The 282,455-nt window shown below is 47.6% G+C and overlaps 10 protein-coding genes and 1 long non-coding RNA gene across 16 annotated transcripts; 7 read left to right on the top strand and 4 right to left on the bottom strand.

Annotated features, from left to right (window-relative positions):
* Window positions 1–25,891: 25,891 nt before the first annotated feature.
* SFTPC (surfactant protein C) lies at window positions 25,892–32,852 on the bottom strand. 2 transcript variants are annotated; one of them, XM_053401339.1, is made up of 5 exons: window positions 32,652–32,852; window positions 30,310–30,450; window positions 29,006–29,143; window positions 27,009–27,119; window positions 25,892–26,257 (listed from the first exon to the last, which is right to left on the bottom strand). In XM_053401339.1, the coding sequence occupies exons 1-5, from the start codon at window positions 32,745–32,747 to the stop codon at window positions 26,132–26,134; spliced, it is 612 nt and encodes a 203-aa protein (XP_053257314.1). In that variant the 5' UTR covers window positions 32,748–32,852; the 3' UTR covers window positions 25,892–26,131. The 2 variants fall into 2 exon arrangements, with proteins under 2 accessions (XP_053257314.1, XP_053257315.1); XM_053401340.1 differs by having other exon boundaries at window positions 32,694–32,839.
* Window positions 32,853–38,590: 5,738 nt separating this feature from the next.
* Window positions 38,591–63,898, top strand: LGI3 (leucine rich repeat LGI family member 3). Of its 2 annotated transcripts, XM_053401337.1 has the most exons (9): window positions 38,591–38,891; window positions 48,292–48,363; window positions 52,404–52,475; window positions 53,719–53,790; window positions 55,769–55,840; window positions 57,211–57,380; window positions 59,578–59,742; window positions 61,570–62,392; window positions 63,254–63,898. In XM_053401337.1, exons 1-8 carry the CDS (start codon window positions 38,695–38,697, stop codon window positions 62,385–62,387), a joined length of 1,638 nt encoding a protein of 545 aa, XP_053257312.1. In that variant the 5' UTR covers window positions 38,591–38,694; the 3' UTR covers window positions 62,388–62,392; window positions 63,254–63,898. The 2 variants fall into 2 exon arrangements, with proteins under 2 accessions (XP_053257312.1, XP_053257313.1); XM_053401338.1 differs by lacking the exons at window positions 48,292–48,363; window positions 63,254–63,898 and having other exon boundaries at window positions 61,570–62,795.
* A 4,787-nt stretch (window positions 63,899–68,685) lies between these two features.
* Window positions 68,686–77,050, top strand: REEP4 (receptor accessory protein 4). Of its 2 annotated transcripts, XM_053401336.1 has the most exons (8): window positions 68,686–68,808; window positions 71,410–71,482; window positions 72,816–72,892; window positions 73,031–73,151; window positions 73,408–73,521; window positions 75,197–75,329; window positions 75,903–76,075; window positions 76,241–77,050. In XM_053401336.1, exons 1-8 carry the CDS (start codon window positions 68,777–68,779, stop codon window positions 76,298–76,300), a joined length of 783 nt encoding a protein of 260 aa, XP_053257311.1. In that variant the 5' UTR covers window positions 68,686–68,776; the 3' UTR covers window positions 76,301–77,050. The 2 variants fall into 2 exon arrangements, with proteins under 2 accessions (XP_053257311.1, XP_053257310.1); XM_053401335.1 differs by lacking the exon at window positions 68,686–68,808 and having other exon boundaries at window positions 70,601–71,482.
* Window positions 77,051–78,864: 1,814 nt separating this feature from the next.
* Window positions 78,865–82,673, top strand: NUDT18 (nudix hydrolase 18). The gene is made up of 4 exons (XM_053401957.1): window positions 78,865–78,886; window positions 79,275–79,720; window positions 80,053–80,266; window positions 81,668–82,673. The coding sequence occupies exons 1-4, from the start codon at window positions 78,865–78,867 to the stop codon at window positions 82,270–82,272; spliced, it is 1,287 nt and encodes a 428-aa protein (XP_053257932.1). The 3' UTR covers window positions 82,273–82,673.
* A 1,434-nt stretch (window positions 82,674–84,107) lies between these two features.
* FHIP2B (FHF complex subunit HOOK interacting protein 2B) lies at window positions 84,108–100,801 on the bottom strand. Its single transcript, XM_053401332.1, has 17 exons — window positions 100,662–100,801; window positions 99,205–99,283; window positions 97,825–97,994; window positions 96,626–96,730; window positions 95,605–95,727; window positions 94,217–94,435; window positions 93,910–94,106; window positions 92,517–92,625; window positions 91,340–91,416; window positions 91,007–91,208; window positions 88,614–88,783; window positions 88,400–88,528; window positions 87,419–87,509; window positions 87,090–87,233; window positions 85,949–86,089; window positions 85,651–85,757; window positions 84,108–84,365 (listed from the first exon to the last, which is right to left on the bottom strand). Exons 1-17 carry the CDS (start codon window positions 100,710–100,712, stop codon window positions 84,260–84,262), a joined length of 2,220 nt encoding a protein of 739 aa, XP_053257307.1. The 5' UTR covers window positions 100,713–100,801; the 3' UTR covers window positions 84,108–84,259.
* Window positions 100,802–100,914: 113 nt separating this feature from the next.
* NDUFA10 (NADH:ubiquinone oxidoreductase subunit A10) lies at window positions 100,915–117,510 on the top strand. Its single transcript, XM_053401334.1, has 10 exons — window positions 100,915–101,077; window positions 103,605–103,773; window positions 105,237–105,452; window positions 106,443–106,529; window positions 107,924–108,045; window positions 109,084–109,163; window positions 111,200–111,254; window positions 113,028–113,113; window positions 114,692–114,800; window positions 117,169–117,510. Exons 1-10 carry the CDS (start codon window positions 101,015–101,017, stop codon window positions 117,235–117,237), a joined length of 1,056 nt encoding a protein of 351 aa, XP_053257309.1. The 5' UTR covers window positions 100,915–101,014; the 3' UTR covers window positions 117,238–117,510.
* A 4,448-nt stretch (window positions 117,511–121,958) lies between these two features.
* On the bottom strand, window positions 121,959–179,714 carry DMTN (dematin actin binding protein). Of its 3 annotated transcripts, XM_053401331.1 has the most exons (17): window positions 178,640–178,749; window positions 154,397–154,456; window positions 152,147–152,203; window positions 140,336–140,410; window positions 139,659–139,808; window positions 138,447–138,491; window positions 137,720–137,831; window positions 135,527–135,583; window positions 135,271–135,426; window positions 130,987–131,096; window positions 130,776–130,881; window positions 128,235–128,299; window positions 125,666–125,714; window positions 124,683–124,690; window positions 124,371–124,430; window positions 124,157–124,237; window positions 121,959–122,519 (listed from the first exon to the last, which is right to left on the bottom strand). In XM_053401331.1, the coding sequence occupies exons 3-17, from the start codon at window positions 152,162–152,164 to the stop codon at window positions 122,406–122,408; spliced, it is 1,206 nt and encodes a 401-aa protein (XP_053257306.1). In that variant the 5' UTR covers window positions 152,165–152,203; window positions 154,397–154,456; window positions 178,640–178,749; the 3' UTR covers window positions 121,959–122,405. The 3 variants fall into 3 exon arrangements, with proteins under 3 accessions (XP_053257306.1, XP_053257305.1, XP_053257303.1); XM_053401330.1 differs by lacking the exons at window positions 121,959–122,519; window positions 124,157–124,237; window positions 124,371–124,430; window positions 178,640–178,749 and adding an exon at window positions 179,679–179,714 and having other exon boundaries at window positions 124,433–124,690; XM_053401328.1 differs by lacking the exons at window positions 121,959–122,519; window positions 124,157–124,237; window positions 124,371–124,430; window positions 178,640–178,749 and adding an exon at window positions 177,266–177,373 and having other exon boundaries at window positions 124,433–124,690.
* Window positions 138,411–145,996, top strand: LOC128420001 (uncharacterized). The gene is made up of 2 exons (XR_008331951.1): window positions 138,411–138,698; window positions 145,484–145,996. It is a non-coding gene; the product is annotated as an uncharacterized LOC128420001 (long non-coding RNA).
* A 4,202-nt stretch (window positions 179,715–183,916) lies between the features above and the next one.
* Window positions 183,917–187,246, top strand: PBDC1 (polysaccharide biosynthesis domain containing 1). The gene is made up of 6 exons (XM_053401327.1): window positions 183,917–183,980; window positions 184,095–184,160; window positions 184,259–184,318; window positions 186,250–186,390; window positions 186,475–186,586; window positions 186,848–187,246. The coding sequence occupies exons 1-6, from the start codon at window positions 183,945–183,947 to the stop codon at window positions 186,964–186,966; spliced, it is 534 nt and encodes a 177-aa protein (XP_053257302.1). The 5' UTR covers window positions 183,917–183,944; the 3' UTR covers window positions 186,967–187,246.
* Window positions 187,247–188,678: 1,432 nt separating this feature from the next.
* XPO7 (exportin 7) lies at window positions 188,679–242,997 on the bottom strand. Its single transcript, XM_053401323.1, has 28 exons — window positions 242,751–242,997; window positions 228,933–229,079; window positions 227,674–227,767; window positions 224,303–224,469; window positions 223,857–223,922; window positions 222,649–222,753; window positions 220,894–221,059; window positions 217,897–217,970; window positions 217,520–217,639; window positions 215,815–215,961; window positions 213,850–214,022; window positions 212,761–212,954; window positions 211,444–211,549; window positions 210,113–210,248; window positions 209,333–209,406; window positions 208,411–208,491; window positions 207,083–207,146; window positions 204,670–204,778; window positions 204,273–204,379; window positions 199,781–199,869; window positions 198,346–198,453; window positions 196,467–196,549; window positions 195,600–195,814; window positions 194,574–194,712; window positions 193,473–193,633; window positions 192,163–192,261; window positions 191,920–192,047; window positions 188,679–190,132 (listed from the first exon to the last, which is right to left on the bottom strand). Exons 1-28 carry the CDS (start codon window positions 242,766–242,768, stop codon window positions 190,039–190,041), a joined length of 3,264 nt encoding a protein of 1,087 aa, XP_053257298.1. The 5' UTR covers window positions 242,769–242,997; the 3' UTR covers window positions 188,679–190,038.
* Window positions 242,998–253,670: 10,673 nt separating this feature from the next.
* Window positions 253,671–269,471, top strand: DOK2 (docking protein 2). Its single transcript, XM_053401324.1, has 5 exons — window positions 253,671–253,750; window positions 257,237–257,518; window positions 261,154–261,268; window positions 265,079–265,257; window positions 268,493–269,471. The coding sequence occupies exons 1-5, from the start codon at window positions 253,688–253,690 to the stop codon at window positions 269,312–269,314; spliced, it is 1,461 nt and encodes a 486-aa protein (XP_053257299.1). The 5' UTR covers window positions 253,671–253,687; the 3' UTR covers window positions 269,315–269,471.
* The last annotated feature ends 12,984 nt before the right edge of the window (window positions 269,472–282,455 follow it).

Here is a 282,455-nt window from a genome sequence, read left to right as displayed (position 1 = left end):
TTCCGTCTGGGCCTGGTGATTTCCCAGTTTCCATTTTCCTTATCACCTCTCTTATTTCTTCTGAGCTTATGCACAAGTTTAAATTACTAAATTCCTTGCCATCTGTTTCAGGGCTTTTGTTTTCTCTTACATACTCTTTAATTTTATTCTCATCTTTGTCTTCCAACTCGTATAATTTTTTATAAAAATTCCTAAACATCATTTTTATTTGGTCCGGGTCTGTAATTTCTTTTCCTTGTTCAATAATCTTATTTATAACCCTATCCGCTTGTTTCTCCTTTGTTAGCCAGGACAACATTCTGCCGGGTTTATTTGCCGATTCAAAATACCTTTGTTTTGTCCATTTAATCTTATTTTCTACCTCTTTGTTTATTAAATTATTTAATTGGGATTGTAAAATTTTTATATTCTGGATTATACTCTCTTGTTTTGGATTTTTCAACAGTTCTTTTTCCTTCTCCCTTATCTGTTTATTTATTTCCATAGTATCCTTTGCTTTATCCTTCCTTATTCTTGCCATTTGTTGTATTCCAATTCCTCTCATATAGGCTTTACTGGTATCCCAAATGATTTTCCTGTCTGTCCCATGTCTCTCATTAATTTCAAAAAATTCCTTCAACAATTCCTTCATTTTATTCACCTTTTGCTCATCTCTCCAAACCTCGTCATTCATCCTCCACCTCCCTCTCGTATGTTTTTTAAATCTTATGTGTATAGTAACTGGATTATGGTCTGAGAGAGATTTATTCAGAATCTCTGCTTTTACCAAGCTCAGTGTCAATTTTTTCGAGGCCCAAATTGCGTCTATTCTCCCTCCCGATTTTTTATCTTCAGAAAAATAGGTAATATCCTTCTCAGTGGGATGCCTCAATCTCCAGGTATCGAATAAATTAAGATTATCAGTCAACTGGAAGAACGATAATGGTAGTCTGCCTGAGTTTGATTTTCCCCCTCTCTCGGTTCTATCCATTTCAACAGATATAACTCCATTCATATCTCCCATCATAATTATCTTTCCATTCTCAAATTCCCAAAGCTTCTCTTCCAATTTTCTGTAAAATTCGGATTTATTATTATTTGGAGCATACACAACTACCACTATTATCTTTTCTTGATTTATTTGTGTTTCTACTCCTACTATTCTACCTTCCTCATCTTGAAATATTAGTTGTGGACTTAACGCTGGTTTTACATAAATTACCACCCCTCTTTTTTCCCCCGCTCCTGCGGCTATAAACTCCAGACCCAAGTTCTTGTTTTTTAGTACCCGTATATGATCTTTAGATACATGGGTCTCTTGTAGACATATTATATCCCATTTTCCTTTCTTTAAGGTACATTCTACTTTGTTCCTTTTCAGTTTACTGTTCAAACCATTAATATTCCAGGAAATACACTTAAAGGCCATACAGTTTTATTAAATTTATATGAACTACTTTAAAATCGGGGGGTAGTTGGTAAAGAAAAAGAAATAATAATAATAACATAAGGGCACAAAAGATAGAAGTCGTTATAATAATTCTAGCTTTATCTTGTTTCTTCTCGCTCATGGAGCCTTTCTCCTCCCAGCTCCTCCCAGTATTTCCTCCAAAATATTCTGGTCTCCTCCACCGATCTAAGGGTTCTTCTTCTCTCTTTATATGTAAAGGTAAGACCTTCAGGAAATTCCCACCTAAACAGAATTCTATTCTTCAGCGCTGTCGTTAAGAATCTGGAATTATCTCTCCTCTTCAACAACCTAGTTGGGATCTCCTTCATAATCTCGATTACTTTGCCCTCTATACACAAGGGATCAGTTCTATTCTTTATTTTTTTTATAGATATTTATTAAAATTTTCACAAATAAAGCAAAGAATAATCATAACCGAAAAAAATGCATACAAAAACAGAAAAACCACAGAAAATACATCAAAAAGAAGAAAAAACACTCAAACACATAACAACAGAAAAAAAAGAAGAGAAAAAAAGAAAAATAAAAACCAACTCAATTTTCTCATTTTTTCAAAATTCTCATTCGCTTATTTCTTTGACCTCCTCACGCCTCCCTTTTTTGTATTCCCAGTCATAACACTAGTTCAGCATATCCTTACCCCTTTTTCATTATAACATTTAGGTTGATTTTCATCGAATTTACAACTTTATACCTTAACCAATTGTCCTACCATTTTTTCGTACTCTTACTGATCTTATTACTAAGTCCACTTAGGTCCATTCCAGCATCATTTTAACATTCGTTAATTTTACAGTGTTTCTGTAAATAGTCTTTAAATTTCTTCCAATCTTCTTCCACCAACTCTTCTCCCTGGTCTCGGATTCTGCCAGTCATTTCCGCCAACTCCAAATAGTCCATCACCTTCATCTGCCATTCTTCCAGAGTGGGTAAATCTTGTGTCTTCCAGTACTTTGCGATGAGTATTCTTGCTGCTGTAGTAGCATACATAAAGAAAGTTCTATCCTTCTTTGGCACCAATTGGCCGACTATGCCCAGGAGAAAGGCCTCTGGTTTCTTCAGGAAGGTATATTTAAATACCTTTTTCATTTCATTATATATCATTTCCCAGAAAGCCTTTATCCTTGGGGGGATCAGTTCTATTCTTTAATAGGATTTTCCCCCTGAGTAGCCTCGAGTTCAGAAATACTAAACAATCTCCCGGTCCCTTTTTGTTTCTTGACTTGTTCACCTTAATCCTAAATATTTTTTCAATGTCCAAAAGTAATTCATCTTCCTCGACCCCTAACCAATCCACCAGTTCTTTCAATAGTTTTGTTGAAATTTCTTCCTCCTGGTTCTCTTTAACTCCTCGGAAGCACAACAAATCTCCTTTTGCTTCATCTCAAGGACAGCAATTGCATCCAGGGTCTCTTCCTGAACCTTCCTCAGTTCCTCAGTTTCCTCTTTGTTTTTCTCTTGGACTTTCCTTGAATCTCTTTGATCCGCCTGAATTTTTTTCATGGCTTCCTCTTGTTTTAATGACTTATTCTTTATCTCCTGCACCATCTTGTCTAGCTCTTTGTTGTCAGTTGGTTCACTTGATTAGAAAGGTCCATTATTAATGTGGAATTTTTCTCAATCTTAGTGCCCATACTCTCCACTTTTCCATCTAAGATTTTAATATTTCCATTTAGGGTGGGGTGCTTATCTTATCTCCTAGGTTCTTCTCCATTCTTTCCATTGCCAATAGTACCTCTTTAACGTCCATGTTGCTCTCATTCTCCACCATCGATGGTCTACTTGCTTGGTTAGAAGCTGAGGCTAGGCCAATTGTTGTCTGAATCTTCTTCGATCCCATTGAGATGCCTACCTAGCAATACCTCTTTTAAAATAACAGTTTCATGTGATCTCTGCTTCTTTTATTTCTGGGAGTTTCCCTTGCTTCACTTTTTATACTTCCATTTCCACTTTTTTTTTAAAAAAATCCCTTTTTAATTGCTCTTATATTGAGTAAGACCAGGAATCTTCTTTTGTTTGGGTTATTTGGATTTTTTAGGTTGCATGTTCTTTCAAATTTAGCTTATATATACAGTGTACATTTCTTTATCAGTCTATTCTTGTTATTTCCAGTTTGCCCAGTAGGTGGTGGAGCTACAACTATACTTAATTGTCTTCTGTTGATTTTAATTGCGTCTTTCACTTCTTTTGCCACCAGGCATCCCTCTAGTTTTTTTTCTACACTCTGTTTTTTCTCTTTTGTTTTCCCCTTTCATGTGTGCAGGCTGACTCCATAGCTTCTCTTCCTGCTTGTCTTTGTTCGTGCCTGCCTTTCTTTCTGTTATGGCGGGACTCCTCCACGCTGACTCATTCACCCTTCTCCTTCCCCTCACAGCCCCTTCGTCCCACACAGCCGACCCAGAGTGTTTTGTCCTTATTTCTTTTTAATTGAAGGCTCTGGTTAAAAGCTGCAAGTACTCCATGCCCAATGCAAATAGTAGTGGTGAGAGTGAACATCCTTGTTTAACTCCTCTTTGTATACTGACTTAATCTGAAACCCCCTCGTTCACTCTGACCACAGCCTTCCCTTCTCTATACAATTCCCGGATTGCTTCAACAGAGTTCTCTCCTAATCCTACCTCCTGCATGATATTCCCTAAGAACTTATGTCTAATTGTGTCAAAGGCCTTATACACATCCAATTTTAAGACCACCAATTTTCCTTTTACCCTGCTTGTTAATAATTGTATTTATTAAAACAATAAAAATAATAAAACAATATAAAAAATAAAAAATAAATGTATTTATTAAAACACATTTCTTATAGGATGGCTTATGTATCTTCCCTTAACAAATCCATATTGATCTTCCTTAATTATTTTAGGTAGTACCTTTTCCAGTCTCCTTGCCAGGATCTTTGTAAATATCTTATAGTCTTGATTTAATACGCTAATTGGTCTGTATGACCCCACCTCTGTAGGGTCCTTTTGTGGTTTTTCTATCACTACTATTTCCGCTAGTTTCCAAGTGTCTGGGGCTTCCCCCCCTTCTAAGATATTATTAAATACTTTTTTCAGTTCTGAGCCCAGGATATCAATTGTTTCTTTATAAAAGTCTGGCGTAATTCCATCTAATCCTGGGGATTTCTTACTTTTCAATGATTTAACTACATTCTCTATTTCTTCCAGAGAAATTTCCTCCTTCAGTCTTAATCTATCACTTTCTTCGATTTTAAACCCTAAACTTTCCCTACTTATATTTTTATTTTCTTCTTTATATAAAGATTGATAGAATCCTGCAAATTCTTTCCTTATTTCTCTAGAGGTTTGTGTAAGTATTTTCCTTCTGGTCTTAATGGCCTTCACCCTCTGTTTATCCCTTCTTTTCTTTAAATAGTTTGCCAGTCTCTTATATGATCCTATTGAGGTTCTCTGAAAACCATTTTTGATCATATGATCTCTCTTCCACACCGCAACTATATCCAGCTCATCCAATTCCTGTTTTAACTTTCTTAACTGCTCCTGTCTCCTCCTTAGAAATGTAACCTGTTGCTGTTGTTGCAAGATTTCAATCTCTTTAATTTTTTCCTGTCTCCCCGAGTACCAATCCTTTTTAATCGCAATCTCTTTCAGTATACAGTGTCCTCTTATAACAGCTTTGAAAGCGTCCCATACTACCGGGATCTCGGCTGAAGCATTGTTTTCTTTAAAATACCAACCAATTTGTTTTCTAATATATTCCCTGTCAATCTCTTTTGCCATTATTAGGTTATTGTACCGCCATCTCTTACTTTTCCCATCCTCTTCCGGTCCCAGCTCCACAAATAGTGGAGTATGGTCTGAAATCCATATTCCCATAGTCTTTGCCATTCTAACACTGATTTCATTCCATTCTTTAATTAGCTCGTAGTCAATATAAGAGAAAGTCTTATGTCTGTTGGAAAAGAAGGTAGGTTTGGTATTGGGGTTTCCCCTCTCAAAAACATCCTTTAATCCCCATTTAGATAATCTGAAAGTACTGTCATTCTTTATATTCCAATTAAAGTCTGCTATAACGAAAACTTCCCCTTCAGAGTAAAGCTGCAGTCTATTCAAGGTTTTCTTTATAATTTTTTTCTGTTTTGTGTTAGGGCTGTATATATTAGCTGTTGTAAATATTTTTTGTGACACTTTAATTTTTAAGAATATAAATCTAACATCATTATCTTTTTTCCGGCTCAGAACATCTGGCCTCAGATTTGCATTACATAGTATAGCGACCCCTCTAGCCTTGTTCGGCGCTTTCGATTCTGCTATTAGGCCCCATTGCTGAGAGCATAACAAAGGTCTATTGTTTGCTTTGGCTCTATGAGTCTCCTGAAGGCATAGTATATCCACTTTCATTTTCTTTGCCAGTGTCAGTACCCTGTAGCGTTTGGTGTTTGAGGCCAGCCCGTTAACATTTAAAGATAAAACCTTTAAAGATCTATCCATTATCCCAGCTACTGTTTATTTTTTGAATCCCTCTGTGTACATATATTATATTTTCAATTCTGGCCCATTCAACTCCCCCCTGAGACTCAGTTAGGGATCTCCATGATCCCTGTCTCATGGTATCTTGGAGAACCACACTCCTCTCCCTTCGCTCTTGGAAAGTTTATATCAGAAAAAGCAACATATATATATTTACAAAAGACCATTTTAGATGTCTCTAGTATATATTATTTCTTGCTGTTTCCTTCCCCTCTCGACTTCCGTCTTCTTTTATTCTCTTGTCTCTGCACTGGAGATTCTGGAGATTCTTCACTCGACTCTCCCTGTTGGTCTACCTGTAATTCTTCCGAACATGAGAGTTCTTGCTCAGTCTGTCCTTGTAGTCCAACTCCTAAATCAGCTAGCATTTTTTTGCTTCACCAGGGTTCTTAGCAGAATATTTCCTGCTGTCTTTAAAAACCAACAGTGTAGCAGGGTAGGCCCAGGTAAAGAGGATTTTATTATTGTAGAGAGCTTGTGCAAACCGCTGCATACGTTTCCTGTCTTGAAGCGTTTCCTGAGAAAAGTCTTGTCTCACTATGACCTTTCGCTGTTTAAACTGCAGGTCTGCTTTCTGCCGGAGTGATTTATAAATGTGATCTCTTAACTTCTCTCTTGTGAATGCCATAATTACAACCTTGGGAAGTCCAGAGCCTCCTCGTGATGTGAACACCCGGTGCACTCTCTCAATTTCATTCTGCTCAATTTCAATTCCTTGTTCTTTGAGCCATTGTAACATCTCCTTTTCCAGGTCCTTATTCCCAATATCTTCAGAAATACCAGAGAATTTTAAATTCCTTCTGCGCTGTCTATCGTTCATTTGTGAAATCCTTTTTGTCAGAGATTCTATTTTGTTTACGTTTGCATCAGCTACCTCTTTTGCATACTCTGCTATTTTCATAATTTTTTCTACTGTAGCAGACATTCTTCTCATCTCTCCTTTCAAGTCTTGCATATCAGGGCGAACATTTGCTTCCGAACGCTGAATCATTTCACCCAGCTCCTTCAAAGACTTGGCCATCTTGTTAAGTCCTGCTCAAGTCTTTCCCAAATAAATAGATAAACCACCGTTTTAAACACTAACTCACCCCAATCCAGGACTTGGACCTAAGCCCAGTTTTCGGTCAGTTATCTCAGCTATCAGTTTGCAGAGAGTTATTTGTTTTTCAGGCTTTTAATTAGTAAAGTCCCAAGAGCAAGATGGGTGTGCATCTACCCATGCCGACGCATGTGCAGTTCTGCTTGCACCTGGCTTTAGAGCTACTACAATTGGTGGTAATTTCAATTTTGCCCCTTTAAGTGTGAAGGCTATTTGAGCTTGAATTTTAGATAGAAAATCACGTCCCAAAAGGGGAATGGAACATTCTGGTACATAAAGAAACTGATGAGTGAGGGACCACCCTCCAATCTGGCACTCTTGGGGTTGCAGAAAGGGTTTTATTGCTGGCTCAGACTGGTTTGAACAAGTTTGGCTGGTTTGAACCGGTCCAAGCCGGGTGGTACAGGTCCAAACTGGTTGGAACTGGTTTAGACGGGTTGGAACCGGTCCAATCCAGTTTGAACCAGCTGAAACCAGTTGGGAAAAGTCCATGTGGGTTCCAACTTGCCCACACCAGTTTGAACTGGCCCAGACTGGTTGGAACTGGCTCAGACTGGTTGGAACAGGTCTAGGCTGGTTTGAACCAGTCCAAGTCGGTTGAAACAGGTCCAAGCCGGTTGGAACCGGTCTGGGCCAGTTTGAACCGGTCTAGGCAGGTTTATGCCGGTACAAGCCGGTTTGAACAGGTCTAGGCCGGTTTTAAACGGCCCAAGCCAGTTTGAGCAGTTCCAAGTGGGTTGGAACTGGCCCAGACAGGTTGGAGCAGGTCCAGACCAGTTGGAGCAGGTGCAGGTCATTTGAAACTGAATTTGACCAGTTCAAACCAGCCTAGACCTGTTCAAACCGGCTTCGACCGGCACAAATCAGCTTGGACTGGTTCAAACCAGTCTAGACCTCTTCCAACCAGTCTGAGCTAGTTCCAACCAGTCTGGGAAAGTTGGATCCCGCCTGGGCCTTTTCCAACTGCTTTGGGCTGGTTCCAACTGGCTTGGGCTGGATCCAACTGGTATGAAGTGATTCCAACAGGTCTGGGCTGGTTCCAAGCGACATAGACCTGTTCCAACCAACCTGGACCTGTTGTAACCAGCTTGGGCCAGTTTCAAATGATCTGCACCTGCTCCAACTGGCCTGGACTTGCTCCAACCTGTCTGGGCCAGTTCCAACCCATTTGTAACTGTTCAAACCGGCCTAGATCGGTACAAACCTGACTTGACCAGTTCAAACCGGCTTGGACCGGCACAAACCGGCCTAGACCGGTTCATACTGACCTAGACTGGTTCCAACCGGCTTGGACCTGTTTCAACCGACTTGGACTGGTTCAAACCAGCCTAGACCTGTTCCAACCAGTCTGGGCCTGTTCCAACTGGTCTGGGCAAGTTGGAACCCACCTGGACATTTTCCAACTGCTTGCTTGAAAATCCGAAAGGGTTAACACCAGCAGGGGGAGCCCTGCTGTTGCACATCAACTGGAACCAGTTCATACCTGTTTGGTCCGGTCCACGCCGGTTGGAACCATCCCAAAGCAGTTGGGAAAGGTCCATCCCAAAGCAGTTGGAAAAGGTCCAACTTGCACAGACCACTTGGAACTGGCCCAGACTGGTTGGAACAGGTCTAGGCTGGTTTGAACCAGTCGAAGTCGGCTGAAACAGATCCAAGCCGGTTGGAACCGGTCTAGGCCAGTTTGAACTGGTCTAGGCCGGTTTCTGCCCTTCCAAGCCGGTTTGAACTGGTCGAGGCAGTTTTGTACCGGTCTAGGCCGGTTTGAACAGTTCCAAGTGGGTTGGAACTGGCCCAGACAGGTTTGAGCAGGTCCAGGCCAGTTGGAGCAGGTGCAGGTCATTTGAAACTGGCCCAAGCTGGTTACAACAGGTCCAGGTTGGTTGGAACAGGTCTATGTTTCTTGGAAGCAGCCCAGACCAGTTGGAATCATTTCAGACCAGTTGGATCCAGCCCAAGCCAGTTGGATCCAGCCCAAGCCAGTTGGAAAAGGTCCAGGTGGGATCCAACTTTCCCAGACTGGTTGGAACTAGCTCAGACTGGCTGGAAGAGGTCTAGACTGGTTTGAACCAGTCCAAGCTGATTTGTGCCGGTCAAAGCCGGTTTGAACAGGTCTAGGCTGGTTTGAACTGGTCAAATTCAGTTTCAAATGACCTGCACCTACTCCAACTGGTCTGGACCTGCTCCAACCTGTCTGGGCCAGTTCCAACCCACTTGGAACTGCTCAAACTGGCTTGGGCCATTTAAAACCGGCCTAGACCTGTTCAAACTGGCTTGGGCCATTTCAAACCGGCCTAGACCGGTTCAAACTGGCCTAGACCGGTTCCAACTGGCTTGGACCTGTTTCAACCGACTTGGACCGGTTCAAACCAGCCTAGACCAGTTCTAAGCAGTCTGAGCCACTTCCAACCAGTCTGGGCCAGTTCAAACTGGTGTGGGCAAGTTGGAACCCGCCTGGACATTTCCCAATTGGTTTCAGCTGGTTCAAACCGGCTTGGACCAGTTCCAACTGGTCTGAACCGGTTCCAACTGGCTTGGACCTGTTCCACCAGGCTTGGACTGGTTCGAACCAGCCTAGACCTGTTCAAACCAGTCTGAGCCAGTTCCAAGCAGTCTGGGCCAATTCAAACTGGTCTTGGGAATTTAGAATCCTCCTGGACTTTTTCAAACTGCTTTGGGATGGTTCCTACTGGCTTGGGCTGGATCCAACCAGTATGAATGGGTCCCAGCAGGTCTGGGCTCCTTCCAAGTGACACAGAGCTGTTCCAACCAGCCTAGACCTCTTCAAACCTGCTCAGACCGGCAGAAACCAGCCTGGATCAGTTCAAACTGGCCTAGACCAGCTCAAACAGGCTTGGACCGGCACCAACTAGCCTAGTCTGGTTCAAACTGGCATAGACCAGTTCCAACCGGCTTGGACCGGTTCAAACCAGCCTAGTCCAAGCTAGTCCAAACCAGCTTGGACTGGCACAAACCTGCCTAGACTGGTTCATACTGGCCTAGACTGGTTCCATCCAGCTTGGACCTGTTTCAACCGACTTGGACCGGTTCAAACCAGCCTAGACTTGTTCCAAGCAGTCTGAGCCAGTTCCAAGCAGTCTGGGCCAGTTCAAAGACTGGTGTGGGCAAGTTGGAACCCGCATGGACTTTTCCCAACTGGTTTCCAACTGGTCTGAACCGGTTCCAACAGAATTGATGGTAACAGGGCGCCGGGGCACTGAAAGTGGACCTTTCACTACCGCATTTCCAAATCAGGCGACTGCATTTTGATCGGGAACAAAGGGATGTGAATCTCTGAGAATCTGGTGAGTAGCACTTCACAAGGGACATAGCGATGCGGGGAGGGTGTTCAACAGCTTGTAATTCAAGCACTCCACTAGGCTATATGATAGCAAATTTCAAAAGGGCTTTTCTCACGGGACTATGGTGTCAAACTGACCTCAGAGACTTTGAGAACGCATTGTGAGCTGAATTGGCCAAGCCAGGTTGCGTGGCGAGTTCCCGCCTCCCACCAGTAGGAATAAAGACACATGACACCATTATTTTAAGGTTAATGGGCTAAAATTGGCCACAACTTTATTGGTCCTATCCGATTATCCGGCTTCGGCCTGCTTGCTTGAAGACCCGGAAGGGTTAACACCAGCAGGGGGAGCCCTGCTGATGCACATCAACTAGGCACTCCCCCGGGGACACAGCTCAGGGGCGTGCCTTGGGCCCTGGCCTCCATAGGCTTCGGACGGGGTCACGCCCCACGGAATCCTTTAATGGACTAGCCTTTTGTTGGTTGTTTTATAAAATTTCTTTTTCCCATACCAAGATTTTTTTATCAAACCCCTTAAGCTTATTATCCTTCTCAAATATTGTTTTTAATTGGAAATATTCTAACCAATTCACCCCCCTCTCTTTTAATTCTTCAAATTTCTTTACTGTTGGGCAATCTTTGATCTCTTCTACGAGCTCCCTATATGTTAGCCAGCTACCTTTCATATTGCTTCTATGCAAGGCTGATGACTCTATAGGTGATACCCACCAGGGAGTTTTGGCTGTTACTATTGTTTTATTTCTTTCCCAAACTTCGAATAGGGCCTTTCTCACCAAACGATTAGTGAATCCTCTATGTGCTTTTATTTTATCGTGACCCAGGTAGCCATGCCACCCGAAAACTTTGTCCCAGCTCTCCAGGTCTAAGATTTTGGTATCTGTCAGTAACATCCAATCTTTCAGCCATGTCATGCACGCAGCCTCAAAATACAGCTTGAGGTTTGGGACTGCGAACCTGCCCCTTTCTCTCGGCTCCATCAGTACTTTGAACCTTACTCTTGGCTTCTTACCTTGCCAGATAAAATTAGATAGATCCCTTTGCCAACCTTTATTATTTTTTTAAAATGATATTTATTAAGATTTTTCCATTATCAACAATCAAAGAAAACACAAAAAGAAAACGAAACAAAAAAAAGAAGAAAAAAGTTTAAAAACATATAAAATTCAAAGTCCTCACTTTCAATAACATATTTTCCTGACTTCCCCTCACCTCCCCCTCTTGTATTCCAGTTCAAATTGTTGGCTCAACAAGTTCTTATCCCCAATTTCTGACCTTTTTACATTTCAGTCATTTTAGAAGGATCAATTTTAACTTTTAAACTTTTACCTTATAAATTTATAACTTATAACTCATAAACGTCAATAATTGCACATCTGTTCTCATACTTAAAGCCTTTTTTCTAAAGTCGACCTAAGTTCCCTTCCACGATTTCCCCCATTCTCATATCGATAACAAAACAAGATAAAAACAAAACAAATTATAATTATGCCCCCTTTGGATTCCCAAACTCCACCCCCCCTTTCCTGGTTCCAATCCCAATAATCGTCCATCAGTCAATCTACTCTCAGCCTGGGGATCTCACGTCCGAGGCTCTCAATTCTCTCTCAGTTCCTCTCTGCAGGCTTTTTAGATAGTCCTTAGTATTAAACACCAAATCTCGGAGAAGCTCTAGTCCAATAAAGTCCATATTTCTTCCAACCAGACCTCCATATTCAAAAGTGGAGCCTAAGTCTTGTTTCTTACTCTTTTTATATCCAAATGTCCCAAAAGCTCCAACTTCCTTCTTAATCAGATTTGTAATCCATAGGTCTTCAGATCTCCACACAAGAAGATCTCTCCATTCTTCAGCCTCCAATTCAAACCAAATTTTCACCATCAAGTTCTTATTTTCCTTTACAGCCATCATGCCAGGCCTCTGGCTCTCCTTTACCATCTGTAAAATTACAGCTCCTCCTTCCTTTTTCTCAGGGACATCATATATCTCTTTCTTCCCACTCTCAAAGCTCTCCAGTTTCTCTTCATGTTCAGCTGCATGAACTTCCTGAGTCGGTTCCTTGTCAGATTCAATGAATTTGTTTACTGTTATGTCCAGAGTTGTAACATTTGTAGCCAAAACATCAATTTGGCCTTGTAACTTTCCCAAGAGAACAAAGACTCTGTCCAGTTCAGCTTGAATTTCCCCTCCTTCAGCCATTCTTGTAATGTCCCAAAACCCCCTCTAGAGGGATTTTGGTTACTTAGTATTCTTTCCAGTTCAAATCCAAAAATCAGATTAGTTTGTATCAGTTCTTCCTTGTTTTCAACAAAATATAGTCAAATTGTAGCAAATATAGCCAGCAGAAGCAACAGAAACAAAGTTCTCTCTTTCCGTCTGACAGCTAATTTGACAGCTGTCAAACTCTTACAGTACCTTCAGCAGGCTCTCTCGCGGATCGCTCCCGGGTCCGGGGGGGTAGCACTTCAGCTCCCAAAATTAGCTCTTATCCTCCAGTAAGATTTCTTCTAACGCCAAATCGTGAAATTGATGTCTTTTGCCAAATGATGCAAGGAAAAAATTCTCTCGACCTTAGTTAGCAGGTCCTTGCTTTAGATTATTTACAGGAGGAGGAGGCTGACTTCCTGTTTACACCTCCCCCGATCGTGCCTAATTCATCAGAAAATTTTCTTTAAAAATCCAATTTCCGTACTACTCACGGGTTGTTATTTTGGAGTCCAAATCACAAGAAGAAGTCAGCGCTCTCTGGCCATGGCACGCGGCTTCACTCCACAGGAGAAGCAGACGACTCACAGCACCGCGCCGCTCGCCCCGTCCCCCGTTCCGGAGCCTTTAAAAAGGCTCCTTCGCGGGTCGGGGGCGCAAATGGTGCCTGCCGAGTCACCAAGTTGACAGGCTTCTCCGCCTGTGATTTTTAAGGGTCTCCGCGTCGCCGCAGCGGTACGACCCTGATCCTGTGGAGCCGATTCCCTCCGGAGCTCGGAGGGAATCCGCCATTAGCCGTTGGCGCTAACCCGGAAGTCCCCTTTGCCAACCTTTAAAACATTTTGTCCCGATAATTATTGGGATCATCTGGAAAAGGAAGAGCATTTTTGGTAGAATTGACATTTTTATCAAGGATATCCTTCCCCATAAGGACAAGTTCAATTTATTCCATTTATTTAGATGTCCTTTATTTCCTTCCACTTCTTCACATAATTATCCTTGTACAAATTTGTATTTTTATTTATGATCCAGATCCCCAAATACTTAACTTTCGTGGTAATTTTAAGGCCTGTTACTCTTTCCAATTCTTCCTGTTCCTTTACCCCCATGTTTTTCGTTAATAATTTAGATTTTTCTTTATTTAACTTAAAGCCTGATACTCCTCCATATTCAAACAATTTCTTTAGTGCTTCTGGTATACTTTCTTCTGGGTTTTCTGTAGTAATGATTACATCGTCCGCAAACGCTTTAACTTTATATTGTCTATTACCTAGACTAATACTCTTGATTTTTGGGTCATTTCTTATCGCTGTTAGGAGTGTTTCCAGCGTCATAATAAACAAAAGTGGAGATAGAGGACATCCTTGTCTGGTGCCTCTTTCAATTTGGAATTCTTCAGTTATTTCATTGTTAATTATTAACTTAGCTTTCTGGTTTTCATATATCGCTTTAATACCATTCGAAAGTTTGTTCCCAAGTTTCAAACTTTCCACAGTGTGGACCAGAAAATTCCAGGCCACACTGTCGAAAGCTTTCTCCGCATCTACCAGTAACATTGCCACCTTCTTACTAGGTTTCATATCAGTATATTCTAGAAGATCAATCACTATTCTTGTATTATTTTTTATCTGTCTCCCCAGTAAGAAGCCATTCTGGTCCCTGCCTATTACTCTGTTCAAGCATTTTTTCAATCTATTTGCTAACACACCTGCGGAAATTTTATAATCAATATTCAGTAGTGAAATTGGCCTGTAGTTCTTTATAATATTCTGGTCCATTCCTTGTTTTGGTAATAAGGTTATCCACCCTTCGCGTCAAGAGTCAGGAATTTTCCCTTCTTCCATTATCTCATTCATGATCTTTTTAAGTCTAGGGATTATTACTTCTTCTAGTTTCTTGTAATATGTAATCGGTATTCCGTCTGGGCGTGGTGATTTCCCAGTTTCCATTTTCCTTATCACCTCTCTTATTTCTTCTGAGCTTATGCACAAGTTTAAATTACTAAATTCCTTGCCATCTGTTTCAGGGCTTTTGTTTTCTCTTACATACTCTTTAATTTTATTCTCATCTTTGTCTTCCAACTCGTATAATTTTTTATAAAAATTCCTAAACATCATTTTTATTTGGTCCGGGTCTGTAATTTCTTTTCCTTGTTCAATAATCTTATTTATAACCCTATCCGCTTGTTTCTCCTTTGTTAGCCAGGACAACATTCTGCCGGGTTTATTTGCCGATTCAAAATACCTTTGTTTTGTCCATTTAATCTTATTTTCTACCTCTTTGTTTATTAAATTATTTAATTGGGATTGTAAAATTTTTATATTCTGGATTATACTCTCTTGTTTTGGATTTTTCAACAGTTCTTTTTCCTTCTCCCTTATCTGTTTATTTATTTCCATAGTATCCTTTGCTTTATCCTTCCTTATTCTTGCCATTTGTTGTATTCCAATTCCTCTCATATAGGCTTTACTGGTATCCCAAATGATTTTCCTGTCTGTCCCATGTCTCTCATTAATTTCAAAAAATTCCTTCAACAATTCCTTCATTTTATTCACCTTTTGCTCATCTCTCCAAACCTCGTCATTCATCCTCCACCTCCCTCTCTTATGTTTTTTAAATCTTATGTGTATAGTAACTGGATTACGGTCTGAGAGAGATTTATTCAGAATCTCTGCTTTTACCAAGCTCAGTGTCAATTTTTTCGAGGCCCAAATTGCGTCTATTCTCCCTCCCGATTTTTTATCTTCAGAAAAATAGGTAATATCCTTCTCAGTGGGATGCCTCAATCTCCAGGTATCGAATAAATTAAGATTATCGGTCAACTGGAAGAACGATAATGGTAGTCTGCCTGAGTTTGATTTCCCCCCTCTCTCGGTTCTATCCATTTCAACAGATATAACTCCATTCATATCTCCCATCATAATTATCTTTCCATTCTCAAATTCCCAAAGCTTCTCTTCCAATTTTCTGTAAAATTCAGATTTATTATTATTTGGAGCATACACAACTACCAGTATTATCTTTTCTTGATTTATTTGTGTTTCTACTCCTACTATTCTACCTTCCTCATCTTGAAATATTAGTTGTGGACTTAACGCTGGTTTTACATAAATTACCACCCCTCTTTTTTTCCCCGCTCCTGCGGCTATAAACTCCAGACCCAAGTTCTTGTTTTTTAGTACCCGTATATGATCTTTAGATACATGGGTCTCTTGTAGACATATTATATCCCATTTTCCTTTCTTTAAGGTACATTCTACTTTGTTCCTTTTCAGTTTACTGTTCAAACCATTAATATTCCAGGAAATACACTTAAAGGCCATACAGTTTTATTAAATTTATATGAACTACTTTAAAATTGGGGGGTAGTTGGTAAAGAAAAAGAAATAATAATAATAATATAAGGGCACAAAAGATAGAAGTCATTATAATAATTCTAGCTTTATCTTGTTTCTTCTCGCTCATGGAGCCTTTCTCCTCCCAGCTCCTCCCAGTACTTCCCCCCAAAAATTCTGGTCTCCTCCACCGATCTAAGGGTTCTTCTTCTCTCTTTATATGTAAAGGTAAGACCTTCGGGAAATTCCCACCTAAACAGAATTTTATTCTTCAGCGCTGTCGTTAAGAATCTGGAATTATCTCTCCTCTTCAACAACCTAGTTGGGATCTCCTTCATAATCTCGATTACTTTGCCCTCTATACACAAGGGATCAGTTCTATTCTTTAATAGGATTTTCCCCCTGAGTAGCCTCGAGTTCAGAAATACTAAACAATCTCCCGGTCCCTTTTTGTTTCTTGACTTGTTCACCTTAATCCTAAATATTTTTTCAATGTCCAAAAGTAATTCATCTTCCTCGACCCCTAACCAATCCACCAGTTCTTTCAATAGTTTTGTTGAAATTTCTTCCTCCTGGTTCTCTTTAACTCCTCGGAAGCGCAACAACATCTCCTTTTGCTTCATCTCAAGGGCAGCAATTGCATCCAGGGTCTCTTCCTGAACCTTCCTCAGTTCCTCAGTTTCCTCTTTGTTTTTCTCTTGGACTTTCCTTGAATCTCTTTGATCCACCTGAATTTTTTTCATGGCTTCCTCTTGTTTTAATGACTTATTCTTTATCTCCTGCACCATCTTGTCTATCTCTTTGTTCTTTGTTGTCAGTTGGTTCACTTGATTAGAAAGGTCCATTATTAATGTGGAATTTTTCTCAATCTTAGTGCCCATACTCTCCACTTTTCCATCTAAGATTTTAATATTTCCATCTAGGGTGCTTATCTTATCTCCTAGGTTCTTCTCCATTCTTTCCATTGCCAATAGTACCTCTTTAACGTCCATGTTGCTCTCATTCTCCACCATCGATGGTCTACTTGCTTGGTTAGAAGCTGAGGCTAGGCCAATTGTTGTCTGAATCTTCTTCGATCCCATTGAGATGCCTACCTAGCAATACCTCTTTTAAAATAACAGTTTCATGTGATCTCTGTGCTTCTTTTATTTCTGGGAGTTTCCCTTGCTTCACTTTTTATACTTCCATTTCCACTTTTTTTTTAAAAAAATCCTTTTTTAATTGCTCTTATATTGAGTAAGACCAGGAATCTTCTTTTGTTTGGGTTATTTGGATTTTTTAGGTTGCATGTTCTTTCAAATTTAGCTTATATATACAAACAGTGTTCATTTCTTTATCAGTCTATTCTTGTTATTTCCAGTTTGCCCAGTAGGTGGTGGAGCTACCACTATACTTAATTGTCTTCTGTTGATTTTACTCGCGTCTTTCACTTCTTTTGCCACCAGGCGGCCCTCTAGTTTTTTTTCTACACTCTGTTTTTTCTCTTTTGTTTTACCCTTTCATGTGTGCAGGCTGACTCCATAGCTTCTCTTCCTGCTTGTCTTTGTTCGTGCCTGCCTTTCTTTCTGTTATGGCAGGACTCCTCCACGCTGACTCATTCACCCTTCTCCTTCCCCTCACAGCCCCTTCGTCCCACCCAGCCCACCCAGAGTGTTTTGTCCTTATTTCTTTTTAATTGAAGGCTCTGGTTAAAAGCTGCAACTTTATGTAAGTAGAAGCTGCTGGTTTCCCCCTTTCTCTACTATTTAAGCAGTCTCTCTCTCAGCAGTCTCTGTCTTTGCTGTTTTAAAACTCTCTGCTGGGTTATAGTCACTCTTAGAAGGCACCTTTGCGAAGTTTAATAACAGTTACTGTTGGTGCTGTGGGGATTGGACCCCTTTCACTCTTGAATTTATTCCAAGCCGGTTTGAACCAGCTGAAACCAATTGTGAAAAGTCTAGGCGGGTTCCAACTTGCCCACACCAGTTTGAACTGGCCCAGACTGCTTGGAACTGGTTCAGATTGTTGGAACAGGTCTAGGCTGGTTTGAACCCGTTCAAGTCGGTTGAAACAGGTTCAAGCTGGTTGGAACCGTCTAGACCAGTTTGTGCCGGTACAAGCCAGTCTAGGTCGGTTTGAACAGGTCTAGGCCAGTTTGAAATGGCTGAAGCCAGTTTGAGCAGTTCCAAGTGGGTTGGAACTGGCCCAAGCTGGTTAGAACAGGTCCAGGCCATGTGGGTTCCAACTTGCCCAGATGAGTTTGAACGGGCCCAGACTGCTTGGAACAGGCTCAGACTGCTTGGAACAGGTCTAGGCTGGTTTGAACCGTTTGGAACAGGTGGATGTCATTTGAAACTGGCCCAAGCTGGTTAGATTTGGTCCAGGCTAGTTGGAACAGGTCTATGTCGCTTGGAACCAGCCCAGACCAGTTGGAGCAGGTTCATACCAGTTGGAACCAGCACAAACCAGTTGAAAAAGTTCCTGGTGGGTACCAACTTGCCCAGACTAGTTTGAACTGGTCCAGACTGGTTGGAACCGATCTAGGTTGGTTTGAACCGGTCCAAGCCGGTTGGAACCTGTTCAGACTGGTTTGCTTTGGCCCAGACTGCTTGGAACTGGCTCAGACTGGTTTGAACATGTCTAGGCCGGTTTGAACTGGTGTAGGCCAGTTTGTGCTGGTCCAAGTCTTGAATTAATTCTAAAACTCTTTTAGTGCTAGATTCTGGCTCCTGTAGTGTCAAAACTAGGTCATCTGCAAATGCTCTCAATTTATACTGTTTAGCTCCGACCTGTATACCTTTAACCATCCGGTCCCTTCTGATCATATTCAGCAAGACCTCCAGGACCGATATAAAAAGCAAAGGGGAAATTGGGCATCCCTGTCGTGTCCCTTTTTCTATCTTAAATTGTTCCATAACCACATTATTTACAATTAATTTGGCCTTTTGTTCAGAATATATTGCACCTATACCATTCTCAAAGCCATGGCCTACCCCCATACCCTGTAAGTTCTTTTTCATAAAACTCCAAGAAATATTGTCAAGGGCTTTCTCCGCATCCACAAATATCAGAACTGCTTTAGTGTTTATATTCACTTCTAGCTTTTCCAAAATGTCAATTATATTCCTCAGGTTATCAGATAGATGTCTTCCCGGTAGAAAGCCCGCTTGGTCCTTGTGAATCTCTTCAATCAATACTTTTTTCAGTCTCTTAGCCAAAATATCAGCAAAAATTTTGTAATCCACATTTAGTAGGGATATGAGACGGTAGTTCCTAAATTGAGTCTTTTCAGTCTCTGTCTTTAGTATTAGTGTAATATAGGCCTCTTTCCACGATTCTGGTGCCCTTTTCCCTTCCAAAATTTCATTGCAGACTTCCTTCAAAGGTTGCAACAACCACTCTTTCAAAGATCTGTAGTAACTGGAAGTCAACCCATCCGGTCCTGGAGACTTGCCTAATTGCATATTTTGAATGGCACCTTCTATCTCCTGGTCAGATATTTTGCAATTCAACATTGTTTACTTTCTTGTGAAATTTTTTGTAATCCATTTATCTTCAAAAATCGGTCAATGTCCATTTCATTCTGCGGCCCTTGTGGGTATAATTGTTTAAAGTACTTCTGGAAGCATTTTCTAATCTCAATTGGATTATGTATGTCTTTTCTTTCTACTTCTAAGTTTGTAATGGTATTTAATTTTTTTCTTTTTTTCAATTGCCAAGCCAGTAGTTTCCCACATTTGTTCGCAGATTCAAATGTCTTTTGTCTCATTTGTTTAATTTTCCATTCTATTTCCTGATTCATCAATTCCATATATTGTACTTGATATAGCTTTATTTCTTTCAAGATCTCCTGTGACTTTGGCTTTACTCTCAGTTTTTTCTCACCTTCTTTTATTTTTTTCCAAAATTTTATCCTTTTTCTCATTTCGGCTTCTCTTTTTTATTGCATTCTGTTGAATCAGGAACCCTCTCACCACAGCTTTACTTGCATCCCAAATTACTCTTTTTTCAACATTAGTAGTCATATTTATTTCAAAATAGTCTCTCAAAGTTTTTTGGGCCTTTTTATATACTTCTTCATCTCTAAATAAAGTGTCATTCATCCTCCATCTAAAGGAACCGGGTGTTATTTGCTTCATCTCCATCTTTACAGCGTTATGGTCTGAGCAAGTTTTAGGGCAGATTTCCACTTTCTTTATCTTTGGTGCCATTCCTCTAGTAATCCAGATTTGGTCAATTCTAGTCCATGTCATCTTAGCTTCAGAGAAGAAAGTTCCCTCTCTCCCCAGGGGGTTCTTAGTTCTCCAGATGTCGATCAAGTCCATATTGTCAGTCAATTCAAAGAAAGTTTTTGGTAATTTACCATCTTTGGTGACTACCTGTTTTTGTGCCTTATCCATATTTGTAGATACAACTCCATTCATGTCCCCCATCAAAATTATATTGTAGTCCATATAGTCCAAAAGAACCTCATGCAACTTCTTAAAAAATTCAGAAAGTGAAATACCTGGGGATTAATATGACAGCTAAAAATGGGAATTTGTTTAAAGATAATTATGAAAAATGTTGGGCTGAAGTGAAAAAAGATTTAGAAATTTGGTCAAATTTGAAGCTTTCCTTGTTGGGTCGAATTGCAGCTATAAAGATGAATGTATTGCCTAGAATGTTGTTTTTGTTTCAAACATTGCAAATTGTGGACAGGATGGACTGTTTCAAGAAGTGGCAGAAATATATTTCTAGATTTGTCTGGCAGGGCAAGAAGCCTAGAATAAAATTTAAGATATTAACTGATGTAAAGGAAAGGGGTGGATTTGCCCTGCCAGACTTCAAACTCTATTATGAATCAGCAGCATTCTGCTGGTTGAAAGACTGGCTGCTTCTTGAGAATACAGACATTTTGGATTTAGAAGGTTTTAACAACGTTTTTGGGTGGCATGCATATTTGTGGTATGACAAGGTTAAAGCACATAAAGCATTTAAAAACCATATTGTCAGGAAAGCATTGTTTAATGTTTGGATTAGATATAAGGATTTATTGGAAAATAAAACCCCAAGGTGGTTGTCACCAATGGAGGCTAAGGCTCAGAAAAAAACTTAACATGGAGGCCAAATGGCCAAAATATTGGGAAATTTTGGAGCAAGAAGGGGACAGACTGAAATTGCAGAGTTTTGAGAAATTAAAAGATAAAGTGCGAGACTGGCTTCATTATTATCAGATAATGGAGGCTTACAATTTGGATAAGAAAGTTGGCTTCCAGGTGGAAAAATCTAAATTGGAAACAGAATTGTTAGAACCCAAAACTAAGACTTTGTCAAAAATGTATAACTTGCTGCTGAAATGAGACGGTTAAATCTGCAATGATTAAATGGGCACAAGACATTGGACATAATATTATGTTTGCTGACTGGGAACAGTTATGGACCACAGGTATGAAGTTTACGGCATGTAATGCCTTAAGAGAGAATATTATGAAAATGATATACAGGTGGTACATGACCCCAGTCAAGCTTGCAAAAATCTATCATTTGCCCGATAATAAATGTTGGAAATGTAAGGAAAACGAAGGTACATTCTTTCACCTTTGGTGGACGTGCCCTAGGATTAAGGCTTTCTGGGAAATGATATATAATGAATTGAAAAAGGTATTTAAATATACCTTCTTGAAGAAACCAGAGGCCTTTCTCTTGGGCATGGTCGGCCAATTGGTGCCAAAGAAGGACAGAACGTTTTTTATGTATGCTACAACAGCAGCAAGAATACTTATTGCAAAGTATTGGAAGACGCAGGATTTACCCACTCTGGAAGAATGGCAGATGAAGATGATTGACTGTATGGGATTGGCAGAAATGACTGGCAGAATCCGTGACCAGGGAGAAGAGTCGGCGGAAGAAGACTGGAAGAAATTTAAGGACTATTTACAGAAATATTGTAAAATTAAAGAATGTTGAATGATGTTGGATTGAAATTAAGGGGTTTCCAGCTGTAATGTTTTGAGATAAGGATTTGCTGAGTAAATAATTTGAATTGGAATACAAGAAGGGGAGGTATGAGGAGGTCAGGGAAATATGTCATTGAAAATTAAGGATTGAGAACTGTATGTGTTTTTTTTTCTTTTTTCTTTTTTCTTTTTGTTTGTATAAAATTGGAAACTTAATAAATATCTTTTTTTTTAAAAAAAAACAAATAACCCAGAGATGCATTTTAAATAAAAGGACACATTCTACTCATGTAAGAACATGCTGATTCCCAGACCGTCCGCAGGCCGGATTGAGAAGGCAATTGGGTTGGATCCAGCCCCTAGGCCTTAGTTTGCCTACCTATGCTCTTACGCATATTGATAGTGTCCTCAGCTTAACAGATACTTGCCAGACTGTATTTACAGAGGGGTGTATGCCCCTATAGTCCAAAGACAATTGGAAAGCTTTCCCCATTTCCTTCCTCCTTGCAGAGAAATATTTGAGGTCAATTTGGGAGAGACAAAATGGCTTCAGGATTGCTCTCCTGTACTGTTTCAGGCACTATACTTATGCATGTGTGTTTGCCTTGTACATTTATGTACATTTATTTTTTATATACAGTATAAGACCCTAGAATTCCTATAACAGTGGGATATTCCTCTATTCCATCAGCACTTTGTATGAGGTTAACTGTGGGTGAGCTGAAGAAAGGATAAGCATTCTGTGTCATCAATAATGCCTTTGCCCTACCTTTCTCCTTTGTCCGCAGCGCTAAGTGAACCTTCCCTGTGTATTGGCAGAGCTCTGCTGTTATGACAGCAGCAGAGATGTACTGCTAAACCATTTAGTATGTGTTCATAGGAAAGATCTCACGCGATCTTCCAAACGGCAGCTGTTCTGTTTTAGGTCAGAATTGTAGATGGAACCTGGATGCTTTTAAAGACTGGAAATAGCTGTCTTGACTGTTCCCTCTTATCTGAGCAGTTTCCTAAATCGTGGAGAGGAGAAGCCAATCTATCGGCTGTGGGCCACAGTCAATCCATGTTAGCAAGGGACTCTTGCACTAAGATTGTTAATCTATGGAACTCACTCCCACAGGAAGTAGCAATAGCCACAAACTTGGGTGGCTAGTGTTAGGATATTTCCGTTCCACCTTAAAAGGGAGCAGGCTTTGTGAGTCACAGAGTCTGCGTATTTCCTGTTCACAGGATGTTTATGTTTTCAGTTGCTTTCGTTTCCTTCTTCTTCTTGCCTAAGCATACCGATGCAGGCGGTCATGTTTTTCTTTGTTCTGATCAACGCTGAATAAACTTGGAAAAATGCTCTCCTGCTGTGCATCTTTTGCTGTGTGAATTCTGCTGATAGAGTGTGCACCAGCCTAAGAATGTGGCAATCTATTCTTGAGGCTTCGTGTCGCTAATTGCTGATACTGCGTGTCTACAGGAGGTCGATGGATCGTCCGGCAGCCAGCTTGGGGGCTAAGATGGACTTTGTCTCCCTGGCAGTATCCCAACAGCTAGTAGCCACCAATAGCTCTTTCCTCCCTGAATTTGTCCAGTCAAATTGGTGGCTATCACTGCCCCACACTGTCATAGTGCGATAAGAATTTTAAGGTCTTAGATATGTAATAAATGTTCATAAATGTACCAAGCAAACACGTACATAAAAATATAAACCACATGTCTGAAAACCCCACAGAAAAAAATGTCCTGAACAAATTGACCTCAATTATTTCTCTGCAAGGTCAAAGTGGGAAACCTCCCCATTGTCTTTTTCCTTCACAAATCCTGTCTTAAGGGCACATTTAAGATATGAATAGGGTGTGAGCTTGTGACCTGGCCCAGGAACTAAGTATTTATCATTATAAAAGACTGTAATCTTTTATCAATCCAATCAAGTGACCATTAAACAGGTAACCTGTCAGATGAGATGAACAAGTCACTCAGATTTCTGCTGTAGACCACCTTTTCTGTGATGTAGGTATGATGTATCTGGGGGGTGGCCTTAGGTTACACCCCTTCCGTGATGTATGTATGATGTATGGAGGGGTGGTCTTGAGCTCCAGGGCAGGGAATTTAAAATGTCTATATAAGGCCTTGTGCGCCATTGTTCTGGGTTCCTCCTCCCTCCTGCGTGTGGTGAGCGAGGACCCTGTTGCAACAGATCAATAAAGATCAGGCTTACTAGCTGCTTTGCTTCTCAATATTCTCTGGTTGGCCTCTGTTATTTTCTCCTACTGATAAGGAACCTACGTAAGTACTCTATATGGGCTCTTGGATTCCCCATAAGGGGGAAAAGGGCAGATTTTTTTTGTTTACAACAATAGTTCAACTATGTGCTGCATAAAGAAATACTTATTTTTATACGTACTGGATCTTCCAGCAAACTCACAGCAAACTCAAGGCCAGATCTTTTCTGGCATTATTAAGACATCCCTGCCCCCCAACAGCTCAGATTTTTACCTTCCTGCACTTTATTGATGATTATAGATTTGACAAGCAGCGTTAAGAAAAAGGGAACATAATCAGCAGACGACCAGCACAAAGTATACAATAAAAAGATGTGCATGGTTGATATCAGCAGCTAGAGATGTTCAAGCAGAATTATTCTTATAACAATAGATTTTTTAAAAAAAAAAAAAAAGGTTTAGTACATAAAATGTGTTTCCTTGCCTTGTCTTGAATTCCCATCTGCTTAGGGCCAGGATACATGATGATAACATGGTTGGGCTAAGTGCCTTCCCTCAAATTGCAGCTGGTGGATTAAATGTCTGGATGTCCCGTCCCCCCTCCCCCATCTGAAAGCAAACTCTCTGTACATGTTGGACTAACATCCTGCACATACTAAGCTGCCATGGAGAGAGTTATTACCCGCAAGATTGCCTTGCCCACTGGACCTCTTTGGCAGAACTGGCACTGCTACAGGTGCCACAAAATACCTGTTCCACATTTGTATGAACTCAGTCTTTTAGTACTTCGGAACTCCTTGCCTATTGATACCAGGTGCACACATTCACTGTACTCTTTTCAGCACCTGCTAAAAATATTTAAGTTTTAGGCCAGCCTAACCCAGATATTTAGAAGGTTGATATGAGTCTTAATCTGCTTTTTAGACTGTTGTTATTTTAACTTTTCGTGGGGTTGCCATATTTCAAAAAGTGAAAATCTGGATACAAAAGTTGTTAAGTTTTGTCCCCCCCCACCCCCGGCAATGTTGTTGAGATGGTTTGTTTTGTTTTGGGGTTTTTTGCCCAAAGTTCTTGAGCTTTTTTTTGGTGAAATCACAATAAAAGGGACGTTTTTCAGCAATTTTTAAGGAAAATGGGCAAAAATGACACTGATGCCATGGTTTCCATATGTCCGGATTTTCGTTGACTATTTTTTTGCCCAATTTCCACCCGGACACTGCTTCCGACTGCGGTATTCCATGTATGTCTGCAAAATTCTGGACGTATGGCAGAATTCTAATTCTTAAATTTAATTCTTAAATTAATGTTTCTAATTGGTAATTTTTTGGCTTTATCTCTTTTTGTAAACTGCTTTGAGGTTGTTGCTTTTTTTTACGATCAAGCTGAGTACAAATTTTGTGAAATAAAATAATTATGAAATACCATGCCAGAAGTGTGTGCAGACAGGACAACATGCACTCCAGCTTCTATCTGTAGCCTGAGCCCAGATGGGTCCAGCAAGCTCAGCATGTTCTTCACCATCTGATTCCTCGACTCCCAGATTTCAGGCATGAGCCTTTCACCTTGGAGATACCAGGGCTTGAACTTGGAACTTTCTGCATGCAAAGCATGGGCTGTGCCTTTGAGCAATGGCTCCCCTTCCCATGAAACAGCTTAGTCTAGCAATGCTTCAATCCATGTGTTTGCTGCATGTGGCTCTCTATTCTGATGAAGTCGTGGCAATTGACTGAGAATGGACTTTATCCCCTGAGGCCAAGACATTAGCACAGGGGTGTTGTTTGCAGATCTATCTGTCTATCATCTATCTATCTATCATCTATCTATCTATCTATCTATCTATCATCTATCTATCATCTATATCTATCTATCTATCTATCTATATCTATCATCTGTTGTGATTCCTTCATTTCAGGGGGTTGGACTCCATGAGACTTTGGGTCCCTTCCAATTCTGCGATTCTATGATCTCTACCTAAAGGCTGAGGGTTCCCACAGGGCCATTTCAGGGATCTCTCTTGCATAGCATCCCTGTTGCAGGAAGTTTGACTTTTGTTGCTGGTGTGCATGTTCTGTTGGGTCTTTGGTCTTCACTTCTCTCACCCATCTCTCCTCCTCTAAGCCCAGTAGATGGGGACGCTGCTACAGAGGATGTTGATGGTGGTACCCAGGATAGAACGGTCAGCCAGTGGCACGTCTGTTCCCTCCTCGTTCTCTTTGAGGGATGACGCCGGAGGCCTGGGCTGCAAAAACAGATCTCTTTGTTAGTGGTACGACCCTGAGGAACCCCATCCAATTCTATAATTGTATGTTTCTCTGAAACATAAAATTGCTCTGCAAACTTTGACACAGCCTGACCGCTTCACACAGTCCCTCCAATTCCCTCTGGGAAAGGTTCTGCATAGTTTTCTAAGGGGCTTTAAAGATGTTCCGACAATCAGCAGGTGGGTGTGGATGGATTCCCTTCAGCTCTTGGGACTTGTTCACACATCAACTTGTCCTGTGTGCCTAGAAAGCACGGGTCCAAGTGATTTTCTCCTTGGCCCACTCCTTTCCGAGGGAAAACCTGCGATAGATCAGAACAAATAGCAACCTATGGAAAAACGGAATTGCCATTTGCTCTGATTGAGCACTAAAGAGCAGTTTTCCCGAATGGAGAAATGGGACATGAGAAAGCTCTGGTCTGTTTTCATTCTGCCTTCATGTCCTGCCTGCAAACCAGTGGCAGCCAGCCTTAAGGACAGGGATCCCCGTCTAGCCACTCTCAAAAGACAACTGCTACCCCAAACAGCCCAAACAGCAAAACACAATGTCCTTGGATTACTGCAGGCCCGGGTGTTATGTGTCCCAGGACTGGGTTTGTGGTTGTTTTGGAAGATGGTGGGACATTCAGCCAGCTGCACTGTGTGAAGTGGTATAGTCCAGAAGCAATCTTCCCACATGATTCGCTCTTTCCATGCCTTGGAAACTCGGAGTTAGGGCAATTATTCTAACCTGGATGTTCTGGAACACCTTGACAGCAGCATCCAGGCTCTGAATGTTTTCCTTCTTCATTCTGGTGATGTAGCAGGACTGTCCCGGCCAAGATCTGTAGCCAATCAGGAGCTGTTCAAAGGCAAAGGCTATCAATTTATTGCAGGGGGTATTTTATTATGGGTATACAGTATATATTTTGGATCTCAACAAGGTATATGTGCAATGGAAACGCCACCTTTTCAGGGCTCTACCTCATAACCCAGACCTTGTCACCACCACCCCACACACCCCAAAGCTTCTCTCCCTGTGCCTTCCTCTGTTGCATCTCCTGTTCACACCTACTAAGTCAGCAAAGACTAGGGCTGAGTCAAATGCCAAGGGTTTTGGTTTTCAGAGCAGAATGGGCCCTTTTGACAACACATTTTATTCTTCCCCCACCCACCAAATAAATAAGAACATATAAAAACATCAGAAGAGGCTGCTGGATCAGGCCAATGACCCATCTAGTCCAGCACCCTGTTCTCATGGCGGCCGACCAGATGTCCCTAATGGGAAACCCAGAAGCAGGATCTGAGCACAAGAACACACTCCCCTCCAGGCAGCTGCTATTCAGAAGGATGCAGAGCATAGTCACCAAGACTAGTAGCCACCTCTCCTCCATGTATTTGTCTAATCCTCTTTTAAAAGCTCATCCAAGTTGGTGGCCCTCACTGCCTCTTGTGGCAGTGAGTTCCGCAGTTTAACTATGTGCTGCGTGAAGCAGTGCTTTCTTTTCTCTGTCCTGATGCTTCAAATGCTGAGCTTCAGTCGATGCCCAGGAGTTCTAGTGTTAGAAGAGAGGGAGGGGAAACTTTTCTCCATCCGCTTTTTCCATGCCAGGCAAAATTTTATAAACTTCTGTCCTGTCAATAAGAAGCATGTGTGGCTTTGATACGATGCTTCAGACTTTTTGAAGGGAGAGGGAGGGCTTTTCTCTTGGGATTAACCTGCCCTGCCCTGTTCTCAATTCTTTTCTGGTCCTAATCCACCTTTCCACTACTGGGCTCAGCTACACTTCCCCTTGTGCCATGCCTAGACAGCATGAATCTGAGCAGATTTCTGCTTGATTTGCACGTTCTAGGCATGTATCCCTAACCCTTGCCCTGCTCCTTTCCAAAGGAAAACCTGCAATCGATCAGAAGAAACAGCAATCCAATTTAGAAAACCTAAATTGCCATTTGCGCAGAAGAGCAGTTTTCCACGGGGGAAGCAGCAACACAAGAGGAAGCGTGGATAAGCCCCAAGGGCATGTCCAAACCAGAAGAAAATGTGCAGCCCATCCCAATGTTGTCCCAGACCTTTCCCACTTTAAACGCAGGGTTTTTCTCTCTGATTTGGACTTTTCAAGGATGAAAATCCCCGCATTTAAGCAGGGGGAAGTTCGGGACATAAACTTTCATAGTCTCAAGTTAGCTTTTAAAAGGTAAAGGGTAAAGCGACCCCTGACCATTAGGTCCAGTCGTGACCGACTCCGGGGTTGCGGTGCTCATCTCGCTTTATTGGCCGAGGAAGCCAGTGTACAGCTTCTGGGTCATGTGGCCAGCATGACTAAGCCGCTTCTGGCGAACCAGAGCAGTGCACGGAAACGGCGTTTACCTTCCTGCTGGAGTGGTACCTATTTATCTACTTGCACTTGACATGCTTTCGAACTGCTAGGTTGGCAGGAGCAGGGACCGAGGAACGGGAACTCACCCCGTCACGGGGATTCGAACCGCCGACCTTCTGATTGGCAAGTCCTAGGTTTAACCCACAACGCCACCCACGTCCCCTCAAGTTAGCTTTTAAGGTGACACATTATTTGCTGTCCTTTGTGCTTAAGGAAACCAACAGATCCCACCAGGACTTGCAACTGACTTGCTCCCTTGTCAGGATGGCTGTTATGAGTTCTAAAAGGGACCTGCTAGGTGGACAAGCAGGCCTTGGGCAAAGCTGCATGACTCCTTTGGAAACTAGGAACCAGTTTCAGCAAATCTTACGTTGCTGTAGTCATACACCACGGTGGCCGAAGAGTTGACCCTGCTGACGTGGAAGGTGGCCAGTCTCTCCTTCCTGCTCATGGAAAGATGCTGTGGGGAGCCCTCCCCATCCAGGCCTTGGATGGTCATTTGCAGGACCTAGACGTTGAAAAGGAGACCATGTTGAGTGATGAAGAGCAAAGGGAACGAGACGTATGAACTGGAGCATTTAATAAATATAAATGAATAAATAAAGGAGGTGGAAAGAGGATGGGAGCCCAGGAAAAAAGACATGGGCAATCCCACCCGGTTTTGGCTTTATGTGCTCTCCCTAGAACTGCTTCTTAGCACTCAGTTGGAGCAAACAGGAATTCAGGCTTTTCTTGGATTGATGTTTGCTCCAGTTAAGAGCTAAAGTGTGGGTTTTCCCTGGGAAAGGAGTAGAGCAAGGGGAGGACTTCTTGGACCCCTGCCTAGAAAAGTGTGGGTCAAGTGGAAAACCACTCAGACCCAAGCTTTCCAGGCACAATGCAAGTGGAAGAAGAGAAGAAGAAAAAGAGTTTGGATTTGATATCCCACTTTATCACTACACAAAGGAGTCTCAAAGCAGCTAACATTCTCCTTTCCCTTCCTCCCCCACAACAAACACTCTGTGAGGTGAGTGGGGCTGAGAGACTTCAGAGAAGTGTGAGTAGCCCAAGGTCACCCAGCAGCTGCATGTGGAGGAGCAGGGAAGCAAACCCGGTTCACCAGATTATGAGTCTACCGCTCTTAACCACTACACCACACTGGTGGAAGTGTGTACGGGCCTTGAGAGTTGTCAGTACTATGAAGACAAACAACTACCATCATTTTGGGAAGAAGACAGAGGAGTGGGAACCTTTGACCCTCCAGGTATGGTGGGACTGCTCACCCAGCAGGACTGGGAACAAGTAGCCAAGTATGGTGGAAGTGGGAGTCCAGCAAGATCTGGAGCGCTAAAGGTTAGCCTGCTGCTTAGCAGAGTTTTCCCCTTGGAATTTGCTTCTGCTTAGGGAAACCACAGTACTCAACAAGGTTCAGTGCACAGGTGTTTGAGCCAGTTGTCTTCAGTCTTCTCAGGTGAAGGACCCACCTTTAGCCCCAACAGGTATTTGAGGAATTACTAGCTGTGGCACTTCTTGAGGTGACTCACAACAGACCTCATTCAGGTTTTTAAGCAGAAGTTGGATGGCCATCTGTCTTGAATGCTTTAGCTGTGATTCCTGCATTGCAGGGGTTGGACTAGATGACCCGTTAGGTCCCATCCAACTCCACAAGTCTGTGATACAACATGTTGTACTTACTGTCTCCGTGTGCTTCTCCGTGATGCGCAGCCCCATCAGCCCAAAAGCCAGGACAACCAAAACGATGACCACTACCACCACCACCACGATCAAGAGCTTCTTGCAAGGTAGTCCGGGGAGCCGGGGGGAGGCTGTGTAACCCTGCAGAACCAGAAAAGATGCTCATGAGAACGTTGTGGTACATTTTGACCCAGACAGAATGATTGGACAGAGGCACAGACAAGGTCTCATGGAAGGAGTAAACATAAGCACATAAAAAGAGCCGAATGGATCAGGCCAATGGCCCATCAAGTCCAGCAAACTCTTCTCACAGTGGCCAACCAGATGCGCGTGGGAAAGCAGCAAGCAGGATTCTTGCAGAAGACCGGCACTCTCTCCTCCTGTGGTTTCCAGCAACTGGTACTCAGAAGATTGCTGCCTCTGACTGTGGAGGCAGAGCCTAGCCATCAGGGCAAGTAGCCATGGATAGCCTTTTCCTCTTCCATGAATTTGTCTCATCCTCTTCCATATATATATACACACCGTATTTTTCGCTCTATAAGACGCACCAGACCACAAGATGCACCTAGTTTTTGGAGGAGGAAAACAAGAAAAAAAATATTCTGAATCTCAGAAGCCAGAACAGCAAGAGGGATCGTTGCGCAGTGAAAGAAGCAATCCCTCTTGCTGTTCTGGCTTCTGGGATAGCTGCGCAGCCTGCATTCGCTCCATAAGACGCACACACATTTCCCCTTACTTTTTAGGAGGGAAAAAGTGAGTCTTATAGAGCAAAAAATACGGTATATATATGTGTGTGTGTGTGTGTGTGTTTTAACCTATCATTTTCAACAGTAATTAAATATACTTTTACATCTTATACAATTTTTTTTTACTTCCATCAATCCTGTCTGAAAATTTTCCAATCTAATCTCTTAATATACATTTCTTACTTTCCCTATTACATTTAAATCTCATAACTGATATCTCTTTTCTTTTTCTACTTTGTGACGTTTCATATTTTTCTCTTTACAGATCTTCTTGTAGTCCTACTAGCATAATTTGTTGATTACAATTGCTCTTCAAATAGTTTGTATACTTCTTCCGATCTTCTGTAAATCCCTGGTCCCACAGGTTTTGAATCCTTCCTGTCATTTTGTCCAATTCTGCATAGTCTATTAATTTTATCTGCCATTCTTCTTTCATCGGAATTTCTTCTTGCTTCCATTTCTGGGCTACCAACACCCTTGCCGCTGTTGTTGCATATAGAAACAATTTAACATCATGCCTACTAATGTCCTGACCTATAATACCAAGTAAAAATGCTTCTGGTTTTTTAAAAAATGTATATTTCAACATCTTTTTCATCTCACTATATATAATTTCCCAGAAGTTCTTTACTTTCTTACATTCCCACCACATATGATAAAATGTTCCTTCTTGTCTCATCCTCTTCCAAAGCCATCCAAGTTGGTGGCCATCACTGCTTCCTGTGGGAGTGAGTTCCATAGTTGAACTCTGCACTGCCTCTGGACTGCACCACTTCAGATTACAGGTAGGGGCTCATATGACGGAATATTCCTCCATACAGCAAAATCCCTGTGCATAAAAAACCCAGCCTGTTAGAGAAAAGGATAGACTTTGACCCTTGCAGGCTAGCTTTCTATGTGCAGGAGTTCCTGTATAGAGGAAGGTTCCTTCATGTGACACCCTGCAACATGCAGCTTAAAGGGGGGCATGCAATAAAAAAAGGTCAAATTATCTTCCAAATTTTAATTATTAATTTTACAGCTTCCCATAGTTTTTTTATTTTTATTGGATTATGATTTGATATGTTAATTGGATGTCTTTTATTGGAAAATTAATAAAAACAATCTAACATGAAAGTTGGGCACGCAGACACAGGTTTACCACCTTAGTAAGAGCTGAGGCACTGAGGAAATAGGAACCAAAATGTATACACTGTATAGTTAGAGGGGAGCACAGAAGGACAAAGCCATTTGATGCAACCACAACTCCTATTCATCCATCCACCCATCCATTCATAATCCAATGTGTGGGTAGTTTTAGTGTTAGGCCTGCCATCTCGTGGGGCAGATTTTGGGCACCATGAATGGCAGCAGAGTCTGGCCCACTGTATCATATAACTGTAGAGATGGAAAGGACCCCAAGGGCCTTTCAGTCCAACCCCCGGCAGAGCAGAATCTATAGGGCAGAGTCTAGTGGGAAGTTCTCCAGCACAAGCCCCTTGGAGTGGAGAGCAGGGAGGAGAACATCCCAGAGGACCCCCTTGCCCCAGTTCCAAATGCTATGGGCCATCCCTGGGCATCCCTCTCTCTCCAGCTCAGCCCTCCTTGCCCAGGCACCTGCAGGAGCAGGAACTCAGTTCCAAGTGGAGAAAGACTCACCGGGGGTGCCTCTATCATCAGGACATCCTTGCTACTTTTGCTGTTATTCTCCATCTCGTGCGACGAGTCTTCTTGCTAGCTTTCAGCTGTCCCCACCGATCCTGGTTGTTTCCAGGCACGAGAGAGGAGGGCTCCGTTTATATAGGGTTCTTGGTACCAAAGCACTGAAGGTGATTTGCTGTGTGTCCTCTACCTGTTCTCACCAAGTTCTTTCAAAAGAAATAAAGTACAGGTAAGTGGCCCTTGGCGTCACTTGTCAGTCAAGAGACCCTCTCTGGAGATTTGTCCACAGGCACAGAGGCCTCTTAGCAGCCTCTTGTCCTTCAGAAAGTCAGCTTGTTCTGATGCCAGGAGCGTCAAAGTGTGGCTCATTAAGGACCCTCTTTGCCTCTCCAACACTTGTGTCAGAAGGTTCTCAGGACTTTCAAAGCAAGAAGGCGGACACTTTCTTCTTTCTTTGATGGTGCGACTGAAATTTGGGAATATTGTGTACTGTTCTGGCCACCTCACCTCAAAGAGGGTATTGTAGAGCTGGGAAAGGTTCAGAAAAGGGCAACCAAAATGACTGAGTGGGGGCAGCGACTCCCAGTGGAGGACTTGGGGCTTTCAAATTTCAGTGGTGCCCTGTGCTAGGACATAATTTGTCCATCCATCCCCTGCCCTCACCTTCTGTTCTAAGTCATTGTTGTGGTGCTCCCTGTGGTGTCCTCTGCAACTACCCTAGGAAAAAGGATTGCAGCATTTGCGACTTTTCAGTCTTCACAGAATCATAGAGTTGGAAGGGATCCAACTCTATTCAGGACAGATGTAAGAAAGTCACCCATGCAGCATGTACAGTAGTTCAACTGTGGAACTTGCCCCACAGGAGGCAGTGATGTCCACTGTGATAAGAATTTGAAGGTCTTAGATATATATTAAATGTTCATAAGTGTACCAACCAAGCACGTACATAGATCAGCACAGGAAGACCAACCTGAAACCATTTTGATTCCCAAACTGACCAAATGTTTTCTCTGCAAGGTCAAAGGGAAATGGAAAAGCTTCCCCATTGTCTTTTCCTTCACAAATCCTGTCTTAAGGGCACATTTAAGAGATGAATAGGGTGTGAGCCTGTGACCTGGCTCAGGAACTAAGTATTTATCATTACAAAAGACTGGCCAGGCTCCCCAGGGTATCAATCCAGTAAGCATTAACAGGTAACTTGCCAGACAGGAGATAAACAACGACAGGAGATAAACAATGCACTCAAATTTCTGCTGTAGACCACCCTTTCTGTGATGTAGGTATGATGTGTCTGGGGCTTCAAATGGTCTTCAGCTACACCCCTTCTGTGATGTATGTATGATGTTTCTGGGGGTGGTCTTGGACTCCAGGGAGGGAATTTAAAATGTCTATATAAGGCCTTACGCGCCATTGTTCTGGGTTCCTCCTCCCTCCTGCGTGTGGTGAGCAAGGACCCTGTTGCAACAGATCAATAAAGATCAGCCTCACTAGCTGCTTTGCTTCTCAATACTCTCTGGTTGGCCTCTGTTATTTTCTCCTACAATAGGGAACCTACATATGGGGGCCCTTGGATACCCCATAAGGGAAAAAGGGCAGATTGATTTTGTTTACAACACCACCAACCAATATTGCTTTAGAAGAGGGGGTAGAGCGTCTCCAACCCCATCGTTCTGCCCAGACACTGAGGTCCAGCGCCAAGGGCCTTCTGGTGGTTCCCTCACTGCAAGAAGCCAAGTTACAGGGAACCAGGCAGAGGGCCTTCTCGGTGGTGGCACCCGCCCTGTGGAACGCCCTCCCACCAGATGTCAAAGAGAAGAACAACTACCAGACTTTTAGAAGGCAGCCCTGTTTAGGGAAGCTTTTAATGTTTAACAGACTACTGTATTTTAATACTTTGTTGGAAGCCGCCCAGAGTGGCTGGGGAAACCCAGCCAGATGGGCAGGGTATAAATAAATTACTACAACTACTACTACTACTACTCCTGTTTGCAGGATGAGCACCTCTCCTCTCATCTGCTGGGTAGGAAGATCATAGTAGGCCTTCCCCTTCCCACATACTCATCAAGGCCCCCCTCCTCTGTTACATATATACCACACCAATGATTTTGCTACTTGCAGGTCTCTCTGGCCAAAGGACCTGTACATGCAGAGGGGATGACTGTGAAACTATTGTCTGGTCCGGACAGACTGGTGAGCTCCATGCCCCATCCAACTTGAGGCCTGACGCGTGCTGAGCCTCTCTGCCAAAGAGGATGCTCCAAGCGGTCACTTTTCTTCTGTGTGGGCCTTGCACCCCCCGGGTGGGGGGAGACCCGTGGATGTCTCGACCCTGCTCCCAGCTGCTCAGAAGGCCTCGCAAACATCAGGCCATCTTCTGCACTCACACTTTGCCCTTTGTTGTCTGGGGCAGAGCTGTGCCTGGAACGAGAGATGTTTGTGAACCTCCAGCTGCACACGGGCAGCTCGTGTGCCATCAATGAGCTGACAGCAAATTTAATGACCAGCAGGATGGAGCGGGGGATGAAAGAGATGAGCCAGCACTCAGGGTTGCTGATGGCGAGGGAGGGGGGGCAGTTCAGAGAGATGCAGAGTGGATAAATATCCCTTGTGGTGTTGATGCCTGCCAAGGCTTTATTGTAGGGTGTAATCTTCGACACCTCCCTTTCCATGGAGGCACAGATTACAGCTATAACAAAGGCGGCATTTTTTCATCTCCACCAAGCTAAGCAGTTGGCTCCTTACCTCTCTCACCCTGCCCTAGCCACTGTGATCCACACGACGGTCACCTCCAGACTGGATTATTGTAACTCGCTCTAGGTGGGGCTGCCCTTGAGACTGACCCAGAAACTCCCTACGGGGTCCTTGCTGCGGGATCACATTCACCCGGTGCTATACCAGCTGCACTGGATCCCAGTGGAGTACAGGGTCAGGTTTAAGGTGCTGGTTTTAACCTTTAAAGCCCTATATGGCCTAGGACCCTCGTACCTACAGGACTGCCTCTCCTGCTATGTCCCACGGAGGACCTTACGGTCTTCAAACAAAAACATCTTGGAGGTCCCAGGCCACAGAGAGGTTAGGCTGGCCTCAACCAGAGCCAGGGCTTTTTCGGCCGTGGCCCCAACTTGGTGGAACGCTCTGTCACCAGAGACTAGGGCCCCTGCAGGACTTGACATCTTTCCGCAGGGCCTGCAAGACAGAGCTGTTCCACCAGGCCTTTGGCCAAGGCACAGCCTGACCCGATCCTTTGGTAATTCTTCACAGAACTCTAGCCCAATGGTTGCCATCAATTTGATCTGAATTGATTTTATAATGAATTGATTTTAGAATGCTGTATTATTTTACTGTTGTTAGCTGCTCTGAGCCTGGCTTCAGCTGGGGAGGGAGGGATATAAATAAAATATTATTATTATTATTAGTCATTCAATTATAATAATAAAAATGCCATCACCAAAAGAGAGGACAGAACAGGCCACAAATTTGCATATCTTTTTATGTCGTAAAATTTGTACACCCTCAAAGCAGTCTACAGAAAAGATAAAACATAATCGATTAGAAGAAAAAAAAATTAAAAAATCATCCATAAAGAAGACTCGGCAGCAATAATTTAAGACTTTTGAACAGTTAAAATAGCAATAGACTAAAAACAGATTTAAACTCGCATCAAACTTCTAAATACCTGGGCAGGCTTGTCTAAACAAAAATGTTTTTAGCAGGTGCCAAAAAGAGTGCCGTGATGGTGACAGCCTGATAGTGGCCATACTAAAAGATTGCATTATTACAGGCGGCCCCCTCATGAGAAGAGAAGACTCCTTGGAAAAGACCCTGATGTTGGGAAAGATGGAGGGCACAAGGAGAAGGGGACGACAGAGGACGAGATGGTGGGACAGTGTTCTCGAAGCTACCAGCATGAGTTTGACTAAACTGTGGGAGGCAGTGGAAGACAGGAGTGCCTGGCGTGCTCTGGTCCAGGGGGTCACAAGTCAGACACGACTAAAGGACTAAACAACAACAAAATACTTGGTTCCTGAGCCAGGTCAATAGGCGCACCCTATTCAAACACAGACAGACATACCCTTAAGACAGTATTTGTGAAGGAAAAGACAGTGGGCAGGCTTTTCCATTTCCCTTTGACCTTGCAGAGAAAACATTTGGTCAATTTGGGAATCAAAAATGGTTTCAGGTCGGTCTTCCTGTGCTGATCTATGTATGTGCTTGGTTGGTACATTTATGAACATTTAATATTAAAATTCTTATCACACTGCATTGCATGGGGTTGGACTAGAAAACCTTTGGGGTCCCTTTCAACTCTACAGTTTTATGATTCTATGCAGTGCTTTTTCTGGGGGGGGGACGCAGGGGTGCACATACCCCTAAACATTTTGTGAATCAAAGTTTGGCCTCATTGAGGGTCAGTATTTCAATATGAGTAGGAAAAGGAGAGTACCCCCAAACTGTTTTTTTCCAGGAAAAAAGGCATTGATTCTATGAAATGCAATCAATAAAAAACAAAGCTTCTGCGCTCTCTGTCAGCAACCCAGCTCCGCAGCTCCAACCCCGCTCTGCTTCACCCCGAAAAGCACCCCAACCAAGTGCCGGCTTAACAGCTTGCACGGCCTTGGAAATGTAAAGAAGCTGAGGGAACATTCTTTCACCTTTGGTGGAGATGCCCAAGGGTTAAGGCTTACTGGGAAATGATATATAATGAACTGAAGAAGGTATTTAAATTTACCTTTCCTAAGAAACCAGAGGCCTTCCTTTTGGGCATAGTTGGCCAATTGGTGCCAAAGAAAGACAGAACATTTTTTATGTATGCAACAACAGCAGCAAGAATACTTCTCGCCAAGTATTGGAAGACACAAGATCTACCCACCGTGGAAGAGTGGCAGATGCAAGTGATCGACTACATGGAGATGGCAGAAATGACCGGCAGAATCCGTGACCAGGGAGAAGAACTGATGGAACAGGACTGGAAAAAGTTTAAGGACTATTTACAAAAATATTGCAAAATGTTTTGAGTGTTAACATGATGTGGGAAGTGAAGGTAACAGGGCATGTGGGATTTGGTTAAAAATGAATGAAAAGAAGAATTTTAAAAAGGAGAAGGGGGTTATGAACAGAATAATATTATGTCATAGTATATAAGATGAGGAATGGGCTAAGATAAGGGAAATTTGGGACATAATAACTAGAAAAAATATAATTTTAAGTATGGTTTGAATAAGGGTTTGAACTTGCTGAATTTGATCGGAAGAAAGAGGAACACAAAAAAGAGAGATGTGAGGAGGTCAGGACAGAGGAATATGGAATTTTGTAATTTAAAAAGTGGACTTTTCTTTTTTCTTCTTTTTTTGTTTTGTTATGTATTCTTGTTTTTTTGTTTTTTCTGTGGGCTTTATCTAATGGATTGATCTATGTGAAATGATGAATTTTTTGATTTGTAAAACTTTAATAAACATTTATTTAAAAAAAATAACAGCTTGCACGGCCAGGCGTGCCGAGACGCTGGCCGCCTTTCCTCAGCCTCTTTCTCCCTCTCTCTCCTGGATTGAGGAGGCTTCCCCGGCTGCGGGAGATGGACAGCTCCTTCCAGCTGCTGCTGCTGCTGCTGCTGCGCTCTATTCCCACGTGCAGCCGACCTTTTGTTCCACGACCCGCCCCCCGCGGGCGCCGCGACGACCCCCAGGCTGAGGCTGCATCCAGTCAGCGATGCGCTCATCCACCCACCCTCCCCATCAGTGATCCCTCCAGAACTTGGTGCTTTCGTGCTGCGCGCGTCTCTCCATCACGCCTGGCGGAGGAGCGCAGCTTCCTGCAGGGATGAGATAGCTCCCAGCAGCTTGCAGCAGTCTGCAAACACACAGAAGAGGAACCAGAAGCTGTAGAGGAGACTCGCTCCTGCATCATCTTCCTCAGCTGCTGCTGCTGCTGCAAACGCCCGCTTCTCCCTGGGGAGACCTTCCCCAGCCTTGGAGGACTGGTTCTCCCCCAGGAAAAGGCCATGGCAGAGCTGCAGAGGCTGGGGCAGCTTCTCCTCCTCTTCCTCCTGGGCCTGGCCTGCCTCTGGCTGCCCGCCACCTGCCGGAAAGCCCCCAGGCCTCCCCCCTGCCCGCCCAGCTGCTCTTGCACCAGAGACACAGCCTTCTGCGTCGACTCCAAGGCCGTCCCCAAGAGCCTGCCGCGGGATGTCATTTCGCTGTAAGTGGATGGGGGGTTGGGGAGGGCGCACATCTGGCTCTTGGTGGGTGGGTGACGGCCTGCTATGCAGAAGGGGTTCAGGAGCATGTGGAGATGGTGTCCCCGGGTGGAACAGGGCCGGCTGGTGTCCAAGAGACAGATGTCAGGGATGAGGGGTCAGAAGTGAGGGGTTAGATTGCTCGGGGGAGCACAGACAGCATTGGGAGCAAAGGTCTGCATCTTCAGACTGGTCTCCTGTGAAAGTCCTTTTCCAGATGTTGCATCCCAGCTGGGGAATGGCTCCTTTGCTCCTCAAGAAAGAGGGGGGGTTCTATAGATGATGATGATGATGATTAATTACATGCACATCCCATTTCTGCTAAAGGAGCTGAAGGTGGCATACATAAATCTCACCGTCCTCATTTTATCCTCGCAACAACCCTGTAAGGTAGGCTAGGCTGAGAGTGAGTGACTGACTGGCCCGAGGGCTTCGTGACCAAGTGGCAATTTGAATCCTGGTCTCCCAGGTCCTAGTCCAACACTAACCACTATGCCTATAGATGGCTTCTTGCAGGTGAAAAGACCAGCCGGGCTACATGATCCTTAATGGCAGCTCTACATGCAAATGCAAGGCAGTGGCTGTGTTGGTTTATAGAGCCAAACCTCTTGGTTGCTTCTTGACACTCGCTTGGCTCGTCTGCCTTTAATGATGTGAAGCTGAACTGGTTATATCATAAACCTTAAGGTGATATAGAAGTTCTCTCTGTGGTGTGAGAGCTGTGAAAGCTCAACCAGGCTTTTCGTTGCAGTGATCAGGTGGGGATTATGAATAATTTTCTCCATCATAGCCATATTCTAGAGTGAGTGGAAAGTGTAAGATTTTAGGCTGTTTGCCACCGAGTTGCAATTACTGTCTGAGCTGCCAAGATCATGCAAAAGACCAATTCTTTTGACAACATATCTGCACCAGTATCATCAAAAATATCCAGTAACATTCATTTTGGACAGCAAACAAGAGTTTCTTTAGTAATATTTATCATTTCTGTCAAAATTAAATTCTAAAAATCTTGCACCAGCTTACAATTCCACCACAAATTGTAATATGTACCAAGTACATACAGGGTCTTCTCCCCCCCCCCCCATTTTCTCATTTCTTAGCAGTGTGCAATAACATGATGCATGCACAGTGAAAAGTTGGAGCCATGTGAGCTTGCAGCACGCTTATTAAGCACTGGTATAAATAAACGAAATTCAGCACCCCACAAATCTTGATTTTCCTTTCCTTTTTTAAAGAAAGTAAGTTTCCAGCCAACATGATTGTGTATGTGGGAATCTCAGGGGGGGGGGAAAGTGTGCACAGCCATTCCATGGTGCAATCTGAGCATGTGGGATGCTTGCATGCCATAAATACAACTGAATATCCATATTAAATGTCAGCTGGGTGGAACTGGTGCAGCGCTTGCTCTTACATCGCTCCTTTGTTGCACAGGGACAATTCAAGCATTAATGCGCATCACTGCATTGCTCTGTACTTTAAAGCAAAAATCCAGAAAACCAGATTGACATAGGAGGGGCATCTTCATCACCTTCCCATAGTTAAAACCTTGCTCCAGGTGGTTTACAACATCAAAAGATTTGCATAATTACAAAATTAAAACTGAGGTAGTTGCAAGCAATAAATGAAAACGTGCTAAAATGTATGCAACGGAATTGAACAATCCCCATATGTCCTAGATACAAAAAAAATTAAAAATTTAAAATATTGCCAGCACCCCAACAAAGCAGAATAGTTTCCCCCCTTCCCCCAATGGCTTGGGGTACTTGGGAGTCGCAGGGATGGAGGCACAGAGGCACAGGAAGGGTGCGGACATTTGGCGCCCGCCCGTGACTCCCAAGCCTACCCCGAGCTGTCGATGTGGGGGGAAGGGGGGACAAAAAAAATTCCACACCGGGTACTACACCTCTGCTTGTGGGGGGCCGGACTATATTTTGAAAAAAATAATGAACGAACTCCTATGCCTCACAAATAACCTAGAGATGCATTTTCAATAAAAGGACACATTCTACTCATGTAAAAACACGCTGATTCCAGGACTATCTGTAGGCCGGATTTAGGAGGCAATTGGGCTGGATCCGGCCCCCGGGCCTTAGTTTGCCTACCCATGTGATAGAATGTACCCTTTTTCTCTTTACGTTTCCAGCATGTGTCTGATTTCGAATTATACATTTTCACCAATTTACTAGGGGTTAGAGACCGCTTTCTTGAACAAACGGGATTTAGAAAACATCTCCTAGGTTCTGTGCAATATAACAAATAATGAAGTATGTGGTTGCCCACAAATACAGAGTCTACGTATGAAATCTTATAACGCCCTTCCAGCACTGCTGAGGGCATTGCTTAGAAACACAGTTCAATAAAGGCAGGTCTTAATGGATCAGGTAAGAGTTTTTTAGACAAATAGCTGGCTCTAAAATGCCCCGTTTTAAGAGTGGGAACCACAGAGAACATTTGGAAGATTTAATCTCTTGTAGGTCCCGTCCGGATTCTGTCCAGTAGAGCTAGAGCCTTAGTGGATGCTTGTCCATATTCAAAAACTTGTTCAATTCATGGACACAATAGTAATCCAGGAGACATTGAACGTTTGATTTCCACCAGAGCTGTTCCCCATACAGCACAGGGCTGGAAAACCTCGCAGGGTCAGGAAGTAAGTCTTTTCAGATAGTTGAATGGGATGCAGTCTTTCTCTGATCATCTGGTTTCCATACGTAGAAGTGCAGCTGTTGTTCCGCTGGGTAAAGAGAATTATCTCCTAAGAAATTGATTTTGAACTGTTTCTAACCCTTTAGTAGAGTTCACATTGTGGCCCCAAATTTCAGCTCCATACAGCATTTGTGGGATCACTTTGCTTACCAAAAAGATTCAATGCTGGAAGAAACAACTGTCCACGCTCCGTAAAATAAAACTTCATCGGTGTCCCTATAGCTTTCTGTGCTTTGAATATGCCACTTCAAAGACAATGATTCACTAAAAAGGACTCCGAGATATCTGAAGGAGCGAGTTTGCTGTAAATCATGTTGATCCAAACCCCATTTATATTGAGCGCTGCGTTTCCCAAAAATCATTATTTTAGTCTTGGAGTAGTGTGTTGAGAGAAGCTTTTCTGTTTACAGCATGAGCTAAAAGCCACCAATACATTTTTAAGACCCCCTTTAAAAGAGTGAAAGGAACTCTATGTTGTCTTCATAGACAAAACACCTTCCTGGACACCATTTCAAAGCCCGTTAATTGCTTTAAATCGATCTTTTCATTTGTGCTAAAATTCATTTCTGCCTATAGTACCACTGATATAGTACTATAAAACTATAGTGCTGATTTTAAACATTAAACTCTTTCCATCAGCCCCGTTTTAGACATGATTTTCTGGTTTGATTTGGTTTTGTGCTAATTAAACACTTTTTAATCTGCATTGTGTTTTAACATTTCATGGGTAGCAATAGGCAACCACACTAGAATGCTTAGTGCTAAATAAATAATGGAGGTTTTAGTTTACTTATTTATGTGAGGATCACTTAGAGCTCCCTGCCCCCACCCTACTAACCCAGTTGCATCTTCCTCTCCTATCTACTGGTGTGGAAGTGCAAAATCCCCGAAGGTGTGGAAAGTCAATTGAAATTCCACTTACAGCTTGCAACAGGAGAGCAATAATTCATTACACTGGCAGCAGCCAGCTGTCTGGAAGAAAGCTCAGAAGCACGATATGAACGTGCCGCTCTAGAGCCTGCCTGCTTCACGTGGTGCGCACACTCAGGTGTGTAAAACTGGTGGCGTGGATCTATGCACTTGTGTGCACAAAATGGGGCTTGTGGGTTGAATGGAGAAGTCTGGAGTATGTGCGAGTGCACAAGGCTGCCTTCCTCAGCCTGGTTCCTCACCAGATGTTTTGCACAACATATCCCATCAGCCACAGCTTGCATGAGCTGGCTCCTATTGGTACCAGCGTCACGCAGCTATGCTGGTTGAGGCTGATGTGTACTGTAGTCCAAAACATCTGGAAGGCACCAGGCAAGCAAAGGCTGATATAAGAGACAGAACCAGGACTCATAGGGCCCTCTACTCCAACTCCAAGGCAGAAATCACAGCTAAAGAATCCCTGACAGGTGGCCATCCATCTTCTGTTTTATAAACCTCTCGTGAAGAAGTGTCCACCACCTTCAGAGGGAGTCTGTCCCACTATCCAAGTGGCTTTTACCGTCAGAAAATTACCGTATTTTTTGCTCTATAAGACTCACTTTTTTCCTCCTAAAAAGTAAGGGGAAATTTGTGTGCGTCTTATGGAGCGAATGCAGGCGGCGCAGCTATCCCAGAAGCCAGAACAGCAAGAGGGATCACTGCTTTTGCTGCGCAGCGATTCCTCTTGCTGTTCTGGCTTCTGGGATTCAGAATACCTTTTTTCTTGTTTTCCTTCTCCAAAAACTAGGTGCATCTTATGGTCTGGTGCATCTTATAGAGCGAAAAATACGGTATTCCTAATGTAGAGCCAGGGTCTCTTTTATTGTCATATGCCAGTGTGGTGTAGTGGTTAAGAGTGGTGGACTCGTAATCTGGTGAACCGGGTTCGCTTCCCTGTTCCTCCACATGCAGCTGCTGGGTGACCTTGGGCTAGTCACACTTCTCTGAAGTCTCTCATCCTCACTCACCTCACAGAGTGTTTGTTGTGGGGGAGGAAGAGAAAGGAGATTGTTAGCCGCTTTGAGACTCCTTAAAGGTAAAGGTAAAGGGACCCCTGACCATTAGGTCCAGTTGTGGCAGACTCTGGGGTTGCAGCACTCATCTCGCTTTACTGGCCAAGGGAGCCAGCGTACAGCATGTGGCCAGCATGACTAAGCCGCTTCTGGCAAACCACAACAGCACACGGAAACACTGTTTACCTTCCTACCGGAGCAGTACCTATTTATCTACTTACACTTTGACGTACTTTCGAACTGCTAGGTTGGCAGGAGCCGGGACCGAGCAATGAGAGCTCACCCCATCACAGGGATTCGAACCGCTGACCTTCTGATCAGCAAGTCCTAGGCTCTGTGGTTTAACCCACAGCACCACCCGCATCCCTTTTTCTCAAGTGGTACTATTATAGTATATAAAGCCCTTAACAACTTTGGACCAGTTTACCTATGAGATTGCCTTACCCTGTGTGTGCCCACTCGAACTGTTTCTGGCAGCAAAATTGACACTGTTGCAGGTGCCTCCTAATACCCCTTTCACATTTTTAAGAACTTGACCTTTTAGGGTGGCAGCACCTGCACTTTGGAACTCCCCGCCTATTGATGTCAGGCAGGCACCTTCACTGTACTCTTTTTGGTGCTTGCAAAAAACATTTGTGTTTAAGTTTAAGCAACACTGCTCTGGTTCGCCAGAAGCAGCTTAGTCATGCTGGCCACATGACCCGGAAGCTGTCTGCGGACAAAGGCCGGCTCCCTTGGCCAGCAAAGCGAGATGAGTGCCACAACCCCAGAGTCGTCCGCGACTGGACTTAATAGTCAGGGGTACTTGACCTTTACCTTTACCCAGGTGTTTAGAAAGTTGCAGCAAGTCTGATCTGCTTTTAGTCTAACTATAAAGCAAACCAAACTAAACTGGTTTAAACTAAACTAAAAACTATTTTTTAACTTCTTGAATGTATATTGTTAATTTTTCTTAATTCTTAATTGTTCTATCTTTTTTTGTAAACTGCGGTGAAGTTAAATATATAAATATCAGAGACATTGGTGCACAACAGGCACAGTGAGGTGGCAGTATTTTGGGCCATAGGAGCCAACTCCTAGGGGCTGAGGGGTCTTCAGCCCCTCAGTAAAATAGTTGAGGGGGCCAGCCCCCCATATCTTACAGGTTGGCACCCCTATTCTGGACTACGCCACTTCAGACTGTGGACAGGTAAAGGGTAAAGGGACCCCTGACCATTAGGTTCAGTTGTGACCGACTCTGGGGTTGCGGCGCTCATCTCACTTATTGGCCGAGGGAGCCGGTGTACTGCTTCCGGGTCATGTGGCCAGCATGACTAAGCCACTTCTGGTGAAGCAGAGCAGCGCACGGAAACACCATTTGCCTTCCTGCCGGAGGGGTACCTACTTATCTACTTGCACTTTGAGGTGCTTTCAAACTGCTAGGTTGGCAGGAGCAGGGACCGAGCAACGGGAGCTCACCCCGTTTCGGGGATTCGAACCGCTGACCTTCTGATCGGCAAGTCTTAGGCTCTTTGGTTTTAACCCACAGTGCCACCCGTGTCCCGCATAATAAGATGAGATAATTCCAATTTATGCAGAACGAAGGTGTGATCAACTGAGATGGCAGAATTCCACTTCAAACTGCAAGTGTGTGTGTGTGTGAGAGAGAGATGGTTTTGAATCAACAGAAGTCCATTGTCAAGATCAAGGGAAGCAATAAACTATTTTGGGTACCAAGGTTTCAGAAGGAACAGAGGAGGGTGACGAAGATGACCAAGGGTCTGGAAACCAAGCCTTAGGACTGCGAGTTGATTCAGCAGCCCCGCAGCCCCATCCTATTCCCACTGGGAATTTCTGGCATTTCCTAACACTTTTCTCCCAGACTGCTGCGTCTGGCTCTGTCTTTGTGCCAAGGCTGATGCCCGCATTGATTTGTTTAAGTGTTTTTTCCAGCCTCTCTCCAACCACCCTTCATTAATCACAGCAAATGGAGAGATCTTTAAATGCATCCTCTCTGCCAAGGGACTATATTTCTTTGGCTGTGCTCAGCTTATGTATAAAAGAGAAGGGAAACTGCAAGAAGGACAGAGAGAGGAGAGATCAATCTCAGGGGTGCGTGTGGAATGGAGCAAGATTGGGGCCCCCAGGCTCTGCCTACTGAGAGCTAAAGTCAACCTTTTTCAAAATATGCAGATAACAACTACAGTAAAGGCTAAACAAGTCCGCACGGTTCAGTCACTTGCCATCAGGATTCTGATGACTGACGCCTACCAGCTAGAAAAATGTGCAGTTTAGCATTTGGCCTGTAGCCAGTGAGTGAGACGACATGAAATCTGTGAATGTAGGACAGCCTGACAGTCAGGAGAATAACATCGGACGCCCAGCCATACGCTGCAAGCAAATCAGTTTTATCTTAACGTTTGCTGCCCTAGCTTTCCACAAAGGATTCCTGCACAAAGGGGGCCTCTCACCCCAGATCTATGATTCCCAGGGTTCCTAGGGTAAGAGAGTGGCATTAAAAGCAAATAAAGTCAGTAGCGCAGACAGACCCTTAGGGATGGGGTGTCAATGACTATCAGACTTTCAAAAGCTGGTGTAATAAACGTAAACCTGCCCTTATTTCCTTATGGGGGACACAAGAGCCCTTATAGAGTCCTTTGTGGGTTGTCCATCGGTCGGAGAAAATAACAGAGGCCAACCAGAGAATATTGAGAAGCAAAGCAGCTCGTAAGCCTGATCTTTATTGAACTGTTGCAACTGGGTGCTCCCCTCACACGCAGGAGAAGGAGGAGGACCCAGAACCCAGGTGTGCCCGCCCTTATGTAGACATTTAAAATTGCCCGCCTTGGAGTCCAAGACCACCTCCAGATACATCATACCTACATCACAGAAAGGGCGGTCTACAACAGAAATCTGAGTGTGTTGTTTACCTCCTGTCTGGCAGGTTACCTGTTAATGCTTACTTGATTGGATACCCTGGGGAGCCTGGCCAGTTTTTTGTAATGACAAATACTTAGTTCCTGAGCCACGTCACAGGCTCACCCTATTCATACACAGACAGGATTTGTGAGCAAAAAGGCAATGGGGAGGCTCCTCCACCTCCTCCCTCCTTGCAGAGAAAACATTTGGTCAGTTTGGGAGTGAAAATGGTTTCAGGGCAGTCCTCCTGTGCTGCTCCAGAAATGTGGTCCACACGTCTATGTATGCACTTGGTTGAACATTTATGAACATTATATATATATATATATATATATATATATATATATATATATATATATATATATATAAAGGTAAAGGTACCCCTGCCCGTTTGGGCCAGTCTTGCCAGACTCTAGGGTTGTGCGCTCATCTCACTCTAGAGGCCAGGAGCCAGCGCTATCCGCAGACACTTCCGGGTCACGTGGCCAGCGTGACAAAGCTGCATCTGGCGAGCCAGCACAGCACATGGAACGCCGTTTACCTTCCCGCTGGTAAGCGGTCCCTATTTATCTACTTGCACCCGGGGGTGCTTTTGAACTGCTAGGTTGGCAGGCGCTGGGACCGAACGACGGATGCGCACCCCGCCGCGGGGATTCGAACCGCCAACCATGCGATCGGCAAGTCCTAGGCGCTGAGGTTTTACCCACAGTGCCACACGCGTCTCTCTCTCTCTCTCTCTCTCTCTCTCTCTCTATATATATATATATATATATATGACCTTAATTTTTTTATTTCATAGCAAATAAGTAGATTGTAGGCAGCAGTTAACAATAGCGGGTTTTTATTTATTTTAAAATAATTTGTTAGATTTGCCCCAGAAAGGATCATAAGCATTGGTGGGGTTTCACAGTTTGTTACCAGTATGGGGAAACAAAATGGGGTTGGGGGTGGAGATAGGTTGGCGTTCTGATGACAATGGCATCATCTGGGCACCTCAAATAAAAAAGCTCACTGGGTGTGAACCGGGGACCACTCCCTGCCTCTCAGCCTGACCGACCTCACAGGGTTGTTGTTAGGATAAAATGGGGAGGAGGAGAACAATGTAAGCCCCCTTGAGATCCTCAAAGAAAAAGATGGAACATAAAAGCACACCAGTGCAAGTAGATAAATAGGTACCACTGCGGTGGGAAGATTAAACAGTGTTTCTGTGCACTCTGGCTTCCGTCACAGTGTTCTGTTGCACCAGAAGTGGTTTAGTCATGCTGGCCACATGACCAGGAAAACTGTCTGCGGACAAACGCTGGCTCCCTCGCCCTGAAAGTGAGGGAGCCCCATAGTTGCCTTTGACTAGACTTAACCGTCCAAGGGTCCTTAACCTTTACCTTTTGCACAAAAGATACCTTTTATCTTTCCTGAATCTTCCAACATTCAGCTTCATTGGATGTCCACAAGTTCTAGTGCTGAATAGAGAAAAACTTTTCTCTTGTCCCGGTGTTTTGTGAACTTTCCCAGGGGAAACTGCTCTTTAGTGCTCAATCAGAGCAAAGGGCAATTCTCCAGATTGACTTTCGCTCCCATTTAGAGTTAAAAGTATGGGTTTTCCCAGGGAAAGGAGTGGGGCAAGGAAAACGCCACTCACTCCTGTGCTTTGCAGGCCCAGGACAAGTGGAAGTATGGACCTTTTTACTGCTGCACAGATCCTTTTGTGAGATTCAGTTGCCTCCTTCTGTTTCAGCAGACATTTTAGCATTTCCTTCTCTTTCCCTCTCCTCTCCTGCAGGACCCTGATAAATGCAGACTTCAGCGAAATCAAAGAAGCCGCCTTCGCTCACCTCCCGTTCCTGCAGTTCCTGTATGTCTCTCTGCCTGTCTGTTTCCCCAGGTTTTGTCTTTGTGGAGGCGGGTTCTTGTTACCCTGAGTTGTCACAGTGCTGCTTAGCCAGCCAAAGAACTTTACCATTAGAGTGACTGCCTAGGCTAGTAGAGTGGTACCTTTCGCTAATGGGGCCTCCCGCTGCTGCCTCCGTGCTACCACTATGCGATTTCCATTCTTATCCTGGGGCAAAGTTCTCAACCCAAGGTACTACTTCCTGGTTAACAGAGTTTGTAACCTTGAAGGACCAACAACATCTGCTATTGGGTCTCTGAAGCACAGATTCACACAAAGCGGCAAAACGTCCTTGCAGGTTATTAACAGGATTTTTATTTGAAGTGCATATGCAGAACAAAGGTACAGGGCGATAAGTACGCAACCTGTACACAGTAGTCAGGGTGCGCCCCCTTTATATAGATTTGCAGAATAGAATACCACCTGATCTCTTGTAAGCCACCTGATTTCTTGTAAACCAAAAGTTATGGCAACTTCCTATGTCCTTACATGGGCTTCCCCCCCTTTCCTTCTTGCACCAGCCTCTCCACGCCATGAACCTCGACACGTGTTCAAATGTAAAACATGTGATTTATACTAGTAGCAATAAAATGGGGCTTTGTCTCCAACGAGAGACCCATTTGCACTGTAACATTTAAGCATGTCCTTCTGGTTGGTGTAGAAACCTCCTCTTTTGGGGTAATAATAGAACAATTATATTGTAATATGCCCCTTCAACCTGAAGTGTTGTAACCCGAAGCGTTTCTAACCTGAGGTACCACTGTAATTGGACAAAGGGCAGGAGTTTTCCATGGCAGCAGATGAGAGAGGACATCCTTTCTGCCTTGACACATTAACTTTTGCAGCTTAGAAACAGCAGTGGTTGGAATTTGGACTCTGCAATACAGTGGTACCTCGGGTTACATACGCTTCAGGTTACATACGCTTCAGGTTACAGACTCCGCTAACCCAGAAATAGTACCTCGGGTTAAGAACTTTGCTTCAGGATGAGAACAGAAATCGTGCAGCGGCGGTGCAGCAGGAGGCCCCATTAGCTAAAGTGGTGCTTCAGGTTAAGAAGAGTTTCAGGTTAAGAACGGACCTCCGGAACGAATTAAGTACTGGTACTTAACCCGAGGTACCACTGTATAGTTAATGCCACAGGGCAAGGCACTAATAGAATTGTGCCCAACTGGAGTGGGAAACATCTGGTTTTCAAGAGCCTTTGTTTTCCTTCTGTCCATTTCAACTAAACTGGCTGGAGTTCCTTTCACAGTCAAGATAACTTCCCATGAGATAAGTTTCCTAGGTCAAAGCAGAGCATAGCTCTTGTGGAACTGGAATTCCTTGCAAGTTCTTAGCTCCTTTACAAGTTGAGAGGAACTCTGCATCACCTGAGCTGCTAGTTGGCACCTTTCTTCTCTAGGCTAGAGCCTCATCCCCTACACGCCTATTGGCTGCTTCAGTTGACAGAATTGGCGCCATTACACTTTGGAACTCCCTGCCTCTTGAGACCATGCAGGTTGCTTTGCTGTACTTTTTGGCACCTGCTAAAAACATTTTTTCTTTAGACAAGCCTACCCAGATGATTAGAAAGGTGGTGCAAGTTTAAATCTGTTTTTATTCTATTGTTATCTTCACTTTTTGAAAGTCTTAAAGTTGTTCATTTTTCCTACTTATAGTTTTATTGTTTTATCTTTTTCCCCTAAACCTCTTTGAGTGCGGGGTTTTTTTTGTGATCAAGTAGTATATAAATTTTATTAAATGAATAAATAAATATTCTGCAATGTGCAGAGCAGGACATCAGTCCTGAAGGCACACCACCTGCGGGGTCACTGGAAAATCAGTTTAGAAAGAAAAACCCCCTCCTACCCTTACCTTAAATATGTCAATCAGACCTTGAACGAGGTGGGAGCAAGCATTTACTGATTTTTTAAAAAAAGTATTTTTACCCAGCTTTTCAGAAAAAGTAAGGAGAAAAACCCTCCCAGAGAGGCTTATAAATATCAGTAATAAGGACACTCCTTACATCTTACATTCTAAAAGTCACAACACAAAAAGGAAAAGGATTGGGGGGGGGGACAAACCCAGGCACTAGTTCCTATTTACAGAATTTATTTATTTTTTAGTTACACATTTATTTATTTAATTTAATTTTTATTCACTTTTATTAAACAAACATTTCATACAAAAAACAAAACAAAGAAAAAAACACAACTTACATTGGATATTTCTAGATTACAGATACAGTGGTGCCTCGCAAGACGAAAAGAATCCGTTCCGTGATTCTCTTCGTCTAGCGGTTTTTTCGTCTTGCGAAGCAAGCCCATTGACAGCTTAGTGGATTAGCGCTACAGCAGTCTAGCGGCTTTCAGCGATCAGCTGTTAAGCGGGTTATCAGCGGAACAGCTGATAGGCGGCTTAGCGGCTTAGGAAAAGGGGGGGAAAGCGAAAAAACCCGCGGGGACGCGCAAGATTTTTTCGTCTTGCGAAGCAACCCCATAGGGAAATTCGTTTTGCGAAGCGCCTCCAAAACGGAAAACCCTTTCGTCTAGCGGGTTTTCCATCTTGCGAGGCGTTCGTCTTGCGGGGCACCACTGTAGTTATTACAGTATACATTATCAAATTATCAAACATCTAGAATAAATGTGTATTATATAAAAGAAATAAAGAGAGAGAGAGAAAAGAAAAAAAGATAAAGAAAAATGAACGACAGTGAAACCGAAAAATTTACAAGACTAAAAATACCTATCAAACAAAAGGCATTATTTTGTTAATTCAAACCAGTACTAGGGTATGCTGCTCACAAAGTCCCTCCTACTGGATTGAATCCCTTTTTTTAATTTGTTGGTTTGTTGACTTGTCTGCTCTCTGGTTTCAGTTCAGCCATTGATATCTTTGATCTGCATTTAATTATTGGTCTCCATCTTGGGATACCTCTGTCTGCGAAATTAGTCTAAACATAGCCAAGTGTTATTGTTAGAACCATGTTTGTTCAATGAATTTTTAAAACATGCCCATTCTTTCTTAAGCTTATATATCAACTGATTTCTTATTAACTCTATCATTTTTGCGAGTTCTAAGTACTCGCAGAATTCATGTGATGAATTTGCAGAATTCATGTGATGAGCAACTGGGATGGAATAAAGGAGGAGGAGGGATGCTGGTGGCACTGTGGGTTAAACCACAGAGCCTAGGACTTGCCGATCAGAAGGTTGGCGGTTCGAATCCCCGCGACAGGATGAGCTCCCATTGCTCGGTCCCTGCTCCTGCCAACCTAGCAGTTCGAAAGCACGTCAAAGTGCAAGTAGATAAATAGGTACCACTCCGGCGGGGAGGTAAACAGCGTTTCCGTGTGCTGCTCTGGTTCGCCAGAAGTGGCTTTGTCATGCTAGCCACATGACCCAGAAGCTGTACGCCGGCTCCCTCAGCCTATAGAATGAGATGAGCGCCGCAACCCCAGAGTTGTTTGCGACTGGACCTAATGGTCAGGAGTCCCTTTACCTTTACCTTTTAAAGGAGGAGGAAAGCTTAAATTTGCTGGTCTCTCAACTAAGAGGCGTTGAGCTCCCATCTCTCCCTCTTCTGAAGCCATCTCCTTGTGATACTCAAAGCAAAATCCTAGAATTGTAGAGTTGGAAGGGGCCCAAGGGTCATCTAGTCCAACCCCGACAATGTGACATGAAATGTTGAATGAATGAATTTTATTATTACGGTCACAGACCAGTTCCGGCTCACTTACAATATCAGAAAAATCATAAAACACAACAGGGATACATTGGATTGCAATTGGGTTTAACAGACTCAATTCAGATATAACAGCAGTTAAAAATATACATTAAATCTTGATCACTAAAATATAACCTAAAATTGTCATTTAAAACATTAATCATTTTGGTAGTACAGCTTGTTCCCTCAGTTTTATGGCAGTCGCACAGAATTTGACATGAAATGTTAAGCCAAGCTTTCCTAGGGTTTACTGTCCCATTCTCACTGCCTTAACACCGTGTCTCTTCTCTTTGCAGCTTATTGAATTCCAACAAGTTTTCCTTGATTGGGGACAATGCGTTCACCGGACTCTCCCACCTGCAGTACCTGTACGGGCCACTTTCCTCTAGCCTCTACAAGGGGACACACTGGGACAACACTTGTAGTAGGAAGAAGTGCCAGGAACAGGGGGAAAGGGGAGATGTTTATAAGTCTTAGGAACAACAAAATACACAACAAAGGTCACACATCTTATTCCAGCTACAGCCATGCCCATCCCTACGCAGCCAGTGGAGGGCTGGCGGGGGATGGGGATGGGGTGTCAATGACTATCAGACTTTCAAAAGCTGGTGTAATAAACATAAATCTGCCCTTATTTCCTTATGGGGGACACAAGAGCCCTTATAGAGTCCTTTGTAGGTTCTCCATTGATCAGAGTAAATAACAGAGGCCAAACAGAGAATATTGAGAAGCAAAGCAGCTCCTAAGCCTGATCTTTATTGAACTGTTGCAACAGGGTGCCCCCTTCACACGCAGGAGAAGGAGGAGGACCCAGAACAAAGGTGTGCCTGCCCTTATATATAGACATTTTAAATTGCCCGCCTTGGAGTCCAAGACCACCTCCAGAAACATCATACCTGCATCACAGAAAGGGTGGTCTACAACAGAAATCTGAGTGCGTTGTTTACCTCCTGTCTGGCAGGTTACCTGTTAATGCTTACTTGATTGGATACCCTGGGGAGCCTGGCCAGTTTTTTGTAATGACAAATACTTAGTTCCTGAGCCATGTCACAGGCTCACCCTATTCATACACAGACATACCCTTAAAAGACAGGATTTGTGAACAAAAAGACAATGGGGAGGATCCCCCACCTCCTCCCTCCTTGCAGAGAAAACATTTGGTCAGTTTGGGAGCCAAAATGGTTTCAGGGCGGTCCTCCTGTGCTGCTCCAGAAATGTGGTCCACACATCTATGTATGCGCTTGGTTGGTACATTTATGAACATTATATATATATATATATATATATATATATATATATATATATATGACCTTAAATTTTTTATTCCACTGGTGTCAGTCAAGCTCATAGTTTTTGTTGAATTCATTAAACTAAATCTACAGTTAATGGGGGGTTTGAATCAATGTGCAATTAACTGCTAATGTTTTGAATTTTATTCAAGATTTTATTATCTTCCTTGGTAGGTTGTGCAAATTGCTGTTCTGAATGATGCTTTTTTTAAGGATAGGGTAGTGGGTATTAGGGATGAGTTTATGGAACCAAGGCGGGGTGGTGGCCTACAAGAAGCATGGGAGTCCCTGGGTGAGAATATGTCTTTCTCTTTGCCTTCAGGTTCATCGAGAACAACGACATCCAGGCTCTGTCGAAAAACGCCTTTCGTGGGCTCAAGTCCTTGACACACCTGTGAGTTGTCACTTGGGCAGAAGCATCTGCACTGGCCTTGCATGCTGCTGACAACCTAAGAGTAACTGGTGCACTCCTGGCAGTGTGGGACGTGCCTGCCAGAATAATAAGAAAAATAATAATAAATTTTATTTATACCCCGTCCTCCCCAGCCTAGACCGGGCTCAGGGCGGCTAACACCCGATGTTGGGGGAGGTGTTAAATTATGTTGCTTGTGTTTTGATTTTGATTTTTTTATTGCTTATAACTACTTTTGTTGTATTTTTGTAATTATGCAATTCTGTTCACACTGTGTGCGCCTTGAGCATGGTTTTTAACTATGGGGAGGCAGCATACGAATGAATTATGATGATCATGAAGACATGGATCAAATGGTCAGGGATAATAATAATAATAATAATAATAATAATAATAATTTTATTATTTATACCCCTCCCATCTGGCTGGGTTTCCCCAGCCACGCTGGGTGGCTTACAGCACATAAAAAATGGTAAAACATTAGACATTAAAAACTTCTCGATACAAGGTTGCCTTCAGATGTCTTCTAAAAGTCAGATAGTTGTTTATTTCCTTTACATCTGATGGGAGGGCGTTCCACAGGGCAGGTGCCACTACTGAGAAGGCCCTCTGCCTGGTTCCCTGTATCTTCGCTTCTCGCAGGGAGGGAACAGCCAGAAGGCCCTTGGAGCTGGACCTCAGTGTCCGGGTAGAACGATGGGGGTGGAGACGCTCCTTCAGGTATACTAGATCTGTCCAGGAGGTGGGGGAGAGCTTCTGTATTGCGAAGGGCAGGATGCATTATGCCCACAGAGATATTGTAACGTCTTCCTGCAGGATTCTTGTCCATGAGGGTTGGCTGGGTCACATGGTGTCTGTAGAAGCAGCAGAGTTTGCCTTTGCATACCCTCCGACATTTCTCCAGTGGAAATAGGGACATCCAAAAGCAGGAGCTTCTGGGATCAAATCAGAAACCGGGATGGCTTCTGACATTCCAGGACTTTCCCTGGATAATCGGGACACTGGGAGGGTCTGCCTTTGCCACAGCAGCAGTAGCAGCCACCAACCTGGATGGTTTTGAAAGAGGATTAGACAAATTCCTGAAAGAAAAAGCTATCAATGGCTCCTAGCCACAACGGCTATGGTTCTGAATAGCAGTTGCTGGAAATGGCAGGAGGGGAGAGTGTGGGAATGTTCAGGGATGCAGGAGAGGATATATTCTTTGATTATATCCTTTCCAACTTGTGTTAACAAGTTATACAATTTAGCAGAGTAACATTCCCTTTTTTAAACTTGCTCAGCGGATGCGTTTGCTCAGGCTCACTAAAGCCTCTATAATGTTACCTGGTAATTTCCTCTTTAGTCCCTCATAAAAGAAATAGACACGACACTATAACAGTATAAAAGAGTTTACTCACTCACATTCTGTTCACAGATGGATCCCAGAAGGCAGACTTAAGTTACAAAAGTAATATACACCTGGAAACTATCCCATAAGGAGACAGCTCCTTTGTCCTTTTTGGCTGCAAGCCAAGAGAGCATCTTAGGCTAAGCAGATGTTGCTTCTTTGACGAATGTAGTCAAAGAGAGAGAGATGGCGGCCTCCGCTGAGGTATTTTGTTATCTGCATAGGTGAGGTCACGCCCACATCTGGTCACATGTAGAGGAAGTCTGCCCCAGCCTAGGAGGAAACAGGAAGTTCCGACTGGCTGGTCCAGACATCTCCTTTTTATGTCCACTCTAGGGATGTTGTACTTGACTGCTCTGTGTTTCACATCCCACAGAGAGGGGTCTTGTGCTCAGGTCCTGTTGGTGGGCTCCTCACTGGGGCATCTGGTTGGCCACTGTGAGAATGGGAATCTGGACTAGATGGGCCCCTGGCCTGATCCTGCAGGCTCTTCTTACATCCTTATGTTCCTCAAAAGCAGCAAAGAGGGGAACCCCTGGCACAACCCAACATTCACGTCTTCCTTTCTTCCAGATCTTTGGCCTACAACAATCTGCAGACGCTGCCCAGAGGCCTCCTGAAACCGCTGGACATCTTGAGCGACCTGTAAGGTTCCTTCCCACTTCGGTGCAAGTAATTCTGCTCCCTGCACCTTTTGCAATTGCAAATATTGCAATGTCCTCCCATATTTATGGTCCACAAGTTCACGGCAAGCTGTAAGAATTTCACCATTTATGAAAGACCCACCAGTGTAATTAAATGAACCACAGTCCAAGCAATGACTGGGAAGGGCTTGCTGAAAATGGGTGAGCCAAGCAGAATGGACCAATTTAATTTGGAGCAGCAAGAGGCACCCAGTTAAATAATTTTATTTCATTTGTGGGGAATAGGAGAGCATTAAGCATATGTACAATTCTCCTTTCCAAGATCAGTGAGACTTAAAAGAACCAACTTTACTTTAAAGCGACATGTTCTTTACACAATAGTAGTGCATCAGTAGCAGACTTGGGCTACCATAATATTGCTGTCCATAGAGACCACAGCGCAGTAAAAGTGGAACAAAACCCAGAACATTTGTGGTTATCAGATTTCAGCAGGGAAATCTGATGGGCGTTGACTGGAAATGAAGCAGACATTCTTTTCACTGTGCATTTATTATTATTATTTGTGTCCATGATGCTGTTGGGGTGATCAAATGCTATCCTACTTTCAACACTAATTTCAATACATGAAAAAGTTTTGGGGTAGTCACACTGCTTCATTTCCAATCAGGGCATAACCTGTAACTTCCAGCTGAAATCCTGTAATTTTCATAAAGCAAATATTCTAGGGTGGTTGTTTTTTTGTCTTGCTTTTCTTGCACTTGGAGCCATTCCAGGCAGCAATAATAGTTATTTGTTTATTATGTGGTAGCATTAGAGAAGACCACAGAAAAAACTAGTTAAGCAGGATAAGTCTACCCTGACAAGCAAATGTATTATGAGATCAGCATTATCATTGGTGAAGATGGACAGCAAACAAATCCTATTCAGATTTTCAAAGCACAGGGAATCTCTGTACTTAGGGAGGAGAGTGGTGGGGACAGCGGTAGTTGGAGAATGCTGGATCAGATTTGCAATCTTGCCTTTGGATTGGGTGACTGCTCTTAAAATTCCCGCTGCGCTGCAAAGGCTTCCGGCGGCTATCCCTGAAGTCTGGAGAGCGAGAGGGGTCGGTGCGCACTGACCCCTCTCGCTCTCCAGGCTTCAGCGAAAGCAACGCGAAGCCTCCGGAGCGCGGAGGGAGAGCTCTCTCTGCGCTTCGGAGGCTTTGCGTTGCTATCGCTGAAGTCAAGGAGCCTGCATTCGTTTCATAGGACGCACACACATTTCCCCTTAATTTTTGAAGGGGAAAAAGTGCGTCCTATAGAGCGAAAAATACGGTAGCCAATTTGTGGGTGGAGGTGATTGCTCCTGAATTGCCTCTCTCTTTGACAGTGACCTCCGGGGCAACTCGTTGACCTGTGACTGCAACATCAAGTGGCTAGTGGAATGGATGGAGAGCACCAACACAAGCATCCCCGCTGTCTTCTGTGGGAGCCCCGCTCAGTACCAAGGCCAGAAGATCCGGGACCTGCCCCTCAAGGACTTTGACTGCGTCACCACAGGTAGGAACAGCTGGTGTTTGCATGGCCTTCTGGGAAATAGAATGGCACCCAGAAGTAGCGCTGCATCTACAGATTTTGCTGGGGGTGTGGGGAGGAATCCTGCCTTGCCATCCCCTTCTCCTGCAGATTTGTGCTGCCATGACCACATCTGGAATACCGTGTCCAGTTCTGGCTGTCTCACTACAAACCTGTGGAGGTTCAGAAAAGGGCAACCGAAATGATCAAAGGGCCGAAGCGACTCTCGCATGGAGAAAAGTTGCACCGTTTGGAACAGGCATAGGCAAACTCGACCCTCCAGATGTTTTGGGACTACAACTCCCATCATCCCTGACCACTGGTCCTGTTAGCTAGGGATGATGGGAGTTGTAGTCCCAAAACATCTGGAGGGCCGAGTTTGCCTATGCCTGGTTTGGAACTTCTTTGTTGAGAGAAAAGGCGAATAAGAGGTGTCATGAGTGACTTTATAAAACTATGCCAACCTCCGTGTCAGGATCTCTGGCACGCACGAGCAAGCTTCAATATGAATGAATGAGCCTCTGGCAGGTTTATAGTATGTTTATTTACAGTTAACACAGAGAGAGTTGCACTGAGCCAGCCTCCCTTAGTAACTAGTTGCTCACTCTGAATCTCCGCCCCTTCCACAGCACGAAGTGCGCCAAAGTCCAGTCCTTCCTACCTTGCACTTCTGTTGCATTTCAACCTTTTCAGCCCTCCTGGTTTGGGGGGAAGGTGGATGGACTTTCCCTCCACTCTCAAACGAAGAGCCTTCTAAACGCTGCCTCAATTCTGGTTGCATAGCAACCCCCTGAAGGCCGTCTGATTCCTCCCCCGCCCGCCGACTGTGAGCCTTCTGAATCTACTATTCTATCTGCGACTGGAAACTCAGGAGGAAAGGGGGTAAAACTAACCCACTCTTGCTTTATTTGTGACCGCATTCTCTCATCTTCAGAGTCAGACTCTTCCCAGGCATCCAACTCAGTCACATCCCTGACACTCCAGTTTGGAGAAAAGGGTTAGGTACGAGGAGAGGCAAAGGTCACATGAACAGAGCTCTGTAAAATGATGCACAGCATGGAGAAAGTGAATAGAGAAACGTTTTTCTCCCTCTCTCCTAACACTGGACATCCAGTGAAGCTGAATGCCAGAAAATTCAGGATAGGTCAAAGAAAGTTATTCTTTATGCAGTGCATAGTTTAACTGTGACACTTGCTCCCACATGAGGCAGTGATGGTGATAGTCACCAACTTAAAGGTAAAGGGACCCCTGACCGTTAGGTCCAGTCGTGGAGGACTCTGGGGTTGCGGCGCTCATCTCGCTTTACTGGCCGAGGGAGCCGGCATACAGCTTCCAGGTCATGTGGCCAGCAGGACTAAGCTGCTTCTGGCAAACCAGAGCAGCGCATGGAAACACTGTTTACCTTCCTACCGGAGCAGTACCTATTTATCTACTTGCACTTTGACGTGCTTTCGAACTGCTAGGTGGGCAGGAGCTGGGACCGAGCAATGGGAGCTCACCCCGTCATGGGGATTTGAACCGCCAACCTTCTGATCAGCAAGCCCTAGGCTCAGTGGTTTAACCCACAGCGCCACCCGCGTCCCTGGTCACCAACTTAGATGACGTTTAAAGATTAGACAGATTCATGGAGGAGAAGAGGGCTGTTGATGGCTACCAGCCAGGATGATCTGTCAGAGGCAGCAGTGCTTCTGAAGGCCAGCTATTGAAGACCAGAGGAGTGGAGAGGCCTCTTGTACTTGGGTCCTGCTTGCTGGTTGGCCACTGTGAGAACAGGGTGCTGGACTAGATGGGCCATTGGCCTGACCCAACAGGTTCTTCTTACATTCTTATGTTCACACTACAGAACAATGAAATGTAACAGAGCGGATGAAACCATGGCTATAAACGACCTACACGTCATGTGGCAAAACATGGGTGGGTAAGGAACTTTACCCTGGCACTGGACTGATGTCCCGGAGGTGAGGATACTATGTAAATAGGACATCGTAATCAAGAAGGTTTTTCCTGACCAGTGTCTAATGTCATGTGGGAATGGGAGCCCATGGAGTTCAGGCAGGCTGGTGTGGTAGAATGTGGCCCTTCAGGTATCCAAGGTCCCAAGCCATTTAAGGGCTTTTTTTAGGCCATCAGCAGGAATTGTTTGGGATACAGACAAGGTCTCTTTGTTTCTTTCCTCCATCAGATTTCGTGGTGCACCAGGTCCTGCCTTTCCAGTCTGTGTCCGCAGAGCCGTTCCTGTACTCCAGCGACCTCTACGTGGCCCTGGCCCAGCCCAGTTCCAGCAGCTGCAGCATCCTCAAGTGGGACTATGTCGAACGGAAGCTGCGGGACTTTGACCGCATCCCTGGTAAGCAGTGGATGGAGCCATAGAATTTGTAGAGTTGTGTTATAAGAATTTTAAGGTCATAATATAAATGTTCATAGCTGTATATATAAACCACATGTCTGAAAACCCACAGAAAAGGTCCTGAACAAATTGACCTCAAATATTTCTCTGCAAGGTCAAAGTGGGAAACCTCCCCGTTGTCTCTTTCCTCACAAATCCTGTCCTCACAAATCCTGTCTTAAGGGCACATTCAAGATATGAACAGGGTGTGAGCCTTTGACCCATGACCTAGATTCAGGAATTAAGTAGTTATAATAAGAAAAAAGTGGCCAAAACCCAGATAATGCAATCAGGTAACTTGCCAGACAAGAGATAAACAACGCACTCAGATTTCTGTTGTAGACCGCCTTTTCTGTGATGTAGGTATGATGTATCTGGGGGTGGCCTTTGCAGAATGTCCACCTAAAACTGTCATGCATGTGTGCAACAGATGCATGTCTTTTATCATGCATTTAAAAATGCCAGAGAGCAGGGGTGACTAAGGTGCGTGCCACATTCCTCATCGCAACCTGTTTGAAGGGGCTGTTGCTGCATTTCCCAGTCCTCTCTCTATGGTGCCTCCCTCTGTGTAGTCTGTGGCCTGCAACATTTAGCTGTGATTCCTGCATTCCAGGGCAGGGATCAAAAGAGATGACCCTTTGGGTCTCCTTCCAACCGATATACGTAAAAAAAAACCTGCTCCTTTTCCCCTTATGGGCTATCCAAGAGCCCATACAGAATCCTTATGTAGGTTTTCTATTGGTCAGAGAAAAGAACAGAGGCCAACCAGAGAATATTGAGAAGCAAAGCAGCTAGTAAGCCTGATCTTTATTAAACTGTTGCAACAGGGTCCCCCGCTCACCCCACACAGGAGGGAGGAGAGGAACCCAGAACATTGGTGTGCAAGCTCTTATATAGACTTTTGAAATTGCCCACCCTGTAGCCCAAGACCACCCCCCAAAACATCATACATACATCACAGAAAGAGGTGGTCCCAAGCAGAAATTTGAGTGTGTTGCTTCTCTCCTGTCTGCCAGGATTGCCTTTTCTTGGTAGCCTGGCCATTCCTTTGAGATGGTAAATACTTAGTTCCTGAATCTCTTATGTATATTGATAATGTGCTCAGCTTAACAGATACTTGCCAGACTGTATTTACAAGGAACTATAAGCCCGTACAGTCCAAAGACAATTGGAGAGCTTTTCCCATTTCCTTCCTCTTTCAGAGAAATATTTGAGGTCAATTTAGGAGAGTCAAAATGGCTTCAGGATTGTTCTCCTGTACTATTTCAGACACATGGTTTATTTACTTATGTATGTGTTTGCCTTGTACATTTATGAACATTTATTTTATATATATACAGTATAAGATCTTTGTTGTTGTTTAGTCATTGAGTCGTGTCCGACTCTTTGTGACCCCATGGACCAGAGCACGCCAGGAACTCCTGTCTTCCACTGCCTCCCGCAGTTTGGTCAAACTCATGCTGGTAGCATCGAGAACACTGTCCCACCATCTCGTCCTCTGTCGTCCCCTTCTCCTTGTGCCCTCCATCTTTCCCAACATCAGGGTCTTTTCCAGGGAGTCTTCTCTTCTCATGAGGTGGCCAAAGTATTGGAGCCTCAGCTTCACGATCTGTCCTTCCAGTGAGCACTCAGGGCTGATTTCCTTCAGAATGGATAGGTTTGATCTTCTTGCAGTCCATGGGACTCTCAAGAGTCTCCTCCAGCACCATAATTCAAAAGCATATATGACCTTAGAATTCCTATAACAGACCTATTCCTGTGTTGATGCCTCATAATGTTCTCCTGCAGCTCATTCAGCTGTTTACTGCAAGCCCATCGTGGCCGAGTCGCAGCTGTACGTCGTGGTGGCCCAGCTCTTCGGCGGCTCCTACATCTACCGCTGGGACACCAACATCGACAAGTTCATCAAGATCCAGGACATTGACAGCCAGAAGATCCGCAAGCCCAACGATATCGAGGCCTTCCAAATCGAGGGCGAGTGGTTCTTTGTCATTGCTGACAGCTCCAAAGCTGGCTCCACCAGCCTCTACCGCTGGAACCAGAACGGCTTCTACTCCCACCAGGACCTGCACTCGTGGCACCGTGACACCGACGTGGAGTACCTGGAGATTGACGGCAAGCCCCGGCTGATCATCTCCAGCAGCTCCCAGGCCCCCATCATCTACCAGTGGAACCGCTCGCAGAAGCAGTTCCTCCACCTGGGCGATGTGGCAGACGTGATGGACGTCCAGATGGTCAAGCACTTCCGGGTCAAGAGGGACAACTTCCTGTGCCTCAGCCGCTACATTGGCGACTCCAAGGTGGTCAAGTGGGAGGGCCTGCGCTTCACGGAGCTGCAGACCTTGCCCTCCCGAGGCTCCATGGTGATGGAGCCATTCCGTGTGTCCCAGCATCAATATATGGCCCTGGGGAGTGACTTCTCCTTCACCCACATCTACCTGTGGGACGAAGAGAAGCAGAAGTTTGCAAAGTTCCAGGAACTCTCTGTGCAGGCTCCCCGTGCCTTCCGCCCCATCCCTTTGGAGGACATGGATATCCTGCTGGCGCCCAGCTTCAAGGGGAACACATTGGTTTACAAGCATATCGTGGTAGACCTCAGCTTGTAGGGCAGGTAGGTCACTGCCAACCCGACCTGCACACACACACACAAACACACACACTTCTGCTGGAGGTGGGCACCTGAGCACTGTAGTCACTTGGAGCAAGGCTGCTTACTCATCCCCCACCCTTCTTCTCTCCACGGTAAGGATATAAGCTCAGGGCCTCCTCAATGCAGAGGCTCCTCCAGAACACAAAAGGGACCTAACATACACTCACACACTCCTACGTCGACCTGGATGTATATGCAATAATAATAACACACCCCAAACCTCACGTCATTAACTCCATGCAACGCTGGCCAAGCGTGCCGGTTGAAACGCAAATCTTGTTGCCAAATTTCAGCACCGAACTCTCTCCACACATACACACACAACAGACACATGAAGTTCCCCGGAATAATGACCACACTTGGAAATGACACTTGAGGTTATATAAGCCCCAGCTCTGCTGTCCAGTCTCCGCTTCGGAACTGACAAGGCCATCCATTAAGTGTCACGTACTGATAAAGGAGAGGGCTTTGTTTATACAGCTGGGTCCTTGCCACACACTGGCTCAAGTGCTCAAGTTAATGGATTTTAGCTAATGGAGAAGGAAAAATGGGGATTTTGGGGCCCGTTTCAGACTGACTGCACAGTCAGGTTTTAGATTTGGGAAACCCATTCCTTCAAGGTGATCCCTTGAGCGTGTAAGAGTTGAAATGCTATGGTTCCACACTTGGGGTTTCCTCTGGGGTTGCCACTTTTGGTTTTTTAAAGTATACCCACACGACAACATCATCATGATCAAATCGCTGTTCTCCTGCCTTTCCTCCCGGGTTTCTTTCATTTCTTTTGAGATCTCCCAAAAACTTAATTTTGTTTTGTTTTTTAAGGAATGGAATAGCATCCTCAGTGCAAACCATGATGAAAGTGCAATAGAAATGATGTCAGCTGGCCCCTGCCAATCCATTCCAATCCATTAAACAGGGAGCTCAACATGAACCAACATCCTTTGCTCCATACTTCCTGCCTTGCAACAAATAAACCCTGATTCTGCACACACACACACACACACACACACACACACACACACTTTTTATGGCTCTGCACCAGCAGCTCCCAGCTGACTTCCAGCTGTGCCTCTAACATCCCAGTTTTTTCTGACTGGTCCATTAGCTCTTATTAACCTCTAAACCTACAGCAACTCTCATCATAAGAAAGCCGCTTTCTAGCTGTTGTGGACAGAGAGCTAGAAAACATAACGGTGATTGGATTGGGAATCAGGTAGCAAGTAAAGAGACATAAATATTCATTACACAACCCTTACCAGAAATCCCATGATTTCTAAGCTCATTTGCAGATTTCTGAGGGTCCATAAAACATTATTCCACATACTAAGAGGAATATGCTGGAAGATATCACAGGATCGAGACCAGACATCCATCTGGATAGTGCAACTGATGCATACGGTTTATGATTATATGAAGACAGTTACTATATGCAGCTATTTTATTATGCAACTAAAATATGTGACTTTGGCAGCGGACGTCTCTCTATATTTTTACACATTCCCCAAAGAGTACTCAGTCCTGCTTATTGCTTCTCGTTAGGCAAAAAGTGTATTAAGAAAAGAGCAAAGCCTGCTTTCAATGTGGGCCACAGGTGGCAGATGGGTCTCTGTGACTCCAGGTGGTGCATGGGGCAAACTCTTGCTCAGTTGGGTGGGTCAGCATTGCATGTCGCTCGCTTTGCCGGCTCAGGGTGGCTGCAACTTGACATAGCTCCTTCTTCCAAATCAAGGCTGGCTTTGAACCTCTTGGGACTGGCTCAGGAGAGATGAGGAGCAGCAGAAGGTGGGACTTGCTGTTGTCCAGTCCCAGAATAAAGTGAATGGGATTTTGATCTACTGGTGACATCTCCTGCTAGCATCATTCAATGGGCCAGATCCTCAGAACCATTTGAAGCATGGAGAAACCTCAGTCAGACTCTTGGCCTCCCAACAGCGAGAGGGCTTCTGGAAAGGGTAGTAGAAGGAGGCTATGGAATCAATAGGGCAAGCAGAACATCGAAGTGTGCAAACAGAAGGAGAACAGCAAAACAAGCTAAACTTGGGGCAAGAACAGGAGCAGGGAGGAGCCTGGTAATCTATGGCTCAGGCTTAAGTATGTGGTGCAGAGGGTTTTATAAAACAGAAAGTGGTGCACCACGGATACCTGGGTTCAAGAGGGTCATGTGATTCCTGCATTGCAGGGGGTTGGCCCTTTGGGTCCCTTCCAACTCTACAGTTCTATGATTCTATGGGCGTAGGTGGAAATCCATGCACTGCCTTCCTTTAGTGGAAGGAGAAGGGCACCCAAACGTGGTCTCCTCTTTTAATTTGCAGTATTTGTGAAAGCCTTTGGTGCAACTGAGACCCTTTACACCTAACGCTTGTAAAGCCAGAGTGTAGTCAATGCTATTTTTTCTAGAAAAAGAGGTGCTGGAACTCACCATGAACACCTCCCTTGTTCTCTTATAATGGCATGCAGAACGTCCTACATCCAACTCCTAGCATCCCTTGGTAGGGCTGGGAAGGACTCCAGGCTGAAACTCAACTGACTCTCCCTGCCTTTTGTCCAGTTTTCCTTCATCACGTCGTGTTCTGGCCCTGCTTGTGGGTTTCGCAAAGGCATCTGGTTGGCCACTGGATGCCAAACTCGATGGGCCATTGGCCTGATCCACCAGGATTCTTCTTCTGTCCTTATACCTTTCCTCTCTAGACCTCGCCCTCACTCTCCACAGCCACCTTTCCTCAAGGTGATGGAGAAAAGCATCTCAAGCCATGGAGAATAGCCATGCACAGCAACAGCAGCAGCAGGGTGGGGAAAAGGACAGTTCAACTTCCCTCGGCTCTGCATTTCTTGTGGTGTAAAATGTAGCATGCACACACACACACACACACACACACACACACACACACAACACACCATCCTGTCTGGATTCAGGAATGTAAGGCCCAGGGATATGAAGGACACAAGTGTGATGGCCTCATCCCTATGGTGTGAGTTATGTTGCAATCCTAACCCCCTTCCTTTGAAGTAAGCCCAATTGAATCAAATGGGGCTTACCTCTGAGTGGTTACGGTGAGGACTGCAGCCTTTCTTCTTTTTGGATGGAGAGCAGGGTGCCTCTGGGCCTACACAGAGAATCTGTGTTTCGCCATTCTGGAACTTGAGTTTCTCTTGTCTTCAGCCAAGATAGCCCTTGGCAGGTAGGTGTGGAGGCGGCTCAAAATTAGGAAATGCCAACAGCATTTTGAATTCGCAAGGAGGATGGCCTTCAACATCTCTGCTGAGAAGAACTTGAGGAAAAATATTGGGGGGATAATTTCCAGCGGGAGGCTGTTGACTTTTCCTTCGCCTCACCTGCCCAGTGCTATCCATTAAATAATTTAAAAGGTGAAGTGAAGCTTCCATCAGGACGCTTGGACCTTTCCTAGGGAAGGCATGATATTAAGCAGGTAGGAAAGATTCTATATGGACAGGACACTTCTCACGACACACTTCTGCTTAAACACATACGAAATGCACTTGGGAATGTGCACCGTGAAAAATAGTGGCACCTCTACACCTTTTAATTTGACTTGGGAAATTTAATTCATTGTAATAAAGTTATTTATTCCCTCTTTCTTCATGCTTTCTTCATTAACTGTCTGGAAGCTGGTATTGATTTTGCCTTGAACTGTCATGTCAAGTAATGTTGTGTTCACATGGGGAAAAAACACCTCTCCCCGCCCGCCTTCTTTTGGGGGTCAGCATTAGGCAAAGGGTGTTGTCATTTCAATTTGGGAGGCCTCTCCATTAGATATTATTTTGCTGTGATTCCTGCATTGCAGGGTGTTGTGGAAAATGGGGTTTGCTTTTACAACCTAACCCCCTCTCGAGGGATGTGGGATCTCCCAAGGTCAGAGAAACAAAACAGAGATGACAATCAGGTAAAAGCAAGCAAGGCAGGCTCTTTAAACCTGGTCTTTATTGATCTCTTGCAGCAGTGTCACTCCCTTCTCCAACAAAAGGAAGAAGAGCCCCAAAGCGGGGAACAACTTTTAAAACTCCATAAAGTGTCCAGCAAAAACCGGAGCATGCATAGGTTACATGTTTTTCCAACTTGTCCAACATGATATGTTGTAAATAGCCCATCCGGGTCTGCCATTCATCTTCCTGACATATTCTATCCACTTCTTTAGAGAATTGTATTTATCTGGGTTTGTTTTTCTCCTACTGATGCACAAAAGACCTCAGTTTGACATGTCTCACTCACCATTTTGTTGACAAGTACCCAACCTACCAATTAATGACCTATCTGCTGCCCATTTAGGAGTTCCTGACTGCAGAGGTGACTGCCAAGATCACCAAGATGTGAACCAAATATGACCCCCCTCTTCGCCTTTTATGCTCTCTGTGATGTTTTGGCTGATTGGCCAGCTAAACCAGGTGAGGGTAGCCGATTGGTCTCAAACCCTCAATGATTTAGAGACTTCCCCTGCATGCAAAGACAGGCTCTGGCAGATTGAGTGGACAAGACCAATAGTGGGTCCAACGGTCAAGAAGGCAGTTTCTGCACATGCTGTACAGGGAAGTGAGGGGCAGATGAGACTTTTCAACCTGGGAAGGTTGCCCATCTAGGAGGAGAAGTCTGATCCTAAACAGCTGCTGCCTTGTGGGATATCTCCAGGAGTAGAAAAGGCGAAGGAGTAAATCCTTCACAAATCTGGAGTGGAGTCTCCAAGATGGTTAGATGGTGCCTTGTACCCTTCTGGCAATTCCTGCAGCTCAGCTAGTGCCAAACCTATTTCTCTGCTTTCCTTTGGACCGCATCAATGAGGCTGAGAGGAGGCAGTGTTGTCATCTGGCTGGCTCAGGACCTCCATACACACTGCCCAGGCTTGTGCCTCAGGGAGGTCACTTTGGTGCTGTTAATGCTGCGGTTTGACTTCACCCCTGGAGGTGCACTCTGTTATCTCTTGAGACAGATGGATGCCACAATGTTTTGGCAGGAGTATCATTCATAAAACACATTCATTCATATAATATCTTATTTGCAAAGATGAGAGTTATGAAATGATTCTTTCCAGGCAGCAAAACACTCCAGCAGGGGGAACTGTTGTGCATGTGAAAACACTGGTTGTAAAGTTCTGGTTTAAAGGGGAAATGTGGTCCTTTTAAATGAGGAATAATGTCTTAAGAGATTGTGTTGAGTGGAGCCCTATTTTCTGTAACATGACCCACGAGATCCCTTCCAACTCTACAACTCTGTGACTTATTCATATTCTGATCCTATCTGTTGCCAAATGAGAGAGATGGAACTACAGAAACATAAGCCCTCCTTTCTTAATATTGGGCCTATTGAACTCTCAGAGTTTGAGATCTCCTATTATTAAGAGAAAAATAACTACCAAACTTTTGGAAGACATCTGAAGGCAGCACTGTTTAGGGAAGCTTTTAATGTTTAATAGGTTATTGTATTTTAGTGTTTTGTTGGAAGCCGCCCAGAGTGGCTGGGGAAACCCAGTTAGATCGGCAGGGTATAAATATATATTATTATTATTATTATTATTATTATTATTATTATTATTATTATTATTATTACCACCTGAGTGATGACAGCCTTGACCTAGAACACGGATTCCCAAATTTCCCTCCCTCAACAACATAAGAACCAACCCCCCAATATTTTATTCAAGTTGGCAGTCCCTGCTGAACACGGACCCCCTTGAAAATTGCTGGTGGTTCTGGCTGATCAATTAATGGTTTTTCTGTCTTTTGTAGCAATTGTAATGTACTTTGCTAGATGCTGCATTTTTTGGTATGCGTTCTTATATGTGAATTCTTAGAGTTCCATAGAATTCAAACTGTAGTACAAACTGTAATACAAGAAAGTAAAAGAAGCAGGGATGTTTTGGACTACCACTCCCATCAGCCTCTTCCGCGGTTAGGCAACACCCGGACCGGAAGGATCGCCTCCTGGGGTTGATGGGAGTGGTAGTCCCAAAACGCCTAGAGAGGGCACCAAGCTGGCGGAAGAGGCCGGAAGCGACTCTCCCTCCTGCTACTTAGATCTCCTCAAGCCAGTCAGAGAGGGCAGAAGGGGAGCAGCCGCCAGCACCACTAAGGGGCGGCAACCGTCGTCTTCTCTCTGCCTCCTAATTCGCCCACCCGCAAGGGGCGGGGCCCAGGGCAGCCTATCGCTGAGGCAGGCAGAGCCGTTGGTGCGCAAGGGGGCCGCGCGTGCGCTCTGGCACCAACATTCAAACGGCTGGCGAGGGGAGGTCGCCGCACCTGTTGCCGCCGCCGCCGCCGCGGGGTCGGGGCATCCTTGGCTGAGGCGGCCCAGGCAGAGGAAGCAGAGGCGCCTCCGGGGCCCCGGCGGCCCCGGCCATGATCTCCTGGGTCCTGTACCGCGTCGTGGCGTGAGTTGGGCTGCGTTCGGGAGCTGGTGGTGGGTCGACTGGATGGCCTCTGGGGGCCCCGCGGCGTTTCCGTGAGGCGGAGCTGCGAGGGTTCAGCTGGGAGGGGGGGAATCCTTTCGTCTGACAGCAGAAGGAGCCGGTCCAGCCTGAGGCAGCTCGGTAGGTGGGTGGGATGGCAGCTAATGGGACCCGCTCTCCGAGCCTTTGGCTGGAACTGCGCCTTCTTTTTAGATATGTTCATGCCCACCCAAAGGACTAGAAACTTGATCTGGTAAATGGAGGCGCCTCGCCCCGTTGTCCTCTCCAGCTTGGCGGGTGGGGTTCGTCTCCAGAGAGAAAACGATGAGCTCTTTGAGTGGCACCCTGGCTCCCAGACGCCATGGAGCACCCCCCAAAACACACACTTCTTATAATAGTACTTTATTTATTTATTTATTTCATTTATTTATTTATTTATTTCAGTTTTTTGCCTGCCCTTCCTCCTAAGGTCCCAGGGCAGGTAACAACGCTGTAAAAGACATTTAAAACGCATTGCAAAAAAACCCCATAAGATTAATAAAAAGTAAGAAAAGTTGGTGCACTTCCACTTGTGGAACGCTGCTGTTTTAGATGCACTCTGGTTCCACGATGGATTGTAACTTGGATGCTTGTGGGATGCCTTTAGCGCCAGGCCAAGTGTATGTGTAACAAGGGTGCCCATTGAGGAAGTGTGTTCTGGAGGCTTGGCATGAATAACTCTCATGGAATTGAGTCGGGGCTGTAGGAGTCGGGTGCTGTGCCAGGGGCATGGATGCCATTCAGTTGCGGATCTATGGAAAGAACAGAGACAATGGAGCATTTTGCCTTTCTTTAGCAATAGCGACCTTTTTCCCTTTAATTTTTATTTCCTTTATAATCCTCCGGTTTGACAGAGTGGTTGGGGGCCCTCTGGGCACCTAAAACTTGAAACTTGCAATGTTCCTTCAGCTCCCCCGATAAACTTGGTCTTTTCTCAAAGGAGCCAAAGGTTATATTATGCTCTTTGAGTCCTGAATGCAAGACATGACAAGCCACATTATGCTCTTCGAGTCCTGAATGCAAGACATGACAAGCCACATTATGCTCTTTGAGTCCTGAATGCAAGGCGTGACAAGACATGCCCTCTCCTCCCTGGTTGCACAATTGGCAAAATGCTGAGGGCCGTTTTGCATTTGACTCCTGTGGTAGTCGGGTTTTCTTCTGGTGTCTCACAAGCTGCACATAGTGGTTCTGAATTGAGTCAGCACCAGGAGGTTGAATTAGATGACTATTGGCTGGATTAGATGACCCAATTCCTGTAAGTCTTATGATCCCCAGCTTTGCATCCTTAAGAGAGGAGTCATGCTAGTGTGGAAGGAGCCACATAATGCTGGGCTTCTCTGATGGAGAGAAACTCAGATGCACCATAAACACTACAGCTTAAATCTTGCAAGTTCTAAATCTTCACCCTTGTAGTTTCAAGATATTGCTTGCTCATCTTTCTCAGTAAACAATTGTTCAGCCTCCCTGCCGCTATTTTTCTTAAATATAACCTGCCTCAGTTTTGCTTAACTGCAGACTAATGGCCCTCAGTTTCTTTCAGTCTTTGCTATTGTATGCTTCTTGAACCTGGTGCCTTCCAGATGTCTTTTCATCAGATTCAGCCAGCGTGGCCCATAGAGTGGGAGCACAGCAGGGGGAGCCGGTGAGAGCTGTGATCCAGAACATTTCAAGGGCTCCAGACTGGGGAACTGAATCTTTTCAGGCATGCCATCAATAGTTCTAGAAGCATCCCGTGGATTCAGAATCATAGAATTGTAGAGTTGGAGGGGACCACCAGGGTCATCTATCCCAGCCCTCTACAATGGTTGATTGGTTGTGTAGAGCTCCTTCCTCAGAAATGCTGTTGCCTTATACTGAGTTGGACCATTGGTCCATCTTGTTCAGAATTGACCGGCAGGGGATTTCAGCATCTTGGAGAAAGATCTTTCCCAGCCTTCCCTGCAAATGCTGGAGAATGAACCTAGGCCCTTCTGTGCACAACCAGGTACTCTTCCACTGAGCTATGGTAACCCTGATCAAATATTCTCTGTTTCCATATATGTTATGGTGCCAACAAGATGGTGGAATGCTCTACACAACATTCCTGCAGTTTTGAGTCAGGGGCTGGGGAGATTCTTAGATTTCATGGGGGACGGAGCTGGACTTCCGGTCTTGGAGGCTCCTGGAGGGGCTTGAGTCTTATGTCTCCAGCTGCCCTTTTGTTTACACCCAGCAGCCAAGGAAGGCCTGGCTGAGGAGCTTGTTGAGCCGGTCCCACCTCTCCTTGAGCAACCCAAGGCATGTGTGTAGGAGGGAGAAGGCCCCAGAAATAATCCTTGAGAGTGCCTGAGCTGCTCAGTGCAGTCAGCTGCCTGCCTGGTGCTTGGAGGCCTCTTGCACCCTTCTTGCCATGCCCCAGGGTCGGAATAGCATATTCTCTGGGGCAGCCATGGAGGCCGCGAAGGCCAAGGTGCAGCGCTATGCGAAGCAGTGGTGCCTGTGGATCCTAGCTGGATTGTACCGGTGCTGGCCCGCCTTCTTGACGCCCCCTTTCCGTTACAGGCTGGTGCTTGGGATGCTCTACCCTGCCTATGCTTCCTACAAGGCTGTGAAAACGAAAAATATCCGGGAATATGTAAGTGGTGTGGGGACGGGGGGGGGGGGGGGGAGAGAATGAAGTAACCCCCAGATTCTGAATACAGTACAGTGGACTCTCCGGATATGAATTAAATTCATTCCGGGGGTCCATACTTAACCTGAAATGTCCATAATTGGAGGCACCGCTTCTGCGCACACATGTGGCACGATAGAGCGCTTCTGCATATGCGTGTGGTGCGCAGAGCGCTTCTGCACATGCGTGCATGGTGAAACCCGGAAGTATACACTTCCGGGTTTGCCGTGTTCACAACCCGAAAGTTACGTATCCAGAGCGGTACGTACTTCCAGGGTCCACTGCAGTTGAGTCAAGCTGTGGGTAGATGCCATCTCAGGACTGTGAGTGTTCATGAGTGGCTTCAAGAGTGGGCAGATTACTCTGTAGCCACAGTGCCCAGGGCTACTGTAGAAATAAAAGAAATGTATTTCCCACAGTACCTGGCTAAAGCAGCCAGGGGCATTTGTGCTCAGCTGTGGCATTGAGCACCATGCACTTTTTGTGGGGCTGCCTTGAGGACTACATTTGGACATTTGAGAACTGCAAGTGGCACTGAATGGCTTCCCTTTGGGTTGTCTTCTCCCACATGATGCTCCTCCTCAGGGGTCTTGCTGTCTGTCCCTCTTCTTGCCTGAGGTGCAGTGGGTGACTGGGGCAGGGCCTTCTAGAACTGGTGGACATCCAATGAAGCTGAATGTTGAAAGATTCAGGACAGACAAAAGGAAGGACTTCTTAATGCAAGCACAAAGTTAGACTATGGAACTCCCTCCCACAGGATCAAAACTGGATTAGACAAATTCATCGAGAAGTGAGCTATTAATGGCTACTAGCCATGGTGGCTACGCTCTGCCTCTGCAGTTGGAGGCCACAATGCTTCTGAATACCAGTTGCTGGAAACTGCAGGAGGGGAAAGGGCTCTTGCACTTGAATCCTGCTTGGGGGTTTTCCACTGGGACATCTGGTCAGCGACTGGACTAGATGGGCCTTTGGCCTGATCCAGCAGGCTCTTCTTATATGCTCCTATGTTCTTCTCAGCCCGGGGACCAGGATTGTGGCTCTCCAAATTAAAGACACTTGTGGCTTGGAGGACACACTTGTCATGATGATTAATAAACCAAAGTTAGATGGGGGACAGTCAATATTGTGACTGGTGTCTCTTTACCTTTGTTGACATTCTGTGTCTCCATGGTGCAATTCAAGAGCTGAAGATTTGGGTGCCACCTGAGACCAGTTTCTCTGTAGCAGGGCAGGGTTTCCCTAGGCATTTGCATCTCATTTACTAGGAGGGACCTAACACTTCCTGGTGACTTGGCAGGTCCGCTGGATGATGTACTGGATTGTGTTTGCCCTCTTCATGGCCACAGAGACCCTCGCAGATACTTTCATTTCCTGGTGAGTTGCCGTTCTCCCTCTCCCTCTCTCCCCACACCCTTGTTTCAAGGAACTACATAGACATGTCAGCTGTTGAACAGAAAAGATCCCAAAGCCCACCCGCTCCCTGGTCTCACAACTGTGTTTTCTGTTGAACAGGTTCCCCTTCTACTATGAGATCAAAATGGGATTTGTCATATGGCTGTTGTCTCCATACACAAGGGGGGCTAGCTGGCTGTACCGCAAATTTGTACATCCCACATTATCCCACAAAGAAAAGGTGAGAGTAATCCTGGAACAGACCGTCCGCTTCAGGGAAAGGGGGAGGCATTCAGGGGTCTGCCACTCCTTCATTTTTTCGTCCAGTTCTGGATGAGCAAAGGATTTCTGGAAGCTTCTGTGTGGGAGTTATTACATGCATGGAGGTTTTGGTCACCAAAAGTTCCAGCCTTCAATGTGCCTATTGCTTATTTAGTTCTGCCAGAGGCATGCGCATTTCATACAATCTTTCTCTTCCTCTTCTTCTTTCCCTGCAGGAAATTGATCAGCTCATCCTTCAGGCCCAGGAGCGTGGCTACGAGACACTCCTGAGCTTTGGGAAGAAGAGCCTCAATGTCGCAGCTACAGCTGCTGCCCAAGCTGCAGCAAAAGTAACCACGTTTCCTCTGTATATTGGCTAAGAAGGGGATGGGGTGGCGGGCTAGCTTGGGCAACAAGCAGCAGCCCTGGAGGCTTTGGGGAAGGAAGAGATGGGCTGTTGTCCCATTGCTAGGCGGTGTAATGTAGTAGCCTTGTCTGTTGCACTAAAGCCCCCTGTGGCCTTGCCAGTTCCCAGCTCAGCATTGCCAGGCCATGGAGGGTGGTTGAAGCATGCTATGCAAACCTCTCACCCCAGCTGACTGAGATGTAACCAGCCAGAATCTGGGTAGTTCTCTGGACTCAGTTGCCCTTCCCAGTTGACCAGATACTGCCTGCAATAAGCTTTGCCACCTGTGGGAAGGAGCTGGTAGGGTGACCTCATTTTAATAACCCATATGAACGTGGAACAAAATTGGGCTTACTCCCAGCACTGACTGGGAGTGTGGCCCCGAGGCAGATGCTTAGGCCTTTGAGCAGGATTGCGCTTCCCAGCTTGGGCTGGTTCCTTCTCTGGATGCCTCTGAAACAGATCTCTGCTTGTGGAGGTGGCGATGTTTAGAAATATCCCTGTATGGCTGCAGCTCTGGATTGCCTCGCATTCTGCACACTCTTTAAGAAGGTCCTACCAAAGGGGATTTGTGGGAATTCTGCTTTTGGGAGTCATTTATCAGTTGTGTCCCCCTCCCTTGGCACAGGACACCCCTCTTTGTCTCATTCCTCCTTATTTATTAAATTTATTTCATAAAATGTATGTACTGCTTAATTTCAGAAAACCTCAAAGCGGTTTACAAAAAGAATAAAACAGTAAAAGCAATTAAAACATCCAAAAATTAAAACCAGCAATAAACTAGAAACACATCATCATTCTAAATACCTGGGTTAGCTTGTCTCATTTGACATCACTAACAGTGGCAGTTCTCTCTGCTCAGTCCTCTCCTCTGTCAGCTCTGTTTAACCCTATGTATTCCTTTCATCTTCCCCAAACATAATTGGGGCAAGGAGCAGTGTCCGTATCATGCTGGTTTCTTCTCCATAGTGGGGGGAAAATTACCTCCAGGAAAGATTTTTGGAAGCAAAGCTTTTCTTGTCTTTGGGGAATGAATCATAGAATCATAGAGTTGGAAGAGACCACAAGGGCCATTGAGTCCAACCCCCTGCCAAGCAGGAAACACCATCAGAGCAATTCTGACATATGGTTGTCAAGCCTCTGCTTAAAGACCTCCAAAGAAGGAGACTCCACCACACTCCTTGGCAGCAAATTCCACTGTCCAACAGCTCTTACTGTCAGGAAGTTCTTCCTAATGTTTAGGTGGAATCTTCTTTCTTGTAGTTTGGATCCATTGCTCCGTGTCCGCTTCTCTGGAGCAGCAGAAAACAACCTTTCTCCCTCCTCTATGTGACATCCTTTTATATATTTGAACATGGCTATCATATCGCCCCTTAACCTCCTCTTCTCCAGGCTAAACATGCCCAGCTCCCTTAGCCGTTCCTCATAAGGCATCGTTTCCAGGCCTTTGACCATTTTGGTTGCCCTCCTCTGGACACGTTCCAGTTTGTCAGTGTCCTTCTTGAACTGTGGTGCCCAGAACTGGACACAGTACTCCAGGTGAGGTCTGCCCTTGAAGGTGGTCTTTTGTTTGCATACAGCTCTCTGCTTCATTCCTCCCTTTGTCTCCCCTTGTTCAGAGTCAGGGGGCCCTGGCCGGGCATTTGCGTAGCTTCAGCATGCAGGACCTGCGTTCCATCCCAGACACGGCACCTGTGCATTACTCTGATCCCCTGTACCTGGAGGAACAGGAGCTCCGCCGGAGGCCAATAGGTGAGCGAGCCCAGAAAATGCTTGGAACTGCTGGCATCCACAATGATCCAGGGGGTGGAGGAGCAACTCCCCTCTAAGGAAAGCTTGCCATGTTTGTGACTTTTTAGTTTGGAGAAAAGGCGACCAAGAAGTGACATGGAAGACGTTCATAGAATTATGCATGGCAGGGAGGGAGTGGACAGAGAGCTTGCCACTGTTTCAGTCTCATGAACAACACATGGGAAGGGTGTTTGACCATTGGCTGTGTTGACTGGGGCAGATGACAATCCAACAATAGCTGGCGTACCAGTTTGCTCCTTTCCCTCCCATAGCTTGCAACTTTTCCCTTTTTTTAAGGGAAATTCCCTTATTCCGAATAGGATTCCAAGCAAGAAAAGGGAAAAGTTGACAGCTATGTTCCCTCCCCCGCATCACCAGCAATTGCAAGGGGGAAAGAAGACCACACACCCCCTCTAGCTTCCTGGGCTCCTGTTGCAGATGTATCTACATTTAAAAGTGCATGTTGTTTGGTGTTAAAACAGGCATGAGAAAAACTCCAATCTTCCTTGCCTGCCACTCTTGGTTGTTTCATAGGACACAGGGCATCTCCTCAAGAGCTGGGCTCTGACAGCAACGAAGAGGACTGCTGGTCAGACTCTGAGCTCTCTGCTGGCGTAAGGGGCCACAGCAGGAAGCCTTTGCTTTCCAAGCCGCTGGCCAGGACCCAGAGCCTCCGCATGGTGAAGAAGAAGTCGCCTGTCAAAGAGGTAAGACCCTTGGGTGGTGGGCACAGCCTGGGAAGTGCCCTGGCTTGGGCTGGCAAAGGGAGAGGGTGCAACCCCAGCCCCCACCCTTTCCTCCAGAACTTAAGCTCTTGTATCCGAGGCTGGGGTCTGCATGCCAGAACACTCACACTTTGTCCTCCTCTGCAGGGCTCGGCTCGGGTCCCGCGAAGTCGCCCCAGGAAGAAGGTGGCTGATCCGATCTGTTAGGCTTGTCTGCAGGGAAGCCTTGGTTGCGAATGCTGGCACTTGGAACAGCTTGGGACAGCGATGACTGCAGTGCTTCACAGCTTGGTTGTGGAGGGAGATGGGTTTGAAACATACCACGTCCTGGCAATGTGAAGCCTTGTGTACCCTACAGCTACCACCCACACTGCAAGCTGGCTCTCAGGGCACCCTCCCCTCCTTGTCTCAAAGTGGTGCCTTGATTGTGACTGCTGGCCACCTTCCTCTCTGTACATGCTGCCTGTCAAATATCCTGCCCACATGATGTGCCTACAGGAAGGGGGGGTATCTCTCTCTTTCCCTTTCACTACACATGCCTTTTTTGACACAAGAATACTGTGCCATAAGCAGACTTGCCTTTTTAAATGCCAGGGGTGGAAGAGCTGTTTGTTGGGGGAGTATTAGACTCCAAGAATCTGGGTACCATTTTTCTTGTCCGGACGCTTGGCTGCTTTGAAGATGGGTGCCCCAGAGTGAGCTTAGTGCACTTCTACAGCACTTGCACTTCGGATTGGGGTGCTGTGGTGAGATACCAAAGACAAAAGCAGCCTCTCTCCCCCCCACTTTCCTTGTAGCTGCTTACATCTCAGGTTGTTTCTTCCGCTGAAGTTCCCCCTCTCCACCACCGGTGAAAACACTGACATGTCTACTTGAACACTATCACTAGCTAGGACCTTGACCTAAGTGCATTTGTAAGTTTTGTATATTAAATAAATGCATTTTTATTAGACCTTATATTGCTCATCTTAAAAAGCAGAATGTGTGTGTTAAGGGGAACATTAGCTTAAGAGCTAATGAAAGAAGCATTCCATGCCAGTATTGACCTTTTATATAGGGGTGGGGGTGGGGAGGCTGCTAATGTGCTAGTTCAGCTCCCTACCTGCCCATCTTGATGGACTAGGAGTAGTGAAATGTTGAAGGGAGGAGTGTGCTCACATCAGTGGCTCCTGTGGTGGTGAGTTCGCGAAATGGGGTTGTCAGACCCTGCTCAGTTTCTAAGAGCCATTTAATGGCTGTCTAATGCTACTCACCTTCCACATTTTCCTCTTAACTGTTTTATCCCCGCTGCATAGACCTATCAGGAGAGGTTGCCATTTTATAGAGCCTAAAATATGACGGTATACAGTGGGCTGGAGTGGCCATTCCATAAACTCAGAAATCTAAGGAAGGTGCTTTTAGTGTCTTGGGTATTTGGGCTGAGGAATTGCTATTGCTCTGAGCTACCCTTTGTGGGAGAAAGGGTTAATGTCCAAGCCCATCAAGGTCCTGAATTTAGGCACTATCAAGCCTCCCAAGGTGTCATTTCCCACAAAAGACCCCCAGCAGCCCTTCCTTCCTTCGAACTGGCTGTGTTTTGGTACAGCTGGAGTTTTTCCTTTGCACCTAGTGGCTGAAACCCCAGGGAGTTCTCAAAGAAGTCAGTTGTAGAATCACTGATCTAACATAAATTTGTAACTTCACCATCAGATCAGCCTCCATGTCTGAGGACTGGAAAGTAGCCAATGTAATGTTCATTTTTAAAAAGGGATCCAGGACCATCCTGCAAATTAAAGGTCAATTAGCTTAGCGTCTGTCCTTGTGAAAACTGGTGGGAAGTATTGTTAAGCATAATATAACCAAGCATATAGAAGAACAAGCCCTACAGAACCAGCAAGGCTTCTGCAGGGGCAAGTCCAGTTTCACAAACCTATTAGAGCTCTTAGGGAGTGTCAACAGGCCATCTAGACAGAGGTCAAGATGGTTGAGATACTGTGCTTGGACAAAGTCCCTTACTAAATACTCCAGAGTAAGTTTAGCAGTCATGGGGTAAGAGGAGAGGACCTCTTGTGGTTCAGGAATTGGTTAGCTTGCAGAAAGCAAAGAAGGAATAAATTGATCGTTCTCTGAATGGAGAGATGCAGGAAGTAGAGTCCCCCAAGGGTCAGTATTGGGAACTGTGCTTTTTAACATACCGTAATCATAAATGATCTAGTGTTAGGAATGAGCAGTGAAGTGGGCAAGTTTGCTGATGATAATAAGACATTCAGGGTCATTAAAAGAGATGATGAAGAGCTTCAAAAAGACCTTGTCGAACATAATGGGTGCTACATTGGCAAAAGCAATGTAATGCAAACAAGTGTAAAATATTGCATGTTGGGGCCAAAAATCTGAATTTCACACATATACCATGGGATCTGAACTGGCAGTGACTGATGAGGAATGAGACCTTTGGGTCATAGTAGACAGCATGAGTCAGATGTTGGTGCAGGGTGAAGCGGCTAAAAAAACAAACAAGTTCTGCGCTAGGGATCATCAGCAAAGGAAATGAAAACAGCTGCTGATATAATGCTGTTGACTAAATCTAAGGTGTGACTGTACTTGTACTAATGTGTACAGCTCTGGTTGCCTCACCTAAAAGAGGACACTTAGAGTTGGGAAAGGTTCAGAAAAGGGCAGCCAAAATAATCCAGGGGCTTCAGAGACTCCCCTGTGCATAATGGTAGTGGCACTTGGGGCTTGAGTGTTTAGAGAAAAGGCAAGTGAGATGTGACAGAGAAATTTATAAAATAATGCACGACGTGGAGAAAGTTGGTAGGGAAAATGTTTTCTCCCTTTCTCATAAGGGAGGAAAACTAGGAACTCCTGGGCATCCAGTGAAGCTGAATGTTGGAAGATTCGTGACGGATAAAATGAAGTGCAGCAGATTACAAATTCCTTAAGGAAGAGGGCTATCGAGGGCTTGCTAGCCATGATGGCTCTCCTCTGCCTCCTCGCTCATGGGCAACAAATGCTTCTGAATGTCAATTGCTGGAAACCGCAGGAGGGAAGAGGGCTCTTGCGCCCCATTCGTGCTTACAGGTTTGGCCACTGTGAGAACAGGGTGCTGGACTGATCCTGCGGGCTCCTCTGATGTTCGATTCCTATGAGATGACCAGCTGAGCGAAGCGGTGTTCTTTTTTTTTGAACGTCTGACTACCAGGCGCGTCACAATGTCATCAGGCGATTGACGCTGTCCCTGTCCAACAGGAAGCGAGCGCAGCAGCCAGCTGGCGCTGGAGAGGCGGCTCCTTCCCCATCGCCTCGCCCCTCAACGGCCCGAGCAGCCGCTCTCCTCCCTTCCTTCCTGCCTGCCTTCCTTCCACCCCGCCTCCCCTGCCCCGGGAGCAGGCGCCAGCGAGCGAGCCCCTGAGCGCGTGCAGAGTTCCGCGCGCCCGCCCCGTCCCCGCGTCTTCCGCGCCCCTGGCGAGGATGTCCTCGCTGGCGGCTGGGCTTGGGGCGGCGGCGGAGGACGAGGAGGTGGCGGCGGTGCTGGGCGGCGGGGGCTGGCCGGTGGTGGCGCCGCCGCCGCAGGGCCGCGATCTGGAGCCGGCGCGCCTGCGGAGGAACACCTGCTACATCGTCCTGGCCGTCCTGCTCAACGAGGAGGTGCGGCTGCGGGACGGGAGGAGAAACTGACGCTGCGGCTGTTCTCGGGGGTAGGGGGAGGCGCTCCCCTCTCTCCCTTGCTTTGCCCAGCGCTGCCCGCTTGCCCAGGACCCCCAGGCTGCACGCGGCTGGCTTGCCTTGGCCCCTCGAGGGCGCGCCAGGCAAAGCAACGCTGCAAAGCATCCTTCCCCGCAGCCAGATTGCTTTGCAGCATCCACAAGCCCGCACGCACGGAGGCGGGGCTCCGTCCTCTTCCTTGCCCCTTCCTGACAGCCCCCCTCCCACAATATATGTGTGTCTATATTATCTTTCCTCGCCCCCTTCCCCAACAGGGAGAAGTGCTGATGATGCAGGAGGCCAAGCGGGAGTGCCACGGGCGGTGGTACCTGCCGGCGGGGCGGATGGAGCCCCGGGAGACCATCGTGGAGGCCATGCGGAGGGAGGTCCAAGAGGAGACGGGCTTGCAGTGCCAGCCCCTCACCCTGCTGGCCGTCGAGGAGAGGGGCCCCGCCTGGATCCGCTTCGTCTTCCTGGCCCGACCCACCGGTGCTGGCCCGGGCGCATCTCAGGGGGGCTTGGAGCTGCGCGGGTTGGGAGGTCGGGGTTATCCCCTTGGCAAGAGGTGCCCTGCTTCGATGCATGCAAGGACGATGCACCTGGGCAGAGCCACCTGGGGCTGCAACAACAGCAGAGGAATGCGGGAAGCTTGCTGGGCCTCCCTAGACCCAGGGCATGCACTTGCAAATGTTTATTTGCATGCAGAGATTCTCATCTGGAGAGCGGTGCTTCCAAAACTTCTTCAGTGCTATCCCATAGAAAGCATTATCCAGAACAGCAGTTTGCACCACCCACTAAGGAAGATAACAGCACAAAAAAATTCAAAACAGTAAGAATTAGTTGCACATTTATTAAAAAAAAATAAACACATGCTCTGATCCAATCTTGCAGCTTAAAAATATATACAACAAAGAATTTTGCATGAAAAGTATTTTTATACATTCTTACCAACAAAAACATAGATGAAGGAAATTTATAGTATGAAACGTCTGTATTTATGTACTTCCCAAACATACACAAAGCTTCACAGATGTACAGTAACTATAAGAAAATTAATAGCTGTTAGCAATAATTGGCTGTCTGGTGACTTGTGATAATTTAGAATCATAAAGACGAACAAATGTGACCAAACAAAATAGCTTTGAAAGCAGTAAGAGCAGTAAATACGATGTAAGGAAGGTGTTTCACTTGAGGTGCCAGCCTGGTAAATCCTAAATAAGCCATCAATGCCCTCAGAGGGGCCCACCTCCAGCCCCCCCTCGGCCCCCCATTGCCTCTTAGCATCCTCCCAGGTAATCCTGCTGCCTCCCTCCCCCCCCCCCGGTCATTATCACCCACTTTGGGAACCACTGGCCTGAGTTCTCGCTGGCCTTGGGCCTTTCAGCATTTTCACCAGCCCTGTAAGTCTTATTAAGAAGACACCCAGGAGAGGGGCAGGAGATCTGGGACCCAGGGCAAAAGTGCTGGGCCCTAACAGTGCCTTTGCAAAGCATGAATCCCGTCTCCAAGCGGGGAGCTCCGTGTTTTTCCTTCCCCCAGTGAAGGACAAAGCATTACACTGGGCAAGAAGTAGGGTGTCCCGGTGTGGCTGTGTTCCAAGGCCACTTCTGAACATCTGGAGTGTGTTTGGGGTGTCAGACTGGATGAGTCCCTTCTGATTCTTGGGGTCTTGGACCCAGTGAGGGCTTCAATCTAATTAGAGGAGGTTGCTAAGCAAGTTTCTCTGCAAGGTGTATCCTTCACGTGTATCCTAAAAACACCCGTCTCCAAGGAAAGTGAACCTTGGATCGGGCTGGCATATAGCCGAGAAAATCCATCCTTGTGGGTGCACACATGGCACAATTGTCTCGACTCCCACCTAACCCCAGGCATCTTCCCTCTTCCTTCCAGGTGGTGCCTTGAAGACCCTTCAGGAAGCTGACGCGGAATCCCTGCAGGCCCAGTGGTGGAACAGGGAGACACCCTCCCTGCCTCTGCGTTCCCGGGACATCTTACCCTTGATAGAGCTGGCTCTGCGGTACCAAGCCAGCCCGGCTCACCCGCGAACGCTGCCCGTGGAGCTGCCTTGCGCCTTCATCTGCCAGCGGCTGCTGCTTGTCTGCGTTGGCAGCAGTGGCGACTTGTGGGTGCTTCAGGGGACAGCGGGGGCTCTGGGCCTTCCTCTGGCCACAAGCGGGCTGGCTCCCTCACAGCTGGGCCACAGGCTCCTGGGGGCCGTCCAGCGCCTACTCCAGGACTCCCTGCCACACCCCCAGGTGCCCGTCCACATCCAAGGCCTGCTTGGGGTCCAGCATCTTGGGAAAGAGCCCGGGCAGAGCGATGGGATCTGCTTCAACATCATGGCGGCTGTAGGCGACAAGGGACGGTGGCTGGATGAAGCGCCCCCGGCATTGCAGAGTGGAGCGTTCCTCTGGCGGAAGGTGGAGGACGAGGCCCTGCGGAGCCGGATCCTGCAGAGGCTTGATGAGGCGTCCTTTGTCCCCATTCACAGCTGAACCACCCCCCTGTTGAGATACGGGATGGCCCCAGGTGTGTACTTTGGTGACTTGGGCCAGGCAAGGATCCCTGGAGGAGCCTCAGCTGGGCCAAAAAGGCTCACTGTTTGCTGGAATGAGGGACGTTGGGAGTCTGTGGTGCCACAGAGGGCACCTTGCATTGGTGCCTTTGCAGGAAACGACACAACAACTGAGGGCTTGATGGCGCCTGAACTCTGGAACCGGCCAGGAGAACCTTTTCTTGCTCCACAGTGCCAGCTCACAGCTGTGATTCTTCCACCTTTCCGTACCAGGAGCATGGCAATGCCTGTGCATGCCGCCCCCCAATGCCCAGCTTCTGGGTTCTCCCCACAGCTGCAAGAAAAAGGACCTTGACAGGAGGAGCTTAGTCCTCTTGCCACCCCTATCTCTGCCTTCTGGATGATCTGTAGAATCCAGCCAGGCTTGGTAAAAATAAAATAAAAAGGCCAGTTTCCCCCCGTGTTCTACTGTTTGTTTCTGCGTGTTCTTCTTGTTTGTAAATGAGAAAAGGGGGCTCAGCGACTTCCCACAGGTCCTAAACATGAGCGTGAGCAAAGCCAGGACGTTTACCACAGATTATTTATTTCAAGGCACGAGTAAGAAACCCATCAGGGTAGAAGCAGAGAACCTGTAGCTGCAGTGTGGAGACACCAAAATGCGTCCCAGCTTACGGAGGGGGGGGGGCAGATTCCCTCCCCACATGTATTGCACTTGAAAAGAGTCTTTAGACCCACAACGGACTGGACGCTGTGCCTGGCCATGGTGGGTGCAGCCTGCCCCAGCCAGGGCTGCTCCCGGTGGCATTTATTTATTTACATATTGTGTATTGAAACAAATAGCTCACCTTTTCCTCCAAGGAGCTCAAGGCAGCACATGTGGTTCTTCTGTCCCTCCTCATTTAATCCCAACCGCAACAAGCCTGAGAGGCAGTGACTGGCTTAAGATCACACCCAGTGAGCTTCATGATGGCTGAGTGGGGATTCGAACCCGGGCCTCCCAGGTCCTATTCCACCCTGTGACCCAGCCCCTCTCAACCTTGGGTCTCCAGGAGCTATTGGACTACAACTCCCATCATCCCTGACAACTGGTCCTGCAAGCTAAGGATGAGGAGAGCTGTAGTCCAACGCCATCTGGCGAATCAACGTTGAGAGAGGCTCTTTGGGAAGGGGTTAAGTTGCAGCTGATGAGAGGAAGGCTAGCAGAAACTCTGTTGGAATAGAAAGTAAAAACGAAAGGGAAAGGGCTCTTTTCCTGAGGAGTTGAGACTGGACAGATCAATCCGGAAAGGAGCAGAAGAAAACAACGCCTGCTGTGGTTAGGAGCAAATAGTGCCTCCCCCTCTTTGGCCTGGCCTTTGAGGCCTGCAGAGAAGGTCAGAATCGAGGCAGGAGGCCCCACAACCCCGAACGCCCAGCCATGGATAGTAGGAAGATTCTTCCTTTCACAAAGCAGCTTTCGGTCACCCTGCCTGCCCCACTTTCCCATTGGGCAAACATTAAATAAAACAAGCCAGAGATTAAAAACCCAGAAAGTCCAGGAGGAGCCTTTAGTATCTTCTGTACCAGACTGCCCTGAGGTGCCACATGCAGGCTCCAGGCTGCTGCAGGGAGGAAGGGAGTCATGATGCTCTGAAATCACAACTGGAGCCAAGGCGAGAGACTTCTGAGGGAGAAGGCAGAGCACTTCTGGCTCTGCTGAGGAACCACATGCTCGACCTCAGGGAGAGCTAGGTCTCGCCTCGTCGCAGCCTGACTTCTGAGACTTTTGCTCTAGGGACTGGGCGTGGGGCTCCTGGGGCCTGCCTCTGCTCTCCCCGCATGAAGGCAACCAGCGACGGCTGAGGCCCGGTTCTTACGAGGCTGCAAAGGCCTCTAGGGTTGCCACAAATGCCCTTTCCAGACCCCAGCTGTGCAGCCATCCCTTGAGAAGTGTGGGATCCAAAAGGGGCAGCGCGCTCCTTGGAACGTCAGGCGGGGACCTCGCGCATGGACTTGACAAAGACAATGGCCGCCAGCTCCTTGCAGAATTCTTCGAGGACAACCACCCCCTCCAGGAGGGTACGATGGCCGATCCTGTAAGGAAGCAGCATGTGAGGCTGAGGAAGCGGCCTTGCCCTCATTTCCTATTGCTCACCTCCCCACTTCTGCTTCTCAAGAACAACAGCACTTTACATTTGCAAAACACCATCATATGTGCACTATCTGAGTCCTTTGCAACTTTAGCAGAGGAGGCCAGTGTCGTGCCCAGAAGGACAGGAGCTTGCCGGAGGGGAGACTTAAACCAAAGACTGCCTCCTTTACAGGTCAGCCTCTTTTCCTCCCTGCAGATAGTCATTTGTCAGGGAGTCTTTAGCTGTGATTCCTGCATCCCAAAGGGAAGGACTAGATGCCTCTTGGGTTCCTTCCAATTCTACAAGTCTATGATTCTATGGTCTGCGCAGCTCCGTCTGATCCAGCGCCGAGGGCCTTCTGGCGGTTCCCTCGCTGTGAGAAGCCAAGTTACAGGGAACCAGGCAGAGGGCCTTCTCAGTAGTGGCACCTGCCCTGTGGAACGCCCTCCCACCAGATGTCAAAGGGATAAACAACTACCAGACTTTTAGAAGACATCTGAAGCCCTGTTTAGGGAAGCTTTTAATGTCTGACGGACTACTGTGTTTTAATATTTTGTTGGAAGCTGCCCAGAGTGGCTGGGGAAACCCAGCCAGGTGGGCAGGGTTAATAATAATAATAATAATAATAATAATAATAATAATAATAATATCAGACTGTGAAAAGAATAGATGAATATGAAAATGACAGGTCTGGTTGTCCCCCCGCACCATGCCTTACGAGTTTGGGATGTGCCTGAATATAAAATGGTCCTGCTGGATCAGGCCAAAGGGGGCCCATCTAGTTCAGCATCCTGTTCTCACAGTGGCCAACGAGATGCCCATTGTGGGAAACCCGCAATCCAAGATTCAAGCACGAGAGCCCTCTCCCCTCCTGTGGCTTCCAGCAACTGGTGTTCACATGCATTGCTGCCTCCGACTGTGGAGGCAGAGCAGAGCCATCCTGGCTAGCAGCCATCAACAGCCCTCTCCTCCTTCTTGACTTTCTCTAATCCTCTTCTAAGTCCACCCAAGTTGGTGGCTACCACTGCCTCTTGTGGAAGGGAGTTCCATAGTTTAACTCTGTGCTGCATGAAGAAGTCCTTTCTTTTATCATTCAGCTTCATTTTTCTCTATTCACTTGCTGCATGCGTTCTATCATTTTAGGGTTCCCTCATCTCATGCAGCCTCTTCTTTACCTTTCCTTTTCTCCAAACTGGAGGTTGGCACCAGCCCTTTCAACCTGTGTGCCGTGTCCCCCCAACACTCACTGTTGTTCTTCAGCAGGGACCAGCCTCATCAGCCCCCTCCGGACCAGCAGCAAGTTGGTGGGGAAGTTTGGTATCCGGTGGATCCTTTGCATTAGGTCTCCAATCACCTGGAAGGAGGAGAGACCAGCGGGGCGGCTTGTGAGTTAGGCCTCCAAGTCAGGTGGAGAGGAGGAGCTGGGGGAACAGGGCTCCCCTTAGCTTAGAGGCACAGGACACCCCAAAAGGCACCTTCTTCCCCAGGCAGCATTCCCCATTTCTCCCCACCTAGCCGGCTTGCCTTGCCAAGACTAGACATTACCCTGATCAGGACGGAAAAGAGGGTCCTGCAGCCGGGGGCCAGAGGCAAGTAGGGATCCAGGAGGTACTCGTGGAGGTGAGGGTGGGGAAAGAGAGCCAGGCGGGACAGCACCGATGTCACCTGCAGGTTCACTGCGTAGGGCTGCAAGGGAGGAATAAGAAGAGAGGCAGAGGGCTCAACTGTGGGGCATCATTCACAGCCTGCACAAACAGCCAGGCATAGAGGGTCACCGGAGGGGGAGGGAAGAGAGCAGAAGAGAAGTGATTCCCCCCACCCACGACATTCTGCACTTGCTCTCTGCAACCAGACAAAGACACAGCTGTCTGAACATCATGCCCCCTATCTAACCTTTGCTCTCTTAGTGGTCTGCCGTGCCCTGTCTGTGATCTTTGTCTCCTTCGTCATACACTGTGCAAGGGGAAAATGATGCGGTGGAAACAGGTGCCAAAATAACTTTGTACCACCCCACGATCTCAGGATTGGAAGATGTGTAAAGGTCACAATCCAAAATGTATCTGACTGGTTTTGCATATTGTGCCAATAAAAGGAGCCTCCACAGAGCTAGCCGGCAGCTTGCTTATGCACAGCTCACCTGATGATCAACACCTGACTCGTGCCTTCACTTCACTTCCCCTTCCCTCTTATGTATTTATTTAGAGCATCTGAGTACCCTCCTCATCAGCCAGAGGCTCCCGGAGTGGCTTACGAGACAAGACACAACACACAAGGGGAAAAGGAAAGGGAGGGATGAGGAAAACAAAAACTCAGGCAGAGATTTCTAAATAGTTGACCAGGTGGCTCAGTTCAGGGGTAGGAGGCGGCTGAAGGAGCTGGGCCTCAAGCACAGCTGATGCAATGAGCCTTGCTGCTCCCACTTTCTCTTCCCCTGAGACTGCCTGATGGAATGGCTGCCCCCAGGTGACAGGTGAGGGGAGAGGAGGCCAAATGGAGCTGGCCTCTCACAGCAGAGCCCAGCTTTCCAGCTCCCCCGCTGAGGCAGTCTGGTAGAGAATCTTAGCGCTCCATCCTAGATAAGGAAGCAGGCCCTGAAACTTGTCTCTCCCTGCTGCTTCTAGGCCACAGGCTCCAGGGTCTTAGCAATGCTGGCCACTCCCAGCAAGGACCCCTTTCCCATCCTTACCTGGTCCAGGATGCGCATCAGCCGTTCAAAGAGCACTTCCAAGAAACGGCCCTCGTAGAAGCCGGTGCTGGCAGAGCAGGTCTCCAGGGGCCGAGGGGCCTTTGGCCAGTGCCAGCAAGACGCCTTGGTACAACATTCCTGGAACTGACAGAAGAGGAGGGGATGGATTGCAGGTGGGCAGGGGAAGGGGCTAAGGAGAGGCTCTTGCAGGGCCCAGCTGAGACAATAAAGCAGAATGAACTCAAATGCTGTGAATCGCAGGAGCAGGGAACAACGCCAGGTATCACACATCAGCAGAGATCAGGTAGGCAGGGAGACAAGTGACTCACCAGCACACTGGCATCGTGGACATAGGTGTCATACCCGGCCTCTTCCAGGTAGGCAGAGGTCTTTGCTTCACTGGGAACCAGGCAGAGGAAGCTGAGAAAGAAGGAAGCAGGATGGCAGTGATGGGGGGCAAAGGAGCCTCTGAGACCCAGGACCCAGGTGTGAGGGTCAGCATTAGGAAGAGAGCAGCATTAGGAAGAACCTTAACATGGAACCTTAACCCTCGGAAGGCAGTGGCCTCTCCTTCGCTTGGGGATTTTAAGCAGAGGTTGGATGGCCAGGTGTCAGAGATTCTTTAGCTGTGATTCCTGCAGGGGTTTGGACCAGATAACCCGTATATATACAGTGGTACCTCGGGTTACATACGCTTCAGGTTACAGACTCCACTCACTCATAAATAGTATCTCGGGTTAAGAACTTTGCTTCAGGATGAGAATAGAAATCGTGCTCCGGCGGCACAGCAGCAGCAGGAGGCCCCATTAGCTAAAGTGGTGCTTCAGGTTAAGAACAGTTTCAGGTTAAGAACGGACCTCTGGAACGAATTAAGTACTTAACCCGAGGTACCACTGTATATACATTGCAGAGATATAATCCAGGCAGGGTTAAAAACCGAGCTGGATGCAGAAAGCCAAGTTGTTTGCCTAATATATCATGCAAGCTCCAACCAAAATGCTCAGCCATTTAAAAAAATCCTGTAAAATGGCCAAGCCACATAGCTCCCTTGATGGCAGCCCCTGTCTACCTTGTGCCTACTACAACTCCCATCAGCAGTGGTGAGGACAGCCACAATGTGGCTGGCCCTCATGGAAGCAAGAACCATAGAACTGTAGAGTTGGGGGGAGGGACCCACAGAGTTATCTAGCACACCTGAAATGCTTGGGCCTGGCTGGGCTGGGGTGGAGGCGGCTGGCGAAGGCCTGCCTTGTGAGTTCGGTTAAGCTGTTCACGTATTGTGAGCCGGTCTCCCTGCCCCGCCTTCGTACCTGCTGACCACCTCCTTCACGTCCTGCGGCTGGGCTTGCTGCTTTGGGGCAGGGACGCCCGGCTTGGTAGAGACCTGGAAGCTGGTGCCTGGGAACCCGTCTATGAAGTAGGGATCTTCCTCCAGTTCTCTACAGGGACGGAGAACAGAAGCACTGAGTGGCTGGCCTGGACGAGGGCCCCGTCCCCCAACCTTCCTCTCCCGCTCTCACTTACAGCCCATCCTCGCAGGGCTCTTGCTCGCGAGCAAGGGACTCCTCCTGCCCAGGTGGGCTTCTCAGGAGGTAGCTGCGCTCCTCCAGGTGGTCCAGGACCAGGCGCTGCATGACACGGCGATCCGGAAGCCACAGCAGCTCCTCAAACAGCCTCAAGGTGGCCATACTGATCTGGAGGGGAGGAAGGAAGAAGGGCAAGGAGTCAGGAAAGCCCGCTAGGAGGCCCTGCTCCCAGCACTGGAAGCTGCTGAGTTCTACCACCTCCTTCCACCTGGAAAAAGGTGTAGGGAGATGGAAGTCAGGGGTTGGCCTCCGTTTTGGAAGAGAAGCTCTCACTTCAGGCAGCCTGGAGCCACCCCTTGGAGACCCACAGAAACTCCAGGCAGCCAGCAGGCAAGGCCAGTTGGTAGCAGACAAGCAAGAGCAGCTATGGAGGGACAAGGGCACCACGTTGCTGGGTTTTGGGGTTGCAGACTGTCATTTCCCATCTTGACCAAGCCACGAACATAGGAAGGGGCTGCCGCATCAGGCCAATGGCCCATCTAGTCCAGCATCCGGTTCTCACAGGGGCCAACCAGATGGCCCAATGGGAAACCTGCAATAGGATCAAAGCAGAAGAGCAACTCTCTACAGAAGGGAGTCACTCCTTCCCCTTGATCATTTTGGTGTTCCTTTTCTGAACCTTACAAAGGGGCTTGGCAGATAATAATAATAATAATAATAATAATAATAATAATAATAATAATAATATTAATAAAATTTTATTTATATCCTGCCCTCCCCAGCCGAAGCCGGGCTCAGAGCAGCTAACAACAATAAAAGTAACACAGCATTCTAAAATCAATTCATTTTAAAATCAATTCAAAATCAAATTAATGGCAACCATTGGGCTAGAGTTCTGAGAGGATTACCAAAGGAGGGGGTCAGACTGTGCCCTGGCCAAAGGCCTGGTGGAACAGCTCTGTCTTGCAGGCCCTGCGGAAAGATGTCAAGTCCCGCAGGGCCCTAGTCTCTTGGGACAGAGCGTTCCACCAGATCGGGGCCACAGCCGAAAAAGCCCTGGCTCTGGTTGAGGCCAGCCTAACCTCCCTGTGGCCTGGGACCTCCAAGATGTTTTTGTTTGAAGACCGTAAGGTCCTCCGTGGGACATACCAGGAGAGGCAGTCCCGTAGCTACGAGGGTCCTAGGACGTGTAGGGCTTTAAAGGTTAAAACCAGCACCTTGAACCTGATCCTGTACTCCACCGGGAGCCAGTGCAGCTGGTATAGCACCGGGTGAATGTGATCCCGCGGCGAGGACCCTGTAAGGAGTCTTGCCGCGGCATTCTGCACCCGCTGGAGTTTCTGAGTCAGTCTCAAGGGCAGCCCCACGTAGAGTAGAGATTCAACCACAGAGCTCACTGCTATCCTGGGGAAGCCTCTGCTGCTGCTGAATGCTTCATTTCCTCCTAAAGAGCTGGGCCTGATTCTTTCCCTGGGGTTCACTAGGCCTCAAAGGAAGCATGAGAGTTTCCATTTTGCAAGGGAAGGTTCGGGGGTTGGGGGGAGGGCTGGAAAAGCATCCCCCATGCTGGGATCTCCATGGCCTGCTGTGGTCTTCAGTCATCACTATCGCCCCAGGGCTAAGTTCCCAACAAGTGGGGAGAAGACCTGAAGCCGAACAAAACCCATAATCCCCAACCCCGCTCAAACTCCTGGGAGCCTGGCAGTTTTCATGACTCAGAAAAAGTCCTTTGCACATGCTCTGAGGCTTTTGATTGCTTCCCACAAGGAAGCGCTGATGCTTGGCCTTCAAAGGCTTGAAGAATTCCGTCTTATCAAGGTGAAGTCCTGAACAGCCTGAGGTCCAGTAAGTTGCTAGCTATGGTTTTCCCAGTAGTGATGTATGGAAGTGATAGCTGGACCATAAAGAAGGCTGATCGCCGAAGAATTGATGCTTTTGAATTCTGGTGCTGGAGGAGACTCTTGAGAGTCCCATGGACTGCAAGAAGATCAAACAGATCCATTCTGAAGGAAATCAGCCCTGGGTGCTCACTGGAAGGACAGATCGTGAAGCTGAGGCTCCAATACTTTGGCCACCTCATGAGAAGACTCCCTGGAAAAGACCCTGATGTTGGGAAAGATTGAAGGCACAAGGAGAAGGGGACGACAGAGGACGAGATGGTTGGACAGTGTTCTCAAAGCTACCAGCATGAGGTTGACCAAACTGCGGGAGGCAGTGGAAGACAGGAGGGCCTGGCGTGCTCTGGTCCAGGGGGTCACGAAGAGGCGGACACGACTAAACAACTAAACAACAACAACAACAAAGGGCAGTCTGACCCAAGCACCGAGCCACTGCTGCGTGCTTGCAGGAATCCTGCTCAGGTGGAACTTTTCCAGCAGGACTTCAGCTCACCTCATCCGACAAGTGGTTGCAGCGCTCAATCAGTTGGGAGCAGAGGTGGTGTTGCGGCTGGTGGCCTGGATCCTTGGCCACTGCGGGTCCTTCCTTGGTTCCCAGCACAAACCCAACCAATTCCTGGAGGAGCGCAGGAGAGCGGATGTGTCTTACCAAGGCAGTCAGGACAGCTGTCGAGAGAAGGATGCCGCGTTCTGACCTGCCAAGGAAGACAGGGATGAATGAGGGGGGCTGACTCTGGCCGTGGGCTTATTGGGCAGGTCTCTGAGTTCCCCCAACCAGGACAAGGCTTGGTGCTCACCCCTCTTTCCATGCTAAGCTTGGACTCACATTTGCAGCAGCTGGGACCGCAGGACTCCCTGGAAGAACCTCTGAGCCACCGTCTCACTTACAGCACCTGCCACAACCTGGTGGGGTGAAACACCACAATGACGCATCATGATCTCCGCAGCTCCTCCTCATTCAGAAACCTGAGTCAGCTAGGAGGCCAAGGGAGAAGTGACAATGCAGAAAGCTCCCCTGGAAAGGGGCAAAGAGCCTGAGGCAGCTTCCAAAGACTTAACTACGTGGATGTGGGTGGAGATTTCAGCAGGAGGTCTCTTCCTTTTTAAATATTTTATTAAAGTTTTCTTGGTTTACAAAGGTATGCACAATGCCTCTTTTTTCAAGTTACATTTTCCATAGGTCAGTTTCATTTGTTAAGACATTAGGGTTACATAAGGAAGAAGAAAGGGGAAAAGAGGTGGAGGGGCCATGGTGGGTGGGGTCGGGAGGCGAAATTTCTATTTTGCTTAATGTATGTGTGGGTTTTTGTGTCAGTGTCATTTGCTATTTGCTTGTGTTCCTTTGGTGGTGAGAGAAGTTGGGGTTGGCCTAGGGTGTGGTTGCTTGTTTGTGATTGGCTGTGTTGAATTTTGTTTTCGTGTGTGAGTGGGGTGGGTGGGTGTTTTTGGATCAGGTTAGCCATATTGATTCATATGCTGTTGGTGGATTCTTGTCGTTGTCTTGTTGGGCTGTATATGTGATGAAGGGGAGCCATATTGGGGTGAAGGTATCGTCTTCTATTAGTCCCTATGTCAGTTTCAGTTTGTTGGTTAATTTTTCTAGTAGGGCTGTTTCCCATACTATTTGGTACCATTGGTCCATGCTTACTCTTGACAGGTCTTTCCAGTGTCTGGCTATGACATTTCTGGTTGCTGAGAGTAGGTGGGTTATGAGTTCTTTGTTATATGAGTGGGCATTATTGTCTTGGAATATGTTTAGTAGGGCCAGTTCTGGGGGGATTTCTAATACTTGCTTAGTTATTTTACATATTTCTTGTATGGCTATTGTCCAGAATAGTTGGATTTGGGGGCACTCCCACCACATGTGGAGGTATGTGCCTGTGGAGGTGCACCCTCTCCAGCATTTTGGTGAGGTTACTGGGCATACTGGCTTTAGTTTCCTTTGTGTTAGGTACCACCTGTAGGTGAGTTTCAGAGTGAGTTCTCAGCAGGAGGTCTCTTACCGGGTGGGCCTCTTTCGCTATGCAATCACAGAGATCGAGCCAGGCAAAGAAAGCCTCCAGGCTGGCCTGGCCTGGGAAGGCGTTCTCCTCAACGCAGCTGCCCTGAAGCCTGGAAGGGCGAGAGGTACAGTTCAGCAATGTATGGAGCACTGCTCTGTCTGAACATCTTGTCAGGCAGATTGAGAGTGAGACGCAAAACTAAGTCTGACAGCCTCAATACAGAATGGTTTGAGTTATACAGAAACAGAATAGGGAGGGTACTTTGCCTGACATTCGCTGAAAGTCACTGTTTCATGGGGCCGCAATGGCGCAAAAACGTGGTTACAAAGCATGCATCCACATGGATTCTCAAGATTTTTGCACTGGGCTAGCCCAAACTCACCGTCAAATCACATATCATGTCTGTGGCCACAGCATGACACACAAAAATCATAGATCCACTGTTTCGTTCAGAATATTTTTTTTCTTGTTTTCCTCCTCTAAAAACTAGGTGCATCTTATGGTCAGGTGCGTCTTATGGAGCGAAAAATACGGTAATTATTAATTGGCAGCACTGCATTTGGAAGTTGGTTGGTTGGTTGGTTTGTTTTTTACAAAATGGTGTATGGATTTATAGAGACTTATGGGCTGGGAGGGAGAAACCTGCATCCATAAGAATGTTAAGAAGAGCGCAGTGGGCCCAATGGCCCATCTAGTCCAGCATCCTCTTCTCACAGTGGCCAACCAGACTCCCAAAGGGGAATTGTGCAAGCAGGATCCGAGCACAAGAGCACCCTCCCCTCCTGGGGTGTCTAGCAACTGGTCTTCAGAAGCAATACTTCCTCCTAAACAGCCCCAACGAGGGCTCCTTGGTTCCCAGGGAACAAGCCATGCAAACCAGCTAGGCCACTTCACTTGCTGGTGGAGGACCAAGGTCTAGTCCTCCTTGTGGCCCCAAAACTCTGGGGGTATCTTGAATGGCAGATGAAGATGATGGACTTTTCAGAGCTAGCCGACCTGACTGGAAGAGTCCGCAACCAGAAGGAGGAGGAGTACCAGAATGAATGGATGAAATTTAGTTAAATATGTTAAGATAATTTAATTGGAAAAATTTGCAAATATCAGATAGGCTTAGGATTTAAATATGTGATGTTAGAGAATAAAATGTTTAAAGTTAAAATGAAAAGAAAGAACGATGTTAAGTGATTAAGTTAATCTTATGAGAAATTTGGTTTTGAAAAACTGTTACAAAGATATATACTGAAACTCAGCCAGAGGGATTAGAGGAAGTCGTCTAAAAATGTTATGAAGAATGGATTAAGTACAGTTAAGATTTATGTTTGTTTAAAATTTTTGGAAAACCAATAAAATTTTTTTTTTAAAAAAACAAACCAAACTCTGGGGGTATCTTTACCTCCAGCTGACCGGCTGAAGCGTGGTGACATCGGCAGGGTTGACAGTGGCTGGGATGGCCTCGCACAGCGTGCAGAGGTGGTCAACCACCAGGGGGCAAAGCCTGCTGTCTCGCGCCAGAGCCAGGGCAGCTGCTTGATGGTCGATGCTGGTTAGCAGCAGAAGGTTCTCCTGAGCTTTGAGGGCAACCTTCCTCTTCTGCAAGGGAGGGAAAACAACGCTCCTGAAGCCCCTCCCTGATATGAAGTCTCACCTTCTCCACCTGCCCTAGCAAGAGGCAGCGCACGCCCCACCCCACGGCCCTGTACCTTGCTCTGGCACAAGCTGATCAGGGAGGTCACCAGGTTTGGGGCAGAGGAGGCTGGTTCCGCAAGCCGCACCTCGCAGGAAGCTTCCTCTGGGCACAGCCTTCTGTCCTGCTCTAGAGGGGTGGGCAGGGTCCGGGCAGGGTCCAAGGCAGGCTCTGCTGTTGCTCCCGGAGGTTGGAAGGCCTGATCCACTTTCTGCCCACTCGCCGCATTCTTGCCCTTGAAAACGGGGGGAGAATCTGGCTACATTATCCCTGTTTGGCATGCTGGGCTTAAGGTGGGAAATCAAGCAAAGACACAATCCCCCAGCTGGGTCCAAGCCATAGGTGGCTCCTCCAGAATCAACACCAGGCAGAGGAAAACTCAGCCCTTCAGATGTTTTGGGACTACATCTCCCATCACCCCTAGCTAACAGGACCAGTGGTCAGGGATGATGGGAATTGTAGTCTCAAAACATCTGGAGGGCCGAGTTTGCCTATGCCTGATCAACACTCTTGGAATGGACCTGAGCTTTGCAGCTGAGCACCCACTGCAGAAAGCAACACCCACTGAGCCCCTTCAAATAATAAGTAAACCGCTTGATTCCTAAAACGAAATGAGTTAGCTATTTCATGCAATTCATACACTGCTTGATTTGCAGACCCAGCATGAAAGGCCTGCTTGGTGTGCATGGTTTGGGAGCACTGAGGATTCATTCTCTCTCTCTCTCACACACACACACAGTAACTGTGGAAACAGGCAGAAAAAGAATTAAGTCAAGACTCTCAGCAATTTTTAAGTGGTCCGGCCAGGAGAGAACAGTTTGGGAACCACTGACTTAAGATAATTTCTGTTGAGTAAATGCTATATAACTTTTGAAAAATAAAGCAATAAAAGATCATTTGTATTTCAATAATAATAATAATAATAATAATAATAATAATAATAATAATAATAATATATTATTTATTCCCCGCCCATCTGGTAGGGCGGCTTCCAAAAAAATATTAAAATACCGTAATACATCAAACATTAAAAGCTTCCCTAAACAGAGCTGCCTTCGGATGCCTTCTAAAAGTCTGGTGGTAGTTGTTCTCTTTGACGTCTGGTGGGAGGGCGTTCCACAGGGAGGGCGCCACTACCGAGAAGGCCCTCTGCCTGGTTCCCTGTAACCTCACTTCTCACAGCGAGGGAACCACCAGAAGGCTCTCGGCGCTGGACCTCAGTGTCCAGGCAGAAAGATGGGGGTGGAGACGCTCCTTCAGGTATACTGGACCGAGGCCGTTTAGGGCTTTAAAGGTCATCCTCGCACATACAGACCTTGTGAAAACAGAGCACTCTGCAGTCTGTCCCAGACTGTTAAAAGATGTACTGGCTCCTGTAGGCAAGCGGATCCAAGAGTCCCTCACCTCCAGGACGTAGGGCAGCAGGGCCGGATCCTGTTTGATCTTGGTACACAGGGCAGCAACAAGCTGCATCATTTCCTTCTCAGGCTCAGAGCCTAGTGCGTCGTTCCCAAGGTGGAGGAGTTTCTGTAGAAGGACAGCGGGTGGATGGGTGAGGGTAGCAGTGGCTCCAAGGAGCAAATGGGTAGAAAGATGCTTTAAGAATACAGTACAATCGCATCTTGTGGGACGTGGGTGGCGCTGTGGGTTAAACCACAGAGCCTAGAAGGTCGGCAGTTCTAATCCCCACCACGGGGTGAGCTCCCGTTGCTCGGTCCCTGCTCCTGCCAACCTAGCAGTTCGAAAGCACGTCAAAGTGCACGTAGATAAATAGGTACTACTCTGGCGGGAAGGTAAACGGCGTTTCCGTGCGCTGCTCTGGTTCGCCAGAAGCGGCTTAGTCATGCTGGCCACATGACCCAGAAGCTGTACGCCGGCTCCCTCGGCCAATAAAGCGAGATGAGCGCCGCAACCCCAGAGTCGGCCACGACTGGACCTAATGGTCAGGGGTCCCTTTACCTTCACCTTTTACAATCGCATCTTACACACATTTAAGATGCTCAATTTCAACCATATGTGGTTGAAGGCTGCTGGCTGAAATCCTGCAAGTTAAATGCAAGCAAGTTGGAGTGATTAATACCTTTTTTTGCGTGGGGAAAACCTGCTGCAAAAAGAGTTTTTATACATCAAACCCACACATAAGATGCAATCGTACTGTAATCAAAAGAGTTTAGAGCCCAGGGCTCAGAATCACGCGAACCAAGAGAAAACACGCAAGTCTGCTTTGTTTTCAAAAATGGAATCCTGCTCTTGTAGCAGAACTTGAGTTGCCTTGGCACAGAATTTGATTTTTCTTTGTCAGCACGGAGTACAATGCTAATTGGAAGCTTCACCTGATTTGACGAAGAGGGGAGTGTCGGAAATGGCCTTCTTTGGCACGGGCAACTCAGACGAACCCTGGCTGGCTCAGCAGAAAGGAACTCACCTGGACAGGCCTGTACACGTTCAGGTAATGCAGCAGAGGGCACTGCATTTGTCCCAGCAAGCGGCTGAAGAAGAGGAGCACGTGAGACCTCATCCCTGTGGGATACTGGGGATCAGAAGAGAGACAAGAGTACTGCTACAGAGGGTCCCTTCGGAAGATCCTGCCCTGTCCCCTCCTGCCACCAGGCCTCAAGGAGCCTTGAGCCTGACTCAGTCAAGTCAATGAGAACAGCAAAATAAAACACAACACCAAAAATTAGGAGTTCAGTTAAGCACCCTAAAATTGCAAACAACAACCCAGAAAGCATAAAACAGCCCAGCAACAGCCCTTCGAGTTATGCCTAGCTACTGCCTCCACTTGAACAGAAAGGGAAAAAGAAAAGGTGCCTGTGTGTTGAATTTATTCTGCAGGAGAGCTCCATGATCATCCTCATCAATAATGTTTATAACCCCCCTTTTCCCCCCTCCCCCTAATGTCTCAACAAATGAAACGGATTTGTAAAAATGTTACATGGAAAAAATACGAGAGACATTACACTTACTTCTGTAAAACAATAAAATCCTTAATAAAAAAAATAAAAATAAAATAAAATATACCATTTAGTATGTAAAATCTTTAAGCGGTTAACGTAAAACACGGTAAGATGATTTAAAGCAGAAAAATGTCTCTACAACATTTAAAACCAAAAATAAAAAGAAATACATCAGCAAAAACAGAGAAGCCATCAATAAAACATTCAGTTAAACATCAATAAATTATCAGGTAGGATCACGTGGTGACTCTTAAGAGACCAAGAGTGCCTGCTTAAAGAGATGGATCTTTAGGAGGTGTTTAAAGCTTGCTTCTGCTTCTGCCTCACAAATAGTACATGGGAGGTACACAGGTCATGTTGGCTGGGGCAGTTAATCCAACAGTACCTGGAGTGCCACAGGTTCCCCATCCTTGGCTTAAAAGATAAACCCAGCAACAGGATTTGGGGGGGCTCTCAGACCAGGCATCCTCTGTGGAACCCCTTAAACTAGGCATGCAATTATCTTCCACTGCCTGACTCCTCCATGCAAAGTAAGAATCATGCCTGCAGCCGGTGGCACCACTGCCAAAAAGGCCCTGCTCCTATTGCATTTCAGCAAAGCAGACACTGCTTGGGCGGGAGGGACGGCAGAAAGTACAGGACTGCCTCAGAAAGGAAGCTGTGGTACCTCTGCTTTTGCCATAGTGCTGAGGGTCTCCAGGATTTTGTGTTGAAGCAAGTACTCCAAACAGGGTCCTGTCTCCCCCGATGGCTGCTTCTTCTCCTCGTATGCTAGGATATCTAGCATCTGTTTCAAGCGCCAGGGGATGTCCGTCTCTTTTGCTGGTTTGTTTTCATCTTGAGAAAAGATAATCAGCTTGTCACAAGCATACCCACTCACCCGTTTTATATCAAACACAGGGATCTCATTCATTCCTTTATCCAAGCACTGAAAAGATGGTTGAAAAGCATCATTTAAAAAACATTTTAATATGTTTTTGATTTATTCCTTGTTGTTTGCTCCCCTGGGCTCCTTTGGGATATTAAAATAAATATCCAGAACTGATACCTGCAGAATGCAGCTGCAGACATCTCTGCAGCTGCATGGCAAATTCTGAATAGGGCTAAAGGATCTGTGCTGCTTCTCAACCACACTCTGATCCCAGAAGCTCTGTAGCAGCTTTCCCCAACCTCCAGATTCCAAGACAGCAAGACCGGAGGTCAAGGATGATGAAGTTCTAGCAGTTCATTAACATCTGGAGGACACCACACAGGTGGAGGCTGATTTATGGGCCAGGATTTGTTTTTTGCCAGTGTTAACTGGCTTTTATCCATAATTTTATTTATACAAGTATTTCTACTTGCCCTTTCGCAAAACAGCAGGGTGGTTCCCTCTTGGAAAACAAGGACTGGCCCACTCTATGGCATTTTCTCATACTATCATCATATACTCCTGCCTTTCAAAGTTCTTCGGAAATGTCAGTTGGATCCAAAAGCTGTCATGTATCCTTAAAAGGGGGAAATGGCAGAAAACAAAACTAGCCAATTCTGTCCCTATAGATTCCCCTTGATTCCTCACCTTGATTTCATGGTTTCTTTGTTTTTTAAGGGAAAGATTTATTATCATTTTGATAAGAGTGTCTCCAGGGTACTTTTTGGGCAGGAAGGTGGGAGATAAGCATCTCAACTCCATATATAGCCCTATTTGAATGTGTGCCACACCGGTCTGACAGGTCAGGACAACTTGGGCCACAAAGATATTATTTCCCCTTTCAGGCTGCATGTCACCTGCCTTGCTTCGGAAAAGAACATTCACAGAATCATAGAATTGTGGAGCTGGAAGGGACCCAAAGTGTCATCTGGCCCAACCCCCTGCAATGCAGGAATCACAGCTAACTTAATCTAAGAAACTTCCTCCACCTCCATAAAATAACTGTGTACCATAAGCTTTGCATTTCCATCAATCAACAGCAAGAGCAACGGTAAAGAAAGTAGCAACAGCTCAACAAGAAGAAAAGCGAGGTGTGGCTGCACACAAAAGGGCATTCGTGGCCACAGGAGTTCCTACCTGTGGTCTCCAGGTAAAACTGGGTGATGCCCTTCCAGTGGTCCGTGAAGGCGGCTGGGAGGTCCAGGCGCGGCTCCTCCTGCAGGGGGAGGGTGAGAGGAAAAGAAAGCTGCTGTGAGGAGAAAGGCCCACACTGCTCCCTTGCTCATATGCCTCCTCAGCAGTGCTGGATTTACATATAAGCTAAATAAGCTATAGCGGGACGCGGGTGGCGCTGTGGGTTAAACCACAGAGCCTAGGACTTGCCGATCAGAAGGTCAGCGGTTCGAATTCTCGCGACGGGGTGAGCTCCCGTTGCTCGGTCCCTGCTCCTGCCAACCTAGCAGTTCAAAAGCACGTCAAAGTGCAAGTAGATAAATAGGTACTGCTCCGGCGGGAAGGTAAATGGTGTTTCCATGCGCTGCTCTGGTTCGCCAGAAGCGGCTTAGTCATGCTGGCCACATGACCTGGAAGCTGTACACCAGCTCCCTTTGCCAATAAAGCAAGATGAGTGCCACAGCCCCAGAGTCGGCCACGACTGGACCTAATGGTCAAGGGTCCCTTTACCTTTAAACAAGCTATAGCTTAGGGCCCCACTCTCTTGCTCCCCCCCAATACTTCTTCTTAATTGTATTTCAGTTCAACAATTACTTTCATAAAATACATATTTTGTTATGTGCAAATGTCTTTAGATACCTATTAGGTCCATAAAATACCATAAATTACGGTATGCAGTAGAACCTTGGCTTACGTTGCCCTCGGGTAATGTAAACTTTGGGTTGTGAAAGAGGCAAACTCAGAAGTATATTTCCGGGTTTCGCCACTCACGCATGTGCAGAAGAGCTCTATCACGCTGCGCGCATGCGCAGAAGCGGCACCTCTGGTTGTGGAAACCTCAGGATCCGACCGGAGCTCTGGAACAGATCCTGTCCACAACTACTGTATTCAACACAAAAAAACAGCAACAATTTGTTGTTGACAAAGGACAGTTGGACATATAAAGGGCCCCATTACCTTCGGTAGCTTAGGGCCTCATCTAACCTAAATCCAGTCCTGGTCCTCAGCCCAGCCTGAAAGGTCAGGCAGATGGGAACAAAGAGGGTTTTCTAAGGAATGAGCTCCATCCCTGACCCCACCTGCGTGGGTCGCCTGCCAGCCAGGTAGCCAGTGAGCCAACCAACATGGGCATAGCCAGGATTTTTGTTGGGGGGGGGCAGAACCTCAGATTTGTATTGATGGGGGGGCTATGCCCATGCCAAACAATTAGGTAGCCAGGTAGCCAGCCAGGTAGCCCGACAGTCAGCTTCTTAGCCAGCCAGCCAGCCAACCAATCAATTCGTTTGCCAGGTGGCCAGCCAGCGAGCCAGCCAGCCAGATAACCAATCAGCCAGCTCCCAGGTCAGTTGATTGACCAGCCGGCCAGCCAGTCAGAGAGCCAAGCGGCCAGCCCAGCTCCGCTCCCTCGCCCCGCCGCTCACCGTCTCCACGGCCCGTTGCAGGAGGGCTCCCAGGCGGCCCAGGAGAGCCATGGCTTCTCCGCGGGAGGAGAGAGGAGGAGCCTCCCCGCCCAGGGCGCCGTCTGCGCCCTTTCTCCCCTCCGCCCGCCCGCGGCCGTTCCTTCCCAACCGCGAAGAGGGAGGGCAGGAGGCCCTGATTGGTCCATCCGAGAGCGCCCGGGGGCGGGGCGTTGTGCGGAAAGGGGCGCGGCCTCCGCAGGACGTCATCGGGGCGCGACGGATTTGGCGGCGCGGGAGGCGGCGGCCTCTCTGGGAGCTGCGCTTGTCTGTCTGGCGCGGCTGCCGAGCGGCCTCCGCTACCCTTGAGGGCCGCCATGTCCTTGGCGCCGGTGCTGCGGGCTGGCAGGGCCCGCGCGGGACTCAGCTCGCTCAGGGTGGTGAGTAGGGAAGGGGGGGGGAAGGCTTCCCTTGTGGACCCGCCTTTTTCCCTCAGAGGAGCTCAAGGTGTCGCCCGCCCTTGGTTCTCCCTCTCCCACAACAACCCTAGTTCCAGTTACAGATAGGTAGCCGTGTTGGTCTGCCATAGTCAAAACAAAAAAATTTTTCCCTTCCAGTAGCACCTTAAAGACCAACTAAGTTAGTTCTTGGTATGAGCTTTCGTGTGCATGCACACTTCTTCAGATACACTGAAACAGAAGTTGCCAGATCCTTCTATATAGTGAGAAGGTGGGGAGGGGTATTACTCAGAAGGGTGGTGGGAATGGGTGATTGGCAGATAGCTGTGATGAGCCTGTTGACGACTCTTAACGACTGCAATAGGTCTTGCAGGAAAAAGCAAGGGGTGAGAAGGTGAAGAATGGCTTTGTCATGTATAATGAGATAAGAATCCAATGTCTTTGTTCAGACCAGGTCTCTCCATGGTTTTAAGTTTGGTAATGAGTTGCAATTCAGCAGCTTCTCTTTCCAGTCTATTTCTGAAATTCCTTTGTAGTAAAACAGCTACTTGGAGATCTTGTATAGAATGTCCTGGGAGATTGAAGTGTTCTCCTACTGGTTTCTCTGTCTTGTGATTCTTGATGTCCGATTTATGTCCGTTTATTCTTTGGCGTAAGGTTTGGCCTGTTTGTCCAATATAGAGAGCTGAAGGACACTGTTGGCATTTGATGGCATATACAATGTGAAGAAGTGTGCATGCACACGAAAGCTCATACCAAGAACTAACTTAGTTGGTCTTTAAGGTGCTACTGGAAGGAACAAATTTTTTTGTGTTGCCACAACAACCCTGTGAGGTAGGCTAGGCTGAGAGGCGGTGTCTGGCCCCCCAGGCCCCCACCCTGCGAGGTCGACGGGGAGGAAGGAAGGCGAGCAGGCCCACCTCGGGGTGGAATTGGGGCCGCATCGTTTTGGTCGACAGAAACCACTGTAGGAATTAATGGACTGGAAGCTGCCCCAATGTTCAGTTTTCTTACCTTTTTAAAACAGCGCTTTGCATATTGCTTGTTTTGCTTACTGTATTTATATACCGCCGCAAAGCGGTTTGGGTAAAGGTCGTTTCCAAACGTAAGCATCCATCTGGAGAGTTAACAGTAGATGGCAAACATTGTCACCCAAGAGGCATTTTCTGAGGGGGTTTCGGTGTTGAGGGGATTATGTTTTTCGTTTCAGGGAAGTAGTGCTTTTAGCTAAATGCAGATTTAGGGACTCACTTAATGAGCTTAAGACTCAAGCTTAAAAAACACACACGCATACCATGGAGTTGTAGGTTTGCATAGAAAAGTCATTAAGATGCCTCAGAGAAGGTTGCTAATATTGCAAGAAACCCTTGCTCTTTAATAATTGTCCTTTTTTAAATATGATATGGAGAGGGGGCAAAGTAGCTGTCAGCTTTGTAACTGATGTGAAATGTGACACTGATCTCTTGTGTGACAGAAACTTGAGATTTCTAGTTGGTACCAATGGTATTAGTTTGAAATATTCATGTCCTGCTTTATCTTGAGACAAAATAAATAATGTTTGCTGTTGTCTGAAGACAGTTTGGGGCCTCTGCAGGTTTCCTTTTCTCCTGCTGAGAAGACCCTGATCCTATGTAGCTCCTGTTGAACTTCAGCTAGTTCAGAACGTATCAGAACTTCAGCTATTGAAGAAGAACAGATAAGACAGTAGATAGGGGAGAAGGTGGCCTTTAGGGTGTCCAGAATCTATAGAAAATTTTGCCTATTAAGTAGTTGCTGGCAATATTTCAGTCATTGTATGATTGTTTGCATCCATCTTAATTTGTGAATGTGACGATTGGTGACATGCTGGTATTAATGGTGGAATCTATACATATATAAAAACAGTTTTGAAAATGCTTTTTTAAAAGTGTTTTTAGAAATACATTGAATTTTCCATAAGGCTCACCATTGCAGTCTTGTGTCACATTGTATATCACACTTAAAACGTTTTGTTTGCAGCTGTATAGCTGAGTCCAATGAAAGGAAGCTCAGTTAAAATCGGGGAGGGTTCTGTTCATTGAGCCAGTGTGATATTGTAGTTAGAGTATTGGACTAGGACCTGGGAGGCCAGGGATTAAATCCCCACTCAGCCTCATAGTTCAGTGGGTGTGACCCTGAGCCTAACCTACCCCATAGGGTTGTTTTACGAATTAAATGAGAAGCAGCAGAGCCAAGTATGCCACCTGGAGCTCCTTGAGGGGAAAAGTTGGGATGTAATTGCAATTAATAAACAATAAATAAATAATAGTGTTCTGTTGCATTTCTGGTGAAACTGGTATAAAGCTATCTAATGACGTCTAATGTTTCTTTTTGAAAAGTTCTGTCAGAGTTAGGTCAATACTGTGGTTTCCCCCCCAAAAAAAAAACAACCACCACCACATACACAGTATGGTTTTGTTGCATATAATGTTAATATGGCAGAACATTAAACCCCAAATATAGTTAATTCAATCTGATTTTTCCCTTCTAGGCAAGGCTTCATGTGAGTTCCCGGTGCAGCCTACGGTATAACTGGCTGGCATATTTTTTGGGAGAGAGAACTACTCCAAGGTTGAATGAATACAGCAAAGTCTTCACGGTGGATGGCAATCTACGAAGCGGCAAGGGCAAGCTTGCGCAGCAAGTAGCAGAGAAGCTAGGCATGTACTTCTGTATTGCTGTTGGAACTCACATATAATTTGTAACCTTTTGGGTAGTGGAATGCCCTCCTTGGGAGAGGCTTACCTAGTACAGTGGTACCTCGGATTACATACGCTTCAGGTTACATACGCTTCAGGTTACAGACTCTGCTAACCCAGAAATATTACTTCGGGTTAAGAACTTTGCTACAGGATGAGAACAGAAATCGTGCTTCGGCAGCAGCAGGAGGCCCCATTAGCTAAAGTGGTCCTTCAGGTTAAGAACAGTTTCAGGTTAAGAACAGACCTCCAGAACGAATTAAGTACTTAACCTGAAGTACTACTGTACCATTGTTACATATCTTTAGGTGGCAGACAAAAGCATTCCTCTTAAACTAGGTCTTTAGCTATTCAAGCGGAGGTGGGCGATTTTTTTTGCCCACCCACCCTGTTTCTATTTAATTTTTGTATTAGAGCTTTGGGTGTGAGTTTCTGTTGCTGTTTCTTTGGGAAGCAGCATAGAATATCTATGTATCAATGACAGCCCTCTTCACTCTGGTTGACTTTTGATGGCTGGCTCTGGCTTGGAGGGTTCATTTCATATAGGCCTATTGCCCAATTAACAAAACCATAGCAAACTAGTTACAAATTATATTTTCTGCATCAAATCTACATACGTTTGGAGACGAAGTGGAACTATTGCATCATTGCATTTATATTCCATCTTTTTCTCAAGGAGCTTAAGGTGCATAGTTCTTCCTCTCTTCATTTAACTCCCACAACAACCCTGTGAGGCAGTACCTGACCTACGTCACCTAGTGAGCTTCATGGCCAAGTGGGTATTTGACTCCTGTTCTCCCAGGCCCTAGTCTGATACTCTAACCATTGTACGACACTGCCTGTCTTTGTAAACAGCAAACCATCTTTGTTTATAAATGTGTGTCTATGTTTTGGCAAGTGCTGTCTCAGAAGAGATGTTCCCTAATATGTGATGGAGGAGGAGAAATGTCTTGTATGAGAAAGTACCTGTCATTCCTGTGGAATTTTGGTTGCTTATTTTAAGCATAATTAATAACTTGACGAATCTGTTGTTTATCAAAAACACTTTCTAAATTGACAAAAAAGATTTTTAATCAACTTCTAATAGCCTAGATAATGGGGTCTTAGTGTTATATTACACTTTGATCCACCCTGGTCCCTCAGGACATAAGGTGTATAAAATAAATAAATATACAGCAGTAGCCATCTGGAGAAGATGGGATTTGAGAAGACTGTTTTAAAGACAGAGACCTCCAGTTGTCTTGCATTGGTTCGCTTCTGAAAAGTGGGTTTGGAGTGGAACGTCGTTGAAGAGTGCTGTGTAGATAATGTAAAGAAAGTCCTTGCATGTGTATAGAGACGCAATTGAGCTTGTATTCTGGAGTGGCTTAAGATGAACATCAATATCTAGCTTTCCCTTTCAAATCTTTGATTGCTCTTTCCAGGTATGCGATACTTTCCAGAAGCAGATATTCATTATGTGGACAGAGTCACAGGAGATAGAACAATATTGGATTCAAAATTCAGCGGTAATTGTAGCCTGGAGAAATTTTACAGCAGTCCTAAACACCCAGATGGAAACTCATATCGGCTTCAAGCCTGGTTATTCAGTAACCGCCTCCTACAGTATGCTGATGCCCTGGAACACCTGCTGACCACAGGTAATGTAGTTCCTTTTGTTCCTAAATAAACTTACTAATTGAAATTTGGATTCTGTTCAGAGAAAATGTGGCAAAATGAAAACATAACTGGGAATACACAGAGCAGCAGCCAGCCATAGTTGGTTCTTCAGTCTTCTTCAACCTGGTGCCCTCCAGATGTTTTGGATTACAAGTCTCATTGACTGCAGGCTTCCTGGACATTGCAGATACCAGCTTGATGAAGACTAGAACGTTTTGAGAAGCGGTGCTTGTGCAATTGCAGCTTGCATGATTGAAGACAGGATGGTTGAAATTTAGGAAATTAAATGCACACATGTTTTTTGGGGGGTGAAAAAGAGCTTTTAAACTTTCTACCTTCCTTGCTGGGCTAGGCTTTCTTGGTGTGCGGGCTTTGGAAGCCTGGGGACAGCCCTGTGATATCTCATGAGAGCTCGGATGGCCCTGCAGAAGCACCCCAGAGCTAACACATTGAGCTGGCCTTGCCTGCTTAAAAGTTCTCTGCCTTGCTTGGTGGGCAAGCCCTGTTTGGTACACGTTTCCAGAAGAGTAAATAGGGTGGTTTGAGTACGCACATTTCTGCGAATATGTGCCACCCCCAGAACATAATTCCTGTAAAAGATCCAATTGTACTGTACTTCTTCAAAGGTATTTTGAACAAATATGATCTGGAGGGTTGAGTGGTTTGCCAAAGCAGAGCACTGCACTTTCTGCCAACTTTAAGATACAACTGCAGGTTCTTCCTGTGATTAGCAGACCTTGAACATGTGGGCTTTAGGATATGGTGGCAAGAAATTAATTATTGCATGCATAATACTGCTTTGCAAACTGGGAGAAAATCATAATAAGAAGCAGCGTTGAGGAGCACAAGCTTTAAATAAAGGTTGCCTAAATAAAAACCTAGCCTCGCTCTAAGCCCAAACTCCATAACTTGTGTGAATAATATGTGGTGGTGTTTCTCATATTGAAGTTGTGATTCCTGTTTAACTTCAGGGCAAGGAGTGGTTCTGGAGCGCTCCCCCTACAGTGACTTTGTGTTCTTGGAGGCGATGTATAAGCAGGGCTACATCCACAAGAGGTGTAAGTCATCGTTTGAATTTTTTATTTATTTAAAAGATTTATAACCCAGCCATCATCGGTACTGCTTTGGATTATGTGGGGCGAACAAACAAGGCCCAAATCCTGTTGGGAGAAGGTAGGACTGGAACAGGGGAGCCCAACTCTAAGGTCTCTCTCTCCACTTTTCTCCCAGACCTGAAACTTACCTCCCTCTGCTCTGCCCATGACCACTGTGGTATTTGTGTGTGTGTTGGGGGGGTTGTGATATAGCATCATCATGTAAGCAGAAGGAATTTACTGTTGGGTAGGAGTCTCTCCCAACCCTCCCTGGAGATTCAGGGAATTGATCTGGGATCCCCTCCCCCATTTTTTTTCAATTCATTATAAATCTTTTCCCAGAAGTCTTTCACCTTGGGACACGTCCACCACATGTGAAAAAAGTACCTTCTTTCTCTCTACATTTCCAACATGTATTATCATTCATGTGGTAGATCTTTGCCAATTTTACTGGGGTTAAGTACCATCTATACATCATTTTCATGATATTTTCTTTTAATACAGTACATGCAGTAAATTTAACCCCTTTCTTCCATAACCTTTCCCAATCTTCCAACATTATATTATGTCCAACATCTCTTGCCCAGTCAGTCATTACCCATTTAACTTGTTCTTCCTTTGTATGCCACTCCAGCAACAAACTATACATTTTAGACAAATTCTTAACTTTAGTATCTAACAACTCCGTTTCCAATTTGGTTTTTTCCGTTGCAAAACCATTTTTCTTATCAAGCTTATACAATTCATTAATTTGATAATATTGTAACCAATCCACTTTGTCTTTAATTTGATCAAATGGTTTTAATTTAAATCCTTCATTATCTTCCAACAGTAAATCCGAATATCTCAACCATTTGTTTTCCATATTTAACTTTTTCTGGGCCTTTGTTTCCATTGGGAATATCCACCTGGGAGTTTTCCTTTCTAGGAGATCTTTGTACCTAATCCATACATTATATAGCGCAATCTGGGACTTTTTACTTGCAAGGCAGACACACTATGACCTCTGAGCTAGGCAATGAGGGAGCTCCTTGGCTTGTCCTTGTACAAAGAGTTGCTGTGTTCTTGGTGTGTGCTGATCTAACCACAGAGCTTCCTGGCTCTTGGGAAGGAGAATAAGGGAGCAGAGATAGTTGCAGCAGGAGGAAGGGGACTTGCTGGGTCATCTGCAAGCGTTTTTTAATTTTTTGACTCTCCAAAGGTGGTCTCACAGGCACAATGTGATACAGTGGTACATTTCAGTACGCATCTGCTACAGAGTGGTTTGAATAGCTGGTGTAAAACTTTCCATTTTCTCTGCCTGAAACAAGATGTGCCTTTAGCTGACGAAAGCATTCTCTTGCTGGCTTTCTTTCTAGGCGTGGAGCACTACGATACAATGAAGGATCTTAGTCTTTCTGATTTCTTGCCCCCTCACCTGACCATTTATATTGACGTACCTGTCTCAGAAGTAATGAAAAGGATTGAAGAGAGAGGCAAGGTATGCTTGGTTTGGGCGGGCGAATAATATTGTGTTCATTAAGTCTGCAACTTATACACATTTAACTTGTGCACATTCAGCTTTATCACCTTGGCAAAATAACAAATAAGGGAGGTGGAAAGCAAGAGAGTGTACGGGGGGGGGGGAGACTCAGGCCATCCCACTGACCATTGAACCCAGTGTGTTTTGACTACATGTGATTTTGGCTTTAGGTGTGATCCCAGGGTTGTAACCCCCACGTGAGTTGCGGGCTTAGTGTATTAGTCTGACAAAGAGTGCTTCTTCTCCAGAAGTGTAGTGCCGGGGTTGTTTTTCTACTGACAAATCACTTTAGGGTGTGGAAGACTGTCCTCATAGGTATATAGTACGTTTTAACTCTGCGAGTCGGCTTGCTTCCTTATTTATATAACGCATTTTTGCCAACCTCTTGAGCTGAAAAGGCTTGCAGTGTGGTTTACAGAAGGCGATAAAACAAGGCAGTCCATGCCTTATAATTAAAACATACAAGGCAAAAGGAAAAGGGGATGAGGAGGGAAGAGGAAAACAAGCAAACCCAGACACTGATTGTTAAAGCTGCATGGTTTCTTCTTACAATGGCCAGGTGGAATGGGAACATTTCAGGGTTGGGGAGAGGAGCTGATCTCAGCTGAGTGGAAGGAATGAGTGGTTCCACTTCCATCTCCTCCTGCTCTAGCAGAGCGGGGAGAACCATGTATGCCGCCTTGAGTGCCTTGGAGGAAACGGTGAGGTAGGAAAGCAATAAAGAAATAATAATGTTACAGAAGCGTCTTGTGGTGTGACTTTTCGTCCCTCCCCTACTGGTATTACTAAAGGGCAAGAGGGAAAGACCTTCCTGGACAAGTGCATCTTCTGACTTTGAACAGCACTGCGTTGGTACAAATAATTCTGAAGCCTCTCCGGAATTTCTAGATGTTATAATAAAGGTGATAGTTAAATGACTTCAGCTGGTCAAATGAATAAAGCAGCAGTAGCTTCAGTCACATTGAGTTTGAATGTGTGATTTATTTATTTTTAAAGCCGTATGAAAAGAAAGTATCACCTGCATATCTTCAGAGCATTGAAGATGGCTACAAGAAATCTTTCCTGCCTCAGATAAGGTTAGTACGTTTTAACACAAAACAAGCACCGTTTAGTAAAACTGCTTGTACATCAGCAGCTTTGTGTCATACTGTTTTTAATGTGCGATTGGCCTTAGAAATTACAGGGCAAATCTCAGCTTTGCTCTCTGCCAAGGAACTGAAAGAACTGAAAGAAAAGAACTGGATGGTGCTTCCCTCTTGGGTGTTTCCATTCATAGGCTGATCTGTCTTAACCCTCTTTGCTCTTTTTTTCTCTGCCTTGTGCCACCCTTTCCAGGTTCACATCTGGCTGCACTCTTTTTGCCCCATTTCAATTTGTTTCTGGACTTCCACTCCCACATCTTCAGGTGTGGCCTGTCCTAGTTGGTTCTTCATCTACACTTCATTTGTTTTTGCCCCCTTCTTGTCCTGTCCAAAACTACATCTTCTTAATTTTGCTTTCCAAACAACTCAATTTACTCATTCTTTCCTGCCACATTATTTCAGACACTTCCAGTTTATATAAATTACCTTTGAAGAAATTAACTTAATTACTTCTTTTTTAAAAAATTCTGTTTTGCTGCACCTCTCTGTTTCTGCTCTGAATCCTCTTAACTCCTGTACTTGCTTAACTTAATCCATTTCAATATGGGATTTCTTACTTTTAACTAATATTTTGTTTCTTGTATGTTTTTAGGCTATCGTTCTGCAAGTTGGAATTTATTTAATAAAACAATTTATATCTCGCCTTTCTGTGCTATCGAAAACATTCAAGGCATATTTAGTTCTTCTTGATTCCTGCATTGCAGGGGGTTGGACTAGATGACCCCTGGGTCCCTTCCAACTCTACAGTTCTATTTACAATACAAGTGTATTTAAAAATGGGGCATCAGTGTTTTTAGGGGGCTAACCAGGTTGGGATAGGTGGGATAGCAGGCTTGTTGGGTTTTGAATGTCTTATGTAGATTTTTCAATTTCGTTGTTCTGTATGGGACAATGACAATAAAGATTATCGCATTGTATCGTATGATTTTGTAGCTTTCCCCTTCCTTATTTATTTATTTATTTCTTATAAGAATGTTTATGTACCGCTACGTCATAAAAAAATATATCGCAGCAGTTAAACATAAAGCCATACAATAAAAGTCATAAAGAAGTTAAAAACAGACATCAGTTAACCATTGTGGAGGGATGTGTTCTTAATTGCCTGCACAGGCCTGGCAGAATAGAAAAGTTTTCAACAGGCATTTAAAAGTTGGCACAGAAGGTACTTGCTGAATCTCTAGTGGCAGGGCATTCCACAGGACTGGGCCAATGACACTTGTTGTCAAACGAGCCTCTCCAAAATCTGCGATTACAGCTGTATCTCTCTGCCGCTGCTGCTGCCGCGCTCCACCCTACCCTCTCCCAAGCATGTCGTCGTTGAAAGGTTGTTGTGTTACCCCAGATATGTCCTGCTGCCCCTCCAGAATCGATTCTCATCTCTCCTGCAGCTCTGGGATATGGCACATTCTGTGTGCAACTCCATGACATACATGCAGTATGTGATTTGGGGGTTGCCTCTTGTTTCCCGAGACCATATAACACTGGTCCTGAAAGATCTTCATTGGCTCCCAGTACGTTTCCGAGCACAATTAAAAGTGATGGTGCTGACCTCTAAAGCCCTAAACAGCCTCGGTCCTATATACCTGAAGGAGTGTCTCCACCCCTATCATCCAGCTGAGGTCCAGCGCCGAGGGCCTTCTGGTGGTTCCCTTGCTGCGAGAAGTGAGGTTACAGGGAACCAGGCAGAGGGCCTTCTCGGCAGTGGCGCCTGCCCTGTGGAATGCCCTCCCAGCAGATGTCAAGGCAATAAAGAACTTTTACTTTTAAAAGACAACTGAAGGCGGCCCTGTTTAGGGAAGTTTTTAATGTCTGATTCTGTATTGTTTTTAATATTCAGTTGGGAGCTGTCCAGAGTGCCTGGGGAAACCCAGCCAGATGGGTGGGGTATAAATAATAAATTATTATTACTATTACTATTATTTTCCTCCATATCAAATAAAGTGATTCAGTGTTACCTTGTTTCCTTCTAGTGAGACTTCTGAGGTCTTGCAGTACACCACAAGCGAGGCTGAACACGTGGAAAAAGTAAGTTGCCATGAGCTGTCTCTCTCTTTGTGTGACCTCTTTTGCAGGATCCCTTCCATTGCTCTCATGGTGGTGGAAACTGCTTGTGTGTTTACTGTCCATCTTTCCAGCTTTCCTTTGTCAGGTTCAGGAACGATGAAAAAAAGTGGGCATGTTCAGAGAAGTGCAACTAGACCAGCAGAACATGTTGTTTCCAACACCCCCTGCCTGCTCGTTCTAGCCAGTGCGGGTGTGTGTTTGTGATATTTCTCCTTTATTCCATTGTATTTCCTCCCTCTTGGTTTCTGTGGAAGTGGGAGTGAACTAACTGCATCAGCTGGAAGCTGACAGGTCTTTGTGCAGCAAGCCTTTCAAGTAGGGAATTTCCCAGTCTGCATCTATATCAGAATTGGTTTTGAGATGTGCTTATTGTTTTATCGATCTGTCAGGGATTCTTTAGCTGTGATTCCTGCATTACAGGGGTTGGATTAGATGACCCTTGGGGTTCCTTCCAGCTCTACAGTTCTATGATTTTAAGAAAAGCAATATGGCTGTCCCTGGGGCAAGGGTTGCATTACGTTTACAAAAGGCCTTGAATTCTTGGTGTGTTTTATCACACATGCACCTTCACCTCTTGAGAGCAAGTGGTGTAGTGGTTAAGAGCGGTGGACTCGTAATCTGTTGAACCGGGTTCGCTTCCCCGCTCCTCCACATGCAGCTGCTGGGTGATCTTGGGCTAGTCACACTTCTCTGAAGTTTCTCAGCCTCACTCACCTCACAGAGTGTTTGTTGTGGGGGAGGAAGGGAAAGGAGATTGTTAGCCACTTTGAGACTCCTTCAGGTAGTGAGAAAGCGGGATATCAAATCCAAACTCTTCTTCTTCTTCTCCTGGAGTATTGGGGGAGCTGCGGGAAGTAGGTGGCAAGAATTTGTCCCTTCAACTTCCAGTGAGGTTCAGAGGAGAGTGTTCTTTCCCCTGCAAGTGATCAAAGGGAGAGCTCCTGGCTGAATGGCAGAACACCGCTTTTGCATGCTGAAGTTCTCAGATGGCTTCCTTGGTGATACTGCAGTGGTGTCTATGCTATGAAGTTATTAATATTGTGCTTTATTATTTTTCTGTGTGTGTGATGCTGAACTGTTAGCCACTTTGTGTTCCCACTGGGAAGGTAGGCAAATCACAGTATGATTGTGTCTTGTGGTGGGGGCATTACATTCCAGGGATGGCACATAGACGCAAAAACGTGTATATCTGAACCACTCCCTTGGAACTGCCCCCTACACAGACCATCCTTACCTTCCAAGCAAGGCAGAGATTTGATTGTACTGTAAACCAAAATATTGGGGGGGGGGTGAGTTACAGGATATTGGCTTGCTGGGAACAGCATTTCCTTTCTAATCACCTTGCCTGAACTCTGCACTTAATGGAGTTCCTTGTTGCAGATTTTAGACCAGGCATCCCCAACCTTCGGCCCTCCAGATGTTTTGGACTACAATTCCCATCATCCCTGACTGCTGGTCCTGCTAGCTAGGGATCATGGGGGTTGTAGGCCAAAACATCTGGAGGGCTGCAGGTTGGGTGTGCCTGTTTTAGACTTTCCACCACATTTCATTCCAGTTCATTCTCCAGGTTAAGCTGATTTTTAAAAACCCATTTAACTCCGTACTTTAACGTCTGTGGTGCAGCATATACCCCTTGGTCATCTTGGCCTTGCAGCCTTGTGTTGGCAAAGAAGCTCAGATGTCCTTGTGGAGAGCTGGCTGGTTGCATTGATGCTAATCCTTTTCTCTTGGCAGGTAATAGAAGATATTGAGTACCTGAAGTTCAACAAGGGACCTTGGCCCGAACAGGACGACGTCTCTTTTCATCACTTGAGGGTTCTGTAAGGATGGACTTTCTAACTAGTCTCCTTTCATGTTGCATCTCTTTCTACAGAAGCATCTCAGAGCCGCCTCCTGCTGCAGAGCGTGGCACAGCTTTAATGTTTCAGAATTGAATACATACAGCAGTGTTTCCTATATATTGGATTATCTCCCCCCCCCCCAATGCAAAATTACAACAAAAATTACAAACATAAAATCCAAAAGAAGAAGAAGAAACCCAAAACAAAACCACACCTACAAAGAAAACCATACCATCATAATAATCTTTACGTACATATTGACTTCCTCTGTTTTGAGACCTCAAAATTTTTAATCTTTCTGAATTGTTGTGTCTAATGTAAATTATCTCTATCTTTATACCTTTTGCACCGTTTTTCAATTTCTTTAACTCTGCAAAGCTTCATTCGTTACATACCGATATACTTACTCCAGAACAATGTTTTTTCTTATATTCTTTAACACAATCCCATTCTTTTGCTAATTTTTGGTCTGATTGTCCCCTTAAGAATGCTGTGAATCTTGCCAAATTTATATATTCACAAAGTTTAATTTGCCATTCTTTTATTGATGGGATTCCCCCCCCCCTCTTTCCAGTTTTTTGCTATGAGCATCCTGGCAGCTGTTGTTGCATAGAGGAATACTTTCCTTTGATTGCCATGAATATCATTTGTAATTGTGCCTAAAAGGAATGCCGCCTGTTTTTTTACTAAAAGTTATTTTAAACATCTTTTTGATTTCTTCATATATTTGATTTCTTCATTCCAAAATTTATTAATAGGTTGGCATTCCCACCACATGTGAAACATTGTTCCTATTTCTTTCTTGCATCTCCAACAGGTATTTGATTTTGATTTATAAATTTTTGCCAATTGGATTATCTAGGCATACTCTTGATAGATTTTTATTTTTTTATCTAGGATTGAAGTTGGAGGTGCTTCACAGTGGGGATTGCCTTCCCCTCAGGGGGATGCTAACCCTGGTTTTTTATGCCCTCTGATTAGCGGCCAAGAGCAGTGACTTGCAGAGGCGCAGTGGGCCTTTCCTATGGACAGTACAGCTGCATTTCTGTGCCCTAGTTAATGGGCCACTGATTTGCTAGGTAGAGATGCCCACCCTGTGCAGAGGCAAAGCAGAGTAGTGACTCATGCAGAGAGGCAGCAAGCACCCTTTGAAGCTGGTACTTACCGTATTTTTTGCACCATAACACTCACTTTTTTCCTCCTAAAAAGTAAGGGGAAATGTCTGTGCGTGTTATGGAGGGAATGCCTACGGGTGGCATGCCTGCGGATTTTCCTCCTCTAAAAACTATGTGCGTGTTATGGTCGGGTGCGTGTTATAGAGCGAAAAATACGGTAATTCAAGCCGAGGAAGAAGAAAAGCTGTCTTTCTATCCCCCTCTGTGGAACTCTGCCCTGCTTTTGGGTGAGTGGGTGGGTGGTAAACTCTGATGTTGATAGATTGAAAGGAGCACCTGTCATTTTTTTCTTGCTCCCCCCCCCCCCCCAGTGTGAATCACAAAAGCTGCTGCCTTTTCAGTAAGCATAACCAGGTCGCTGTTGTTATTTTTTGCATGTTAGGGCACAGGACAAGTACAATGTGATCCTTCCTACTACTCTCCCTTTCTACATACCTGAAATCACAGTGGGAGGCCTCGATGCTGACAAAGCATTTGCTGAATACAAGGAGGTAAGAGGAGAACATTCAGTGGTGGTACAGTAAAATGTAATTTTGGAAGGTGGCAGAAGAGGAACTCCCAAGAGACATCCTGCATATTTAAGGTTTAAGGTCCAGCACGCTGGTACTTTTTCATGGTGATGGGCTGTGAACCTTCGTCACTGTTCTTTTGGTTTTATGCTCGGATACTTCAGGTGCCTTGTACATATTTAGCAATTTTTAAAATGAGGTTATTTGATCCTCAAACAGCTCACCTTTTAGATCTGTAGTCTGAGAGAGGTGGTATTTTGCACACAAAAAATGTACAATTGGAAAAATTGGAAAAGTGGTATAATACCGACAAAAACAGAGTGGCTTGCCAAATTGTTGGAGTATTACAATATATCCAAAGCAAAGGGAGAAATCGGAAGGATCTCAAAAGAGAAGATAGACAAGGACTGGAAGGTGTTTAAAGGATATTTGCAAAATCATATTGAAAAATCAGAACTCCTGTTAGAATAAACAAGTTCCGTTATAAATACTGAAATACTAAATAAGATGGATAACAATGTGTAACAGAAAAAGAAGTAGAAAGTTGGTTTAAAAGTGTGTGAAAGAAAGTAATAGAAGTGGAAAGAAATTGCAATTGAGTCTAACACAAGGGTGGAGTGAGGGATGGTGGTGGGAAAAGTATGTGTGGGATTGAGTGTGGGTATGTATATTTTTAAGGATTGTATAAAACGTATGTTTGTTTGTATATTCGTAATATGTATTAATGTTGAATTATTTTAATGGAATAAATGTAAAAATTACTTTTTAAAAATGTACACTGTTATAAAAAATAACTTGTGCCCAATTCCCCCCCCCCCGAATTCTGAAACTTGCAGTTTTCTTAAAAAAGAATTCTCTGGAGATCTGCAGCTGCAGTTCTTCATATAGCACTTAAACTTTGGCTCTCCCACAGGAGGCAGTGATGGCCACCAACTTAGATGGCTTTAAAAGAGGATTAGAGAATTTTCTGAAGGAAAGGACTGTTGATGGCTTACTAGCTATGCTCTGCCTCCACAGTCGGAGACAACAATGCTTCAGAATGCCAGTTGCTGGGAACCACAGGAGGAGAGAGGGCTTTCATTCTCAGATCCTGCTTGCAGGCTTCCCATAGAGGCATCTGACTGACCACCGTGAAAACAGGAAGCTGGACTAGATGGGCCATTGGCCTTATCCAGTAGCCAGGCTCTTCTAATGTTCTTATGAGAGAATCAGAGAGGAGAGGGAATGGCTATCAGTCCATTATAAGTCTGTGGGGTCAGTGTGTTCCACAGCTTGCTAAAAAACCCTATGTTGAAAAACTGTGTTCAGTTCTGGTTGCCATCCCCCAGAGGGCTCAGAAAGGGCAACCAAAATATCATGAAGCTGAAACAACTCCCTATGAAGGATGGCTACCACCTCATGCCCACGTGGTCAGGCTTTTTCCAAGGAGAAAGGAACATTTTATTATGACAACACAATTAAGAAGTACGTGTGTGTTTGTGTGTGTGTGTAAGTGAGATGAGAACATGGCAAGAGGTGTATAAAAGCATGCATATTATAGAGAAAGTGGAATGAGAGCAGCTTTCTCTGCCTCCCATATAATGCTAGAACCTAATGGGGTCATAAGGGACGCGGGTGGCGCTGTGGGTTAAACCACAGAGCCTAGGGCTTGCCGATCAGAAGGTCGGTGGTTGGAATCCTCGCAACGGGGTGAGCTCCCATTGCTCAGTCCCTGCTCCTGCCCACCTAGCAGTTCGCAAGCACATCAAAGTGCAAGTAGATAAATAGGTACCGCTCCGGCGGGAAGGTAAACGGCATTTCCGTGCACTGCTCTGGTTTGCCAGAAGCGGCTTAGTCATGCTGGCCACATGACCCGGAAGCTGTACGCCGGCTCCCTCAGCCAGTAAAGCGAGATGAGCGCCGCAACCCCAGAGTCGGCCAGCACTGGACCTAATGGTCAGGGTCCCTTTACCTTAATGGGGTCATGCGGTGAAGCTAAACATTGGAGAAGCCGAAGGAAGGACTTTTTTATGCTGTGCTGCCGCTGTGGAATTGGCTCTCATAAGATGTCGTGGCAGCCACCGCCTTTGAAAAGGGAATTGTTTATGGCTATGAGCCACAGCGACAATATTCTTCTCCCTGTTTTCCTGGAGTCGTTATGCCTCTGAATGTCACTTGTCGGGAATCTAAAGTTAGGGAGAAAACTGCTGTGGCACTCAGGTCTGCCTTCCCATAGCCACCTGGCTAGCCACAGTGGGAACAGGATGCTTTGGCCTGATCCAGCAGGCCTGCTCTTATATTTTCAGGGGAGTGATGACAAGAGTGAAGCTGTGCCCTTATCCTCATGGATCTTCTGTGCTTTCTACTGCAGCTTCCTGGACGTAAATACGAACAAGGCTACAACGCTGAGGCTGGTGACAAATGGATCTGGCTGAAATAATGGGTTGGTGGAGCTCCTGTTTATCAGCCTGCCTTTTGTGGGTGATGCCTGAAGCTGGACCGACACGACCAGGTCATTGTCGAATGACCTTGAAAAGAACGAAGTCTAAATCGCCTTCCATGCAAAGTAATTCTCAACTGAATCCCATTAGGAAGACTGATAAGTGATTGGCATGGCAGGTAGGCATGGCCCCGGGAATGTGGTCTTACCATCACAATGGTGGCTGGTCCAGGAGCTTGGCTGGATTTGGATGAAATAAAACCCTTTACTCGAGCTATTTTCTTAGTGAGCATTTTTCTTCGCACAGCACATAGTTAAACTATGGAACTCGCTCCCGCAGGAAGCGGTGTTGGCTGCCAACTTGGAAGGCTTTAAACGAGAATTAGACACATTCACGGAGCAGAGGGCTATCGATGGCAGCCAGCCACAGTGCCTGCATAGTCGGAGGCAGCAATGCTTCTGAATTCCAGCTGGTGGAAGCCACAGGAGGGGGAAATGTGATTGTGTTTGAATCCTGCTTGCAAGTTTCCCAATAGGGGCATCTGGTTGGCCACTGTGAGCACAGGGTGCTGGACTAGATGGGTCCTCGGCCTGATCCAGCAGCTTCTTCTGTGTTCTTTCAGCAGGTTGTATGTGCAGTTACCTGAAGGCCCAGTCTGGCTCAGAGGAAGAATAATGTGCGGTCTCAGAGTAGATTGCTAAATTTCTCTTCCAGTGCCTGTGGTCTGTCATCTTAGAAGTGGCTGGGCAGTGTCTTTTTTTTTTTTTTAGGAGGAACGTGCCAGGGAGGGCTTGAAAAGTGACCAGTTCCCTCTATCCTCATCCAAACGTGAAAGCAAACTCCAGAGCTCTTTCTCCTGCATTGGTTACTTCCAGACTGGAATGCTGCAATGCCCTCTGTGTGGGGCTTCCCTTGCGCTTGATCTGGAAGCTGTAGGTAGTGCAGAATGCTGCAGCACGATTGCTGACAGAATGAGGCCTTGTCAGCATAGAACACCTTTGCTCAGAGATTTGCACTACTTGCAAGATCACCTTACCAAATAGACACCCACTCGATTGCTTCGATTGGCAGAACTGGCACTGTTACAGGTTCCATATAATACTCATTTTGTATTTGTAAGAAATTTATTTTTTAGTGTGGCAGCGGCTACACTCTGGGATTCCCTGCCATTTGATATCAGGCAGGTGCTTCTACTGTACTCTTTCTGGTTCTGTGCACAGAAGATTTAGACAAGGCTACCCAGACATGTAGAATATTGCTATACGTTTTAATCTGTTTTCAATTTATTGTTTTGCTTTAGGGTTTTTAGCATTTTTACTAGTGATTTTATTGTTTCATTCTGTTTGTAAATCACTTTGAGGTTTTGTTTTTAATGATCAAACGGTGCATAGATTTTATGAAATAATAAACAGAGGAGAGGCTAGAAAGGATTTAACAGTGTGGTGCAGCTCATACATCAGTCCTGACAAACAAATAACAAAGCAAGGACAAGACCTTTTTGAATAAAGCCACTTCACATTTAATTAAAAGGGGGTGGGGGTTAGAGAGGAAATCATTTTCACACAGATTCTTGACATCAGCCAAAGTGGGTGATGGACTAGGGGTAGGCCGCTCTTCGCACTAGGAGGTCCTTATTTATAGATATGCTCACAGAATAGCAGTGAAAAGCAAGTAGAGGCCGGTGACTTCTAATAAATTACATTCTTTACATTTGCACAAAGTGGAGTGGCCAGGAGGGGGGAAATGTAAGGGGGGGGGCAGCATGGCAGGGGCTGTGTGGAGGGAAAAGGTGTGAGCTGAACACTGGGCTCCTGAGCCAGGAAAGGCAGTTTCTCCCACAGCCCTGGGGAATGGCTCATTGGGCAGTCTTGGTGGCTGGATTTCAGGGCCAGGGTGCTGTCCTGCTGCTTCCCAGATATTTGGGGCTCCCTTGAGCTCCAGCCAGCACGCTGGGTTGGTGGGAGCTGCCATCAAAAGCAGTTGGAAGGCGCCAGGTGGAGGGAAAGCACCTCTCTCATCATCTTCCTGACTCAAAAGATAGACTTGCTTGGGCCTAGACTGCTGCTGCTGCTTTGATCCACCCCACCAAGGGCAGCGAACCCTTCCAGGCTCTTCTGCTCTCCCTCCCACAATGCAATGGCAGCACCCTTACTAGACTGAAAAGTGCCAGGACAGCATTGTGGGTGGGAGGTTTTTGCTGGTGCAGTGCAGGACCCCTTAAGTGAGACAGGTAGGCCTGGCGCTGGTCTGGATTGGGGAATGTTCCTTGGAACTGTGACTTGAAGCACCCCTCTCCTCCTTGGCAAACTCTTCCCCCTCTTTAAATAGCCTGATGAAAAGTACCACTAGACTGCAGTAATTTTACCAGTCAGTGAGAAGCCACCACTTAAGGGCTGGTAGATTTTGTGGAGGAAGGTGCTCATTGGGACAGTGCCCCCCTCTTGCTTTCGGGGTGTGTGTGTGTGTGAGAGAGAGAGAGAGAGAGAGATCTTTTCCGCCCCAGCAGAAACCAACCCTGCAACTCGCTGCTGATGTCTAGCAGCCTGTGCAACATTGGTTTGTGTTCCTAAAATCATGCAATCTGGAAGGGGCCCAAAGGATCACCTAGTCCAACTGTGCCTAGTCCAACTTGTGGGCCCTGGTATTTCAACAGGCACGGGTGCTTGTGTATTGCACGCAACCACTTGTGTGCTCCCTGGGGCAGGGGGAGTGCGATTGTGATGGGCAAAAAGGAGCCTTGGCCTCCAGGAGGAGATGGGGGTGGGCAGGTGATTCTCATCTCTAGGTGAGCAGAAATGTGTGGCAGTGTAGAGACAGCCTAGTTTCCTCCTGTCCTGGCTCTCGCTGCTCTCGCTGCTCAGTCTGGGTTGAGACTGACGGTTGTTTGGCTCATAAAGAAAGAAAGCCTGTCTTGGTAAGGAAAGCGACAGAGCAGCCTGGATCTTGCCTGTGAAGTAGCTGCACTCCCAAAGTGATCCTTTGCAGAGCCTGGCCTCTATGCGCAAGACAGAAGAGGCCGGCTAGTAGGCTCCTGTCCCTTGGCATAAATGCAGTTGCCTTGCATGTCCTAAACTGGCTGTAGTAGCTTCCGAGAGACCAGGGGCTGTGGCACAGAGTTGTGGGCCTTGCGGTGGCTGAAGCAGAAGAGCGCTCTCACTCCTCTAGCTTTTAGGGTTGAAGAAGAAGAGGAGTTTGGATTTGCTATCCCGCTTTATCACTACCCTAAGGAGTCTCGGGTGGTGCTGTGGGTTAAACCACAGAGCCTAGGACTTGCCGATCAGAAGGTCGGGGTATGAATCCCCGCAACGGGGTCAGCTCCCGTTGCTCAGTCCCTGCTCCTGCCAACCTTGCAGTTCGAAAGCACGTCAAAGTGCAAGTAGATAAATAGGTACCGCTTCGGCGGGAAGGTAAACGGCGTTTCCATGCGCTGCTCTGGTTCACCAGAAGCGGCTTAGTCATGCTGGCCACATGACCTGGAAGCTGTACACCAGCTCCCTCGGCCTGTTGAGCAAGATGAGCGCTGCAACCCCAAAGTCAGCCACGACTGGACCTAATGGTCAGGGGTCCCTTTACCTTTAAAGAGTCTCAAAGTGGCTAACAATCTCCTTTCCCTTCCTCCCCTACAACAAACACTCTGTGAGGTGAGTGGGGCTGAGAGACTTCAGAGAAGTGTGACTAGCCCAAGGTCACCCAGCAGCTGCATGTGGAGGAGCGGGGAATCGAACCCAGTTCACCAGATTACGAGTCCACCGCTCTTAACCACTACACCACACTGGTTGGGCAGGAGCAGAGGCATACCCAGGCTTTGCATCAAGCCACCTTCTCTGCAGTCCTTTCCACAGGACTAGCATGAAGCTGTGGAGACAGGGCAGGTAGATCTGTGTACATACGAGTGCAGGGTATGTGGAGGGGGAGGCACATAGGCGGGCCTGAACTACGGGCATGACAGCAGCAGGTAAATGCATTCCTCTCTTCAGGCACATCCTCAAAGTCTCGCTGACTAGAGCTTGCAGGGGCCCCCAGATTTTGGGGTGGGGGGGCAGGCAGCAGGTGCAGCACAGAAGAATGTTACAGCCTAGATGGTTGGGATGGCAGGGTAGAGGGAGAGCAGGAAACAGGTGCCACATACAGCTGGCCCAGGACCAGCTTGCAGGAAGAGTTGGGAATTCTGGGGCAGAAATGGGTAGAGGAAGCTGGCCTGGAAAGGGAGCTTTTGGCAGTGGGGAAGAAACTAGAACCATAGAGTTGGAAGTGACTCCAAGTGACCTAGTCCAACCCCCTGCAGAACGGGGGCCTGGACACATGCCTCGATTCCAAATGAAGCCCACCTCTATGCCCTTCTCCATGCCTGCGGGCACCGTGGTAGTGACTGCATTCCTCCTGTAGAGAGTGGCCACAAAATACTTCCATTTGTCCAGTGCAGCAGGGGCAGGAGCTAGCAAAGGAAGCTTTTTTTTCTGTTTGCTGGGGAGGGAGCCATCACCCTGCTGCTTGGTAGCCATTTAGATGAGAAGCAGCCCCAGGTCACGTTCACTCCAGCAGAGGCTGGGCACGTCCAGTGGGCAGCTGAGTACCAATCACAAGGGGGCGGAAATCAATGGGAGAGTGTGGCAAGGCTGCCCCCTGTGAGAAGAGGATGCTGGGGCAGAGAGACCCTCTTCAATCTGGCCCTGCTGCCGGGTGGGAGTCTGCCATGATGCTCAGATCTGCCCGCTGGGCCTCATTCTTGCCCAAGTTTAGAAAACCTGATGGGCCTTTGTGCCAAAGGGGGGAGAGGATGCGTGGTCTGGGAGTAAAGCCAGCAACGGAATGAGCTTAAGGGTGGCAGCACAGAACACCTTATCTCCACCCTGGCCTCTTCCCACCCCACACATGGCTGATTTTCACTGGGGTGGGAGTGGGGAAGGGACTTGGCACCCCCCGCAGCCGCCACATCCAGCACAGGGTGCTCACCACTCTTTTCCTGACCCACTTTTCCTCTGCCCCAAGAGTCAAGGCATGGCAGCCACCTCTGCAGTGAGGGCGGTTGGGTGGTGGTGGGGAGAAAGGAGCAACGTCCCTTCGAACGAGCTCGAGAGTAGCCCTAAAGCGTCTGTGATGAAAGACGGGTCGGCACACACGCACGGAGCGTCACGCCGGGCATGTCGGCTCTGCGCGGGGGCTGGGATCAGAAGAGGAAGGCTTTCTTCTTCAGCTCGTTCCGCTTCCACAGGGCCAGCTTGCCAAATTCGTCCGGCGACATCTCGAACGCACGCAGGAAATCTTCGGCTGACAGGTGGCGCTGGGATGGGGAGAGAAGGAAGAAGGCTTGCTCATTCATTCATTTCTTCATTTCATAAGAATCATGAAACCACTTGAGTGGTTTGCAGTCAAGACACACGAAAAGTTAAAATAACTTTTTAGAAGCAAATTAAAACCTGAACCAACTTTCTAAAACATATGGGTAAAGGTAAAGGGACCCCTGACCATTAGGTCCAGTTGTGACTGACTCTGGGGTTGCAGCGCTCATCTCGCTTTATTGGCCGAGGGAGCCGGCGTACAGCTTCCGGGTCATGTGGCCAGCAGGACTAAGCCACTTCAGAGCAGCGCACCGAAATGTCGTTTACCTTCCCTCCAGAGTGGTACCTATTTATCTACTTGCACTTTGATGTGTTTTCGAACTGCTAGGTTGGCAGGAGCAGGGACCGAGCAATGGGAACTCACCCCATCGCGGGGATTCGAACCACCAACCTTCTGATCAGCAAGTCCTAGGCTCTGTGGTTTAACCCACAGCGCCAACCGCGTCCCGTAAACATTTAGGTAGGCGCTGCAAAAGGGTACAGTGAATGTGCCTGTTTGAAATCAATCGGCAGGGAGTTCCAAAGGGTAGGTGCTGCCAGGCTGAAAAATAAGAGAGTTTTTACAAATGTGGAGCCTATAACAATGCCGAAGTGGTCGAGTGGGCACGTAGGCGGGTAAGGCAAGGTGCTTGTCTTGAAAGGGGTTGTATCTCATGTCAGATTCAAAGAACATGGGAAGCTGCCTTATCTTGAGTCAAGACAAGTGGTTTGTCTAGTTCAGTATTATGCACACCAACTGGTGCCTTGCAGAAGCTGGACTACAGCTCCCATCGTCCCTGCCCACTGGCCATGCGGGCTGTTGAGGCTGCTGGGAGTTGAAGCCCAACAACATCTGGACCTTCTTACCCCACATGTGGTCCCTCTGCTGCTTCAATCAGCAGGACAGGCGCAGTTACAAGTGCCCCATAATACCTGTTCCACATTTGTAAGAACTTGATATTTTAGTGCAGCAGCACCCAAACTTTGGAACTCGCTGCGTATTGATACCTTTACTCTTTTCAGCACCTGCTAAAAACATTTTTCTTTAAACCAGCCTGTCCAGATGTTTAGAAAGTTGATGCAAGTCTTAATATGTTTTTAGTCTCTGGTTATCTTAACTTTTCCAATGTCTGGTTATTTCTTCTTACTGCCAATTTAATTGCTTTTTCTCTTCTGTAAGCCCTTTTGAGTTTTTCTGACAATCGAGTGGCTTATACATTTTCTAAAACAACAACAATAATACAGTCATACCATGGTTGTCGAACAGAATCCGTTCCAGAATTCTGTTCGACTTCCTTAAAAATTCGACAACCAAAGTGCGGCTTCCGATTGGCTGCAGGGGCTTCCTGCACACAATCGGAAGCCGCATAATCCGCGTTGGATGTTCAGGTTTCAAAGAACGTTCGCAAACTGGAACTGGAACACTCGCTTCCGGGTTTGCGGCGTTTGGGAGCCAAAATGTTCGAGTCGTAAGGCATTCAGGAGCCAAGGTACGACTGTAATGATGATGATGATGATGATGATGATGATAGCAAGGAAGTGATTTGCAGGGTGCCAGGGTTGAGAAAGGTAGATCTGCACCAGTGCTATTTCTTTGTACCTCTAGCCTTGTCCTGTCCACGCCTGGAGGCAGTTTCACTCTCCCCCGATTCGTCACCATCAGCATCTCGTAAGGGTAAATCTTCAGGGAGGAAGAAAAGCAAAGTTAACGAAGGGGCCACTTGGTTGCATTTCTTTGTGGGCACATCAGGACACATTACCCCCATGCGAAAGGACGGTGGATATTCCCCCATGGCCCCAGGGGCGTTTCTCACCTTTTGCTCCAGCATACTAGGGAGGGAGTTTCCCCTGTCCATCCGCCCTCTCTGGCCGTTCTGCGGAGGGAAAATAAACCCAACACAGTTGCAGGGCCTTCTCCCACAGAAATAGTGCTTGGCATGGCTGTGGACCCACAGGAGGCAGCCAGTTGCACCACCTTATTCCCTCCTGGCCCCCCTCTCAAACCCTCCTCAGCCTTCCTCTGGGGTTTGGGTGAGACGCCGTCACTCTCCCGGGTATCCGTGGGGGAACTGGCCTGATACATCACCTCTTGGGGGGACCACCTGTGGCTGGGCATGTGTGCTCACCTGTAGACCTGCAAGACAGAAGGAAAGGGGCTGAAGGTGACCAGAGAACAGTCCCCTGCCATCTTCTTCAGTTGGTTCATTGCTAAGTGGCCAAGACCACTTAGTGTGATTCCTGCATTGTGGGGGGTTGAAGTAGATGACCCTCTGGCAAGGTTCAAAATTAGCAGGGCACCAGGAGCATTTTGCACCTAAAGATTCTCCGTTTGTGAGCACCTCAAAAAGTCTGGGTGCTTTATTTTCACGCCTGGCTGACACTCGAGGATTACTGAAATGTATGTGCTTCGAAGCATCGAAGTACAGTGGTACCTCAGGTTACAGACGCTTCAGGTTACAGACTCTGCTAACCCAGAAATAGTACCTCGGGTTAAGAACTTTGCTTCAGGATGAGAACAGAAATCGTGCTCCGGCGGTGCGGCGGCAGCAGGAGGCCCCATTAGCTAAAGTGGTGCTTCAGGTTAAGAACAGTTTCAGGTTAAGAACGGACCTCCAGAAAGAATTAAGTACTTAACCTGAGGTACCACTCTATATGTTAAGGATAGGCAATATGTTAATAAAAAGAGTGTTTTGAAAACTGAAGTATGGTACCCATATTTTTTATTGCAAACACCAAATCAAACATGTATTAGCAGTTTCTGCTTAAAATGTGATATTGACAATGTGCCACTTATGTGAATTGAGTATTAGTTCATGCCTATCAAAATAATAAAAAGTGTTGCCAACCCCCCCCCAAATGGCGACTAGACATTCTGTTTTGGCGCCTGCAACCCAGGTCCCAGGAGCCATTTGGCTCCTAGCTTTTCTGTCCCAGTTTCTAACACTGCCCTTGGCGTCCCTTCCCACTCTACAATTCTGTGAGCGGGAGGGAGGTCAGAAGCAGCTCAGAAGTAGTAGAAGAGGGTCCAAGCTAGGGCAGGTGACTGATGTCAGCAGATGAGAGGTCTGCCTTTGCCCCACCCCAACCCCAACCCTGTAGCTTCGCTTACCTGGGCTCCCTTTCTCACTGCCGGCAGGACTGAACTCTGTGGACTGCAGCTGTAGAAGGCGGAAAAAAGCAGGAGAAGAGTCAGGGTCACCCACAGAGACATGTCAACCTTGGTGCCTTTGTGGCATGAAGAGAGGGGGCGCTTCGATCTTTCCTAGGTCACATCCAGACCGCACATCTAAAGGACACATCACTTTCCCCAAAGACTCCTGGAAACTGCAGCTTTGTGGGAGAAAGGCAACCGATTCCACGTGTCCGTGGTGTGATTGTGCCTTTATTACTCAGGTTTTCTGCTTGTGGCAGAAGGATTCCACCTCCCAATAATGGCAGGAGATGTGGGCTACTTGTGGGACCTCAGCCCCAGGCCAGCAGGTCTCTCTGCAGGGCCAATGCCAGCTGTGCGGTTCTTGGTCAAAGATGGCGTGGATCAGAATTTGACGGCCATCTTCAAATACCTGAAGAGTTGCCCCATGCAAGACTGAGCAAGCTTTTCTACCTGCTGCAGAGCGGATGACCCAAATCACAGGGATTCAAAGGGCAAGGAAGGATATTCCAATTAAATACAGTCGTACCTTGGAGGTTGAACAGAATCCGTTCTGTAAGTCCGTTCAACTTCCAAAACGTCCGGAAGCCAAATCGCTGCTTCTGATTAGCCGCAGGAAGGTCCTGCGGCCAATCAGAAGCTGCAGAAGCCCTGCTGGACATTCAGCTTCCAAAAGAACATTTGCAAACCAGAACAATCACTTCCGGGTTTGCGGTGTCTGGGAGCCAAAACGTCTGAGTTCCAGAGCGTTCGGGATCCAAGATATTAGGAAGAACTTTCTGACTGTAAGAACAGTTTACTAGATAGCACTGTAATTCTTACAGCATAATATACATGATTTAGTAACAAATCATGTTTTTGTTACTAAATCATGTATATTATGCATTAAGAATTACAGTGCTATCTAGTAAACTGGCCTGCGTGTTGCTTGTATTGTTTGTTGTGTTTAGCTTGCAACACAGGGGTTGGTTGGTTGGTTGTTCTGTATTGTAAGAACAGTTTGACAGTGGAACAGACTCCTTCGGAAGACAGTGTTGGAGCTTCCTTCCTTGGAGGTCCTTGGATAGCCACCTGTCAGGAATTCTTCAACTGTGGTTCCCTGCACTGCAGGGAGTTGGACTAGTCAGGGGTCAGCAAACCTTTTCAGCAGGGGGCTGGTCCACTGTCCCTCAGACCTTGTGGGGGGCCGGACTATATTGGGTGGAGGGAATGAACCAATTCCTATGCCCCACAAATAACCCAGAGATGCATTTTAAACAAAAGCACACATTCTACTCGTGTAAAAACACCAGGCAGGCCCCACAAATAACCCAGAGATGCATTTTAAATAAAAGGACACATTCTACTCATGAAAAAGCACGCTGATTCCCGGAACGTCCGTGGGCTGGATTTAGATGGCGATTGGGCCGGATCTGGGCCTTAGTTTGCTTACCCATGGACTAGAAGATGCTCCAACTCCCTGCTGTTCCTTCCCAACTCTATAATTTTAAGATTCTATGGTTTCAGAATGGAAGCAGGCCCCAGAGGAACAGGCACAATTTGGAACAATTTAGAACAATTTGGCCCTTCTTCTGATCATTGAGGTGATTTCCACCGCCTCAGATTAGACTGTTCTTGAGCCCTCTCTGCACCAGCAAGAGCAAGACTGCTTTCATAAAAAGGAAACCGGAGGACTTTGAGATGTGTGGAATATGCACATTCCCTCCAAACACCTTCACTTTTTCTACTTCCATCCAAGGGATAGAGCAGAGATGGGCAGTGTGTCTCAACTCAAGACTTGAACCACGTTGTGGATAATCTTCTAGGGTCTGCATTCAACGGAGCTCAGGGCGAGCAGCAAAACAGGTCAAAGCGGCAAATGCATTGCTCTCATTTCATAGCAGGCTACATACATTCCAGAAGCACAAAACCCACACACAAACACCATCTCCAGGCAGGCAGGCAAGGGGCATTATAGCATTTCATGGGCCCAATCCAGACCGTGAAAGCGCTTGCCGTGAATGCAACCATGGGTTGGGGAAAGTCCCAAGAGAAGAAAGGGGAAAGACAAAAGTCTCTGTCACAACACTAGAACTCGTGGAAGCTGAAGGACTATGATGGACTACGCCGAAATGGCGAAACTGACTGGGAAAATCAGAAGCCAGGAAGTAAAGAATTTTAAGAAGGAATGGGAAAAAATTTATAATGTGCTCAAGAGAACACCGTAAACAATTTTAAAAACTTTGGCAGGATTTGAGTAATGCTTGTAATGTATAAAAACCCCTGGAAAAGTGGGTTGTTATTCTTTTAACAAATTAGAGAAAATAAGATAAGCAGATAAAATGAAATAAAAGATTGATAATGGTAACCATGGAAGGGCAGAGGGAAGTCAAGAGATTCAGAGAATCCTAAATGAGGAGGTGAATGATGTATTTGAATTTAAATTTGTTATGTAAAACTTAATAAAAATATAATATATATATATATATGAACTCATAGAGCTGAAGGTTGCAAGGTTCAGGGCAGAGCCCCCTAACTGGCACCTTACCCTGGCGAGGGTGCTTCTCCCGTAGGCAGGAAGGGAGGAAGATTTCGAGCTTCCGCCGTGAAGAGCTGGAAAAAGAGGAAGAGCAGCGATTAATATGGCTGGGGAAAGGGCTCCTGTTAAGCTGGGTTGAGCAACAGTTCAAGAACATGGGCAGATGACAGCTCTGGAAGGGAGCTTGGAAAAGGGTCAGGCCGTGGGGCTGCTGCTCAGGGCGGCAGCAAGACAAGGAGCTCTGGCCAAGGGGCACAACTGCTGCTCTAGACCAGCCTTCCCCAACCAGGCGCCCTCCAGCTGGCTTTGGACTACAGCTCCCATCAGCCCCAGGCAGCACAGCTCTTTGGTGCAGGGGCTGATGGGAGCGTGGCCAGGCTGGCAAGGATTGATGGGAATTGTAGGCCACAACACTTGAAGGGCACCAGGGACAGCTCTCATGGGGTCAAATGCTCAGGCAAACTTGCAGGAGGGCAGCCGCCTCTTGTGTCTCCTGAGCTCTTCTGGCCAAACCTGCTTCTTCACACAGCTGAACTGTGGAACTCTCTGCCACAGGATGCAATGAGAGCCACCAACCTTTAAAAGAGGATTAGACAAATTCATGTACACACTGCCTTGTGGGACATCTTTCGGAGAAGAAAAGGCTAAGGTGTAAAGCCTATGCAAATCCCAAGTCCCTAAGACTGTTGGATGGCGTCTCAAATGCCTCCTTCCAGCAATTCCTGCAGCCAAGCTGGTGTCAAATGTATTGCTCTGCTTTCCTTTAGACCACTCCAGTGAGGCTGAGAGGGGGGTCTTGTCGTCTGGGCAGCCCAGGACCTCCAGACACACTGCCCAGGCTTGTGTCACTTTGACGCAGCTAACACAGCAAAAACAACACTGGGGAGGCAGCAGTTACGAGATACCAGTCTCTCCTGCAGCCACTGTGGACACATGCCCCCTGGAGGCACGCTCCATTGTCTCTCGAGAGGGACAAAGTCGTGGGGGAGAGCTACTATTTTGAAGGTTCTGCTATGCCTTCACAGACACAGGCAGCAGTGCTTCTGAATGTCAGTTGCTCTTCTCATTCCCAGTCATTCATTCAGCCTGCATTGGGAACGAGGTGTGTGTGTGTGTGCAATTCTGGGCATGGCTTGTTCACTCCGCCACTCTCCCCAGGAGAGGACAAAGTGGTGTCATGTTGTGTGCCAATCTCAACTTTTTCTATGGTTTCCTTCTGTAGATCACGGCAGGAGTACAGTTGGCGTAAACTTGATGTAAGACATAAATCTGCATGCAGAAGGCCCCTGGTTCAATCTCTGCCTGAAACCCTGGAAAGCGATTGCTTCCAGTCTCCGAAGGCAGTACTGAGCTAGATGGACCAGGTCTTGCGTTCTTGCGTCTTGTGCTGACCTTTAAAGCTCTAAGCGGCCTGAAGGAGCATCTCCACCCCTGTTGTTCAGCCCGGACGCTGAGGTCCAGCTCCAAGGGCCTTCTGGTGGTTCCCTCGCTGTGAGAAGTGAAGTTACAGGGAACCAGGCAGAGGGCCTTCTTGGTAGTGGCGCCCGTCCTGTGGAACACCCTCCCATTAGATGTCAAGGAAATAAACAACTGACTTTTAGGAGACATCTGAAGGCAGCCCTGTTTAGGGAAGTTTTCAATGTTTGAATTTTTTGTGTGTTTTCAATATTCTGTTGGGAGCCATGCAGAGTGGCTGGGGAAACCCAGCCAGATGGGCAGGGTACAAATAAAAAATTATTATTATTATTATTATTATTATTATTATTATTATTATTATTATTATGTGTGGCATAGCGCTTACGAGTGTCGGCCGGAGACCTGGGAGACCAGGGGTCAAATCCTCACTCAGCCATCATGAATCTCACTGGGTGACCTAACCTGCCTGGCAGGGTCGTTGAGAGGATAAAAAGGGGAAGAAGAGAACCATGATTGTGTCAGGAGTTCAGCCTACACTTGAGTAGGAACCTGGCAGAGACACATGCCCGACTGGCATGTTCCCTCCTTCCTGGTCAATCGTTCAGAAGCTTCAGAAGCTTTATTCTGCCCGAACATCACAGCGACCGATGCCAACCGACACTGGCACACTTAGAGATCTGCAGAGTTTGTGCACCTTGTGTGACAGACCTCAGCAACTCAGCATTTTGGCTAATCTACTTTATTTACATACAAACACACACGGAGCACTGCAACATGGCTCCCTCTCTCTCTAGCATCAGACAGCAAAGTGAATAAGAACAAAGGACAATAGTCCCACTTCACGGAACACAGTAACACAAACATCCTGTCTCCGTCACTTCCCACTCTGTGGAATGAAAACATACACCATCATGTGATAGACAACAATCCCATGACTGCAATCATAGAGCAGGAATTCTAACAGAGTGCTATCTTGAGCACCTCGGAGGAAAAGGTGGATTATAAATGCAAACAAACAAACAAACGGGGTGCACGAAAGATGTGCCCTTCCTGTTTCAAGACAAAAAGAACGAGAAGCCTGGGAAATCAGCCCCTGGTTTTAGCAGGGGGTGGGGTGGGAGGTTGCTTACTCACAGGAGTGGAAGGGCGTCCGGTCTGGAAGGGAACGGGTTTTCCTCCGGATGGGGAGCGACTTCTCCATCTCCTCCTTGAGGATGAGCTTGCCAAGGTTGGAGGCCACCTGGCGGAGAGAGAGAATGGGGGCGGGGAGCTCAGCCACACAAGGAGCCACCGGCACCCAGGAGCCCCCCACCCGGCTTCGCCTGCCCCCAAGCCCTCTCCCCACCTTGCTCAGCTCTTGCTTCTGCAACTCTCGCAGGCTCCCCAGTTCTTCCGTGCTGTCCTCATCCTCGTCCTCGCCTCTTTTGGAGGCCATCCGCCGCCGCCACTCGGTCTCTGCAGAAAGACAAGGCAGGAGGGTGTCTCGCACGCGGCAGACAGCTTCTTGGGCGGAGGGTCTCCTCACCTTCAAAAATGACCCCCCCCCTCCAATTTCAGAGGACATTTTCCCCAGGTGAGTGTGCTTAGGGCCAAAACCTTATAGTATCCATTTGGGGAGGGGAAGATGAAAGGGACCAAAGAGGGTGAAGCTAGGACTTGCACCTGATCTGGAGGTTGCAACAAGTGTAGAATGCTGCAGCACAATTGCTGACAGACTTTGGCAGCACCTGCGCTGATAAATCTGCCCTGGTGACTGCTTTGCTACTGGGCCAGGTTCAAGGGGTTGCTATTCTTATATCAACCACCCTTAACAACATGGGACCAATTTTTTTAAAAAAAAAAATTCCTTCCAGTAGCACTGGAATATTCTTCCAGATATCTGAAGAAGTGTGCATGCACACGAAAGCTCATACCCAGAACAAACTTAGTTGGTCTCTAAGGTGCTACTGGAAGGATTTTTTATTTTGTTTCGACTATGGCAGACCAACACGGCTACCTACCTGTAACTAGAACATGGGACCAGTTTGCCTGCGAGATCGCCTCACGTCTGCTCAGCTGCCACAACCTGTGTAGCTGGCATTATTACAGGGCCATATAATACCTGTTCTTCATTTGTAAGAAACTGGTCATTTAATGTGGCGGTGCCTGCACTTTGGAACTCCCTGCCTATTGAGATCAGGTGGGCGCCTTCACTGTATTCTGTTGGGTGCCTGCTGAAAACATTCTTGTTTAGACAAGCCTGCCCTGTAGAATGGTGATGTATGTTTTAATCTGCTTTTATTTATTTATTTTGAAGATTGTAAATAGCTGTTTTGGAAATGCAAAGGATATCGCAAGGAATTGCTACTGTTTAAAACGGCTAGTACCTAAAATGGGCACAAGATATAGGACGCAATATACAATTTGAAGACTGGGAAAAGTTGTGGAAGGTAGATCTGAAATTTACAGACTGTTCTCTTTTGAAAGAAAATTACATGAAAATGATGTACAGTTGGTATATTACACCAGTAAAAATGGCAAAAATGTACAAAACCGGGTCCAATACATGTTGGAAATGTAAAGAAAAAGAAGGTACTTTGTATCATATGTGGTGGGACTGTAGAGAAGTTAAAAAATTTTGGGAGATGGTATATAATGAATTGAAAAAAATGTTTAAAATGACATTTGTAAAAAAAACAAAACACCAGAAGCATTTTTGCTAGGGATTTTAGGACAAGACCTGCCAAAGAAAACAACTTATTTATGTATGCTACAACAGCGGCAAGCATCTTGGGGGACTTCCGGGTTAGCGCCATCGGCGAATGGCGGAGTTCCTCCGATTGGGGGAACGGGCTCCGTGGAAATTGGGTCTGCCCACCGCGGCGAAGGTGGGGACCCGCTAGAAATCCCAGGCGGAGGGAGCCTGGGAACGTGGGGTTCGGCAGAGCACCAGGAGTGCCTCCCCTACTCGCGGGGAACCCCAATTTGGGGCTCCGGAGCGAAGTGGGGTGAGCAGCGCGGTGCTGCGAACTGATTGCTATTTTCACGGAGGGAAGCCGCACAGCCATCGCCGGAGAGCGCTGACTTTTTCCTGTTGACAATTGGACTCTAAACAAGTACCCGTGAGTAAAAACGGAAAATTGGATCAAGAAATACTTGAATTAGGCTCCGAAGCGGGAAGGTTCAAAACAGGAAGTCCGCCTCCCGCTTTTTGTAAATAGACTGAAGCAAAAACCTTACAATCTAATAGCCTGGAAAGTTGTTTTTAAAGGTTGGAATTTCCTGCATTTACAACTATTAAAACCCCCTTGGAAGCAGGTGAAAAGGGGGGGGGGGAATCTGACTGTTTAAGCCTGCAGGAGAGGGAGTAAAGGAAAATAAGTTTCCATCGTCTCAAACCTGGGAACGTGGTGTCAGGACAGAAATTGTCGGAGACGTCCATTGATTGTACGTGGAGCATTTTGACAGATAGTTAAAAAAGAGAACCAAACTGACTTCAATGCTGCCTTCTGCATTTTAAAGAAACAAAGTATTTGAAAATTGAAAATTGAAAGTAACTTTCTTTTGTTGGACATGTTTTAAAAAGATGGATACAAATAGAAATTGTGTCCCCTAGAGGGAGCTTGTCAATTTGTTGCTGCAGTTTACTTGGAGACCTCACAGCTGCGAGATTGGGATCGTGGGACCAGCTGTTCGACCTTGAATAGAAATGTGTGGGGAGGAAGTTTTGGTGTCTGCTTTTTGCAAGATAAATGCTTTGCTGGAGCAGTTGCATGAGAAGACGGGTTTGATGAAGGAGAAGTTGGACTTGATGACTGCTGTAGCCAGTGAATATGGATTAACAGGAAACATAGAAATTATGCAGCGACCAACTCAGGAAATTGGTTCGACTGGGCAAGTGCAAGGGCAGATGAAGATGGAGGAGGCTGCGATCGCACCCCAAGCAACACAAATGGAGAGATCCGAAGCCCTGCAGGAGCACAAGCCGCTGTTTTGCAAGATTGAATTTGGAGTGGGCCTGGGAGAGCCTGGAGTTAAGGAGGCTCTTAACTTTGGGAAGACTTGGAAATATGCTGACAACTATTTTTTGGATAGTTACTTTTTGGATTATAATGATGATGGCGGGGAGTGGGACTGTGGGGAATGGGCTAGTCTGATGAAGGAAGATGGATATAACTATTGGTTGGAATCCCCCAGAGACCTACTCCTCAAGGAGAAAGGGAAGAAATTAAGAAAGAAACCAACGAAACATAAGGAAAAGTGTAAGCATAAACAACAAGAAGAAAATCTGCAGAAGAGGGATAGAAGAGACTTAAGGGCCTCGGACATAAGATCACCAGGTTGATGGACTGGATGGAATGGACAGTAAGGACTGACATAACCCGAGACCAGGAAGAAGGGACGTTGGACACACACACAAAAAAGAGCCTATAAAAGGAAAATTTTCTTTTTATTTTTGGAATTAGTGTAAAGCTAATGAAATATTAGGGGAAATGTTGGAATGGAATTATCTGGCTTTAGTAGAAAGGATATAAGGAGTTATGTATAAATATGTTTTAAATTTTGAACATTAAGGTTTTCTTTTTATGGTAAGACAAGGTTAAATAAATCAAGGTAAACTGAATGACAGAATATGTCAAAAGATGGAAAGGACTTGTTGAGTCAACTAATAGGTTAGACTATCTAAATAAGAATTGAGAAAGACGGAAAGAATTTGCTGAAACAACGAATTAAATTAGAATACAAAAAGGGAGGTGTGAGGAGGTCAAAGAATTAAGCAAATGAAAAGATGTAATATGGGATTTGTCTTTTTTTCTTTCTTTCTTTCTTTTTTGTTGTGATGTATTTGTTCCTTTTTTCATATTTTTTGTCCTTTTTCTTGTACTTTTGAAACTCTGAATAAATATCATTTAAAAAGAAAAAAAACAACAGCGGCAAGCATCTTGTTAGCACAAGGATAGAAGAATGAGGGAATCCCAATGAAAGAACAATGGCAAGAAAAACTGATGAGCTATGCAGGGCTGGCAAAGTTGACATATAAACTGCGGGAGAAGGACAATCGTGATTTTCAGGAAGATTAGGAACTATTTACAAACTATTTAAAAAGACAACAAAAGGATTTGGTCTCCTTGGCAGATTTTGAATAAACATCCACAAATTGATTAGTAGAACATATGATAGACAAGGTATGATATGTACAATTTTACAACATGCAGAGAAGAATATGTATAAACAAATCAGAGAGGGGAACTGAGGGAAGTCTCGGGAGTGGGAAAGGGAGGGGGAAAATCTAATTGGTTAAATTGGTTTACAAACTGATTTGCTCGTAGTGATTAATAATTTTTTTTTGGGGGGGAAACTCCTAGTATGAAGCAGCAACCCCATCAAAGAAAAGGAAAGCAGTATCCAGCCTCTGCTCGATTCTTTTCCTCATTATCCAACTTCCTCTATGCTAATCTCTCACAAGCAAACTTGGAAGCCTTGTTATCGCCTCATTCGTTTGCCAGAAAAAGGAGATAAATCGCCCTGGCACCTTGCCAGATGGCATCATTGCTCCAGTTCTGAAAAAAAGCCCCACAGCTACGCTCCCCTGCATTCCCCCATCCACTACCCCACTGGCTGACAGAAAAACACAGCAAGGACCACTTACCCACAACTGCCAAGGAGGGCGGGCAGGGCCAGTAGTCCGTCTCAATCTTGGCCGGCTGGTTGGGGTCGGGCGGCTGGGCAGCCGGGAACTTGGAGGATTCGATGATCAGGTCCTCGATCAGGTGCTTGCTCTGCGGGGTTGGCGTCACCGACTGCTCTGCAAGGTGCAAGGGGGGGTGGGGAAGGTGACCCTGAGCCTCTGCTGTGTGTAGCCCCACCTTCGCCCGCCCCAGAGGGCACCAGGGAGCACCACCTACCTCTCTGCTTGTAGATGGGAGGCTTCTTGTAGATGTTCATCTCTGCCGTGTTGGTATCTGGGGAAGGAACAGGGAGGCGCTCAGGGGACGCAGCAACTGGTTTGGGGCTGCTTCTCAGGGAGACCCCCGAGGTGGTTTTCCAGAGTGCTGCTGCCCATATTTCTCCTTTTAAAGGTAAAGGTAAAGGGACCCCTGACCATTAGGTCCAGTCGTGGCTGACTCTGGGGTTGCGGCGCTCATCTCGCTTTATTGGCCGAGGGAGCCGGCGTACAGCTTTTGGGTCATGTGGCTAGCATGACTAAGCTGCTTCTGGCAAACCAGAGCAGCGGTACCTATTTATCTACTTGCACTTTGATGTGCTTTCGAACTGCTAGGTGGGCAGGAGCTGGGACCGAGCAACAGGAGCTCACCCCGTCGCGGGGATTAGAACCGCCGACCTTCTGATTGGCAAGTCCTAGGCTCTGTGGTTTAACCCACAGCGCCAGCTGCATCTCTGTAAACCAAGGTACCAATGTAATAATAATAAACAACTCTCATCATACCCAAGGTAGCAAAGGCTGCCCCAACGTAGAAGAGTTACAATACCACAGAGGGGGTTTCCATGAAGCTGCTTTGGAGAAGGACAGAAGGGCACAGGTTAAATATTCCCTGCCTGAAACCTGGAGATCAGCTGCCAGTCACTGGACTGTAGGCAACAGTGAGCAGGACAGGCCAATGGCCTGACTCAGTACATTTAAGGCAGCTTGCTACGCTCCAGGGTTGAAGGGCCTGACCCAGGGGAGTTCAAGGTAGAGGGGAGCAGGGCAGATTTTGGGCCACGTAAAAGGAGAAATATAAGGGACACGGGTGGCACTGTGGGTTAAACCACAGAGCCTAGGACTTGCTGATCAGAAGGTCGGTGGTTTGAATCCCTGCGACGGGGTGAGCTCCCGTTGCTCGGCCCCAGCTCCTGCCAACCTAGCAGTTCGAAAGCACTGGGGTCCCTTTACTTTACCTTTACCTTGGTTTACGAACTTAATCCGTTCCGGAAGACCGTTCTTAAACCAAAGCGTTCTTAAACCAAGCCATGTTTCCCATAGCAGCGGGAGACTCAATTTACAAATGGAACACACTCAACAGGAAGCGAAACATATTCTTATTCCAAGGCAAAGTTAACAAACCAAAACACCTACTTCTGGGTTTGCTGCGTTCTTAATCCAAGTTGTTCATAAACTAAGCTGTTCTTAAACCAAGGTACCACTGTATTATTAGTATCATCATCATCTTCATCATCTTTTATATCCTGCCTTTTTCCCAGACTGGGACTGAAGGCGGCTTACACAAATTAAAACACCACCAATTAGATAAGTTAAGAAACATATAAAAAGTAATTAAACTCTAATAGAATTAAATCAATTTTTAAAACTCGTCTATTAAAATACAAATAATAAAACAACACAGCACTTATTAAAAGCCCTTTCCTTAAAAAACAAGAGTCTGTTCCCAAAGGCCTGTAGGAATAAGAAGGTCTCCGCCTGCTGGCAGAAGGACCGCAAGGAGGGGGCCCGCCTGGCTTCTCCAGGGAGGGAGTTGTAAGATCAGGAAGCAGCCACCGAGAAGGCCCTCTCCTGCGTCCCCCCAGCAAGTAGGCCTGTGAGGGTGGTGGAACTAGGAGAAGGACCTCCCCTCAAAATCTCAAAACCTGGGCAGGTTCTTATAAGGGAATATGGTCCTTCAGAGAGCCTGGGCCTAAGTCATATAGGGCTTTAGAGGTCACGACCAGCACTTTTAATTGTGCTCAGGAACAGATTGGCAGCTAGCGGAGCTGTTCTAACAAGGGGATCAATATTCTGTCCACAGCTGTCAACTTTTCCCTTTTCTTGCGAGGAATCCTATTTGGAATAAGGGAATTTCCCTTTAGAAAAGGGAAAAGTTGACAGCTATGATTCTGTCTGGCTGAAGCTCTTTGAGCCAGCTGACGTTTCTGAGCCCTTTTCAAAGGCAGCCCCATGTAGCGTATGACGGCTGCATTGCAGGGGGCTGGACTAGATGACCTTTGGGATCCCCTCCAACTCTCTACAGTTCTATGACTGAGACCCCCCGGAGAGGCTGCAGCTGATGGAGGGTGGGGAAGGGTCTGGGGTAGCAGTCTAAGGCATGGGTGGGGGTGTCAGGGAAAGCCTGAAGGCGACTTTGGCAAGGCGGGGACCCTACCAGGGCGGTGGAAATGGTGGACTCCGCTGCGGCTGCTGCTGCTGGTTCGGCGGCTGCCCGGCTGGGAGGCATTGCCTGGAGACTTGCTCTCCTCCATCCAGTCGCGAGTGACCTGTGGGCAGAGCAAAGGAGGTCAGAGGAGGCCAGCAGTCTGGTTTCAGGGCCGGCCCAAGACATTTTGCCGCCTGAGGCAAAAGGGGAGAAAATAGGAGGCAGGTGGCAACAGTGGCTCTGCTCTTCCCTGGTGGCAGCTGTGAGCTACAAGCACAGGGGGCAGCAGCAGCAGGCTCCTGGGGTCCCCAGATCTGCAGCTCCCCCCAGCTGTCTCCAGCCTGCAGCCTGAGGCAGCTGCCTCATCGGCAGTAACGGGTGGGCCGGCCCCGGGCTGAATTGCCACACAGCCCTTTCCCTCCCGTTGCAGAAGAGCAGCCTGCACCCTGCCCTCCACCAAGAGACTGTCAGCGGCCGAGGAGCTGTGCCGGCCTGTCGTGTGGCAAGGAGTCCTGCAAACCGGCTTGCCTCTTGGCCAGAGGGCTTCTGGAGCTGACAGGCCCCGGTGCGCTGAGCTCAATTGCTGCCCGTGCAGATGCGGGAACACATCCCTCTCCCCGCCACCCTGTCACACTGACAGCCTTGCTCATCTTTTCTCCACTCCCTCCTTCCCTCCCACTGGCCTCTTCTCTGCTCTTGGTAACCCATCTCCAAGGCAACCCCGAGAAACACTTACTTCTGGAGAAGGAGGTGGAGAGAGGGATTTGGGCGAGAGGGAGCGCTGCAGAAAAGAGTCAAGAGAGAGAGAGAGAGAGAGAACTTCACTTGATGCCGCTCACATCTGAGTCATCTATTACGTCTAAAAGGCTTTCTTACAGAAGATGAAGCAAGCTTGTTTTCTGCCTCTCCGGACAGGAGGACCTGAACCGATAGATTCAGATTCCAGGAAAGGAGATTCTGGCTAAACCATCAGAAGAACTTTCTGACGGTAAGAGCCATTTGACAATGGAAGGGACTCCCTTGGAAGGTTTATAACAGAGGTTTAGTGGCCACCTGTCATGTATGACCTAGTTGAGATTCCAGCATTGTGGTGGGTTGGACTAGATGAGCCTTAGGGTCTCTTCCACCCTAGTTTTCTATGGTTCTATGTCTATACTGCAAGCCACAGTGGGGCTCGTGGAACACAAAAACCTCACAGTATTAATTAGCCAGCCATTACAGAACTGGCCTTACTGTTTCCTTTTTTTAAAAAAAAATATTTTTATTAGTTTTTTTAACATATCATTTCCAACATTCATATAACATAATTTCTTATCTTATACAATACTTTTGACTTCCGTCAACTCCTCTGATGATTTTCCGTTTTTATCACTTATTCTGCATTTCTTAAAAAGCACATCAAAGTGCAAGTACCTTCCTTCTGGCGGGAAGGTAAACGGCGTTTCCGTGCACTGCTCTGGTTCACCAGAAGTGGCTTAGTCATGCTGGCCACATGACCCAGAAGCTGTATTCCGGCTCCCTCGGCCAATAAAGCGAGATGAGCGCTGCAACCCCAGAGTCGGTCACGACTGGACCTAATGGTCAGGGGTCCCTTTACCTTTACCTTTAATAATTCTCCTCATAGTCTTTCTTGCAATATTTCAAATAATCCTCCTTACAAAACTTCTTGCAATCCTACTAGCATAATCTGTTCATTACAATTACTTTTCAAATAGTTCGTATATTCAGTCTTCTAAGAATCTCTGGTCCCGCAGGTTTCGAATCCTTCCTGTTAATTTATCTAACTCGGCATAGTCCATCAGTTTCATCCTCCATTCTTCTTTCATCAGGGCTTACTGTTTTCCTAACAACTTCTACAGAATCACAACCTCAAAATAGCTTTTGCTATGGTACTCTGGGCAAAGCAAAGGACCCCCCTGGCCCGAAAAGGGGGTTTGGGCTGGCCCACCTCTCGGCTCCTCGGCCTCTCCACGTGGTCCAGGAGGGAGTAGGTAAAGTGGGGCTCGTAGATCATCAAGTCGGGGCGCTCTATGTCCAGGATCGCCTTGTCTTTGGGGATTGCTGCTAAGTCCTTGTAGACTTCATTGTCCATTTTTGCCTGGGAAGGAAGACAGAAGCATCAGCGTTCCAGGTCTTGATTCAGGAGGCATTCAAACCTTGACGTTGTCAGCACCACGCTCTAATCAGCTGAGAGATCCGTGCATGGAGGTGAGGTATCATTTAAAAGTGAAGAGTCCATTTGCATGGTACTACTCACCACAATAGGGACGCGGGTGGCGCTGTGGGTAAAAGCCTCAGCGCCTAGGGCTTGCCGATCGAAAGGTCGGCGGTTCGAATCCCCGCGGCGGGGTGCGCTCGGTCCCAGCGCCTGCCAACCTAGCAGTTCGAAAGCACCCCCGGGTGCAAGTAGATAAATAGAGACCGCTTACCAGCGGGAAGGTAAACGGCGTTTCCGTGTGCTGCGCTGGCTTGCCAGATGCAGCTTGTCACGCTGGCCACGTGACCCGGAAGTGTCTCCGGACAGCGCTGGCCCCCGGCCTCTTAAGTGAGATGGGCACACAACCCTAGAGTCGGACACGACTGGCCCGTACGGGCAGGGGTACCTTTACCTTTACCTTTACTCACCACAAGGCTGGAGGGTGACCCAGGGACGCTGGAGCCCCGGGAAGAGCAGAGGCTCCCTGGGGATGTCAGCTGGTGCTGGAGAGAAGGGAAAAGACACGAGTCAGATGGGATGTGAAAAGCAAAGAACTCCTTTCTCATCTCTTAACAGCAGCAGCCCATGGTTGTACAGTGGTGCCTCGCAAGACGAAATTAATTCGTTCCGCAAGTTTTTTCTTCTTGCGAGTTTTTCGTCTTGCGAAGCACGGTTTCCCATAGGAATGCATTGAAAATCAATTAATGCGTTCCTATGGAGACCGGAGAAGGGCTTTTCCTCCCCACCTCCAACATTCAGAACAGCATTCTGAATGTTGGCGGTGGGAAGGAAAACCCTCCTCCCACCGCAAGTCTTCAGGACAGCCTTCCGATGGCTGGCGGCGGGAGGAGGTCTCTCCGCCCCACCGGCAGCCTTCGGAGCAGCCTTCCGAAGCCTGGCGGCGGGAGGAGGTCTCTCCGCCCCACCGGCAGCCTTCGGAGCAGCCTTCTGAAGGCTGGCGGCGGGAGAAGGTCTCTCCGCCCCGCCGCCAGCCTTCGGAGCAGCCATCCGAAGGCTGCCGGTGGGGTGGAGAGACCTCCTCCTGCCGCCAGCCTTCGGAGGAGGTCCGAGGACAGTGGGGAAGACGCGCTGCGCTTCCCCGCTGTCCCGGAGATTTCCCTATGGGCTTTCGTCTTGCGAAGGAAGCCCATAGGGAAATTCGTTTTGCGAAGCGCCTCCAAAACGGAAAACCCTTTCGTCTAGTGGGTTTTTCGTCTTGCGAGGCGTTCGTCTTGCGGGGCACCACTGTATTGCCAAATCCTGGAAGGCCTTTGATCTTAATAATTTGGATTGCTGGTGTTCAAGGGTTTGGCAAACCACCCTTCTTTTTTTTAAAAAAATAATAAATTATTAACTGTTTTCACATAACAAATGATTCCAGCAAATAATCTTCATTATATTTCCCCCCATTTTCCCCCTACCTCCCCCCTACGACTTCCCTCAGATCCTCTCTCTGATTTTTTAACACATATTATTCTCTGCATGTTATACAAATGTAAAGATCCTCAAGTTATCTATCTATTATATTAGCAACAATAAGTTTGTGTATGTTTATTCGGCAAACTGCCCTTCTTGAAAAGATATCCCCTCAACCAGTGGTGTCCAAACTTTTTCCAAAGAGGGCCAGATTTAATGAAGTGAAGGCCGACCAAAGTTGTTGACCTTTTTTTTAGGATTGAAGTTGTTGAGATTTTTCGATTTTGTTGGCTTTTTTTTTTTTAGGATTGAGGCTGTTGAGGTTTTTTTTTTGGATTTTTGCATTAAACCTACCAGCGGCCCCCAAAATAGATTAGGCCCCCAAAATAGACTTTGGACATGCCTGCCCTAAAATAAATGTACCTAAAGGGCCAAGCTCAAATAACCTTTTTAAATATTCAGTCTATATATGACATGTTATTTCTTATACAGCAGCATCAGTACATGCAAGTATCTGGCTCACTTAAGACAAAAAAGGACCTTTGTTCTAAGGGATGGCGGAACTCACAGGTGGAGAAGGCATATATTTTTAACAAATCTTTGCTATTTCTAACGGGAACCTTTGTATGAGTTAATACTTTATTATCCCTTTGGAGCTGTCCTTCCAGACTGTGGTGCTTTACGGTTTAAATATTTTATTCTTTGTTTTTGTTTTTCCTTTCTTTTTGTTATGTTTGTAGGGTTGTTGTTTTCTTGGCTAGCAAATCAGTATTTTTAAAAAAAAATCGGGGACCCGACTCAGATGGGGAGGAGGCTTTTCCACCAAGGGGGCAATACTAGAGCAGGCGTTATCAACCTGATACCATGTAGGAGATTGGGGGAGGTGGGCGGAAATGTTTTATGTTGAGGGATGGAAAAAACGAATCAGGCATCTTGCCTCTTTGCTTTGTGGAGCCCTTGGTGCACAGTCTAAATTAGTGCTCCAAAACACTCTAAAAAGGATGCCATTTTAAGGAAGGGGCACTGGGTGTGGATGGGCAGGTGGAGATTGACGTCACTTTATCCAGGGCAGCAGCCGTCAATAGCCACCAGGTGGCGATGCTTCCCTAAAGGCCAGGATGTGTGGCCAAAAATTAGAACAGCTGCATTTGCAAGAGCTTTATGGCCATTCGAGAAGCTTCTTCCTCCCCTTTAAATGTCACAACACACACACACACACACACACACAGAGAGAGAGAGAGAGAGAGAGAGAGAGACAGACAGACAGACAGACAGAGCGCTAGTGCATGAGAACAACACCTCTGGCCATGTATTTGTCTCCACTGAAATTCCACTGCAATCCATTGCAATTGTGGCTACAAGCAAATCCATCTGCCTGCCTCCTTCCTAGCGGCCCTATCACCAGCCTTGAAGCCTGGAGGAGGAAGAGGAGAAGGGAAACCCCAGTTGTGGCTCATGGGGTGCCTTTTAGCCCCCCAGATATTGCTGATTAAAGGCGGCTGCTGCCCCAGTGCCAAAAGGGAAGGGACTCTTTACTTTGGGGACTCCATGAAGGGGTTGCCTTCTTCCTCTTTTCCACCTGTATGTATGGAAAAGCAGGGTGGGAGGTTTCTATTGTGGAGGCTTGTGGGCAACGATTCATGTTCCCTCCCCAGGTAATGGCAGAAGGTATTGACCTCCCCATAAGATGCTTGGGAATTCTAATTTTTGTCCCCACTGCTGTTGAGTTTTGTTCCATTTTTGATGGAACTGTTAATCTACTGATCAATCTGTGCTTGTACAGTACAGTGTTACCTCGGGTTACATACACTTCAGGTTACATACACTTCAGGTTACAGACTCTGCTAACCCAGAAATAGTACCTCGGGTTAAGAACTTTGCTTCAGGATGAGAACAGAAATCGTGCTCCGGTGGCACAGCGGCAGGCCCCATTAGCTAAAGTGGTGCTTCAGGTTAAGAACAGTTTCAGGTTAAGAACGGATCTCCAGAACAAATTAAGTACTTAACCCGAGGTACCACTGCATATTTGTATTGTTATTTCATTTCATTTCTCTGGGCTGTGGGGTTGAAATATTCAACAAAGATCATTTTTTCGCCGTTTCAGACTTTGGACTCCCATGAAACTTCCAAGGTTGGGGGGGGGCTAATTTCACTGATGGGGTGTTAAAAATAGGTCAGTTCGGCTGCAGAAGCACCAGCACAGGGGGACATCATCACAACACACAAAGAAACAGGCCAAGCGCAATCTGCTCGGCTTCCCTCCAACTTCCAACAACAGAGACCAGGGTGGGGGCAGCAAAGGAAATTCCTGTGATGTATAATGAGGGGGAAAGAGGAGGAAGAAGGGAAGGGGTGTCTGCTATCAGAGGCCAAAAGGAGAATTTTGCAAGGGGAGGAAAGGTTAAAAATTTGTTTGTGTGTGTGTGTAAATTCATGCCAAATGTGCAGAACTCTATGGAAAAAATGCCGGGTGTCAGGCTAAAAGGGAACTTCTGATAAAACGCTTCTGTTCCAGACACCGGAGAGACCTGTCAGGAGTAAGCATGGACCAATGGTACCAAATAGTATGGGAAACAGCCCTACTAGGAAAATTAACCAATAAACTGAAACTGACAGGGGGACAAAGAGAAGAAGACACCTTCTTTATCACATACACAGCCCAACAAGACAACGACAAAAATTCACCAACAGTATACAAATCAATATGGCTAACCTGATCCCAAACACCCACCCACACCACTCACACATGAAAACAAAGACCACCACAGCCAACCACAAATGAACAACCACACCCATGGCCAACCCCAACCTCTCTCACCACCGAAGGAACACAAGTGAACAGCAGAGAACCTGCACAAGCAACGCTGACACCAAACCCTACATATAGTAAGTCAAATAGAAACATCGCCACCCGATGCCCCCCATCTCCCCCCCACCTCTTTCCCCCTTTTCTTCCTAATGTCTCAACAAATGAAACTGATTTGTAAAAATGTTACATGGGGGGGGGAATACGAGAGAGAGACATTGCAAACACTTTTGTAAATCAAGAATATCTTTAATAATAATAAAAAATACCGTATTTTTCGCTCTATAAGACGCACCAGTCCACAAGACACACCTAGTTTTTGGAGGAGGAAAACAAGAAAAAAAATATTCTGAAGCTCAGAAGCCAGAACAACAAGAGGGATCGCTGTGCAGTGAAAGCAGCAATCCCTCTTGCTGTTCTGGCTTCTGGGATAGCTGCGCAGCCTGCATTCGCTCCATAAGACGCACACACATTTCCCCTTACTTTTTAGGAGGGAAAAAGTGAGTCTTATAGAGCAAAAAATACGGTATGTAGTAAAACATTTCTTTTCAGTGACACAAAAGGAAGTCCTTCATGCAGTGCATGGTTAAACTATGAAACCTCCTGCCACTGGAGGCAGTGATGACCACCAGTCTAGAGGGCTTTAAAAGAGGATTAGACAAATTCATGGAGGAGAGCACTATCAATGGCTACTAGCCAGGATGACAGCTCTGCATCCACAGCTGTAGGCAGTAATGCTTCTGAAGACCAGTGGCTTGAAACTACAAGAGAAGCCAACACTCTTTTGCTTGCATGGCGTCTGGTCAGCCAGTATGAGAACAGGATGCTGGACTAAACTTGGCCTGACCCAGCACATTACATGGCAGAAGACTGAATGCAATCGCAGCTCCACCTTCCTGTATGGCTACCAATAGATTAAAGGCTTGCATATGAGTTCATTAGGTAAAGGTAAAGGGACCCCTGACCATTAGGTCCAGTCGTGGCCGGCTCTGGGGTTGCGGCGCTCATCTCGCTTTATTGGACGAGGGAGCCGGCGTACAGCTTCCAGGTCATGTGGCCAGCATGACTAAGCCGCTTCTGGCGAACCAGAGCAGCGCATGGAAACGCCGTTTACCTTCCCGCCGGAGCGGTACCTATTTATCTACTAGCACTTTGACGTGCTTCGAACTGCTAGGTTGGCAGGAGCAGGGACCGAGCAACAGGAGCTCACCCCGTTGCGGGGATTCGAACCGACGACTTCTGATCGGCAGGTCCTAGGCTCTGTGGTTTAACCCACAGCGCCACCCGTGTCCCTATGAGTGCATTATTTTTTTTAATTAAAAAAAATCCGCTTTTGTCTTCCGTACATGCACAGCAGCAGCTGCAGGAAAGAAAGTCAATGCCACTCAATGAGGCCAAACGGAAATTTGCATTGGCCATGCAGGCAGCGTATTGAAGAGTCGTTTCCAGGAAGGATTTCCTTCCAGCAGGCACAGTAAACTCTGGCTTTGTCACAAATATACATTTGTATTCCCTCCTGCCAATCAGAGGGGTTGCTGTGTGTCCTCAAAGCGCTGTGTTCTAGGAAGAGCTGCTGACTGTTCCAGCCCCCTTGCAAATGTGCCACCAAAGGGGACTGGAGACTGACTGATAAGATTCTTGGCTATCCAGTCGGGGACAGAAACAGAAAACCTTTCTTAGAACCGGCTACACATCACAAAGCCGCGAGCGAGCCGGCTGCCAAGTTTCACTGCCTGGATGTTAAAAAGCAGGGTGGGGAGGGGCACACTGGAAAGCCAGTCTGCGAGATGGGGCAGTCTTTTTAAAATGTTTCAAGTGAATACCTCGTCTGGCCTACCTATATTACAATATAATCCTACAAAAAGAATTGTGGAATAGATTGCTTTCTTTGGATCCAAGATATCTGGCGATGCTTCGTAGCAGTCAAATTACAAAACAGAATACAGTGGTACCTCGGGTCATATATGCTTCAGGTTACATACGCTTCAGGTTACAGACTCTGCTAACCCAGAAATAGTACCTCGGGTTAAGAACTTTGCTTCAGGATGAGAACAGAAATTATGCAGCGGCAACGCAGTGGCAGCAGGAGGCTCCATTAGCTAAAGTGGTGCTTCAGGTTAAGAACAGTTTCAGGTTAAGAACGGACCTCCGGAATGAATTAAGTACTTAACCCGAGGTACCACTGTAAAACCCTCCACATCTGACATTTGATCAGTGCCTTCCATCTCAATGCAGCCTCAATCATTTATTTCCCTCCTTCGGCAGCAAGGCCAAGACTCGCTGCCCACGGTAGCAGGGGGTTGGACTAGATGTCCCTCAGGGTCCCTTCTAACTATTCTATGCATCGCCCCCCAAAAGAGGACACCCATTTACGGTATGTAGGCTAATTTGTAAGTGTAAGTGCAAAACTATAAATAAGTACTATGGCTGAGAGAAAACTGAAGGGGCATCGCCTCACTGTAGTGGAAAAGACTGTGACCGGATGGCCTTTTCTAACTAAACATCAGGAATAACTTTTTGACTGTAAGAGCCATTTGACAGTAGAACGGACTCCTTCGGAAGGTGCTGGACTCTCCTTCCTTGGAGGTTTTTAAACAGAGTTTGGGAGGGGAGGGCATCCTGTCACAGATTCTTTAGTGCCGGATTTACATATAAGCTAAACAAGCTATAGCTTAGGGGTCCTCTCTCTTGGGCCCCCCCAAAAATTAAAGGAAAAACAACAACCGGATGTACATTTCTAAAATATAAGATAAAAAACAAATAAAATAAAAGCTACATACAGCACCAGTGTTTTGTATTGTGTAGGCTCCTAGGATTAAGTCATGGGTGTTTCCTGAGGGGGCCAGTTTCCAACAATGGGCCCTGCCTGCTCCCCTGCTCCCCAAAATATCACTGGTTTGCTCCTTTCTATATATAGGGTACCTACATTCTTGCATGGAAGGGTTGCATGGCAACATGTGCAAATGGCTTTAGATACCTATTAGGTCCATAAATTACCATATAGCATATATTCAACTCAAAAAACAGTGACAATTTGTTGTTGACAAAGGACAGCTGGAGGTTTAAAGGGCCCCGTTACCTTCAGTAGCTTAGGGCCTCATCAAACCTAAATCCGGGGCCTGGGGGCGATTCCCGCATTGCAGAGAGTTGGAATAAATGAACCTTGGTCATTTTATAATTCCATCTGCCGTCCAAGTGCTGCTTACTACGAATGAGGAACTTCACACTGCTGCCACCCCCTCCACAAACACATACAGCTTCTCTCCCTTCTTTGAGTCATCTTCAAACTGAGCTTTTACCTGACAGTCCTCCAAACAGAGGACTGTCCTCTGTCCCAAAGGACACACAGCCCCTGTACTGCTACCTCACATCATTCTGCAGTCAGATTTTATTCCAACATGACAAACAGATAATTGCTTTTTCTTCCCCGAAGAGAGCTTGTTTCACAATTGCAAGTCCCCACAGATGCTGGAGCCTTTTCCCTAACAATATAAGCCATACCTCACACCTCCCAACCCTTAAGCAGGTGTTCTTTTATTACCCTAGGGGCTTGTGATTATTATCATCATTGCAAGTATTATTCTTGCGGCAGTTATCAAACTTCCTCCAAGATCTGTGCACATTCTCCTTACAGCATCCTCAATGTAACCTAACAGAACCCCTGCTGGACCACTACAAAATCATGGAGTATAGAGGGGTTTTTTTTGCAATGCCTGGCCAATTTATAAAAATATATCTGCAGTGATACCAACCTCTTCAACACCTCCAAGATTCTGCAGAATTTTTCCTTTCCCCCCTAGTCTGTCACAGAGAAGTGGGAAGAGGGCTTGGCAAGTGTCCCTGCTGGACTGAGCTTTTCAGTGTCCACAGAATCATGGAAAGGTGGAACTGGAAGGGATCCCAAAAGTGATCAAGTCCAAACCCCTGCGATGCAGGAATGAAGTTGACATCTATTGTAATCCTGTCAGCCTGTGCCTGAATGAGCCAACCTGACCCCATTTCTAAAGGGGCAGAGTTGCCTTTGCTTCACACCAGACATGGAATGTGTTTCAGTGCTGGCTCTGTATGTCCTACCGCTTTAAATCGTGAACCGGTGCCCCCACCCAAATGTCCTGGCTAAGCTTCCTATGAATATACAGCCAAAACTGGAGTTAGTAGCCAGCCTGACTCCATGCTTTGTTTTCTGCCACTCACTTGCTGATTATCTCAGCCATGGCAAACATTTCAAGGTAGAAGTTTATTTTTCTCTTTTCCCTTACTCCACTGCAATTCTACAGCCTTTTGTGTTTGTCAATAAGCCTATCTTCTTGATCACAGAAACCTGATCTGGGGGTATTTTAGCTGACCTTTTCTTCCCGTTTTCATCTTTTTAGCCAAGCTAACCACAGAGCCTAGGGCTTGCAGATCAGAATGTCGGTGGTTCGAATCCCCGCGACGGGTGAGCTCCCGTTGCTCGGTCCCTGCTCCTGCCAACCTAGCAGTTCAAAAGCACCTCAAAGTGCAAGTAGATAAATAGGTACCACTCCGGCGGGAAGGTAAACGGCATTTCTGTGCGCTGCTCTGGTTCGCCAGAAGTGTCTTAATCATGCTGGCCACATGACCCGGAAGCTGTACGCTGGCTCCCTTGGCCAATAAAGCAAGATGAGCGCTGCAACCCCAGAGTCGTCCGTGACAGGACCTTTACCGAGAGAGCACATGGCAGTCTTTGCCAGCTATGTTGGCTGGGGCTGATGGGAGCTGCCATTCACAACATCTGGAGGGCACCAGGTTGGGGAAGGGTGGAGCAAGCTAAGCCTCAAGGGGTGTTGGGCGGCTGGGACGCTCCATGCTTCAGCCATCTCCCCCCTTTAATGCACCCTCCTGCGTGTGAATTCTGGAGTGAATTTAATCTCAGCAGAGACACTGGAGACACTGATCAAATTCAGTTCATTAAGTGGAATCACAGACTTCTGGGATGTCACTAACATGCCACTTTTTAAAAAAAAAATCCCCTTCATCAACTTAATAAAATATCAACAGAGGGTGTTGGCTCTTTCTTCCAAAAATATTTCCAAATGGGTGTTGGAATCTGTTTTACTAGAACTGCTTCCCCATTTTGCATATTTCTGCTGAGCAGAACAGAAACCCACTGATCATTCTGCAAATATTCTACAGCCACCTTTTGAAGGACATGAATCCTGCCAACAGGGTTTTCAAATTTCACAGAGTCCGAAGGGACCTTGCAGGCCACCCCATTCAACCACCCAGCTCAACGCAGGAAACAGAGAAGGAGATTTAACGCCATTTAATTAGATCCCTGGACACATCACAGCCCTCCCTGTAGTGGTGTAACTCAGATTCTCATTTGCAGGTACTGAAAGAACCTGATGGGTGGACTGTTTATTACATTCAGTGAAGTTAAAGAGAAGATTAATACAGAGCAAGTAACCCCTTTCCCCTCAGTCAACCTTGCAACCACATGCTTCCCTCACAAAGGCAAAAGTTGTTGCTGCTGTTGCAGATCTGCTAAGACAGTCCTTTCTCAGCCTGGAAGGCCTCAAAATGAATGGCCAACCTAATGGTCAGAGTGAAGGCGCCTGAGCTCAACCTCTCCTTAGATTAGCCATAGATTTTAAATTAAATAAAAAATAGCTTGCAGAATCTTGTCTTAGGCTTGCTTGAGAATCCAAACACAAACTTGTTACAACTAATCCAGAATGCGGCAGCTAGATTGGTGACTGGAAGTGGCCGCCGAGACCACATAACACCGGTCTTGAAAGACCTACATTGGCTCCCAGTATGTTTCTGAGCACAATTCAAAGTGTTGGTGCTGACCTTTAAAGCCCTAAACGGTCTCAGTCCAGTATACCTGAAGGAGCGTCTCCACCTCCATTGTTCTGCCCAGACGCTGAGGTCCAGCGCTGAGGGCCTTCTGGCGGTTCCCTCACCCCGAGAAGCCAAGTTACAGGGAACCAGGCAGAGGGCCTTCTCGGTAGTGGCACCCGCCCTGTGGAACACCCTCCCACCAGATGTCAAAGAGAACAACAACTACCAGACTTTTAGAAGATATCTGAAGGCAGCCCTCTTTAGGGAAGCTTTTAATGTTTAACAGAGCACTGTTTTTTAATACTTTGTTGGAAGCTGCCCAAAGTGGCTGGGTAAACCCAGCCAGATGGGCGGGGTATAAATAATAAATTCTATTCTATTCTTGTTAATGTTGCATCACTTTTTAGCTCTTCCACCCCACTTCACAGACCATCTTCTCCTGTTTATTAACAATGGCACAGTGATGTTGTTGCATCATGTCTGGGATGAAACAGGTCACTTTTAGGAGACTTCTGAGGCAGTTTGGCCCTGCCAAACTCAAAACATTGGCACCCAGACAGTGGTGGGCCTACATTTTGGGGGCCCAGAAGCTTGCATTGTCATGGGGGCCCCTTCGCAACCAGCATCGAGGTCTGGATAACCCCTTCTGCCTTCTTCAGTGGGGCTGTCCCAAAACAGAACACCACACTTTTACAACATCTGTGCTAAATGCCAAGCTGATATGACAACTGTGGCTTTATCCAGAAATACTTTAATAAATATATTGACCCAGCACCAGAGAACCATTCCCGTTTCACTCCAAAGGGATGGCAGTTAGCAGCTGCAGAAAAAGTGATGCAGTAGAACAGAGGCATAAAATCCAAAACATCACTCTGTTTTTTGGTTTCCGTTTGTCAAATTTGTTTTGGAGAGCACAGGGGGCAGGCCTTCCCCACAGATCTTTATCATCTATTGTGGAGTGGTATTATTCCTAAACACTTTTGGCCTTTAGGTTAAAAATGTAAGAATTACCTCTTTTGGCAATTCTACATCCTGTGCTGTTTCTACATCATATCTATTTTTGTGTCTTCTGGTTACTTCAGTTCCGCCAACACCCTCCTATTTGTCAAGAAAGCAGCACCGGGACTAAGCTCACAGTCAAGTTTTGTTATGTAGGTATTTTTGTTCTTAGGTATTTTTTGTTTGCCCCGAGGAAAATTTAAATGACAATCCATTTATTTATTTTGAAATGAATAAATACAGCAAATTAATATGAAGGAGGGGCAGGAAGTAGGGAAACTTGCGTGAAAATCACTCAACTTCAAGAAGATGCATTTTAATTCTGCTGGATCTAACTTTTGGCCTGAGCCCCTGGGAAAGGAAAGGGTGGCTGCCCACAGTCTCTGCAGTGGGACACAGTTTGCCAGGACTTGCCATGCGATGGACTCGGGAGCCATCACAATTTCTGCACCAAAGTTGTTTTGCCTGCTGCTACCCACAACCTGGTTTCCTGGAGATAATAATAATAATAATAATAATAATAATAATAATAATAATTATTATTATTATTATTATTATTATTATTATTTATACCCCGCCCATCTGGCTGAGTTTCCCCAGCCACTCTGGGCAGCTCCCAATCAAGTGTTAAAAACAATACAGCATTAAATATTAAAAACTTCCCTAAACAGGGCTGCCTTCAGATGTCTTTTAAAGACAGGATAGCTGCTTATTTCCTTCACATTCCACAGGGCGGGTGCCACTACCGAGAAGGCCCTCTGTCTGGTTCCCTGCAACCTCACTTCTCGCAAAGAGGGTACCACCAGAAGGCCCTCGGTGCTGGACCTCAGTGTCTGGGCTGAATGATGGGGGTGGAGACGCTCCTTCAGGTATACTGGACCGAGGCCGTTTAGGGCTTTCAAGGTCAGCAGCAACACTTTTAATTGTGCTCGGAAACGTACTGGGAGCCAATGCAGATCTCTCAGGTGTTATGTGGTCCTGGTAGCCACTCCCAGTCACCAGTCTAGCTGCCGCACTCTGGATTAGTAGTAGTTTCCGGGTCACCTTCAAAGGTAGCCCCACGTAGAGCGCATTGCAATAGTCCAAGCGGGAGATAACCAAAGCATGCACCACTCTGGCGAGACAGATCCCCTCCTCACCCCATAATGAGAGCCCCAGAGAACTCATGGAACCCGTTTCCCAGGGCAGGGCCAGACCAGACCAGCTCGGTTACCTTCTGTAGTTTCTCCATTCAGTCTCCTGCTTGAAGGTCCAACTCATTCACCAAGTCCTGTCCAAGGAGAAGGAGGCAGGTTACATTAGAAGGAGCAGATTCTCACAGGGCCAGTTTCTCCAGAAGTGCCTTGCCCAACTGGGTGCCTTCTAGATGTTTTGAACCAACTCTTATCTTCCCCAGACAGCAGGGCCTTGATGTTATCAGCCCCACAGCATTGTATGGGGCTGTTGGGAGTTGAAGTCCAAAACAGCCTGTCCTATAAGGTTCCTCTTGTCATCACTTTGGAACAGCCAAGGGGAGCAGTCTGCCTCCATCCCACCCCCCTCTGACTGACAGGACACCTCCTGGGAAATCACAGCCAAGCAGGCAGCAGCTGCAATCTCTCAGCCTCATTTTCCCATCGGTAAAATGGAATGGCAGTGATCTTCCCAAGTTATTCAGAATTATACTGGGAAAATGAACAGGGTAAAAAGAGAACCACATCCACCACTTTGAGCTTGTGGAGAAATAGGCGGGATGGAAATGGAATAAATAACAAATTAATAAAAGGCTCCATGTGGATGAAAGGCGATGCAAAAGCTAGCTATGACATGCAGCACCTCCTCTCTCCCTTTCTCTGTTAAAGCACCCTAAAAAGGGGTTGCCATATAGCACATTTTGCATTACTCCACCCCCATCGTTCTGCCCGGAGGCTGAGGTCCAGGGTCAAGGGCCTTCTGGCGGTTCCCTCACTGTGAGAAGCAAAGCTAGGGGGAACCAGGCAGAGGGCCTTTTTGGTAGTGGCACCTGCCCTGTGGAACGCCCTCCCTTCAGATGCGAAGAAAATAAGCAGCTAACTTATCTTTAAAAGACATCTGAAGGCAGCCCTGTTTAGGGAAGTTTTTAATATTTAATTCTGTATACATAAGGTGATTGGACCCCATTGAAGCCCCAACAAAAATTTATAATTTGGCGAAATATTTGGACTTTATGATATGTATTTGTATAATTTGGAATATTTAATGTGATTTGACTGGATTGTTAAAATGGAAAACTTAATAAAAATTATTATATATATATAAAAGAACTGGTGGGATAAAAACAAGGCATTTCTTCACACAGCAGTGACAGCACCAGGTTAAACTATGGAACTCCCTCCCACTGGAGGCAGCGGGGAGAAGACTATCGAAGGCTATTAGTCAGGACGGCTATGCTCTGTCTCCACAGTTGAAGGCAGCGTTGCTGTTGTGAGTCACTTTGAAGATGATTCAGCTACAGAAAAGAGGCGTACGGATGAGGGGTCAGTCAGGAAGGCCAAGGAAGGAACCAGACGGGTGAAGGCAACTCCCAACAGGACTTTTTCGCCGCCACAGTTCTGCCACGTCCAGGTCTCTATGGGCTTTGCCTTCCTACCCTATTAGGGGGCTGAGGTTGCCAAGCGTGGACTGTGGGCGGCAGGTGAGGAGGCGGCGGGATAGCAGAGTGAGGGGAAGTGAAGCTAATGGAAGATGAGGGGCAGGTGACAGGCACATGAAAGATTCATGGCTCGGTGGGAGGGGGCTGGGAAACTGATTGGATGGTGGGGGTGGGGAGGGTTCAGGCCAGCATGATCTCAGGATTGCAAAGGTGAAGCTAAGAGATTCACATGGAGGTTGCCCAAGAAAGACGTTAGACTGTTTTTGTATGCCATAACTGCAGCTAGAATTTTGCTGGCCAAAAATTGGAAACTACAAGAAGTACCAACAGTGGAGGAATGGCAGGTGAAGATGATGGACTTTTCGGAGCTGGCCGACCTGACCGGAAGAGTCCATGACCAGAAGGAGGAGGAGTACCAGGAGGAATGGAAGAAATGCAAAGACTATTTAACCAAATATGCTAAGATAATCTAAATAGAAATATTTGCAAGCAGCAGACTGGCCTAGGATTTAAATGTGTGATGTTATAGAATGCTATGTCTAAAGTGAAAATGAAAAGAAAGAAAGATGTTAATTGCCTAAGTAAATTTTATGTGAAAATAGTTTTGGAAAACTGTTGCAATGATATACATTGAAACTCAGCCTGGGGAGTCAAGGAAGTCATCCAACAATGTAAACAAAAGTGGAATTATTATATTTAAGATTTTTGTTTGTTTGTTTGTGTATTTGTGTTTGTTTATAAATATGGAAAACCAATTTAAAAAATTGGGGGGGGAAAGAGATTTACATGGAGGGAGGCCGCAAAGAGCCAGCCTCTGTTAGAGATGGAGAAATAGGTGTGGGGGCCACCTACCTGTTCACCTGGCTGTTCCCATCCCTCCGGGCTGGCTGGGACTTGGATGAGCGGCTCCTTCTGCAATGAGAGATAACAATAAAATATAAGACCAAAACCAAAAAATATAATCCAGAAACAATGGAAATGTCTAAATGATTATTTCTGTAAATATTGTAAGATAAGATGTTAGAAGTTACTTGAAAGTACCAAACAGGCCTAGGACTAGAATAAGAATAAATTCTAAAAGATTATGGACTAGGTTATTAAGAAAAGAGAAGAGGATAGTAAACTGAAGGAGTTAATTTCATGAGAAATATGATTTTGGAGAGCTGTTACAAAGCGATTCAATGAAATTCAGTTGGGGGGGATTTGAGGAAGTCAGTTAACAATGAAAGTTAAATTGGGTTTTAGAAGTAATAGGTCTATTATTTTTGTTTTATTTTTCTTTAGTATTGTAATGTATGTTTCTTTTTGTGTGTTATATATGTTATGTTTGTGATAAATGTTGAAAATTAATTTTAAAAATTGGAAAAATAAATAAATGGTTATTTATTTAGACAAGGATTAAATGTAAGGTATCGGTTGTGTTTAGAATAGATTTATGAAAACTTATTGATTAGAATATTTGTGTGAGATGGTATGGGGAAAATACAGAATGACAGATACAATCTTGCTTAAAATCTATATAGGAAGCGCAGTGTAAGTGATGGAAGTCAACCAATGAATTTTTAAAATTATTTTCATACTGAAATATTTGTACAATAAATTTGGAAGAAATTCTTCCAACTTCTTTTTCTCTCTTTATTTCTTCTTCTTCTTTTCTCTTTTGTTCCTTTTTCCATATATATGTGCTTATTTGAAATATATATATGTATGTATGTATTTGCAATATTTTGCTGATATTTTTATTAATTATTTAACAATTATGTTAAATAAATAAATTATTTTAAAAACACACACACACAAACACAAATGGGTGAGCATCTCCAAAGCTGCCCAGCTTGTAAGCTGGGGGTAGGCAGGTCTCAGAAATGCCTTCAGCCTCAGAGCCTGAAGCACATGGAGAAGAGGAAATTTGGGGCAGGCCCAGGTGCTTGATTCATTCACCTGCTGAGAATGATGGAATGCCTGATGGGCCACCATCTTCACAAATCCATCCATGGAGACAGAATCATAGAACTGTAAAGGTGGAAGGGAACCCCAAGGGTCATCTAATCCAACCCCCATGAAATGCAAGAATCACAGCAAAAGAACCCCTGGCAGATGGCCAGCCAAGCTCTGTTCAAAAACCTCCGAGGAAGGAGAGTCCACCACTTCCCAAGAGAGTCCGTTCCTCTGTTGAATTAGCTCTCACCGTCAGAAAGTTCCTCCTAACTGAGCACGAATCAGAAGACCCAGAGCTGTCCCAGCAGGAAACTGTTAAGTTGTGGGTGAACATATCAGACGACACAGAGATTCTTCAAATAGCTCTTGTTTATTCACAGGCCAGAACAGAACTGAACTGAAGGGTTCAGCCAGCCTGCTTATATAGAGTTCAACTACAAGGCAACAGTAACAACTTTCTGTAACTATCCAATCACTGAACGTCACTTTCAATTCCTTATTTGCATATGTGGACCTGAGTGAAAACTATCTACAGTATCCCCCTGCTGGCCCAGGGTGAGAACTTCAGTACATAACAGAAACCAATGGAGGGACAGCATCTGAGATCAACCCAGCAGCAGCAGCAGCACCACAAAAAACTATTTACAAACTGAGTCCCTTTTTCCCAGCTGTGTTCAACTAACAGTCTCTTCCCCACAACTCCATTTTCATGCGTGTTATTTGACTCTTATTCAATTTCAATGTGTGTTTTTTTAAGAAAATCTTCATTATTTTTCACATAGACAAATATACATAACATATAAAACGATACAAATGAACAGAAACAATAAATGAAGAAAAGATAAACGAACAAACATAAAAGAGTACAATATATTACACTTGCATGACAAATTAAAATATGTAACTTCCAATAGTTCTCATTATACTGCTTACGTTATCTATATTCTTTGCACAGATTCCTACTATTTTAACGTTTTCATTCCACTTCCCCAACAACAAAAACTGCGCTCAAAGCGGCTCACAACAGTCACAATAGGGGAGGGGAAACAAATGCTGTAAACACTGGAATATCAAGCACATAAATAAAGCAAACCAGAACCATTAATTTATCGAGCAGTGAATGCAACTCAGTAAAATCACAGCAACCCGAAATATCAGAAAGAGCTGCTGAGCCTGTGAAGACATGTGGGGGTCTCTCTCTTAGCTCAGTGGAGGGGAACTGGCTCCGCTGGGTCTGGGTCTGCCAAAGAGGCCTGTTTCTGGGCTGGTGACCAGCAACTGATCCATGCCCGCCCCTCGCGCCCGCCTGGCACTTGCCAGCCAAGGAAGAGGTAATGAGCCCTTTTGTCGCAAGCGGCAGCCCCCAGGGAAGGCTCCAGAGGAAGGCCCTGGCAACAGCCAGGCGGGCGAAGACGCTCGGCTGACAAGCAGAGCCAGCCCTAATGAGCAGCCTGCTTTCTGGGAGGAGGAGGCAGCAGTGCTGAGGTGGGTGGGTGGTTCTTGCTCACCCTGGTGTTTGCTTGTCGCTAGCAGGGCCGAAGCTCAAGGGCAAAGCATCTGCTTTGCAAGCGGAAAATCCCTGGTTCCATCCCCGCTGGAAATTCCATGTTGGGCTGGGAAAGATTCCCTGTCTGGCATTCCAGAGAGCCATTACTAAGCCAGCTAGGCCAAGGGTTCGGTTGGCGCTGTAGTGTAAACCACTGAGCCTTGGGCTGATCGGAAGGTCAGCAGTTCGAATCCCCGCGACGGGGTGAGCTCCCGTTGCTCGGTCCCAGCTCCTGCCCACCTAGCAGTTTGGAAGCACGTCAAAGCGCAAGTAGATAAATAGGTACCACTCAAACGGGAAGGTAAATGGCATTTCCATGCGCTGCTCTGGTTTTGCCAGAAGAGGCTTAGTCATGCTGGCCACATGACCTGGAAAAACTGTCTGCAGACAAAACGTTGGCTCCCTCGGCCAGGAAAGCGAGATGAGCGCAGCAACCCCAGAATTGTTCACGACTGGACTTAACTGTCAGGGGTCCTTTACCTTTACCTTTTTAAGGCAGCCTCCTAGGCCCCTAACTTTTTGCTTCAAAGAAAAAGGGAGGAAGAAGAGCAAAGAGCAGACACTTGGAAAGACCCACGAGGAAGATCATCTCGCAGGAAAAACAGAAGGAATATTTAGGAATCAATGACACAGAGCCTTTCTCAAGGTGCATCTGCGCAAAGGAAACTCCATGATAGTTCAGGTCCACATGGCAGAGCCCAAAGAGAGAGTCCCAGGCCCAGAGGAAGTGGAATTTGGTTTTGTCCCTTCTCTCATAACAACAAATAGTGACATATCCATAATTCAAACAGCTACATAAAGAAATAGAATGCATCCATTAACCACAGATGAAACAAAGGGATTTCCGTATGGCTGCCTTAAGGACTCAAGAACATAAGAAAAGCCTCCTGGATCAGGCCAGCAGTAGCAGACTTTGGGCTCTAAAATTTAAGAGGCACCCTGGGCAAGGATAAAATTCAGTTGCCCCCCTTTTGCGCTCGGGTCTACAGCATTGTTGTGGTGCCCCCTGCAGCGCATTGCAGCACTCAGTGCGACCACATCGGCCGCACCACCCTAAAAACACACCTGAGGCCAGTGGCCCATCTTGCCCAGGATCCTGTTCTCACAGTGGCCAGTCAGATGTCTGTGGGAAACCCATGAGCAGCACCTTGGACTACTGCAATGTGCTCTGTGTGGGGCTACCTTTGAAGGTAACCTGGAAACTACAACTAATCCAGAATGCGGCAGCTAGACTGGTGACTGGGAGCAGCTGCCAGGACCACATAACATCGGTCCTGAGAGATCTGCATTGGCTCCCAGTACGTTTCCTAGCACAATTCAAAGTGTTGCTGCTGACCTTTAAAGCCCTAAATGGCCTCGGTCCAGTATACCTGAAGGAGCGTCTCCACCTCCATCGTTCTGCCTGGACACTGAGGTCCAGCGCTGAGGGCCTTCTGGCGGTTCCCTCACTGCAAGAAGCCAAGTTGCAGGGAACCAGGCAGAGGGAAGCTTTTAATGTTTAACAGACCACTGTATTTTAATACTTTGTTGGAAGCCGCCCAGAGTGGTAAAGGGACCCCTGACCATTAGGTCCAGTCATGGCCGACTCTGGGGTTGCGGCGCTCATCTCACTTTACTGGCTGAGGGAGCCGGCATACAGCTTCCGGGTCATGTGGCCAGCATGAATAAGCCGCTTCTGGCGAACCAGAGCAGCACACGGAAACACCGTTTACCTTCCCGCCGGAGCGGTACCTATTCATCTACTTGTGCTTTGACGTGCTTTCAAACTGCTAGGTTGGCAGGAGCAGGGACCGAGCAACGGGAGCTCACCCCGTCGCGGGGATTTGAACTGCCGACCTTCTGATCGGCAAGTCCTAGGCTCTGTGGTTTAACCCACAGCACCACCCGCGTCCCTATATGGGCGGGGTATAAATAATAAATTCTATTCTATTCTATTCAAGAGCAACTCTCCCCTCCTGTGGTTTCCAGCAACTGAGATTCAGAAGCATTGCTGCTTCCAGCTGTGGAGGCAGAGCCTAGCCATCGTGGCTAGCAGCCACTGATAGCCGTCTCCTCCATGCATAGGTGCCAACTCCCTGGGGCCCATGGCCCCAGGCACCCATGGTCACGGTGCCAAGATGGCATTCCTGCCTCCATGACTTTGTTTTTTAATCATTCTCCTGGCAAATGTATATGTATAATTTGTGTCTTTTGAACAGAAAAGCTATGTAACCATTTTAGAAACAAAAGGAAAGGCTGCAGCAAAAAGTGCAAAGTTTCAAAGCTGCAACTACATTCTAGCACAACCTTTTTGTGTCTGGTGGTGCCCGCCAGATGTTTTTGACTGTAACTCCCCACCAGCGCACCAGCACATCTGGTTGCAGAGGGCTGCCCTGACGCTCACCTTGCCCCTTCCTCAAACATGCACAGCTTGTTCATAAAGAATCCAGAGTTAGGAGTGAGCAGTGAAGATGTTGCCAAATACGGTTGCTGACACTGAATTGTTCAGGCTGTTAAAACAAAGAGAGGTTGCAAAGAGCTCCGAAAGGACCTCTCCGAACAGAGTGAATGGGTGGAAAAATGGCAAATGCAATTCAATGTCAACAAGGGTAAAGTGATGCATGTTGGAGCAAAATAATAATAATGATGATGATGATGTCACGTGTACCCTCATGGGGTATTAACTAGCTGGTACTGACCAGGAAAGAGAGGTTGTTCTGAGCGGCTGCTTCTGCAGCAAATAGATACCTAAAGGGCTACCAGAGTTATTGTGCTGGCTTTGCCTCTGGCCCACATAGGTCCCAACAAAAATAAACCTGGTAAGTTTTTAAGGTGCTGTTGCCTCCGAAATTTGTCTTGCAATGACTGCAGAAGGAACGAGCCTCTAGAAAAAGTTGGGTGAAATCGGGAAGGGCAGCGTGTCTCTTTCTGCCGCCCTCTTCTCTGTGACTTAGTTGCCTCATGTCCTTGCAGCTAAACAGAAAAGCTCTTTCCTGGACGGCAGGGGATTGTGGAGGCATCTGGAATCCCCTGTGGAAGATGCTGGGACCAGGCGTGTCCCATTCATCTGCCTGAAAGCCGGGTCTGTGTGCGGCGGCAGCGTTAGCAGGCAGGGAGCATGAAGGGCACATTGTGTGTGCCGGAGAGGTCGGCCACTCAGGCCTGGCAGCATCCAGACACTCAGATTTTCCATAGGCATTTTCCATAGGCTCAGAAAGTCAAGGGGAGGGCAAGGAGGACTGGGTGAGGAAGACATGTCCCTTTGTTCTCAAGAGGGCTTTTGAGGCGGCTCTCAGTGGGGGGGGGGGGACTTCTGCATGAGCCAGCTGCTGAGGTGCTCTGAACCGCATCACCAAATTGGCTCCTCAGGTAAGGCTTCCCAGTACGTTTCCGGGCACAATTCAAAGTGTTGGTGCTGACCTTTAAAGCCCTAAACGGCCTCGGCCCAGTAGACCTGAAGGTGCGTCTCCACCCCCATCGTTCAGCCCGGACACTGAGATCCAGCGCCGAGGGCCTTCTGGCGGTTCCCTCGCTGTGAGAAGTGAGGTTACAGGGAACCAGGCAGAGGGCCTTCTCGGTAGTGGCGCCCTCCCTGTGGAACGCCCTCCCACCAGATGTCAAAGAGAAAAACAACTACCAGACTTTTAGAAGACATCTGAAGGCAGCCCTATTCAGGGAAGCTTTTAATGTTTGATGTATTACAGTATTTTAATATTTTTGGGGAAGCCGCCCAGAGTGGCTGTGGAAGCCCAGCCAGATGGGTGGGGTATAAAAAAAAAATATTATTATTATTATTATTATTATTATTATTATTATTATTATTATTATTATTATATTCTGGGAAGTCACTGGCAAAAGGGAGCTATTCAGCTTGAGCCCGCAGCACTTCCCTTCCTCACAAAACATAACAACATAAGCAGAGCCTTCTGGATCAGGCCAATGGCCCATCTAGTCCAGCATCCTGTTCTCACAGTGGCCAACCAGACCCCCATAACGGGAAACTCACAAGCAGGACCTGAGCACAAGAACAGCCTCTCCTCTTGCAGTTTCCAGCAATCCGTATTCAGAAGCATCACTGCCTCTGACCATGGGGCGAAAATAGAGGCAGAGCATATGCGTTGTGGTCGGTAGCCATGGGTGGAAAAATTCACAGAGGAATATAAGGCTAGCCCTCTTTTAAAACCGATCAAGCTGGTGGCCTTGACTGCCTCATGTGGAAGAGAGTTCCATAGTTTAACAAGGCGCCAGCCCACCTAGTGGTTTTCACATGGGGCAGGTATACGACCCAAGCTGTCAATAAACTAGAAAGCGTGATTCTGCACCAGCCTGGCGCCTTCCAGGTGTTCTGGACTACTACTCCCACCAGCCCTGTATGAGGCACAGACACATGTCACTGGGGCTGATGGGAGTTGTAGTCCAGAACACCTGGAGGACACCAGGTTGGCGAAAGAGCTGCACCCATCACTCTGCATCTTTGCCCAGGTGGACTAAAAGGATCCGCACAGCGGCAGCAACGCCTCATTCAACACGTTTCCCCCTCAAACTGCAATGCAGACCCTCTCTTGCTGCATTTCCAGCGGCTCTGCAGCGACTTGGACGAAGTGCCCCTTGGCACAAAGGCATGGGTCCGCTGGTCTTTGCCACACCCAAAGACCCCCTTCCAGATATTTTGGGATGCATAAGTCCCAGCCAACAGCGCCAGGGGCGCTGATGTGAATCGGAGTCCAAAACGCCGGAGCTCCGCCGTGTGAACGGCTTTTGCTCCACTCAAGCCGCGTTTCTGTTAACGTCCTGGTGGCGCAGAGGTCTCCTAGGGCAGCAGTCGAGACCTCTGCCCCGGAGAACCTACATAGGAAATACTCAGGGCGAGCCGAGAGCGCCCGACGGGGCGCAGGCGCGCAATGGCGCTTGGGCTGCCTTTCGGCTGGTGCTGAGCGCCCTCGGAAGAGGCCGGCGGTTTGCGGAGATGCGGCGCGGGGGGCAGCGAGGGTTGGCCGGTGGTGCTTATCTGTTGCGCCCAGGCAGGGGCCCGCCCGGCTCGCGCCCCCTCCAACCTCCCGGCGCCCCGCCCGGCCCGCCGGCTGCGAGCAGATAAGGAGGAGCCGCGTGCGCCCGGCCAGGCCCAAGGGTGCCTCTGAGCGCGTCCAGAGTTCCCACGAGCGGGGACCGGCAGCCGCGGGGAGGGCGCTTCCGACAGCCGAGGAGAGAGAGAGGCAGCCGGCCCGGGCCTTCCCTCCTCGCTCCCTTCCTCTCCCGGCTGCACGAGCTCGCGGGGTCAGGAGGCCGCGGCTATGGAAAAGCCGCTGACGGTGCCAGAAGCGCGCTCGGCCGGGTCACAAGTTCCAGAAGCAGCCGGAGGGGCCGGCCGGACTCGCCCAGCGAGGGGCCCGCAGGCGGGGAGGGAGCGGAGGCGCCCGTCGGGCCTTGCACCAGGAACCCCCGCGACCTGGCCAAGGCTTCTCGATTTGCTTGCTTTTTATTGGGTTTTACAAACAAGAACGTTTTACAAATAAGTATACCAAGTTTTTTCATGTTAAAGAACGCTTTACTGAAAGTGAAAGAGGAGAGCGCAAAATATGGTCTGAAGCTCAACATCAAAAAAACGAAGATCATGGCCACTGGTCCCATCACCTCCTGGCAAATAGAAGGGGAAGAAATGGAGGCAGTGAGAGATTTTACTTTCTTGGGCTCCATGATCACTGCAGATGGTGACAGCAGCCACGAAATTAAAAGACGCCTGCTTCTTGGGAGAAAAGCAATGACAAACCTAGAGAGCATCTTAAAAAGCAGAGACATCACCTTGCCAACAAAGGTCCGTATAGTTAAAGCTATGGTTTTCCCAGTAGTGATGTATGGAAGTGAGAGCTGGACCATAAAGAAGGCTGATCGCCGAAGAATGGATGCTTTTGAATTATGGTGCTGGAGGAGATTCTTGAGAGTCCCATGGACTGCAAGAAGACCAAACCAGCCCTGGAAATCAGCCCTGAGTGCTCACTGGAAGGATAGATCCTGAAGCTGAGGCTCCAAGACTTTGGCCACCTCATGAGAAGAGAAGACTCCCTGGAAAAGACCCTGATGTTGAGAAAGATGGAGGGCACAAGGAGAAGGGAATGACAGAGGACGAGATGGTTGGACAGTGTTCTCAAAGCTACCAGCATGAGTTTAACCAAACTGCGGGAGGCAGTGAAAGACAGGAGTGCCTGGCATGCTCTGGTCCATGGGGTCACGAAGAGTCGGATACGACTAAACAACAAACAATCACAAAAAATAGCATAATAAATGTGGAAAAAATATCTGCAACAAACATTTCATTGTTCGTGGTCAATGTTTTGCATTTTTATCCTACCTGTTTCTCCAAGGAGATCAAAGTGACATTTTCATGGTTCTTTCCCCGCACCTCATGTGATCCCCATAACAACCTTGTGAGGTAGGTCAGGCTGGGAGGCAGTGACTGCCCCTCCCCCAACGTCATCCAGCGAGCCTCCTGGCCAAGTGGAGATTCAATCCTCGGTCTCCCAGTCCTAGTCTGACACTCTGACCATTACACCACACTTCCCCCTGTCTATACCGCCCCCGCCACCTGGATATGGTACAGGTATGCCGGTCAGGCTGCCAACTTGGAAGTGCATTTCCTCAAGTCCCCAGTAGACCTGGGCCAGATGCCACCTGCCACCTTGTGACTCCTCAGTTCACCTGCACGTCCTCTGTTGGCATCACCCACCAGGTTGCGCTGCCCTTCAGCTCCTTCTAGAGTCCCAGGAGCCCCTGGAAATGGGTGCCTGGGGCTCCAGGATGCCTGCTGGACATCTAGCACTTTTACAGGGTGCATGTGGCACCAATGGCCAGGGAGGGCACCACCAGTGGCACTGGCAGGGAGCCTATGGGGCACTCATTGGCAGGAGCAAAAAGCCTTGTGGGTCTGCCTGGGACATAAAGTAGTTTTTCTCCTATACATTTAGCTGTGATTTCTGCATAGAAGGGGGTTGAACTGGATGACACTTCCAACTCTGCAATCCTGTTATTCTATAGGGACGCAGGTGGCGCTGTGGGTTAAACCACAGAGCCTAGGGCTTGCCGATCAGAAGATCGGTGGTTCAAATCGCTGTGACCATTAGGTCCAGTCGTGGCCGACTCTGGGGTTGCAGCGCTCATCTCGCTTTATTGGCTGAGAGAGCTGGTGTACAGCCTCCGGGTCATGTGGCCAGCATGACTAAGTCGCTTCTGGCGAACCAGAGCAGCACATGGAAAAGCCGTTTACCTTCCCGCCAGAGCGGTACCTATTTATCTACTTGCACTTTGTGCTTTTGAACTGCTAGGTTGGCAGGAGCAGGGACTGAGCAATGGGAGCTCACCCCGTCGCGGGGATTCGAACCGCCAACCTTCTGATCGGCAAGTCCTAGGCTCAGTGATTTTTCTTTACCCCTCCATCAAATCAGATTGAAGCTGGTTTAGGAAAAAACTGCATCAAGCAGAGCATCTCACAGGAGAGAGAAATGGAGTGTGGCTAATGTGCAGACACCCCACTCCCCAAGGCAGCAGCGGGAGCGCATTGGAGTAAACAGAGGTGTGTCCACTTCTCTCGTTCCATCTGAAGAGCCTCCATGGAATCACAAGCGACTGGCAGCTCAAAGCCACAAGTTTCCCATGGATTTCTGAGGGCAGCAGTGGCGGCGGCGGTGGAGGGGCTCAAGGAAGTGCCCCTCCCCCCTCTCCCTTTTCAGCAGAGTCCATTAGAGACAATGAAATCTTAATGTAGGAGCCACCAAGTTAATGGCACGGAAACTGCCATAAGGAGAGAGCTGAGTGCAGTCAGGCTCAGGGAAAAAGCAACACACACACGCACACAGCCCCACACCCTTTTTCTATATAGGATGTCAGTCTGGCCTAGATATGCTCTTTTCGCAAGGCAGACGACAGCAGGCCCTTCCTGGCATTGGTGATCTGTGAGGAAGAGAGCAAGCGAGCACACCATCACCCCCAAAACTGGCCTGGCTGCTGCTGTTTTTGCTTCTAGGCCAGTCGCCAGAAAGGGTATGTCCTCACCACAGCCCCACTCAGAATTTTCCATTTCCAAAGCTGGCATCTGAGCCACAGGTGCAGGAGGCAGAGCAGGTTCCACCTGGAGATTTGCAAAGATGCCCTAGAAGAGAAGCCCAAAGTCTATGTTGTGGGATGTGAAACCCAAGAGCAGTCAAGTACAACATTCCCAGAGTGAACATGTTTACACACAGGGATGAATGTCCAGCCAGCAGGTAAACTTCCTGTTTCTTTCTGGCCTGGGACAGACTTCCTTTGCATGTGACTAGAGGTGGGCATGGCCTCACCTGTGCAGGTAACGACAAAAGCACAGGACAGGGCAGCCATTTTTGACTACATGCATTGAAGAAGCAACATCTGCTTAGCCAAAGATGCTCTCTTGGCCTCCAGCCAGGAGAGGACAAAGGGACTGTCTCCTTATGAGATAGTTTCCAGGTGTACGTTACTTTTCTAAGCTAAGTCTGCCTCCTGTGATCCGACTGTGAACAGAATGTGAGTAAACTCTTTTTATACTTTTATAGAAGACTGTGTCGTGTCTTATCTTTTATGAGGGAATAAGGGGGAAATACCAGAACAATTATTATAGAGGCTTTAGTGAGCCTGAGCAAATGCATCCGCTGCAAGTTTAAAAAGGGGAATGTTACTCTGCTGAAATGTGGAACTTGTTTACACAAGTTGGAACGGCTATAATCAGACAATATATCCTCTCCTGCATCCCTGAACATCCCCACAAATGTTCCTGCAGTCAGCCAGCTTCTGGATGCGCCCCGCCTCGCCCTCCACCTCAGGCAGCACAATATAATGGGCCAGTCCTGCTTCCTGCAAACAAGCAACTAGAGACAAGTCACTGACTGTCTAGTTTGTTAGAAGCTTCGGATGCAGGCGAGAGAGTGTTTCAAGCTGGTGGGACAAAGCGCCAGCAGCTGGGCTGATGTTTCCTGCTGAACAGAACGAGATGGAAAAACGAAGTCTAGATACACACATTTCCTCTGCTGTTGCAAGCTACACAGCTGGGCGTGTTGCATCCCAGCCTAGTCTTGGATCTCAGCCACCCCCAAACAGGGTTCAGCATTCCAGGCAGCTCCTGCTGTTTGGTGGGAGAGAGAGGAGGCGCTGCAAACCGGCTTCTTGACCTTTCTGGTGCCTGTGCCAATTGCTACTGAGCTGAGCTGCCTCTCAACTCTGCAAGGAGAAGGCTGCCTGGGACCGTTACAAGGAGGACCTGCTGCTGAAGTTAATAATAATAATAATAATAATAATAATAATAATAATAATAATAATAATAATGTATTATTTATACCCAACCCATCTGGCTGGGTTTCCCCAGCCACTCTGGGCACCTTCCAACAGAACACTAAAATACAATAACCTATTAAACATTAAAAGCTTTCCTAAAGAGGGCTGCCTTCGGATGTCTTCTAAAAGTCTGGTAGTTGTTCTTCTCTTTGACATCTGGTGGGAGGGCGTTCCACAGGGCGGGTGCCACTACCGAGAAGGCCCTCTGCCTGGTTTCCTGTAACTTGACTTCTCGCAGTGAGGGAACCGCCAGAAGGCCCTCGGTGCTGGACCTCAGTATCTGGGCAGAACGATGGGGGTGGAGACGCTCCTTCAGGTATACAGGACCGAGGCCATTTAGGGCTTTAAAGGTCAGCACCAACACTTTGAATTGTGCTTGGAAACGTACTGGAAGCCAATGTAGGTCTTTCAAGACCAGTGTTATGTGGTCTTGGCACTCCCAGTCATCAATCTAGCTGCCGCATTCTGGATTAGTTGTAGTTTCTGGGTCACCTTCAAAGGTAGCCCCATGTAGAGCGCATTGCAGTAGTCCAAGCGGGAGATAACCAGAGCTTGCACCACTCTGGAGAGACACTCTGCTGGCAAATAGGTTCTCAGCCTGCGTACCAGATGGAGCTGGTAAACAGCTGCCCTGGACACAGAATTGACCTGCACCTCCATGGACAGCTGTGAGTCCAAAATGACTCCCAGGCTGTGTACCTGGTCTTTCAGGGGCACAGTTACCCCATTCAGGACCAGGGGAGTCCTTCACACCAGCCCGCCTCCTGTCCCCCCAAAACAGTACTTCTGTCTTGTCAGGATTCACCCTCAATCTGTTAGCCGTTCTCATTCTTGCTTTCTCAATGTTTTTGTGGGGAATAATCGGCTGCCTTTTGAATGGGTTTTAAGACATTTGCAGTGTCAGGCGTTTAATTTAGACTCGTATAGGATTGTATTGGCATGCTGGTATGTTTGCTGCACTGCAATATTTTATCATTTGCATCACTGTACTTGTTTATTCTTGGGAGCCGCCTTTCTGGCTGAAAGGTGGCATATAAATAAACAGCAACATTATATAACAAGCCACCTGTATGTTTTCCTGTGCGAGGTCCCCTGAAACCAGGGACAGGAAACAAGAGCATTCTTGCTCGCTGCAATGGAGAGAAATCCCCAATGGACTGGGACCCATGTCAATTTCTCTGTGTGTAATGGAGAGGGAGCGAAGGGGGGAATTTTGAACTAGGCACCCAAATATATTGGGCTAGCCCTGGAACCCGGGTCCTCTGTGAAGGGGAAGCCGCACTGCCTGGTTCTGATATACAGGAAGGGGGTCATGGGGTGCATAATCTGCGATTAAAAGCAGGATTAGCCTACTCATCGTGCTCTGGTGTGCATGTGGGAGAGCTGCAGAGGAGCAGGGGGCTGGGAACCAAACAGGAACCTCAGAGCCAGGCCCAGGAGCAGAATGACGTGTTCTCAGCAGAGGGAGGCTGGAGCAAGGTGGGTGCTTGTGCAATGGGTAAGAGGCCAGGTCCCATTGGCCTCAGTGCAGATGGTGCTTTGGGGCTCAGAGGTTATTTATTCCTCACCAGCTACAAGAGAGCGTTGGACCTGTGAGGCCAGGGTTCAAGTCCTTATTCAGTCATGAAGGTCGCTGGGTGATTCTGGGCCTGTTGCTGCCTCTTTGCCTCACCTACCTCACAAGGTTAATAATAATAATAATAATAATAATAATAATAATAATAATAATTTAGTATTTATACCCCGCCCATCTGGAGGAAGCCTGGTTTCTAGTGTTGTGAGAGAGGGAAGAAAACTTTCCTCTTTCCCCTTCCACCATGTTGCCTCTTACTTGCCTTTCCTCTAAACCAGCCTTTCTCAACCTGTGGGTCCCCAGATGTTTTTGGACTACAACTCCCATCACCTCTAGCTAGCAAGGCCAGAGCTCAGGGATGATGGGAGTTGTAGTCCAACAACATCTGGGGACCCACAGCTTGAGAACCGCTGCAAGTCTAACCAGTGGTTTTCAACCAGTGTGTCATGGCACCCTGGGGCACCTTGAATGATGGTCAGGGATGCTGCAGACAACACTGGCCTCTGTCCCTCTTTCCTTCCCTCCTTCCTCAGATGTCCTCTGGTGTCTCTGCCTCCCAAAGGCTTGTTTTTTGCAGCAGCTCTGGCTATAAGCTCCCCAGGCAAATGGTGCCTCTGGGGCTGGCCCAGGCCCCTGTGGGGTACCTCTCTCTGGGGCAGGGGATATAGCCCAGAGACCAGGATGTCAGCAGTGGCTGCCTGGAGGACTCCCAAGGAGAGGGGAGGAGGCTGAGGGAACACCCCACAAGGGAGGGTGTTCGAAAAGGGGTGAGGGGATGCCAGCTCAGCAGGCAAGGGGGGACATAACTGGGATCCTGAGCTCCACAGGGCAGCCACGGAAAGCAGGTAGTTGGTCAAGGGAGCCATGGACTCAAAAAGGTTGATAACCTCTGTTCTAAACTGAAAAGTCCTAAACTCTGCAACCTTTTGGGGAGGGGTGTCACTTTCCTTAACCTGCCCTTTCCTTAACCTTTTCCAACACCTTTTGGAGGTGAGGAGACCAGACAGAACTGTACAAAGTAGTGAGTTTTTAAGGCACAGAAATGGCACCGTCCTCGCCTTCTCAGAAATGAGAGGAAGCAGCAACCAGGTCCCTGCAAACTTAAAAAAGAAACTCCAACTTTCTGGCTGACATCCCCCTCCCCCTCCCCAGCCCCGCAGTGCCTTCTCTCAGAGTCTTTCTGGCACAAACCTTATCAGCCAGCTAAGGGCCTTCCCTGTCCTGTCCAGGCACCCACTGTATGCCTGGATGTGCACAAGTGCATTAGGGAGGGCTGTCTGGTGGGAAAAGACAGACCTTTCAGCCTTCCCTGGCAGCTTCCTGGCAGCCCAGCCCTGGCACTGCCGCACTCCCAAAACTCTGGATCTGAATGTCCGGAACACGGAAGAGCAGAGACCAGCCGGGTGACATTTCCTAAGTTCCTTTGTGGTGAGGCAATGGGGGGAGGGGAGAAGAGGTCAGAGCACTTGCATAAATCTGGCAGCTGGAAGGGGCCCCCCCTCTCCATCAGCTGGAGAATCCCCCCCCCAATCTCTGTGCCATCCTGACTGTCTGCTTAACTAAGGGCTCCTCCTGTCCTCCTCCCCAATGCTCCAAGGATAAAGAAGTGCTCCTAAGCTGAGAGCCAACCAGAGCAGGATCTGTTGCAGGCAGGATCCGCTGCAGTCTTGCCCATCAGGGGTCTTTGCTCTCTGGAAGGGTAAATGTTTTGTGCCCAGAAAGGTGCCCAGTTCCATCCCATGGCTGGAAAACAGCCTTGTTCATCTTCAGGTGCTGGTGGACTCCCCACAAGCCTCACCTTCAGCCAGCAACACGGACCATGGGCAGGGGGTGGAAGGAACTGTGCTCCAGCAACATCTTGAAGGTGGGGTGGAAGGTTCAGAGGCTTCCCACTGCTAGTGTGGACAACCCTGGTCCCTGAGCTAGACGGACCAGCAGCTAGGCTTGGCACAAGGCAAGCTCCTACATCCCCCTAGAAGCATCTCAGCTGATGGGGAGGCTTTTCTGTGGGATGTGACATAAGCAGTCAAATACAACATTTCCTGTTTGCCTAGAGTGGACATACAAGGGAGTGTTGGTCCAGCCAGTTGACCTTCCTGGAGCATCCTTCCTTTGCATGTGACCAGGTAGGTGGGCGTGACCCTTCCAGACCCCACAAAAGGTCCAGTCACGCAGCCCCCTTCCTCTTTTAATGCCTTTTCTTCTCTTGGGCTGCACTGCTGGCTCTCAGCTAGCAGCATGTGGGATGAGTTCCTATATGGGATGAACTCAAACCCTCTTCTGTATCTCTAAAGCCTACGTTCAGGGATACAACTGTGAACTGAATGTGAGTAAACTTCTAATTACTTTTAAAAGAAGGCTGTTTTTATTCTTTATTCTTTTAGGAGGGAATCAAAGGGGTCTTACCAGGAATATACTCCAATCTGGGCATGCCAAATTGGATTGCTTAATCAGATCCTGAAGCTGAGGCTCCAATACTTTGGCCACCTCATGAGAAGAGAAGACTCCCTGGAAAAGACCCTGATGTTGGGAAAGATGGAGGGCACAAGGAGAAGGGGACGACAGAGGACGAGATGGTTGGATAGTGTTCTTGAAGCATGAGTTTGACCAAACTGCAGGAGGCAGTGGAAGACAGGAGTGCCTGGCATGCTCTGGTCCATGGGGTCACGAAGAGTCGGACACAACAAAACAACTAAACAACAACAACGAATCTGCAACTAGCTTCCTCCTGTGTAAAGAGGGGAATGTACTCTGCTGTGTGAATAAACACAAGCGTGAGTTAGGAAGGACAATATTTAATCAAAATATCCTCTCCTGCTACCCACAACATTCCAACATTTTCCAGAGGGGAAGCAGGACTGTGTTGGTTGGTTTATCCATTTATGAAATCAGCATTTGGGAAGCCAACATGCCTCTTGGCACTTCTCTGAGACTCTCCCATCACGATGTGCATAGACTGGTTTTCCCAATCCTCAGAACAAAACCTAAGCGTTGTCCTGCTGGATCCGACCTCACTAGCCTTCCCTAATTCCCAGGGGTTTGGTCTTCGGGTATGTGTGGGCACTACTTCGCTGAAGGTAGGCAGGTCGGGCCAGTGCCAGGATGGGACCACCTGGGAGCACCTCATCCATGGCTCCTTGGGTTCCATGATGGAAGGAAGGCAAGATATAAATATAAGAACATAATCAACCAATCTGGACTAGACCCACCTCCTAAAGGTCCACAAGAGCATCTTCAGTCCAGTGTTCTGTGTTGCCAAGAGTGGCCAGCTGGATACACCTGAGAAACTCAGAGCCAGGGCTTGAGGCCAATGGCCACCTGTCCCAGCTAAGTAGAACTTGAAGGCAGACTGCCTCTGTGATGGTGTGGAGGCTCCACAGATCTCCTCAGAGGAGCTACATTCAGTGACATCCTGAACGTACTGCTTTGATAAGCAGAACTGGCACTGTTACACGTGCCACATCAAACCTTTTCGGCATTTGTAAGAACCTGGTCTTTCTACACTCCCTTCCTATTGACATAAAGCTGGAACGTTCCCTGCACTCTTTTTGGTACCTGCTGAAAACATTTTCCTTTGGACAAGTCTGTCCAGACGTTTAGCAAGTTGATGAGAGTTTTAATCTGTTTTTAGTCTATATTTAATTTAACTTTCTGAAAGTTTTAAATTATTGTTGTTAATTCTTCTTATGGAAAGTTTTATTGTTTTATCTTTCTGTAAACACTTTGAAGTGTGTGTGTGTGTGTGTGTTTTACAACCAAACAGTCTACACATTTCATGAGATAAATAAATAAATAAATAACATCCTGAAAATTGGGGCTAGGCCACAAAATTCATTAAAAAGAACAGAATAAAACACACATGCCAAATCCATACCATCTCCAGTTAGGATCACACCCATTCCAGCACTGGGCACCAAATGCCAGGTGTTATGTTGCTTCCTACAAATGCTTTGACAGAGGATTTCCAAAATTGCCAGAACGTCTGATGGGTCCACTATGTGGATGGGGCAAAATGAATAGAAGGGGGCTCTCAGCAGACTGGAGAAATAGGATAGGAAGACAGGAGCCAATTTTTATAGTCTTGGTCCCCAAGTGGTTGTTCTTTATCAGTTAACACTGAACCTTTGAAGCTGGGACACTGGAGCACAAGAGTAGCAGAACCCCACAACCCAATGCTATCAGGAGACAGACTGAACAACACACACTAGCGGAAGCTTCTGATCAGCCTTCAAGGGCAGCTCCTTGCACCGCAGTAGCCTAACCTGCACCCCGGAGATGGACAGCTGCCACTTGTTCGGACATGGAAAAGAGTCACAGCTGCCTCATCACCGGAGGGGAAACTCACACAAAAAAGCGCGCCCCTGTCCATCACAACAATCTGGAGGTCTAGATCTCGCAGTTCGTCTCACAGCTAAGCTGATTTTAATTTAACAGGATTGCTTATGTCAAGAGGAATTTGCTTTCGCTTCATTCAAAATGTGTGGCAAACATTCTTACAACTCATGAACTGCATACCAAAATGACCACGTGGTTGATATCCCAAAGGGGGACACGATTCCCTTCAGCTCTCTCTGCCTCCTACCTGATTCCCTCTTCCACCTCTCTCCCCACCCCAGCCCATTTTTCCTGGAGTCCCCAAGCAACTCTCATGTCCATCTTAATCCCTCCTCTGAAAGTCCCCCCTTTCATCAGGTATTATTTGGCTGCGTCCGACATCTTCCAACTCTACATTTCTATGATTCTTCAGCAGCTGGGACAGGCATCTTTGGGGACATTCCCCTGCTCCCTTCTGCCTCTCACCCTCTTTGCCCAATTCAGCATGAAGCATCTCCTTCTATTCTTTCCCCTCTCACTGGTAAAGGTAAAGGGACCCCTGACCATTAGGTCCAGTCGTGGCCGACTCTGGGGTTGTGGCGCTCATCTCGCTTTATTGGCCAAGGGAGCCGGCGTACAGCTTCCAGGTCATGTGGCCAGCATGACTAAGCCGCTTCTGGCGAAACAGAGCAGCGCACAGAAACGCCATTTACCTTCCCACCAGAGTGGTACCTATTTATCTACTGGCACTTTGACGTGCTTTTGAACTGCTAGGTTGGCAGGAGCAGGGACTGAGCAACGGGAGCTCACCCCGTCGTGGGGATTTGAACCACCAACCTTCTGATCAGCAAGTCCTAGGCTCTGTGGTTTAACCCACAGCGCCACCCAAATCCCTCCCTCTCACTGGTGCCAGACAGCTAATCTCCTTGGGCATTTGGGCCTTACCCTGAGCCCCAGGAGGGAGCTGCTCTCCGAAGTGCAGATGGCTTGTAAAACATCCCTTTCCTTTGCCAGGAGAAACACAGGAAACCTCCCAGCTCGCACTGAGCATGGACTGCAGCATGGGCTCCAGGAACAAGTAGCTGGAAAGCTCAAGGCGTTTAGAAAGAGGAGCATCTCTCACCAAAGTAAACAAACACCAAGACCAACATGGAAACAAACTGCCAGGCGCATTAGTACCAGGGGACCAACTAATAATAATAATAATAATAATAAATTTTATTTATACCCCGCCCTCTCAAGCCTCCAGGCGGCTAACACCAAATATAGAAGCAATTGATCGAAATACAGCTTAAAAAACAAGATTAAAATACAACATTAAAACATTAAAATGCAGCCTCATTTCAGTGGAAAAACTCAATCAAAAACTTTTCTGGGGATAAGAACATCAAGTCTTCACCAAGGTTAACTATCCAGACTGATCCTACGTGGGCCAGAAAAAAGCCAGGGAAGTCCCCAAATAGGAGTTCCATCACAGAAGGAGAAAGGGAAAAGGAAAGAGAGGGAGGGGATCAAGTTGATTCCAAGCCAAAGGCCAGGCGGAACAACTAGGGAGGGAGTTGGGCCATTAGATGGCATAGGGGGGGGGGACGGTGTGCTAAAGGATGAAAAGGAAATTGCAGAGAGGCTGGATGAATTCTGCATCCTATGTTAGTCACCTTCCCCCCCTAAAGCCCCAAATGTAACACAGAAACGTAAGAAGAGCCTGATGGATCAGGTCAGTGGCCCACCTAGGCCAGCATCCAGTTTTCACAATTGGCAAAGAGGTGCCACAAGCAGCGGGACCCAAGCACAAGATCCCTCTCGCCTCCTGTGGTTTTCACCAACTGGTAGACTGAAGCACTGCTGCCTCCCTTAGGGGCCAACTCCCTGGGGTCCTGGGTGCCCAAGCACCCACACAATTTCCCATGAAGGGGCTGGGCACCCACAATTTTTGGTGCCAGGGCCATGTACACTGCATGGCACCCACTGCCTCGGGCACCCATGGTCACGGGGTCAAGCGGGCACTCCTGCTGCCTCCAACAATCCTTCCCTTCCAAATGAGTTTCCAAAGGAGCCAGTGTGGTGTAGTGGTTAAGAGTGGTGGACTCGTAATCTGGTGAACTGGGTTCGATTCTCCGCTCCTCCACATGCAGCTGCTGGGTGACCTTGGGCTAGTCACACTTCTTTGAAGCCTCTCAGCCCCACTCACCTCACAGAGTGTTTGTTGTGGGGGAGGAAGAGAAAGGAGAATGTTAGCCGCTTTGAGACTCCTTAAAAAGGGACCCCTGACCATTAGGTCCAGTCGTGGACAACTCTGGGGTTGCGGTGCTCATCTCGCTTTATTGGCCGAGGTCATGTGGCCAGCATGACTAAGCCGCTTCTGGTGAACCAGAGCAGCGTACAGAAACGCCGTTTACCTTCCTGCCTGAGCGGTACCTATTTATCTACTTGCACTTTGATGTGCTTTCGAACTGCTAGGTTGGCAGGAGCAGGGACCGAGCAATGGGAGCTCACCCCATCGCGGGGATTCGAACCGCTGACCTTCTGATCGGCAAGCCCTAGGCTCTGTGGTTTAACCCACAGCGCCACCAGTTATAAAGCAGGATATCAAATCCAAACTCTTCTTTTTGTCAGTAAACATGGGGATAAGGGTGGCCGCCAAACAGATCTAGTGTTGCGCAGGTGTGAAATGGCACCCCTGAGGTCTTCCACTGGCACCCCATAAAGACTGTGGCCCCCTTGCCATGGGGTGAAGAGAGTGATTACCTCTCCTCCCCACCCCCCAACAGTAGATACTGCTGAAGGAAAAAGTTGGGGAGAAGAGGAGTGGTCTTTTGTGGCTGTGAGTGAGTCACTTGGCAGCGGCACAAGAATTGCTTAGAAATGGGGGGACCCAACGAAGCAGAATGTTGCAAGGCTCAGGGCTTTTCTCCACTCAGCACAAACTAAGGAATTTGCTCCCACAACCAATGACGCCCTGGTGGCTTCCAGCTTGGCTGACCTTAAAGGGAATTTAGGCAGATTGGTGGAGGAGAACGCGGGAGATGACCACTAGGCATGATGGCTATGCTCTACTTCCAGTAGGTGGGCTATGGACACCCACGCCTTCCTGTCCCACTGGGCAGGACACTTCTTCTGTACTTTTGAGGACAAAGTGGATCTCATGTCACGGCAATCTGTTTTTCGAGGGAGGCTTCCATCGAAGAGCCCTTGATGGAGGAGGAAGTCCCCCCCCCCCGCCCCGACATAAAATTGCTTCCCTAGTGTGGCAATCAGGAGCGTGGTCAGGATGTCTCTCAGTGGACTGTGAGTGGGGCCTTGCGTGCCACTCTTTCTCTCTTTTAATCACACCCAAGGACACAGAATCATAGATTCACAGAACTGTGGAGTTGGAAGGGACCCAACGGGTCATCTAGTCCAACCCCCTTGGCTTTGTCCCCCTTGACAATTTCCCGCACCAAAGAGCAGGTGGGCTATTCAGTCTGGAGCAGGAAAAAGGACCTAGAGGCCTCTGCTGCTGCTCTACAGCCCATTTCCAGGATCTGGGGCCCGATTCAGCAGGAAAGTCTCAGGCTGGCTAAGCGGAGTCTGCTTCTTGTGCCATGCCCTCCCAGCCTCAAAACATTCTGGGCTTCCTTCCCGCACCTTGGCACCCCTCTTTTTCTTCCTTGCACTGTTTGTGGGTCTAACAAAGGAACACCTGAGCTTGGCGGGCGGGCGGGCCGGGGGGGCGCTTTGAGCCACAGGGGCGCACCGGAAGTTGCCTTGGGCAGTCAGATCAATGGCCCACCTAGCCACATACAGCCCACACTGCCTGGCAGCCAAAGCTCTGTCAGAGTTGCAGGTAGGGATCTCATGTTGCGGACAAAACCGGGGCCTTTTACACCGCTTCTCCCCTGAAAGTAAAGGAAGAACGACGAGTGGGACAGATACGTGGAAGACTTTAATTTCCATCAGGGGCAACTCGGGCATTAACGATCCCGCGGTTTGCGCGCCGGGGAGGGGAGGCGGGTGCAGCGGTGTGTGTGGTCCCGCTCTGGAATCGCCGCCTGGGGATCGCCTCTTGCAAACCGCGGAGGGCGACGCTGGCGGGGGCGGCCGAAAGCGCCGCAGCCGTCGAGGGAGGCTTTGCAAGGCGAATTACGCGCTCGGCGGCTCCCGCGCCAATAAAAGCTCCTTTTCAAACTTTAGACGCCGGAGGCTGCCACGCCCGTCGGAGCTCTCGTCAACTCTCGGGGGACCCCCGGGCACGTCGAGTCTGGGAGATGCCGACCTGCCAGCCTGCCACCCGTTAGCTCGGCTGCTCCCGATCCCTTCTTAGCCTTTACCAGGGAGCAGGGAGGAGGCCCAACCTCAAAACACCTCGCGGAGGGGCCTGGACGGGAGCGAGGCCAGTCCTCTCGAGGAGACTCGGACAGGAACTTGGAAAAGGTCCTCGGAGCCAAATTTGTACCCTGGCGAACCCCAGCGGACGACCCTCCCTCGGATACTCAGCTGCCAACTATTTTTGGCCGGACTCCCGTGCCTTTAACAACAGTCCCTTCGGAGCCCGATTCAGGCCATCAAGCAGCGCTTCCTATCCCCCGGAGTCCCGACCGCCGTCCCGGCATCTGTGTTCGTGCGCGCAGTTCCAGCTCGACATGTGGCACAGGAGCCGCGCGCGCCGGAAAAAAGTTGGCAACCCTGCTTAATCTGGTTGGTTAGACGCCGAGACTGGCGCTCTTGGCCTCGCCCTTCCCTGGCTGAGGAAGGGCAACAAGGCAGAGTCCGCCGGGGGTGCCTTATGCAGCACCCCCCGGAATGGAGCAGCTCAGCTCGGCCCGACCTGGGCGACGCTTCCCAAGCCGCCTCCCGCTCGACGGCCGCCAAAATTGGTCCAATTACGCAGTAGGCGCAACGGAAGGAAGGAGCGATTCCTAGCTAGCTTGGGGCGGAAAGGGGGCTCAGGCCGGACTGGCTTCTTTACCTCCCTGTCTTTTGAGAGGTCTACGACAGACAAAAACCCAACAGGTGTACCCCCAACTGCCTCCTGCCTCCGTAGAAAGTCGCCACTTACCAGGCCGGGCGAGCGAGACTGCTGCTTGCGGGGACTGCGCGGGCAGCGCCGAGCACCCGACGCCGAAGGCTGCCGCTCCGAGGGCGCGCGCGTTGTGTGCCTGGGAGCCTCCGCCCGCCGCCGGGGAAGCAGCCAGCCAGCGAGCGGAGCGTCGTGACGAAGCACCAGCGGGCCGCGCCCGGCTGGAGGAGGAGGAGGCCTGCGGGGAGAGACGGGGGCCGCCAGGGGCCGGGCCGCCTCTGGGCCGGAGGATCTGGCCCTGCACTTGCCTCGCCTAGCTGGGGAGGCTCTAGAGCTGCCAGCCCGCGCTGGGTTTGGACCCCCGCCTCAGCCCCGCGCGTACCGCCCCTGTCTTTGACGGGCGCCCAACAGGTGCAGCGCTGCACCTGTTTCGCAGGTTGACGCCCTCCAGACCATGACTTATCTGCCCCCACCGCACCCCCATGAGCTGGCAGTCATTGTGACACCTTCCCCACCCGGCGCCCAAAGGTGCTTCAATCCCCCCCCCCAGAAGAGGGGCTTGGAGCCCCCGCCTTCGAGGCCAGCCCTGCCCGCGCACTCCTGCGCTCCCTCGCCCAGGTAGTTTGAAGAAAGCTCCCCCTGCCCTCCCCCTGCTCCATTCAACTGCTTTCGCAGCTACACCCTGCTCGCGCTCTGCCCCTTCCCCAAATGGCTCAGTGGCGCCCCCTACGGACCCTGCGCCGGAACCCTCCCCGCTGCGCTGGGAAGGCCGGGGGATCCGACTCAGCAATCGCTTCCGCGCTCAGGCTGAGTCCCGGGCTGCTGCTGCCTCTGCAGGGTCTCTCCTTCATCCCCGAGGGGCTTTTCCATCCTACAAAGACCACCAGGCCAGGTGGAGGACGGGCAGCTGGGGGACGGGACGGACCATGGAAGAGCCCCATTTAAAAGGCCCAAGGCGGGGGAGGGGACTTCAGTCCGAGCTGGACAGACCCTCCCGGGAAGCGCTTCTCCGAGCGCCCCTACGAGGAAGCAGCCGGCGACCCTGCTCGGATTGATTCCATTTCCATAGACCGATTCCACGCCACTCCAGTCCTGGGGGGGGGGGGTCCCATGCAACCCCCCCCCCCGCAAAGCAGCAGCAGGGCCGGCTTCCCCTGGACGTGGAGCTGCTCCTGCCGGGAGCTCCGGGTACCGGGAGCCAAAGGCCAGGGCGATGCCTCCTCGCGCGCCCTCGCGCCTCGCCCCGGTGTCAGGCTCTTGGGTGCCCTTGGCCGGGGCGGTGGCGCAGCCTCGCCCTGCCAGGCAGCAATAGGCGTCCTCTGGAGCCGGGCAGAGCTCGGGCCCAGCCGGCCGCCCCACCTGCGCCGCGCCTGGCCCGCCGGCCTCTGCCCGCCCTTGGAGCCCTTCGCCTACCTTCAGAGGCGCGACGCGGGCCCGGCGGCGGGCGGGGCGCTGGTCCTTCCCGGCGGCGGCGGCGCCATCCTGGTTGCTGCTGCTGCTGCCTCCCGCATCTCTCGCCTGGCGCTGCGCGTTGCCAGCGCGACCGCCCGGCCGCCTCCCGCAGCAACCCGCGTGGGGAGGAGGAGCAGCCGCTGCTGCCGCTGCGCAAGGCGGGGGAAGAGACAGGCGAGCGGGCGAGCGAGCGGCAGCCCCCCCTCCTCCTCCTCTCGCCGGGCAGACGTCCTGGGGGGCCGCGGGGGCCGGCCGGACAGCGCCCAGCCTCCACCAAAGGCGCCTCCCCAGCGAGACCATCCCTGGAGCCCGACCCCGGCGCCTGCGTGCGCGCCAGGCACCTTGGAGCTGGGTGATGGCAGCTCTGGGCGCCCAGACCCCGGGCAGGATCGGAGCTGGCAATCTGCCGTAACGCAGAGGGGAGAGGAGGGTCTGCCTGGAGGCACACCTGCACCCCCCACCCCGCCAAGCCCAGCCCCGTCTCGTCCTTCTCCAGGCCCCCTTCGGATGATATCTAGAACCGGGGTGTGCGGGTTCGCACGTTCCGTGAGCGGGAGGATTAACTCGCCACGGAGCTCGACTGTCCTGCCCCCCCAGCGAGGACGAGGGAAGGGGGGCAGTGGAAGCGTCGCCCTCCTTTTGCTCAGGGGCTTCTGGGCACCCCCGGCAGGGCGCGCCACCGGGGCAGCTCCGCCCCGAGGACGTTGCCTGCTGCTGGAGCCGTCCTGCGTGGCAAGATGGAAGGGCCTGGCGCGTGGGGGGCAGGCTGATCGCGCCCCCCCACTGGGCGCAAGCCCTCCCCTGGAAGAGTCGGGGTCAGCGCAGGGGGGCCGCCAGCGCCTGCTCGTCCGAAGGAGGCTGGCCGGCGCCTCTCCGGGGAATTTCGCGTCCTTTGAATTAGCCTGATTGTCTCCGTGCAGCGCGGAGTTTCAGCCTCAAGCGCCTCGGTGTTTTGGGGTGGTTTGACCCCCACGTTGCCTCACGGGGCTCATTAGCGTACCGTTATAAGGCGACGGGAGGTTCTGGCAGGAGCGGTGGGCCGCTTTCATCCCTGGCCAAGATGCCCCCCCCCCACGCATCTCCTCCTTGCAAAGAGCCTGCTGCGTAAACGGGCACAACGCAGCAGCAGCAGCAGCCGTCATCAGCAGGCAGCGGGCAGAACTGCAGTGCTCTGGTGCCCTCTGGGGCCTACAGATGGTAGGGCAGCCGATTGCTTTTATTTCAGGTGCATCAACATCACAAATACTGTGTATCTGAAGAAGTGTGCATGCACACGAAAGCTCATACCAAGAACTAACTTAGTTGGTCTTTAAGGTGCTACTGGAAGGAAATTTATTTTTTGTTTTATCACAAATACTGCTACAGTATTTGCATACTGCCACCGTTTTCTCCAAGGAACTCATGACAGAAGATACGATAAAGGCATGTGCAGAGGTAGTAAAGAGAGAAGCAAGTTTCCCCCTTTCACTGTCATGTTAGATAGAAACTGCAGGGAGATTCAGGATCTAGACACATAAAATAAATGTTCCAGTTAAATGAGTTTTAAACTTTGTATGAGAAATCGGGTTAGGAAAAAGGAAACTTCACAGCGCCATCTGGTGTCACAGTGTTAGAATGAATTTTAATGTTTTAATGTTGTACAGTGGTACCTCGGGTTAAGTACTTAATTCGTTCTGGAGGACTGTTCTTAACCTGAAACTGTTCTTAACCTGAAGCACCACTTTAGCCTATGGGGCCTCCTGCTGCCACTGCGCTGCCAGAGCACAATTTCTGTTCTCATCCTGAAGCAAAGTTCTTAACCCGAAGTAATATTTCTGGGTTAGCAGAGTCTGTAACCTGAAGTGTATGTAACCCGAGGTACCACTGTATTTTAATCTTGTTTTAAGTTGTATTCATTCAACTTGTTTTTATTATCGGTTGTGAGCTGCCCTGAGCCCGGCCTTGGCTGGGGAGGGCGGGGTATAAATAAAATTTATTATTATTACACATGTAAAGCACTTTTTCTTTGCCAATGTAGCTGAACTTTTGGAACTCACTGCCACAAGACGGGGTGGTGGCTAGCAGCTTAGATGGCTATCAAAGGGGATTGGACGAATGCGAGGAGGAGGAGGAGGAGGCTACCAAAGGCAACCAGTCAGGATGTCTATATGGAACTTCCAGCATCAGAGGCAGTGTACCATTGAGCACCACCTGCTAGAGAACAGAAGCTGCAGAAGACTTCTCCCTGCTGGTGGGCTTCCTGGAAGCATTCAACTGCCCCCTGTTCTCAACTATACCTACAGGTGTCACAAGAAAAGGGAGGTGGCCCACAACGTGAAGCTCTTGCCTGCATAGCAGAAGGCTTGTGGCCCTTGGCTCTGGGGTTGGAAGGGCTGCCGCAGCAGCATCTCTATACCTCGCCATCTATGTGTTGTTGTTTAGTCATTTAGTCGTGTCCTACTCTTTGTGACCCCATGGACCAGAGCACGCCAGGCACTCCTGTCTTCCACTGCCTCCCGCAGTTTGGTCAAACTCAATTTAGTCGCTTCGAGAACACTGTCCAACCATCTTGTCCTCTGTCACCCCCTTCTTTCCCAACATCAGGGTCTTCTCCAGGGAGTCTTCTCTTCTCCTGAGGTGGCCAAAGTATTGGAGCCTCAGCTTCAGGATCTGTCCTTCCAGTGAGAACTCAGGGCTGATTTCCTTCAGAATGGAGAGGTTTGATCTTCTTGCAGTCCATGGGACTCTCAAGAGTCTCCTTCAGCACCAGAATTCAGAAGCATCAATTCTTCGGCGATCAGCCTTCTTTATGGTCCAGCTCTCACTTCCATACATCACTACTGGGAAAACCAAAGCTTTAACTATACGGACCTTTGTTGGCAAGGTGATGCCTCTGCTTTTTAAGATGCTGTCTAGGTTTGTCCCTCCAAGTGTTACTGGAGCACAATTCCCTTCAGGCCCAGCCAACAAGGGTGAGTCTCTCTCAAGTGACTCGCAGGGCCAGGAGGCCACCCTAGTTCTGTCCCAGCAGAAGAGCTCTGTAACTACAAAACTCACACTCTGCACTTGCCATAAATCAGTGGTTCCCAAACTACCCCCACGGACCGCTTGAAAACTGCTCAGGGTCTTAGCACCACTGTGCAAGATGTGGTGTGCTTTTTAATTTTTGCTTTTAATTTTATTTCTTATCGTTTGAATACTTTAGAATACCGGTTGTAATACAGGAAAAATACAATATAAGGAACACGCTGCTTGCAAGATACGTTCGGAGAAAGATCTGCCTGTTGCACCGAGCAAAGAATCATAGAATTGCAAGCTAGGAGGAATCCCAAGGGCCATCTAGTCCACCCGGTGAAATGCAGGAACTCTTCCCAGAGAACAGAGCGCAGATGTTGAATAAAACTGGACAAAAGCAGCCATTGAAATGCCATTGGAAATGAGAGATGGATAAGAGGAGATATGGTACAAAAAGTGAATAAGGAGTGGGCTATCTTTAAGGAATACATCAAAAATTATGTGGAAAAAGTAGAATTTCTGACAGATACTGAGTGAATCCAGAAAATGATTAGATTGAAAGGAGAGTAAAGTTAAGATAAAAGAAGAGATTAAAGAAATAATGAAATGTGTTCAAGCTAGTTGGAAAAATAAAGTAGCGTGACAAGAATGGCTGGAAGTCAAGTCACTTGGTGGGTGTCCGTATGGGGTAGGTGTGTAGGTACGTTGATATGTATAGTATACGTAGGTAAAGGTAAAGGGACCCTTGACCATTAAGTCCAGTCGCGGATGACTCTGGAGTTGCGGCGCTCGTCTCACTTTGCAGGCCGAAGGAGCCCGCGTTTGTCCGCAGACAGCTTCTAGGTCATGTGGCCAGCAGGACAAAGCCGCTTCTGGCAAACCAGAGCAGCGCACAGAAATGCCGCTTACCTTCCCGCCGGAGCGGTACCTGTTTATCTACTTGCACTTCATGCTTTCGAACTGCTAGGTTGGCAGGAGCAGGGACTGAGCAACGGGAGCTCACCCCGTCGCGGGGATTCGAACCGCCGACCTTCTGATCGGCAAGTCCTAGGCTCTGTGGTTTAACCCACAGCACCACCCGTGTCCCTCGGTTTCCATAAAGGTAAAGGTACCCCTGCCCGTACGGGCCAGTCGTGTCCGACTCTAGGGTTGTACGCCCATCTCACTTAAGAGGCCGGGGGCCAGCGCTGTCCGCAGACACTTCCGGGTCACGTGGCCAGCATGACGAAGCTGCTCTGGCGAGCCGGCACCAGCGCAGCACACGGAAACGCCGTTTACCTTCCCGCTATAAAGCGGTCCCTATTTATCTACTTGCACTTAGGGGTGTTTTCGAACTGCTAGGTGGGCAGGAGCTGGGACCGAACGACGGGAGCTCACCCCGCCGCGGGGATTCGAACCGTCGACCATACAATCGGCAAGTCCTAGGCGCTGCGGTTTTACCCACAGTGCCACCCGCGTCCCTTTCCCCCCCCTGCGTCCCTCCCCCCCCCCCCGGTTTCCATAGACAGGTTCAAAAGAGCCAGGTGCAAAGATGGAAGAATAATTTGTTTGGGTATCAAAGAGATCTTAGCGAACACCTTGTTCCAACATTCAGTTATGTACAGTATAGGTAGGTATTATATAATGTAGGATGTTTTATGTTATGAAAATCAGTGTGTTGTGTGCGTGTATTGTGTAAATGTATATGTATGTGTTTTATATGTTAATATAAAAGCGATAAACAACTACCTGACATTCAGAAGACATCTTAAGGCAGTTCAGGGAAGTTTTTAAGGTGTGATATTTTACTGTATTTTTGGTTTTTATGGAAGCCGCCCAGAGTGGCTGGGGAGGCCCAGCCAGATGGGCGGGGTATAAATAATAAATTATTATTATTATTATTATTATTATTATTATTATTATTATTATTATTATATAATATATTATTATATTTATATTTATATTATTATTTATATTTATATTTATATTTATATTTATATTTATATTTATATTATTATTATTATAAAAAAGGAAACGAGAGGCGGAGGGGTGTGCCCATCTTCGTCCACGAATCCAGAGACGCGCCTGGACCGCCTGAAGGTGTGTGTGGGGGGGCGCCCTTGAAACAAAAGGCCGGGCAGGCGACGGATTCCTCAGGATCACGCAAGCCCCGCTCGCCCTGGCCGCTCTCAGTTCCCCGCCCCGCTCAGCCGCCAGGGGCCAAGCCCCGCCCCGCGTCCAGGGCCCCGCCCCTTCCGCCGGCGCCTGCGCACAGCCCCGCCCCGCGACCAAGATGGCGGCGCCCGCAGGAGGCGGCCTGGCCGCGCTGGTGAGCGTGCGGAAGAGGGGCAGGGGCGGCCGGGTTGCCATGGCGGCGACGTCGCCCCCCCCCCGTCCCGCATCCTCACCGGCTCTCTCTCTCTCTCTCTCCCCCACCTTGCAGGGCGCCCATGAAGCCGCCGCCGCAGCCGCCGCCCTCTCGCTGCCGGCCGAGGCCTACGGGAACGACGTGAGCGGGGGGCCGGGTGGGGAGCGGGGGGCGGGCCGGACCCTCGCGGGGACACGGGGAGCAGCCTGGGACCTCCTCCTCTCTCTTTCTCTTTGCAGCCCACCGTGGAGATGATCTGGGCCATGAAGGCCCACCAGCACGCCGAGGTCTACTTCAACGTGAGTCCTATGGGCGGGGGGGGGGAGGGAGGGGTGGGCAATTGAGGGGGGGCTCCCTGCTGGGGGGACCCTCTGCCTTGCTAGGCCACAGGAGGAGGGGAGCCGGCCCTGCCTTTGGAGGTGACAACGAACCCGACACTGCATCGCCCCTCAATCCGGTCGCCCCCGCTCAGTATTAATTCGTCTTACAGTGGTATCTCTGGTTACGTTCATTCTTTCTGGGGGTCCGTTCTTAACCTGAAACTGTTCTTAACCTGAAGCACCACTTTAGCTAATGGGGCCGCCTCCTGCTGCTGCCGTGCCGCCGGAGCACGATTTCTGTTCTCATCCTGAAGCAAAGTTCTTAACCTGAAGCACTATTTCTGGGTTAGCGGAGTCTGTAACCTGAAGCGTCTGTAACCCGAGGTACCACTGTATTTGTTAATCACCCTTTGCCCTAAGGTTCCATTGTGGGTTCAAACACAATACAGTGGTACCTCGGGTTACAGACGCTTCAGGTTACAGACTCCGCTAACCCAGAAATATTACCTCGGGTTAAGAACTTTGCTTCAGGATGAGAACAGAAATCGCACAGCGGCAGCCTGAGGCCCCATTAGCTAAAGTGGTACCTCAAGTTAAGAACAGTTTCAGGTTAAGAACGGACCTCCGGAACGAATTAAGTGCTTAACCTGCGGTACCACTGTTTAAAAGCAACTTCCAAGTATAAAAACAAGGTGACTTCAAAGAAACATAAGCTTCCAGTGTCAAAAGACAAGGCAAAGAGGATGACATGGAGGCTCCCAGATGGAGGAATGGAATGGAAGGAGCAGGAGAGTGGCAAAAATGTCCCATTTGCTTTCCTAGAGCAGGTTTTAGGCATTTGGGGGCGGGGAGCTGTGCTTCTGCCTACACGGTGCCTGTGTGTGCTCAAGCACACTTATTTATTGCATTTATAACCACCCTTTTTTCTCCAAGAAACTCAAAGTGGTGCTCATGGTTCTTTCCCCCCTCTTTGTTTAAGCCCCACGTAGGTTAGATTGAGAGGCAGTGATGGCTCACCCCCAAGCTTTCCCAGTGAGTTTCATGGCTAGCAGGGATTTGAACCCTGGTCTCCCAGGTCCCAGTCCTGCGGCAAAGCACACTTTGCTTGGCTCCCTTAATTCAGTGTACACACTTGAGGGCATCCCCACATCCAGGTAATTGATGTTTGTATGACAGCGGTGCTCTCCAGGTAGTTCAGTAGCAGGTGTTTCTGCTGGCTTTTCAACTAGCATTAGGTAATATCCTCAGCAGTGACTGGTTCATTGTATAAATTGAGGGCTACTTTTTGGCTGGCTTTGGGAGCCCAGCCACTAATTCTGATCACCAGTTTCTCTCCCACTGGGTTAGATAGAATCCAATTGCAAAATATCTCCTTTCTTTCCTGAGGGCTTAATTGATGCTCAGCAAAGGAGCTCAGAGTCCCATGGCTGAGGAACTGTTATATAAGCTTCTTCTGGTCATAGAAAGATGAGGAGCATGCAGGTGGGGCATCCACCGCATTGTGGCAAAGAGCTCCCGTTTCCACAGGAATGGGAGTATTTTTCCCCCCTTCTGATTTAGCCTTTGTGCTCTGGACACCTTGGGCATACAGCTGCCAGCCGCCCCCAACCTTGGGAGCAATACAGGACAACCATTTCCTAGCCCCACAGCTTCAGCATTTGATGACTTTGGTGTCAATTACAGTTGGCAGGATTGGCCACATAATTGTCAAAGCCCCTTGGAGTCTGAGGTCTTGTCACCAAGTCTTTTCCTCCCATGCTTTGTAGGTGCTTTGAGTGTGAGCCCTACATCACAAAACTGATGTGCAGAAGGCTTGCTTCAGTCACTTAACGGCCTGGGTGAAAGAGTGGTGATAGCAAGTCTGTTTTCTGTTCTTCCCACTTAACCTTGCCTACTTTCCTCATGGGTAGCTCATTTCTTCAGTTGATCCCAAATTCCTGAAACTTACCAAAGCTGACGACCAGATCTACACTGAATTCAGGAAGGACTTTAACCATCTTAAGATTGATGTGCTCGACCCGGAGGACCTTAAATCCGAACCTGCTAAAGAGGTTTGTGCTGGGCGTGAGGCTTGAGGCTGGTTGCTCTTGAGACTCTTGCGGGGCAGGAAATAACCGAATGCTCTTCCTCCACAGAAATGGCGTCCATTCTGCTTGCAGTTTGATGGAGTAGTTGAGGACTTTAATTATGGCACACTTCTACGTCTGGATTGCAGTAAAGGTTACACAGAAGAGAACACAGTATTTGGTAAGGTAACTTTTTTCTGCTTTCAGTTGTGCTTCCTCTGGCCAGGTCATAGAGTCATATAGCTGATGCCTAGAATGGCTTTGCTGGTCAGTCCAAGAGCATCCATGATGAAGGAAAACACGGCCCCTCCCACTGCACATGCACCCTCCCTCCCAGTCCTTTGTTCCACACTTCCTTTGCAGGGAAGTGTGGTGTATTAGTTGGAAACTGGAGTGAGATCCCCAAGTGCCATGCCCATCCTAAAGAAAGTTATCTTCCCAGCAACCAGGATCCAATTCTTCGCCATTGAAATAGCCCGTAACCGAGAAGGCTACAACAGTGTGGTCTACAACAGTGCCAAGAAAGCCAGCTCAGCCACAGAAGAGGTTAGCTCCGGGTGAGACGTTCTGCTCTCAGAAAGGGCAACATGTTCAGAATGGACAGGGATCATGGCTTTGCACCAGCATCAACTCTAGCCGAGCTGCAGACTGTTCCTGTTTCAATGCAGAGGTGTAAGAGCCACAGCTGCTGCTGGAATGTTGTTTAAGGTGCCAAAATGATCTAAATAATGGATTAACAGTGATGCATTTGTGGGCTCAGCCAAAGCAACAGACTCTGATAATGTCCAGAGTCCAAATACTATGGAAACGAACTCAACATTAAAAGCTAAAATGAAAATCAGCAGCAGGTGAGTCCTAATTGGTCCCTGGTTTTTGTACCCTCTCTCACTGATTTGCAGAATACAACAAACTTAAAAGCTGTGGGATGATCACAGGTAATCAACACAAACGACCATGTTAAATATGGTTACCAAGCTACAAGTCACACACTCAAAGCTGCCCTGTATCCTGAGAGGGATATTTACCCACACTATGTAGGATACCGTCATGTTTCCCAAAAAGCAAACTGGCACCAATGATCTCAGAAAAATCTTGTAGGGTGTTGGTATGCTGTTCCATGCCTCTGTCTAGAACGGGTTGGCAACTTGTGGCCCATAGGCCACAAGTGGCCCACGGAGGTCGTTTAAGCGGTCCACAAGCTGCCTCCGAACTGAGCTGCCCGCTCAGTGAGTCCCTGCACGCTGTGCTAAACTGGGGGAGCAGGGACTTGCTTCCACAGCAGCGGAAATCGTGTCTGCGCAGACGCGATCTGGCCCACGGAGCGATCTCTGCGGGAGTGAACCAGCCCAGGCGAGGTAAACCTTGCTAACCCCTGGTCTAGAATGAGTCTGCCTGTCATGTACCTAGGGCACCCACCCTTGCATGTGCCTGAGCCAAAAGAAAAGAAAAAGGCTTCCTCAGTGTGGGTATTGACAGTTGAGGCTTAAAAGCAGCATTGTACGAATAGCAGCTTTTGTATAGTGTATCTGCTCTAGCCCTGAATGTGAAGGGTTGGCTGTGGAGATAAAATAGGGGCTCAGGGGAGAGCTACAAATCAGGTTTACTACCATATTCCCCTAGGAGTTCCTCTAACTTATCAGAGCATCGAAATCTGCAGCATAAAAAAGGAGTTTGGAGAAGCAGTCCAGTGTCGTCGCCCCCTGCAACAAGCCTGCATCTTATGTGAGGGTTTGGTTCCAAGGGTTCTGTGTATATGCAGAAATGTGTACATTCAAGCCCTTTGAAGCCACCTCTGCACAAGCACCCCAGGGCTTCCAGAGCTGATGCACACATTAGAGAGCTTTGCTTCCCAAGAAATCCAGAGAGCTCAAAAGCTTTTTTTGCACTGGGTTTTCACAGCACAAAAAAGAACTTTTTAGCGCTCTGCCTCGCTTGCATCTGAAGTTACAGGATTTCAATCAGCGGCCTTCAGAAACTGCCTATTGTTGAAACTGCACAGACTGAATACATGTAAGATGCAACCGGGCTGTGTTTGCAAATGCTGTGCGTGAGATCCTTTTAACCTGGCTACTTTTGGAGATGCTTATGGTACCGCCCCCCCTCTCGCCCCTCCGCTATATTTTTCCAGCAGCGATGAGGAAGCAAGCAGGTGCTAAGAGGGTTGCCTAAGAGGCAAGAAGTTACGCTCTTGTTCCCAGGCACCCGCCTGTTGGCTCGTGGTCATCGCACGCTACCGTCACTTAACGTCACACAAGAGTAACACTCTGGCCTGGTTCCACACAGCTCAGTAGAAACCACTGAAGTTTATTTGCAGCCACAATGCTTACACTGTATGCAGCAAACACCCTTACAAGTCATCCAGCAATCTGCTCACGCAAAAAGGACCCAACACACAGTCGCCAGAGGAGAAAGAACAAAAATAAAATAAAAACCGAGGAGGTGCTATCTGGGAAGAGAAACCAGGGCAGGTTCGGGCTGGGCTTGGGTGGGCACAGAACTAGCAGCAAGAAGAATGGGGAAGTACAAGGCAAACAGGTCATTTCCCCCCATTATTTTCTCTTAAGTAAATTTAAATATTGAAAAACATTGATGTTGGTGCAGCATTTTTTTGGGGGGGGGGGGAGAATGGACTTTTCTCAAGGGGAGTTACATGTCATGCTGGGCCTGCCTTGGTAGCAAGCCTGTGCCCACTCCCCACAGTCCCTACTGTAGACAGGTGTAGACAAGCGGCAGAGATGGCCTCAGGAAGCCCGTGGCCAGGCTCTACAAGGCAAGGCAGTTCACCGAGGCTGCTTTTTGGGAGGAGAGAAACTAGCTCAGGCCCTGAAGCAGATTCTCTATGCATTTTCCAGCAGCTGAGAAACAAGGAGGTTCACACACGGAGGGAAAAAGCCTGGTGCAATGTTCTGGGGAGGGGAGGCATGGACAGAGCAGCTCGGGCTTCCTTGGGCTGGCCAGCTGGGACCAGGCGGGAAGAGAGCTGTGTCAGTTTGATGGGGCAGAAGGGATGGACACTCACGGAACAGCATGGAGCATGGCATGGCTTTGAGTTCCTAACGAGAAGGGGCGGGGAGAGGAGAAGGAAGATTGGGGTAGGATGGTGCAAGTTAAAAGGGATGTATAAGAAAAATATACATTTGGAATTTTACACTTCTTGTGCCTCTCTCTCTACACTGGTTACTAAATATAACTCTGCACTTTCACACCCCCTTGCCCAGGAACACGGCAGGCGGCCAGGAGACACAGCTTCCTCACTCACATACAACCCTCACTTCAGCATTGGTGCACTAAACTCTGTAAAAATTTCAGTCACACTTTTTTTTTTTTAAACTTGAGTCAATATAAACCTTGTTCAAAATGTTATGAAAAAATGTACATGTTTATACAAGGCAGGCTGCGGCAGGACGCTGGGGTTCCTCTCCAACATTCACCCAGGGAAATACGCTGGTCTCCCCCTTGCTCTGCCCCCAAGGAAACGAGCCCCCTCTGCCCTGGTGAACTTTTTTTTTTTAACACCCCTTCCTCCTGCAGCCTAGCCCCAGGGACCAGCAGGGATCAGAAATGCCCTTTTGTCTTTCCATCGGAAAAGTTAACCTCCCCGGCCCGGGCCAGAGAGAGGTTCCTCGCGAGATGTCAGCTCATCATGTCGTTGCTGTTTACCCCATAGGCGGAGTTCTTCATAGAGTCATTTACCTCCCGCCGGAATGCAGACAGGTTCTGTGTAAACCTGCCAAGGAGGCAAGCCAAAGCTGGGTTAGAAAGCGGGCAAAATCCACCATCCCAAGATGTTAAGTCAGCATATTAAATACAGGCAGCAATCACTTTAGGCATGTCCAATGGACATGCGATCGCCAACGTGTGGGCCTTGGAAGAAGGCAGAATGGGGTGAGGTACACTTAAACGTGCTCTGCCGACACGCATGGGGGCCGGGAGAGGAACCCCTGCACGAGATGGTCACCATCTGTACTGACAACTGAACTCTCAGAATCACTTGGAAGGCTGCTCAGTGAAGTATAAGGATAGCTCTCGATTTTGCTGCAGGGATGTGAATTGGTAACCTCATTTAAGGCACTTTAAGAAAAGCAAATGAAAATAAAGTGTACAGCCCTTTCTTGAGGCACGGCAAGTCGGCGTTTGGTAAAGACTTGCAGGGGTCATCATTTGTCTCCTGGTTTCTTGCGAGGTTCTTTAGACCCTGACTCTCTTCCCATTAAGTTCTACCCCTCTCGGACCTTTCCCTTAAATTTGCTTTAACATCCCCATTCTCTGAAAATCTCTGTTTTGAACAATAATTCTGTAATAATCAGCTGGAAAGTTAGGTTGATAGCAGCTGTGTGCACACATTCCCTGAAGCTGGGCCAATTGGTACCTGCAAAATATTCTGGGAATGGGTTTCCACAGCTACCCTAGGCAGGCTGTCCTATCCCTGAACTGCTCTTCAAGTTGGGAAGGTATTCCTAATGGTTGGGGTGCAATGGCCGAAGCCAAGTCTGCTCCCTTACTTTTGGTCAAGAACCGTTCCCCCACCAATTTCCTTTGACATCCGAAAGCTGTTGACATTTCCTACTTTCCACTCCCACCTCCCTAAAATAATCTATTTAGGACAGTTAAGCACGCTCACTTTTAGCCTGCAGAACAGGCTTTGCAAAGTATTACCGTATTTTTTGCCCTATAGGACGTACCGTCCCATAAGGCGCACCTAGTTTTTTGGGGGGGAAATAAAGGAAAAAAATATTATTCCCCCCCCCCAGGCGCGGGGCTGGGGCAGGGCAAGCCCGAGCATCCCCCGACCCCAGCACAGGCAACTCTCCTCAAGCCGCGGGAGCCCAGCACCAGGCTCCCGCGCTTTGCGGAGAGCTGCGCGAAGCCTGGGCGCACTGAGCTTGGCGCGCCAGGCTTCAGCATGCAGGCAACTCTCCGCAAGCCGCAGGAGCCCAGTGCCGGGCTCCCGCACCTTGCGGACAGCTGCACGAAGTCTGGAGAGCGAAAGGGGTCGGTGCACACCGACCCCTCTCGCTCTCCAGGCTTCAGCGAAAGCCTGCATTCGCCCCATAGGACGTACACACATTTCCCCTTCATTTTTGGAGGGGGAAAAGTGAGTCCTATAGGGCGAAAAATACGGTATATTCTTCTGCTCAGGGCCTTGCTAATTAGGAAATGCCAGGACTTAATGAGAAGGGCACGTGGGGGGAGAGGGGAAGACTGCTTTAAATACTTGCAAGTACAGGGTACTTGCTTCTGCCCTCAAGTAAGAGTTACTGTGAACATTCCCCATTCCTAATATCCGCCCCGTGTTTGAGCCACTAGTGTTGCCCAGCAAATTCCAAGCAGTTCTTAAGGAGCGCATGACCTCATATGTTTTCCAGTGGAGCAACGTTACAGACAGAAGCTCTGGAGGCAAAGAGTCTCCCCTGATGGCTCCTGGAGGGCCTTGAGTTGCTGGCAGCCTCAGGGGGGATTTCCATCCCCAACTGTTATGCAGTCTGCTCTCTGCAGCAGAGGAGAGATACTGACCTATCGCGATTCTTGGTGAGCAAATTACGCTCTATGCCTTCCATGAGATTTTCAAAGCAGAGGTGCATAGCTTGCTGCTTCTCTGGAGGCTGGCTGTTCACTATACTGTTCCGTAGGTCTGAGAAATACTGGAAAGGGGAGAAAAGAGGGGATGCTGGTTAAGTTATCCAAGGAGTCAGAATCTCCTGAGCACTCCTTTTAAGGAGTCCCAGCCGTTGAACAGCTCTCTGAGAAGTGCCTTACCTTTTCATTGAGCAGTATCAAACCAAGCAGAGGCCGAGACATGGACCACTGATTCCTGCAGTCCTCAAAGATGATGATATTCAACACTGTTGATAGCATCTAGAAGGAATGAGCAAAATCAGGCTAGCTGTTACACTCTTCAGAGATCGCAGGGACTTTTTTTGAAAAAGACGTATGACTGAATGGAACCATTTAAAGGGGGAAGGGTCTGCTGCATCTCTGCTTGTAGGCAGTCAGTCAAGGAAACATGGTAATGTGCATCCCCATAGCACACCAGAAGACTCATCCAGTCTGTTCAGTGTGACCTGAATGAGCATGACAGGTAATGATGGGCATCAGCTACGTAACTACCCTTGCTGGGCTGAGTCGCAGGCTCTCTCTTGCCCCGTCCAGGAGCCTTAACTGAGCCTTGGCAGGTGCACACAAGAATAGCCACACAAGAATTCTCAAGCTTGCACTGAAAGGAAGGAGTAGGGAGGCTGCAAATGAGCATCTTGTTGCAGGTGCTTCTCAACTGGCCTCGCGCGCAGGAGAGCTGAGGCACATCAGCAGCTCTGGTGTGACAGGCTGCCAGCTCCATCAGGTCTCCTCTCCCCCAACTGTTGGGGCAGCCATTCTCCACCAGATGGCCTCAGTGGGAGACACAGGAAACCGGGCTTGTTCCATCTGCTTTGCTAGATGCCCAGCTCCACCAGGCACCTCCTGCTCCTGAACTTTTTTTAAAAATAAGATTGTAAACCTGTAGGTAAGGACTGTCTTGTTTGGATTGTATGCAAGCCCCTCTGGGAGTCATTCTGCCTAAAGAATGAGATTTGTTGTTGTTGTTTAGTCATGTCCAATTCTTCGTGACCCCATGGACCAGAGCACACCAGGCACTCCTGTCTTCCACCGCCTCCTGCAGTTTGGTCAAACTCATGCTGGTAGCTTCGAGAACACTGTCCCACCATCTCGTCCTCTGTCGTCCCCTTCTCCTTGTGCCCTCCATCTTTCCCAACATCAGGGTCTTTTCCAGGGAGTCTTCTCTTCTCATGAGGTGGCCAAAGTCTTGGAGCCTCAGCTTCAGGATCTGTCCTTCCAGTGAGCACTCAGGGCTGATTTCCTTAAGAATGGAGAGGTTTGATCTTCTTGCAGTCCATGGGACTCTCAAAGAGTCTCCTCCAGCACCAGAATTCAAAAGCATCAATTCTTTGGCGAAATAATGGAAATGCACTAAATAAATCAATGTTGGGCCTCAGCAATTCAGCTCCATGAGTGTCACAGGATTGGCCAAGGAGGCCACTGGCTGCCAACACTACCTGCACCCCCCTTACCTGCTGGATCATCTCTGGGTGCTGTTGCATGATGTGCAGGAACCGGTCGCTCTCCTGTGTCAGGGGGGCAGCCCTCTTCTTGGTGCTGCGGGAGAGCTGCTTGAAGAGATAGGTGACAATGTGGTCCAGGCAGGAGCAGCAGCCAGTGCAAACCATGGTGTCTACAAAGACAGGAAAGAAGGGGAAGAGTGTTGGTTTTCAAGCCAAAAGTCAGAGGAATTGGCCACCCTCCAGGTGCCCGGCTTGAAACCTTGTTGACCTCCCTGTCAGCGACTCCCGGCAAGACAAGGCGAGGTCTCAATCGGCGATTCTTCTCAACTTGAAGAAGAACACACCACTTCACCCCTCCCATTCCCAGGGAGGGGAGAGAGACAGACAGAAATGTATTTACATGCCTTTATTTCTGTCCTTCCAGCAGTACAGAGAAATCGTGACTGCACTCTCTCATCACCAACAGCAGAGAGAGAAAAAACTCCACCCATGTACTTCCAGTACAGGGTCATGTGACACTCTGAGCTAACATCCAGTGCTCAGTACACAGAATAGACTGTCCCTTGTTCCCACGGTACAGTCCCATAATGCCTGTTTGGCATTCCAGCCACCTGGAGCTCGCTTCTGCATTGCTCCTTTTTCGTAACAAAGAGTGGGGCGACTCCCAATACCTCAAGGACCACCTCTCCCCATATGAACCGACCCTGACTGTGATCGTCACCCGAGGCCCTTCTTTGTGTGCCTCCTCCACAGGAAGTCCAGAGGGTGGCAACATGAGAACGGGCCTTTTCAACAGTGGCTCCCCGTTACTGGAACACTCTCCCCAAAGAGGCTCGCCTAGCACCATCGTTCTGTATCTTTAATTATCTGTCTAGTTGCCTATGGCTGCAGGCTTGTGATGCGTCTCAATTGCCCAGGCTCCTCCTCCTGACCCCTGTTCCACCACCACTGGCAGCTGCCTCACAGGGAGGCACCCCACCCCACAGGTCACTGGCCCCTTGGATCTTCCTGCCCACCCGCTTCCTCTGCCCAAACATCCCCCGACTCCTCAGGCTCCTGCCCATCCCTGACACATCCAAGGAGACACACAGAGAGCATGGATACACTTACCTAGTGCTGTGAGACCTTCCGAAATGGAAGAAAGAATATACATGATTACGTGCGGCTCCAGGCTAGCTATAAAATTCATGTGGTCCTGGGTGAGTACTTCCAGTAATGAATAATAGGACTGGCTGAGTTTAGGGTAGTCCTGCAAACGAAGGAAGGGAGAATGCGGGTATGAGAGATGTGAGGAGACATATCCTGGCGCGTCCCAAAACTGCTACAGGGAGCAAGAGCACAGTGCTTATACAACCCCACTGCAACCCTGCTGCCAGAAGCAGTATGTTCCAAAGCATCTCTCCCGTAACAGGGGAAATACAGCTTCTTGATTGTTGAGCTTGTGCAAGGCACTAGCCCATGTACTGTGAACCCTCAACACCAGAATTTCAAGGTGTGTGTTTGCAAAGAGAAGTGGAAGAAGGAGGAATTTGTGGTTTTATTCTCCACAGAACACTTTCTTGTTCTTCAGCATCTACCGACCAACTTCCCATTTGGATCCCACAAGGGTGCTGCCTCCCATCCCATGGTTTTGTCTAGCAAGGGGCATTAGCCTTCCTGCCCAAATCACCTGTTAGTAGCAACATGCAGGATTCAGTGCAGACCTTGTAGCACAGGTTGTCAAAAATAACATGGGGGGAAATACATAAAGGCACGAAAAAGGTGGAATCTTAACTGCAAAAGCTCTGAGAAGGAAAACATTGCTAGCAGGTTGCCCATCTGTGGCGCAGAGTAATTGCAAACCAACTGTGACACTTGTGCACAGGCAGCGCAGTAACACAAGGGGCTGTATGTGAAGCAGTGCTGAGCCAGGATCCCATCAGTGCAAGGATTATCACTAGTGCGACAGAACTTCTTCCCCTGCACACTTGCAAATCTGTTCCAGGGGCTCCTCCAACACTCAAGCAGGTTTGAGGATTGTGCAAGGAGAAGTATTGTTGTGCTAGTGATAATCCTTGCGCTTATGGGATGAGTTTGTGGAATGCTGCCCAAAGTGGGGGAAGGTTTGAGGGCCTGATGCAAGGCGGACAAGCTCACCAGAAGGTCGCTGTGGGGGATGGAGAGCAGGAGTTTGATGAAGGTTTGCAAGGCGTTATCAAGTGCATCGTCCCCATACAGACGGAAGACACCGAAATTGACGTAGCTGCCGCTCAGGGCAGCTTTTAACATGGAGAAGCAGATGGAAATCCCTTTGAGCTTCAAGGCATACACTTGATCCTTTGGAACCTCCCCCAAGGTTAGGATGCGATTTCCTGCAAAAGCATTTTTTTAAAGGCTAGTTATCTCAACTCTGCTCAGTACATTTCCCCTTTAACCTCAGCCCAAAGTGTATTATTCTCAGGAGGTCAACAGAGAAGTCAAAAAGCCACACTGAATGTGCAGGAGACTATTACTTCACTCTCAACATGTCGCCTTCACAAGGGGGTGAGGCCGATACCAATCTTTATATTGATACAGAAAGGTGCTTTTTAATGTACTCTTGTTTTTAAATGTTATTTTATAACACAGCATAGTTTGCCCTCGGTTGCTGCTCGCTACGACCTTTGGTTCTACTCTAAAATAACCCAAAAATTCATGTGAATAACCTAGTACAGAATGTAATTAGAGAAGAAAAAGTGAGACTGTCAACAGCGACCTGGGAAAAGTGCCAGAGGGCGAGGAAGTTCTGGGGAAAGAGCCATGGCCTGGCTGTTTGTCTTTTGGCAAGGTCTTTTCTCCCTCTTGCTCCAGGACTTCAGACAGCAGATCTGCTCCTTTAGAGGAGGTCTGTGACTGGAGAATGTTGCAGGCTGTCTCTTCCCCCCACCAGTTTAAGGCCAGTCATGGACTGGGGCATCCCTTGGCCATCCACTGTAACCTAGTGCAGCCCATCAAGTGACGCCCGTTCCCTCGAAAGAGACCCACCATAGGTAGTTATCATTTTACTCGTCTCCCGGAAGAGCAGGATGCCATTGGGTGAGGAGACATCAAACTGCAGCCTCTGGGATCTGGAAGGAAGAAACAAAGTTGTGAGTTGGCTGAAGCATGGGGAGAAAATGAGTTGGAGCTCATATAATGGCCAATGATAGGCCCATCCTCCATGAATTTAGCTATCCTTTTAAAAAGCCACTGAAAATAAAAAGCCATCACGGTCTCTTGTGGAATTCCACAGACAAGTATGCGCTGCTCAAAGGACTACATCTGGTTTGTCCAAATCTTCAGAGGCCCCTGCAAACAAAGGAAACCAGAGGGCAGGGGGTCTTCTATGCTGTTTCCAGGGAGAATTGACCTGGTTCCTGTGGTTGCACTTAAGCTTCTGGTGAGTTTTATGTTGTGAACTGCCCTGTGATCTTTGGGTGAAGGGTGGTATCCGAATAAATAAATAAAATAAACAAATGTTTAAATGTTCTCCTGTGACTGTTTCCTGAATTGCTCTTTGTTACTGTCAAGTCTGCTTATTCAGATTTATTTCATAAAATTTATACACAGTTTGTAAAAAAAAGAGCAAGCGGTTTACATAAAAGGTAAAACAATATTATTATTATTATTAATAGTAAGAAAAAATGACAACAGTACCGTATTTTTCGTCCCATAGGGCGCACCTAGTTTTTTGGGGGGGAAATAAAGGAAAAAATTTTTCCCTTTATTTCCCCCCCAAAAAGCAGGTCGGAGAAACCGAACCAGGTCGAGGAACAGCGGGATGGCGGCGCTGCGCCTCCCTGCTGTCCCCCGAGCTTGTGGGGCTGGCCGATGTCTGAAGCAGAGCGCCCCACCCGCCGGGCGGCAGGCTGCTATCCACAGCGTGGGGAGCCCTGCGGGGAACTCCTGCAGGGCTCCCCACGCTGCGGATGTATGTCCGGCGCGTGGGGCGCTCTGCTTCAGGGCGCCCCACCCGCCGGGCGGCAGGCTGCTATCCACAGCGTGGGGAGCCCTGCGGGGAACTCCTGCAGGGCTCCCCATGCTGCGGATGTGTTCCCGAAGCGCCGGGTGCCCTGAAAGCAGAGTGCCCGACGCTCCGGGAAGCAGGCTGCTATCCGCAGCCTAGACATCCCCGCGGGAACTCCCGCAGGGCTGCCTAGGCTGCGGATGTCTTCCTGAAGCCTGGAGAGTGAGAGGGGTTGGTGTGCACCGATGCCTCTCGCTCTCCAAGCTTCAGCGAAAGCCTGCATTCGCCCCATAGGACGCACCCAGATTTCCCCTTCATTTTTGGAGAGGAAAAAGTGCGTCTTATAGGGCGAAAAATACGGTAATTTAAGATTTTCAAAAAGTTCAAACAACAATAAACCAAAAACAGATTAAAACTCACAACAGCTTTCTAAACATCTGTGAAGGCTTGTCTAAACCAAAAAAAATATTTTTTTTTAGGCCAGCACCAAGAGAGTATAATGAAGGCGCCTGTCTGGTGTCAAAAGGCAGGGGTTTCCAAAGTGTAGGTGCCGCCACACTAAAATAGTGAGTCCTTACAAATGCGGAATAGGTATTACATGGCACCTGTAGTGGTGCCAGTTCCACTGACTGAAGCAGCCCAGTGGGTGTATATGGAGCAAGGTGATCTCGTAGATAAGTTGATGGTGGTACCCTGGAAATTATTAACTGAAGGGCAGTGTTTATTAATTGTTTAACAGCACTTTGACACAAAAATAACAACCCGTTTAACTCCCTTGCCAATATTGGATTGTTAAAACCACTCCTCAAGCCCTTTCTTCCTCTTATCCCAGAAAGGCCCCTGCAGATATAAGAATGGCCGCCTTGCATTCCTAGGCAAGTCAGCCCTGGCAGTTCCAACCCTCTTCCCCCCACCTACCTGTTGTGCACCAGCTCGGCCATCAACTTGAGCACAGGTGTGGTGCAGGCTGGGTCGTGGTACCAGAGCTCAACTGCCCGCTGCAGGATTGGCATGTAGGATGGGTAGCTGTGAGGCAGAAGTTAAGGAGGCAACACTGCTTCCAGGATGACTTTAAATATTGAAATACTTTATTGTCACTTGTATACAATGAGATTACATGAGCACCCCCCACTCAGCTCTCTTGGTCTTAATTCCCCTCGTTTACACACCCACCAAACCCGAAAGTCAGTTGCCCTGTTGTTATCTTTTCATTCAGCAGCCTAACAGCCCACAGATAGAACCCTGTTGGTGCGACTAATCATGCTTCTGTATCTTCTGCCCGAGGGCAGGAGATCAAGAAAGTGCTGGCCAGGGTGTGAATCATCCCTGAGAATTTTCCTCACTCTCCTGAGGCAACGTTCTTCAGCGATGTCATCCGGCAGATTCACGGGACAGCCCATAATATCTTGTGCTGTATTCACCACTTCCTATCAGTTGATGTCAAACCAGCATACCACACCGTGATGCAGTATGAAAGGACACTTTCTATTGTGGACCGGTAGAAGGAGATCATCAAATGTTGATTGACATCATTCTTTCACAATACTCTGAGGAGATGGAGTCTCTGCTGGGCTTTCTTAACCACCAGGGTTGTACTGATTTTCCAAGTAAGGTCTTCACTGAGACAAACTCCTAGGAATTTAAAGGAAGAGACTCTCTCCACACAGCCCTCCCCTATGTACAGCGGGGCTAGTTCTCCTCTCTTCCTCCGAAAGTTCAACACCATCTCCTTTGTCTTGCTGATATTAAGGTGCAAGTTGTTCCCTAGGCACCATGTAGATATTTTTTGGTCCTCCCCTCTATACGCTGATTCTCTCCACCTGTTATTAAACCCATTATGGTTTAATTAAACCATTATATTCAGGTTCTTAAAACTCAGGGTGTTATTTGGCTAAAGGTAGGAGGGCATGGGCACTCACAAAAGGCACCTGAAGTTGCCAGATTAGGGTGCAGATAATAAGCCTGAAAAGTGGACGAGTACTTTACTGGATCCGTTTGGCTGAGATCCTGGTGGGATCCCACTGCCACCACTATGTCTGCACCTTACTTTTGGGTTCTCTTCCCTGGCCACAGTCATGCAGCCTTCCCAGATGTCAAGACAGGAGGAATTCTACAGGTAGCACTCTGTGGCCGGCATGCCCTGCTTCTTGATCAGGGAAGATCAGGCAGTTTTGCTGTTCCATGGAAAAGAACAGATTAAGCCCAAGGTTTGGCAGGGGACTCAATTCTCAATGAAGCAGCCGAGAGCCCATCACTGGAGCTGCAGTATCATCAGAAGGGTTGAAGGCAACACAAGGCAGTTTTCAGCAGTGGCAGGAAGAAGTAAAGGGACATACATAAGGATTAAGGATACATCCACTCGAAGAGCATCATAAAGCTGGTCTTGGCGTTGAAGGCAAAGGCAATCCCCCTTAAATCTCTCACCAGGCCAACCAACGTCCTCTGTGTGAAGGGAGAGGTGTGGGTTAGGGGGAGGAAGCAAGAGTCCACCCAAAAGCAACTGCAGAAATGGATACAGTATGATAACACCTTGTGTGGGGATTACGTTCCGAGGATGGTTCGTACATGCAAAACCATGTGCACTAAAACCACTACTTGGAACCACCCCTGCACAAGTATCATTGCCTTCCAGACCAAGGCCAAACAGGCCTTGCCCCCATAGCAAGGTGTAAAGCTTTTAAACATCCACCTTGCTTACCAGACAAGGGCTCTGGGATGCTCTTGCAGGTCATCCGAGTTCCCATGAGAGCATCCCAGAGCCCATGTGCTGAGCAGGACTTGCCCATCAAGCAAGTTCCTTCCGTGGCAGGAAAACTCGCTGCAAAAAGAGCTTTTAAACTCTTGGTCTTGTGTGCATTTAAACTGTGCAATTTCAACCAGCCCATTTTCAACCACGCAAGGTTGAAATTGTGAGTCAATTGCACGTAAGATGAGATCGTGCTGTACTCCCTGAGCAACAGCATCGGAACACAGTTCAGCTCAGTGCACATCTTCCCCCCTTAGTGGGAAGACACGGAGCACATTGCGTGCATCTCACTGGTGGAAAGTTCCCTGGAGGGTCGCCAGACACTGACATCTACAGGCCCATTGTCTCATTTGATACCACTCAAAGAAGAACAGTGGGATTATGAATGTTCCTTGTGGTGGACAGAGGGTATCCAGAGGGAATTCTTCCTGCCCTCTCACTCACTCTCAAGGCAGGGCTTGTGCCCAAAAGGCAAGCAAACTGAAGCATCCATCAGGAGGAGGCTTGGCACAACGCCACTGAGACCAACCAAAAAGTCTGAATAATTGGCATTAAACTAAACCCCTCAAGATTAGGGAAGGAAGGAGAGGGATGCAACAGCCTCTAAGAAGAACAGGTCAGGGATACAATAGGGTGGTCCGATAAAGGACTCCGGGGGGCGTGGCCCTGTCCGAAGCCTATGGAGGTGTGGGCCAAAGGCACGCCCCTGAGCGGTGACCCAGGGGAGCTCCTAGTTGACGTGCCTCAGCAGGAGACTCCCCCTCTATGGTGTTAACCCTTCCCGTGTCTCCAGCAAATGGGATGGAGCCGGATAGCCGATAGGACCAATGCCTAAGCCAATGCCTCTCATTCCTGAATTCAATAAAGTTGTGGCCTAATTCGCCCATTTAACCTTAAATTATGGTGTCTTGTGTCTTTATTTATCCTTGGTGGGGGGCGGGAACTCGCCACACAACTGGCTTATGCCAGCAGCAGCAAAATAGCCAGGAACTAATATAGCCCCAACTCTCCTGGATGTTAAGCCTAGGTGGGTTCTCGGTCATTCAGTGGAGATGGGGCAGGCTTCTCTCTGCTGGCTAGAGATGAGGAACGGCCTGCTTCCTCTGGAGCAAAGAGTGCAGCCTCTGTGGAGTAGGGCTAGGCAGCCAGCTCATCTCCTCCACGATGCAACCTCTTCCTTCTTACCAGGACTTCCCAAGGTCTCTGGTCAGGAAATGGGAAAGATGGGGAACCTATTTCTTTGACACGCTTTGTTGGGAACCTCAAATGAATGGTGTACCTCGGGTTAAGTACTTAATTCGTTCTGGAGGTCCGTTCTTAACCTGAAACTGTTCTTAACCTGAAGCAGCACTTTAGCTAATGGGGCCTCCTGCTGCTGCTGCTGCGCCGCCGGAGCACAATTCCTGTTCTCATCCTGAAGCAAAGTTCTTAACCTGAAGCACTATTTCTGGGTTAGCGGAGTCTGTAACCTGAAGTGTATGTAATCTGAGGTACCACTGTACTTTGCCATTCACCAGGCGACTTTGGCAATGCCAAAATGCTTCTGAATCACTTTGCGCACAGAAGGATTCAGACTCTGGTGTCCAAGTCTTGGTGACTTAGCCAGGCAACCTTGATGATGTTGAATCACAGCAACTGAACCCTGGTCTCTGTGTTCGTCCCAGGAGAAGGATAAGCTTTGTGAAGACAATACAGGCAACAGTCTGAAAGGGTGGGCTCAGAGCTGGTGATATAGATTCCCAAGAAGTCTAGAGTGCCTCAGATGCATTGGAACATGCAAGTATGCTTTACTATCAGAGGGGGTAAATCTGGTGGTTGCCTGGGCTCCTGTGATGGAGCAGAGTGCGTCCACTGCACAACATGAAAAGGTGCTCAAGATGCACAATTGCCTTCTAAGTCAACATTTCCCCGGGGGGGGAAATACCAGGCGTATACATCAAGAGGTGAACAAGACACATATCTCAGTTAGTTACTCTATTTGTTTTCAGTATTTAAAATGCCATTTGTTTTGTTCTTTGTTTTCCATTACTGAACTGGAGCAAGTGCATCTGACTTCGTTAATCTCACATTTTTGCTCCCGTTTCTTTCGGTAGCAAACCTAGCTAGTCTTTTGCTGTCTAATTGCAGGGCTTTCCATCCAAATGACATAAAACTGAGAAGCACCCTACAACTCTTTAATGGTATCAGACTTGCCAAATTTCAAATGGAGAGGACAAACGGCCCGTTTTATAGGCAACTTTAAAAGGTGCAGACAGTGTCTGACTGCTCTCTTTTCCCGCTCCCTGCAACCAGTACAAGCTGTTCCAGACAGTTTCCATTTTTTATCCCAAAAGAAACAAATGGCTTTTCCCCATTTAAAACTCATTCTTTTGAATTGCCATTTGTTTTTATACTTAAAAACAAATGGGGTTCGTTCACTTTGTTTTTTAAATAATTCATTTAAAAAAGCAAACATACACCCCTACTGTACACCTCAAACATTTCTGAGAATCTGGAATTGTTTTGTACTGTGGCTATCAAGCAGATATTGCATTGCCAGGGAGGCTAGAGTGTATTTTTCTGAAGACCCGGACACTGGTGACATTAACTGGTGCCTTCCTTTTGCTGGAGTCAAAGTATGGCCAAAACTGTTGCTAGGATGATCCCCCTTCTTCCGCGTTTCTCCTTCCCGAAGGGAAGGTGTGAATTGTCAAGGGCACATTTGGCTGGGGCTGGGACTGTGGTTTGTTCTAGGAGCGATGGTGTCATCTGACATCAACGCTGCGCCCCGATTCTGCAATCCTCTAGCCCCCAGATGGGTGGGGTACAAATAAAATAAGAGTAAGAATAATGTCTCAATTAGCCTGTCATCGAGGGCTTCTTCCCCGAATAGTTTGAAACTCTGATCAGGAACCACAGAAAGGTTTGTTTTAGAGGTTGTTTCCATGATTCAGTGTTTAGGCCATAAATTCATTCTAAGCACACCACCATCTCGTCGTAGGATGAGAAGAAAAGGAAAAAAAGATGCATACCAGCTAGCATCTGCTGCCTGTGACAGTTTTAAGAGTCCTGTGAAATGATCAGGGCCAGATAAGAGAAAAAGCCAGGGACAGTACCCCTCTGTTGCCAACTGGGGTATAAATGGGTGGGAAATAAATAAATAAATATCCATGATGAGAGTCCATTTGCTGAGTGGTTGTCTGCCCACTTCCCACTGAATGAAATTAAGGACTGGCCATTGCTCTTTTCAGGACAGGATTGCACAAGGAGCCTGATGGCTTTACAGTCCAGGTGGCAGGTAGCATCCTGAAAGCTCAATAAGGTCTGTATGCAGTGAAAGCTCCATGAGGTCTGTATGCAAACACAGGCAACCACCTAACTAAGCACTGCAGGAGGAGGAAGGGGAGAAAAAAAAAATTACTGGTAGCCAAAAGAGAACGAGGAAGTTCAGAGAGGCAGAAGGGCTCTGACAAACGTCTAGCCCAGGGGTCGGCAACCTAAGGCCCAGGGGCCAGATGCGGCCCAATCGCATTCTCAATCTGGCCCGCGGACGGTCCGGGAATCAGCGTGTTTTTACATGAGTAGAATGTGTCCTTTTATTTAAAATGCACCTCTGGGTTATTAGTGGGGCATAGGAATTCGTTCACCCCCCCCTTCCAAATGTCTAGCTGTCTAGCCTCAACAGCAGGCATGACCAGGAATTTGAGGGGTGTGTGTGTTGACGGAGAGCCTCCTCCTAATGGCCTGATGCAGTATGCTTGATTTGTAGAAGACCTGCCTCGAGCCCAAGTCAAAGGATACCATCCTCCATTGACAGGTAATCCCTGCTTCAGATTCTGAAGGAGGCTGGCCATCACTAGAGACTGTATGTGGAAGAGCCCTCTAGGTTGCACACACAAGCTGAGAGAGAGCCTCCAAGCCAGGTTTTGCCAACCAGGCGCCCCCCTAGACGTTTGGGACTCCAGTTTGCATCAGTCTCAGTGAGCAGGGCCATTGGCTGATAGGTTAAGCTGAAGTCCAGAATGTTTTGCCAAGCAGGCGAAAGAAGCTCTCCGTGGTTTGAAGGCTTGTGCGAGGAGGTGGCTGAAGATTGGGGGAGCGAGAGCTGGACCTTCCTTACCTTTGCCTCCTGCTCATTGAAGGTGTTGGTGCTGAACATCTGCGCCACCGTCTCAAAGGCAGCTGTGAGGGGCAGCATAAACTGCTCATACTGATCCTCGTCCTCCCCTGGAAAAGACGCATGAAGGACTGTTATCTTCTACAGCCCTGTGCACAGCAACACACGCCACAAATCTGGGGTCGCCATCAGCAGAAGTAATTCTCTTCAATTGGCCTGTCTAGTGAACTTTGGGGTGCTAATGTGTACAAGATAAAGATCAATATTCAGATTCCTCCCCACCCCTGCCTAGCAGATTTGTTTGCTTTACAGAAAGTTAACTTATTAACTGCCCCCACCAATAATTAGATTAGTTAAGACTAGAAGAGTCTAGTGGGCCCGTAAGAACAGAGTGCAATACCTAGGTCCACCATGAGGAGGCGCCCAAGTGCAGTGTAGAAAGTTGTCCGACATCTCATATCACTCAGGTTGGACTGATTGTTAATACCCAAGAACGAAAAGTGCTCACTCTGTTGAAGAACAAAAATTAGGTTATTGAGGAGCAGCTGGTCAGGGGGTGAAGGGGCAGGTTTTGTGCCTGGCTTGTGCTCACACTGGCCAGTCAAGAGCACACTGTCTTCCTTACCCTGCTTTCGGCAGTTGGGGCAGCTTGACTAGAATTTGGTCATCAATCCCAGCTGTCAAGTACGTGTAACTCCACTAGATTACTTACAATGCACAGGATTTTTCACTTACTCATGTGTCATGATTTAGGCGTGGTTTTGAAATTCAATTTGAACGGTCAACAGAAGTGTGAATAACAGGAAATCATAGCAAAACACCCTCTTTTTAGTATTTACTTGCACAATTTGTAGCACTTTAGCTAGCATTTGAAATGCTATCACCAATACTAGGCAGCCATAGAAAGGCCTGGACCTGTGCATACAAGGCAGAGCTGCCATGAGCTTGTGGGGCACAGCGGTCAAATGTGGATGACTCAAGTCAAATGCCCAAGCATTGTAAAGGTAACAGGCGAAGCAACTTTGAACCGGTCTGTATCCTGAAAATTAACAACTGCAAAAAGCTATGCAAACCCTTACCCAAAAGGACTAGAACAGCCTAGAAAACAGACCTCTTTAGCACCTTCCAGAGGTCATTAGCCATACACTCTAATGGGAAAGAAGAAGGCAAGGATCCTGACACGCTTCTCTTCACAAGGGCTGGGGGCATGTGTTTATTTAAAATAGTTTAATCCCAGGCTCAAAGCAACTCTCATACACTCCAGGAAAAACCATTTTGCATACTCTCTACACCAGGGTAGGCAACCTAAGGCCTGTGGGCCGGATGCGGCCCAATCGCCTTCTAAATCCGGCCCACAGACAGTCTGGGAATCAGCATGTTTTTACATGAGTAGAATGTGTCCTTTTATTTAAAATGCATCTCTGGGTTCTTTGTGGGGCATAGGAATTGGTTCATTCCCCCCCCCCCAAAAATACAGTCCGGCCCCCCACATGGTCTAAGGGACGGTGGACCGGCCCACGGCTGGAAAAGGTTGCTGACCCCTGCTCTACACAGCAAGAGGAACTGGTCTCTCTCTTGCTTCTGCTTGTATTTCGGATGCTTTGATATCTCAGATTCAGGGTTGCGGAGATGTGTACAAAGGAGATGACAGACAAGATTAGAAACTCATGGAGAGGGGGCTAAGGGCCTGCCTAGTTCCCTGGGGATGCAATAGTCATTTCCAGGCAAGCAGAAAGACAAGGCTTTTATAAACTGAAAGGTTTCTCTCTTTTTTTCAGGTTGCCATTATCCTACAAGGGACTAACAGAAGGGCAGGTCTGCAGGCTGGATTTAAGGGTCCAAAACAGTCACAGCAGACATCCCAGAGCTCCGTTGCCATGTGGATTTGGGGACAAACCTTTGTAGGAAGGACAATGGGTTCTGCCCAAGAACAAAACAGCAGGCTTCTGGCAATCTTGAAGGGCAGCCGTGTTTCAAACATGTAGCCCGGCCTCTAGATCTGTGGTTCCCAAGGTGGGTGGTGTGGCTCCTTCCAGAGTGTGGGGGATGACCTGGGGGGCGCTAAGAGGCAGGAGGACAGCAGAGGGGCACCGGAGGTGTACATGAGTGATAGGCTTTGAAAACCTGGCATCAGTGGATCGAGTTCACCAATTTTGTTTAATTAACTGAACTAAATAGTTTGGATAAATGTACAGTTAATGGTTACTGTTTTGAATTTTATTGTGCTATTATTTGCCTTACTGGGCTGTGCAAACCACTATTCTGTATGTTATCTATAGGGTGGGGGACAATGCGGATAAGCTTATGGAACTGAAGGGCTGGGACCTCAAAAATGTTTGGGAACCACTGATCTAGAATAACTCATTTGTGGCATATCTACAAAGACTACTGAGAAACTGAGCCTAGAATGCTGGGGGTGCAGCATGGGAATCGGGGGGGGGGGCGCTTCTCCCACTCTACGTGCACAGATGCTGCTAGTGCTGCTGCCCTCAATTCCTCAAGTTACAGTCTCTCTCCATCTCTGGCTGTCTCTCAGATTGTCAGCACAGAGGCCTCCCATGATGATTCATGCATGGATGTGGGAGAATTTTGCCATCTAGAAGCACGGCATGAAAAGCCACCACAGGGGGCAGCGCAGCACAAGCAACAACCCTTGAGAGAAGACATGAGAGCTGCCATGTATTCAGCAGAGACCTTGGGAACAGAAGCTACCCAGGCCAGGAAGACTTCATCCTAAGGAACAACCAGGGACACCTTTCACAGTGCAAATTCACTCAACCTCAGTGAAGCACCAGAGATGGCTGAAATCTTACCGTGTGATTGTTCAGCATGAACTGCACAGCGCTGAGTTTCACCAGTTTCCTAACGCTGCTGTAGGTAGAAGCAATGTTAAGGAAACAGCACCAGTCAAAAACCGGTTAGAAAGCCCTGGGAGGATGAAAGGATGGTTCCTGGGACTGCCAACAAAGTAGCCTCATGCAAACCCGGGAAGATGGGTTCCTCAACCTGGTACTCTCCAGATTGTTCTGACTACAACTTTCATCAGCGTGACTGATTGAGTTAGGCCCTTAATGTCGAAGATGCCTATTGCAATATCTGCAGTTGCATGCACTCATGCATTCACACACTCCGTCCCTGACCCATAGGCCAGGTTGACTAGTGACCCTAAGAACTTGAGAAATGCCTACTGGATCAGGCAAATGGTCCATCCAGTCCAGCCTTCTGCTCTCACAGCGGTCAACCAGATTCCTGTGGGAAACGGGCAAATGGGATCTGAGCACAAGAGCCTCTCCCCTCCTGTGGGTTCCAGTAATGGATTTTCAGAAACACTGCTGCCTCCAACTGTGGGGGCAAAACATAGCTACCATGGGATTTTCACCTTCCTTCTGCTGCGTGCAAGTTACCTGCTCTGCAAGTACATTCATGTGGTAGATCTGCTCCCTAGTTATGGTCAGGACTGCAGAGATTAATCCGCATTGGGCTGGGAGTTGAAAAGGCAACGTCTGGGTCCTCTTCCAGCCCATAATTATTAATTAATAGTTTGCTTTTTAAAATCCTAGTTGCACCTACCCAACTAGGCTAAGCTTGTCCCCAATTTATCTGCACTTTATAAATACAAAGCGAGTTAAGAAAATGAACTTAACCTGTTCTAATGCAAAAGAAGAGTTTGGATTTGATATCCCGCTTTATCACTACCCTAAGGAGTCTCAAAGCGGCTAACATTCTCCTTTCCCTTCCTCCCTCACAACAAACACTCTGTGAGGTGAGTGGGGCTGAGAGACTTCAAAGAAGTGTGAATCACCCAAGGTCACCCAGCAGCTGCAGGTGGAGGAGCGGGGAATCGAACCCGGTTCACCAGATTACGAGTCTATTGCTCTTAACCACTACACCACACTGGCTCTCTACAAAACCCTAGTACTTAGCTGGAATCAATTGCCTAGAGGGTAGGGGCCATTTTTTTCTGGGCAAAATGAGAAATGGGATGATGATTTTGAGGCAGACCAAAGTTATCAATGCCAGGCTGGAAATGGGACAGCGAGCCCTGAAGGACATCAAAGCAAGGAAGCCTGGCTGCATGCAACTGTGACGACGTGTCCGTTTGGTGCCCAAACCCAAGGAAGCAGTCTGCTGAAAAGGATATCCAATGGAGAGGTCGTTGAGAAGCTGTAGTGTCTTGGAGGTGATCGGCTCACACCGCCCCCAGTACTTCAGGTTGGTGATGCTAGAAGGGGAGAGAAAAAATGCGCTCAGATTCAAGGCTGCCCCTCCTTTCTCTCCCCCATCTCCAGCCTCCCCTGAAGCCACAGACAACGACACAAGCCAGAAAATACCAGCGTAAAGTCACAGTACTTACATTTGGTTGACTAGAAAATTATCCTTCAGATAATCTTCACTACTTGGATCCCAAAGCTACACTGGCCCAAACTCAGGGCCCGTGGAATGCTGTGGCACTGTTGGGCCGATTTCTGCAGCAAGGGCAAGAGAATCCTGCGGCAGTGACAACATGCCCCTCTGCCGTGAGGCAACCTGCCCCTTCCACCACCGGCTGCAGAATTCCAGAAGCCCTTGTGAAGAGTCTCACCCAGCAGCCACAGGCCTCAAGGTGGGCAGCCAAGGGCTGGTTTGGCCTAGGGGCTAGGGAGGGAAGCGCTTGACCCCCTTGGCCCCTCAGGAGCTCGACTGGCTCATCCCAGGCCACACTTCCAAGAAGGGAGCCTTCAAGAAGGGAGCCATGCTACCAGGGGGTGGGCAAGGGCAGAAAAGTCCTGCCTTGGAAGGTGGCTGGCGTGCAAAACAGAGCATGCCTTTTCACTCCTGCCTAGGCAGGTGAGTTCCTCTCCAGGTAAAACTGCTGCTGGGAGGAGAAATCTCATGTGGGGGAAGGTGTAGAGGAGGAGGACAGGTGCATCTCTGGAGCAGCCTATCAGCCAAACTCAGGCCCAAGGTTCAGCCTGTAGCCTGGAGGTGTTCCTGCTCTACTCTCTGAGCATCCCAGCAGAGGCTCAAGGGCTTCAGAGATGTATGATGGACAAGCGCAACTGGCAACGAGTCAGAACACTTACATTTTCCCTATGAAGACACTCAGGACCATGGTCTCATCATTCAGCCCAAGGACCTCCGAGAGCCGCCGATATAGCTAGAAGCGGAAAACAAAGTCAAGCTTAGAGGCCTCCATAGAAATTGTTATTTTTCCTTTAAGACCAAAGGCGCCTGGAGGAAACAGAAGCCTAGCAGGTCAGGAAAAAGAAACCACAACACTCAATGGCTGTTTAGTATGGCACTTGCCTCCTAGAATCATTTAAGAATACAAGAAGAGCCTGCTGCAACAGGCCAATGGCCCATCTAGTCCAGCATCCTGTTTTCACTTTGGTTATGCAGGATTTGAGCACAAGAACTACTCTCCCCTCCAGTGCTTTCCAGCAACTGGTATTCCAGCGTTTCGGCCTAACCGTGGAGGCAGAGCATAGTTATTGTGGCTAGTAGCCATCAATAGCTATATAGAGCTCGGGCTTTCTTTCCTGCTGGTTGTGGGGTAGCTCTTTTGGGCTTCACAGCCATGCTGCCCTCTGTCTAGCCCAGATCTCACCCCGGTATTCCCCACTTTGAGGCAGCTGCATTCACTTGGAACTCCTCCAAGCACCCTGCACCTCTCGATTTGGGTACGGAGAAGCTGCAAGATGAAAACATTTGACTTCTGCTTTGGCCGCTAGCCTTAACCGTGGCCGACTTCCAACAGCCAGCAACTCACAAAAAAGCAGTCATAGGTGGAGCCTTTCATTATGGCATGAGAGCAGGTAGGCCCGAAAACATAAAAGCCACTAGGAGGCCGAGGAGGCATTTACCTTGGAAGATTTCTGCACCTGGTCTCCGATGTAGATCTTCCGGAACTGCTCAAAGAAGCTCAACATGGCAAGCTCCAGCTTCTCATTGCCGGCCTGAGCCAGGCGCGAGTCTGTTAGGTTCATGAGCTGGAGAACCCTAGAGAGGCAACAAGTGAGAGGGTGGGAATTGAAGGTCATGCAACATCACAGAGGCTCAGTACTTAGCCAGCAGGTTTGAGATTGCCCCTGCCATGAGAAAAGGGTGCCTCTTTGTTACCCCACTGTTAGATGAACCCAGGCATTAAGAGCATGAGCTGCAGAACTCTGCACATACTCTTGACACAAGGAGAGGGGGCTAACTTTAGGGCAGACGCATGCGTCACTGGACACCAGACTAAAGATGCAGCCGCCGTGCAATTAGGCAGCCTGCGGCCATGACAGTCACCACTGGAAGGTGCCTGTGAGACGCAGTACTTGCTCCAGTTCACTGGTGTCCAACCACCAGTTAGCAGCATGCAAGAACGGGTTGCATCAGCGGGCAGAGGGAATATTCAGTCCGGCTTCTGTGCTCTCTGCAGGCTGAAAATGACTCAATGCACCGCCCAAAATTTTACGTAGGATTGAGCCAAAGAGGGTGTAGTGGTGTTTCTTTGATTAACCACTCCAGTTGTGATGTTTAAAACAACTTTTACTTGGTCAGAACAACAGCAACCATTGGGAACTCATAAAAGCAGAGCTCAAAGGCTTGTGAGTAAACACAGGCGTATCTAGTGGCATTCTTGTGCATTAACTTTACACAAGCAGAAAAATTAAGTCACAATCTCAGAGAAAAAGCATGCATGCATGCATGATCAGAGATGGATGCTGCAACTGGCGTGGATTAATTGAAGAAAATCCACTACGAGGGCTTAAAAGACTCTCAGGGATCCCTGACCTGTGTGGAATTTTAAGTATTCAGTCAAGTTCAAAATGCTTCTCACCCAAGATTTTCTACTGTTTTAGAAGCGTTTTCTACACTTTCCTAATTATGTTCTACCCCGGAATGCACAATTTGTATTTGGAAGAGAAACCTCTCTACATGCAATCAGTCTCTGTGGAATAAGATGGAGATTTGTATACTCTATTCTGCTTCCACTAATTCTGAGGTGGACGCTCCTCGGAGTTCAAACTTCTGCAGTATGCAGCCCTCGTGATAACCCTGAAGGTAAGAGCGGCCACAGAGCTGTGCCACTAATTCTCCCACCCAGCCAGCCACCAATCCCAGATAACAGCTCTTCATTATGGCCCTTTCCATAATCTAGTGTTTTCAGCATGAAGAAACCAGGGCTGCTAAGGAATCCGACGGCTCCTACCGACAAACCAGCTCGCCGTCCATTGCGTCCTGCTCATCTGTGCTGGCAAATGACACTCGGCCACCAATCACAGCCCCAATGATATAGACGAGCCACGTCAGGCGTCCTGAAACCAGAAGAGCAAGAGTCCTGATCCACAGAAGTGTTTCCCTGAAAAGCTAAGATCAAGGTCCAACAACTGGGGAAGGTGGGTTTCCCTTGCATCTACAGTCCATACTAAAAATATCTCAACCACTCTCCTTCTGAAAAAAAAAGGCGGGGAGGGGGGTGAGTTTCTACTGTTTCCTGACAATCTGTTGCGCTGCTGATCTATTCTTATAGTTAGACCTACACTGGCTCCCAGTACGTTTCCAAGCACAATTCAAAGTGTTGGTGCTGACCTTTAATGCCCTAAACGGCCTCGGTCCTGTATACCTGAAGGAGCGTCTCCACTCCCATCGTTCTGCCCGGACACTGAGGTCCAGCTCCGAGGGCCTTCTGGCGGTTCCCTCGCTGCGAGAAGCCAAGTTACAGGGAACCAGGCAGAGGGCCTTCTCGGTAGTGGCACCTGCCCTGTGGAACGCCCTGCCACCAGACGTCAAAGAGAAAAATAACTACCAAACTTTTAGAAGACATCTGAAGGCAGCCCTGTTTAGGGAAGCTTTTAATGTTTAATAGGTTATTGTATTTTAGTGTTTTGTAGGAAGCCAGCCAGAGTGGCTGGGGAAACCCAGCCAGATGGGCGGGGTATAAATAATAAATTATTATTATTATTAGAAGCAGTGGTTTTAAATAGCAGATTATGCCAGCGCTTTAATTTCTTCTTCCTCCTAACCACAGGTAACAACTGCTATTCTTTTTTCTTTAACCTCAGCAGTTTCAACCAGCATCTAATAGGTTCCAATGCCCCTTTCCTCTGATATTTTTCTCTTAAGCTGAAACTTGCCACCTACTTTCTTACTGCCCCAAAGTCCTTTGCCATTTCCACTGCTCCATTACTGCAACACATACTATAATTTGCAGCAAATGATGCAAGATAGGGCAGCAAAACAGAGTCCCTTCCTGCTGCATGCCGTATCTGCTTTGCTGACAAAATCTCTGGAGGAAAGCAATTTATGTCCCCTTTTCCAAGATCTGTTCAAAGTACTTTACAACCTGAAAAATTCACAGCAAATACCCATGACAAACTAATTAAAATATGCACAAAGGGTCACAATCTTAAAGTACACTGGGTTGGCTAAAGGGTGAAGGAGCAGCAGCACCCTATACAACCCCTTTCCCCGAAATCTTCTTTGCTGTGATGGACGGGAGTGATGCAGCTGATCTCTCGGCCCTCACCTTCCTGCACAGCCACATCCACAGGGATGGCCGTCGCACTCTGCAACAGCTCCTGGTAGGACTGAGCTGACTGGTCAAACAGCTGCACCAGGAGAGCACACGTCTTCTCATATTCACAGCGCCCGATAGTGGACAGCTGGTCTAGCTGCTGCTGCACCAGGCCCGTGTCGTCCAGCGGATCTTCCAAGCCGTCTCTGCATGGGGAGCAAGCGGCAAGGCAGGGAGAGAGAGTGAAACGCTGCTCCCAGAAGGTGGATCAAGCTTGTTTCCCAAAGAACGCAGCTCAGTTCTCACCTCTAGGCTGTAAGGCAAGGCCCACTATGCTGTTGTTTTGTGGCAACTCTCTGGAGGAGGCCAGCAAATCCATCTGTAAATAACTACCTGGCAGCTCTGTTGAGCCTGAGGCCCACATTTTGTTAAACTGGAAATATTCATTCATTCACTCACTCACTCATTTAAGCTGATGCAATTTTACCTGTTTACCTTATTATAGAATTGTTTAGCTGTTCATTGGTCCTGTTTATATGATTTTGTAATTTTTCTATATCGTTTTTTTAAGTTTTTTTTAAAAAATTACTTTGCTCCTTACTCTGGGACTGAGAACATTCAAATAAGAGGGGGCTACAAATAAGACTGATAAGTAAATAAATAGCCACAGCATATTTTTGTGTGGGTAATAACTTCCACAATCCCCAGGTTGTAAAGCATTTAAAAAACAAACAAGCAGATGCAGCAGATAAAACCAAGTTCTTAAAACACAGCAACCCTAAAATCACCCCAACACAGACCAGAATGAAAAAAGGTCTATGAGAGGGGGAGGGGAGTCATGTGTAGTTCCCTGGGAAGGATGTTGCAGGGTTAGGGGGCCACCACAGAAAAGGCGCTGCTGCTGGTACTCACCAACCTAACAGCTTTTACCAGTGCACTGGACAGCAGCCGTAGGGCCAAGCTTAGAGCTTGTGTAGGTACGTATGGGTACAGGGGTCCTTCAGATAACTGGGTCCTGAACTGCCTAGGTACCAAACAAGGGCTTGTGCAGGCTGTTCTCCCTCCACTCCTTGAGCACCACTTTCCCCTTGGCCTCTTTACCTCAGTATGATGTGCACAGACTCCAGCCTGGAGGTGATGTAAGCTTTGGTGACTTCAGGCGTGTAAGTCTCCAGCATGTGTGGCTCTGTGGCTTTGACGTAAGGAACGGACGCTGCCAGGCGCTGCCACAGGCTCAGGAGATAGTGAACGCTGTTCGGAGCAAATTCCCAGTGCTGTAGGAACAAAGGGGAGGAAACAGAATGCCACTTGCGGGCTGGCCAGCGTCCCCCACCCCAACCCCCAGCCTTTGGGCTTAAGGACATGGGAGCCATTCAAGCAAACAGCCGTCAACATTTGTAAGCAGAGTAAGCAGCACAGTGCAGATCTCTTTGGACACCTGTATGCTTCTAAAGGGGAACCTAAAGTCAGTACTTGGGACCTTGAACGTCCTTATTTTTTTTGGGTGTGTGTGTGTGATGCATCTTAGCACCTGAATACAAAAAAGGAAGCTCCTCCATTTTTATAAAATTAAACAAGATTCTGCCACGCTGGCCAAGGTAGCGGATTTTCTTCTATTCACCACTCCAGTTGCAACGTTTACGGTAGCTTTTATTTGGTCAGAACAAGAGTAGCTTATACAGAGGCACTCCCTCACCTTAGCTTTACACATGCGCAGAAATTAAGTCACATTCTCAGAGGAAAAGCATGCCTGCATTATCAGAGCTGGTGGGACGCGGGTGGCGCTGTGGGTAAAATCCTCAGCGCCTAGGGCTTGCCGATCGAAAGGTCGGCGGTTCGAATCCCCGTGGCGGGGTGCGCTCCCGTTGCTCGGTCCCAGCGCCTGCCAACCTAGCAGTTCGAAAGCACCCCCGGGTGCAAGTAGATAAATAGGGACCGCTTACTGGCGGGAAGGTAAACGGCGTTTCCGTGTGCTGCGCTGGCTCGCCAGATGCAGCTTTGTCACGCTGGCCACGTGACCCGGAAGTGTCTCCGGACAGCGCTGGCCCCCGGCCTCTTGAGTGAGATGGGTGCACAACCCCAGAGTCTGTCAAGACTGGCCCATACGGGCAGGGGTACCTTTACCTTTACCTTTATTATCAGAGCTGGGTGCCTGGTTAAGCAAGAAGAATTCAGTGTATACTTTCTATCAAACAGGCCCAAGGCTGAGATTTCACCCCACACAAACATTACAGAAACATACAGTAAGCGGATTCTCCTAACAATATCCTTTCACACACTTTCTAAATTCCCTCACATGCAGGCTGTGGAGTTTGGAACTGACAGGGTTAAAACTCCGTGGTGTCCTGTATCTGGGAGGAGCTTGACGCAGAGAAGTGTGTCACAGTGTGTGTCTGCATTCAGACTTGCTTTTGCTTCTGACTGAGACACAGCTAAAGCCTCAGAGGCTGTGTGTGTGCTTTTGGAAAAGGCACAGAGAGATGTCGGAAAGTTCTGATGGTTTTATTGCTTTGTAAATAAACGCTTCTAGAGATAAGAACCGAACTGTCTCTGGACCTCATTTATCCCTCATCTCACACGGACGCAGGACCGCTGCTACTCTGCTCTCCTGCCAGGTCAGCTCCCAAGCAGAGCCACGCAGGGAAGCCTGACTGGACGCAGGATTTATTTTCCTGCAGGCTACCTAATGTCAGTACGTTTCCCACACATGGGGAGAGGGGATGTTTCGAAGACTGGTGGCCCTGACAGACGGTATGCTTTGCCTTGCTGTGGTCTGCATGGTTGGAAGTGTTTTCTGTTCTGAATGAGCTAAAATGCTGTGCAGCGAGGAACAAACCAAGGCAATTCTGCATAATGACAGGGGGCACAATATTACCTTATGCACCTTATATACCCACAGCAGGAGACTCTGAGAGGGGAGCCCACCACTCCCCTCTCAGTTTCAACCTAACGAGGTCAAAGGTTGCAGTGTGATTTTGGGTGCTCTCCCCCTGCAGAAAACCCTCCCTCCGCGACACACACACACACACACACACACACACAGTGCCAAACCACACAGCTTCTCACCTGCAAGCTGGTCACTGTGAAGTTGGCAATGAGGCGGATGACCTCCGGGTAGTTTTCCACTTTCACCAGCTCCCCGAGCTGGTAATTGCTTTTCAGGCGGGCCAGAAGTCGACAGAACTCATGGTAGTTGTTTGGGTCTGACAAGCTCTGGGAAAGGAACAAATTTCGAAATGGGTCACGGCACAGGAATCAGTAAACAGGATTGATTGATTATTTAATGTGTATCCCACCCTCCACCTGAAGATCACAGGGCAGTTCACAACATAATAGTGTGGCATAGCACAAAAAACATCTGTTCCCATGGCTGGGGACTAGTGAAGGCTCATCACTGTGGCATGCACTGAATGGGTCTACCTGAGAGCCCAGGCAACAGCAGCCCAACACTGCCGGTGGTAGGGGCTGCCATTAAGTACAGTATCCGAAACACTAATTTGTTCAGGCACTAAATACCGTATTTTTTGCTCTATAAGACTCACTTTTTCCCTCCTGAAAAGGGGAAATGTGTGTGCGTCTTATGGAGCGAATGCAGGCTGTGCAGCTATTCCAGAAGCCAGAACAGCAAGAGGGATTGCTGCTTTCACTGCGCAGTGATCCCTCTTGCTGTTCTGGCTTCTGAGATTCAGAATTTTTTTTTTCTTGTTTTCCTCCTCCAAAAACTAGGTGCGCCTTGTGGTCTGGTGCGTCTTATAGAGCGAAAAAATACGGTAGCTGAGCACCTAAGACCTCTGACTCGCCCTGCAATGATGATGGGCGTCCTACCACCGTGAGCCAGCCTGGCACACTGTGTGGAGTCAACAGCTGCCCTTGTCTTCAGATGGGGCACAGCAATGTCGCTCAAACCTGTTGTGCACCAAGAATGGCAGGTAATGGCCGGGTGAACTTTATGAAGCCTGGAGTAGGCTGAGGTTCTTGTGACCTGCATCACTTTGTAGCTTCTTATTATCTAGCAGAATAAACAGATATACAAAGAGAGAACAGATATACAAAGAGAGACCTTGTTCCAAGTTCCTGCCTTTACCTACCACAAAAGGCACCGTCCACACACAAGAAGGAATCAGCAACTTGGGGGAAAGGTTTGCAGAAGTGGGGGGTGGGGAACCATGGGGGGGGGAACATAAGAAGAGACTGATGGGTTGGGCCAAAGGCTCATCTAGTCTAGCACCCTCTTTTCACAATGGCCAATCAGATGTTTCAGTCGGAAACCTGTGCAAGAGCACTTTCCTCTCCAGTGGTTTTCAATAACTGGAATAACAGTCCAATGAGAACAGAGCACGGTCAGTGGATATGGAAGGAGTGACTAAAAAACTGAAGAGTGAACATGGCAATAAACACTCGTGTGTGCACTATAGGTTGCAGAGCTCAGCACAGAGACTCGCCAAAAAAAATGTCTTGGCACATAATGTTGCTGGTTTCAGTATGAAGCACTCACATACTGACGGATCTCAATCCTGGGACATTCTCTCAGTTACAGCCACTTATTTCTTTCCCCTGATTTTGCCTGCCCAAAGTTAGCCACGTGTACAATGAAGCTTTCTGTTTATTCACCCTCTTAAGCTCTGCCCTGGTTGCCAGCTAGTTTACCACCTGTTGCTCAGTTCCATGGGCCTTTGGATCTCCACTGTTTCCACGCTTCAAGAGGCAGTTTGTGACAACACACACACACACACACACACTTGACTCCCATCCACAGTTCTGACAGACTCACCTGAGGGTTTTCCAGTATTCGCTTGACGCCATCAACGAGATGAGACAGGAACTTCGCTCTTTCTGCATTGTTAAATAGGGACCTACGTACAGAGGCGATTTGCACTAGACACGATAAGACCTAAAGGTAGGAGGGTGAATAAGAGGGAGAACCGTAAGTTGTCTGCAATAAAATAGAAACCAAATACACACTTGCATTGGAATAGGTTGTGGAAAGACAATGCAAACAAGCAGGTTACCATTTTGCGGAAGGAGGGAGGAAAACTTCCTCCTGATCTCCCAACAGGGTGATCAAACCCACCCTGTGAATCTTCTCAAGGGCACGTATGCCCCTGGAACATATGCCCCTGCCCACTAAGTCAGGAATGCCACACTCACCAGAGGTGAAAACGTAGGAGGGATGGAATGGTACAGGTCAAAAAACAGCTGTAAAGTTGAGGAATCTAGAAAGGCTGGAAGAAACAAACAACACATCACTGTGGATACCCAAACTCTGGCAAAATGGTTCAACTCAGCACTACTGGTACGTAGGCTGAGACCCTACCTGCCTGCAGACTGTCTCGCCAGAGTGGTACATGCTCTGGTTATCTCCCGCTTGGACTACTGCAATGCGCTCTACGTGGGGCTACCTTTGAAGGTGACCCGGAAACTACAACTAATCCAGAATGCGGCAGCTAGACTGGTGACTGGGAGTGGCTGCCGAGACCATATAACACCGGTCTTGAAAGACCTACATTGGCTCCCAGTACGTTTCCGAGCACAATTCAAAGTGTTGGTGCTGACCTTTAAAGCCCTAAACGGCCTTGGTCCAGTATACCTGAAGGAGCGTCTCCACCCCCATCATTCTGCCCGGACACTGAGGTCCAGCTCCGAGGGCCTTCTGGCGGTTCCCTCACTGCGAGAGGCCAAGTTACAGGGAACCAGGCAGAGGGCCTTTTCGGTAGTGGCGCCCACCCTGTGGAACGCCCTCCAATCAGATGTCAAAGCGATAAACATCTACCTGACATTCAGAAGACATCTGAAGGCAGCCCTGTTCAGGGAAGTTTTTAATATGTGACATTTTAGTGTATTTTTCATCTTTGTTGGAAGCCGCCCAGAGTGGCTGGGGAAACCCAGCCAGATGGGCGGGGTACAAATAATAAATTATGATGATGATGATGATGATGACTATCTCAGGCCTTCAGCTTAGCTCAGCGCAGCATCCCTACCAACGCCCTTGGCACTGACGGGTCTTTCATCATCATCATCATGATCATTATAAGATTCCTGCATTACAGGGCGTTGGACTAGATGGCTCTTGTGGTCCCTTCTAACTTGATTCTAAAAATGGAGGCCAATCTGCAGCACCATGGCCCTAATCCCCACTCTTAACTGCTTTTAAAGATGCTGAAAGACCTCAGGAATGGTTCTTCTCATGTCACATATAGCATGGCTTAAATTCAGTGTGAAATGAGGCTTCGACTTAAAGCTGATGTGTCTCAAGGAAGCAAAGCACAGTTATCCATATATAAAAAGTGCTTCCCTGCACGTGCAATGCTTTCCCTAGGGAGGCTCAACTGCCATCTTTGTTACGTAGCTTCAGGCGCCAGGCAAAAACATTCCTCTACCCCCAGACCTTTGCCTAATTAAACAAACCATGGCCTTTTAAACTGTGTGTGTGTTTGTTTGTTACTGTGGGGTGTATTTCTGTGTTTTTCTATTGTAAACTGCCCTGTGATCCTCAGAGGAAGGTGGTATAGAAATTTTAAACATCACCGCCCACCCAGAGCTGAGACTGGAAACACAGAGCTTTCAGACTTCAATATAGTCATACCTCATGTTATGTTTGCTTCATGTTACGTTTTTTCAGGTTGCGTCCCGCTGCGACCCAGAAGTACCGGAAAGGGTTACTTCCGGGTTTCACTGCTCGCACATGCGCAGTAGTGCTAAATCACACTTTGCGCATGCGCACAAGCACCAAATCATGCCACACACCTGCGCAGATACGGCGCTTCAGGTTGCGGGCTTTTCATGTTGCGATTGGGCCTCCAGAACGGATCCCGTTCGCAACCAGAGATACCACTGTACAAACATTAAGAAAATTCTCTAATATTCAGCCGCTGCTGCTGAATGAAACTAGCATGCAGAAGCAAACTGTTTTCTTTCTAAGACAACAACAAAATGAAAACCAATGCTATTTGCAGAATGTTTCTGCTGAAAGATTCCCCCCACCCCATGCTGGTTCCCCATTGAGGGAGGCGGTCATTCTGGAGAGAATTTTTTCAATTGGCATGAACTGAGCAGCAACTATCAAGTACAGCCTTGATTAAAAGTGCAGTCTTATGCTCTTTGTTTTCAAAGCTTCTACTAAACCAGCCCTCTTCAACCTGGTGTACACAGTAAGTTTTGGACTACAATTCCCATCAACCTCAGCATGTGAGGCTGTGCTCCCAACACTGCCCCCACTACATTGCGGGCCAGTTGCGGTCAATGCGAGTGTCAGTCCAAAATCTAGAGGAGGCACTAGGATGGTAAAAGTTGCACTAAACATCCATCCATTCATTCACCACATGGAAGGGAAAGGGGACAGGGAGGGAAGAGGAAAGTAAGTACAGTGGTACCTCTGGATATGAATGGGATCCGTTCCAGAGCCCCGTTCACATCCTGAGGTAAACACAACCCGTGTCTGCGTGTGCTGCTGTTTCCGTGCATGACGTCATTTTGACTGTCTGCGCATGCGCGAGAGGAGAAACCCGTAAGCAATGCATTCCGTTACTTCTGGGTCGCCGCGGAGCGCAACCCAAAAGCACTCAACCTGAAGCAACTTCAACCCGAAGTATGACTGTATTTTAAAAAATCAAAACTCAGGCACCAATTTCTAGACATTTTACACCTCCATACACATCTCTATCCACACAAGCTACAGCGTGGAGCATTCAAAGCACTTCACTTGTGCCAACCTGGTGCCCTCTGGATGTTTTGGACTACAGTGGTACCTCGGGTTACATACGCTTCAGGTTACAGACTCCGCTAACCCAGAAATAGTACCTCAGATTAAGAATTTTGCTTCAGGATGAGAACAAAAATCGTGCAGCGGCAGCAGGAGGAGGCCCCATTAGCTAAAGTGGTCTTCAAGTTAAGAACAGTTTCAGGTTAAGAACAGACCTCCAGAACGAATTAAGTTCTTAACTCGAGGTACCACTGTACAACTCTCAACAGCCCCAGCACAGGAATACTTGAAGCGGGGATCTGTCAGCACTCTGGTCACTCAGAGAGGATGGGAAGACTGCGCACAGCTTGCAAAGTCACACCTGCTGTTGATCAAGTTCCCCTCGCACAGCTCACTTCCCAAGGCCTCTCACGGCTGGGCCAGAGCAGGGATGAAAGGCCCTTTACCTGATCTCCAACTGGTGGGGATCTGCACGGTGCAAAGGTCATCTGAGGACTCATCTGTGGATGTACCAATGAAGTCGAAGTTTAGGCAGTTGTGTGTGAGCTTGAGAAGCTGCATGAGGAGGCCGTGCTGGCTTTCATCGTTCAGGTTCAGGTTTTTCCCTGAAGCCTACCAGAAGAAGAAAAATAGAATAGCCACATCTGTTAATGGGCAGAGTTCAAGACAGTTGCCAAGCCGAAAGGAAAAGGGAATCCTGGAGTGGGAAAGCAAAAAGGTTTCATCTCAGGGCTCCGCTACCAGAAACACTGGAATGTCCCAATCTTACAGTAAAAGAAAAAGTGGAGCTTTATTTCCAGTGGAGCTCAGTTTTAATAAATAATAATAATGTTTTTATTTATTTATACCCTGCCCATCTGGTTGGGTTTTATATCCAACACATATAAAAACGTAATAAAACACTCAACACTAATAATAACAATCTGATCCAATATAAAAAGTCACAATAACTTTAAAATAAACAGCTTAAATAAAGCAATAGTCAATAATGCATTAGAATTTAATAGTAAACAGTAAAATTAAACAACAGCAAATAATAGACAGTTCATACTTATCGATTACAATAATTACTAATCTATAAAAAACAAAAATAACGGCAAGTCTCAGTGCATAAAATACTACAAAACATACAAAACCATGTAAAAGGACATGGCTTTTATTCAGTGCCTACCCTCAATTTTCTGCTGCTTTATTTCTGTTATTTACAGTGGTACCTCGGGTTACAGACGCTTCAGGTTACAGACTCCGCTAACCCAGAAATAGTACCTTGGGTTAAGAACTTTGCTTCAGGATGAGAACAGAAATCGCACGGCAGCAGCGCAAGGCCCCATTAGCTAAAGTGGTACCTCAGGTTAAGAATAGTTTCAGGTTAAGAACGGACCTCCAGAATGAATTAAGTTCTTAACCCGAGGTACCACTGTATTGCATTCACACATCACATTTTTCTCCAAGGTGGTGTACACGATTCTCCCCTTCCTCATTTAACCCCCACAACAAGCCAGCGAGGTAGGTGAGGCTGAGCGTGAGTGACTGGCCGAAAGTGAGCTTCATGGCTGAGTGGGGATTTGAACCCAACACTGCTTCTTGTCCTCTCATATTGTATCACAGTGTGGTATGCTGGCTTGACAGCCACGGACAGAAAGTCTTTACAGAGGGTGGTGAACACAGCACATGATATCCTGGGCTGTCCCTTAAGTCCGCTAGATGACATCGCAAGGGATCATTGTCTTAGGATGATTCACACCCCGGCCAGCACCTCTTTAATCTTCTACCCTCGGGCAGGAGATATGGAAGTATAATCAGTCGAACCAACAGGCTAACAAACAGTTTCTATCTGTAATGTAATGCAACTGATTTTCGGGGTTGGTGTGTTGTGCGACAAGCACACAGAGTGCAATGAGATTGAGTGGGGGGGGGAGGGAGGCTCGGTTAATTTCATTGTACACAGGTTGTACATTGGCAATAAAGGTATTATTATTATTATTATTATTATTATTATTATTATTATTATGCTGTAGTTCCCTTTTCAGGACAACTAAATTTCTCATCAATACAGCTCAGCTAATTTAAAACCACACAGGTGTTTGCTTGACAGAGCATTCTTCACAGAAGCAATTTCAGGGTCCTAAACCCACAGCTAGAAGAAAACATAGTCCAAAGTTCCACCCACCCCCCACCAAAAAATGTTGTTCTCACATCACCTGTTTTAGTAAATTGCACGAGAGAGTGAAAATATCAAACAAAGATGAATCTCGGAATGAAGAGGCTATTTTCCTGTGCTTGGTCAGTGGGTGTGTAGTGTCTGCCTGGGTGGGGTGGGGTGGGGAGCAGGGAAAGAGAGATAGAGAGAGAGAAAGAGATCATTAGAACTCAAGTGTCTGTTAAAGAGCGCAGAGTCAAAGTAACCATCTCAATAAAGGAAAAACACGAAACAGCAGAACACCCCATATACTGCCCTCTGCCAGTAAATAAAGCATGCTAACCACCTAGAGGGGGATGCGGGTGGCGCTGTGGGTTAAACCACAGAGCCTAGGACTTGCCGATCAGAAGGTCGGCGGTTCGAATCCCTGCGACGGGGTGAGCTCCTGTTGCTCGGTCCCTGCTCCTGCCAACCTAGCAGTTCAAAAGCACGTCAAAGTGCAAGTAGGTAAATAGGTACCGCTCCGGCAGGAAGGTAAACAGCATTTCCGTGCGCAGCTCTGGTTCGCCAGAAGCGGCTTAGTCATGCTGGCCACATGACCCGGAAGCTGTATGCCGGCTCCCTCAGCCAGCAAAGCGAGATGAGCACCGCAACCCCAGAGTCGGCCACGACTGGACCTAATGGTCAGGTGTCCCTTTACCCTTTAACCACCTAGAGCACTAATTTCATAGAACTCTATGGTTTGAATGGAACCCAAAGGCCATCTAGTCTAACAGCCTGCAATGCAGGAATCCCAGCTAAGAATTTAGAAGACCGTTCAAAGATTTACAGTTCTGCAGAACAAAACTGTGACAGCCTGGCAGCATTCAGGCAATGCCCAAGTTTCCCGACTGAGGTTGACTGTCTCCTTTGCATGGGGTGCAGGCTGAGCCATCTAAATGCCTGGAAAGGAGAAGCTGGAGGAAGAGGGTGATTATTTGCAATTTTGCAAAGAGTGGCTTTGCCATTCTTACTGAAGAAATGAGGACTTTTGGCTGAGGAAGAACTCTGGGTCACCATCACTTAATGCTTTTCATAGAAAGCAGTGCCCTTCTCAGTCTCTGGATAGGGAAGAGGTGTAAACGAAGCCTGAGATAGCAGAGATTAATCTCTGGAGGGAGTGCTCAATTTCTTAGCACCAAAGGACATGAAATCGGTGCATAACATACAGCAGCAATCCAAAGGAGAAGCGTTGACACTGAGTTTACTGGCGAAGGCTGAGGCACTTACTTGATTAATTTCATTTGTTAGCTGAGACAGGATTGTCACTCCTATGATGCAGTGTTCTACACTGTCCTGGAGAAGGAACAGGCAGAGTCAGACTGAATGACAAGGGAGGTCAAAGCAGCAAGATGACAAATGTTACTGCACACAGACACAAAAAGAGAGACAATTAAGATCCCTTGGGCAGAAGTGATTCTGTACTGTGCATTGATGGTTTTTGGTTTTAATATTTTGAGTACTGTGTTTCATTATTTTAATTTATTGTTGCAAACCACCTTGAAGGGTTTTCCATCAGCCCCAGTGCCAAACGGCCTTGCTGGCTGAGAGTTACAGTCCAAAACAGCTAGAGAGCATTAGGTTGGTGACGACTGTCTGATGGCATCCTGGGAAGCCTCTTGGTGAAACCACTACATACGCCAAGTGGGACGGGTGGGGTGGAGGAAACGGCCAACCTGTAAAAACCTTGTGACGTCAGTGATGACGTTTCTGAAAACATATTCATCTTTCTGACAGTCAAACCAGCCCAGCTTTGTGATCCTGGCGTAGAGCTGAATTAGTGCCTGCGTAACGAAAGTTGCCAGCTTGGGTCTGGTGGCAAGGTAGTTGAGCACGTAGTTCCCTGAAAGACACGGAAACATCCAGATGAAGAAGAATGGCAAAGGCAGGAGCCAAAAACTGATAAATAAAGCATCTCCTGAAGCTGACCTTTTGAAACAACTCCCCCCCCCCCCCGCTGCAGCAACACAGAAAAGCCACCACAGGGGCTTGGACTAGATGGCCCTTGATGTCCATTCCCACTCTGCAATTCTATGCTTCTATAGCTGTGCCTGTTGGGTGTCCCTGGTGACAACATAATATCAAACCAAGGAGTAAGCGGGACATTTATTGTAATTTCTACACAGGCATGCGGGACGCGGGTAGCGCTGTGGGTTAAACCACAAGATCCTAGGATTTGCCGATCAGAAGGTCGGCGGTTTGAATCCCTGCGACGGGGTGAGCTCCCGTTGCTCGGTCCCTGCTCCTGCCAACCTACCAGTTTGAAAGCACGTCAAATTGCAAGTAGATAAATAGGTACTGCTCCGGCAGGAAGGTAAACGGCGTTTCCGTGCACTGCTCTGGTTCGGCAGAAGCGGCTTAGTCATGACCTGGAAGCTGTACGCCGGCTCCCTCGGTCAATAAAGCGAGATGAGCACCGCAACCCCAGAGTTGGCCACGACTGGACCTAATGGTCAGGGGTCCCTTGCATGTGCAGATGGGTGGGTCACGGGTTGTGAATGCTGAAGGTTGCAAACGTGCCTCCTGCACAGATCACGTTCGCAACCCGAGCATCCACTGTACAGTTGTACCTTGGAAGTCGAACAGAATCCATTCCGAAAGTCCATTTGACTTCCAAAACGTTCAGAAACCAAAGCATGGCTTCTGATTGGCTGCAGGAAGCTCGGAAGTCCCGTCGGACGTTCGGCTTCCAAAAATAGTTCGCAAACAGGAACACTCACATCTGGGTTTGCGGCGTTCAGGAGCCAAAACGTTAGAGAACTAAGCTGTTCGAAAACCAAGATATGACTGTACTTGTGCATATTTAACTTGTGTGATTTCAATGAAGTTGAAGGCTGCCTGGTTGAAACTTAGCAAGTTAAATGCAAGCAAGGGCAGAGAGCTTTAAAGCGCTTTTTAGTGCTGGGTCCACTTGGGGTTTCCAATCAGAGATTTTAAGCTGTCCCCCTTGCTTGTGGGGTAAGGCCTTCTTGGCACACTGGTTCTGGGATGATGCTCTTGCGAGATCTCATGGGGACATCAGAGTTCCTACGAGATTTTGTGCAAGCATCTTTAGCCTGCTGGAGTTAGTGCACTAAGTAGCCTTTGCCCTCCAAGCAAGGAAGAGAGTTTAAAAGCTATTTTTCTGCCAGGTCCACTTGGGTCACTATGTGCTTGTGGGGCTAAGGGTTTCAAGGGCTTGGGTATATACAATTTTTGAGTATATGTGGAACCCTAGGAATTGAGCCTCCACGTAAGATGCAATTGGACTGTACGTAATTGTTGTGGTTAAATTATTTTTGAATGGCTGCTTGTGTTTCTAGGCTGTTTTAACACTTTATGGGTGGCTTATTGGACTTAATAATAGTTAACCATTTTAAAAAGTTTGACAAGCGATTGTTTCAGTTTACATTCGCAGGTTGCATTGGGATTCTTAAGGAAAGGAAAAGAAAGGCAAACATGTTTTAAATAATTATGCAATAAGACAAAGCCAACCCATAACTCCCCTGGAAAAACATGCCACATGCAATTGTAGTTTTGACAAAATGCATCCTGAAGAATGGATGATTTAAAAGAATTGGCCTTATATATGATCTTGGCAGCACAAATGGTAATTGCAACTCAATGGAAAACAGCCCATTTTTTTTCCAGTGAACACTTGGTACCACTCACTCTAGAATATAGCTATAATAGGAGAAAATTATGCATAATTTGAGATTCCAATAAGGACTAGAACCTCCAGACACTTATTATAAAATTTGGCATTTTTTAATGACATATACAGGGAAATTGTCATTTTCAAGACAACGCTTGTCACAAGCCTAACATATCTGGAACTATACTTGATAATACTGAGAAGGCTGATATTCTTTACTTACTTTGTTATTTTAACCCATGTGCTACTGTACACATTCTATGTGCCTATTTTATAGCTTTGTTTTCCATCTTTTAATTTTTATCTGTTGTTATAATTGTCCTCTCTGTTTAATATACATTAAAAAATGATTTTTTTAAAAAAAAACTTTGCCAAAAAAGTCACATACTAGCAGCATGGTGATTAAGCATTGTGCCACTAAATGACTGAATAGTTGTTACAATTACTGAAGGCTAGCATTCAGGAAAGGTACAGAGCACTCTCAAAAGTTTAAAAAGCAAAAAGTAGCTGCATTGGTCTATAAGAAAAACTCCAAAATCCAGTTTGGCAATACGGTTACTAGGACCAGCCAGTTGTCACAGGACTGTGCCAAGCGTAATCGACTGAACTCCATGAACAACTCTCCAGAACTCTTCATCAGCTAAGATGCTACACAGATCATGGGATAAGGGGGGACAAGAAAAATAAAATGCAAAAATCAGGCTTTTGTTGAGACATTAATGTCAGCTTGCTTTCTCAGCCCCAAGCCAGAAATGAAGGCTGAATAAGTCCCTCCCAAGTGCTACACTTAGCAGGTTACACACTTCAGATTTGGGGATGATGTAACATTGGCTGACCCCTTTCTCAGATAAATTGAAGTTTAGATGTTCTGCTCAGGAACATGCGTGCTTCGTTTAAGATTTGGGAGGGGGAGCCTTCCAGATGCTGCTATACTACAACAGACCCCATCATCCCTGACCATTGGGATCAATGGAGCCGATGGGAACTGCAGTACAAGAACATATGGAGGGCCAAAGGTTTATCACCACTGGTTTGGATTACACGCCCAACGTGATGAGGAGCAGCCATTGTTTCTTTATCCCAGAATCCTAGGTGTGCAACCTAGTATCTGCAACACCCGGGAGAGACTTATTCAGCTAGTCACCACTATCTTGGACCTGGGCCTACAAGCTGATCTTAATGCTACAACATCAGCCTTGTGCTTGTACCCTTTTTCTCCTCACTTTTCTCCCCTGTGTAACATCTTGTTTGATGAAAAGCTCAGGAGAACTCAAAAGCTTGCTGCACGTTTTTGATATTTTGGTTTGCCCAACTGCAGATTTTGGCGTCCTCTTTTAATACCATGGGCGGCTTATAAACTCCTCATGTAATTGATTTTGGTCTTGGGCATGCTGGCTCTCTTCTTCTACTTACGTATATCTATTCGCTGTTCCAAGGGCAAAGGGTTGTTTGTGCGTGACACCAGTTTCGTAAGGCATGTAGCTGCCAATAACTGGGAGTAAGACGACTGTAAAACACAAACAGAAAGCAAATGGTTAAATTGTAGGCAAAAACAGGAAAGGACAAAGCTTTCCAAGTGATTGTCAAAGGTCAAGGATGTAAGTATGTTCACACTGGTGATGCAGTGTTAAGGCATGAACTGGGAGCCGGTCAGCAATAATTTACAATATGTCAGTGAAGTAAACTCTGTATTCAAAGAAATGAAAGCAGCTCTGGCCTAGTGAACACAGCAAATCTTCCCAGTAGGCCTTGTCCCAATGAGGCAGTAGTGAGGACTGCAGGTCCCCACCTTCCCACAGCTCTCTAAATCTCTCTCTCCCCCCCCCCCGGTCCTTCCCAAGCAACTTGAGACTTATTCGCCTTGTCTGTCTTTGCTCCAGCCTCTTCATACCTCTATGGGTTCTAGGAGACCTGGGCGGAAGACTCCCTGCCTCAACTGTGTCTTAGTCCCCCTCCTCTCCAGCCTCTGCTTCTGCCCGATTCTGGACTGCTCTCTGCCACAGCTTCTTCCTGTTCACTAAACCGTTACCACTTCAGCTTCTGACACCTCCTCCTCCTAGTCCGCTCCCTCTTCTCCCTCTGACCATTCAATATCACCACCAATCTCGTGTCTCTGAGCCCTCTCTTTCCTTGGGTGTACCCCAGCTGGTGCCTTCCACCATTCCTCTGCATTCAGCCAGTCCATGGCAGACAGGAGGGTCTGATCCTCTGATGCATTCACAGGAAAGACTGTCGTGTATACTGGAGGAAAGAGTGTGTAAGAAGAGCACAAGGATTTATCGCAGGAGGTGTTCAAGGCTAGGAACTGTGGAAGTCTGCTGGAGGTGTCTGAATTCTCATGCTGGTCTGCAATGAATCTTATGAACTATCATTCAAGAGTGGACCACATTACTTCTGAAATAGTTCCACTCAACTTCCTTTATAGTGCTTTAGAAGTATTTTAAATGGAAAGCCCTGAGAAAGGGTTCTGTGTAAATTACTCCAAATGAAAGCAGAAGGAGACCCAATAGGGATCAGTTCTCAAGTTCATGGCTGTAAGCAGAGCAGAGGAGAGACTACACCAGCAGGACTCCCGCAGTACTTTTCTGTACCAAGCCATGAGCACAGGCAAATACCCAGAGAACGCTTTAGGTGGTTTGAAAGCAGGGTGGTGGGTTTCTCTGCCTACGTACACTCCCTCTTTCAAGGAGAAGCTGGCACTTGTTCAAGCAGTCCGGACTGTTGGTAAACTCAACCAAGGCTTTCTCCGCCTGGAGCCGTGTTGTGGTGTCGGTTGTCTCATACAGTTGCTTGCACAGGTTCTCTAGCTGGGCTAGACTCTGTAACAAACCAAACAGGAGAGCTTGATTATTTTATTTTATATTTCTGGTGGGACTTCCTTTAAGGGCAACTGCTAGGAAAAATGCAGCCATGGGGAAGCGAAACACTAATCTTGAAACCCTGACATTTTGCTTGGGGGTGAAAACCACACTCTAAAAGAACTGTGTTGCCACCTTATGGGAGGCAAACACCAGATTTTCATTCCCCTATTCCAGCCCTTTGAAAGTACAGTGGTACCTCTACTTACGTTCACCTCCGGTTACGTATCCTTCGGGATACATACGTGGCAAACCTGGAAATATTTTTCTGGGTTCTCTGCGCGCGCATGCACAAAGGCACTCTACCGCCGTCCGCACATGTGCAGAAACGGTCCCTCCGGTTGCGGAAACCTTGGGATCCAACTTGAGCTCCGGAACAGTTTCTGTCTGCAACCGGAAGTACCACTGTAATAGCAATTCAAAGGGAAACCTGCAAGGAACCTTTTAAATATCACCACCACATTAAATACCAGCTCCGTCCTGAGATCAGGACTTTCAAGGCCTCCAGTTCAGTGGGCTCCTTTAGGTAGCTCTGCCAACCATGTTTGTAGGCCTGGATACACAATGTGAACCTGAATAAGCCAAATATTTAATTTGTGCAAGTTGTTTTAAAAAATGGAGAATTGTGTCTAATTACTGAGGCTTCACAGGACGCAGGTGGCGCTGTGGGTTAAACCACAGAGCCTAGGACTAGCCGATCAGAAGGTCGGCGGTTCGAATCCCTGCAACGGGGTGAGCGCCTGTTGCTCAGTCCCTGCTCCTGCCCACCTAGCAGTTCGAAAGCATGTCAAAGTGCAAGTAGATAAACAGGTACCACTCCGGTGGGAAGGTAAACGGCGTTTCCGTGCGCTGCTCTGGTTCACCAGAAGCGGCTTAGTCATGCTGGCCACATGACCCGGAAGCTGTATGCCGGCTCCCTCGGCCAATAAAGCAAGATGAATGCCACAACCCCAGAGTCGGTCACGACTGGACCTAGTGGTCAGGGGTCCCTTTACCTTTACCTTTACTGAGGCTTCACAGTTCTCATTCTACTAATTTACTGCATTTGACCATTTTTTAGATAGCCATTTACCATTTAATTTTTCAAGACTTTATCATGACAGTGAAGGAACAATCCAGTAGAAAATATGAAATTATATAAAGGGAAGGAAAGTACCAACCTCCCCACACATCCAGGGTTCACAGCCATTACCTGATAAAATAAGATACATTCTCAAGTACACAATGATTTAGATGTTACACCAAAAGCCAACCTGATACAGAGAGAGTACAAGACAAATGTTATGAATACCAAACAAAGCAACATTTCATCAGGATTTGCCACCGCCATGATTGGCCTGTCCTATTAAATAACAAATGGCCACCTAACAGAGGCAAAATCCATAGGCTTAGCTGAACCCCGATACCCTCAATTTATAACTTCATTTCTCAGAAATGAGAATAAACATTACTTTGTTGAATCAAATGATTAAAGAAAAACCAGGATTCCTTCCAGCCCTGCAATATGGTCAACCAAGCAGTCATGAACAAAAAAAAAAGTGTTTTATATATTAAGTCCATATTTGATTTATCAGAAATTGATAGAAGACACAGTTTGGGGTCTAAAGGCACTAGTACACCTATTATTTCAGAAATGTCCTTCATGACCTCTAACCCAAAAGTTGTGCACACACTTGTAAGACTGCCACATGTGTGAACAGGGTCTACTTTTGTTACATCTCCTCCAACACACAGGAGAACTGACTCTAGTTATATGTAAAGAACCATTGATGGGCTATTTTTAAAAGATTTTTCTTGGATATTTGCAGAGGCTGATTTAAATGGGGGAGCAAGGCATGGTTTTCCCCACTACACATTATCCACTACTCTTCTAAGATCTGTCTCCCAAACAGGTTTAAAAGAAAAAATGTGAGAAAACAACAAAGAGTGTATAAAAGAGACAAGTTCTCTACCTTTAAGGAAATGATTAGCAATGGAATCAACGTGGTTCTCTTCTCCATGTATGTGGTGGAATACAGTTTCCTTAGTGATTCCCAAAATCTAATTCACATTATGTTGCACAATACTATTTATAAACTTTATGCCCATTAGGAAATAAATCATCTAAGGCAGGCATGGGCAAAGTCCGTTTCGGGGGCCTAATTCAGCCCGTCGGTTGGTTTAATCTGGAAATAACAACTTCAATCCTTAAAAAAGGCCCTTTGGTCAGCCCTCACAGCCCTTCATTTCATCAAATCTGGCCCTCTTTGAAAAAAGTTTGGACACCACTGAAGATCAACAGCCTGGAATGCAAAAGTACTTCAAACATGCCAAGATTTACTATGACTGAGAATTCTAACATCAGTTGATATCAACAGATGAGAATTTCCAACACACGTTGGTTCTGTACATTAAACATCAAGAGTGCCAAGAATGATTGGTACATTATACAGGGTTGTCTGCTACAGAGAAAAAGGGCGCATGTTGTTTCTATATATGCACCAGCATTTGGGTCTATTTCACTCTCTAACACCCATCCTCATTATGCGCTTACATTTCATTTGTAATAGCAGTCCTCAAAGTTAATTCCCAGGAGCCTGACACTTTAAAAGTCTAGACATTTTTTTCAAAAAGTGCTCAATTCTCGAAGCTGCACAGCATAAATTTATTTCTGAAATGCTGGTTCTGAAAGCCAGGGGATGAAAAACCAAATGCCTCGTATTGTCTGGGGTTTTATGCAGATGTCAACCAGTTTTTGTTCCAAGGCATCAACAAGTAGAGCTAGGAGACTCCCCTGTGCCCTGCCCACTATTTATTTTGCACTGACATCCCAAAACATGGCAGACTCAGCAGGTCTGTCACATCTTGAGACAAGTAGCCGTGCTCAGGAGGATTTTGAGGAACCAACAGCACAGAAAAAGGTCAATGCCTCATACTGGGAAGGATGGCTGGAGAAGCCTTCAAGACTGCATGTGCGTTGGAATGTGGAATCTCCACACAGGCAGCAAAACGAACTCTGGGATTCCACCAGTTGGGAGTTGAGATAGGCAGCTAGAAGCCAGGTCTAGAAGCAAAGCAAGACACGGAAAACAGCGGGAGAGGGAATATGCAGATGCTGCCACAAGCCACTTAGGCTTCGGATGGCGTGCCACTGGTATTCAGAAGCACTGCTGCCTACAGATGTTCAACAGCTGGAGGCAGCAATGCTTCCGAATACCTGTTGCCAGCAACCACAGGAGGGGAGAGTGCTCTTGTGGGAGAATCCTGCTTCTGGCTTCCCAAGGGGATCTGGCCAGCCACTGTGAGAACAGGATCCTGGACAAGATGAGCCATTGGGCTGATCTAGCTGACTCTCCTCTTGTCTAAAGGTCAGAAGAAGAGAATGGAGTGCAAGAGAAGGATCAAACTGGGGTGTAGGAACAATGGGCAGAGACTCATACTGGAGAAGAGAGCTATCCATAGCTACTGGTCTATAATGGCTATGTTTTGCTTTCACAGATGTGTTGAACCAAAGGTGAAATGTTCCAGAAAGCCTGCAAGTGCATCTTGGTAGTCAAGATAACCCCAAAATAATTGGTAGTTGTTGCAAGAATGAGCTCATATATTCGCTTGCTTTGATTTATGCTATTTGGCTTACTTTGATGCTGTACTTTTCTATAGGACTTGGGATGCTGGGCACTAGGACCAGACAGGGGAGAAGCTTTGGATAGCTGCCACCTATGGCCTCAAGGACCAGGTGTGATGGGAGGTTCTGGGTAAACTGATGTAAGCTGCTTTGTGAATAAAAGATGTATACATGTTTGCTTGGGTGCAAAGAAGTCATGACAAACTCTGACTGTGAGGCTTTGAACACTGTGTTGTAAGTTGACTAATTTCTTTAATAAAGAACTATAACTGGCCAACCTGGTGTTTTTGACATCCTTCTTTGGTGTCCCTGCATCAAACCACTCCTTGGGGCCTGTGATCCAGAACAACTGTTGGAGGCAACTATACTTCTGCACACCAGCTGCTGAAAACCACAACAGCAAGAAGGTGCTCTTGTGGTCAGGTCCTGCTTACAAATTTCCCATTGGGGCATCTGGTTGGCCACTGTGAGAACAGGACGCTGGCTAGATGGGCCTTATTTGGTTGAGCTCTTCGTATGCTCTTATAAGGGGATGGAATAACTGCTGTCTGAGTTTGGTGGCCACAGCCAGCGTGGACTGAGCTGGAGGCAAAAAGGACAGAGTGATAAAACCTCATCCTGGTCTAGGACAATAGAGTGAGTAGCAACAAATAACAGCTTTGCTATTTCACCTTCCTCTTTGGAAGGTGCAACCTCAAGCTTGGAAGGCTAGACAGCAGTGTAGGTAAAGTGCAGGTTGTGCTAACGCAGCCCAGCTTCTTGGAGTCTTCCCGTATTTCCCAAATTGAATAAATCTCTCGGTTGCAAAAACCCTCTCCATCTTTCTGCATTCATTATTTGAAGAATGAGGGCAGTGGATATGAAACTCTATTTATTATTATTATTGAGGAATTCTTAGACTGCCTTTTAGGTATAACCATCACAATGTGGCTTATGTAAAGGTAGAGGGACCCCTGACCATTAGGTCCAGTCCTGGCCGACTCTGGGGTTGCAGCGCTCATCTTGCTTTATTGGCCGAGGGAGTCGGCGTACAGCTTCCGAGTCATGTGGCCAGCATGACTAAGCCGCTTCTGGCGAACCAGAGCAGCGCATGGAAACACCGTTTACCTTCCCGCCGGAGCGGTACCTATTTATCTACTTGCACTTGACGTGCTTTCAAACTGCTAGATAGGCAGGAGCAGGGACCGAGCAACGGGAGCTCACCCCATCGCAGGGATTCGAACCGCCGAACGTCTGATCGGCAAGTCCTAGGCTCTGTGGTTTAACCCACAGTGCCACCCGCGTCCCGTGGCTTATGTACATCTACACAAAAAGTTCTAAAATAAACTACTTAACGCTAGATGGCCAGATCACACTATTAAAAACCCCAATGAAACCATACAGAACAAACTGCAATGTTGAGAGCCACAGAAAAACTCAGTATGTGGCCACTTAAAAAGACTGATTCATTCAAACACACTCTAAGATGGCTTTTGGAGATTCTTAGGGATGGCTGTTTTCCTTTCCAAATGACAAGAGTTCAGAACATTTCAACCCCCTTGGTGCCCCATTCTGTCTCTACCCCTCCAAGTACAGAAGACTGTACACCATCCTGTTCAGACTTGCCAAATGCTCATTTCCCAGCTGCCAGCCAATGAAGGCATGTGTTTGGCCAACCCAAGGGTGGGGATTATTCCTTACTATGGCTGGACAATATCAAGCCTTTGAACCTAGATAAAGTAGTATTGAGCACAGAAGCGATGCAGTGAAGGAGCCCTGTGCACACTAGATAAGGCTGGAAGCATGAGACAGCGAGGAGGAGAGCACTGAAGAAGCACTAGCTGGAGTTTTTTCCAAGGTAAATCTCAAAACAAGATGTAGCAAGCACTCCACCTCCTCTTTCATAATAACACTACAAGAGTCTGCTGGATCAGGCTAAAGGGGGCCCATCTAGTCCAGCATCTTGACCTGTTCACACAGTGGATAACTGGATGCCTGTGGGAAACCTGCAAGCACCAGAGCAATCTCCACTCCTATGGTTTCCAGCAACTGTTATTCAGGAGCATTGCTTTCTCCAACTGTGGAGGCAGAGCCGAGCCATTTTATGAACTTCTATCATGTCACCTCTTATTCGCCTTTGGTTTCAGAAGGCCCTATACATATTGTAATTTCAGAAAAGTTGACCCATTTGATGCATGCTTCTCAAGGCACCAAGCCAATGGACCAAACCACCCCATGGTGCATGTTTTTGATGTTTAATAAGAAACAATCTCATGTCTGGTAGGTTCCCATCAATTTTTTATTTGGTACTGACAGCATACCGATATCCGCTATTACTGGCTCTCTCTGTTCCTGTGAAAACAATGATCTTATTTTCTAGTCTGACTTTGGATTGAACCTCTTCATGTCCCAATGTCATATCCAACCATGTACTATGGATTTATAACAGCAACTCACCACCTGACTCTTTGTTTTGTTGTAGAGTATTTTGATTACTTCATAAAGTTATACACACACACACACACACACACACACACACACACACCCTATCCTTATTATCTAGAATGGGCAAGAAATCTCCATCTTTCTAGCAACAGCGAAATACTTTGAATGGAACCCATTAAGCGAGTAGATCCCACTGCACCCTTTCAGACCAGGGCTTTGATCGCCTCTTTTAAAAGGAGGAGACGGAGGGTTTAACTGATGGTGCCATGGGAAGTGAGACAAACTCTACTGCATATCCAGTATAGCAACCAGTGTTAAGAGGCTGGGATAGAAAAGCTAGGAGCCAAATGGCTCCTGGAACCTGGGTTGTGGGTGCCAAAACAGAATGTCTAGTCACCATTTGGGGGAAGGGGTCGGCAACACTTTTTGTTTATTATTTTGATAAGCATGAACTAATACACAATTCATTTAAGTGAAACACTGTTAATATCACATTTTTAACAGAAATTGTTAATACATGTTTAATTTGGTGTTTACAATAAAAATACAGTGGTGCCTCGCAAGACGAAATTAATTCGTTCCGCAAGTTTTTTCTTCTTGCGAGTTTTTCGTCTTGCGAAGCACGGTTTCCCATAGGAATGCATTGAAAATCAATTAATGCGTTCCTATGGAGACCGCCTTCAGACCAGGTCCGGGGACAGTCTGTCCCCGGACCTCTTCTGAAGGCTGGCGGGGGGAGAAGGACTTTTCTCCCCATCGCCAGCCTTCAGAACAGCCTTCTGAAGGCTGGCGGTGGGAAGAAAAGCCCTTCTCCCGCCGTCAGACTTCAGAAGAGTTCCCGCAGGGCTGCCTAGGCTGCGGATAGCAGCCTGCTGCCCGGCGCTAGGGGCGCTCTGAAGCAGAGCGCCCCTCGCGCGGGGCAGACATCTGCAGCTTGGGGAGCCCTGCAGGAGCCCTGCAGCTTGGGGAGCCCTTCCCACCGCAAGCCTTCAGGACAGGTCCGGGAACAGAGGAGAAGGTGCGCTGCGCTTCCCCGCTGTCCCCGGAGATTTCCCTATGGGCTTTCGTCTTGCGAAGCAAGCCCATAGGGAAATTCGTCTTGCCGCTAAAAATCGGAAAACCCTTTCGTCTTGCGGGTTTTTCGTTTAGCGAGGCATTCGTCTTGCGGGGCACCACTGTATTGGTACCATACTTCAATTTTCAAAACACTCTACTCTTTATTGTTAAACTCCTCAGCATATTGTCTATCCTTAACACATACCGTATTTCGAGGCTTCAAAATATATACGTTTAGGCAATCCTCGAGTATCAGCCAGGCACAGAAAATGGCATGCTGACTTTTTGAGGTGCTCACAAATGCAGAATCTTTAAGTCTGAAATGCGCCCGGCGCCAGGCTTAATTTTGAAGCCTGGTGGCAACCAACAACCCAGTGGGCTCATGCACCGAGTGTGAATGGAATGGTGGAGTTTGGCACCCAAATGTAAAATGCTGGTGGAACAGGGAATATGTGAAGTCAAAGCTGTTGCTTAAATGCCTCAGGTGTCTTGCAGCAACTGGATGTCAGGAAGTGGACTGGAGAGAGAACTGCACTTCTTGGGAGATGTGAAACATCAGGAAAAGCCCATCTGCTAGTGATGGGAGTGCTGACAGCAAAACTTTCGATGGCCAATTCCTGAGGACCAAAGGGTTCCCAAAAGCGCCTTAGTAACTTTAACTGAGGCCAGGGTGGAGTCTAAAGCCATTCCAGAAGTTGAAGTCAGAACCAAATGGGAAACACTATATTGGTCAGGTGACTGATTTAAAAAGATGGCAGGTACTGAACAGTTAAGTGGGCATTGGTACTGATAAAATGTCAGGCAGTGTAGCGAAGAGTATAATAGATGTCAGTATTGCTAGAATACAAGCAGTTATGAACAAGCAGTGTTAGAAACTTAGATGTATAACCTAATCACCGAATGGCACCTTAAACCTCGGTTACGGTTGCCACAACTGATAATCTAGGCACCTTTTAATAGAGTTGTTGTTTTTTTTTAATTATTATTATTATTATTATTATTATTATTATTATCAAAGACACTTTATACTCTGGGGGTAGGGGTAATGTTACAGAAAGGACTGAAAAAGTGCTGCTTTATGTTTTGTAGATTCTTTTCCCAAAGCTGAAATGACTGAATGAAAGAAATATACACCAAGTCAGTTGTTTTATGGTAGCCATCATGATGTGTGGTGTTGGGGCTGACATCACAAGCAGTCCCAGAACAGCAACACAGGCAGATACACTTTCAACAGGCAGCAATACTGAAGAGAAGAAAACTCAAAAGTAGACAAGTGGGGCAGCAGTAGGGTTAAGGAAAGCCCACCTTTGCGGTACTTTTTTGACTATCGCAGAACCTGCTGTTTGGAGAAACATTCAAATGGGACTGGAACAGATGATGGCTTCAACATACTTTCCAATGACAGCAGCATCAAGCCACTCTGAGCATCTTCTGCAATGGATATGCACAATAACAGCCCTTCCAAGTCCAAAGCAAAAGTCATGAGCACCGAGGTAATATTTCTGGGTTAGCGGCGTCTGTAACCTGAAGCGTATGTAACCTGAGGTACCACTGTACACCAACTTTCTCCCTCAGTTAACAGTAGCAGCCTTGTTTTTCAAGCTGTTACAGGGCTAGAGAATAAGCACTGATCTGCTACTGTATCCAAACCAGCCATCCCCAACCCAGTGTCCTCCAGATGTTTTAGAGTCAACTTCCCTCAGCCTCAGGATCATATGGCCAAGCTGGTTGGGGCTGAAAGGAGTTGCAGTCTGAAACACATGGAGAGATGAAACTAGGCTGGGGAAGGCTTGCATAAAACTACACAAATTATTCCTGCGCTGCAGGGGGTTGGACTAGCTGATCCCTTCCAACCTACATTTCCATGATTCTAACTTGTGGACCTCCATGGCCTAAATAGACTACCTTTTGCCAATTCCCAGGGATCGCAAAACAGAGGACTTATCAAGACCCCAGCAGGCCATAATCTGTATTGGACTGTGCTTGCCTCGATGACTTACCAGTTGCCCAGGAGTGCATTAGTGTGGGGAGAGAACATTTACATAAGATCAGAACTGAAAGAGCCATGCTATCTTGTCCAATCTCATGCCATTCACCACCTCTACTCTGATCTGGCTATCTACCGAATGCAGATGACAGCAGTGCACCACAAACTGAGAGCAAGTACAGGGCTGTCAGACAAGTGCAGAACAACAGCTCTAGACAACATGTCATGTGCTACAGAGTGAGGCAAAAACCCTCCAAGGTCCAATCTTACCTAGGAAGGATTATTTCAAAAGCCCAAATGTGATACCCAAGAAGGCCTGCTTCCAGAAAAGTTCTATTCAAATGCAATCCACACCAGCCAACAACATCCTGCTGTGACAGTAAAGAACTCTCTCCTAGAACAATTTCTAAAACCACTAACGAGTTTCACCATTAAAGCCCAGAATGGAGGACAAACAGCAGGACAGCTGAAACAGTCAGGGAGAAGGTGGTTCAAGCAGCTACTGCTCCTGATATGCAGCTGAGTTCAGAGGCATCTACCATGTGCTACATTCAGATGACAACTGGACTGAAAGCAACAAGGGCCTGTAGACTAAAAAAACAAGAGAAAATGGCTAACCTATCTGCAGGAAGAAAACTGCAACTCTCTGCACCTGTGGCAGTACTTTGAAGGGTTGCCCAAACAAAACAAAAAGAGGGAGGGGATGTTATTTATTTTTTCGATTTACAGATACCTTCTTGGGTTTTAGAATGTGATGAAAGGTTACACATTGGTGGAGGAGAGGGCTATCAATGGCTATTAGTCAGGAGGGCAGAAATGTTTCCGAATACCAGTTGCTGGAAACTGCAGGAGTGGAAAATGGTCGTGTTCAGGTTGTGCTTGCTGGTTTCCCAAAGGCATCTGGTTGGCCACTGTGAGACAGGATGCTGGACTGGATGTGCCATTGGAGTGATCCATCAGGCTCTTACCTGCTGGGTAACTTCCCTTCTCACGTACACATACATTATTTGTTAATCACTTCTTTTTCAATATTAAACTGACAGGTAACACCTGGTAAACACAGATCTCTCTCTATTGAACTGGAACTGCCTATTATCTGACTGAAGGTTGACCTGAGGAGAGGTGTGGACAGGCTTCTTGCTTGCTGAATTTACTTACAATTTTACTAGAACCCCAAGATCTATCAATCACAGCTGGTGCAAAAAACATACACTTAAAACTGAACCCAGGAATGTGCTTTGCATTCCAGAGCTCACAGTTTTTTCCACAAAAGGGGCTCCTAGTTACCCCAAGCTTTCTCCCTTTTAGAAGCACAAATTAGGTTAGTTGTGTGTGTGTGTGTTTATGTGTGTTGGGAGGAGGGTAATTTTGTTGCTGCTACTCTTAAACTAGGAGACAGAACTCCTTGCCAGTTTGCTGCAAACAATCCAGAGATCTATCAGCAAATCCAGATTACCTCTCTGCATTTGGACCGCCATACATCCCAGTAGTGATGTATGGAAGTGAGAGCTGGACCATAAAGAAGGCTGATCGCAGAAGAATTGATGCTTTTGAATTAAGGTGCTGGAGGAGACTCTTGAGAGTCCCATGGACTGCAAGAAGATCAAACGTATCCATTCTTAAGGAAATCAGCCCTGAGTGCTCACTGGAAGGACAGATCCTGAAGCTGAGGCTCCAGTACATTGGCCACCTTATGAGAAGAGAAGACTCCCTGGAAAAGACCCTGATGCTGGGAAAGATGGAGGGCACAAGGAGAAGGGGACGACAGAGGACGAGATGGTTGGACAGTATTCTCGAAGCTACAAACACGCGTCTGACCAAACTGCGGGAGGCAGTGGAAGACAGGAGTGCCTGGTGTGCTCTGGTCCATGGGGTCACGAAGAGTCGGACACGACTAAACGACTAAACAACAACAACATCCTGCAATGAAATATATCCACCCAAGCATTGGTGTGGGGACCATAAACTAGACCCGTAAATAACTGCTTGCTAGGTCAATATTTTTATGTAAGGAGGGCTAGTATTTTTTTGTTTTAAAAGCTGAGAACTCATGTTCATTTATTCACAAGATCACCACATATAGTCAATATGATCCAAGCAATGAAGTTCTGAATTGATCCAAGATGTGTTAAATCCAAGCTGCTTGGAAGCTAACCAGAACCTGCAGTTTATCAGTGAAGCAGTGGGCTTTTTCACATTTGGTATACACCAGACTTCACTAGAGAAGGACATTCAAGATACTCCTTAATTTTAGGGTCCTGGGTTCAAGCCCCACATTGGGCAAAAGATCCCTGCATTGCAGAGGGTTGGACTAGATTACTCTTGTGGTCCCTTCCCACTCTGAAATTCTATGATTCTACTCATGCCAGTGTGGTGTAGTGGTTAGAAGGCTGGACTAGAACCTAGAAGACCAGGATCCAAATATCCACTTGGACACAAAGCTCAGTAGGTGACCTTGAATCAGTCGCTGCCACTCATCCAAACCTACCTCACAGGGTTGTTGTGGGGATTAAATGAGGAAGGGGAGAAACATGTACATCACCTTGAGCTCCTTTGAGAAAAGGTGAGATATATATGCAATAAATAAATAAATACATTCATTGGAATGAATTTAAATTATCATCCCAGTTGATGGTATCTCGAAACTTTTGATAGTAGAACAAAGTTCAATCTCTAGTTAGGGAATCAGGTGGTGGAACTGAAGACTGGAGAGCTGCAGGAAGCTAGAGTAGACAATCCTGGGCTCAATGGACAAGAAAGCTCACCTGGTATAAAGGCAGCCTGAACAAACTTAACAGAAAACGGGACGTTTTGCCATTATGAAACTTGTGAAACTTATTTTAAATTTGCGCATATGGTGTATTAAAACAAATGACTAGTGAATATATCCAAAGATTAACGTAAGAACATATAAAGAGCCTGCTGGATCAGGCCAACTGTCCATTGTGTCCTGTTCTCACAGTGGACAATCAGATGCTCCAAAGGAAAGCCTGCAAGCAGGACCCAAGCACAGGGAGCACTCTTGCCTCCTATAGTGTATTCTGAAGCATTGCTGCGCCAACTGTGAAGGCACAGTATAGACCTCATAGCCAGTGGCCATCAATAGCTGTTTCGTCTTATCTTCTTTTAAAGCCATCCAGTTTGGTGGCCATGATCGCCTCCTGTGGGAGTGAGTTCTATAGCTTAACTATTCTGCTAGAAAGAATGATCTACATACAGCCGAAGTTCACATTTAATCAGACCATTACTAATTCTTTTTAATGGCAAAACTAAGGAAAATGGAAAAAAGAAAAGAAATCTATCTGGGAAACACTTGGGGCACTTCATGCATTCCAACAGACAGGCCCTCGCATTCCCACTTGGTGTCAACCATAGCCACTTGTAAATCTGAGGGGAGATGGTACACACATACCTCCTCTCAGTCTGCTGCTGTTCCTGGGGGAATAATTATAAGGAGTTACACAAATGCCTTTCAGAAAAGACATGTCAACCTATGATGGGTGGTGGAGGAGCGGGGAGCCATTTTTCTCTGCAATGTGCGAAGTGACTCCAAAGCATTTCATCTCCAAGAACTTGCACAGCCAAGTTACGAGCAAATGAACAGCTCACCCTTGTGGCACTTGGAGGTACCAAATCCAGAAGGAGCAGGCTGGGGGATGTTATGCCTAGAGCTACTACCTTGGAGGAGCCCAAGGTCCACATCCCCCTCCGAGCAACTCCTGCAAGTTCTCCATTCTTCCTAAACCACAGCACAGCACTGGCAAAAAGGGCAGCAAGGAGGCTGGACTGACCAAAGCAGAGTTTGCAAAAGAGGAATAAAAATCCGGGCATAACGCTGCGCTACCTGGGACTAGAGAGAGGGCAGAAGGTTGTCTTTGCTATCCCTTCCGTGGAAGCCAGTGCAGCCGAGGCAAGTGCCTAAGAAGTGGGCTGAGGCTGGTTATTGGGTTTTGGCTTCCTAGCTCTGCTGTGCTCTATCCTTTGACCCCCTTCCCAAACCCAGAAAGCTGGACCAGAGGGAGCCGGAGCCCTTTCCGACTCCTCAGCATCAAACCCCGCTGAAGTACCCCCGGGCCGGATCCGACCCCGCTTCTCTCGCCCGCGCCTCTCCCTCCGCCTGGCCACGAGCCACACCACCTGCCTTGCATGCGGGAAGCCCCCAGTCTCAGCCCCGCCGGCATCTCCAGGTGGGAAGCCCTCCTGGAAACCCTGGAGAGCCGCTGCCTGCCAGCCAGTGCAGGCGGTCCTGAGCTACACGGGCCCAGGGGTACGGCCGTGACCGGGGAGCCACGCGCCTCGAACCGGGCAGAAGCGGGTGCTGAAGGGCCGGCCGCGAACTTCTCCCGGGCGCCCGTCCTCCTCCTCCTCCTCCATTCCGGCGCAGGCCCAGGAGGCGCCCGCCGAGCTCGGCCCGCGCGCGCTCTCTCTCCCGGCCCCCGGCAGGCTAGGCCCGGCCCCCGGGTGGCCCCCGCCAGGCTAGGCCCCGAGAGCCCCCTCAGGTCTCTGGCCCGGCGGCGCGGCCTGTCCGCCGAGCCCCGCTCTCCCTCGCGCATCCCCTCACCTGCACATGATCCGCCATTTTGCTCCATTCATGTTCCGCTCCCGCCGCCGCTCTCGCTGCCGCCGCCGCCGCCGCTTCTCGCCCCCTCCCACCGCAGGCGACCCAGCCAGGGCTGCCGCGCCTGCGCACTGGCGCCGGCCCTCCTCACGCACTCGGCGTCAAGCGGGGGCCTCGAGGTTCTGCGAACGAACCAGGGACGCCGCCGCCGCTGCGGCCGCCGCGCGGGCTTTCGGAATGGCTCGGCTGCTCTGCGGCGGCGTAGAGGAGGGAGCCGCCGGTCGCGCCGCAGTGACGTCACCGCGCAGGAGCGAGGGGGGGGGAACTGTTGCGCGCGCGCGCCGAGGCAGGGGAATGCGCGGGGTGGAATCGGACTTTGTTTACATGGCTTCTTAAAGGGGCCGCGCGTCGTGGCGCGGGGCAGGGCTCCTCCATGGAGGGCGGGGGGTAGGGAGCTAGTCTGAAACAGCCAGCCTCTGAGGGGCAGGCGGTGTGGGGACAGGGAGGAGGCGTCTGAGGGAGCCTTCTCCAACCGGGCGCCCTTCAGGTATTTTTGGACTACATCTCCCGTCATCCTTAGCGTCGTACGGCCGCGCTGGCAGGGGCTGATGGGAGTTGTAGTCAAGCGGGTCAGACCAGGCAGCCTCTTTTGACAGGGGCCGGCCAGATTCGAAATACGAGCATAAAAAGAGCATCCATCAAGGAGCCCAGCCTCCTCTTTTCACAAGGGGCCGATCAGACAGGTGCCTCTTGTTGGAAACCCACAAGCAGGATCTGGGCATGTTTAGCCTGGAGAAGAGGAGGTTAAGGGGTGATATGATAGCCATGTTCAAAGATATAAAAGGATGTCACATAGAGGAGGGAGAAAGGTTGTTTTCTGCTGCTCCAGAGAAGCGGACACGGAGCAATGGATCCAAACTGCAGGAAAGAAGATTCCACCTAAACATTAGGAAGAACTTCCTGACAGTAAGAGCTGTTCGACAGTGGAATTTGCTGCCAAGGAGTGTGGTGGAGTCTCCTTCTTTGGAGGTCTTTAAGCAGAGGCTTGACAACCATATGTCAGGAGTGCTCTGATGGTGTTTCCTGCTTGGCAGGGGGCTGGACTCGATGGCCCTTGTGGTCTCTTCCAACTCTATGATTCTATGATTCTATGATCTGCTCCCAAGAGAACTCTCCCCTTCCGTGGTTGCCAGCAACCGGTATTCAGAAGCACCACTTCCCATTTTACCCCTTACCCTTGGCTTGTTCTTGTTTGTGCCAAGGGCATTTCCCACAGTACCCCAAGTCGTATTTATTTATTGCATTTATACCACATCCTAAGGAGTTCAAGGGACGTGGGTGGCACTGTGGGTTAAACCACAGAGCCTAGGACCTGCCGATCAGAAGGTCGGCAGTTTGAATCCCCGCGACGGGGTGAGCTCCTGTTGCTCGGTCCCAGCTCCTGCCAACCTACAAATTTGAAAGCACGTCAAAGTGCAAGTAGATAAATAGGTACCGCTCTGGCGGGAAGGTAAACAGTGTTTCCGTGCGCTGCGCTGGTTCTCCAGAAGCAGCTTAGTCATGCTGGCCACATGACCCAGAAGCTGTACGCCGGCTCCCTCGGCCAATAAAGCGAGATGAGCGCCACAACCCCAGAGTCGGCTACAACTGGACCTAATGGTCAGGGGTCCCTTTACCTTTAAGGAGTTTGCAGTGGAGTACGTCAGCACCAGATTTAGGGCAGTGTGGGTGGTTCCTGTGCGCAGGGTGCACTGAACTGAGGGGGTACAAAATTGAGAAGATCCATTTTGGGGGGCCATATTACAAAAGTCTCGGGACACGGGTGGCGCTGTGGGTAAAAGCCTCAGCGCCTAGGGCTTGCCGATCGAAAGGTCAGCGGTTCGAATCCCCGCGGCGGGGTGCGCTCCCACTGCTCGGTCCCAGCGCCTGCCAACCTAGCAGTTCGAAAGCACCCCCGGGTGCAAGTAGATAAATAGGGACCGCTTACCAGCGGGAAGGTAAACGGCGTTTCCATGTGCTGCGCTGGCTCGCCAGAGCAGCGATGTCACGCTGGCCACATGACCCGGAAGTGTCTCCGGACATCGCTGGCCCCCGGCCTCTTGAGTGAGATGGGCGCACAACCCTAGAGTCTGTCAAGACTGGCCCGTACGGGCAGGGGTACCTTTACCTTTTATTACAAAAGTCTGCCCCTGCATATGTGGTTCCCATTGTGAGGTAGTTGAGGCTGAGAGATAGTGATCTTCCAAGTTCACACAGTGAGTTTCATGGCTGAATGGGGCTTTGAAACGGGATCTCTTCCAGATCCTAGTCTGACACTTTAACCACTACACCCCACTGGCTCTTGCTCCTTCTCTCTAAAACTCTGTAGACATGGGGCTTATCCACACTTACCTTTCTTCACTCTTCCCAGGCACAATCTGCAATTTAAAACCTCTGTGTCCAAGCACCCTTTCCCCCCTTCTCTGGAGCTTTTCCTGCAGAACCCCACTCTTTAAAGCTCAATAAGAGCAAATGCCAATGTGTGGAAAACCCAAATTGACGTTTGCTTTGGCTTTAAAGAGTGGGTTCTTGTGGGGAAAGCTCTGGAACAAGACAAAAAAGCTTGCCTGGAAACAGGCAGGGCAAAAGCTAAGTGTGGGTAAGTCCATGGGGACAGGAGAGATGTACAGTACAGTGGTACCTCTAGTTACGAACTTAATTTGTTTCGGAGGTCCGTTCTTAACCTGAAACTGTTCTTAACTAGAGGCAAGCTTTTGCTAATGGGGCCTCTTGCTGCCACTGCGCCGCCGGCACACAATTTCCGTTCTCATCCTGGGACAAAGTTCTCAACTCGAGGTAACTCTTCCAGGTTAAAACAAACAAACAAAAATTCCTTCCAGTAGCACCTTAGAGACCAACTAAGTTTGTTATTGGTATGAGCTTTCATGTGCATGCACACTTCTTGAGATACACTGAAACAGAAGTATCTGAAGAAGTGTGGATGCACACGAAAGCTCATACCAATAACAAACTTAGTTGGTCTCTAAGGAGCTACTGGAAGGAATTTTTTAATTTTGTTTTGACTGCAGCAGACCAACACAGCTACCTACCTCTTCCAGGTTAGCGGAGTTTGTAACCTGAAGCATTTGTAACCAGAGGTGTTTGTAACTCAAGGTACCACTGTATATAGGATCAAAGCTTCCTGGCTAGGTCCTACATGGTGGTGGGCCTTGACTGGCTGTGGGGTGGAGGAGATTGAACAGGAGGCAGTTGAGCAACCCTAAGGGGTCAGGCTGGGTCAGCTCACCACCTCACAACCCCTCCCTTCCTCTCCCGCTTGCACCAGCAGGGGTCCTACTAACATAATGGCATTGCTACCCTAGCATGTATTTTCTTTCCTGCCAAGTGCAGTAAAAAGTTTTAGGAGCAATCCTTTCTCCATCTGTAGTTATAAACTGACAACAGGATCACTTTGTGTATAAGAACATGAGAAGAGCCTGCTGGATCGGGTCAACAGCCCATTTATTCCAGCATCTTGTTCTCATAGGGACGCAAGTGGCGCTGTGGGTTAAACCACAGAGCCTAGGACTTGCTGATCAGAAGGTTGGCGGTTCGAATCCCCGTGATGGGGTGAGCTCCCGTTGCTCTGTCCAACCTAGCAGTTCGAAAGCACGTCAAAGTGCAAGTAGATAAATAGGTACCGCTCCAGCGGGAAGGTAAATGGAGTTTCCGTGCGCTGCTCTGGTTCGCCAGAAGCGGCTTAGTCATGCTGGCCACATGACCTGGAAGCTGTACGCCGGCTCCCTTGGCCAGTAAAGCGAGATGAGCGCCGCAACCCCAGTCGGCCCTGACTGGACGTAATGGTCAGGGGTCTCTCTACCTTTATCTTGTTCTCAAAGTAGCTAACCAGCTGCCCCAATGGGAAACCTGCAAGCAGTATTCAAGCATGAAAACACTCTCCCCTCTAGTTGTTTCCAGCAACTGTTATTTGGAAGCTTTGCTGGCTTCAACTGTGAAGGCAGAGCATTGCCATCATGCTGAGTAGCCATTGAGAGCCCTCCCTAAGAATTTGTCTAATCCCCTTTTAAAGCTGTCTAGGTTGGTGCCCATCACTGCCTCCTGCAGAGCGAGTTAAGTTTCACTATGTGCTGGCTGACATCCATCTGCCTCAAAAGACAATGGAGTGCGCCTCCAGAAGTGAAATCCAACTGCTGCATTAGCGACCTCCCTGGGGCGCAAGCCTGGGCAGCGTGTATGAAGGTCTTGGGCTGCCCAGACAAGAAGATTTTACTCTTGAACTTAATTTTATCTGTCCTGAATCCTCCAGCTTCATTAAACACAAGTTCTATTGCTGTGAGAGTGGGTGAGGTGGAGGTGGGAACTTTTCTCTATCACTTTCTCCATGCCACACACAATTTCAGAAATTTGTCCCAGTGTAAAATAAGTGTCAGAGGCCATTCCCCTCTAATTTTGGTCTGGACTATCATGTTACATATCTGCATTAAATAGGGGGGATCCCTACTCTCCAAACCAGGGGTCGGCAACCTAAGGCCCGTGGGCCACAAGTGGCCCATGGGGGTCGTTTAACTGGCTCACGAGATGCCCCAAACCAAGCTGCCTGCTCTGCGAGTCCCCACCCGCTGCGCTAAACCGGTGTAGCGTGGCGCGGGGACTTGCTTCCGTGGCGTCGGAAATCACGTCTGCGTCTGCACAGACACCGAAAATCGCATCTGCACTGACGCAGATGCCGAAAATCACTGGCGCGCGCACTCATGCATGTGCGTGATCTGGCCCACGCAGTGATCTCTGCTGGAGTGAACCGGCCCAGGCAAGGTAAACCTTGCTGACCCCTGCTCCAAACTATAGCTATAAAGCACCTACAGTGGTACCTCGGGTTACATACGCTTCAGGTTACAGACTCTGCTAACCCAGAAATAGAACTTCGGGTTAAGAACTTTGCTTCAGGATGAGAACAGAAATTGTGCTCCGGCGGCGCGGCAGCAGCAGGAGGCCCCATTAGCTAAAGTGGTGCTTCAGGTTAAGAACAGTTTCAGGTTAAGAACGGACCTCCGGTACGAATTAAGTACTTAACCCGAGGTACCACTGTATTGGCTATGGGACAGAGGAGGGATGCTCTAGAAAAAGTAAAAGACCCCTGGATGGTTAAGTCCAGTCAAAGGCAACTATGGGGTGCAGCATTCATCTCGCTTCAGGCCGAGGGAGCTGGCGTTTGTCCACAGACAGCTTTCCGGGTCATGTGGCCAGCATGATTGAACAGCTTCTGGTGCGATGGGGCACCATGATGAGTGCCAGAGCACATGGAAACACCACTTACCTTTCCGCCACAGCAGTACCTATTTATCCACTCACACTGGTATGCTTTCAAACTGCTAGGTTGGCAGAAGCTGGGACAGAGCAGTGGGAGCTCACCCCATTGTGCGGATTCAAACTGCTGACCTTCTGATTGGCAAACCCAAGAGGCTCAGTGGTTTAGACCAGTGTTTCCCAACCTTTGGTCTTCAGCTGTTTTCAGACTACAATTCCCATCATCCCTGACCACTGGTCCTGCTAGCTAGGGATGATGGGAGTTGTAGTCCAAAAACAGCTGGAGGCCCAAGCTTGGGAAACACTGGTTTAGACCACAGCGCCACCCAGTCCCTTTAGGGATGCCCCACCCTTCTTTTGAGGCCTGAGCATGACAGAAGTGGGTTGGCCCTCCTGGCAGGACACCTCTCTTGGCTGCGAAGGCAGAAGTGCGGGAAGGGGAGGGCAAGAGTAAAGGAGGGCGGAGGAGAAAGGCTTGCCTTTCCAGTGAAGTGTGGGCTGCATTTGCTTTATGAGCGAGCAGGGAATGAAAACAACCAGCTATTAAATATTCTTCCTGGGAGACCTGTAACACTTTCTGTCCTATCCACTTGGCGGGTATAAATAAGAGGCTGTTTCTGGGCAGAGAAATGCCATCATCTTGTGTGTGTTCTAGGAGATCCTTAAAGCCTTTGCCAGCCTGGTGCTCTCTAGATGCCCTTGGACAACAACTCCCATCCGCACCAGGCAGTCTGGGAGTTGTAGTGCAACAACATTGGGCAGCTGCAACAATGCTGGCCACCTCTAGGATAAAGATAGAGTGGGGGGCGTTCTGGAGCCAGGGAGCAGTACTGGGGTGTGTGTGTTCTGGTATGGCAATGTCACTTCTAAGCTTTGTAGTTCCTGGATTCCGGCATTGCAGGAGCTGGACTGGACAATTTTTTGGGTCTCTTCCAACTCTACAGTTCTACGATTCTGTGACCCTTGAGTGGGACCCCCTCTCTCAGAGAGCCCCCCCCACTCCTCCTTCCAGATGTCCCCACTAGCTGCTTCCGTTGATCCCTTTCTGACCTCCTGGCTTCCCAGCAGGCCATTTCAGAGGCCCAGGGCTCAAACAGCCAATCCACCCTTTAACATGTTTTCGATTCAGCTGGTGAAGAAAACCAAGTACAGTGGACGCTTGGGCTGCAAACGTGATCCGTGCGGGATGCACGTTCGCGACTCGCAGCGTCCGCAACCTGCAGCGGCGCGTGGGTTGCGATTTAGCACTTCTGTGCATGCGCAAAGCTCAATTTAGCGCTTCTGCGCATGCGCAACTGCCGAAACCTGGAAGTAACCGGTTCCGGTAATTCCAGGTTTTGGCGGTCCGTAACCCGAAAAAATACAACCTGAAGCGCCTGTAACCTGAGGTATGACGCTCTGCCTCATGAGACCAGGGCCCTGCAGGATCTGATTTCTTTCCGCATGGCCTGTAAGAAAGAGTGTTTCCGCCTGGCCTTTGGCTTGGAGCCAATTTGATTCCCTCTCTCCCTCTCTTTTTTCTTTTCCTTCTCCTCCTGCGATGAGGCTACATTTTAATATTTTAATGTTCCATTATTTTAATGTTGTATTTTATTTTTGTTTTTAAGTTGTGATCATTCATCTTGTTTTTATTATTGCTTGTAAGCCGCTCTGAGCCCGGCCTTGGCTGGGGAGGGCGGAGTATACCGTATTTTTTGCTCCATAACACTCACTTTTTTCCTCCTAGAAAGTAAGGGGAAATGTCTGTGCGTGTTATGGAGCGAATGCCTACGGATGGCAGGGGGATCTGCTGCAGTCGTGAGCAGAGGATCCATGGTTCCCCTTCCTTCCCTCCTCCGTGGCTCGCTTTGAAACAGCAAAGCGGGAGAAGAGCCACTGAGTGGGGAGAAGAGAGGGACAGAGAGCCTGGTTACAAAGCACAGATCCACATAGATCCTCAGGATTTTTGCACTGGGTCACCCCAAATTCACCATCAGATCACATAGCATGTCCATGGCTACAGCTTGCACCAAAAAAATCACGCACCCACTGTTGCCTGGGGCCGCAGTGGTGCAAAAACGTGGTTACAAAGCATGGATCCACATGGATCCTCAGGATTTTTGCATTGGGCTACCCCAAACTCACCGTCAGATCACATGTCTGTGGCCACAGCATGAACCACAAAAATCATACATCCACTGTTTCATTTAGAATATTTTTTTTCTTCTTTTCCTCCTCTAAAAACTATGTGCGTGTTATGGTCAGGTGCGTGTTATAGAGCGAAAAATACGGTAAATAATAATAATAATAATAATAATAATAATAATAATAATTATTATTATTATTATTATTATTATTATTATTATATCATTCTCCAAGCCTCCCGCCTCCCCCAGTTAACATCAGAAGCTATATGCTAAGATTATACATCTAAATATATATATTTAGAAATTCTCTTTGTGAAGCTCAGGAAATTATGCAGAGCCCCCTTGTCATCTGTACACAGGGAGCAATGCCTGCTGCAATTTGCCTTACAGCTTGTGCATTATTATTATTATTATTATTATTATTATTAGTCACTCTTTTTTTGCCACGGGAACTCAAAGTGACAGCAAAGGATCCAGAAGTTCTCAAAGGTGCACACCCATTCCTTCAAAGGCAGTGTAACCATATCAAGGCAACCTCCCATCCATCGGGTCTAAGGAACCGCCCGCTAACAGTGCCTCCGTCTTATCTGGATTGAGCTTCAGTTTGTTGGCTCTCATCCAGTCCATTACCAAGGCAAGGCAGCAGTCCATGGATATATAGAAGCCTGCAGAAAAATATTTGGGGAATTTGACAGCACTGCGTGTAGTAGTCAGGCATCATGAATTCAAATAAAACTATTTAGAGTGAGGGCCAGCAATGACTCTGCAGCAGAGGGAAAGCAGCAGGGCACTGCGTATAGGCCAGCAGATCGCATTTGTCACCTCCCTCCTCTGTTTACGTTCTAAAAGCTTCAAGGACAGGAGAAGAACTCCATATCTTTCTTAACTGGGGGGCTGATTTCGCTAGCTTTCCATCCCACTCCCTTTCCTATTTGTGTTGTGTCTTTTAGATGCTGAGTTGGGGGCACGGATTGGTGTTTTGTGTTTTTTTTAAGTGTATAGGCCCCCTGTTCACTAAGTTGTGTTTTTATATTAGGTTGGAACTTGAAAGCTGCTCAGAGTGGCTGGCTGGGGTATCTTCTTCTTCCTCCTCCTCCTCCTCTTCTTCTTCTTCTTCTTCTTCTTCTTCTTCTTCTTCTTCTTCTTCTAATACAGTGGTACCTTGGGTTAAGAACTTAATTCGTTCTGAAGGTCCGTTCTCAACATGAAACTGTTCTTAACCTGAAGCACCACTTTAGCTAATGGGGCCTCCTGCTGCCGCCGTGCGATTTCTGTTCTCATCCTGAAGCAAAGTTCTTAGCCTGAGGTACTATTTCTGGGTTAGCGGAGCCTGTAACCTGAAGCGTATGTAACCTGAAGCATCTGTAACCCGAGGTACCACTGTATGTGGTGATGGCTTTAAAAGGGAATTAGACAATTTCAGGGAGGGTAATAAGGCATCAACTCAAAAGCATCAATTCTTTGGCGATCAGCCTTCTTTATGGTCCAGCTTTCACTTCCATATTGATGCTTTTGAATTTTGGTGCTGGAGGAGACTCTTGAGAGTCCCATGGACTGTAAGAAGATCAAACCTCTCCATTCTTAAGGAAATCAGCCCTGAGTGCTCACTGGCAGGTCAGATCCTGAAGCTAAGGTTCCAATACTTTGGCCACCTCATGAGAAGAGAAGACTCCCTGGAAAAGACCCTGATGTTGGGAAAGATGGAGGGCACAAGGAGAAGGGGACGACAGAGGCAAGATGGTTGGACAGTGTTCTCGAAACTACAAACATGAGTCTGACCAAACTGTGGGAGGCGGTGGAAGACAGGAGCGCCTGGCGTGCTCTGGTCCATGGGGTTGCGAAGAGTCGGACATGACTAAATGACTAAACAACAACAACAAATAAGGCTGTTGGTGGCTACCAACCATGATGGCTACATTATGTCTTAATTTCTTGACACAATCTGCCCCTGAATACCAGTCGCTTTGGAGCAACTGTCAGAGAGGGATCTTGTGTTGGGATCCGCTGGTGGGTTTCCCATTGTGGCTCCTGGTTCACCGTTGTGGAAATCTTGGATCTGATGCAGCTGCAGGGCTCTTCTGCGTCAACTGAAATACTCCTGTGTGAATTTCTCAGGGTACAGAGATCAGCGTTGCCTGTGGAGTTGGCCAGAATCCCTTGGCGCTGTGGATGGAGGAGGATCCGTGAGTACAGTTGGAAGGGATCCCACGGACCCTCCAGCCCAGCCCCCTGTCTTTTAGAGGACTAACGTTAGGACATCAGAAGAGCCAGCTGCATCATGCTAATGGCCCATTTTGTCCAGCATCCTGTTCTCACAGTGAACAACTAGGTGCTTGTGGGAAACCAGCAAGCGGGATTCGAGCACAAGAACAATCTCCCTTCCTGTGTTTTCCAGCAACTGGCCTTCAGAAGCATTGTTGCCTCCAGCTGTAGACACAGAGCACAGCTGTCATGGCTAGTCCATAGGTCTCTCCTCCATGAATTTGCCTATTTGCCTCATCCTCTTTTATAGCTATTCAAGTTGGAAGCCACCACTTCCTCATGTGGGTGTGAGTTCCATTATTATTATTATTATTATTATTATTATTATTATTATTATTATTTTATATCCTGCCCTTCCCGGTTCAAAAACCAGGCTCAGGACAGCTAACAACAAATTTAAAACACTTCAAAACACTTAATTATAAAAGCAGCATAAAATACAGTATAAAAACATGAATAACAATAAAAACCAAAAATCAATCAGATAATCCACAGGGCTATCTGGCTGAATTGGTCCTACTCGGGCCAGCAAGGAGGCCAGGGGAGAATTAGCTGTGGGGTCTCAGAGCGGGTGATCTTCATAAAAGGGGAGGGGGAGGGAAGAGAAAGGAAATAAAAGATCAGGCTGAATTCAAATTAAAGGCCAGGTGGAATAGCACTCTCTTACAGGCCCAACGGTAGGAGGTTAAATCCTGAAGGGCCCTAGTCTCATGGGACAGAGCATTCCACCAGGTTGGAGCCATCACTGAAGAGGACCTGGCCCTGGTGGAGGATAGTCTGACTTCCTTAGGGCCTGGGACCTCTAAACTATGGTTATTCATGGACCTTAAGGTCCTCTGCAGGGCAGACCAGGAGAGGCAGTCCCATAGATACGAAAACCCTAAGCCACATGTATGCACTGCATGAAGACGTACTACCTTCCATCTGCCTTGAATTTTACAACCTTCAGCTTCATTGGGTGTCTAGGAGTTCTGCTGCTGAGCGAGAGGGAGAAATACTTTTCTCTGTGTACATATGGCACAGTGATCTGTGTCTTCAGCTTCTGTCCTTCTTGATGAGACCGCAACCACAGGAAGCTGACGTAAAAACGCTTTTTAGAAAGAGAGAGAGAGAAAGGGTGGGGGAGGAAGGAAAACGGAGCGTTGTTGAGCAGTGTTGAGCGTGCAGTGCACCCACAGAGAGGCCAGGAGTGGCACCAAGGAGATGTTGTGAGTCCCCACCTGCTGCTGCCGCTGCTCCTCCTTGACTATGGAAGAGACAGTGGTGAAGAAAGGCTTGCTCTACCTGCTCCAGCACCAGACCTTTGGGAAGGTAAGACTGGCTTCACCTCGCTGAATGTTGGAACAAGGTGTTCGCTAAGATCTCTTTGATACCCAAATTATTGTTTTGCTGCATTTACATTCTTAATCTGAGCATATTAGCATGTCTTTTTAAGAGCAATATTTTGTCACATAATCATCAAAGCATTCCCATTCATTTTATAGTTTTTGATTTGATTGCTGTCATATAAAAGGTAAAGGTACCCCTGCCCGTACGGGCCAGTCTTGACAGACTCTAGGGTTGTGCGCCCATCTCACTCAAGAGGCCGGGGGCCAGCACTGTCCGGAGACACTTCCGGGTCACGTGGCCAGCGTGACATCGCTGCTCTGGCGAGCCGCACACGGAAACGCCGTTTACCTTCCCGCTAGTAAGCGGTCCCTATTTATCTACTTGCACCCGGGGGTGCTTTCGAACTGCTAGGTTGGCAGGCGCTGGGACCGAACAACGGGAGCGCACCCCGCCGCGGGGATTCGAACCGCCGACCTTTCGATCGGCAAGCCATAGGCGCTGAGGCTTATACCCACAGCGCCACCCGCGTCCCTGCTGTCGTATGGATGCTATTAATTTAGCCAATTTTAAATATTCATTTAATTTGAGAATCCATTCCTCCTTGGTAGGTAGTTCTTTAGCTTACTGCAATCCTGGCTGTGGTGGTCGCATATAAGAAAATCATTTTTTTCGATTTTGGTATTTCTTTCCCTAAAAGGCCCAGTAGGTAAGCCTCTGGTTTTTTTGTTAATGGGATTTTAAGCATTTTTTTCAACTCCTCATGTATTTCTCCCCAGAAGTACTTAATTGGGGTGCAGCTCCACCACATATGCAGTGTTGTACCAGCTTCCTTGTTGCATTTCCAACAGAGGTTGGATTTCAGTTTATAGATGTTTGCTAATTTGACTGGTGTTAAATACCACCTGTAGAACATTTTGATGAAATTTTCTTTTATTGTACTACAGGCGGTAAACCTTATATCTTCTTGCCAAAGTTTCTCCCTTTGCTCTAAATACATTGTGTGGCTGAAGTCGCACCCATTTAATCATTGTCTCTTTCACTTCCACTTCAATCATGTCCAAATCTAGCAAAAGGTTATACATTTTAGATCGTAATTTTTTGTTGTTTTTAAATAATGTTTCATGCATTAATGAATTCTCTTTAGCAAAGCCTTTTTTCGAGTCCGAGATACCCAGACAAATTATTGTTCCATCTTTGCGCCTGGCTCTGTTGAACCTGTCTATGGAAACCGAACAGGATTTGAAAAGCAAAGAACTGATTTCTCATCTCTCCTAACAGCAGCTCAGCGCTGAATTGACAAACTCTATAAGGCCTTTCATCTTAAGAATTTGGATTGCTGGTGTTCAAGGGTTTGGCAAATTGCCCTTCTTGAATAGATACATTATAAACTAAAAATATCTAAAGGGCAGAGTGTGAAAATATATATAGAAAGAGAGACAGAGAGCATTATTTCATTTCTTATGCCAATTCTGAGAGTTGTGGTCATTCATTGCCACCAGTCAGGGCCGGATTTAGATTAGATGAGGCTCTAAACTATTGAAGGTAATGGGGCCCTTTATATATCCAGCTGTCCTTTGTCAACAACAAATTGTCGCTGTTTTTTGTGTTGAATATATGCTTATATGGTAATTTATGGACCTAATAGGTATCTAAAGCCATTTGCACATAACAAAATATGTATTTTCTCAAAGTAATTGATATAGAAATGAGCAAACCAGTGATATTTTAGGGAGCAGGAGGGGCCCATTACTTACATCATAGGAGCCTACACAACACAAAACACTGTTGCTGTATGTAGGTTTTATTTTATTTGTTTTAAATCTTATATTTTGGAAATGTACATCCAGTTGTTGTTTTCCCTTTAATTTTTTTGGGGCCCCCGAGAGAATGGGGCCCTAAAGCTATAGCTTGTTTAGCTTATCCGTAACTTCGGCACTGCCACCAGTGTATGTAAATGTCTGGCTCAGACATTTAAGACTAGAACCTTTCTTCTCAATAATGATGGAACTCACAAGTGGGGAATGCTTTTATATTTATACATATTTATGATTTGTAAATGGGACCTTTGTATGAGTTAATACTTTATTATTCCTTTGGAGCTCTGCTGGATCTGTGTATTTTTGTCCTTACAGGCTGTGATGCTTTATGGTTTACATTTTGTGTTCCTTTTTGTTTTTGTTATGCTTACACTTCTTCTTCTTCTTGTTGTTGTTGTTAATAAATTAATACAATTTAGCAAAAAAAAAGAGCGGCTAGTCCTTCTCCAGCCTCGAACCTCCTTTTTTGCTTTATGCTAGAAACTCAGGGATCACTTCCACCAGGCACCAGATATCTTGCCTCTCCCGTCCTTTGTAAACCCTTTAAAAATTGCTCTGCTCCCTCTGAAATTTGGCCCCACTTTGCCTCCGAATGTATAAATTATTGTAACTCACCCAGGGAATTGCTTGATAAAGGGCAAATGAAAAATACTCTTAACGAAGAGAAAGAAAACAGGTGAATTTCTTCAAGGCGCAGGCTGCGCCCTGAGTCTTTTAAGGATCAGGCTAGATAGAGCCCAGCCTTTCCATAGGCAGGAGCTGAACACAGGGATTAAACACACACACACACACACACAGAGAGAGAGAGAGAGAGAGAGAGAGAGAGAGAGAAAGAAAGAGAGAGAGAGAGAGAGAGAGAGAGAGACCCCAGTTTACTTCTCCCCATGAACTTTCACATTTGCTCTTTTTCACCCTTGCTATTGTTATAAGAATTTTAAGGTCTTATATATATATATATATAAAATAAATGTATAAACCATGTGGAAATACAGGGTCCCAAACCACCTCAGATTTGTCAGTTGTGGGCATGTCAAGACCCTGCCTGGAAATCTTGGAGAGATATTGCCTTAGCACTTCTTTCAAACTTTGTTGTTGTTGTTGTTTAGTCGTTTAGTCTTGTCCGCCTCTTTGTGACCCCCTGGACCAGAGCACGCCAGGCACTCCTGTCTTCCACCGCCTCCCGCAGTTTGGTCAAACTCATGCTGGTAGCTTCCAGAACACTGTCCAACACCATCTCGTCCTCTGTCGTCCACTTCTCCTTGTGCCCTCCATCTTTCCCAGCATCAGGGTCTTTTCCAGGGAGTCTTCTCTTCTCATGAGGTGGCCAAAGTCTTGGAGCCTCAGCTTCATGATCTGTCCTTCCAGTGAGCACTCAGGGCTGATTTCCTTCAGAATGGATCGGTTTGACCTTCTTGCAGTCCACGGGACTCTCAAGAGTCTCCTCCAGCACCATAATTCAAAAGCATCAATTCTTCGGCGATCAGCCTTCTTTATGGTCCAGCTCTCACTTCCATACATCACTACTGGGAAAACCATAGCTTTAACTATACCGACCTTTGTTGGCAAGCTGATGTCTCTGCTTTTGCAGTATACAAAGGTTTTTTTATGACTAGAGAAACAAACCTTTGTGTGCGTTTTTTCTCCCCCTCAGAAATGGCGGAAGTTCTGGGCTGTCCTGTACAGGGAAAGCGCGTGTGCCCCGGCCCGCCTTGAGCTCCTGGAGTCGGCGGAGAAAGCCAAGAAAGGGGACAGCAGCAGGCGCCTCATCAAGTTGGAGGACTGTGTGCAGGTGGCTGAGGCAGGTGGAGAGACCGGCAGCCCCAAGGAGACAGCGCCTTTCTTCTTGGAGACCACCGAGAAATGCTACCTGCTGGCTGCTGAGAAGGCCGAGGCAGAAGCCTGGATCCTGGAGCTGTGCAAGCATGCTTTCACTGTGAGGAAAATGGCACTCAGTAGTACAGGTCATGTCTCATGTAGAGGGAGGTGTGGAAAGCTGCACCTCAATATCCCGTGTGAGTAGCAGTTTAGAAACTGCCTTTCACTGGCCCATGGTCTGTCAGAGGACTGACGAAATGATATCCTTCTTTACAGATAGCTAAACTGTGGAACGCCTTATCGCAGGAGGCAGTGATGATGACCCCCAACCAGAGATGGCTTTTTTTTCTTCATTAGAGCACAGTTTTTATTAATTTTAAAAACTACCAGCTTTTAGGGACACGGGTGGCGCTGTGGGTTAAACCACAAAGCCTAGGACTTGCTGATCAGAAGGTCGGCGGTTCGAATCTCCACAATGGCATGAGCTCCTGTTGCTCGGTCCCAGCTCCTGCCAACCTAGCAGTTTGAAAGCACGTCATGTGCAAGTAGATAAATAGGTACTGCTCCAGCGGGAAGGTAAACAGCGTTTCCGTGCGCTGCTCTGGTTCGCCAGAAGCGGCTTAGTCATGCTGGCCACATGACCCAGAAGCTGTACGCCGGCTCCCTCGGCCAATAAAGCGAGATGAGCGCCGCAACCCCAGAGTTGTCTGCGACTGGACCTAATGGTCAGGGGTCCCTTTACCTTTATCTTACCAGCTTTTAGTACAGTTCCATGCAGTAGCTTCAATACAGGTGTACAGCAACAGACAATGTCATAAAGAACAAAGTTAGTCAGTTAAAGGGAAAGAAAGCAGGGAGGGTTGTGTATTTTTGCAAGAGTAAGAAGAAAGCAAGATGAAGTAGGGAATGTATCGAGTTTTGTTTAAACTAAAGCAAAAGCTCTGGAGAACGGATTTAAACAAAACTTATGCAACCATACATTGTGACATTATGTTGGGGAAAATAGGGAAAACACTTGTTAGGAATTCTGACTGGAAACCAGAGATGGCTTTAACAGAGGATTAGTCAAATTCATGGAGGAGGCTATTGTTAAAAGGAAAAAACTAGGTACTCCTTTTCCCTTATAGGCTTTCCAAGAGCCTGTATAGCCCTATCGGTAGGAGAAAATAACAGAGGCCAACCAGAGTATATTGAGAAGCAAAGCGGTTGGTAAGCTTGAACTTTATTAAACTGTTGCAACAGGGTCCCCCGCTCACCCCACGTAGGGAGGAGAGGAACCCAGAACATTGGTGTGCAAGCTCTTATATAGACTTTTGAAATTGCCCACCCTGTAGCCCAAGACCACCTCCCAAAACATCATACATACATCACAGAAGGAGGTGGTCTACAGCAGAAATCCTGTCTGGCAGGATACCTGATAATGGTCGCTGATTGCTTTACCTGGGCAGCCTGGCCATTCGTTTGTGAATACTTTAGTTCCTGAGTCCAGGTCACAGGCTCACCCTATTCAGACACAAATATGCCCTAAAGACAGGATTTGCAAGCAAAAAGAGAATGAGAAGGCTTTCCCCATTTGCCTCCCTCACTGCAGAGGAATATTTGAGGTCACTGGGAGAATCAAAATGGCTTCAGGATTATAACTTAAACCTTATTGAAACCAGAGAAAAAAGAAAAACATTTCTTCCATATTCTTTTACCATAGCAGCTAGCAACCATTAATTTCAATCCAACTCCCTTCAAAATTCAGTAATGTTACAGTATTTCTTTAAATAGTCCTTAAATTTCTTCCAATCTTCTTCTGCCGACTCCTCTCCCTGGTCGCGGATTCTGCCATCATTTCTGCCAATCCCATACAGTCAATCAGTTATAATAATAATAAGTTACAATAATTTAAGAAGCTGAATAGAAAATAAGGTGTTAATTAATTGCGAAGTTAGGAGATTAGGATTTGCTGGATAAATAATTTGAACTAGAAAACAAGAAGGGGAGGTTTGAGGAAGTCAAGGGACGATGGTTTGGAAATCAGGTTTTGAAAATTATGTGTTTTTAATATTGTCTTTTTTCTTTGTGCTTTTTTTTCTTCTTTTTGTTTGTATAAAATGGAAAATTTTAATAAATATTTATTAAAAAACCAAAAAAACAAACAAAACCAAAATGGCTTCAGGATTGCTCTCCCTTACTATTTGAGACACTTAGTTCATATATTTACTGTAGATATGTGTGCATTTAAGAATATTTATTTTATATTTGAGACCTTAGAATTCTTATAATAATATGGATGGCTCCTAGCCACAATGGCTGTGCTTTGCCCTCCACAGTCGGAGGCAGCAGTGCTTCTGGACACCAGCTGCTGGAAACTGCAGGAGGGGAGAGGGCTGTTGTTGTCTTCATATCCTGCTTCTGGGATTCCCTTTGAGGTGCAGCGGTTCTCAACCTGTGGGTCCTCAGAAATTGTTGGACTACAACTCCCATCATCCCTTGGTAGCAAGGCCAGAGCTCAGGGATGATGGGGGTTGTAGTCCAACAACATCTGGGGACCCACAGGTTGAGAACCGCTGTGCGTCTAAACCAATGGTTTTTAACCAGTGCGCTGTGGTACCCTGGGGCACCTGAATGATGGTCAGGGGTGCAGTGGGCAACACTGGCCTCTGTCCCTCTTTCCTTCCCTCCTTCCTCGGATGTCCTCTGGCGTCTCTGCCTCCCAAAGGCTTGCACAACTGTTTTTTGCAGCAGCCCTGGCTATAAGCTCCCCAGGCAAATGGTGCCTCTGGGACTGGCCCAGGCCCCTGTGGGGCACCTCTCTCTGGGGCAGGGGATATAGCCCAGAGACCAGGATGGCAGCAGTGGCTGCCCTGAGGACTCCCAAGGAGAGGGGAGGAAGCTGAGGGAACACCCCAACATGAGGACAGGATGCCAGACTAGATGGGCCCCCTTCTTATATTTGTGAGAAACAACCAAAGCATGCACAAACCCCTCTAAGGTGTCAAAACAATAAAATAAATGTTCATAAATACACAGGGTGGGTGCATACACATAGGTACATAAGCCATAGTTTGAAATGGTGCAGGAGAACAATCCCGGAGCCATTTGGACTCTGACCTCAAGTATTTCTCTTTGGTAGCAGGAAAATGCCTTTCTAGATTGTTTATTTACAGGATTTACAAGTGAAAAACAACTAAGTACTTGGAATGAAGGGGCTTATCCCTCTGCAAAACTGGCCTGGCAAGTATCTGTTGAGCAGAGCAGACCAGTCAACAGAGCATCTCCTTTGTATCAATAGGTGTGAATTTGTGAAAGGATTCGGGATATTTACCATTTCAAAAGGATGGCCCAGACTGACCAAGATAGGGCCATCCACAAAAAACATAATCAGATATCTTGACAGACAGGAGACAAGCCACTTCCTCAAATTTCTCTTGTAGACTGCCTCTCTGCCTCTTTCTGTGACCTGTGTAGGATGCTTTTGGGTGGTCCTTGGCTAAGGGGCCTGGAAATTTCTGATGCCTTTAAAAGTTCTTTCACACCTTTGTTCAGTGTCCTCGCCTCCTACCTTAGGTGTTGAGGAGACTTTTGTTGCAACAGGAAAATAAAGATCTGCCTTGCTTTCACAGGATCCTGCCTCAGCTGATGCTTCTCTGAGGTTCCTCTGATATGGAACTTGGGGGACCCTTGAGTCCCTTAATGGGGAGCTGGGCTGTAGAAACCACACACACCACTGTTTTCTGGTAACAATATGTTCTCTTTGGGTTTTAGAGAAGCACTGAAGACTGGAAAGTGATGCTGGAGAAGGAACTGCTGAAGGGCAAGGCCACGTCTCCCACTGCTCTCTCCATGGCAGAGAATTCCCTGTACAGCACCACCTGCAAAGGTAGGAGGGGAGAGCAGGAGACCCCAAGTTGGGCAGGGAGCAAAGAGGAAGGGGCTGCCACCATCGAGAGATGGTGCTTGTGTTGTGAGTCGAGGACCCGCCACCTGCATAGGAGTATAATAAGACACAAAGACACCTTATTTTAGGTTAATGGGCAAAATTAGGCCACAACTTTTATTGGTTACAGCATGTGAGTAGTATTGGCTTAGGCACTGGATGAAACAGCAATACCAGACTCCACCCCGAACAGCCGGAAGTCATATCAGGGTTAATAATAATAATAATAATAATAATAATAATAATAATAATAATTTATTATTTATACTCTGCCCATCTGGCTGAGTTTCCCCAGCCACTCTGGGTGGCTTCCAATCGAGTATTAAAAACAATACAGCATTAAGTATTAAAAGCTTCCCTAAACAGGGCTGCCTTCAGATGTCTTTTAAAGATAAGATAGCTGCTTATTTCCTTCACATCTGAGGGGAGGGCGTTCCACAGGATGGGTGCCACTACCGAGAAGGCCCTCTGTCTGGTTCCTTGTTACCTCACTTCTCGCAATGAGGGAACCTCCAGAAGGCCCTTGGCGCTGGACCTCAGTGTCTGGGCTGAATGATGGGGGTGGAGACGCTCCTTCAGGTATACAGGACCAATGGGAGGAGCTTGTTGATGCAAATACAACTGGAAACTCCCCCATGACGTCACCGGGGGTCGTGCCATGGCCCTAGCCACCAGCAGGGCATCGGACAGGATCCACAACCACCAGATTCCTTTAACAGAATACCCAGAAGAGGAGGGGTAGATGATGGCCCATACCCAATCCTCCAACACAGCACACATATCCCAGTGCCTAACCGCCAATACCAGAAAGTTGTGACCAATTGCTACGAGGTAGGCGGAAAAACCAAGAGGCTGGTGCCAATTTGCCAAATGGATAAAAGAGTCCTACCAGGCCCCTTGGGCAACCAAGGCAACCAACTGAAGTCCATGGCAAGGTCAATACGCAAAAGAAGAAGCTGACCTAAGAGGGAGGGAGGGCGGGAGATCTGAAGAAAGCAGGAACAGACTGGGAGCTGAGTGCTGTTTAAATGCGGCTAGCCCCGCCCACCAGCTGGCCCTATTGGTCGGCTGGAAGGCTTGACCGCGCAGCAGAAGCAATCAGGAGCAGGGAACTGAGCACGCCTCCCTGCCCCAGTGGGAAGCTGCTCCCGCTCACAACCCCTCCCCTCTGGGAGGAGGAGAGGCCTTGTAAACAAATTGTTTACAACACTTGCAAGCAGATTTAAGTTTAGCTGAGATTCCTGCATTGCAGGAGGTTGGACTACATGGCCCTTTGGGGGGGGGGGCGGTCCTTTCCACTTCTACAATTCCATGATTCTGTGTCGGGGGAAAGACCGAAAGGACAAGCTCTCCATCTCCAGCTGCCCAACACTACTCTTAGAGCTCCAGAATTTGAACCAAGACGATGTTGTGTTCTCCTTGGGGCTCTGTGCTCAAAGGTGGGGGCTAGGCATGCATGCTAGTGATGTATGGAAGTGAGAGCTGGACCATAAAGAAGGCTGATCACCAAAGAATTGATGCTTTTGAATTATGGTGCTGGAGGAGACTCTTGAGAGTCCCATGGACTGCAAGAAGATCAAACCTCTCCATTCTGAAGGAAATCAGCCCTGAGTGCTCACTGGAAGGACAGATCCTGAAGCTGAGGCTCCAATACTTTGGCCATCTCCCTGGAAAGACTCTCTGGAAAAGACCCTGATGTTGGGAAAGATGGAGGGCACAAGGAGAAGGGGATGACAGAGGATGAGATGGTGGGACAGTGTTCTCGAAGCTACCAGCATGAGTTTGACCAAACTGCGGGAGGCAGTGGAAGACAGGAGTGCCTGGCATGCTCTGGTCCAGGGGGTCACGAAGAGTCGGACACGACTAAACGACAACAACAACAGGCATGCATGCAGCGTGCACCACAGTGGAGCCTGTCTTCCAAGAACTGGCATGTACAGTGCTCACTCTGGCCGAGGTGGCGTCATGGAAAATCTGCCTCCGCCTTAGCTCTCGCTCGCCCTCTTCCTGACTGTGGTTTTGCGGCCGTGCAGGGCTCACACCGATACGGCTGCCTGATGCTCCCCAGGCACTTATCGTCCCTTCCCCATTTCCTGCCCTCCTCCCTCCCCCCACTTGTCCTTGTTATAAGAATTTAAGGCCTCAAATATATAAATTAAATGTACAAGGCAAACATGTACATAAATACATAAACCACATGTCTGAAACAGTACAGGAAGACAGTCCTGAAACCATTTTGACTCTTCCAAACTGACCAAATGTTTCTCTGCAAGCAGGGAAGAACTGAAAAAAACCTCCCTCTGTGCTCACAGATCCTGCTTTAAGGGCACATTTAAGGTGTGAATAGGGTGAGCCTGAGACCTGTGACCTGGATTCAGAAATTAAGTAGTTATAAGGTTCGAATCCCAGCGACAAAAGCTCCCATTGCTCGGTCCCTGCTCCTGTCAACCCAGCAGTTTGAAAGCACGTTAAAGTGCAAGTAGATAAATAGGTACCGCTCCGGCAGGAAGGTAAACGGCATTTCCGTGTGCTGCTCTGGTTCGCCAGAAGCAGCTTAGTCATGCTGGCCACATGACCCGGAAGCTGTATGCCGGCTCCCTCGGCCAATAAAGCGAGATGAGCGCCGCAACCCCAGAGTCGTCCAGGACTGGACGTAACGGTCAGGGGTCCCTTTACCTTTAGTAACCTGCCAGACAGGAGATAAACAACACACTCAGGATTCTGTTTTAGACCGCCCCCTTCTGTAATGTATGTATGTTGTTTCTGGGGGTGATGTGGAGTTTGAGGGTGGGCAATTGAGGGTGGGCAATTCCAAAAGTCTATATAAGGGTGGGCACACCTTTGTTCTGGGTCCTCCTCCATCCTCCTGCATGTGAGGGGAGCACCCTGTTGCAACAGCTTTAATAAAGATCAGGCTTACTAGCTTCTCAATATTCTCTGGCTGGCCTCTGTTATTTTCTCCTACCGATGGAGAACCTACAAAGGACTCTATAAGAGCTCTTGTGTACCCCATAAGGGAATAAGGCCAATTTTTGTTGACAACACCTTCAGTGTCCTTGGGCGGAACCTGCACCTTAGAAAGCGGGCTGGGGGCAGGACATTGGAAAGAAGCTTGCGATGACACGGAATGCCATTTTATTTCATTAAATTAATGCACTGCTCAATTGTAAAAAAGATGGAGAAAGCATTTCAAAGCAGATTTGCAAATAGAATAAAGCAATAAATAAAAAAAAACTATTTAAAACATTCAGAAGATAAACTCAGCAGTTAACTAAAACATACAGCAGAATACTACATGTCTGGGCAGGCTTCTCTAAACAAAATTTTTTTTAGCAGGCGCCAAGAAGGAGCACAGAGAAGGCACCTGCCCCGTGTAAATAGGCAGGGAGTTCCAAAGTTTGGGTGCTGCCACAGGGAAAGAATGGGGGCCACTTGCCATGATGGCTATGCTCACCTCCCTTGTCCGAGGCAGGAGTGCTTCTGAATACCAGTTGCATGTTTCCCACTAGGGCAGACATAGGCAAACTCGGCCCTCCAGATGTTTTGGGACTACAACTCCCACCACCCCTAGCTAACAGGACCAGTGGTCAGAAATGATGGGAATTGTAGTCTCAAAACATCTGGAGGGCCGAGTTTGCTTTGCCTGCATTAGGGCATCTGGTTGGCCACCGTAAGAACAGGATGCTGGACTAGATGGGCCATTGGCCTGATACCGCAGCCAATATCTTTTTAAGTTCTTATGTTTCCTTCCAGCTGCTGAGAGGCAGTTTCCTGTGGCCGTGAGGGCAACCGAGGCTTCTGAGCGCTGTCAGATCTGGGGCATGTTCTTTCTCTGTGCCAAAGCGGATGCCTTGGAGCTGCGGGACAAGCAAGCGGGGGAAGTGATCTACACCTGGCCGTACAAGTTCCTGCGGAGATTCGGTCATGACAAGGTAATGGCTGTGGGGTGTTTGTCTCCGGCGCAGCACATTTCAGGTGTGCGATGCCAGACAGTTGCTGTTCCTAAGCAGACTTCATGGTGTGGATAGGAAGTTGCCACTGGCCTGGTATTGCCTCCTTTCCACTGACCATGCCTCCCAGATGTGCCTCCTTTCCAGATGTGTTTCCATTGCCTGCCTCCTTGCTGCCCCTTCCTGGTTGTTTAGGGGGGGGGATGTCCTGCTCACCTGCTTTTCCACTGACAGTGTGCTCCCGCCTTGGGCGGCAGTAGGAGATGCTACGCCCCTGGAGAAGCGCAGGAGGCAGCTGAGATGGGACCCAAGTCTGGGAAATGGGTGGTAGTGGGGGAATCATGATGTGCTGGTCCCGTGGGTTACCCGAGAGGCGAGGTCCAATTCCGGTCCATGGTCAAAGGTGCAACGTGGAGGCAGTCCGTAGTAGCTGAAGCTGGGTGCAGGGCAGGGAGTCGGGTGAACAGGCTTGCAAGCAGGGAGCCAGGGCGGGTCAGGAGCTCAGGCAGGAAAGCAGGACAGGGTTCAGGCAGGAACTAGCAACCAACAATGTTGCTCCCGCAACCTGGGAATGGGCTGGCTGGCTTTTATCTGCCCCGAGGCATAGGGCGCCCCAATCCTCTGGTGACTTGCCTCTCCTGGCCTGGAGGCGAGCACTCCTCCTGCGGGAACTTAGTTCCCTCTGCCTCTCTGCCTTGAGCCTCTGCAGCTCAGGAGAGGCTGGAGGGTTACCGGACTCAGAGGCAACCTCAGCTTCCTCTGACGGGGCTGAGAGTGGAGCACCTGCAGGCAATGGGTCCTCCATCACCTCAGGAGCCAGACTCAGCTGATGCCTGCGTCTGAGGACCCAGCACAGGTGAGGACCCTTCAGGCTCATGCCCCAGCCACGGCTCAGCTGGTTCTGGAGGCGGGGAATCCTGTGCAGGGTGGGATCCCTCAGGGTCAGCATCCGAGTCCGAATCCCAGGCCATCACACATGATTTTGCAGAAACATTTCCTGTCTTTGGAGGAAGTTTTGTGTCAGCTGGGTGGGGCTTTCCTGCCCCCCTCCACCCTGCCTCCTGCAGGATGCCCTGAGTTTTTCGCTTCCCAAATCCCAGGGAAGGAACCATGCAGAGGAAGTAAGTCTTGTATTGCAGAGGTTTGGATTAGATGACCTGTTGGGCCTCTTCCAGCTCTACAATTCTGTGTTTGAGTTCTTTAGGGTGATGTCTTGGGACTGAACGAGATGTGAAGATGGAGGGCTGTTGTGATGGCCTGGGAATCCGATTCAGAGGCTGAACCGGAGGAATCCCAGCCTGCACAGGAGTCCCCGCCTCCAGGGCCGGCTGAACTGGGGCAGGGCCTTGATTCTGAAGCGCCTGCACCTGTGCCAGATCCTCAGGAGCAGGCACCAGGTGAATCCACTCTGGCTCCAGAGGTGGTTGAGGACTCAGTGCCTACAGGTGAGTCTCCCCCTGGGCCCAGTAACCCTTCAGCCTCTCCTGAACTGCAGAGGCTCAGGGCAGAGAGGCGAAGGGAACTGGTTTCTCCCAGGAGGAGTGCTCGCCTTAAGGCCAGGAGAGGCGGGTCTCCTGGGGGCCGGGACCGCCCCTGGCCTCAGAGAAGATAAAGGCCAGTCAGCCCGGTCCCAGGTTGCGGGAGCAACGTCGTTGATGAGCTGTTTCGGCCAGCATCCAGTCCTGTTTCCCCCAGAGTTCCTGTCCTTGCCCGGCTTCCCGCTGTGGACCCCACTTCGCCCGAGGAGGACTGTCTGCTGACCCTCAACTCAGGTCCTGGACCTCGCCCCACAGTAACCTCTCCCCTGGACCAGCACAGCTGTGATGGGAACTCTCATCTCACAGTTTTCTGGTCCTACCTAATATCTGCCACCCAACCTTGGCGGTCCTAAGTCTCACCTGGCTTTGCCTAGCAGACAGGAGCATTTTAAGTCCCACGGGAAGCAGTGAGGGCCACCAACTTGCATAGCTTTTAAAGAGCATTGGATAAATTCATTGGAGGAGAGGGCTATCGATGGCTACCAGCCATGGTGGCTCTGTTCTGCCTCCTCAATTGGAGGCAGCAATGCTGATGAATACTAGTTGCCAGAAACCACAGGTGGTGTGTGGTTCTTGGGCTCAAATCCTGCTTGCTGGTTTCCCAATAGAGGCATCTGGTTGACCACTGTGAGAAGGGGATGCTGGACTAGATGGGTCCCTGGCCTGATCCAGAAGGCTCTTCCTAAGTTCTTAGAAGATGGAGAATTGTTATGGGAGCTCCCAGCTCCCAACCTCCTGGTCCCATTGACACTCCCCCCCCCCATTTTTTATTAGTTTTCCAAATTTATAACAAACAGAAAAAAGAAAATCAAAAATCAAACAAGCAAACCAACAAACATTTAACCTGATTATAGTAGTTCCACTTTTGTTAACATTGTTAGGTGACTTCCTCAAATCCTCCTGGCTGAGTTTCCATATAAATCATTGTAACAGTTTTCCAAAATTATTTCCACATACAATTTGCTTGGTCAATTAACACCTTTCTTTCTTTTCATTTTTAACTTTAACATAGTATTTTACACATAACATTATCAAATCCTAGGCCTATTTGGTAGTCACAAGTGATTCTATTTATATTAACATATTTAGCTAAATTTGAATTTCTTCCACTCCTCTTGGTGCTCCTCCTCCCTCTGGTCCCGGACTCTTCTGGTCAGGTTGGCTAGCTCCCAAAAATCCATCATCTTCATCTGCCATTCCTCCACTGTTGGTACTTCTTGTAGTTTCCGCTTTTTGGCCAGCAAAATTCTAGCTGCAGTTGTGGCATACAAAAACAGTCTGACATCTTTTTTTGGGCAATTCCAAACCTATTATTCCAAGTAGAAAGGCTTCTGGTTTCTTAATAAATGTCTATTTCAACATTTTTTTCAATTCATTGTATATCTTTTCCCAGAAGTCTTTTACCTTGGCACAGGTCTACCACATATAATAAAAGGTACCTTCTTTTTCTTTACATTTCCAACATAGATTATCAGTCTTGGTGGTAAATCTTTGCTAGTTTTACGGGGGTTAAGTATCATCTATACATCATTTTCAACTCTTCCCATTGACTCTCTGCTTACCTTCATGGGCCTAGGTCTTACCTGACTTTGCCCAGCAGAGAGGAGCATTTCAAGCTGCTGGTCCACTTGTCCCTCCCTACAGATTGACCCCAGGAGACCTTGTGTTTCTTCTCCTAGGCCATCTTCTCCTTCGAAGCTGGGCGGAGATGTGCCTCTGGAGAAGGCAGCTTTGAATTTGCCACCAAGCAGGGCAGCGAGATCATCCAGGTCATTGAAGGCGCCATCAATGCTCAGAGGAACTCCACCTGTGCATCTTCAGGTGCCACCCTTCTTGCCGGCGCAGCCAGTCCTGCCAAGCCTGTCGAAGGTGCCCAGGGAGGGAAAGCCACTGTGCTGGTAGAAGGGCAGTCATTCCGTACTGCGGGCACCAAATCCCTCTCCTTCGAGTCCACCTGGCAAGGAAGACCAGCGAAGGGCAGGTTAGTCAAGCCCACGGCCAGCTGCCCTCTCTCCAGCACCAACTGCCCCTACATGGAGGGGTCTGATGACCACCCCAGGCGAGAACCCCAGCAGGAATCAATGTCTGAGTACTCGGAGCCATTTGATGCCATCTCCAAGTCGTTGGGAAGCTCAGGTGGCAGCTGTTTCCCCCTGCCTAGCGCTGAGGAGCCACCGGGGGCAGCGGGCCTGCATGCCAGGACCAGAGGGTTGGGCCTGTCCCCTGCCTCTCTGGGGCTCCACCACATCTATGATGACCCAGAGGGTCTGGCCCACCTGGTGTACGATGAGCCCCAGGAGTTCGCGGGGGATGCCTGGAAGGTGCAGGCCACTCCTGAGGACCCTATCGGCCACGAATACCCCTACAACCCAAGCTTGGATGACTACTCTGTGCCTAAGATGGCGGCAGCGTATGCCCCCGTGCAAGATCAAAATGGGCTTGGAGAAAGTGCATATGATCAGGTGATCTTGAGCCTCAAGAACAAGAAAAATGCACAGTGAAAGGAGAGGATGGATGGAATGAATGAATGAATGAATGAAGGGGTGGATGGGAAATGAGAGGATTGCTTTGTTTCATTTGTTGTGGGAGATGAGCCCGGGTGCAGCCTCCCTGCCTGCTCTCCTCTCAGAGCTCAAGTACCGTATTTTCCGCTCTATAACACGCACGTTTCCCTTCCTAAAAGGTAAGGGGAAATGTGTGTGCGTCTTATGGAGCGAATGCAGGCAGGAGGCTCTACTCAGTGTTCCCTTTAAAGAGCCGTGTGGAGCGTGTGTGCGGCTCTTTGGGGAGAAGGGCTGCCCTTCTCCCTCCTCAGGGAAAAGCTGCGCAGTGTTCCCACTTACTGTTCTGGCTTCTGGGATTCAGAATATTTTTTTTTTTGTTTTCCTCTTCCAAAAACTAGGTGCGTCTTATGGTCTGGTGCGTCTTATAGAGCGAAAAATACAGCATGTTTATAGGGGAAGTATGCTGACCCTTTTTTGCGACCTCTAGGATAATCCAGGAACAGGGGTTGAAGTTGGTACACAAATGGTATTATGCACCTGTAAGGTTATATCATATTACAAAATCTGGAAGTAAGAATTGTTGGAAGAAATGTGGAGTGATGGGAACGTACAGTCATATGTGGTGGGATTGTCCGTTAGTTAATGAATTTTGGAAACAGATTGGTATAGAAATATTGGGAATTCTGGGTAGGAAGGTGGGAATATATAAATTAATGGTTCTTATTAGTCTGAGTTGCACCGAGTTAAAAACAAAAGAGGAATGTAAATGGGTAAAATGGATGGTAACTGCAGCCAGACAGGTTATAGCGAGTAATGGGAAAAATGCAGAAGAGTTAGGGGTGAACCAATGGAGGAAAAAACTGAATAATATTATAATTTTAGCATATCTAACTGTGAAGATACACAGAATGAAAGAGTTTAAGGTCAGTGAGAAAGAGGAGGATTGGTTTGAGAAGATATTGAATTATTTGGGTAGGTTTGAACAATTTGGGGCAATTAAAATGTTAAAAGTCAAATAAACCTTGTGAGTGGAGGAGTATTAACGTATATAAAATTGTACATATGCTTGATTTGGATATGTTATTATTGATTATGTATACCCAATGTATCAGCCTCCTTGGGGGGGGGCTCACTGTTTCTGGTTTGGTTGTTGGTAAAAAAATAAAAATTTTAAACATTTTTTAAAAAGGAAGTATTCTGGCCATCATTATTGCAAGAAGATCCAACTGAGTGGGAGAGAGCAGGCTTGCTGCAATTTTGAAGGCTGTGTGCATTATGTGCCATTATGTGATGCATTATGCGCCAGTACGGCTTTCCTACATGAAATATATTAAAGGGTGAAGACTAAGATATATAGCTGCTCTGCAAACACACATAAGGTTTTTCATTCTGCAAGCCCTTCCTTGGCCGCGCTTGCCTTCCACTTGTGGCTCAGCTGACCTGAGGTGAAGCCAAGTTCTGCCTTGAGCCACCAAGAGGCCTTGGTCTCTCTTCCACTCTTCTGAGCTGCTCCCACTCTGATGGCTTAGCATGTCGCTCTTTCTCCCCCTCTGGAGTGGTGTTTCTGGGGATCTCTGTGGAGTTCCTAACTCTCGAAAGAGACTGCTAAAAAGAGCAGAGAAAGCTAAAAAGCATTAAACACCTATAAAAAGTCTTTAAGTAAACAGGTATGTCTTCACTTGGGACGCGGGTGGCGCTGTGGGTTAAACCACAGAGCCTAGGACTTGCCAATCAGAAGGTCGGCGGTTCGAATCCCCACGACGGGGTGAGCTCCCGTTGCTCGGTCCCTGCTCCTGCCAACCTAGCAGTTTGAAAGCATGTCAAAGTGCAAGTAGAGAAATAGGTACCACTCCAGCAGGAAGGTAAACGGCGTTTCCGTGTGCTGCTCTGGTTCGCCAGAAGCGGCTTAGTCATACTGGCCACATGACCCGGAAGCTGTACGCCAGCTCCCTCGGCCAGTAAAGCGAGATGAGTGCCGCAACCCCAGAGTCGGTCACGACTGGACCTAATGGTCAGACTCCCTTTACCCTTACGTCTTCACTTCTTTGCTGAAAGGACAGTCATGTTGGCATTACACAAATGGGCCACCACAGAAAGTCTCCGTCCCATGTCAACAATCGTCTTGTAAGAGTCAAATTCAAAGAAAAGGCTGTTGGTTCTGTTGGTTCAGAAATTTTGGCCCCAAGCCACCTGGAACTTTAAAGAGGATCTTGTGGAGAGCAACTAATAAAGAAGTAAGTGAAGGGTGGGAAATGTATGATCCATGGGCCAAGGAACTCAAATTAGGCACATGAGACCATTTTCTGAAAGCCACCATCCAGCTGTCAGTCAGCTGATGTCACTTTGATAGGTCAGGGATATCAGCTGATGAGCGAGGCTCAGTTATTTGTTGGCTGCACTCAGTGATTGCCCACCCAGGGGTTAAATCCTACTCAGTTTGGCAGGATTCAATGCAAACTCCTTCCTGATCACAACAGGTTTAAACAGTTGCTGTTTTAGCAGGGCCTGCGAGGTGCTTTAAAGTTCCGACTTTGGGTCTTCAAAGCACCCAATCCCCCGATGCCATTGTTTATTTACTTACGCATTCATAATTCACATTTTCATTAAAAAACAAAATCAAGGCAGTGTTCATATATATACAAATCAGCAAAAAGCACCCATAAAACATAGTTTAAATCATCAATAAATACTAAATGATTAACGAGAAAATTAATATTGCAAACTCACTACAGCTACAGTAGAATGGTTCTTTAAAGCCTCATTTCAAGGGGGGGGGGGAGGCCCTAAGGACACCAGGGAGGGCTCTGCATGCACATCCCACCCACTGAGTATTAAATAGACCTGGTGCAACTTCTGCTGCCTGGCTTATCTTTACCTGCTGCCTATGGCTCAGCCTTGATGATGGCACTGAGCGCCCCATGTTTTGTCGGCAATTTGTGGAAATGGGATTTAAACATTCAGCACCACTGGACCCAGCAGTGCCGGATTTACATATAAGCTAAACAAGCTATAGCTTAGGGCCCTATTCTCTTGCCCCTCCCCCAAATTTCACTATTAATATACAGTGGTACCTCAGGTTACATACGCTTCAGGTTACAGACTCTGCTAACCCAGAAATAGTGCTTCAGGTTAAGAACTTTGCTTCAGGATGAGAACAGAAATCATGCTCCAGCGGCGCAGCAGCAGCAGGAGGCCCCATTAGCTAAAGTGGTGCTTCAGGTTAAGAACAATTTCAGGTTAAGTACAGACCTCCGGAACGAATTAAGTACTTAACCTGAGGTACCACTGTACTAAGGGACGCGGGTGGCACTGTGGGTTAAACCACAGAGCCTAGGACTTGCCGATCAGAAGGTCAGCGGTTCGAATCCCCGTGACGGGGTGAGCTCCAATTGCTTGGTCCCTGCTCCTCCCAACCTAGCAGTTCGAAAGCACACCAGTGCAAGTAGATAAATAGGTACCGCTCCGGCGGGAAGCTAAACAGCATTTCCGTGCGCTGCTCTGGTTCACCAGAAGCGGCTTAGTCATGCTGGCCACATGACACGGAAGCTGTACGCTGCCTCCCTCGGCCAATAAAGCGAGATGAGCACTGCAACCCCAGAGTCGGCCACGACTGGACCTAATGGTCAGGGGTCCCTTTACCTTTACTACCACTGTACTCTTAATTGTATTTCAGTTCACTTTGTTTTTACTTTGTTTACTCAGTTTTACTTTGATAAAATACATATTTTGTTATGCGCAAATGGCTTTAGATACCTATTAGGTCCATAAATTACCATATAGCATATCTATTCAACACAAAAAAACAGCGACAATTTGTTGTTGACAAAGGACAGCTGGGCATATAAAGGGCCCCATTACCTTCAGTAGCTTAGGGCCTCATCAAACCTAAATCCGGCCCTGGGACGCAGTTGGGAGCTTGTTCATCAAAGAGGTCCTACAAACCTGGAGAGAACTAGTCTCACACCCACTGATGGTGGCAGAGAATTTTCAGTCGCAGCCAAATCAAAACCAAAAAACTAGGTTGGATAAAATCTGGGAGTCCCAGTACTTGGCAATTTCAGTGCAAATTAAAGGAAGCATATATAAGCATCCGTCCCCAATACAGTGACATATTTCTTGGGGAAATTATCATGGTTCGTTAACTAAGAAGACTTGAGGAAAAATCTTTGTGGCAGACCAGAGCAGTTACAATTATGTTCTTGCATTGTTGGGTATCTTCTGTGCTGCCATTCAAACTGTGATCTTCCAGAGTGTGAGAGATCCCACAAGTGCACAAACTCTGGGATTTGCTCCCACTGGATACCAATTTGGATGGCTTTAAAAGGGGATTGGACCATTTCATGGAGAAGCAGAAAGCTTTCGGGGCTCCTCTAGGGCTTATCCAAACAGACCCTTTGCCCCACTCTTTCCAGGCACAGTCCCACACTTTCCAGGTCTCCCTTTTTTCCTGTGTGTCCTGCTACTTTCCGTAGGAATATCCACTTCCCACCACTGAATCAGAAACAACAGCACTCCAAAGAAAACCCAATTGCCGTTTGTTCAGATTTGGCAGTAAACTGAGTTTTCCCAGGGAAAGTGGCAGGACCAAAAAGAAAACTGCTCGGACACGGTTGGTGGTAGCCAATTATGCTTGGTGAAGGGATCTCAAATGACTCAGGGGCAACGCGGAACATCCAGAACCAAAATACCTGGAGCCTGAGAGGGTTAAATTTTGGAGTCATAGAGTCAAGTTATGGATGGAGTGAGTCTAGTGAGCAGCTAAAAAAGCCAATGCAATTCTGGGCTGCATCAATAGGAGTATAGCATCTAGATCAAGGGAAGTAATAGTGCCACTGTATTCTGCTCTGGTCAGACCTCACCTGGAGTACTGTGTCCAGTTCTGGGCACCACAGTTCAAGAAGGACACTGACAAACTGGAACGTGTCCAGAGGAGGGCAACCAAAATGGTCAAAGGCCTGGAAACGATGCCTTATGAGGAACAGCTAAGGGAGCTGGGCATGTTTAGCCTGGAGAAGAGGAGGTTAAGGGGTGATATGATAGCCATGTTCAAATATAGAAAAGGATGTCGCATAGAGGAGGGAGAAAGGTTGTTTTCTGCTGCTCCAGAGAAGCGGACACAGAGCAATGGATCCAAACTACAAGAAAGAAGATTCCACCTAAACATTAGGAAGAACTTCCTGACAGTAAGAGCTGTTTGACAGTGGAATTTGCTGCCAAGGAGTGTGGTGGAGTCTCCTTCTTTGGAGGTCTTTAAGCAGAGGCTTGACAACCATATGTCAGGAGTGCTCTGATGGTGTTTCCTGCTTGGCAGGGGGTTGGACTCGATGGCCCTTGTGGTCTCTTCCAACTCTATGATTCTATGATTCTATGAGTCCCCTCATTTGGGACTTTTTAGTTTAGAGATAAGGCAAGGATAATGATGATGATGATAAAAAATTATTTATACCCCACCCATCTGGCTGGGTTTCCCCAGCCACTCTGAGCGGCTCCCAACCGAATATTAAAAACACAATACAGTGGTACCTTGGGTTAAGAACTTAATTCGTTCTGGAGGTCCGTTCTTAACCTGAAACTGTTCTTAACCTGAAGCAGCACTTTAGCTAATGGGGCCTCCCACTTCCGCCGTGCGATTTCTGTTCTCATCCTGAAGCAAAGTTCTTAACCCGATGTACCATTTCTGGGTTAGCGGAGCCTGTAACCTGAAGCGTCTGTAACCTGAAGCGTATGTAACCCGAGGTACCACTGTACAGTATTGAACATTAAAAACTTCCCTAAACAGGGCTGCCTTCAGATGTCTTTCAAAAGTAAGATAGTTGCTTATTGCCTTGACATCTGATGGGAGGGCATTCCACAGGGAGCATGCCTCTAGCAAGAAGGCCCTCTGCCTGGTTCCCTGTAACCTCACTTCTCGCAATGAGGGAACCAGAAGGCCCTCGGTGCTGGACCTCAGTGTCTGGGCAGAATGATAGGGGTGAAGACGCTCCTTCAGGTATACAGGACCGAGGCCATTTAGGGCTTTAAAGGTCATCACCAACACTTTTAATTGTGCTCGGAAACGTACTGGGAGCCAATGCAGGTCTCTCAGGACTGGTGTTATATGGTCTTAGTGGCCACTCCCAGTCACCAGTCTAGCTGCCGCATTCTGGATTAATTGCAGTTTCCGGGTCACCTTCAAAGGTAGCCCCATGTAGAGCGCATTGCAGTAGTCCAAGCGGGAGATAACCAGAGCATGCACCACTGTGGCAGAAAGAAGTGACACGATAGATTTTTTTCTTTAAAAAATCATGTATGACATGGAGAAAGTGGAGAGATTCCCTCCCCCCACTTCCTCTCACATAACGCTAGAACTCCTGGACTCCAGTGAAGATGAATGTTGGAAGGTTCAGGGCAGGGAAAATGAAGTGTTTATTTGTGCAGCACAGAGTTAATGGAACCTGCTGCCAAAGGAGGCAGTGACGGTCACTAACTGAGATGATGTTTAAAGGGGATTGGACAAATTCATGGAGTGGAGAAGGCTATTGATGACTGCTAGGCATGACGGCTACGGTCTACCTTCACGGTTGGAGGCAGAAGTGCTTCTGAATGTCCTTCTGCTGGAAACCACTGAAGGAGAGCAATTCCCCTTGTGCATCTGGCTGGAACAGGCCCTTGGCTCGTTCCAGCAGACTCTTCTTCTGTTCTTATGTCAATGAAGTATTAAAGGTAAAGGGACCCCTGACAATTCGGTCCAGTCGTGGCCGACTCTGGGGTTGCGGCGCTCATCTCGCTTTATTGGCTGAGGGAGCCGGCGTACAGCTTCCGTGCCATGTGGCCAGCATGACTAAGCCGCTTCTGGCGAACCAGAGCAGCGCATGGAAACGCCGTTTACCTTCCCACTGGAGCGGTACCTATTTATCTACTTGCACTTTGACGTGCTTTCATACTGCTAGGTTGGCAGGAGGAGGGACCAAGAAACAGGAGCTCACCCCGTTGCGGGGATTCGAACCGCCGACCTTCTGATCAGCAAGTCCTGGGCTCTGTGGTTTAACCCACAGCGCCACCCGCATCCCCACTGAAGTATTAAGGAGGAAGAATTCGAAACTTGCGGGTCCAGAGATTCACAGAAGACTATTTGAAAAGTAATTGTGATGACCAGAATACGTTTGTAGGTTTGCAAGAAGTTTTGTGAAGTAAATTATTTGAATTGTTGCAAAAATGGTTAAAGAGGTGGATTGTGAGTTAAGATAATTAAAGGCAATAGGAATTTAAGAAATGCAGAAGAAATGATAAAAATGGTGGATCATCAGAAGTCCAAAAAGATTGTATAAGATGTGAAGCTCTGTGGAATGTATAATAATTGGTATGTTGAAATTAATAAAAATTATATATTAAAAAAGAAGAAGTATTAAGGAGATTCAATTGAATGTAATAATATTAAAGATTAAAAGAGAAAAACTAAACAGGGTCTCATTCGGTTTCCCTTCTGCCTTGGCACTGGTTGGCCACTGGCAAATGTAAGTACCACATATCTCAGCCCCAAGTGACCTCTGAGCAAGCAGACAGGTCTGCTCCACGGCCAGTTTCAGCTGAGAAAGGTGTGTGCCAGGAGGCTGGTGGAGTGCAGCAGTCGTGCCACGGGAGGGCAGCATTGCCCCACTGCCAGCTCAGGAGCTGCTCCTGAACGAAGCGCTAGCCCAAGCATCAATCTTTGATCCTAGGAGCCGAGCAAGGGAGAGGAGCTGCAGAGCATCTTGGAAAGCTGGGCTGCCCATGTCAGATTCCCCTGCCTCGGGCACTGCCAGAGGAGGCTGTGCCGGCCCAGCTGGGACTGAACTGAGTTCCTGGGTGCGATCTGACCAGAGAGAAGGGGCAAGTTAAGGTTAAGCCTGCTCACGCACCCTTATTTTGAGCAGGGGCACCCAAAGTGGGCCAGGTAGAGTGTGGGTGCTGCTGCCCTGTGTTATAGTGCCCACCCTCAAGTTATACACCCAGCACTTTTTAAAGAACAAAGGAACATGAGCCTGTTGAATCGGGCCAATGGGCACCACTCAGCATCCTATTTTCACAGTGGCCAACCAGATGCCTCAGTGGCTCCTCCGACGTCCTGACACCACGCGCATGACGTTGGCATGCACCGCACAACGTCGACCCCTGCATTCTCCTTCAGAAACTGCCGTCTCTGGTGTTACAGCTAAAATCTGGGTGCGGGGCTACTCTGCCACCCAGCTCATCGGACTAAGTCCGTGGGTCCCTGCGGAAGAAAATGAGCTCAGCCGGAGACAGGAGCAAGATGCGGAGATCCAAGGTTTATTGCGCAACAGGTTCAAGGCGAGATTGAACAGCGAGAAAGGGGTGACATGAACTTTTGAAACTCCCCCCATGTCCCAGAATACAGTGCAAAATACATCCCAGTTACATCATGAATACATTAAGGAGAGGTTGGGTTACACCGGATTAACATATGGAGGAGGGAGGGGGGAATATGCAGAGCTGGAGATATGCGCAGATAAGCGCTTCCTGAGTGCCGGTGATGGGAAGACAATGGTCCATGTATGCATAGTCTGCCACCTGGCATTGCCCGGAGGAAAGGCTTGGCAGAGCACCTTACTTGAGGGATTATGGAGGACAGGGGAGGTGTCATAGAGTCCTAGACAAATTGAGCAAATTGGCACGTTGATTTTCTATGGATTTTATAGATTTTAGTCCCTTTTGACATTGACAATTGGGAATAAATGGATATATTGTAGCGAAGAAGAAGGTGAAGAAGACATGCCCCCCCTTCCGTAACACTGGGAAGAAGGCACCGGCCAGGGAATCCCCTTGGTAACTCCCATGGGAAGAGGGCTCCAAGCCAAGGGATTGGTGGTCAGACGGTGAGTGGTCAGAGGCAGAAGAAGGAGCAGATTGGGAGGAGAAAGAAAAAGAAGAGGTAACAGGGTTTAGTGATCAGGAAGAGGCTGTAGCAGAGCACAATTCAGACTCCCAGGTGGTTGTTGGGGCTGGAGAGAAGGTGGAGATAGGCGACACTCAGAGTGGAGTGTGGATTTCATGCTCTTTATTCAGCCCATAGTGGTGAGGAGGAATGGAAGTTCCCCCAAAATATCTGCTTTTTTTATATTATTTACACAATGGGCCGCACGTAATTGGCTAATTCCGGGATTCTCCAGTAGGCCAATCCGGTTGCGGATTCACCTCCACGTGGAGCTGGACTGGGTGGCTCCTGCGGACCAATCATACTGCTGCATTGTTCTAGGACCAATCAGACGGCTGCATTCTGAATCCTATTGTTCTAGGACCAACCAGACTGCTGCATTTTGGATGCTATTGTTCTAGGACCAATCAGACTGCTGCATTTTGGATCCTATTCAACTCAGAACATAACACTCCCCATCCTCCTGCGACCAGCTTCCCTCCCCTCCTTTCTCCTAGAACACACGGAGAAATGAAATGGGCAGAGCAGAGGGTGTTTGCATGCAGGCGCAGCCTCAGATTGCATGGGAAAGACCCTGGAGAGAAGGAGTCCTAGTAAAAACCAGGAAGCGGGGGACAACCTTTGGCCTTGCAGCCGCTTCATTGGGGCAAGACCTCCTAGAAAGAATTGCTGAGTCCACTAGGCCTGAGCTGTGGTTTATTTCCTTGAATGAAGAGCTACCTTCACTGGGTGATTCATTGTTTTGTGCTGACCTGCGCACCTGTCTCCATCCCTGATGGGCAGGCAGGTGGGGGCTGGCTGAGGGCTGCCTGTGGCTAGTGGGCCAGCGCCCCATTCACCCCAAAGGACCAGATGACCTCTGGCAAGGCCAGGCCAGAGCGCTGCTTGGCATTTTGACCCCAGGAGGGCCTGTCCTAGGGGAAAAGCTCTCAAGGGCTGAGGCCTTGGTGATGGGGGCCGAGTGACTCTTCTGAAAGTCACCGTCTTCCCCAAGGGGCCTCTTCTGGAAATCATGTCAAGAGACCAGAGTTTTGACTGCCTCAGCCCGTTTTTAAAAACCACTTTCCAGCTGCCTCTGAATTATAAATGAAACACTTTGCTTTATTGTCATCCTGATTCCAGTGGCTTCCTTGGCAGAGCAGAGCAGCAGGGGGCCGCGCTGTGGACCAACCGGGCTTGGCATAAAGGGCTCTTTTGCAAAAGGAGAAGGATTCAAACTGCACCCCCCTCCGCCCGCCCCCAAGCTCGCTTTTAAGTTCAGGTTATAGTTTGGAGGGGATTTTTGTTTTAAGCAATTAACGCAGCAATACTGAAGCGGGGGCTCCTGTCGTGCTGAGAGCTTGAATTTCCTTCCTGGATGCCGCTGGAGCCGAAAGCTTTCACCATAAAAACGAAACAACTCTCTGGGGACTTGGGGTTTTGCTGCAGCGGGGGAAAGAGGCAGGTATCAGCTGTCCTGCGCCACCCATGGGCCTCGTTGGCTGCTGAGACGGCAGTTGGTTGCCGGTGAGATCCAGACTCTGCGCTCCCGAAATGTCAGGTGCCGGCGGGGCGGCAGTGCAGGGGAGAAAAAATGGACACGTTCCCGATTCTAAGGGCTCCGGTGTGTGGATATGTGACTGACAGAGAAAGGAATGCTTTTGGATGGCCTGGGAAAGTATCACTCCTGGCTCTGCCGCTTTATTTACAGCAGTTCTATACACATCTTCTCAGAAATGTGTCCCATTGAGCTAAAGGTAAAGGGACCCCTGACCATTAGGTCCAGTCGTGGCCGACTCTGGGTTTGCGGCGCTCATCTCGCTTTATTGGCCGAGGGAGCCGGCGTACAGCTTCCGGGTCATGTGGCCAGCATGACTAAGCTGCTTCTGGTGAACCAGAGCAGCACACGGAAACACTGTTTACCTGCCCGTTGCAGTGGTACCTATTTATCTACTTGCACTTTGATGTGCTTTCGAACTGCTAGGTTGGCAGGAGCTGGGACTGAGCAACGGGAGCTCACCCTGTCGCGGGGATTTGAACCACAGACCTTCTGATCGGCAAGTCCTAGGCTCTGTGGTTTAACCCACAGCGCCATCCGTGTCCCTTTCCCATTGAGCTAGAGCTCACTTAAGTGTGTACAAGACTGCCGTCAGGTTAATTAGCAAAAGTTCCAGCATTACGATGGTAAACGTGTATCTCATTGCGTTTGACAAACTGCACTGGTTGCCAATTTGCTACTGGGCCAAGTCATACTATTGGTATGTACACCACCTCAACTGCTTCAATTGGTGGAACTGGAACTGCTGCAGGTGTCACAGAACACCTGTCCCACATTTCTAAGAACTCAATTTTTGTGTGTGGAAGGCATCTGAACTCTGGAACTCCCTGCCTATTGATATTGGGCAAGCGCCTTCGCTGTACAGTCATACCTTGGGTTAAAGACACTTCAGGTTAAATCTTTTCAGGTTGTGTCCCACGGCGACCCAGAAGTACCGGAAAGGGTTACTTCCAGGCTTCGCTGCTCGCAATCGCAGATGCTCAAAATGACGTCACGCTAATGTGCAGAAGTGGCGAATCGTGACCCGTGCATGCACAGATGTGCAGACGCGGGTTGCGTTCTGCTCATGTTGAGAACGGGGCTCCGAAACGGATCCCGTTCGCAACCAGAGGTACCACTGTACTCTTTTGGAAGCCTGCTAAAAACATTTTAGCCTACCCAGACACGCAGAATGTGGATACATCTGTTTTTGGCTTATTGTTGATTTTATGTTTTAAGTTATTGATGGGGTTTCTTTACTAACAATTTTATTGTTTTATTCTCTTTGTAAACCGCTTTGAGGTTTTGGGGATTTCTAACAATCATGCAGTGTATAAATTTTATGAAATAAAGTAAGTAAAACAATTCAGACTCTCTTATGCCATATGGGCCCAATTGCTGATGCAACAATCCAGAAGTTAAGCTGGACATTTTTTCGTTTGTTTTGCACAGGAGGGCAAAATTATTTGAAGGGAGCTTTCTCCCTCCCATTCTACTGTTGCAAGTGATCATCTCTCTGTCGTTCACTGCAATTTCCTGACTTTCACTGTAACTTAAAACACACACACACACACCATGTGACAATGTGCAGTTCTATATGTCAGCCACCTATTTGGATGCTTTTGAGTAATGGTTATGGTTTCTTAAGTAATGTGCAAGCATTACTCAAAAGCATTCAAATAGGTGCTTTATATATTGTGACATGCCACCCCAGTGTCTGCTGGGAGGTGTGAGATTCCAGGGGCTGCAGAAACGCTTACCAGGGTTTGTGTTCCCTTTTGAGACAATGAGGCTCAGCGGAGACTGCAGTGTCTTTATGAAATATGGTTGATTTCACATATTTACAACCTACGTCTAGATTGAGAGAGTTCAGAGCATTCACAACTCAAGAGGGGCTGGCTTCCTGCGGGAGCGCAGCATTGGACTCCAAGGACAGCAAAAAGCCACCCTTTGTAATTTATTTCCTCCACCCCATCATCCCCTGTTTCTCCTTCTTGTTAACCCACTCTAAGGGCCTCCCGCCAGCCTATGTCACTCAAACTTGAAATCCTAAACCTGCCCTTCATCTGCTACCATTGGTCTTTGCCGCTGCTACTCACTCAGGTGTGTATGTGGTGGGGAGGGCTCCACCCCTCTCCAGCCAGCCATACTGGTTTGGCGTGCCTTATTCTGAGCCAGCTAGATTTAGCGTATAGCAACTTCCCTTAATACTGCAAGCATTGGTTTATTCCTGACATTGACTAAATCTAAGAATTAGGGAGATCTGCTCCCCAACTCATAACACATTTAGGAGGATCTAACCCCCATAACAGGGACAGGGGTGGCGCTGTGGTCTAAACCACTGAGCCTAGGGCTTGCCGATCAGAAGGTCGGCGGTTCGAATCCCCGCGACGGGGTGAGCTCCCATTGCTCGGTCCCTGCTCCTGCCAACCTAGCAGTTCAAAAGCACGTCAAAGTGCAAGTAGATAAATAGGTACCGCTCTGGGGGGAAGGTAAACGGCATTTCTGTGTGCTGCTCTGGTTCGCCAGAAAGCGGCTTAGTCATGCTGAGAAGGCCCTCTGTCTGGTTCCCTGCAACCTTGTTTCTCGCAGTGAGGGAACCGCCAGAAGGCCCTTGGTGCTGGACCTCAGTGTCCGGGCTGAATGATGGGGGTGGAGACACCTCTTCAGGTATACAGGACCGAGGCTGTGTAGGGCTTTAAATGCACTGA

Source organism: Podarcis raffonei, chromosome 8 (assembly GCF_027172205.1).
Source record: "Podarcis raffonei isolate rPodRaf1 chromosome 8, rPodRaf1.pri, whole genome shotgun sequence".
Classification (NCBI taxonomy): domain Eukaryota; kingdom Metazoa; phylum Chordata; class Lepidosauria; order Squamata; family Lacertidae; genus Podarcis; species Podarcis raffonei.
Note: the sequence above shows the minus strand (reverse complement) of the source record. Positions and strands in the feature narration are given on the sequence as shown.

Coding starts and splice junctions, on each gene's coding strand:
- XPO7 (XM_053401323.1), bottom strand. Junction 227,768..228,932: donor TTCTCCTTGAAAGAGGGAGT/GTACGTAGGCAG, acceptor TGTGTTTTACAG/TCGTCTTACTCCCAGTTATT. Junction 190,133..191,919: donor CTCACCAAGAATCGCGATAG/GTCAGTATCTCT, acceptor CCTCCTTGGCAG/GTTTACACAGAACCTGTCTG.
- PBDC1 (XM_053401327.1), top strand. CDS start 183,945: ATGGCGGCGCCCGCAGGAGGCGGCCTGGCCGCGCTG. Junction 183,981..184,094: donor GAGGCGGCCTGGCCGCGCTG/GTGAGCGTGCGG, acceptor CCCACCTTGCAG/GGCGCCCATGAAGCCGCCGC. Junction 186,391..186,474: donor AATCCGAACCTGCTAAAGAG/GTTTGTGCTGGG, acceptor CTTCCTCCACAG/AAATGGCGTCCATTCTGCTT.
- REEP4 (XM_053401335.1), top strand. CDS start 71,258: ATGCCCCAGGGTCGGAATAGCATATTCTCTGGGGCAGCCATGGAGGCC. Junction 73,152..73,407: donor CATTATCCCACAAAGAAAAG/GTGAGAGTAATC, acceptor CTTTCCCTGCAG/GAAATTGATCAGCTCATCCT. Junction 76,076..76,240: donor AGAAGTCGCCTGTCAAAGAG/GTAAGACCCTTG, acceptor CCTCCTCTGCAG/GGCTCGGCTCGGGTCCCGCG.
- LGI3 (XM_053401337.1), top strand. CDS start 38,695: ATGGCAGAGCTGCAGAGGCTGGGGCAGCTTCTCCTCCTCTTCCTCCTG. Junction 38,892..48,291: donor CCGCGGGATGTCATTTCGCT/GTAAGTGGATGG, acceptor CCTCTCCTGCAG/GACCCTGATAAATGCAGACT. Junction 57,381..59,577: donor CTTTGACTGCGTCACCACAG/GTAGGAACAGCT, acceptor TTCCTCCATCAG/ATTTCGTGGTGCACCAGGTC.
- SFTPC (XM_053401339.1), bottom strand. CDS start 32,747: ATGGAGAATAACAGCAAAAGTAGCAAGGATGTCCTGATGATAGAGGCA. Junction 30,451..32,651: donor CTGAGTTCCTGCTCCTGCAG/GTGCCTGGGCAA, acceptor CTGGTTCTGCAG/GGTTACACAGCCTCCCCCCG. Junction 29,144..30,309: donor CGGAGAAGCACACGGAGACA/GTAAGTACAACA, acceptor TTCAACGTCTAG/GTCCTGCAAATGACCATCCA.
- NUDT18 (XM_053401957.1), top strand. CDS start 78,865: ATGCACGACGTGGAGAAAGTTG. Junction 79,721..80,052: donor CCGTCCTGCTCAACGAGGAG/GTGCGGCTGCGG, acceptor CTTCCCCAACAG/GGAGAAGTGCTGATGATGCA. Junction 80,267..81,667: donor CTTCCTGGCCCGACCCACCG/GTGCTGGCCCGG, acceptor TCTTCCTTCCAG/GTGGTGCCTTGAAGACCCTT.
- DOK2 (XM_053401324.1), top strand. CDS start 253,688: ATGGAAGAGACAGTGGTGAAGAAAGGCTTGCTCTACCTGCTCCAGCAC. Junction 253,751..257,236: donor AGCACCAGACCTTTGGGAAG/GTAAGACTGGCT, acceptor TCTCCCCCTCAG/AAATGGCGGAAGTTCTGGGC. Junction 261,269..265,078: donor GTACAGCACCACCTGCAAAG/GTAGGAGGGGAG, acceptor GTTTCCTTCCAG/CTGCTGAGAGGCAGTTTCCT.
- NDUFA10 (XM_053401334.1), top strand. CDS start 101,015: ATGTCCTTGGCGCCGGTGCTGCGGGCTGGCAGGGCCCGCGCGGGACTC. Junction 103,774..105,236: donor GCAAGTAGCAGAGAAGCTAG/GCATGTACTTCT, acceptor TGCTCTTTCCAG/GTATGCGATACTTTCCAGAA. Junction 108,046..109,083: donor GGATTGAAGAGAGAGGCAAG/GTATGCTTGGTT, acceptor TTATTTTTAAAG/CCGTATGAAAAGAAAGTATC.
- FHIP2B (XM_053401332.1), bottom strand. CDS start 100,712: ATGGCTCTCCTGGGCCGCCTGGGAGCCCTCCTGCAACGGGCCGTGGAG. Junction 87,234..87,418: donor TCCACGATGCCAGTGTGCTG/GTGAGTCACTTG, acceptor CTCTTCTGTCAG/TTCCAGGAATGTTGTACCAA. Junction 84,366..85,650: donor GTCCCTGCTGAAGAACAACA/GTGAGTGTTGGG, acceptor GCTTCCTTACAG/GATCGGCCATCGTACCCTCC.
- DMTN (XM_053401331.1), bottom strand. Junction 125,715..128,234: donor GGAGAAGCACCCTCGCCAGG/GTAAGGTGCCAG, acceptor CGCCTTCTACAG/CTGCAGTCCACAGAGTTCAG. Junction 124,238..124,370: donor CTAGTATGCTGGAGCAAAAG/GTGAGAAACGCC, acceptor TCCTCCCTGAAG/ATTTACCCTTACGAGATGCT.